This window comes from Tamandua tetradactyla, chromosome 1 (genome assembly GCF_023851605.1).
Source record: "Tamandua tetradactyla isolate mTamTet1 chromosome 1, mTamTet1.pri, whole genome shotgun sequence".
Taxonomy (NCBI): domain Eukaryota; kingdom Metazoa; phylum Chordata; class Mammalia; order Pilosa; family Myrmecophagidae; genus Tamandua; species Tamandua tetradactyla.
The window spans coordinates 17065046-17322298 of NC_135327.1; the positions used below are offsets into that span (position 1 = coordinate 17065046).

The window sequence follows — 257253 nt, forward strand, 5'->3', positions numbered from 1 at the left end:
ACCCCTCTTCCCTTGCTGTCATTGGCCCACAGTATTTCAAACTACCCAATTTTTACCCTTTATCTCCCCCTATTATTTATTTTTATCATTATTATTATTATTATTTTACTTGTCTGTCCATACCCTGGATTAAAAAGAGCATGAGACACAAAGTTTTCACAATTACACAGTTCACATTGTAAAAACTCTATAGTTATACAGTCTTCTTCAAGAATCAAGGCTATGGAATACAGTTCAACAGTTTCAGGTACTTCCCTCCAGCCACTCCAATACACCATAAACTAAAAAGGGATATTTCTGTATAATGCATAAGAATAACCTCCAGGAGGTTCAACCTTCAAACCTGTCAACTCTGTTTGAAATCTCTCAGCCACTGTAACTTTTTTTGTCTTATTTCTCTCTTCCCCCTTTTGGTCAAGAAGGCTTTCTCAATTACATGATGCCAGGTCCTATCTCATACCCTGGAGTCAGGTCCCACGTTGCCAGGGAGATTTACACCCCTGGGAGTCATGTCCCATGTAGAGGGGAGGGCAATGAGTTCACCTGCTGAGTTGGCTTAGAGAGAGAGAAAGGCCACATCTGAGCAACAAAAGAGGTTCTCTGGAGGTAACTCTAAGGCATAATTATTAGCTTCTCTTTTATAGAAATATGATTCACAGGGGCGAGTCCCAAGATTGAGGGCTCAGTCTATTGAATTTATTGTTCCCACTGCTTGTGAGAATATCAGGAATTCCCCAGATGGGGAAGTTGAATATTGCCCCCTTTCTCCCCAGTCCTCCAAGGGACTTTGCAAATATTTTTTTATTCTCTACCCAAATTACTCTGGTATATATTGGGGCATCAAACTAACCTGTACAAACCAACAAGATATCGCACCCTATTCAAGATTCCATGTAACTATGGTGTTCAAGTAAACTGACCATACAAGTTAAATTAGATAATATGCTACCGAAAATATAAATTGTGCACCAAATAAACATCTTTCCTTTTGGTATTGCATAGAAATTGAAGTTTGAAAATATGGGCCATGTCATCCTTTAACCAGTATTCTGATTTACCTTAGTCCTATCCAGATCAGCTTCATTCGTATCTCTAGACGAAGTCTGATCACTTTTTCAGCTTTTAAACTGTTGCTGAATGGAGTAATACTGCCTTTCATAACTTCGGAGCTCTAACTCTGAACCTCAGCTGTCATATAAATAACCGAAGTTCCAGGGAACAACCAGGTAATATACAAATAGCTCAGTATCTCAGAATTTAGAAATATCAATAACAACTCCTAAATATATGTGACTACTGTTAGAATCTAGGAACTTTACAATAGGCCCTAACCTGATAACCCATGCTCTCGATTCAATTTTCTGAGTTTGTATATTATAGTTAAGCCATATGAGTGAGGCATGATAATATTTGTCTTTTTGTTTCTGATATTTTATTCAACATGCTCTTTAAAGTTCATTCTCCTAGTTGCATGCCTCACAACTTCATTCTTTCTTGCAACGGCTCAGTAGTCTGTTTATACAATATATTTTAAGATCATGAGTAGTAACTATAGATTTCAGTAACTATTAATATTTCATATCAATACAGGGTGAATGGAGTAGAAGGAATTAAAACCAAACGGTAATCTTTGTTTTAAAGGAGACTTCATTCATTCATTCACCCAGCAAATGTTTGTTGAACATATTTATTGAACCAGGTATTAGGTTCTAAATCAATGAATTAACAAAAAGTAGAAATTTGTATTATGACCATAAATTAATACAGCTGGGCATTTTGTCTGGTACAGAGCAGAAAAGTGGTTAACTGGTCTATGAAAGTGGGTAACATTGCTCCCTAGAGGTTCTCTAGGTACATAGAGCATATCAGTCTGCAAATGTCCTACAAATAACAGGAACATTTGGGACATGTAAACAGATGCCTATACACATTACTTTAATTGCTTGGAGCCCAAGAACCCTATGGGAAAAGACTTAAATCAGACACAATTACAGTCATGTTCATGGCCTGTTCAGATCTTTTCAGACTTGTCTGATGAATTAGAGTAAGGAGAAAGCCTCAAAGAAGGCTGGAATGAAAGAAGAGATAATGAAGCAGTTGGAAAAAAAAACAACCCTGGTTAACCAAGGTTAACCAAGTTAACTGGGCTTCTTCCTTAGGTCCCACATTCTATCTCTGGGAATATGCCTTATATCCTAACTCTCTCCCATGGCTATAACGTGGACCCAGTGCCCCAGACTTGCCCATTATTTGTAGATATTCCCCTTGTTCCATGCTAAGAGGTTGCCAAGACTGACTGATTTTCTTTTTTAAATTAAATATGTGAAAGTTCAAAGTAAGGTGCTAAATCATCATTTTTTCCCCTAAGGAAATAAAATAAAATCTATTTTAAATTTCTTAAATCCCTTATCCAATTCAAGAACAAAAAAGGGTCAAGAAAGTAAAGGAAAGTGGATTTACGTGGAGGTATTTCTTTGTTGAAAGCTTTGGCCTGCCCACGAGTCTCCATACCTCCTTAAAGGGGATAGATGGGAGTGTTAACTTTAACTGCTCAAGTCAAGTGATGGGTGGGGGGAGTAACTTCTTGCTTTATCCCTTTAGGAGGCCCTACTGCACAGGATCCAGGATGAGCCTGTACAGGTCGTCTTTCTCCCACTTGGCTCACAACTGGCCTATAGAAAACACAGACAAATTCTAGGAGAGCAGGCCAGTTCCAAACAGCAGCATTCTCCTGGGTCTACGACCAGAGCAGTTAGCAGGCTTTGTCTCTCTTGTTTGCTGGATTTCCCAATCAGGAGGCAGACCCATCACTGAGTTCCCCAACTGCAATGGTAACAGAATGAGGCACTCAAGCCTCATGCACATACAGTGTGGTAAATGCTGTACAGAGGGAGTGGTGAGCTTTACAGAGACGGTGATATTATAACTTGATTGTGAAGTATAAATCAGCTGAGCAGACAAAGGAGGAAGGACATTTCAAGCAAAGTGTACAAAGGCACAGGGTTGTGCAAGAGCTTGGGATGTTTGGGAAATGGCAAGTATTTCCTCTGGACTGTCCTCTTGCTGATTCTGCCATTTTGGTTGGGGTATATGAATCTATTTAGTGCCCTCCATCATGTGGATCTTTCCTCCCTGGTTCCAGCCCTGCCTTATTGGGTAGGTGTGGTTTAGGTTCCAGACCCTACCAACTGGCCAAATTGGGCTGTAAGTAACTGGCTGCACCAGGTTGACACTTATAGTTGGTGGCATCTTTCACCACTGTTCAGAGCTTGGGCAATGAAGATATTTAGTCACAGTTCCCACAAAACCAGGTTCTCTCCTTCCTTGAAAATGAGCCCTTAATTATATTCCAACTTGAGAATTTATCTGCTACCTCATGTGATGGAGCAACGAAATTCTAAGATTCTGAACAGGAACCAGGCAGGAACTGGGCAGAAAGAACACTGGGCTTGGAGTTAGACACACTCACCAGGGTTTGAACTCCTGGCTCATTCCTATGTCCTTGAGCCACCTGCTTCTCCTCTCTGGACCTCAAAATTGTCAGCAGCAAAATGGGCAGCATATGAACGCACAGCAATATGATGATATGTGAACCATTGATTGTGCACTTTGGATCATTGCAGGTATGTGAATATATTATATATATATCAATAAAAGTGCATTAAAATTTTAAAAATGGGCCTCATAATGCTTACTTTCTGGGGTTCATGTTTGGGGAGTGGGAGATGGATTTAGATGGAAGGAGGAAGGAGTGGAAGGAGACAGCAAGAATCTGAGGTTTCTGAGCTCAAGAAAGAAAATAAGGTTTCCAAGTCCCTAACCATTAATGGTGCTTACCTCTGGAAAAGCAAAGGGGGCAGGGAAGGGCAGTGAGGAGGGGACTTTCTCTTTTAATTTCATAAACTTCACTATTGTTTGAATTTATTTTTACAGTTAACATGATAATTTTGTAACGAAAACATATGTAGTGTGGATAACATGCATCAATAAAAAGTTTTTTTTAAGTTTATATTTGAATGCACAAATATATGATGATACTGCAAACCATTGATTGTACACTTTGGGTGATTATATAGTATGTGAATATATCTTAATAAAATTGCATTTAAAAGTTTTTACAGTGTGACGGTGTGATTTTGAAAACCTTGTGGCTGACATTCCCTTATCCAGTGTATGGACATATGAGTAAAAAAATAAGGACAAAAAATAAATAATGGGGGGGATAAGGGGCATGGGATGTTTTGGGTTGTCTTTTTCATTTTTATTTTTATTCTTGTATGTATTTTTTTTGAGCAATGAAAACGTTAAAAAATTGATCGCAGTGATGAATGCACAACTATATGATGATACTGTGAACCACTGATTGTACACTTTGGATGATTTACGGTATATGAATATATCTCAATAAAATTGTATAAAAATTCTTATATTTGTGAGGCATATCATTGGAAAGTCATCTAGAAGACTGGTAAGAGGGGTTGCTTCTGGGGAGGAGAACTGGAACGCCTGAAGTCTGGGGTAGGAGGGAGATTTTTCACTGTGTACTTTTATACTGTTTGAGTTTTTTCATCATGAACCTGTATTACTTTTTCTTTCTAATATGTATTACTTTTTAAAAGAATTTAACATTACTTTAAAAATAAAATAAAGAAAAAGTATTTTAAGTAAAGAGTAAGAGTGAAAAATATATGGTTACTTGGTTCAGATCTTCACCCCAACAGACACAGACACATACACTCACAGCGTTTCCAGCTTCAGGTTGTGGTATTTGCAGCCAGTTGGATTGCCGGTTCCCCTCTGTGCCCTACCGGAAAGCCCAGCCCCTCTGACAGGTGTAGTCCTCTAGATGCCCAGCTGGGGGAGCCCTTGATGGTTCATTTGGGGAGAGCCAGGAGTACAGTAGCAGCTCCTGACTAGTTTAAAAGGCACAAATCAGAATGGCTGGGTGAGTGGAGGTGGAGCGTGTGGATCTGGATTTGTCGGGGTCTGTCTGGGCTCCCTTGGCTCGGGACAGCCCAGGCCCCACAGATTAGAAAGAGCACAGATGGTAGGTCAGGGACTCTGGGCCCTGCTCCCGGCCAACCCCTAACCTGCAGTGTGATATGAAAGAAGGTCAGTCCTCCCTGGCTGTGGGAAGAACTGGGGTCAGGTATCTGGATGGAGTCCCAGCTCAGCCAATTCTAGCTATGTGACCTTGTACCAGGCACTAAACTTTCTGAAACTCAATTTCCTCATTTAAGAAGCAGAGACAATAATAACTGATTTTTTTTAACTATAATTTACAAAACACTATGTGCTTTACATATGTAAACACATTTAGTCCCTTTAACCTCTTTGTAGTTAAAAATGCATTCTGTACCGCAGAACTGTTTTTTATCCTGATTTTACAGTTAAGAAACAGGTTTGGGGAAATGAAACAATGTTTCTTTTCAAGTAAATAATGGTTAACATTTATGTAGTGCTTATTATGCATGAAACTCTGTTCTAAGAACCCTACAGCAATCTAACAATTTAACACAACAGTCTAACAACTTGACTCACAACAACCGTATGAGATAGGAATATTCTCGTATCTCATTTTAGAGATGAGAAAGCTGAGATACCAAGAGATTAAATAATTTGTTTGAGATTACAAAACTGGTAGGTGGGGGAGCCAGGATTTGATGACTGGTAGCCCAGCTCTTAATCATTGTTTTACAAATCAGACAACTCTCTTCCTTAAAATCCTCCTTTGAGTTTCCTATTCCAGTAAACATAAAATCCAACTTCCTTTCCATGATTTACAAGGCCATATATGATGTAGCTCTGACATGATCTGACCTCATCTGCTACCGCTCTCCCCCTCGATCATTCACGTCAGCCATATCAATTTCTCTTGATTCCTCAGAGCTGCCAAACTCATTCCTGCCTCAGGGCCTTTGCATTTGCTGTTCCCTCCACTTGGAATATTTATCCCCCAGATCTCTGCATGGTTCAGTCTCTTGCTACATGTAGATTTCTGCTCAAGTGTTGCCCTCCTCAAAAAGGCATTCTCTGCATATTTTATCTCAAGTAGATGCCCTGTTTCACTTTGCTTAATTTTTCTTCACAGCACTTATAATTCTCTGAAATTATGCATTAGTTTGTCTCTTATATCAGAATATGAGCACAGATTTGGTTGTCTTGTCACATATCCAGGGCTCAGGCCTCTAATAAATATTTTCTGAATAATTATGTAAATGAATGACTAGCCAAGGTTGTGCAGCTGTTAAGTGGCACACAGTTTGACTTGGGACACAAACTGTCCCCAGTGCTCGTGCTCTTTACCACTTTGCTGTGCTAGATGGGCTTGTGGAGAGACCTCGGGAGTTCAGATATCATAACGAATGTGATGCCACTTTGAAAACCGCTAAGTGTTTGAAAACAGCAAGGGATTGCTATTATTTGGTTTAGTGCTCACCTGTGAGATGGGCATAATAATCCCTGGGCTAGTGACTTATAAGGATGATTTTTGAAGTGCCAATGAGATAATGGATGCGGAAACATTTTAAGAAGTTAAAGGCTCTAAATCGTGGAAGAGACTGCAAAGATTTTTTCCATGCCAATGGTTTCCCAAGGCTCCCATCCTCTACCTTGAGTTTGTCATAAATATTGCTGACAGGAGAGGGGGAGGTGGGGGAGACACAGGGAACCCAGGGACTCTACGTCCCAGTAATTAAACATGTCGGGACTCAGGCGCTGCCAGCAGCAGCATCTGGTTGCAATTACCAGAGGGGACCAAAGTGATTAGTCACCTTTATAGTGAGAGCCAGGCAGGTCCCCTGGGCTCCTCCCTTGAGAGGGCCTTCAGACCAAATTCAGAGTCCCCTTTCCCTGCTCCTACCCCATTCCTGAGGGTGCCCTAGTCCTCACACAGCCCCTGCCCTGAGACTCCTCCATGTCCCCAAGGTTCCAGACCAATGGATGAGACCTTGAGTAAAAGCCAAGTCTATTATAGCTGCCCCCACCACCTTTTTAGGTCTTCCGTGTTTCTGGAGCCCAGATTAAGATTCTTCGGTACAGAATGCATCAAAGTGGGAATTAAAAAGTAACTTAAGGGCAGGCAATGGTGGCTCAGTGGCAGAATTCTCTCCTGCCATGCCGGAGACCTGGGTTCAATTTCCGGGGCCTGCCCATGCAAAAAAAAAAAAAATGGAGTAACCTAACCTCTCTGAATTTCAACTTCCTCAGCTGTAAAATGGGAGTATCAAGAGTATCTTCAATGTAGTGTTGTTGTAAGGATAAAATAAGATTAAAGTGCAATGCAAAAGGACAATAGGCCAGAGTCTATTGTAATAAAGAGCCCAATAAAGAGGAGCTATTATTATTATTTGCCAGTTGCTAGGCTAATCAGCATTTTATGATTCACTTCATTATATCCCTGTGAGGTGGGTACCGTCACAGGGTTTAGAGGTTTAGAGACTCCCCAAGATCATACAATGGGTAAATAGCAGAACCAGGTTTCAAAACCAGATCTGTCTGTCTCCAGAGCCCTTGCAAGGATGTCTTACTTGTTTGACTAATTCCCCCTTCATTTAGTCAATCACTCAAGCTTACAAAGTGCCTATTAAGTGAGCAAGATAAAATCTGTCCCTTTAAGGAACTCAGAGACAAGCAGGGAAGGCATCATTTGTCTGTGAGTAACTATACCTTAAAGTAGAAAATGATGGCTTTCACATTAAAGAGCTGGTTAGAGATTCATTCATTCCATACATACTGCAAATCTGCTGTGCGTTGGGCCCTTTGCCAAGGACTAGGAATAATTCAAAAATACATAAGTATTTTAGTCTAGTCACAAGCTAATGGGGGGACACAGATATGTAAATAAATCATTATGACTATAAGGAATTAAATCATATTAAATATATTTTAAAAGCATGCACAGAGTGGAAGCAACGAACTCAGCTGGAGACGGGGCAGAGGCAGAGACTGAATAATCTCTGAGATGCCAAAATGGAAAAGGGTACAGAAAATGTATGGTGTAATTCAGAAGGATTTGTATTTGGTGGTCGGGTGGGGGGGGAGCAGCTGAGGGAAGGCTTCCTGGAGGAGGTATCACGTGAGTTGGCTCTTGTTTAAAGGGTAGTTCTTAGAGGGAGGGTTGGAACAGAGACATCCTGGAGGCCTAGAAGCCAGGTATAAGGGAATTGCAGTAGACCAGCACTGACTAGACAGTGGAGGTAAAGGGGATGGAGAGGAGAGAAGGAATACGAGAGATGTTGGATCTTGTGACAGATTCAAGTGGAGACAGGTCAAAAGGGAAGACAACAGTTGTGAATTTTGGTAACTAGAGGGATAGTAATAAATTCAGTCATTTCTTAAAGAGTTCCCCAAAAGAGTGCCTGGTGGTACATTGGTCCTTGGAGATGGGGAGGTATACCTCTATTGAATTTCCTGATCTCAGCACCAGATAAAGCTTGGAATGACCAAATTATGCTGAGAAACAAATCTGGTAACCTCACGGTACAAATAGATCTCCACTAGGCAGGCTTATGATAGACAAAGGTGGAAATAATCCAAATGTTCATCAATGGATGAATAGACAAACAAATTGCAGTATATCCAAACAGTGGAATATAATTCACCCATTAAAGGAACAAGGTACTGATAAATGCTGCAACTTGGATGAACCTTGAAAACATGCTAAGTGAATGAAGCCAGACACAAAAGGTCATACATTGTATGATTCCTTTTATAGGATATATCCAGAATAGGTAAATCCATAGAGACAGAAAGCAGATTAGAGGTTACCAGGGGAGAGGGGAAGGGGGGACTGGGGAGTAATTGCTTAATGGGTGCAGGGTGTTTTTATGGAGTGGTGAAAAAGTTTTGAAACGAGAGAGAGTTGGTGGCTGCACAACATTGTGAGTAAACTAAATGCCACAGAATTGTACCTTTTTAAGGGGTAAATTGAATATTATATGAATTTCACCTTAATAAATAAGGAAACCTACCTGACTACCACTTCTCACAATGTGACAAGCATTGTAGTGAGATGTAGAAGAGGGAGTGACTGGTTCTGTCTGGGGACTAGGGGAAGCTTCCCCTAGGAGATGAGTTTTCAGCTGAACCTCTCAGGATGAGGGGACCTCCTCCAGTGTGGGAGTGAGAGGAGGACATTCCAGGTGAAGGGAATCAACTTTCCCTCTGCTGACCCCGCAGTAAGTTGCCCAGAGACTCTGTGGGGGAGGCTCCCAAAAGAAGGAGGCTTCAGTACTTAAAGGAGGCACTTTAAAAACACCTTTTGAGTTCAGCTGTAATTCAGACTTCCCGAGCTCCCAGAAAAGTATCATGTGGGGAAATCTCTTTTCTGGCTTCCTGCAGGGGCCGCTGCTGCCTCGGGCTGGGCTGCCACCTCTGGCCTCAGCTAGTCCTTTCCAAGAAAACTCGGAGGACACCTTTGCGGGGGTGGTGGTGGGGTACACTCTGGACCTGCCTCTGTCTGAAGGGTAGGCTCAGGAGTGGCAGTGCCCCCCAAGCTTGAAGAAATCATCTGAGCTCAGTCAATGGCATTTGAGGGGAGGGGTGTAGTGGGCACTGATATTTCTCTGGGTCACCACAAGTTTATTAAAATAAAAGAAGCTGTGGGTAAATGCTGCCATCTGTGCTGTTCCACCCCCCAACCCCCACCCCTGGCAACACACAACAAATCAGGCCCCAGACTAGACGCAGGGGTTGTAACTGCTTTAAAAACACTCCAAGGACTTAACTGAAAACCCAAACTCCTCATGCTTCTGGGGCTTAAGATCCTGGAGTTCATTCCTCAGCATCTCTCCTCAGGAAAGTGGGGTGGGCTGCTCCATGAGGTGGAGGTGAAGACCCCTGAGTCTGCGCCACAGTCTGGGAGCCCCTAAGCTCAGAGTCCTGCTGCGGGGCTCTGTGCCAAGAGCCCCCGTGAGCCACGGCCTCGAAAGGGCAGCGGTGATTTTTTTCACATAAATATATTGCACTTAAATGAGTTTAGACAGCATGACATCAGAGAGTAATTAAATTGGTTTGGGTTGGAATTCCGTTTCCAATTCCTGAGTTCAGGTTTGTAAAAGATTTTTCTGAGCACCTGCAGGCCTGTGTGTGTGTGTGTGTGTGTGTGTGTGTGTGCACTCACGCAAGTGAAGTATTTTCACTGGAAAGGATTCAAAACTTAAAAAAAAAAAAAAAAAACTGGAGCATACAGGCAGCATTACGCCATTCTTCCTTCTTGGAAAAATCCCTCAGCCTTATACAAGCCTCCTTCAAGCCCTCAGTCAGTTGTGCAGGAGAAAGGGGGCGGTCGGCTTTCTCCTTTCAAGAACGAGTTATTTTCAGCTGCTGACTGGAGACGGGTGCACGTCTGGATACGAGAGCATTTCCACTATGGGACTGGATACAAACACACACCCGGCAGACTTCAAGAGTCTCAGACTGAGGAGAAAGCCTTTCCTTCTGTTGCTACTGCTGCTGCCGTTGCTTTTGAGGGTCCATTCCTTTCATGGTTTTTCCTCCCAAACCAGAGGCACCTTCACTCCTGCCACCATTCTCTTGGGTGCCATTCAGCGGCTGGTCAGAGGATGAGACTCCTCAAACTCCTCACTTTCTTGCTTTGGCACCTGGCTTGGCTGGACCTGGAATTTATCTGCACTGTGTTGGGAGCCCCTGACTTAGGCCAGAGACCCCAGGGGGCCAGGCCAGGATTGGCCAAGGCAGAGGCCAAGGAGAGGCCCCCTCTGGCCCGGAACATCTTCAGGCCAGGGGGTCACAGCTACAGTGGGGGGGCCACCAATGCCAGGGCAAAGGGGGCCACTGGGCAGACAGGAGGCCTCACACAGCCCAAGAAGGATGAGCCCAAAAAGCTGCCTCCCAGATCGGGTGGCCCTGAATCCAAGCCAGGACACCTTCCCCAGACAAGGCAGGCTGCAGCGCGGACTGTGACCCCAAAAGGACAGCATCCTGGGGGTAAGGCACCCCCAAAGGCAGGAACTGTCCCCAGCCCCTTCCTGCTGAAGAAGGCCAGGGAGCCTGGACCCCCTCGAGAGCCCAAGGAGCCGTTCCGCCCGCCCCCCATCACACCCCACGAGTACATGCTCTCGCTGTACAGGACGCTGTCCGATGCTGACAGAAAGGGAGGCAACAGCAGCGTGAAGTTGGAGGCTGGCCTGGCCAACACCATCACCAGCTTTATTGACAAAGGGCAAGGTGAGGGGGCGGGGTTGCAGGGGCACGGCTCACAGGGAGGGGCATCTGCACGCGCAGAGGGGCTTACAGAGGCCTGACACTGCACTGGAGGGAGACGGTGTGTGCATCTGGTATGGGGTGGGTGTCTGGGACTTACCTCATATGTAGCAGGACCCCCATGGTGGCACATCAGAGTTGAAGGGCACCTAGAGATTACCAAATCTCATTCCTTAAGGGGCATAAGGAGACACTAGACCTACTCAGGTCATACAGTCTATTGGTGTGAGTTGGGGACCAGACTCCAAGATTACTAGGTCAAACTTTTCAGGGCCAAACTTTCCAGGGCCCAGGGTTTTGTGGGTTTTCTCAGAGACAGAGAGAAAAATGAACCTCTAGATTCCTATGGTTCAATGATTTTGTCCTCAGGCAAGGAAACAGAGGCAGAGGAAAAGAAGACAGTAAATGGGGCATATTGGAAGCATGGAACAATGTGGAGATATGTAGACATCTAGGGTCTAGCTCAATAGGGGACCTTGCAAAAGACCTTTCTCCCCTCAGAGTCTCAGTTTCCCCTTCTTTATGTGGGGGTTGGACTGGATGACTTCTGAGAACCCTTCAAATATGAAAACTATGCCCTGTCCTGGCAGAGCTAAGCAGAGATAATTTTCATCATTAGCCCAGGGGTATACCTTCTTCCTTCATAGCTCCTTCTGCCCACCTAATGTTACTGCTTGGCTTTTCCTCTAAGCTTTCCCTCTGACCCCAGCAAGTCCCTTCCTTCTCAGGACCTCAGTTTCTCTGTAAGTGTTAAGAGGGGAACAGACTAGCTGATTGCTCTGGTCGTCATCCTCCGGTTCTGTGAGTCTCAGGACTGGCTGGCCCAGCAAGGGAGGGGCCATTCCTCATTAGAGCAGGCCCGTGGGGGCTGGGTAGGGGGGCAGGGAGGCACAGAAGTAGAAGGTCTGGCTGAGGAGGGGGAGGTGGCCTGGCTGCCTGCCCAGCCAGGGAAAGCTGTGACTGCTTGGGGGCTCATAAAGTAAGTCCTTGTGTCCCCCAGCACTAAGGGAACTTGGGGAGGGAGAGATGGGGAGTTTAAAGGTCTAATTAGTCACCTTCTAGAGCAATATATGAATGCTCCCCAATGGCAAGTTGGTATTTAGAAAGAAGGGCATGCTCATTCAGATATACTGCTGAGCCTCTCACACAGTCTTTTATTTATACACATGCTGAATCACATACACACACGCATGCCTTCTTACATATATATGCACAGGGATCATACACATACATACACTTGTCCATTCCTTAAGTGTTCATACAAGCCCAATCATACATACCCATGACATGTCACTCATACATGAACATAAGAACTCAATCATTACACATACACAATCTGTCACATACACACATTCACACACCCAGCAGATAAGATAGATACACAATGAGATGTTTAGACTGGAAAGCCAGGGAAACTGCACTGTAGACCAGCTTTGTCATTAACTTGCTGTGTGCACTTGGGCAAGTCACCCCCTCTCTGGGCCTCACCTGTAAAACGAGAATACTAGGGTCTCCTTTGAGGTAAAGTGGAAGCAACTCAGGATTGGGTATAAAAAGTTCTAAAGTTCCGGTTCTGCTTTTTCCTAGCTGGGTGAAACTGAGCCAGTCTCCTAACTTCTCTGAGCCTCAGATTCCTCCTCTAAAAATAGGAGAAGTTATAATACCCTCCCTACCTCACAAAGGAGGTATCAAATTAGATAATGGGTGGGAGAGAAATATGTAGAAGGCAGTTATAAAGATGATGACTCTCAGCTACACATAGGTCTTTGACACAAGCATCTGGAATCACAAGATTCCAGCCACTCAAATCATCCACAGTCACATTTACAATTAAACACCCCTACTTGCTCTGCTTTGTGGGAAGCTCCCTCATTTTGAAAAAGTCTCTCAGTCTTCGCCCTGTCAGAGAGGGGAAGAAGGTAAAGAAAGCTCTGCTCGTGGCTCACCCCTGAGGCCTCAAGGTGACTAGCTCCTTCAGTGGGGTGCAGGGAATGATCTCTGGTGTTCTCTCTAGATGACCGAGGCCCTGCGGTCAGGAAGCAGAGGTACGTGTTTGACATTAGTGCCCTGGAGAAGGACGGACTGCTGGGGGCCGAGCTGCGGATCTTGCGGAAGAAGCTTCCAGACACAGCCAAGCCAGCAGCCCCGGGTGGCGGGCGGGCTGCCCAGCTGAAGCTGTCCAGCTGCCCCAGCGGCCGGCAGCCGGCAGCCTTGCTGGATGTGCGCTCCATGCCAGGCCTGGATGGTTCTGGCTGGGAGGTGTTTGACATCTGGAAGCTCTTCCGAAACTTTAAGAACTCAGCCCAGCTGTGCCTGGAACTGGAGGCCTGGGAACGGGGACGGGCCATGGACCTCCGTGGCCTGGGCTTTGACCGGGCTGCCCGGCAGGTCCACGAGAAGGCCCTTTTCCTGGTGTTTGGCCGCACCAAGAAAAGGGACCTATTTTTTAATGAGATTAAGGCCCGCTCTGGCCAAGATGATAAGACGGTGTACGAGTACCTGTTCAGCCAGCGACGAAAACGGCGTGCCCCGCTGGCCTCTCGCCAGGGCAAGCGGCCCAGCAAGAACCCCAAGGCCCGCTGCAGTCGGAAGGCACTGCATGTCAACTTCAAGGACATGGGCTGGGACGACTGGATCATCGCACCCCTTGAGTATGAGGCCTTCCACTGTGAGGGGCTATGTGAGTTCCCCTTGCGCTCCCACCTGGAGCCCACGAACCATGCAGTCATCCAGACCTTGATGAACTCCATGGACCCTGAGTCCACACCACCTACTTGCTGTGTGCCCACGCGGCTGAGTCCCATCAGCATCCTCTTCATTGACTCTGCCAACAATGTGGTCTATAAGCAGTATGAGGATATGGTCGTGGAGTCTTGTGGCTGTAGGTAGCAGCACTTGCCCTCTGTCTTCCTGGGTGGTACATCCCCAGGATGCTGGTCACAAAAGCCCCTCTTTGCACTCCTGGAATCACAGAGGGGTCAGGAAGCTAAAGCCAGGAGTAACTACACAGCCCGAATGAAAGAGGAGCCCAGTAGCCTTGCTTATTCCTTGAGTGTGTCTTGGGCTAAAGGTTCTCTTCCATCCACAATTCTCCTGCTGAGGATTTCTGCCTCTGCTGCTCTGACTGTCAGGAACAGGCTGTGGCCCAGGGAGACAGAGTTTGAGTGGGACTGAGATCCAGGAAGCAGCATTTTTCCAATGTGACTTGGCCTTGATCTCTCCTTTTGCTGGGTCTCCTTGGCCTTTGGACTCTCCAGGGAGGTCTGGAACTATCCTGAGCTCCTCGTAGGAGGCCACATGTCCCACCAACTCCTTGAATCACCTTTGTACCTGGCGACTTCCTGCCCCTGGGGCAGATGAGATCCTGATTGGGTAGGGTGGGAGAAAGGGAAAAGGGGCTTGGGCAGGGGTGAAGAATGTGAGGCTATTAGACTGTTAGATTAAAATGTACATTGATGAGATAAAAAGCAAAATACGTGCCTAAAGCTGTGGCAAATTTCTTGTTTACTCCAAGGGACCCAGTCATCTCTCAAAGAATTACTGATCCAGGGAGGGGAAGTGGGTTGCCTTATATGCAAACTTGTTTCCAGGTCCCAGTCCCCACCCCCACTCTGAGAAACTGAAGCAGAATGGGACTGAGAGTACAGGCTGAGCAGGGCCAACATGACCTCTAACCCCATTCCTGTTCCTGCCAAAGGCCTGCTGGTTTGGAGCTCCATCTGCTCCTCTGGGGTCTGGCAACAGAGTTAGGTTTTCTTTCTCACATTCCTTAGTCAAGCTTGTTGTCTCTGAAATGGATCCCTAAATGGAAGGGAAATTGGGGATTTCATTTCCTCCAAAATTACCTCCACTTCACCAGTATCTGTCCTGGCCCCACCAACCTCCCCCTCTCCCCGCATACAGAATTAACTGGCCACCATTTAAAGGGCCACCTACCTCTACATTGGGGAAGCTGGACTACCAGGAATTTCTTCCTCCCATACTGTGGCATCTCCTTTTTGCCAGTGACCACTGTTCTTTTTGTGACCTTGTCTGTGGCCCTGTTACCCTTCAGGTCAGTACCCTCATTACTCCTCATTGCTCACCCATCACCTCTCATCCCTTGTTTCCAACTCAAGACAGAACTGGGGCCTATATATTAGATTAGTAACTTCCCCACGAGCCTCAGACACACCAATGCCAGACACATCCTGACAATTTTTCCTACTTCAGGCTTGGCCCAGAGTAAATACTCACTTCCTTTTCTCCACTAGAATCTTCTGGGAGGCAGGACACATAAACCCTTGGGAGGGACACAAAAGCCCTCCGGTAGGGAAATTTGGGCACCTGGATCCTTGGGCTGAGGGCTCAGGACCAGGTTCTACCTGGCTGAAGAAAGACACAGAGAGGACCAGGAGAAGGGAGTGGAGGCCTCTGGTCCATGCTCAGGGGGCCTCTGATTTTTCCCTAGCTCTCTCCAACCAGGTCCAACCCAGGGTTCCTAGCCAAAGCTGTTTCAATGATAGGGATTCCTGCCCAACTATGGGCAGAGCTTGTGTCCCTTCCCCTCTAGGCCTAAAACCTTGGCTGTCAGGACCTGAAGCAAGAGGCCAGTGCAGGGGGCAGCCTACCTTAGAGCTGCCTCCTTGGCTTGGAGGCCAATACCTGTCCCTAGGGGACCAGCCTGAGCCTGGAACGTGGCCCTCCTTGGCCAGGCTTCATTGTGTTTGGCTCGTGTGGGCTGGGAGCTCTGGAAATAAACAAAGGAGCTGCCTTAGGCAGACAGAGTTCTGGTGTACAGGAGAGGAGAATGAGCCCGGAAGGGAGGTACTGGGGAAGCCAGAAGAGTAGGCTATGAGACAGGGAGAGCAGTGTAAAAGCCGGCTAGCTGGAAACCTAAGGCTAGAGAGGCAGAAGACAAATGGGTAACAGGTGGGGCTGGCTTTCAGATGCACTTATTTCCTGGGCTGTGTGTCCCCAGTTTCTTGGAAAGTCATGGCAGAACTGCAGCTGCTCTCTGCCTTAGCCCTTTCAGAGAGGGACATGGAAATCTCAGCCACAGTTCTCTTTCTGCTGAAGGCCTGGGCTTTGAATGGACTAAGAGGCTCTGGCTTGGTACTCTAGGAGATTCCTTTCCCACCTCAACCTGCCCTAGAACTCTCTTCCACAAAATAGCCACTCAGACTGTGTCCCTGCCTTTTTCTTGCCCAAATCAGATCAGATCAGTGTGGGTGAGAACAACCGGCCCTTTCATCCTAATCATCAGATCTCTTCCATTGCCTCCTTGGAAAATGCTCTCCACCAGGCACCCACCTTCAGTAATAGCTGCATACATTATTGCCCCAAAAGGTAAAAGGCTTATGTCATACTTTACAGTTCACTAACACTCTTCCATCCATGGTCTCATAGCTCTGTAGGGCTCAAAAGTCTGCCCAGGTTCAAATTTCAGATCTGTCACTTAGAGCTGGAGGCCTTGGACAAGTAACTTAATTCCCTGAGTTTGGGTTCCTCGTTCATAAGAAGGGTGGAGTAAGGGGGGGGTGTTAAACAAAATATCTATCTCATGGGGCTAACTGTGAGGGTTATGGAAGGTACTCACCATAGTACCTGCCACAGAGGAGACACTGTGTTAGCTATTATCATGATTATGCCTCAAGAAGCCCTATGAAGCAGTCAGGACAAAGAATTACCACCTCTGCCATACACATACCCATCCTCCCACCACATTTTTACAGATAAGGAAGCTGAGACCTTGAGAGGGAAAGCAGCAGAGTGATAACTGCTTGCCTGCAAGTCTCCTGTCAGGTCTGTGTTCTTCGTACCATTCTTGCTACTTTTCCATACCTCACCTCCACTGATCCAACTTGTCACCAGTAGTCAAATTATTTCCTGGGTCTTGGCTCCCTGGCATTACAAGCATCTCCTTAAGGACACACAGTGCTGTAAGTTCCTACAGATAAATAGCTAAGCAGGGTTTAGGGCACAGGAAGCAGAGGCCTATGGGGGAAGAAAGAGAAGAGGCTCCCAGTGCTCTGCTCCCTTTCTTGGACCCAGTGTCACTAGCAGGAGGATCACCTTTCCTAGAGCTTACAACACACAACTTTGGGAAGTCTCTCAGACTTCACTCTCACTCCACAACTAGTTCTTATGATCTGAAATCAGATGTGAGGAAGTTAATAGGGAAGGGTTATTCACATGTACTTGAAAGTCAGGCAGACCTGGGTTCTAGTCCTGGTCCCCATACTTTCTAGCTGAGTGATCATGGATATGTTACTTTAACTCTCTGAGTTTGTTCCCCATTCTGTAATGGGAACTAATAATATGAAATTTACTGGGCCTGGGATTCAGAAGCGGGTATAGGCATTCATTCCATCATTTTTGCACACTAGAAATAATCTGAAGCATGACCCACAATCCATTCTCTATAAAGCAGACAAGAGAGCCCTTTAAAAAATGCATACCATATCATGTGATTGCCCTTTTTAAAATAAAATGCTTCTAAGGCCTCTAAAATCTGGACTTTGCCTGCTTCTCAGAACTCATCCTCTATATCACTTCCTTCACTCACCACATTCCAGACCCACTCACCTTGACTTTCCTTTTTGCTTCAAACTCACCAAGCCAATTCTTGCCTCAAGGACTTTCAATTTGCTGTTATTTCTGCCTGAAATGCTGTGTGAGCTGATATATGAGTAGAATCAACAGAACTTGCTGATTAAACTAACTGTGGTAGCCCAGATGAGAAAAGATGGAAATCTCAACCAGGAAGGAGGCAGTAGAGATTAGAGAGGAGGAGACAGAATTCTTGTGTATTAAGAGATGAAAATGGCAGGACGTGAGGAGTGTGGAAGGGAGATAGTAAGGGAGAAGCAAAGTCATGGGTGATTCCTGTGTTTTGTTGCTTGGCCAATAAATGGATGGTTTGTCATTTAATTTAAAAAACAAAAAAAAGGGAACACAGGAGAAGGAAGAGATTTGAGAGGAAAATGAAAATGGTGAGTTCAGTTTTGGACATGTTAATTTTGAAGAATTCTTAAGAGTTTAGCCTTACATAGCAAAATCAACTATTCTTTGAAATTAGAAGAGGAAGAAAGGATAAATACAGATGACAAAAGCATGTTTGTTGATTTGGTGGTTTGAAAATTAGCTTCTTTTTAAAAAAATTTATTTATTAATTAAAAAAATTTAACATCAAACAAAAATATTAACACATGAGCATTCTGTTCTACATATATAATCAGTAATTCAAAATATCATCACATAGTTGCATATTCATCGTGAAATTTAGCTTCTTAATAATGGCTTCTAATTTCTATTTTCTCTATGAAGTAGATGAGGCCATCTGTTCAGAGACAGTAGGCAGGGGGTCAGGGTTAAAGCTTGAGGAATATAGAAAAGGTTTCATATAGTAGTTTTGCAGAATGGGGGGTAGATCTGAGAGCATAACAGAGGTTGTTAATCATGAATTTTTTGTGGCACCAATATGTCTTTTGCATAATTTTTTTCCAACAGTACTCAAAAATCCAGATGCAGGTATGGAGTAAAATGGACAATTGCAGGGTTGGGGTCTTTCTAGGTGGACAGGGTAGGACATTCGAGCAAGGCAGTTAACACTGACAAGAGAGTAAACTGAGAGGTTGTACAGTCTGAGTTAGATATGTCAGGAAGTAAGGAGAGGAGAGAGTTGAAAACTATAAAGAAAAGAGATTAAACCCTGGAGATCTCAATGGGATAGAATGACCGTGGTATTAGGGGAAATGAATGAGAGTTGAAAGGAAAGGTGAGGACAGAGAATGGTATAAATTAAAAATTTCAGTATTATAATAATTCTGGTAATGACATCCACGTGTGGTTATGGGAGTGAGTGGCTGAGGTGGAGTAAAGGAACTGAGAGGCCAGACTCATCATTGTGTGTGATGAAGTCTAGAGTTATAGTAGGACTTCTTTGGATAGAGGGGAAGATTGATAAGGCAAGTACTGAGTCCTCAAAGAATGAGGGTGCATGAGAAGGAGTTTGCTAAATGACAATGAGGAGGGTGGTACAGCAGGGGTTTATTATTTAACATGAAGCTGAGGAGTCATGATCTGGAAGCACAGTTGAGGCATGTGGAGGACTTACGCCCTGACAGACAATTTGAGAATATAGAATGAAGGTGACTGAGTAAGCTCCACGTAAGATAACTGCAGAGGACATAGCTCTCAGTAGAAGCCTGGTCCAAGGAAGATTAATACATGTAGGAAGTATTTGGTCAAAAGAATGAGGGTATAGGGGAATACGTATAAGGGTCTGAAGGTATAGGTATAGGGTCTGAAGAAGAGAGAGTGTGTGTGGGGGTGCCATTCTCAATAGATGTTTGTTGAATGATACAAAAATTAAATGAATGACCATACAGTGAGTTAAGACTCTTAGAGATGGTATAGCATAAAGATATTGAGGCTTTTGAAAAAAATATCAGAGAGGTTGACCATAATTCTTTCCCCCTCCTTTCTCCCCATCAGAGTCAGAACTTTGGGTTGGCAGGATCTTGAGACTATTCTATGTGGCAATTCTGATGTTCTCATTGGCTTCAGGGTGCTTGACTTCAAGCGTTTACCCCCTCTTCTTTCCTCTCTTCATTTCCTTCACTACTTGGATTTCATGGCCTACTACCTGAATCTTTTCTTGACAAAATCATCACCTTCTCTGCCCTTATGACAGAAAATCCTAATGACATGGAGAAAACTAATCTTTAATGAAACCAACTTTCAGCTCTCTCTGTTGGCTAGCAAATGCTTTTGGAGTAAAATCACACAGAAATAGATTGGTGCCATTAAAATGTTTGCTCTTCAATGTACAAGAATGTCCATGAAAACATTGGTTATAAGAACAAAAAAAGAAAGAAAGAGAAAGAAAATAAACTCTTTGCCAACTATATCAAATCATGTGATATATCATGATAGAGGTCCATATGGCTTGAAAAGAAAATGAACTGAGTCAATAAGAAGGAACATATATATATATATATATATAAAACCAATTGTTGAATTAAAAAAAAAAACAGAAAAATACCACGGTATGTTGCTAATTATGTTAAAACACATACCCCCTCCCCCAAAATGATGTTTCTAAGGGAAAGTGTATATGTATGTAAAAGTACTTAAAAAGATCTGGAAGGAAATTCAATTTTAGAGAGTATAGAAGGGACTGAAAATCAAGGTAAAAGGGGCTTTAGCAGTATGTTTAGTGTGCTAATCTTTAGACAAGAGAATGTAATAATATATCACCTGTTAATTTAAAATGAGTTAATATATTAAAATTAAAAAAATGAAAACTGTCCAACCTCAAGTAGTTCCTCAGTGTTCCTTTGGTCCCCTTTTTTTTCATTCTTCATTGTGGCTACTTTAAACTTCCTATACTCCTCTAAACTAAACTAAACCTCCATACCATCTTCATCCCTCTAAACAGAAAACTCTCTTCCTAGTTTACAAAGAAAATGGAAGCCATCAGAAAGGAAATGTTAAAAACTTTTCATTTAAAAATTCTTTGCAACTTCAGGATAGTTATAAAAATAATACCACCCCATACAAGAAACTTCAACATACCCCTACATCCCCCTCCCCAAAATCCAGATTCACCAATTTTGATATTTTGCCATCCTATCTACCTATCTATCTACCTAACCATTTTCTGAACACTTCAGTGTAGGTGATATACATCATGCCCCTTAAACATTTAATACTACCATGTGTATTTCCTAAAAACAAGGATATCTTCACTTATGTAACTACCTTAAGTGCAGTTATGAAGTTCAAGAAATTTAACATTTAGATTACAGTTTATATTCCAATTTTTCATGTCCCAATAATGTCCCTTTTAGGCTTTTTCTCATTCCTTGCTAGCTCCCATCCAATATCATGTATTGCTTTTAACTTTCATTGCCTCTTTAGTTTTTTTTTTTTAATTGTGGAAATTTATATATGACAGAAACTTTCCCATCTTAACTACTCCCAAAGATATTAATTCAATGGGAGTAATCACATTCACAATATTGTGGTACCCTCACTACCTTCAATTATTAAAACTTTCCTACCTCCCCAAACCAGAAACCCTATACTCATTATGCATTACCTTCCAATTACCCTTGTCCCCAACCTCTACCAACCTGTACTCTACTTTCTGACTCTATGAGTTTGCATATCTGATATTCTGTCATTACCATGAGGTTTAAATTTTATTTATTTATTAAACATAACCACATACAAACACAAACATTCTTACCATATGATCATTCCATCCTTGATATATAACCAATAACTCACAATATCATCATATAGCTGTATATTCATCATCATGATCATTTCTTAGAACATTTGCATCAATTCAGAAAAAGAAATAAAAAGAAAACAGAAAAAAATCCACACATACCATACCCCTTACCCCTCCCTTTCATTGATCACTAGCATTTCAGTCTATTAAATTTAACATTTGTTCCCTATTTATTTATTTACTTTTAATCCATATATTTTACTCATCTGTTGATAAGGTAGATAAAAGAACATCAGACACAAGGTTTTCACAATCACACAATCACATTGCAAAAGCTATATCATTATATAATCATCTTCAATAAACATGACTACTGGAACACAGCTCTACATTTTCAGGCAGTTCCCTCCAGCCTCTCCATTACACCTTAACTAAAGAGGTGATATATAGTTAATGTATAAGAATAACCTCCAGGATAACCTCTCGACTCTGTTTGGAATCTCTCAGCCATTGACACTTCATTTTGTCTCATTTTGCTCTTACCCCTTTCGGTCAAGAAGATTTTCTCAATCCCTTGATGCTGAGTCCCAGCTCATTCTAGGATTTCTATCCCATGTTGCCAGGAAGGTCCACACCCCTAGGAGTCATGTCTCACGTAGAGAGGAGGAGGACAGTGAGTTTGCTTGCTGTGTTGGCTGAGAGAAAGAGGCCACATCTGGGCAACGAAAGAGGTTCTCTTGGGGGTGACTCTTAGGCCTAATTTTAAGTAGGCCTAGCTTATCCTTTGCGGGGTTAAGTTTCATATGAACAAACCCCAAGATTGGGGGCTCAGCCTATTGCTTTGGTTGTCCTCTTGCTTGTGAGAATATCAAGAATTTCCACTTAGGGAAGGTGAATTTTTCCCCTTTCTAACCATTCCCCCGAGGGAACTCTGCAAATACTTTTTTATTCACTGTTCAAATCCTTCTGGGATTTATCAGGGCATCACTCTGGACAAACCTACAAAATTTCATGCCCTCCTCAAGGTTCCATGTACTTATGGTGTTCAATTAAGCTGTCCACATAAATTATATTAGGAAATGCACTAGTGAAATTATAAATTTTGTACCAAATAAACATTTTTTTTTGCTTTAGTCTCACACACAAGTTAAAAATTTAAAAATATGAATTACCATCTCCTTTCAACACCCTGCAATATTGACATTCCTTTGTTCTTCCTCATGCAAAAACATTTTTTAATTTGTACATTTAGTCACTATTATTGTAGGCGCTAGGCATTCCTAGATTATACCATCTCAGTCTTTATTGTCTATCTTTCCTTCTGTTTTCCTTTGTGCCCCCAGGCCTCCTCCCTCTATCATTCTCACATTCAGCTTCATTCAGTTTTTTAACATTATTGTATTACAGTTAGGTAGTATTGTGCTATCCATTTCTGAATTTTTACAATCAGTCATGAGGTTTAAATTTAACATCCTAAATCTATAACAATCTCATTTGCTTTGATACCAATGTAACAATGTCAACAACATACATATGTTCCTATATCCCTCTGTCCCCCACCCCCCAAAACTTTATGTAGTTCTTGCCACAAATTACATGTTTATACATTATGTGTCCAAAACCAGTGATTTGTCATTACATTTTGGGTATTTGCCTTTTAGATCCCACAGGGAGTAAAAAGTGGTGTTACAAACAAAAATAAAATAGTACTCACATTTATATTCACCCATGTCATTACCCTTACAAGAGGTTTTTAATTTCTTCATGCAGCTTCAATCTATTGTCTATTTCGCTTTTAGTATTTTAAATGTCTTCCCAATTTCTTCTTGCCTCCACGATTTCCAATAAGAAATCAGCACTTAATCTTACTGAGGTTCCCTCGTGCATGACACATTGTTTCTGCCTTACAACTTTCAGATTTCTCTATCTCTGGCATTTGATAGCTTGAATATAATATGCCATGGCTGGGTCTATTTGGTTTTTGGAGTTTGGTGAGCATCATGAATATGTTTATTCATGTGTTACATTAAAATTGGGAAGTTTTCAACTATCATTTCTTTGAATATTCTCTCAGGCTCTTACTCTCTTTCTTCTCGTTCTGGGGCACCTACAATGCATATGGGTATGCCTGACAGTGTCACAAAAGTTCCTCAGGCTCTGTTCACTTCATTTTCTTTTTGCTACTCAGACTGAATGATTTCAATAGTCTTATCTTCAATTTTTCTGATCCTTTCTTCCACCAGTTCTAATCTGCTGTTGAACCCCTCTAGGCAATTTTAATTTCCGTGACTGTGGCTGTTTTAGTTCACTAAGGCTGCCAGGATGTAATGTACTGGAAATGGAAAGTTTTTTAAAAAGGGAATTTATTAAGTTATAAGTTTACAATTCTAAGGCCATGAAAATGTCCAAATTAAGGCACCAACAAGTGGTTACCTTCACTCAAGAAAGGCTGATATCATCTGGAACACCTCTGTCATCTGGGAAGGCACATGGTGACATCTACTACCTTTCTTTCCTGGCTTCCTGTTTCATAAGGATTTCCCAGGGGTATTTTCCTTCTGCATCTCCAAAGGTCTCTGGCTGTGTGGGCTTTGAAGTTTTCTCCCAAATGGTTTACTCATGAAGGACTCCAGTAAGTGACCCACCTTGAGTGAGTGGAGACACATCTCCATGGGAACCACCTAATCAAAAGATCCCATCCAGCAATACTGAATCAGGGTTAAAGAACATGGCTTTTCTGGGGTACATAACAGTTTCAAACTAGCACTGTGGTCTTCAGCTCTGAGTGGTTCCTTTTCATAATTTCCATCTCTAAACTATTATTTTCTTTGGGTTCCTGATTTCCTTTAGTTCTCTGTCCATGTTTTCCTTTAGCTCTCTGAGCATACTTAGGACCATTTATAAAAGTCTTTTTCTGGAATGTCCCAGATTTGACCATCCTCTTTGGTGGTTTTTAATGCTATAATCTTCTCATTTGCCTGGGCAATCACTTTCTGTTTCTTTGTGGTTTGTGACCTTTTGTTGGAACCTGGAGATTTTGAAATTTTAATGTTTTATTGCTGGTATTTAAAATCTGAGGTATTTATTCCTTTAGCTGTATCCAGTTAGTGCTATGACGGAGCTTTCCTTGATTTCTAGGTGCTAATAACAACAACAAGCATCTTTCTCAACCTTTGCAGCTTTAACTGTGCTACTACTTTCTTTCAGTACTTACCTACACAATGAGTTTAGAAAATAGTTCCAGACGAAAGAATGGGGACCTCACTGATCCTTTCAGAGCATGGATTTGGGCATGTGTATATGGCCCTAGCAATTCCCTGTTTCCATGATTCCCAATGTCCTCTCTTCCCTAGGAAACAGTTTCCTCATAGCCAGAGCACTGTACTGTGCATCCTACAGCCAGCAATTCCTTGACCCAAGTAGCATGACTTGACTGCTCTCCTGCAGTGCCTGTAGGAGTATTCAGTGAGCTGCCTTCTACACACAAGGTAAATTCTGGGGTGAGTTGTTCAAGCCACCACCAGACAGATTAGGCCAGATAACATGCTGCCAGTATGTACACAAGGATTCTTTTGCTTTTTCTGAGACCAGGACCAGAGCCAGATCCTCTAAGAGCCAGTGAGGGGTTGGGGAGGGTACAGCCAGGATGCCTCAAGACCCTACCATTTTTAAGTAGCATTTTTTTTTTTAATTTGTCACTCTTCTTGTTACTGTAGCCCTTTAACTTGTTTTCTGGAGCTTTAAGAAAGGTGTTCCTGCCAGTTCTTTTTGATAGTTCAAAGCTTCTGTGGAGTAACAAAGCACTGAAGTGTCTCACTCTGCCATCTTGAACTGGGTGAGTCCCAGAAAGGAAATTTTATATCAGTCTTTTCTCTTTGTTTCCAACATCTTAATCCATCATCTCTTGGGTGAATTACTGACTGTTCTAGTTTGCCAGCTGCCAGAATGCAACACAGCAGAGACGGATTGGCTTTTAATAAAAGGGGATTTATTTTGTTAGTTCTTCAGAGGAAAGGCAGCTAACATTTCACTGAGGTTCTTTCTTACGTGGAAGGCACAGGATGGTCTCTGCTGGTCTTCTCTCCAGGCCCCTGGGTTTCAACAACTTTCCCCAGGGTGACTTCTTTCTGCATCTCCAAAGGCCTGGGCTGAGCTGCGAGTGCTGAGATGACTAATGCCGAGTTACTTAGGCTGTGCTAAGTTGCCGTCTCTCATTTAAGCACCAGCCAATTAAGTCAAACTTTCTTCATTGCAGCAGGCACGCCTCCTAGCTGACTGCAGATGTAAATCAGCAACAGATGAGGTTCACCTACCATTGGCTCATGTCCATAGCAACAGAACTAGGTGCCTTCATCTGGCCAAGTCGACAACTGAATCTAACTACCACACTGACTTGGTCTTATTTATACAATTTTATGTTACATTTGTTCCTTGAATCTGATTAACTAGATATTTGTCTAATCCCCTTTTTGATATATAATGCCATTTGTCCTAATTTACATGTAGACTGCACCATTGGTTTCCAATGCTACGCGTGTAAATCCACACACTTGTTGCAGAAAGCATCTTCATTCAGGCTTGTAAAATTTCATATGGAAGATTAATGAGGGAAGACTTAATATTCTGTATTAAAAAAAGTTAAATATATTCACAAAAATCAATAGCGTTGAAGAATATAAAAGGAGTTAGGAGGAGATGACAGGCCCATTTCTGAAGCAAGATGAAGGCATTTCAGTAAGTAAAACTACTCTATGATCTGTTTCTTGCTCTGTTTAATTAATTAATTCTCTGTAGTTACATAAATAGGGGCATGTTTATTTTGCTTTAAATGTAAAAAATCAATTGTGTTAGTAGACTATTTCCATACTAATCTAGCTTCCATTTTCATATTTAACCCTTTCTGATCCACTGTATATAAAGTAGCCAAAGTAAACTTCTTAAACATGAATCAAATGGCCCTCTTGTACTTAATATCCTTCAAGGCTCCTCATTAAACTTGGAATAAAATTTAGACTTGATTTAGAGGGACTTGCCTAATTTACCTCCTATTTATCTGTTTAAAATAATTAAGATTAATGTAAAGACCACACTGGTCTTGTCAGCGTTCTTGAAATATCCCCTTTTCTTTATCACTCTAGGATTCTTGTTCTGGAATCTTTTTTTTCCCTCTCACCTCTCAATACTTGCAGATGGAATAGCATATATGAAATCACTTCCTATGGACAGCTCTTTCTGATCCTTTAGGGCCCATCTCACATGTTACCTACGCGGAGAGGCCTTTACCTGGCCACACTGTCGAAAACAGTTCCCCAGGTTTTTCACTAGCTTAGTTGTTTCCTTCTTAGCAGTTACCATAATTTATTTATTGATTTTTTTCTCATATTTTAAATTATTTTATTTTTTTCGTTGGTTTACTAGACTTTCGTGTGTCTCTTTCACACTTTATGAACTCCATGAAGCCAGTTTCTACTCCTGTCTCTTTGTGTCCTGCACATGTAGTCACTCAATGGGTGTTCGTCAACTGAATGAAAAAAAGATAATTCTTCAACATCCTACTTCTTTCCTCCCAGGAAACCCAGGCGCACCCACACCTTCTCTTCTCTACTTCTCTTGTTAAACAATGGAAGAGGAATCCACTACTCAAAGCCATTCCCTCCCACTTCCTCAGGAAATTCCCTACCTCCTTGATTCTTCCTCCTGTATCTTTTTTTTTTGCAACACAAAATGATTATATATGAATACATAACTTCTGTACAACCAAAAATAAAACAGAAAGAATTAAAAGTTAAAAAAAAAAACACATGGTTTTTCATGTTCAATGAATGAAAACCAAAAGACTAACATCATTCATTGTAAATGAGCCCTTAGAAATCAGTAAAAAATAACTATTACTTCAAGAAAATGAAAACATTACAAGAAAAATGAGAACATAGATGATCGTGAAATACAACGGGCTATTAATGATGAGATGATCAAGCTTGACATTCTTTGTAATATTACATTGTCAAAAATTAAAAATACTGATACACACATTTGTACAGTTGTAGGAAATAGGGAACTCTTATTCATAAACACTGGTAAAGAGGACCGATGAAAAATGCTTTATATTAAGAGGGACTTCTATTCCTCCTGTATCTTTAAGTATCTTTTCCTATCAATATTCAAAGTCGTTCCCATGAGAAAACCAACCAAACAAAAATTCCAAACCCTCAAACTACCTCTATCAGTTTTTATCAAGCCTCGGTCAAGGTGTTACCATCCTTTTCCCCGACGTTCAGGGGTCTTATGTGTCTTACATTCCCTTTTATCTCAGGCTACTCCTTCGTAGGCTCCTTTTACGGAACTCTTAAATGTTAGGGTCCCCCAGGGTCCTGCCTGTCCTCCTCACCGCTGAGTGAAGAGTAGAGTGCTTGTAGTGGTGGACTCAGGGAAGGCTCTAAGAAGCCTTGAGAACGGCGCGCTGAGGAGTCAGGGTGACTGAGATGGAGGGTGGTAAGGAGGACAAGGATAGGAAAATCCCGGGCCAGAGGTCAAGGAGTCGGGTAGCCGGGTAGGCGACAATACCACTACGATGTGTCAGAAGCAGAGGGAGCAGACCAGAAGGCGCGCGCCCGGCCGGCAGCCAGAGCACATTAGAGAGAAGGCGCGCACATCGGCTCCTGTGCGCCTGCGCCACCGTTGCCGGGCTCCCTCAGGCAAAAGGAGGACGTATCAGGGCGTAGCGGCCGCCGGGACTCCGGAAACCCACCCTTCACCCGGAAATGGTTGCTGAGGAACATGGCGTTGTTGGTGCGAGTGCTTGTGAGTGAAGGAGTAATTTCTACGATCGCCCTCTGGGCCTCGGTGTTGAACCGGAGAGGGCGGGGCGGGAGGACCTGAAGGAAGGTGCGGGAGGTGAGCTAGTGAGATAGCGAGACTGCGTGACCGCTTTTCTGCGGGGAAACTGAGGCAGCCTCTCCTGAATCCCAGATTTGGCTTCGGCTTCTGCTTCCCTCTCGAGGAGGGAGAGAGTGACACCCAAACTTTTATCTGCTGGAACTTGCTTTTCCTCTGCCAGTACCTGCAACGGCTCCTCTCAAGAAGAGGCAGCACTAATCGGAGTTTCTGAAGACTTGAATTCTGGTCCCTGTTTTGTCGCTGGTTGGTACACAGTGTGACCCTCGGCATGTCATTTTCGGGCCTCAGTTGCCCTGTGTAAAAAGCGAGAACATGAATCTCCTGCGGTCCCTTCAGATTTGGAGGCTCTCCGGGTTTGTGTCAGAGATCAATGAGAGAATTCCTAACTACAGTTAAGGGGAGGACTATCAGAGATTATTAGGTTGTAGTTGCTCAAGAACGGATCCCTATTTGTCGTTTTCACTTAGCCTAGTGTATACATCATAGGTGTTCAATAAATACTTGTTGAATGAATGAATGGATGAAGTAAGTAAGACTACTTAGCATCCATATGGGAAACTACTGCACTTTTGGGATTTTGTTCTAGCATGCTTTGGCCTCTAGGAAGTAAAAGAGAAAGACAGTAGAAGAAAGTTTAGGAAGGTTCCTAAACATAGAGGGTAGGGAGAGTTTATAATTTTAGCAAGTCTTCAAAAACTGGGTCAAGGACATTGTTTTCCATAGCAGACACTGTCTATCCCTGCTCCTGGTTGCCTTTTGAGTTAGTTTACACTTGGTGTTTTTAATCTTTTTTTCATATGGCTTACAAGGACTACAGTTTTATTTATTGTTTATCCTGTCAGTCTAGCAATGATCACGTTCCTTTGATTGGTGCTCAATAAATATTTGTTTGAAGAATAGCTCCTCTAACCTACAGAAAGTTTTGCGTGGTGAAATAATTATTGATACCTGGGCATAAATTGATTCTGATCTGAGGACTGCTGGGGAAATGGCAACTAGGATATCTGAAATTATTTAAATCTTAAGATGGATATTTGGGGGGAATGAGGGAAAATTTATTGGGCTCAAGGCCTGAAATGGACACCTTGATTCTTCTGGAAAACTAGTGGCAGGTCCAGCTATGGTAAATATTCTTGCAGGAGCATGTGGACTATTGCAGATTCTTTTTTTTTTGGGTAGTAGTAATTTATCGAAACTATCTCTCCATCTGCCCTTTGTTAATTAGATCTTCTGTTTTTCTGTTTATCCTTTTCTATTTATCTTTTTAGGTAAAAGCTAGTTTAGATAAGGAAAACCACTTTCCCTTTAAACTGTGATTCCTTTTATACTGTGAAGTCTTCTTATTTGCCGTAATGTAGAGTGTGACAAAGCAGCGGAAACCCCATTAGGATTAGTTGAGAGTGGCGGTGAGCATGAAAGTAGAAGATATTTATTGATTACCTATTCTGAAGAGGCATTTGGGTTAGCAGTGTGAGGAGTTCACAAATATAGGAAAGTGTGCCTGTCTCGGAGCCTGAAGGACCTTGATTGGCTCCGTAACTTACCACTGGTGTGACCTTGAGCGAGTCACTTAATGTCTCTTGAGCCTCAGATTTTCTTAATCAATAAGAAAATGATAAGGTTGATCAGAACATCAATTGACAAAGGTTATGTTTAAACGTTTTTTCCCCTTCCTTTTAATTCAGCAACTATTTTCAGTGTTCACTAGTACATTCTAGAAACAACGCAGGGTACTGTGGATGAAAAACATAGACCTTAATTTTGATTTTATAACCTGTTGGGAGATACAGAAAATAAAACTAAAAATACAATACTGTGTTAAAAAATGCTGTGATAGAAGTATGGACCAGGTGTTATAGGAGCAGAGTAGAGTGGCACCTAATTCAGCTTGAGGACAAGTGTCCATTGGGAAAAGCCCCTGTGAGTGACTAGAGAGCATTAGATAGAGGATAGAGGAAAGGACATAAAAGAATCAAGAAACTGCAAGTAAATCTGTTTGGCTAGAGTCAGGGCACTTAGGGGAAATGTAGGAGAGGGGACAGGGCCTTGTTTATCATGCTTAGGAGCTTGAAGTTTATTCTGAAAGCAGAGGAGAGCCATTGAAATATTTTAAGCAAGGGCAGATTTACTTATTTTATTTTAAACTTTCTAGTTTGAAATAATTTTGCATTTTCAGGAAAGTTGCAAAAGTAATATAGAAATAATATTTGGAACTCCATTGTACCCCCACCCAGAAACCCAGATTTTACCAACTATTAGCATTTTGCTATATTTGTTATATGATTTAATCTATCTATCTATCTATCTATCTATCTATCTATCTATCTATCTATCTGTCTGTCTGTCTATCTATGTATCTGTCTAGGGAGATTCATTTTTAAAGGATTTTTTTTCTTCCAATATTTTATTTTATTTTTTGTTGTTTCGATTATTTTCTTTTTTAAAATTTTTTATTAATTTTTTAAAAAAGTATTACAAGAAAGAAACACAAACATTCTTAACATATGCTCATTCCGTTCTACATATATAATCAGTAATTCACAATATCATCACATAGTTGCATATTCATCATCATGATCATTTCTTAGAACATTTATTTGCATCAATTCAGAAAAAGAAATAAAAAGACAACAAAAAAATTCATACACACCATACCCCTTACCCCTCCTTTTCATTGATCACTAGCATTTCAAACTAAATTTATTTTAACATTTTTAAAGGATTTTTGATCCATTTACTCTTTTTCCTTTAATTTAATTTTTTAATTGAACAATAATTGAAATACAATAAATTGCACTTATTTAAAATATGCAGTTAGATAATTTTTGGCACAAGTATACATCTAGGAAGCCATCACCACAATCAAAGTAATGAACATATCCATCATTTCCAAAAGTTGACTATGTGCTTCTTTGTAATCTTTTCTCCTGTTGTTCCCTCCTCCCTCCAGCTTCCACTGATCAAGCAGGAAGAGAAACTTTTGTTTCTTCTCTCATTTTTTAATTGAAATTTTCAAAATTTATTTTTGGAAAGTATAAAAAAGAAAAGTCAGCATAATAAACATCCATGTACCTGTTACTATATTTTTGTTTTGAAAGATCTTTGTAGTAGTTGTGAGTGAATCAATCAGAGGGAGCTGAGATAGAGTCCCCAAGGCCAATCAGAAACAACTGTAGTAATCTCGGAAGAAGAGAAAAGTGCTTGTACTGAAGGATGGTCATTGTAGTTAAAAAGGAATAGTTTCAGGAGGTATTGAAGAAATAGAGCCTACAGGACTGGGTGAGTAGTTAGATGGAAAGGGTGAGAGAGGGAAGAGACTAACATGAGTTCAGGTCTGGCTTGAATAACAAGTTCATAACTGTCTTTCACTGAGAATATCCAGATGGAGCTAATTTTTTAGCACCTGGACTGTTGATGCTCTGGAGAGAGAGAGAGCTGAGATATAGGTTGTAGGTATTGTTGAGTTGATTGACAGCTAACACTTACAGGACACTTTACTATATGGCAAACACGATAAACACTTTATATAGGAACTCAATTCTCCCAATAACCTCTTGAAAAGATAGGCACTATTATTTTCTTTAGTTTACAAGTAAGAAAATTAAACCACGGAGAGATAGTATTCCTGAAACATACTTGTTAGTTTCCCCTTCTTGTCACTGTGTCTACAGTTTTTTTTCCCTCTTTCTCTAGTAATGGATTTGGGAAGGAGGGAACTGAATTACTGCTATTGGTGAGAAACTGCACAGAAGAACTGGACACTTGAACAGTGGAACTGGATATGCTTACGGTTTTATGAGCTGTCCTGGGCATTAGTGGTCAGTTTCACCTTTCTTTGGGTGTAGTAGAAATTGCAAAAAGCCACCGTCTCCTTTTATTTTTTTATGCTGTGCGGTGGGGGTGGGTGTGTGTCATATTTCATTCTTTTACCGTGTGAATATTCCTTTATTGCTGCACCATTTGTTGAAAAAAATATTTTTCTTTTTTTTTGGAGTACGTGGGCCAGGAATCTCACCCAGATCTCTGGCATAGCAGGTGAAAATTCTACCACTGGACTACCTATGTACCCCCACCCTCTAGTTTTTTTGGGGGGGGAGGGGTGCATGGCCTACCCTCTACTTTGAAGGTAGGGCTAGTTATATCATTATATTCGAATATGTTACTTTGAAAAGATGACATGATAGAGTGATCTTGTTGGCTGTACAAAAAAAAAAAAAGTAACACTATTTGTCATATAGAATTTTAAAGCCTTCAAGAAGGAAATCAGGTGACAGTTGAAAGCTGTGGTGAATTTGGCCTGTTCTTTTCTCAGACCTATTATTTATACCTCTAAACTGAAATAATAAATGCTGGACTGGCTAGGAAGACACCTGAGCTATTTGCCTTTGGGCAAATTACTTAACTCCTAGGCCCACATTTTCTCATGTTTAAAGTGAAGGAACCAGTCTGGGAGATATCCAAGGATCCTTCATTCTTTCTTTGATATTTAGTGACAACCTAGAGTACCTTGTGTTGGGAAGATGTAGGTTATCAGCCTTGGGACTGGAATTCTGGGCAATAGGTGAGAAAAATGAAGTATTCAGTAGGTTAACACATATATTATTTTATCAACTATCAATAGGATATGAAGGAAAGGAAGTAACCTTACCAAGGTGAATCAGACTGTGGCATCGATTCCAACATCTCTGCTATCTATGACATTATTCCCAGGAACCACAATCAGACTGATATTTATTAGTTGCCTATCTTCCAGTTCATAGTTCTTTGCCTTACCTGTTTTGCAGCCTTTTTCTCATCTGGCCTGGTGGTAGTTTTAATTACTGGATTTTATCCCTTTTATTTTTGTACAAGACAGCTTTGTCAGCAGGTCTTTTTTGTTGTTCTTTTTTTTTCTTTGTATTCCTATATGTATTTTCTCCACTTTCTGAATATACTGATTATTTAATATCTGGCCCAATTTGAAATCTAGGAAAATGAAGCCACAATTATCTTAGTGCAGAAACTGTTTTTAGAAATGCATACCATTCACTTATTCCTTAAGTGAGTAATATCTCATGTAAACTAGTACATAAATATTCTTATTTGGAGTATTTATTTTTTGACTGCTTTGCAGACTATATATTGTGTACTGTGTCTATACATCCATTAAAGAATTAGCTCAAATACCATCTATTTTTTGATCCCATCCTGTATTAAAGTTATTTGTCTGTTCCTGTTGGACTGGGAATACATTTGTGTAATACATGGCACGTAGATCATGTTTTTGTGTGTCTGTGTCTGTGTGTGTGTGTGTGTAGGTAACAGGGAAACAAGTGTCACAGATTTCAAACTATAAAATAAAGGTAACACTTAAAAAATTGAGATATAATTCACACACCATAAAATTCATCCTTTTAAAGTGTGCCATTCAGTGGTTTGTATAGGTTTACAAGGTTGTGCAACCATCACCAATATCTAATTCCAGAATATCTTCATCAAGCTGAAAGAAAACCCATTAGCAGTTACTACCTGTTTCAGCTTCCCAACCACTAAAACAAATACCACACAATGAGTTGGCTTACATCAGGAATTTATTGGCTCATGGTTTTAAGACTAGGAGAAGTCTAAAATCAAAATGTCAGTGAGGTGATTTTTCCCAGAGGACTGGAGGGGCTGGCTGGCAGTCATCCTTGGCCCTAGCTTTACTGTTACCATGGCAAAACACATGGTGATGTCTTCTCCTTTCTCTTCTGAATTCCTTTGACTTCCAGCTACTGGTTACTCCCCATGGCTTCTCTTTCCATGTCCAATTTCCTTTGCTTATGAGGGCTTCAGCTATAAGAACCAACCTCATTTAGTTTGGACACACCTTAACTTTAAATACATTTTCACTGTTACTTTGTTAACAGTGTTTTTTCTTTGGTTCTTTGACCATGCTTTTTTGGGGGGAATGTAATTCAGTCCCCAACACTCCCCACTCCTCCCTCTTCCCAGCCCCTGGCAACCATTAATCTATGTTCTATGTCTATGGATTTGCCTGTTGTAGACATTTCATATAAATGGAATCATACAATGTATGGCCTTTTGTGTTTGACTTTTTTTTTTTTTTTAACTTTTCATTGTATAACATAACATATATACAAAGCAAAGAAGCAAAAAAGCAATAGTTTTCAGAGCACTCTTCAACAAGTAATTATAGGACAGATCCCAGAGTTTGTCATAGTCTACCATATGATCCTCTCAGATTTTTCCTTCTAGCTGCTCTAGAATATTGGAGGCTAGAAGGAATAAATATCTTTTTATCATCACAATTAATTTTTTTTCTTTTTTGTGAAAAATAACATACATACCAAAAAATCAATAAATTTCAAAGCACAGCACCATAAATAGTTGTAGAACAGATTTCAGAGTTTGGTATGGGTTACAATTCCACAATTTTTGACTTTTATTTCTAGCTGCTCTAAGATACTGGAGACTAAAAGAGATATCAATTTAATGCTTCAGCAGTCATACTCATTTTTTAAATCCTGTCTTCTCTGTAAAACTCCATCATCACTTTTGATCTTTCTATCCCTCTCTTCAGGGGTATTTGGGCTATGGCCATTCTAACTTTTTCATGTTGGATGGGGCTGGCAATAATATGGGGTAAGGAGATGGAACTACCTGATGTTCTGGAGAGGCTGGGCCCTCTAGGTTTCAGGACTTATCTGGTCCAGGGACCCATCTGGAGATTGTAGGTTTCTGGACAGTTATTCTAGTGCATGGAACCTTTGTAGAATCTTATATATTGCCCTAAGTGTTCTTTAGGATCAACTGGAATGATTTTGGTTGGGGTTTGGCAAGTTATAATAGGTAGCAAGGTGTAACTGAGCTTGTGTAAGAACAACCTCCAGAGTAGCCTCTTGACTCTATTTGAACTCTCTGCCACTGATTCTTTATTAGTTACGCTTCTTTTCCCCCTTTTGGTCAGGATGGAATGTTGATCCCATGGTACCAGGGCCAGACTCATCCTTTGGAGTCATCTCCCACACTGCCAAGGAGACTTTCATCACTGGGTGTCATGTGCCACGTAGGGGGAGGGCAGTGCTTTCAATTGCAGAGTTGGGCTTAGAGAGAGTGAGGCCACATCTGAGCAACTAAAGAGGTCCTCCAGAAGTAACTCTTAGGCATACATATAGGTAGACTAAGCTTCTCTGCTGCCTACATAAGCTGCACAGGAGTAATCCTCAAGATCAAGGGCTTGGCCTATTGATTTGGGTGTCCCTCAAGTTTGGGTGTCTGGCTTCTTGTATTTAGCATATTTACAAGGTTTATATATGTGGTAGCTTGTATCATGAATATGTCATTCCTTTTTGAGGCTCAATAATATTCCGTTATATGGATATACCACATTTTAAAAATCCATCAGTTGATGGACATTTGGGTGGTTTGTACATTTCAGACATTAATAATTCTGCAGTTAACCTTTATGTATATGTTTTTATGTGGACATAATATTCTCATTTCTCTTGGTTACATACCTAGTAGTAATTGCTGGGTCATATGATAATTGTATGTTTAACTGTTTGAGGAACCATTAACTGTTTTCCAAAGAGGCTACATCTTTTTTTTTTTATTTTTAACATGGGGAGGCACCAGGAGAGGCTCCGTCATTTTATGTTCTTCCTAGCAATGTATGGGTGTTCTGGTTTTTCCACATTCTTGTCACTACTTGTTATTGTTTTTTTTTCATTATACCTACCCAAATGGATATGACATGGTTTCTCATTTTGATTTTGATTTGTGTTTCCCTAATGATGAATGACGTTGAGCATCTTTTCATGTACTTATTGGCCATTTGTATATCTTCTTTGGAGAAATGTCTATTCAAGTCCTCTGCCCACTGAGGTAACCTCCATGGTATTCAGAACACAGCCACCAAGGGGAGAATTATAGAGTAGAAGAGTTGGTGACTACCTATAAAAACTTTCTAGTTTATGAGTGAGCCAAAGAAAATACTGCATATCTTAAAAACCACATCCAGAAACAAGCCTGTCTGTGGACTGATTAAAGAGTAGTTAAAAAAATATATAGAGCTATTTTGTCAGAATATTTAAAATTTTTTTAATTAAAAATATATATATAACTACCAACAAAAACATTCTTAACATATCATTCCGTTCTACATATATAATCAGTAGTTCACAATATCATCACATAGTTGCATATTCATCATCATGATCATTTCTTAGAACATTTGCATCAATTCAGAAAAAGAAATAAAAAGGCAATAGAAAAAAATCCATACATACCATACCCCTTACCCCTCCCTTTCATTGATCACTAGCATTCCAATCCACTATGTTTATTTTAACATTTGTTTCCCCTATTATTTATTTTTATTCTGTATGTTTTACTCATCTGTTGATAAGGTAGATAAAAGGAGCATCAGACACAAGGTTTTCATAATCACACAGTCACTTTGTGAAAGCTATATCATTATACAATCATCTTCAAGAAACATGGCTACTGGAACACAGCTCTGTGTTTTCAGGCAGTTCCCTCCAGCCTCTCCATTACATCTTGACTAACAAGGTGATATCTATTCAATGTGTGAGAATAACCACCAGGATAACCTCTCGACTCTGTTTGGAATCTCTCAGCTGCTGACACTTTATTTTGTCTCATTTCACTCTTCACCCTTTTGGTTGAGGTTTTCTTAATCCCTTGATGCTGAGTCTCAGCTCACTCTAGGATCTCTGTCCCACGTTACCAGGAAGGTCCACACCTCTGGGAGTCATGTCCCACGTAGATAGGGGGAGAGTGGTGAGTTTGCTTGTTGTATTGTCTGACGTGAGAGGCCACATTTGTCAGAATATTTTGAAAGACAATAAGCAAAGAAAACAAAGCATGAAACCTATCTTTAAAATTTTGGTTAAGTGTTGGTGAGGCAAAAAATATAATAAAACTGCTTTCCACTTACTAAATAAACTTTGTAATAAGATAAAGGTTATTTATCCTATTATAGCAGTATTTTTAACTATTGGAAATGACTAAATACTTTTCTGAACTTGGAAGAAATTGAGGTAAGCTACAGTTATAGCTAATATATTAGTATCTGTAAGAGAGAGATGAATATTTCCATAGATTTATATTTATAAATGAAGTATTGGAAAGATGGGAAGGAAAAAGGACCAAGTAGAGTCAGTAGAACCAGGGATCTAGAGGGATATCATGAAGCAAATGAGATTATGTGTGTAGGAGTAAAGATGAAAGTTAAGGGTAAAATAAATTGAGTAGATTGAAATACTAGTGGTCAGTGAGTGGACAGGGTAAGGGGAATGGGATCTATGAGTTTTTTCTTATTTCTTTTTTTGGAGTGACGCAAATGTTCTAAAAATGATCATGGTAATGAATACACAATTATGTGATGATATTGTGAGCCATTGATCATACACCATTTATGGACTGTGATATATGTGAAGATTTGTCAATAAAAATATTTAAAAAAATAAAGAGGGACCTACTTGGTAAACACCCATAAAGATTAGATGTTGAAAATTTGACTAAAAAGGGACTTGGAGCTACTACAAGCTTTTGAGAAAGAGAATGCCAGGTTTAAAACAATATTTTAGGATTATGGTTCTTGTTGCTATAATAGTATGCTGGAAAAAGAGGAGCTTAAGTTATTAATTCAGTTACAAATGTTAATAACAGCAATGATACCTTTGTATGTGATTTACCATTATCAGAGTGCTTTTAATAAATGTTTCTAGTAACACTCCTGGAAGGTAGCTTTTACTGTCCCCATTTTACAAGAGGGAAAATGGAGGCCTCAGAGACCTAAGTACTAGTTTAGGGTTACAAGCTGTTTATAGCAGATCTTGATTCAAACACTTTTTCTTCTACACTTCAGCAATTTCAATTAATGATTTGAAGAAGAATCTTTGTTGTAGGATTGGAGAAGAAAAGTACACAGCTAATTACGTCTTTCTTCTAATAAGAACTGATTTAAAGTATTGGCATAAGACCAAGTAGAGCCAAAATTGCAGAGAAACATTTTGTTGATATTGCAAGTAAATGTATTGAAATTCTTAAAAATAATTGTTTGTATTATTCCTACTTGTAGTTTTCTCTTGCTTCCCCCCTCCCCCTGCCTTTGGTCCTGAATTGCAGAATTTTCAACTTATCCCATATTGACATTTTTAGCAAAGGAATATCAGACATTGAAGGATTCTGGTATATATGTCAGCATTAAGTAAGACAAAAAGCCAGTAATGGTCTCATTTGAAAACCATTCCACTTATAAACCTTAGCTGAAAATAAAATATTTTTAGCTTTACTTTTCATTTTGAAATATATGTTGCTGTTAGTGGCTATTAGAAATAATTACACAATTGTAGTAGTATGAGACACTTTAGAAAGAATGTCTAGATTTAAAATCCTAACCTCTTTTCCCATCCCACCCTTGCCCTTTTCTGCCTATTCATGAGGAAACATTAAGATTAAACTTAATATTTATTGAGTTGATCTTATTATAAGATATGTTTGATAATTTCTTTTCTTTTTGTATGCAGTATGGCGGGGTCACGTTTCATTCTTTTTCCTAGTGATTATCCTATTATTGCAGCACATTTGTTGAATTTTTGTTTTGTTGGTTTTGTTTGTTTTTTGGGGAAGTGCATGGGCTAAGAACTGAACCCAGGTTTCCTGCATGGCAGGCGAGAATTCTACCATTGAACTAGCCTCACACATCCCGTTAATTTTTTTTTTAATCTTGAGAAGTAGGGATTTTATCTTCATTTTATAGAACAAGAAACCAAGGCTCACAAAAGTTGTTACTTAATATGTAACTCGTAAACAGTGGAGCCAAGATTTAAGTCAGTGACTGCCTCCAAATACATGGCTTTTTCCACAATACTGTGCTATGTTATAATTGGTTCAAGAATAGGCCATAGAGTATTAGAGCTTCAAGGGACTTGGAATATCCTTTTATGCTTTTATACTATTTAATGAGCACGGATTCTGGAGCTGGACTTCTTGGGTTGAAATCTTAATCCTACTACTTGCTAACTGTGGGACCTGGGGGAGTTACTTATCCTATCCATTCCTCAGTTTACTTGTCTGATTAAATGGAGTAATAACAGTGTGCCTAGATCATTGGGTGGTGATTTTGAGTTCATAAGTGTAAAGCACGTAGAAAAGTGCCTGCACATAGTAAGTGCTCATAAGTATTAGTAATAATTACTATGAGGAAACCAAGTCTTGTAGAGTTTGAAGTACTTGTAAAGATAGGAGAGTAGCTGAGTCTGAACTAAAATTCAGGTCAGAGTGAGGTGTGGGCCAAGATGGCGGCTTAGCAATTTGTGCGTTTTAGTTTGTCCTCCAGAACAACTACTAAATAACCAGAAACAGTACAGAACAGCTCCTGGGGCCACATCAGTGACCGGACACACAGCGTACCTCAGTCTGGACCAGCTGGACCATCTGAGAGCCCCCCCAGAACCGTGAGTTCCCCAAGCCGTGGTAGCCGGTGCCCCACCCACACAGGCTGCTTCCTAGAGGGGAAAGGAAAGGGACTTTACCACCAGCAGGGGCTGAGCCCAACCAAATGCCAATTGTGGAATTAATTCACAAATTCTGACAACTAAAAATAGGCCCTCAGCTCAAGTGAACTTGGCCAAAGCGGAGGTCACTCATTTTTGCCCTAGTGCCAAGAGGGCAGGGCTGATGGAAAAAGAAAAAAAAAAGGAAACAGAGGTTTTAGTGGCTGTGTTTCTCCAAAGGGTTGACTGCCTTTGGATACAGTGACAGGGCTTCTTGGGCTGCAACTGCCCCAGGCATAGGCAGAAACAAGCTTGTGGAGGGCTTGTCTGGAACCTGTACCTTCCACAGGGGAGGGGTGAAGCCCAACTCAGGTGGAATCCCTCCCTCAAGGAATTCAGATCCCAGGGCTTGGTAATTTGAAGCCATTAAAACCAGTCTACAACCTCTCCTCTGCCTCCACCACACCCCCAGCAGGGAGATTCCGCCAAAGTTAAAGTTACGGTATCATCTTATGCTCAGACCTGCAGGCAGGCAAGCGCCATATACTGGGCAGGATAAGAAGAAGAGAGCCCAGAGACTTCACAGGAAAGTCTTTCAACCTGCTGGGTCTCACGCTCAGCGAAAACCGACGCAGGTGACTCTTTCCTCCTGATAGGAGGCCATTTTGGTCTGGGAAAATCCGGCTGGGGTCTATAATACCTAAGTAGACCCTCCTAAAGGTGGGGGTGAGGGGAAAGGCACCATACAAGCAGGGTAAGAAACAAGAAAACAAGAACTGAAAAATTCTCCTCTGTTAAACAAAACCTAAGCTAGAGGTCCAGAAAAAGCTGAACTGAATGTCAAAGAGCAGACAGACAACAAATTCATCCAGCAAGAAAACCCTAGGTGAAAGAAGTGAAAGCAATCTCCAGAATAAACTAATTAAGGTAATTAAATGCCTAGACTGCAGCAAAAAATAACAAATCACACTAGGAAAATTGAAGATATGGCCCAGTCAAAGGAACAAACCAACAATTCAAATGACATACAGGAGCTGAAGCAATTAATTCAGAATATATGAACAGACGTGGAAGACCTCATCAAAAACCAAGTCAATGAATTGAGGAAGGATATAAAGAAGGTAAGGAGTGAACAAAAAGAAGAAATCAAAAGTCTAAAAAAAACAAATCACAGAATTTATGGGAATGAAAAGCATGGTAGAAGAGATGAAAAAAAAACAATGGAATCCTACAATGGTAGATTCTGAACTGGAGAATGGAACATCTGAAATCCGGAAAGAGAAAGAAAATGTAGGGAAAAAAATGGAAAAATATGAGCAGGGACTCGGAATTGAATGACAATATGAAGCGCACGAATATACGTGTTGTGGGTGTCCCAGAAGGAGACGAGAAGGGAAAAGGAGAAGAAAAACTAATGGAGGAAATTATCACTGAAAATTTCCCAACTCTTATGAAAGACTTAAAATTACAGATCCAAGAAGTGCACCATACCTCAAAGAGATTAGATCCAAATAGACATTCTCCAAGACACTTACTAATCAGAATGTCAGAGGTCAAAGAAAAAGAGAGAATCTTGAAAGTAGTAAGAGAAAAGCAATCGATCACATACAGGGGAAGCCCAATAAGACTATGCATAGATTTCTCAGCAGAAACCATGGAGGCGAGAAGACAGTGGGATGATATATTTAAATTACTAAAAGAGAAAAACTGCCAACCAAGAATTCTATATCCAGCAAAATTGTCCTTCAAAAATGAAGGAGAAATTAAAACGTTTACAGACAAAAAAATCCCTGAGAGAATTTGTGACCAAGAGACCAGCTCTGCAAGAAATACTAAAGGGAGCACTAGAGACAGATATGAAAAGACAGAAGAGAGAGGAGTGGACAAGAGTATAGAAAGGAAGACTATGAGTAAAGTCAAAAAGAAGGAAAATTAGATATGACATATAAAATCTAAAAGGCAAAATGGTAAAAGAAAGTACTACCCATACAGTAATAACAATAAATGTTAATGGAGTGAACTCCCCAATCAAAAGACAGACTGACAGAATGGATTAAAAAACAAGACCCATCTATACGCTGTCTACAGGAAACACGTTAGACCTAAAGATAAACATATGTTGGAAGTGAAAGGTTGGGAAAAGGTATTTCATGCAAATAACAATCAGAAAAGACAGGAGTAGCTATACTGATATTCAACAAATTAGACTTCAAATGTAAAACAGTTAAAAGAGACAGGGAAGGATACTATGTATTAATAAAAGGAACAATTCTGCACAAAGACATAACATTCATGAATATTTATGCATCGAACCAGATGGCTCCAAAATACATACGGCAAACACTGAAAAGAGAAATAGACACATCTACCATAATAGTTGGAGACTTCAATTCCCCACTCTCATCAATGGACAGAACATCTAGACAAAGGATCAATAAAGAAACAGAGAATTTGAATATTACAATAAATGAGCTAGACTTAACAGACATTTATAGGACATTACACCCCACAACAGCAGGATACACCTTTTTCTCAAGTGCTCATCTCAAAGATAGACCATATGCTGGGTCACAAAGCAAGCCTCAATAAATTTACAAAGATTGAAATCATGTAGAACATTTTCTCAGATCATAAAGGAATGAAATTGGAAATCAATAATAGGCAGAGTGCCAGAAAATTCACAACTATGTGGCGGCTCAACAACACACTCTTAAACAACCAGTGGGTCAAGGAAGAAATTACAAGAGGAATCAGTAAATATCTCGAGCCAAATGAAAATGAAAACACAACATAATCAAAACTTATGGGACGCAGCAAAGGCAGTGCTAAGAGGAAAATTTATTGCCCTAAATGCCTATATCATAAAAGAAGAAAGAGCCAAAATCGAGGAATTAACTGCCTACTTGGAAGAAGTAGAGAAAGAACAGCAAACTAACCCCAAATCAAGCTGATATTGTCCTCAACGGGGAAAAACTGAAAACTTTCCCCCTAAGATCAGCAACAAGACAAGGATATCCACTATCACCACTGGTATTTTGTTGGAAGTTCTAGCCAGAGCAATTAGACAAGAAAAAGAAATAAAAGGCATCAAAATTGGAAAGGAAGAAGTAAAATTCCCACTGTTTGCAGGTGATATGATACTATATGTCGAAAACCCCGAAAAATCCACAGCAAAACTCCTAGAACTAATAAATGAGTACAGCAAAGTGGCAGGTTACAAGATCAACACTCAAAAATCTGTAGTGTTTCTTTACACTAGTAATGAACAATCTGAGGGGGAAATCAAGAAATGAATTCCATTTACAATTGCAACCAAAAGAATAAAATATTTAGGAATAAATTTGAATAAAGAGACAAAAGACCAATACAAAGAAAACTGCAAGAAATTGTTAAAAGAAATCACAGAATACCTACATAGATGGAAGGGCATGCCATGTTCATGGATTGGAAGACTAAATATAGTTAAGATGTCAATTCTACCTAAATTGATTTATAGATTCAATGCAATACCAATTAAAATCCCCAAAACTTACTTTTCAGAAATAGAAAAACCAATAAGCAAATTTATCTGGAAGGGCAGGGTGCCCCAAATAGCTAAAAGTATCCTGAGAAAAAAAAATGAAGTTGAAGGTCTCACGCTACCTGACTTTAAGGCATATTATGAAGCTACAGTGGTCAAAGCAGCATGGTACTGGCATAAAGATAGATATATTGACCAATGGAATCAAATAGCGTGTTCAAATATAGACCCTCTCATCTATGGACAATTGATCTTTGATAAGGCAGTCAAGCCAACTCACCTGGGACAGAACAGTCTCTTCAATAAATGGTGCCTAGAGAACTGGATATCCATATAGAAAAGAATGAAAGAGCACCCATATCTCACACCCCATACAAAAGTTAACTCAAAATGGATCAAAGAACTAAACATTAGATCTAAGACCATAAAACTGTTATAAGAAAATGTAGGGAAATATCTTATAAATCTTATACTTGGAGGCGGTTTCCTAGCCCTTACACCCAAAGCAAGAGCATTGAAAAAAGAAATAAATAAATGGGAACTCCTCAAAATTAAACACTTTTGCGCTTCAAAGAACTTCATCAAGAAAGTAATAAGACAGCCTACACAATAGGAGACGATATTTGGAAACAAAATATCAGATAAAAGTCTAGTAGCTAGAATTTATAGATTATTCAACTCAACAAGAAAAAGACAGCTAATCCAATTACAAAATGGAAAAAAGTCTTGAACGGACACTTCTCAGAAGAGGAAATATAAATGGTCAAAAGGCACATAAAGAGACGCTCAACTTCCTTGGCCATTAGAGAAATGCAAATGAAAACCACAATCAGATATCATCTCACACCAACCAGAATGGCCATTATCAATAAAACAGAAAATTACAAGTGCTGGAGAGGATGTGGAGAAAGAGGCACAGTTATTCACCATTGGTGGAAATGTGAAATGGTACAACTGCTGTGGAAGCCAGTTTGGCAGTTCTTCAAAAAGCTAAATATAGAATTGCCATATGACCCGGCAATACCATTGCTAGGTATCTACTCAAAAGACATGAGGGTAAGGACACAAACGAACATTTGCACACCAATGTTTATAGCAGCATTATTTACAATTGCAAAGAGATGGAAACAGCCAAAATGTCCATCAACAGGCGAGTGACTAAACAAACTATGGTATATACATACGATGGAATATTATGCAGCTGTAAGACAGAATAAAGTTATGAAGTATGTAAAAACATGGATGGACCTTAAGGACATTATGCTGAGTGAGATTAGCCAAAAACAAAAGGACAAATACTGTATGGTCTTCCTGATATGAACTGACATTCGAGAATAAACTTGGAATATTTCATTGGTAACAGAGAACATCAGGAGATAGAAATAGTGTAAGATATTGGGTAATTGGAGCTGGAAGGATACAGATTGTGCAGCAGGACTGAATAGAAAAACTCAGAAATGGACAGCACAATAGTACCTAACTGAAATAGAATTATGTTAGAACACTGAATGAAGCTGAATGTGAGAATGATAGAGGGAGGAGGGCTGGGTGCATAAATGAAATAGAAAGATAAGACGATAAAGATTTAGATGGTATAATCTAGGAAGGTCCTAGATTTATAATGATAGTGACTAAATATACAAATTAAAAAATGTTTTTGCATAAGGAAGAACAAAGGAATGTCATTACTGCAGGGTGCTGAAAATAGATGGTAATTAACATTTTAAAATTTCACTTTATGTGTGAGACTAAAGCAAAAAATGTTTATTTGGTACAAAATTTGTATTTGACTAGTGCATTTCCTAATATAACTTATGTAGACAGCTTCATTCTATTTGACAGATTCATTCTATTTGGTGTTCGTTGGACTTGTTTGATTTGCATATGTATGTCCTTTTTAAAGGTTGGGAAGTTTTCCTTTTTTTATTATATCCTCCACTAATTTTCCTAGCCCTTTACTCTTCCCTTCTCCTTCTGGGACACCAGTGATTCTTCTATTTATACCCTTTGTTTTGTCCATCATTTCCCTGAGATCCAATTCAAATTTTCCATCTTTTTTGTCATTTGCTCTTTTGTGTGTTTGAAATCAGTTGTCCTATCCTCTAGTTCACGTATTCTTTCTTCTGCCTCTTCAAATCTGCTGTTTTGTATCTCTAGTATTTTTTTTTTTTTTTGCGTGCATAGTCCAGGAAACATCTAGTATATTTTTTATTTGGTCTGAAGCATCGTTAATCTCTGTGATAGCTGCTATTTTTCAGTTTATTCTTTCAGATTCCTTCTTTATGCTCTCCTAGTATCTTCTTGATTTCCTTGAAGTCATTAGCCATTCCACTGCTTTTATTTAGTAGAGTTATATGAACATCTTTTTTTTTTTTATGGAAAAGTTTCACTTTATTTTGTAAAAAAAGTAATGTTTTTCAGGATATTTTACTCTTTCAAAGCAATGTAAGTACAATGATAAACATTTGAGTAAAAAGTGCCCTGCTTTATGAACTTATTTTTAACACACTGAAGGCATACTTGTTCACTGAAGGTAGAAATATGTGATCCAATTATAAAACATAACATGTAAGAGTAAACACACACAACTGAACAGTTGTGAAAAAATAGAGGATTCATCTAAATATTCTGTTAAAAAATATTAAATTCAAGTTACATGGAAATTTATGCGTTAAAAAATCATACTGAATAATCAGAATGCCTTTTGATGGCCATTTCCAGAAAACAAATATTAACTTTAGTTAAAAAGTTAAACATTGAACTTCTTAAAAGTGCTTTCAGAACTTCACTATTCAAACTCAAATAAGATATTTTAACGATTCATTTCAAACATGTCATATAGTTCTTATCCCAAGAAACCTTGCAATGTATAAATTAATCTGCTAAAGGAAAACGGTAAGAAAAGACAATCTTCAAAAGAAAATAATTCAATAAGAGTTAAGGTGTGATCTCGTGTTACTTTCTTTTTTCCCCTCCCCATCATTCCTTTTCACATTGCCTTTAGAAACCGAGAACAACTTGTCTGCATTTTCCCTCTCAAATCTCTCTTGGCTATGATATAGGATAGGAAGACACTGATATCACTCTCTATTTCACCAGATGGGAATATCTAAGCCCAAGTCTCACTCCTCTCCCTGGGCTACAATAAGTAACACTGCAAAAGCGCAGAGTCTATAATTACTTCAGCACAACAAAGCAGACAACTTCTCTAGTGATTACTTTGCTGTACTGTTTCGTTGCCTTAATACCAATTAACCCTTGAAAAAAAAAGCAAAACCTGAAATGCAAACTGTCCCTAGATACATACTTATTTAAAAGTTTGGAAAATGGAAAGTAAATATAGCTTCAACCACTTAAATCCCCTCCTCCATTTTCACTTCACACAATTCGTTTTTCCCCATAATTATCTAAAATACAAACCTAAGTTTTTGCCTCTACTGACTGCACCAAGAAATAGTCAGTTATTTGTATCAACGGGTTAGAAACTCTGGGAGACAAACAGAAAGTTGCAGCTCCACCATTTCTATCAATTATTCTTGTCTTTTCTGTCTTCAGTCCGCATACCCAACGTGCTGGAAGCTGCAGGATGCGGCAGCTCTGGGGAGCCCGCCGGGTTCACGGCTGCGGAGGGGGGCACAGAAGGCCCGGCCACGCACAGTGGAGTCCGTTTCAATTTTATCACTCGATTGGGTGTTGGCTTCTTGTCAGAGACGAGGACTTTGGCAGGAGGTGGGTGTGGTGCTCTGTTTTCAGCACTCCTGGCTTCCCGGGGAGGTTGAGGCTCCCCAGAAGCTGCGGTGCCCACCACAGATGGGGCTTTTCAAGGTGCAGGGCATGGAGCTGCCTTGGGGTTGTTGCCACTTTGAGATGGGTTTGCTGTCCCTTGACACAAGGCTTGGGGAGCACAGGCTGGAGACACCCGAACTGAAGCTGAGTTCTTGACTTTCATTTGGGTGCTTGTGGATGGGCCCAGAAATCTTACTGGCTTAGGACCCGTCTTACAGTTCACACCTTCTTCCTCCTCTTCGTTGAAAGCTATCAGGCGCCTTTTTCGAATTGGGGCCATGTGTCGCAGGCTTCCAAGTAGGGGCCTTTCTTCCAGAGTCCAACATTCTATCAGTTCGTGAGGCACCCGCCAGTAGCTAACACCTTTTCCTTCCCAGGCATCAAAGGCATCTATCATTTTCTTCAATTCTGCTACCGAATAATAGCTCCAGATGTACCGAACATTATTCCCCGCTTCTCTTTTAAAAATGCTCTTATTGTGAACTAATCCTCCCAGCTGTTTATCAATAGCATCTGTTCCATCAGTTTTTGTAGCATATACACCAATAATTCTACTCTCACAGCTTGCACCAGATGTGTTAAGATAGTGCAGAACCCAAACTGTTGGTTTATTGCAAATTAAACCATACGAATCACAGAAGTCTGTTAAAGCCTTAAAGAATATGTCTCCATTTCATTGGCCAAGTGGTCGGACAGGCTGTATGGATACGGGATACCAAAGTAATCAGCCTCTTCCTGCAGGGCAATGCGGGTTTGCTCATCCGTGGGAATCTGAACTTCTCCATGAAGGTAATCTAAAAGGTATTTAAACAGATGTCCATTGTGGTCAATAACACAAGCCCCTGACTCATCTGTTTTTAGAGGAAAACGACCACTGAACATGGACACCAGCATGGAGTCCTTAAATCGGCACAAGGACTCACGCCTGGCTGCGTAAATGCAGCCGCCCACATTCAGTTGAAGGATCTCCAACACCTCTTCTGCCTTGTGGCCTTCCATTGCTCTCACCGACTCTCTGAATTCTTGCCGCACAACACGTTCAGAAACTGCACCACGATGGCAGTCCCGGGAATTCCCTTCTGCGCCCGGCCCAGCCCTCAGCGCGGAGCCGGACGCGGACTATATGAACGTCTTTGATTAGTTCTTCCAACGTCTGTGTCTCCTCCGGTGTTTTAATTTGTTTATTAGGCTGGGCTACATCTGTCTGCATCTTCATGTGTTTAGTGATCTTCTCTTACCTTTGCAGCATGTAAATATCCTGATAGAGTTACTTTGAAAGTTGATTTCAGTATTCTAAAGCTTTGTAGTTGCGGGATGGGTATGGAGCAGGATGCCAGATGTGGGGTAGGGCACAACAGTGCGGTGATGGGTTACGTGCAGGTGTAGGCATGGTTTGGGGATGCTATGCTGGTGCCTGTGAGAGTGAGGTGTGGGTCACAGGTAGTGGAGGTGTGATGTGGAGGCTGTGGGGGTGAGGTGCAGCTCAAGCAGGCCTTGAAGCACAGGAGCAGGGTGCGGTGTGGGGGACACAGAGGTAGGATGCTGGGCGAGGCAGATGGGGGTGCTGGGGCTGATACTTGGGTAGGATGTGGGTGGGTGCATGGAGCATGTGGTTCGTAGGTGTCAGGGTGTGGGATACGGGGCATAGAATTTGGGGTGCAGGGAGCACAGGGCGTGGGTTTGTCCTTGCTCAGGGGGAGGGGTCCAGGGGGGTCAGGATGTGGTTGCGTGATTGTGCAGGAGGCAGGGTACAGGTTGCAGAGCTTGCTGGACATGTGTCAAGAGTGGGTGATGTTGGGTGGGTGGGGTCCTGGTCCAGGTGCAGGGGTGGGGTGGGATGGGGTGCATGTGTGTGCAGAGCAGGGGCTATGTGGCACAGATGCACACATGAGCACCTGCCAGGTGTGGGAGAAGGGCAGTGGTGCCACGGGGATGGGGCAAGAATGTGCACCTGTGCAGGGCAGGGAATGTGGGATGAATAAGTCAGTGCATGGTTATGTGTGTGTTCGGTGGGGAGAATGTGGCTGTGCTTGTGTGTGGGTCTGGGGGGTGAGGCCCTGGTGTGCACGTGCACAGACCTCAGATAGTGGGGCAAGGTTGCATCTGCACAAGCTGGGGGCAGATATGGTGGGGATGTACAGGTCACTCCTTGCCTAGAGCTGAGGGGGTATGGTGAGAGTGGGTGCGTGCAGGTGCATAAGTCTGGTGGGGGGCTGCGGATGCTGATGTGTGTGTGTGTGCAGAGCTCAGTGGGGGCAGGGTGACTTGCATGAGTATATGGACTGGGCGGATGTGACCTGGGTATAAAGGTGAGCTCCTTCTGCCCGTATGTGCAGGTGACTGCCTACAGGGGGCAGGGAGGGAATGGTGCGGGTCTAAGGCCTGGCCGCAAATGTGCGGGTTGAGGGAGGGGCCAGATGAGACAAGGGGCACTTGTGCAGGAGAGGTGGGTTGGGCTAGGACAGATGTGCACTCATGTGTGGGTTGAAGATGTGGGATGGGGATGCATGGGGAGGGGTGTTGGCATGGGGGTGCTTGGAGTGTGGTGGGGGGTGGGTGATGGGGTTCAGGTGCGGAGGAGTTGCTTGGTGGGGGCGACGCGCATGGGTGTCGTATATTGAAGGAATAAGGCTTGGCTTACTTCCTTATCCCTGTCTGCCTGTTGGTGCACTCCTGAGAGCTCCCATCCTTTTGAAAACGGATGCATTAGGCTATTCACAATAGCTGGATGGTCTCTGGTTCTCTACTTCTCAATTCTTCAGCTTTTACAACCAGGGCCTCCCTATATGATGTAGAAGACCCTCTCAGTTCACTTACACTCTGGAATCACTGTCCTGGTCATTTTTCTGTCACTTCTCTTGTTGTTCCTTAGAACAGGGGTGAACTACATGTATCCTATTCTGCTGTCTTCCTGGAACCCCAAGACCCTTTAATGTGAGGTCAGCTAATGCTAGAGAGAAAATAAATCTGTCATAGCTCAAATAGCCTTATATTCTCTTTTGTGTTAGAAATCAGATTGCTTTATGTTTTCCCACCCTTGAAACTTCTGCCCATTTTCATTCACTTGGGGATGATGATAATCCCCACATTACTTACTATAAAGGGATTCAATGAAGATCAGTTTACTGTTTGTGAAAAGGCATTGCAAAAAGACTGTAAACTATAATTTGAATGGTAACATTATTGTAGGGTGACAGCAGTCTGCTTGTTTTGTTAACCTTCCTGGAGAGAGTGCATATCCCTGTGTTTGAGGTAGCTATTGCCAGAATTTTTTTTGGTCCATAGGACCAAGAGTAGGCAGGGTACATCTTACCCTTGCAGAAATGAGCATGGGAGGCTTGGTCTTGGCACCAGTTGGAATTTCCCTTTTTCATGTGTACTCTTCTGGCTGGATTTCTAAATTTAGGTACCTTATTTGTTTTCTAGATGGGGAGTCTGATTTAGATTCATGACATACTGTTTTTTTTCTTTCTCTAGAGGAACCAAACTAGTATCACTCAGTGGGTTCCAGTATGCTGCCTGTTGGTACCTGTGTCTCCTACCCAGGGACTGTGGGGCAGAACTCTGTCTGGCACTTCCCAGGTAAGGTTTGTTGTTCCTTTGCTTCGTATAAAAACCTCAGTGTTTATGTCCAAATGTCATGTATTTATAGATTAACCAACTAAGTTGTGTGATGGAAAAACCTCATGAGACCACTTCTGTGTCTCTGTGGTGCCAGTTCAGGGCTGATTTTTACAGTATAGTGTCTAGGGCGTTGCTTCTAAATACCCCAGCAATGGAACTGAGCCTAGGATATCATGGTACAGTCTGACAATTTTTACTGTTAGGGAGTCTTTCCAGATTTTCATCTCAGAGTCAACTTTTCTTCACTTTTCTTTTTGTAGTTGCTTAGTGCCACTTTTGTTTGGGGCTGAAAAATGTTATTTATTTATTTATTTATTTTACCCTCCCTATTAAGATCATGAAATCTAACACTCATTTGAGGCCCTAGTTTACCCTTGACCACGTAATTCAGTATAATGTAGTTCACGTTGGGCCCTCCTTGAGGGTTTTTCCCTCCTGATTTTTGTTCATTGTATAAATAATTTACTAATAAAGAAAATAAAAATCACCGATGACCTCAAACCTGGAAACCTCAATATTGTCATCTTGTTGGTTCCATTCTAGTCCTTATGTGTATGCTAATTTTTTTCCTTAAGTACCATAGCAGGTATCCACAAAACTTTGTATTCTGCTGCCTTTCATTTATTAAAGCAGTCATTGTTAAATAAATCTCGTAATTAAATTATTTAATGGCCGTATGATGTTCTTTTTACTTAATCTTTGGTATTAAAATTATTCCCAATTTTCTTTTTTTTTTTGCTGTTAAATACTTTAATGCAGTTAACATTTTCTTGGCATATATATTTTTTCTTATTTTATATTATTTTTTAAAGATAGATTTTTGGTTCAGTGGTAGAATGCTTTCCTTCCATGCAGGAGACCTGGGTTCGATTCCCAGACCATGTACACCGCAACCCCCCCTCACCCTCCCCCGCAAATAGATTTCAAGAAGGTATACCCATTGCCAAAGAATATGAACAGTTTGCTTCTCCAAAGAGTTGTTTTAATTTATACTGCCAAGTGCTATACATAGCCAGTTTTTCATGAGACCTCTCCCAGAGTATCTATTTTGGGTTTTTTTTTAGACTAATTGGGTAGAAAATGTTACCTTGTTTTTCTTTGTATTTCTTTGTTTGGTTGTCAGGGTTAAACATTTTTTCCATGTTTACCAGTTGTTTCCCTGTTTTTGAAAAGTGTCTGCTTATGTCATTTCTCCATTTACCTACTGGAAATTTGCTCTTTTTCTTACCAGTTTACAAGTTTATTCTGTAGCTATTATCTTTTTTATATACTTGATGCAATTAAAGCTATTTTTGTTATGTGTAATTATTTTAAAAAATATATTTTGATGTGGAATAATTCCTTCCAACATGTGTATACGCCCTGCCCTTCTGAGATTACGTCTTTTTTGTCCCTGTACTTTATGGATTTCTTACTATGCCTGGCATAAACTGGCACTAAATGTATGTAGAGGGATAAAGAATATGACTGTCCAGAGAAGCATCTATTTTGCCTAGTTATGCAGGTGTGTCTTTTCAGAAATGGGCTATGTTATAGACAGGAAAATTCTAATAGAGTTTGTCATGGCATTCTAAATCATTATTTGTGTGTGCGTATGTTGTGGGAGGCACTCATTTGTAAGAACCCCTGACTTGTACCTCATTCTTCTAATCAATACTGAAAAGGTGTTTCTTGAATCCACCATCTTATCTTTTGGATTTTATTTGTCTGATCTATATAGTCTTTTCCCTCTTTCTCTTCTTATCAAATAGATTCTTTTATTTGTGCACTTTATTTTGTCCATCAGTTCCCTGAGATTCAGTTCATATTTTCCTATCTTTTTTGCCATTTGCTGTTTTGAGGTTTGGAATCAGTTGTCCTGTCCTCTAGTTCTCTTATTCTTTCATCAGTCTCTTCAGATTTGCTGTCGTGTGTCTCTAGTATGTTTTTTAATTTGGTCGGTAGCATCTTTAATCTCTGTGATAGCTGCTATTTTTCTTTTTATTTTTTCAAATTCCTCTTTATGCTCTTCTAGTGTCTTCTTGATCTCCTTTATGTCATTAGCTATCCCATTTATTTTATTTAGTAGAGTTAAATGAACATCTTTGATTAGTTCCAACATCTGTGTCTCCTCTGGTGTTTTTTTTTTTATTGATTAAAGAAAAAAAAGAAATTAATACAACATTTAGAAATCATTCCATTCTACATATGCAATCAGTAATTCTTAACATCATCACATAGATGCATGATCATCATTTCTTAGTACCTTTGCATCGATTTAGGAAAAGAACTAGCAAAACAACAGAAAAAGATATACAATGTTAATATAGAGAAAAAAATAAAAATAATAATAATAGAAAAAAAAACAGAAAAACAAACAAAAAAACCCTATAGCTCAGATGCAGCTTCATTCAGTGTTTTAACATGATTACTTTACAATTAGGTATTATTGGGCTGTCCATTTTTGAGTTTTTGTATCTAGTCCTGTTGCACAGTCTATATCCCTTCAGCTCCAATTACCCATTATCTTACCCTGTTTCTAACTCCTGCTGGACTCTGTTACCAATGACATATTCCAAGTTTATTCTCGAATGTCGGTTCACATCAGTGGGAGTATACAGTATTTGTCCTTTAGTTTTTGGCTAGACTCACTCAGCATAATGTTCTCTAGGTCCATCCATGTTATTACATGCTTCATAAGTTTATTCTGTCTTAAAGCTGCATAATATTCCATCGTATGTATATACCACAGCTTGTTTAGCCACTCTTCTGTTGATGGAGATTTTGGCTGTTTCCATCTCTTTGCAATAGTAAATAATGCTGCTATAAACATTGGTGTGCAAATGTCCGTTTGTGTCTTTGCCCTTAAGTCCTTTGAGTAGATACCTAGCAATGGTATTGCTGGGTCGTATGGCAATTCTATATTCAGCTTTTTGAGGAACCGCCAAACTGCCTTCCACAGTGGTTGCACCATTTGACATTCCCACCAACAGTGGATAAGTGTGCCTCTTTCTCCGCATCCTCTCCAGCACTTGTCATTTTCTGTTTTGTTGATAATGGCCATTCTGGTGGGTGTGAGATGATATCTCATTGTGGTTTTGATTTGCATTTCTCTAATGGCCAGGGACATTGAGCATCTCTTCATGTGCCTTTGGCCATTTGTATTTCCTCTTCTGGTAGGTGTCTGTTCAAGTCTTTTTCCCATTTTGTAATTGGGTTGGCTGTCTTTTTGTTGTTGAGTTGAACAATCTCTTTATAAATTCTGGATACTAGACCTTTATCTGATATGTCGTTTCCAAATATTGTCTCCCATTGTGTAGGCTGTCTTTCTACTTTCTTGATGAAGTTCTTTGATGCACAAAAGTGTTTAATTTTGAGGAGCTCCCATTTATTTCTTTCTTTCTTCAGTGCTCTTGCTTTAGGTTTAAGGTCCATAAAACCATCTCCAATTGTAAGTTTCATAAGATATCTCCCTACATTTTCCTCTAACTGTTTTATGGTCTTAGACCTAATGTTTAGATCTTTGATCCATTTTGAGTTAACTTTTGTATAGGGTGTGAGATACGGGTCTTCTTTCATTCTTTTGCATATGGATATCCAGTTCTCTAGGCACCATTTATTGAAGAGACTGCTCTGTCCCAGGTGAGTTGGCTTGACTGCCTTATCAAAGATCAAATGTCCATAGATGAGAGGGTCTATATCTGAGCACTCTATTCGATTCCATTGGTCGATATATCTGTCTTTATGCCAATACCATGCTGTTTTGACCACTATGGCTTCATAATATGCCTTAAAGTCAGGCAGCGTGAGACCTCCAGCTTCGTTTTTTTTCCTCAAGATGTTTTTAGCAATTCGGGGCACCCTGCCCTTCCGGATAAATTTGCTTATTGGTTTTTCTATTTCTGAAAAATAAGTTGTTGGGATTTTGATTGGTATTGCATTGAATCTGTAAATCAATTTAGGTAGGATTGACATCTTAACTATATTTAGTCTTCCAATCCATGAACACGGTATGCCCTTCCATCTATTTAGGTCTTCTGTGATTTCTTTTAGCAGTTTTTTGTAGTTTTCTTTGTATAGGTTTTTTGTCTCTTTAGTTAAATTTATTCCTAGGTATTTTATTCTTTTAGTTGCAATTGTAAATGGGATTCGTTTCTTGATTTCCCCCTCAGCTTGTTCATTACTAGTGTATAGAAATGCTACAGATTTTTGAATGTTGATTTTGTAACCTGCTACTTTGCTGTACTCATTTATTAGCTCTAGTAGTTTTGTTGTGGATTTTTCCGGGTTTTCGACGTATAGTATCATATCGTCTGCAAACAGTGATAGTTTTACTTCTTCCTTTCCAATTTTGATGCCTTGTATTTCTTTTTCTTGTCTAATTGCTCTGGTTAGAACCTCCAACACGATGTTGAATAATAGTGGTGATAATGGACATCCTTGTCTTGTTCCTGATCTTAGGGGGAAAGTTTTCAATTTTTCCCCATTGAGGATGATATCAGCTGTGGGTTTTTCATATAGTCCCTCTATCATTTTAAGGAAGTTCCCTTGTATTCCTATCTTTTGAAGTGTATTCAACAGGAAAGGATGTTGAATCTTGTCAAATGCCTTCTCTGCATCAATTGAGATGATCATGTGATTTTTCTGCTTTGATTTGTTGATATGGTGTATTACATTAATTGATTTTCTTATGTTGAACCATCCTTGCATACCTGGGATGAATCCTACTTGGTCATGATGTATAATTCTTTTAATGTGTTGTTGGATTCGATTTGCTAGAATTTTGTTGAGGATTTTTGCATCTATATTCAGTAGAGAGATTGGTCTGTAGTTTTCTTTTTTTGTAATATCTTTGCCTGGTTTTGGTATGAGGGTGATGTTGGCTTCATAGAATGAATTAGGTAGCTTTCCCTCCACTTCGATTTTTTTGAAGAGTTTGAGGAGAGTTGGTACTAATTCTTTCTGGAATGTTTGATAGAATTCACATGTGAAGCCATCTGGGCATGAACTTTTCTTTTTAGGAAGCTTTTGAATGACTAATTCAATTTCTTTACTTGTGATTGGTTTGTTGAGGTCATCTGTTTCTTCTTGAGTCAAAGTTGGTTGTTCATGTCTTTCCAGGAACCCGTCCATTTCATCTAAATTGTTGTGTTTATTAGCGTAAAGTTGTTTATAGTATCCTGTTATTAACTCCTTTATTTCTGTGAGGTCAGTGGTTATGTCTCTTCTTCCATTTCTGATCTTATTTATTTGCATCCTCTCTCTTCTTCTTTTTGTCAATCTTGCTAAGGGCCCATCAATCTTATTGATTTTCTCATAGAACCAACTTCTGGTCTTATTGATTTTCTCTATTGTTTTCATGTTTTCAATTTCATTTATTTCTGCTCTAATCTTTGTTATTTCTTTCCTTTTGCTTGCGTTGGGGTTAGTTTGCTGTTCTTTCTCCAGTTCTTCCAAGTGGACAGTTAATTCCTGCATTTTTGCCTTTTCTTCTTTTCTGATATAGGCATTTAGGGCAATAAATTTCCCTCTTAGCACTGCCTTTGCTGCGTCCCATAGGTTTTGATATGTTGTGTTTTCGTTTTCATTCGCCTCGAGGTATTTACTAATTTCTCTTGCAATTTCTTCTTTGACCCACTCGTTGTTTAAGAGTGTGTTGTTGAGCCTCCACGTATTTGTGAATTTTCTGGCACTCCGCCTATTATTGATTTCCAACTTCATTCCTTTGTGATCCAAGAAAGTGTTGTGTATGATTTCAATCTTTTTAAATTTGTTAAGACTTGCTTTGTGACCCAGCATATGGTCTATCTTTGAGAATGATCCATGAGCACTTGAGAAAAAGGTGTATCCTGCTGTTGTGGGATGTAATGTCCTATAAATGTCTGTTAAGTCTAGCTCATTTATGGTAATATTCAGATTCTCTATTTCTTTATTGATCCTCTGTCTAGATGTTCTGTCCATTGATGAGAGTGGTGAATTGGAGTCTCCGACTATTATGATATATGTGTCTGTTTCCCTTTTCAGTGTTTGCAGTGCATTCCTCACGTATTTTGGGGCATTCTGGTTTGGTGCATAAATATTTATGATTGTTATGTCTTCTTGTTTAATTGTTCCTTTTATTAGTATATAGTGTCCTTCTTTGTCTCTTTTAACTGTTTTACATTTGAAGTCTAATTTGTTGGATATTAGTATAGCCACTCCTGCTCTTTTCTGGTTGTGATTTGCATGAAATATCTTTTCCCAACCTTTCACTTTCAACCTATGTTTATCTTTGGGTCTAAGATGTGTTTCCTGTAGACAGCATATAGAAGGATCCAGTTTTTTAATCCATTCTGCCAGTCTATGTCTTTTGATTGGGGAATTCAGTCCATTAACATTTAGTGTTATTACTGTTTGGATAATATTTTCCTCTACCATTTTGCCTTTTGTATTATATATAACATATCTGATTTTCCTTCTTTCTACACTCTTCTCCAGACCTCTCTCTTCTGTCTTTTCGTATCTGACTCTAGTGCTCCCTTTAGTATTTCTTGCAGAGCTGGTCTCTTGGTCACAAATTCTCTCAGTGACTTTTTGTCTGAGAATGTTTTAATTTCTCCCTCATTTTTGAAGGACAATTTTGCTGGATATAGGAGTCTTGGTTGGCAGTTTTTCTCTTTTAGTAATTTAAATATATCATCCCACTGTCTTCTAGCTTTCATGGTTTCTGCTGAGAAATCTACACATAGTCTTATTGGGTTTCCCTTGTATGTGATGGATTGTTTTTCTCTTGCTGCTTTCAAGATCCTCTCTCTGTCTTGTTGACCTCTGACATTCTAACTTGTAAGTGTCTTGGAGAACGCCTATTTGGGTCTATTCTCTTTGGCGTGCGCTGCACTTCTTGGATCTGTAATTTTAGGTCTTTCATAAGAGTTGGGAAATTTTCAGTGATAATTTCTTCCATTAGTTTTTCTCCTCCTTTTCCCTTCTCTTCTCCTTCTGGGTCACCCACAACATGTATATTTGTGCGGTTAATATTGTCCTTGAGTTCCCTGATCCCCTGTTCAAATTTTTCCATTCTTTTCCCTATAGTTTCTGTTTCTTTTTGGAATTCAGATGTTCCATCCTTCGATTCACTAATTCTAGCTTCTGTCTCTTTAAATCTACCATTGTAGGTATCCATTGTTTTTTCCAGCTTTTCTACTTTGTCCTTCACTCCCATAAGTTCTGTGATTTGTTTTTTCTATTTCTTCTTTTTGTTCAGCCCATGTCTTCTTCATGTCCTCCCTCAATTTATCGATTTGGTTTTTGAAGAGGTTTTCCATTTCTGTTCGTATATGCAGCATTAGTTGTCTCAGCTCCTGTATCTCATTTGAACTATTGGTTTGTTCCTGTGACTGGGCCATATCTTCAGTTTTCTGAACGTGATCCGTTATCTTCTGCTGGCACCTGGGCATTTAATCAGATTTCCCTGGGTGTGGGACCCAGCAGGTTGAAAGATTTTTCTGTGAAATCTCTGGGCTCTGTGTTTCTTATCCTATCCAGTAGGTGGCTCTCGTGGCGCTCGTCTGTCTGCGGGTCCCACCAGTAAAAGATGCTGTGGCTCCTTTAACTTTGGAAAACTCTCGCTGTGGGGGGGGTCGCCAGCCGAAGCGGCTTGGGGAAGTGCCAAATCGAATCTCCCAGCCGACCCTGGGACCCGCGCGCAGGGAGGGTTGCCGGCTTCCGTGGCTTGGGGAAGCGCCTGTCCAAATTTCCCAGCCGGCCAGGGGTGCCAAGCGTGGTGGGGGCGTGCCGGCCTCCGCGGATTGGGGGAGCGCCTGTCCAAAATTCCCTGCTGGCCCGGGGCACCAAGCGTGGTGGGGGGGCGCCAGCCACCACAGCTTGGGGGAGTGCCTATCCACTGTTCCCAGCCGGACCGGGAAGCCGCGTGTTTTGAAGGGACCCCTGTCACCGTTCTCCGCGGCTTGGGGATCTCCGATCCAATTCTCCCAGCTGGTCCAGGGGGGCCGCGCGTGTGGGGGGCGCCAGCTGCCGCGGCCCAAGGGGACCACCTGTCCAGTTCTCCCAACCGGCCCGGGAAGGAGGGAGGGAGGGACTCCGGCCGCCTACCGCCCTGGCCCGGGGAAGCCCACACCCCTCGGTGATCTTACCGGAGCGGGTTCTCCCAGCCAGTCAGCCATTCCGGAATGGGGTACACTGTCTTCCTGGTCTCTGTCGTGGCTCCGGGAGCTGTTCTGTATTGTTTCCACTTCCCTAGTAACTGTTCTGGAGGAGGAACTAAGACCCGCGCGTCTTACTAAGCCGCCATCTTCTCCGGAAGTCTCCTCTGGTGTTTTAATTTGGTCATTAGGCTAGGCTATATCTGTCTGCATCATGATATGTTTAGTGATCTTCTGCTGTCTTTATGGCATATAAATATCTTGACTGGCTTACTTTGGAAATTGATATCCTTTAGTAGCCTTGTATTTGTGGGATGGATGTGGAGTAGGATGCAGGATGCGGGGCGGGGCACAACAGTGTGGTGATGCAGTGCAGGTATAGGGGCAGGTTGGGTATGCTACGCTGGTGCCTGTCAATATGGGTGCTCAGCGGCTGGGGAGCATGTGGCTGTGCAGGTGCATGGGTCTGGGGGATGAGGCCCTTTGTGCGCATGCTCAGAGCTAGGGCAGAGGGTCGCAGTTGGGCCTGCATGGCCTGGGGGTGGATGTGGCCTGGCTGCATAGGTCACTGCTTTCCTGGAGCTGGGGGGCACGACTGGAGGTCATGCGCATGCACGCATCTGGGTGTGCCATAAACTGATGTACACGTGCAGAGCTGGGTTGGGGTCTCTGTGACTTTATAGACTGGAGGTGGTTATAGCCTCGGTATGGAGGTAAGCACCCGCAGACTTTATGTGCTGGTGGCTGCCTACAGTGAGTAGCAACTGGGAGGTCGGTCTTGGAAGGGGCAGGGCAAGATTGTGCTTGTGCAAGAGAGGTGGGTTGGGCTGGGGCAGGAGTGTTCGCACTTGGGGTGGGGTTGTGGGGCAGGTATACACACGGGAGTTGGCGAGGTAGCGGTGCTTGGAGCACAAGGAGGGTGGGACAGGTGATGGGGTTCAAGTGTGTGGGGTGTGAGAAGAGTTGTGGGTTGTGGGACTGCACTGGTGAGGGTAGTGCAGTGGGCTTACTTTCTAGTCCTGGCGACCCCGTTGTGCCCTCCTTAGGGCTCTGGGCTTCCACATTAGGCTGATTGTACCAGCCAGACGGTCTCTGATTCTCTGCTTCTCAGTTCCTCAGCTTTTGCAACCAAAGCCTCCCTGTGTGGTACAGAAGACTCTCCCAGGTCACTTACATCCTGGAATCGCCATCTTAGTTGCCCTCTCGTCCCTTTTCTAGCTGTTCCTTGGAGCAGGGTTGAACTCCATCCTATTCTGCCCTCTTCCAGGTACTCCCCCCATTCTTTTAATCAATAAACATTTCTTGAACACAAATAAGTACCAGGTATTTTATTAGACTCTAGGGCAGCATTATACCCAAACATCCATGTAAATAACTCATGGTGGCTTATCTCACAATGATCAGATATAGTGTTTTGTTTTTTTTATCTTTTAACTCTCTTTTTTAATAATTTCAAATTTAAAGGATAGTTGTACAAATAATAAAACCTCATACAGAAAGCTCCAACCTAAACCCCTCCCTAATAACCATCTCCACCAATTTTAACATTTTCGTTGTATCATTCTATCTATTTTGTGAACATGTGAGCAGGTTGCAAATATCCTACTCCTTGAACACATATTTCCATGTGCATTTCGTATGAACAGGCGTGTTTACTTAGGTAATCAGTTTAAGTGCAGTTATCAAGTTTAAAGCTTGTATTCTATATTTCAATTTTTTCTTACCTCACCATCCATTTCTAAAACTTTCCCTTCAACCCAAACAGAAATCTTTACTCATTTTGCATTAACTTTCCATTGTCCCTGACACCTACCCCTGGTAACTGTACTTTATTTTCTGTCTCTGTGGATTTGCATATCCTCTGATATTTTCTTTGTGATTACCATGGATGTAAATTAATATCCTAAACTTTAACAATATCATTTGCTTAGATACCAACTTAACATCAATAGCATACATAAACTATATTCTTATGTCCCTCCACCCCACCACTACTATGTAATTCTTGTCACAAATTATATATTTATACATCCTAAGTAAAAAACCATTGATTCAGCAATACATTTTATGCATTTGCCTTTTAGATTCTGTAGGAAATAAAAAGTGAAGTTACACATCAAAAATAAAATATTACTGGTGTCTGTATTTATCCATGCCATTATCTTTACCGGAGATCTTTATTACTTCTTGTGGCTTCAGTCAATTGTCTAGTGTCGTTTCCTTTCAACCTGCAGAACTCCTCTTAGGATCTCTTGTAGTACCAGTGTATTAGTGACAAACTCCCTCAGCTTTTGTTTATCTGGAAATATGCAATCTCTCTCATTTTTAAAGACAGTTTTGTTGGATATAGAATTTTTAAGTTGGAGGGGGAGAAAGGGTAGTTCAGTAGTAGAATTCTCACCTGCCATGCAGGAGACCCGGGTTTGAGTCCCAGAACATGCACTTCCCAAAACAAACAAACAAACAAAACCCAAACAAACAAACAAACAAAAAATTCAACAAATGGTTCTGCAATAATGGGATACTCACATGGAAAAGGAATGAAATGTGACCCCCACCATACAGCATAACAAAAAAAGAAAAAGCTTAGTTGGCAGTTTTTGCTTTCAGCGCTTTAAATATTTATGTCTTCTAATGAGAGATCCACCCTTAATTTTATTGCTGCTCCTTTGTATGTGACATACTGCTTCTGTCTTGTGGTTTTCAGAATTCTCTTTTTATCTTTGACACTTTAGTTTGATTATAATATGATACAGAGTGGGTCTATTTGGGTTTATCCTGTTTGATGTTTGTTTGGCATCTTGGATGTATACATTCATGTGTTTCATCAAATTTGGGAAGTTTTCAGGCATTATTTCCTTGAATATTCTTTCTGCCCCTTTCTCTTTCTTCTGGAATCACACAGTGCGTATATTGGTATGCTTGATTGAGCCCCATGTGTTTCTCAGGTTCTGTTCACTTCATTCTTCTTTCTGCTCCTCAGACTGGATGATTTCAATTGTCTTATCTTCAAGTTCTCTGATTCTTTCTTCTGCCAGCTCCAATCTGCTATTGTACTCCTCTAGGGAATTTTAAGTTTCTATTACTGTGGTCTTCAACTTGTTTAATTGCTTTTTATAATTTCTTTCTTTCTGTTGATATTCTCTCAGTGTTCATCTGTTTTATTTATTTATTTTTATTTGTTTTTTTTTTTTACGTGGGCAGGCACCAGGAACCAAACCCAGGTCTCCAGCATGGCAGGTGAGAACTCTGCCACTGAGCTACCATTGCTCTGTTCACCTGTTTTTTTCCTGATTTCCTTTAGTTCTTTGCCCATGTTTTCCTTTAGCTCTTTGAGCATATTTATGACCATTTAAAAATTTGCTTTTAAAATAGACTTTATTTTTTTAGAGCAGTACTAGGTTTACAGAAAAATTGTACAATAATTGGTATTCCCCCTCTTTTGTTGCTCAGGTGTACCCTCTCCCTCTAAACCAACTAAGCAGGTGAAATCACTGCCTTCCCTCCTACATGGAACATGACTCCTAGGGGTGTAAATCTCTCTAGAAACATTGGACAGAAATCCCAAGATGAGCCAGAATCTGGCATGAAGGGATTGAGGAAGGCTTCTTGGGCTTCTTGACAAAAAGGGGGAAGAGAGAAATGAGACAAAATGAAGTTTCAGTGGCTGAAAGATTTCTAACAGAGTCAAGAGTTTATCCTGGAGGTTATTTTTATGCATTATATAGATAACCTTTTTTAGTTTACGGTATATTGAAGTGGCTAGAGGGAAGTACGTGAAACTGTTGAGCTGTGTTCCAGTAGCCTAGATTCTTGAAGATGAATGTTTAAAGATGGAACATTTACAATGTGACCGTGATTATGAAAACCTTGTGTCTGATGCTCCTAATATCCAGGGTATGGACACATGAGTAAAAAAATATGGATAAAAATAATAGGGGGACAAAGAGTAAAGTAAATTGGGTAGAAGGAAAAAAAAATTCCTGTTCCCATATACCTCCCTTGGCTTCTGTATTATGGTTTCTATATTATTAACATCTCACATTAGTATGATACATTTGTTATAATTGATGAACCAATATTGATATATTATTAGTAACTAAAGTCCATTTTCACATTACAGTTGACTCCTTATGTTGTATAGTTTTGGATTTTAACAAATGGATAATATCATTTATCTTTATAACAGTGTCATTCAGAATAGTTTTGCTGCCCTAAAAAGGCCATGTTCCATCTATTCATCCCTCTCTCCCTTCTAACCACTGATCTTTTACCTTTTTCAGCATTTGCTTTGTTCTTCTAACAAGTTATTTTGAAACCACATACTTTTTAGGGGGTATGAGGGTAGTTCAGAGGTAGAATTCTTGCCTGTCATGCAGGAGACCCAGGTTCATTTCCTGGTGCATGCACTCCCCAAAAAACAAAACAAACAAAAGAAATCAACAAAACCACATACTTCAGTTACTTTGCCTAGTGATTTTATTCCTAATTTAATATTTTCTCTATCTAATGTAATATTAGTCTTCCAGTTGGTAAATAAAATGCCTACAAAATTCATAATTTTTTCATTACTTAATTTGCCCATATTTAAAGAACAGGTTCTCTTAAAATCAATCATAAACCACTAGAGGAAATAATTTACAGACCAATGTGTGTGTATGTATGTATGTATATGTGTGTGTGTGATTCACCTAGGGAAGTAACACTTGATGAATACACCAATGATCTTTTTTTAAAAACAGTTTTTTTTCACACACCATACAATTCTTCCAAAGTATATAGTCATTTGAGCTCAGTATATAATCACAGAGTTGTGCATTAACCACCACAATTAATTTGATAACATTTTCATTGCTCTGAAAAGAAAATTCCCGTACTCCTTATATCTTTATAGCTTTGACATGGTATCTTTGTTACATTTGATGAAAGAATATTACAATACTACTGTTAACTATAGTCCCTAGTTTGCATTTGTAGTATTTTTCCCCATATGCCATCCTATTATTAATACCTTGAAATAGTGAAATATATTTGTTCAACTTCATGGAAGAACATCCTTTTATTTGTACTATTAACCACAGTCGTCATCCACAGCAGGGTTCACTATGTTGTACAGCCCCATGTTTTATCCTTTAGCTTTCCTTCTAGTGATATACATGACCTTAAATTGCTCCTTTCAAACACAGTCAGTGCTGTCAATTACACTCACAATAATGTGCTATCATTGCATCTGTCCATTTCCAAACATTTATATCAAACTTATTAAAAATTCTGCACAAATTTAACATCAGCTCCCTATTCTGTATCCTCATTCTATCTCCTGGTAAACTATAGGCTAGGTTTTAACTTCATGAGTTTAACATAATGAGTTCATATTAATGAGACGATTTACTATCTGTCCTTTTGTGTCTGGCTTATTTCACTCAATATAATATCCTCAAGATTCATCCACATTGTCACGTGTCAGGACTTCATTCCTTCTTACTGCCGAATAATATTCCATCATGTTTATCTACCGTACTTTGTTTATCCACTCATCTGTTGATGGACACTTGGGTTGTTCCCATCTTTTGTAAATTGTGAATAATGCCGCTGTGAACGTTGATGTGCAAGTGTCTGTTCGTGTCCCTGCTTTCAGTTCTTCTGAGTATATACCTAGAAGCGGGATTGCTGGATCATATAGCTGTTCTATACTTAGCTTCCTGAGGATTTGCAAAGCTGTCTTCTACAGCATCTGTACAATTCTGCATTCCCATCAGCAGTGAATAATTATTCCAGTTCCACATCCTGTTAAGACCATTTTTTTTGAAGTGTTTTTCTGGGCTTTCCCAGGTCTGATCCTCCTCATTGATGATTTCTAATGCTTTAATGTCCTCTTTTGCCAGGATCATCACTTCCTGTTTCTTTGATATTTTGTAATCTTGTGTTGAAACCTGGGCATTGTGGTATTTTAGTGTGTAATTGCTGCAGTGTAGAGTCTGAGACTTGTGTTCTTTTTTTTTTTTTTTTTTTTTTTTTTTTTAAAGGAAAGACAGAGAGAAGGAAGGAAGGATAGAAGGAAGGAAGGAAGGAAGAAAGGGAAACATTTTTAAACATTTTCTTGTTTTATTGTATTCTGTTTCTCCGTTTTTGTTACATGGGCTGGGGCCGGGAATCGAACCGAGGTCCTCCGGCATAGCAGGCAAGCACTTTGCCCGCTGAGCCACCGCGGCCCGCCCGACTTGTGTTCTTTAAGCTCGTATCCAGGTAGTGTTATAACAGCATTTCCTTGAATACTGGAAGCTGAACAAAAGAAGAGTAGGAGGGGGAGGGGGAGGGGAGGGGAGAGGGAAAGGGAAGAAAAAAAGAAGTCACCTTTCTTATTCTTTGCAGATTGACCTGTGCAAGTGCTCTCTTTTGGGGTTTATCCATAAAAAGAGATTGGAGAATACCTCTAGGCCAAAACATAGGAGCCTCCCTGATCCTTTCTGTACATGCATCTTTTGTGGCCCTATGAATGTCCTTCTTCCCTAGGAAACAGTTTCCTCCTTCCTAGGAAAAAGTTTCCTCCCAGTCTGGGCACTGAACTGTATGTCCTATAGCCAGCAATCTCTTGCCCCAGATGGCATGACTTGACTGCCCTCCCACAGCATTCTATAGGAGAGTTCTCTGAGCTACCTTCTACATTCAGGGCAAGTTACAGGACAGTGAATCTGTCAGGCCACCACCAGACAGATTGGACCAGACATACAAGCTCCCAGTATATGCATGAACGTTCCTTTTTTTCCCTGTGGAAACGGGACTCGGGATCTGCACTGGGAATATGGGCCAACTCCATCCTGAGCTGGTGAGGAGTGGTGGAGGAGTCAGGCAGGCTGCCAGGAGGTTCTACCACTTTTAGATAGCTGCTTTTTTATTCGACTGCAGTCCTTTAACTGTTTTCTGGAGCTTTGAGAGATATTCTAGTTCTTGCTCGTTGTTCAAATCTTCTATGGTGGTTATGAAGCCCTGCAGCTTCTCACTTTGTCATCTTTTTTTTTTGTGATCATTCCATTCTACATATATAATTGGTAATTCACAATATCATCACATAGCTGCAGATTCATCATCCTGATAATTTCTTAGAACATTTGTATCAATTCAGAAAAAGAAACAAAAAGACAACAGAAAAATAAAACGAAAACAGAAAAAAAAAACATACACACCATACCCCTTACTCCTCCCTTTCATTGATCACTAGCATTTCAAACTAAATTTATTTTAACATTTGTTCCCTCTATTATTTATTTTTATTCCATATGTTCTACTCATCTGTTGACAAGGTAGATAAAAGGAGCATAAGACACAAGGTTTCCACAATCACACAGTCACACAGTGAAAGCTACACCATTATACAATCATCATCAAGAAACATGGCTACTGGAACACAGCTCTATATTTTCAGGCAGTTCCCTCCAGCCTCTCCATTTCCTCTTAGATAACAAGGTGATATCTACTTAGTGCATAAGAATAACCTCCAGGATAACCTCTCAACTCTGTTTGGAATCTCTCAGCCATTGACGCTTTGTCTCATTTCACTCTTCCCCCTTTTGGTCGAGAGGATTTTCTCAATCCCTTGATGCTGGGTCTGAGTTCATTCTCAGATTTCTGTCCCACGTTGCCAGGAAGGTCCACACCCCTGGGAGTCATGTCCCACGTAGACAGGGGGAGGGTGGTGAGTTTGCTTTTCGTGTGGGCTGGAGAGAGAGGCCACATCTGAGCAACAAAAGAGGTTCTCTTGGGGGTGACTCTTAGGCCTTATTTTAAGTAGGCTTGACCTATCCTTTGTGGGGTTAAGTTTCATATGAACAAACCCCAAGACTGGGGGCTCAGCCTATAGCTTTGGTTGTCCACACTGCTTGTGAGAATATCAAGAATTCAACTTGGGGAGGTTGAATTTTTCCCCATTCTCACCATTCCCCAAAGGAGACTTTGCAAATACTTTTCCGCTCACTGATCAAATCACTCTGGGATTCATCGGGGCGTCACTCTGGACAGACCAACAAAATCTCATGTCCTACCCAAGGTTCCACATACTTATGTTGTTCAACCAAGCTATCTACATAAGGTATATTAGGAACTGCACTAGTCAAAATATAAATTTTGTACCAAATAAACATTTTTTGCTTTAGTCTCACACATAAGTTGAAATTTTAAAGTATTAATTACCATCTGTTTTCAGCACTCTGCAGTAATGACATTCCTTTGTTCTTCCTCATGCAAAAACATTTTTTAATTTGTACATTTAGTCACTGTCATTATACACTCTAGGCAATCCTAGATTATATCATCTCAATCTTTGTTGTCTGTCTTTCTTTCTGATTTCATTTGTGCCCCCTGCCCTCCTTCCTCCATCATTCTCACATTCAGCTTCATTCAGTGTTTTAACATAATTGTTTAACATTTAGGTAGCATTGTGCTGTCCATTTCTGAGTTTTTACATCCAGTCCTGTTGCACAGTCTATATCCCTTCAGCTCCAATTACCCAATATCTTACCCTATTTCTATCTCCTGATGGTCTCTGTTACCAACAAAATTCTCCAAATTTATTCACTAATGTTGGTTCATACCAGTGAGACCATACAGTATTTGTCCTTTTGTTTCTGGCTAATCTCACTCAGCATAATGTCCTTAAGATCCATCCATGTTGTTACATACTTCATAACCGTATTCTGCCTTACAGCTGCATAATATTCCATCGTATGTATATACCACAGTTTGTTTAGCCACCCATCTGTTGATAGACATTTTGGCTGTTTCCATCTCTTGGTAATTGTAAATAATGCTGCTATAAATATTGGTGTGCAAATGTCCGTTTGTGTCCTTGCCCTCATGTCCTTTGAGTAGAGACAGCATATAGATGGGTCTCGTTCCCTAATCCATTCTGCCAGTCCATGTCCCCCGATTGGGAAGTTTAATCCATCCACATCAGTGTTCTTACTGCCCAGGCTTTTGCCTTTTGGCTTTTATATGTCCTTCTAATTTTCCTTCTTTTTACCTTAACTCATGGTCTTCCTTTCTACACTCTTCTCCACACCTCTCTCTTCTGCCTTCGTATCTGTCTCTAGTGCTCCGTTTAGTATTTCTTGCAGAGCTGGTCTCTTGGTCACAAATTCTGTCCGTGAGTTTTTGTCTGAAAATGTTCTAATTTCTCCCTCATTTTTGAAGGACAATTTTGCTGGATATAGAATTCTTGGTTGGCAGTTTTTCTCTTTCAATAATTTAAATATATCATCCCACGGTCTTCTTTCCTCTATGGTTTCTTTTGAGAAATCTACACATAGTCTTATTGGGCTTCCCTTGTATATGATCAATTGCTTTTCTCTTGCTGCTTTCAGGATTCTCTCTTTCTCTTTGACCTCTGACATTCTGATTAGTAAATGTCTTGGAGTACATCTATTTGGATCTGTTCTCTTTGGAGTATGCTGCACTTCTTGGATCTGAAATTTTAAGTCCTCCATAAGAGTTGGGAAATTTTCAGTGATAATTTCCTCCATTAGTTTTTCTCCTCCTTTTCCCTTCTCTTCTCCTTCTGGGACACCCACAACACGTATATTCGTGCCCTTCATGTTGTCATTCAATTCCCTGAGTCGCTGCTCATATTTTCCCATTTTTCCCCCTATATTTTCTTTTTCTTGCTGGATTTCAGATGTTCCATTCTCCAGTTCAGAAATCCTATGTTCTGTCTCTTGATATCTACCATTGTAGGTTTCCATTGTTTTTTTCATCTCTTCTACCATGCTTTTCATTCCCATAAGTTCTGTGATTTGTTTTTTTAGACTTTCAATTTCTTCTTTTTGTTCATTCCTTGCCTTCTTTATATCCTTCCTCAGTTCATTGACTTGGTTTTTGATGAGGTTTTCCATGTCTGTTCATATATTCTGAATTAAATGTTTCAGCTCCTGTATGTCATTTGAATTGTTGGTTTGTTCCTTTGACTGGGCCATATCTTCAATTTTCCTAGTGTGATTTGTTATTTTTTGCTGGAGTATAGGCATTTAACTACCTTAATTAGTTTATTCTGGAGATTGCTTTCAATTCTTTCACCTGGGGTTTTCTTGCTGGATGAATTTGTTGTCTGTCTGCTCTTTGACATTCAGTTCAGCTTTTTCTGGACCTCTAGCTTAAGTTTTGTTTAACAGAGGAGAATTTTTCAGTTCTTGTTTTCTTGTTTCCTACCCTGCTTGTATGGTGCCTCCCCCCCCCCCCCCACCCTTAGGAGGGTCTACTTAGGTATTATAGACCCCAGCCGGATTTTCCCAGACCAAAATGGCCTCCCATCAGGAGGAAAGGGTCACCTGTGTTGGTTTTCCCTGAGAGTGAGACCCAGCAGGTTGAAAGACTTCCCTGTGAAGTCTCTGGGCTCTCTTCTTCTTATCCTGCCCAGTATGTGGTGCTTGTCTGACTGCAGGTCCCACCAGTGTAAGATGATGCAGTACCTTTAACTTTGGCGGACTCTCCCTGCTGGGGCGTGGTGGAGACAGAGGAGAGGTTCTAGGCTGGTTTTAATGGCTTCAAATTACCAAGCCCTGGTGTCTGAATTCCTTGAGAGAGGGATTCCACCTGAGCTGGGCTTCATCCCTCCCCTGGGGAAGGCACAGTCTCCAGACAAGCCCCCAAAAGAGCTCACTTCTGCTTGTGCCTGGGGCAGTTGCAGCCTGAGAAGTCCTGCTGCTGTATCCAAAGGCAGTCAAGCCTTTGTAGAAACACAGCCACAAAAACCTCTGTTTCCTTCTTCTTTTCCCCCCTTTTTCCATCAGCCCTGCCCCCTTGGCACCGGGGCAAAAATGAGCAACCTCTTCTTTGATCAGGTTCACCTAAGCTGGGGGCCTATTTTTAGTACTCAGAATTTTTTAATTAATTCCACAATTGGCGTTTAATTGTGCTCAATCGTGCTGCTGGTAAATTTCCTTTGCTTTCCCCTCTGGGAAGCCGTCTGTGGGGTAGGGGCACCGGTCACCGTGGCTTGGGTAACTCATGGTTCTGGGGTGGCTCGCTCCAGTCCAGCTGTTCCAGACTAGGGTGCACTGTGTGTCTCGTCACTGATGTGGCCCCAGGAGCTGTTCTGTACTGTTTCTGGTTATTTAGTAGTTATTCTGGAGGACGAACTAAAATGCACACATTGTTAAGCTACCATCTTGACCCGGAAGTCTCACTTTGTCATCTTGATCAGGTCCGCTCCTCATGGTGATCAAATGTTATTTTAGCTGATGTAATTAAACTGTAAGCTGGACATTTTGACATATTGAATATACCTCACTGGCACATCTTCCCACCTTGCATTTACCTGGTTGGAAACTTCTGGTTCAGAATGACATTCTCAGGTATTTGTCTGACAGGGAGACAGATTTTGCTCAGAATGAGGAAGAACTTTCTATTATTTAAAACTGTGGTGTAATGGAATGTGTGGGCTGCATTTTAACATACTGAATTTGCTCTTACTAAAAATAATCGGGCAAGGATTGAATGATGGTATGTCAAGGTTATACCATAAAGAATCCTTCATTCTGTAAGTGCTAGTATCAGTTGATCTCTAAGGTAATAGCCAATGCCCTAATCCTATAATACTGTTATTTTCAGAATTCTGGAGACATTGTATTCTCATCGCTGTCTTTTCTAAGTAACTTGTTGACATTCTGTCATTCTTCGATGAGCCTTTTTTTAAAAATTTATTTTGAAATAATTTTAGACACAGAAAAGTTGCAAAAATATAGAGAACCCATGTACTCTTCAACTGCTTTCTCCTAATGTTAACATACTACATAACCATAGTGGAGTTATTGAAACCAGGATACAATGCTATTAACTATGTTAATACAATGCACTTAATCTATGTTTCTTATTTCAATTTTACCAGTTTTCTTTTCATTAATATCCTTTTTTCCCCTGTGGGATCCAGTCTAGGATCCCATATTGCATTTAGTTGTCATATCTCCTTAGTCTTTTCCAGTCTGACATTTTAAAAATCTTTGTCTTTTCAAGACTTTGACATTTTGAAGAATACTGGTCAGTTATTTATAGAAAGTTCCTCAATTTGGGTTTGTTTGATATTTCCATGTAATTAGATTGAGGTTATGCATTTTTGGCACGAATGATATTATTCCCTTCTCAGTGCATGAAATCACGGGGTTTGGTGATGCCAGTATGTCTCATTACTGGTAATTTGACTTTGATCACTTGGTTAAGTTGATGTCTTTCAGCTTTTTGCACTATAAAGTTAACTATATGAGTATCATGTGAAGAGATACTTTGAGACTATGCAGATATGTTTCTTACACTTTTGCACACTAATTTTAGCATCCAGCCATAGTTCTTTCCTACAGCAGTCAATATTGTGGTATTTGCCTAATGGTGATTTTCTGTTTCCATCATTCATGATACATTTATTTACTGGAATTCTACTATAAGGAAGAGCTGTCACTTTTCCCCCATATTGTTTATTCAGTTATTTATATCAGTATGAACTCATGGATATTTATTTTCTTCTGAGTCATAATTCATTATTCCCATTATTTACTTTATTGATCAAATTGTTCCAACTATGGCTATTGGGAACTTCTTCAAATTGTCTCTTGTATGACCTTTCAGCATGCCTCCACCATTTTTTGGGCACTTTATTTCCTGGTACTGCAAAATGTTTTAAACTCATATTATATTTTCTTGCCCTAGCCCTAGATTCACCACTTCTCCAAGGATCTCTGGTTCCTTTTATTGAAGAATGGTATTTAGAAATCTTCTGGCTTCTAGGCATAAGCCTATCTTTTTACATTCTTTTCAGATTTGGGAAGGTACTTGATAGAGGAAAAAGACTATAGCTTTGTCTGTTCTACCCTTAGTGAATTTTATTCCGTGATTGTGAAATAAATGGTATCTACTTTTTAAGATCATTGTGAGGTAATGTACATAAAACACCAGACATCTAGTTCTGGATAAATAGGAGACCTTCAATAAGTTTTAACTGCTATGTTTGTTGCTGTTTCTGTTCATGTTACTTGGAAATCTCGTAAGTTTTATTCTCACTGTATAAAGTAAAACTTTTTAAAACATTTAAAAATTTTTCCTAAGACTACCTTAAGCAAGTTACAACCTCTTAGCTTCCTCATCTGTGTAATGAAATGGTTGGAATAGAAGATCTCTGAGATTCCTTCCAGCCCAAGTGTTATTCTAAGTTACTCCTTAGTTCTTCAGTTGCGATTTCTCCAAGCTAAACAACCTCAATCCATTTTAACCTTTCTAACTAGGCCCCTTTATTCATTTCTTTGATCATCCCTGTGGTTCTTTTTCTGGACCTTCTCCAGTTTGTCTTTTCTTAAAACACACACACACACGCACACGCACACACACACACACACACACACACACACACACACACACACCTAGTTTTTATTGCATGCCGACTCCATGCCCAGAATGTTGTTTGGCCGTGGACAGAAAATTTTAAAAAATGCATAAGATGGGTTGTATCCTGGTGGAGCTTATAGTTTTGCTAAGAGGATCACATATTTATAACCATAGTATTCAAGAATTATTTGAATCAGTTGCCTTCTTCCCTCCTTCATTCTTCCCTGTTTCTCTTCCTCTCTTCCTTATTTCAGATGAGGAGGGTCTCTTCACTTTCAGAACCTTTCTGGAAACAAAAAAAGAAGGTGAAATCTTAGCTAAATCTAATACTGCTTCTGGGGAAACTAGATGTCTTTGGTCCTAGATGATGGTCTATCAGTAGTTCAATATAGTGTTAAATGTCAGGTCATGAATAATGGTAGGACAGAAATACAGCAAGTGGTGAGAAAACCGCAGAAGGAATCCACTGGTTACTCCTGGAGCTATGGGGGAAGAGAAAGATCATTTTACCCAAATAGAAGAGAACTTAGCCCTAAACATGGCTAATTGAAACTACTGCTGGTTGTGTTCTTTGAAACAGTTTTCGTGTTTTATGTTCTAGGTGAACCATTACATTGATATACATGGTGTAATGGGAGTTGTTCTATGTTTACTCTGTAGTTTACAAAGCATTAAGTGTTCCTGGGCCTGACCAGAAGAATCCTGACTAATCTTTTAATGTCCTTGTTTGGAAAGAAAAGTAATAGTAACTCTCCACAATTAGAAAAATTCTATTTTTTCTTCACTCAGAGTAAAGAAAATAATTTATATTCCATCTGTCCTGTCTCTTCTTGGAATAAACCAGAATTAATGGAATAACCCTCTTCCTACCCCCTCCCTACCCCTTTTTATTTTAGAGGTAATACAACAGTACTGAGAATTTGGAAACCAGATTTGTAATTCTACTAACTTAGCAAAGTTACTCTTTTTATTTCTATGTGTTCCTTTCTAGCCTTGCCCATAAGGATTCATATTTTTACCTATAATTTTATGTCCATTAGGATAATTTTTCATGTTAAAAATAATCTCAGTGGCTTCCTGATTTTCCATTGAGTGGGAATTTCTTAATTCAATTAATCATCTCCTAAGACTTTATCCCAGTTTTCACTTTTGTGACTAATGCTACAATGAAGTTCTCTTCCCTATAGTTTTTCCCTTGGGAACTTATTTTTAAAGCTACATTTGTTCTTTATTATATTAATACCAACTTCATGGGGTTGTGGTAAGGATTAAATAAGGAAATATATGAAAGGTATTTAGCATAGTAGCTGGTCTGTAATAATTCTAAATAATGTATACTTTATTGCCAAATTGCTTTCAAATGCAATGTGAATTGTTATAGGAGACAATTCTGATGTGAACAACAATGATGTTGATAATGATTGTGGAAGTGTCTGTTGTATTATCTGCTTTGTGAAAGCACTTTACATGTATTATTTCCTTCAGTCCTCACTGAAACCAAGGTTTAGTAACTTGGTCTGTTCAGTATGCTGAGATTTGTAAGTAGAAGAAGCAGGTGTTAAACTCCACATTAGCTGATGTTTAAGTCTGTATACTGTATATGCACTGCTATATACTATATACTGCCTTGCTGCCAGTATTTAAATGGATATTGATCACAGTTCTAGTTCCTAGATTTGACTCAAATTTGGTTCCAGGTTTCCAGGGCTGAATCCTTATATTTATTCAAATATTCGACAGATATTTATTGTATACTTACTATATACTAGACACCATTCTGGTTGCTGATCTTGGATCCTCTTAATAATCAGATCACCAGGAACAGGGCTAAACAAGTTTGGAAAGATCCTATAGTCTTTACTTTGAAGTATCTCTGCTCAGATTAACCCTCTAAGCGAATGCTTATATATGGTTTTGACTCCCCAGTGGCCCCACATGAGCCAGGCCATAGCGTGTGGTGGATCAGAAAAGATTCCTGGAATAACCATACAGCTGAGTAGGAAGTATCACACCACAAATAAGGTGAGAATTATAGTAATTTTTGTGTTTATGGAGTGCTTGCACGCAAATGTTCTTATTTGAATCTCAGCAAAATTGTTAGCTGGGTGAGGCAAGGAATTGTTTTATATCTGTTTTGCAAATCTAGAAGGTGATGCTGAGGGAAGTGAAGGTTACAGGTTACAAGGTTACAAGGATGGTAAATGACAGACAAACTTTTGATATTTTAACCTAATACTTGTGACTTAATGTCCTGTGTTTCTTCCATTGTATTGCCTTTTTTTTTTTTTTTTAAACTCTTTAGATGAAAAGGCCTTTTTGAATTGCATGTTAAAAATAAAGTAATAGTTAACTTTTGGGGATTTGCTCATCTTTTAGATAATCTATGGAGAGGCTTGGCATTAGAACAGGTTTTCCTTGGAGTTGATTTACAATCTGTGAAACTCATATCCACTGTAGTCATTAATAAAGATTTTATACTAAAGAATGCATGAATTCAGGTGGGCCACAGTGGCTCAGCAGGCAAGAACGCTTGCCTGCCATGCCAGAGGACCCGGGTTCGATTCCCGGTGCCTGCCCATGTTAAAAAAAAAAGAATGCATGAATTTAAAAACATTTATTCAATGTTTATTTTGGTTGATTATAGATTTAAATTATTTTTAACTGCTTTTAAGACAGTATTTTTCTTTCCTTTTCTTATGTCAATAAACATAGAATATTCCTCTTCTCAGGATTGTTGTTTGGTAGATAGGGTCAAGATTTCCTTTTAAGAGTAACTCTTTTCCATAGAGTTTTTATTCTGTACCCTAAATCTTTATTATTATTTCCTGGGTATACAAATGGTCAGTGAAGTGGATATGTCTTGCGCCAAAATCTGGAGGACATCTGTTAGATTGAGTTCCAGATGTATGTTGCACTGAGTGGTAAGATATCTAAAAAAATGAAAATTTAAAATTCTAGGTGGAAAAAAGTATTAACATGCCCTCAGGTCTAATGAGGGATAGAAGCATTCTATTTTTTTTTTTAACTTTTTTTGTTGTGAAATATAACATAGTTGTAGGAAAGTGATAAATTTCGGAGTATAGTTTAACAAATAAGTATAGAACAAATTTCAAAGTATGGTATGGGTTACAGTTCCATAATTTCAGGGATTTCCTGTTAGCTGTTCTAATCTGCTAGAGACTAAAAAGAAATATCAGTATAATAATTCAGTAGTCATACTCATTTGTTAAATCCTGTCTGCTTTGTTACAACTCCTACCTCTCATTTGTTCCTTCTCACAATCTTCAGGGATATTTGGACAATAACTATTCTAACTTCTTCATTTTGAAAGAGTGTGTCGGTATTATGAGGTAGGGGGGAGAGCATTCTATTTAAAAAAAATTTTACGACTGATTTTGGTCCACTTTTCTTTGATTCAATAGCTTCCTACTTCTAAGAAATCCTCACACCCTGTTGAAGAGAAGGTTGGTACTCTCACGAAGATAATAGAAGCCATGGGATTCACAGGACCTTTGAAATACAGTAAATGGGTAAAGTTCTATAAGTTATTTTCAATTTTCCTGTTGGGCTTTGTGCTCTCTGCTTCTCATGGAAGATTTTAAAAGCTTACACTTTGCTTTTTACAGTTTGTGAGATTCATGCATCATTTCGAGAGCCTCAAAATATGTCAACCCCTCCCTCACCTGCCCCCATATCCAAGTCAGATCTCTATAACCTGTGGGGCTGAAGAACTCCCTCGTCCATAACCTTAATCTAGAATTATTTCAGTAACAGGCATGGTAGTAAGACTGGGCTTTCCAGCCCCCTGTCATGGGGCTAGTCATTAGATGGGTTTTAAGGAGTCAGAAGGACCAAATGTTTTGATGGCAGCATTTTTTTTTTAATTAAAAAAACTTTTATTAATGAAACCAATCAACATACAATATGAACATTCTTTGTTTTCATCACACAGTTGTATATTCATCATCATGATCATTTCTAAGAACATTTGCATCAATTCAGAAAAAGAAATAAAAAGAAAACAGAAAAAAAATTCATACATACCATACCCCTCACTCCTCCCCTTCATTGATCACTGGCATTTCAATCTACTAAATTTATTTTAACATTTGTTCCCCCTATTATTTATTTATTTTAATCCATGTGTTTTACTCATCTGTCCATAAGGTAGGTAAAAGAAGCATCAGACACGAGGTTTTCACAATCACACAGTCACACTGTGAAAGCTTTATCATTATACAATCATCTTCAAGAAACATGGCTATTGGAACGCAGCCCTACATTTTCAAGCAGTTCCCTCCAGCCTCTCTGTTACGCCTTAACTAAAAAGGTGATATCTATTTAATGCGTAAGAATAACTTCCAGGATAACCTCTCAACTCTGTTTAGAATCTCTCAGCCATTGACACTATTTTGTCTCATTTTTCTCTTTCCCCTTTTAGTTGAGAAGGTTTTCTCAATGCCTTGGTACGGAGTCCCAGCTCATTCTAGGATTTCTGTCCCACGTTGCCAGGAAGGTCCACACCCCTGGGAGTCATGTCCCATGTAGATGGGGGCGGGAAGGGTGGTGGGTTTGCTTGTTGTGTTGGCTGGAGAGAGAGGCCACATCTGAGCAACAAAAGAGGTTCTCTTGGGGGTGACTCTTAGGCCTAATTTTAAGTAGGCTTGACCTATCCTTTGTGGGGTTAAGTTTCATATGAACAAACCCCATTCTATAGCTTTGGTTGTCCACACTGCTTGTGAGAATATCAAGAAAGGAATTCCCCATTTATAGAAATATGAATCTCACCTCTTCATAGGAAACAGTTTCCTCATGGTCCTGTGCACTGTGCTGTGTGTCCTACCGCTAGCAATAACAGCATAACTGACTGCTCTTTCTCGGGGTTATAGATGAGTGTTCTCTGAGTCACCTACTATAGGCAGGGCAGGTTGTGGTTTGGTGAGTCCCTCAGGCTACCATGAGACATGTTGGGCCAGACGTTCATATGCCTCTCCTGTTCTCAAGGGTTACTCTCATCTCTGTAGTATCGGGACCAGGAATCTGCACTGGAAGTGTGGACCAGCTCTTTGCAGAACTTATGAGGGTTAGGGGAGGGGCCAGCCGGAGTGCTATGAGATCCTACCACTTTTTCTTTCTTTATTTTTTTTTACATGGGCAGGTACCGGGAAAGGAACCCGGGTCTCCAGCATAGCAGGCAAGAACTCTGCCACTGAGCCACTATTGCCCAGATCCTACCAGATTTTTTTTTTTTAATTGATAAAACATAACAGCATACAAACGTGAACATTCTTAACATATGAATATTCTATTCTTGGTGTATAATCGATGACTCACAGTATTATCACATAGTTGTTTATTCATCACCGTGATCATTTCTTAGAACATTTGCATCACTCCAGAAAAAGAAATAAAAAGAAAAAATTCATACATACCGTACCCCTTGCCCCTCCCTCTCATTGACCACTACTATTTCCATCTACCCAATATATTTTAACCTTTGTTCCCCCTATTTTTTTCTATATGCCTTACCACTCCCTTTCATTGATCACTAGTATTTCAATCTACTCAATTTATTTTAACATTTGTCTCCTATTTTTAATTTTTTCTGATTTAAAAATTACATTTTATTGATTTATATTACAAATATATAGAAAAGTGGACAAGTCACAAATATAGGTCTGAATGAATTCTAATAATTATATCACGTACTCCCTCATTCCTCCCTGAAGTTATGGTTATCCTTATGGTTTCTAACAACGTAGAATAGTTTACCTGTTTTTAAACTTTATATAAATGGTATCAGACTGTATATATTCCTTTTGTCTGGCTTCTTTTGCTTAATGTTGTGTTTGTGAGATTTGCGCATGTCGTTAATATGGTAGTTTGCTCATTTTTGTTATTGGTAATTTTTACTGTTGCATAGGATTCTGCTGGAAGAACATACCACAATTATATGTCTAAGTGTTGGATATAAAACCAGGAGTGAAATTGCATTGTTGGTCTTTAAATTTTTAACAGTTTTAGCAATCACAGCAAGTTATGTTTTTTTTTGTATTTTTTTTAACTTTTTTTTATTGTATAGTATAACATATATACAAAGCAAAGAAATAAAAAGGCAACAGTTGGGCGGGCCGCGGTGGCTCAGCGGGCAAAGTGCTTGCCTGCTATGCCGGAGGACCTCGGTTCGATTCCCGGCCCCAGCCCATGTAACAAAAACGGAGAAACAGAATACAATAAAACAAGAAAATGTTTAAAGATGTTTCCCTTTCTTCCTTCCTTCCTTCCTTCTATCCTTCCTTCCTTCTCTCTGTCTTTCAAAAAAAAAAAAAAAAGGCAACAGTTTTCAAAGCACTCTTCAGCTAGTATTTATAGGACAGATCCCAGAGTTTGTCATGGGCTACCTACCATATGGTCATATTTTTCCTTTTAGCTGCTCTAGAATATAGGAGGATAGAGGGCTTAAATATTTTTTTATTATCACAATTGACTTTTTTTTCCTTCTTTTTTTTTTTGTGGACCATAACTTATACATAAAAAGCTATGAATTTCAAAGCATAGCACCACAATTAGTTGTAGAACATATTTCAGAGTTTGACATGGGTTACGATTTCAGAATTTTAGGCTTTTACTTCTACCTTCTCTAAAATACTGGAGACTAAAAGAGATACCAATTTATTAGATTCAGCATTCATATTCATTTGTTAAATTGTGTCTTCTCTGTAACTCCACCATTACCTTTGATCTTTCAGTCCCTCTCTTTAGGGGTGTTTGGGCTATGGCGATTCTAAATTTTTGATATTGGGACGGTCTGTCACTAATACGGGGTAGGGAGATGGAACTATCTGATGTTCTGGAAAGGCTGGGCTAGGTTTCAGGACTTATCTGCACCAGGGACCCATCTGAAGATTGTAAGTGTCTGGAAAGTTCCTCTAGTGAGGGAACCCTTGTGGAATCTTATATATTGCCCTAAGTGTTCTTTAGGATTGGCTGGAATGGTCCTGGTTAGGAGTTGTCAGATTAAGATAGGTAGCAATGTCTAACTGAAGCTCGTGTAAGAGCAACCTCCAGAGCAGCCTTTTGACTCTATTTGAACTCTCTCTGCCACTGATACTTTATTAATTATACTTCTTTTCCCCCTTTAGGTCAGGATGAAATTGTAGATCCCACAGTGCCAGGTCTGGATTCATCCCTGGGAGTCATCTCCCACGTCGCCAGGGAAACTTTCACCCCTGGATGCCATGTCCCATGTAGTGGGGAGGGCAATGATTTCACTTGCTGAGTTGGGCTTAGAGAGACTGAGGCCATATCTGAGCAACAACAGATGTCCTCCAGAAGTAACTCTTAGGTATGCCTATAGGTAGTCTTAAGCTTCTCGGCTACCTTCATAAGTTTCATAAGAGTAAGGCTCCTGATCGAGGGCATGGTCTATTGATTTCAGTGTCCCAAAGTTTGACACAGTATCAGGGGATTCCCTGATGGTAAGGTTTAATAATTCCGTATTTTTCTCCCATCCCTCAGGGGACTTTCCCAATACTTTTTGATTATCTGCTTATAAACTCTGGGATGTATCCAGGCATTACAATAATCTATACAGAATTAAAGGATCTCTTCCTTATTCTGTGCCCCCTGTGTTTCAGTTGTTCAAATGATCTATACAGATAGGTTGAATTAGATTATGTACTACAGAAAATTTCAGTTCCAGACAAATAAACCTTTCTTCCATTGGTCTCAAAGAGTATGTATGGTTCCAAAATATAGACTTTGTCTTCCTTGCCCCTATGTTCTGAATTACTTTAACCCCAACCTGTTCAGCTTCGTTCTTATCTCTAAATATCAGGTTATATATATATATAAAACAGCCTTTCAAAATCCAGAAATAATAGTCACCGCTCAGGACTTAATGTGTCTGCTCTAAAAGCTTGCTTTCTAGGCCACTGTTTCTTATAAGCATTTTCTAAAGGTGACCATACCATTGTGTTCTTTTGTTTCTGGCTAATTTTGTCTCACCAGATGTCCCACATATTCCTTCACGTTATTGCGTGCCTCACGACTTTGTTCCTTTTTGTAGCCGCACAACCTTCGTTCTTAAGTATACACCATCGTCCACCAATCTACTTCTCCCTCGGTGCGTCCTTCAGACGCCTGCATTCATTGGACATCATGTAGAGGGCCCAAAGTCCACAGTCCATCAGCTTTCTCAATTTTTGATAATTTAATTGTTCCCAAGAGAAAAAAAAACAATAAACACACCTTCGCCAAAAAGGAAATCTGAATCTCCTCCAAACTCTTCTCCCTCCCCAAATTATTTACCTCTGCTGTTGCTGTGGTAGTGCTGATGGTTTTCTTTTGAACATATCTCATGGCATGCAATAGCAGTTTTCCTTCTGTACCCTGGACTTAAGCACTCTTTATATAAAGATCATATCTTTGAAGTAATTCTTGCAAGAACTAATTCATATTTGTAGAGTTAATTGGTGGGACACATAGGTCTATACAACCCCTTTCAATCTTGTTTGTCTTCAATATGGTGATATTATTTACAGACCCACTAGAGAACCACCTTCGCTTCTATTTCCTTACATTGGAATTCAACCACATTAGCTAACGGTTCACCCATCTCTAGCTTCTATGTATCTCTAAGTCCCCTATATTCTATATTATAAGCCTCTGATTATACCTTTATGCTGGTCATAAAAGTAGAATCATACAATATCTATCCTTTTGTGTCTGGCTGACTTCACCCAGCATTATGTCCTCAAGGCTCATCCACCTCGTCATGTGCTTCAGGACGTCATTTTGTCTTACTGCTGCATAATATTCCATTGTATGTATATACCACATGTTGTTGATTCATTTTCTGTTGATGGGCACTTGGATTGTTTCCATCTTTTGGCAATTGTGAATAATGCTGCTGTGAGTATCTGTGTGCAAATGTCTGTGTCATTGCTTTCAGCTCTTCTGGGTATATACCAAATAGTGCTGGGTCATAGGGCAACTCGATATTTAGTTTCTTGAGAAACTGCCAAACAGTCTTCCATAGTGGCTGCACCATTCCCCCCTGTATTAGTTAGGATTCTCTAGAGAAACAGAATCAACAGGGAACACTTGCAAATATAAAATTTATGAAAGTGTCTCACGTGACCGTAGGAATGCAGAGTCCAAAATCCACAGGGCAGGCTGCGAAGCCGATGACTCCAATGGATGGCCTGGATGTACTCCACAGGAGAGGCTCACCAGCCAAAGCAGGAATGGAACCTGTCTCCTCTGAGTCCTCCTTAAAAGGCTTCCCATGATTGGATTTAGCATCACTAATTGCAGAAGACACTCCCCTTTGGCTGATTACAAATGGAATCAGCTGTGGATGTAGCTGACGTGATCATGACCTAATCCTATGAAATGTCCTCATTGCAACAGACAGGCCAGCGCTTGCCCAATCAGATGAACAGGTACCACAACTTGGCCAAGTTGACACCTGTCCCTAACCATGACAGTCCACCCCTTGTCAACTTGGCACATATATGTATATATATATATCACCTTAGATCATACTTAATTTCCAAATGAAAACAAATAAGCACACATTTTTTCTTTTACCTGACAATACTCAACTGTCCTGCATATAACTGGAAACACATTAAATCTCTCCAGAATAGCGTGCAAATCCTTGGGCAACATTCATTCTTAAACTTGATATCTTACAACTTAAATAGTATAACACAAACAAAACAGCATTACAGTCCTCGTTTCTGTAACTGATCACGTGGTCGAAGTTCATATTTATCACTACCTTCTTCCACTACCCATTCCATGTTCCCTTTCCCCTCAGCAAGCACTTCAGCTGGCCGTGGTTCTTTGCCTGATGGGGTGACCCAAACCTTCATTCCTGAAGTCTCAGAGCCATTAGTGGTCCTGCCTGGATTGTGTTGTTGCAGTTTTCCATTGATTTTAATCACAGGGCATGGTAGTACTAATAGACGCCCCAGGGGATCTCCTATATTCCAAGAAAACTCTTCTTTACCTCCATTATGTAGTTGCAGTCCTACTTCCTTCTGATAGTCAGGGTCAATTACCCCAGACAATAATGTAATCCCCTTCTTGGTGTGTTGATCCAGAGGCATAAGTAGCCCAAAGTGGCCAGGTGGCAATCTTAACTTCCAGTTCAGTGGTATCACTGTTGTTTCTCCTGGAGAAAGCACACCCCGTTTTGGAACTAAAACCTGTAGACCAGCAGAACTCAGGGTAGCAGGGACAGGAAGCAAAAATTTTCCTAGTGGATCACTAGGAGTAATAGTGAGTGGCACCACACCCATTTCCACCCCTTGGTTCCTAGACCCATGGATCCTGGCTATGGGAGAAACAGCACCATACAGCGGACGCTGATTCAGAGCATACACAGCTTCCTGGAGAACAATACCCCAGCCTTTCAAGTTTTTGCCACCTAGTTGGCACCGTAATTGAGTTTTCAAAAGGCCATTCCACCGTTCTATCAATCCAGCTGCTTCTGGATGATGGGGAACATGGTAAGAACAGAGAATTTCATGAGCATGTGCCCATTCCCGCACTTCATTTGCTGTGAAGTGTGTTCCTTGATCCGAAGCAATGCTATGTGGAATACCATGACGATGGATAAGGCATTCTGTAAGCCCACGGATAGTAGTTTTGGCAGAAGCATTGCGTGCAGGGAAAGCAAACCCATATCCAGAGTATGTGTCTATTCCAGTTAGAACAAATCGCTGCCCCTTCCATGAAGGGAGTGGTCCAATGTAATCAACCTGCCACCATGTAGCTGGCTGGTCACCTCGGGGAATGGTGCCATATCGGGGGCTAAGTGTGGGTCTCTGCTGCTGGCAGATTGGGCACTCAGCAGTGGCTGTAGCCAGGTCAGCCTTGGTGAGTGGAAGTCCATGTTGCTGAGCCCATGCATAACCTCCATCCCTACCACCATGACCACTTTGTTCATGAGCCCATTGGGCAATAACAGGAGTTGCTGGGGAAAGAGGCTGACTGGTATCCATAGAACGGGTCATCTTATCCACTTGATTATTAAAATCTTCCTCTGCTGAAGTCACCCTCTGGTGTGCATTCACATGGGACACAAATATCTTCATGTTTTTAGCCCACTCAGAAAGGTCTATCCACATACTTCTTCCCCAGACCTCTTTGTCACCAATTTTCCAATTATGGTCTTTCCAAGTCCCTGACCATCCAGCCAAACCATTAGCAACAGCCCATGAGTCAGTATACAAACGCACCTCTGGCCAGTTTTCCTTCCAAGCAAAATGAACAACCAGGTGCACTGCTCGAAGTTCTGCCCACTGGGAGGATTTCCCCTCACCACTGTCCTTCAAGGACACCCCAGAAAGGGGGTGTAAGGCTGCAGCTGTCCACTTTCGGGTGGTACCTGCATATCGTGCTGAACCATCTGTAAACCAGGCCCGAGTTTTCTCTTCCTCAGTCAATTCACTGTAAGGAACTCCCCAAGAGGCCATAGCTCTGGTCTGGGAAAGAGAAGGTAATGTGGCAGCAGGAGTGGAAACCATGGGCATTTGTGCCACTTCTTCATGTAACTTACTTGTGCCTTCAGGACCTGCTCTGGCTCTATCTCGTATATACCATTTCCACTTTACAATAGAGTGCTGCTGTGCACACCCAACTTTATGGCTTGGTGGGTCAGACAACACCCAACTCATGATAGGCAACTCAGGTCTCATGGTAACTTGGTGGCCCATGGTTAAGCGTTCAGTCTCTACGAAGGCCCAGTAGCAGGCCAAAAGCTGTTTCTCAAAAGGAGAGTAGTTATCTGCAGCAGATGGTAAGGCTTTGCTCCAAAATCCTAAGGGTCTGCATTGTGATTCTCCTATTGGGGCCTGCCAAAGGCTCCAGACAGCATCTCTATTTGCCACTGACACTTCCAGCACCATTGGATCTGCTGGATCATATGGCCCAAGTGGCAGAGCAGCTTGCACAGCAGCCTGGACCTGTTGCAGAGCCTCCTCTTGTTCAGGTCCCCACTCAAAATTAGCAGCTTTTCTGGTCACTCGATAAATGGGCCGGAGTAGCACACCCAAATGAGGAATATGTTGTCGCCAAAATCCAAAAAGACCCACTAGGCGTTGTGCCTCTTTTTTGGTTGTGGGAGGGGCCAGATGCAGCAATTTATCCTTCACCTTAGAAGGGATATCTCGACATGCCCCACACCACTGGACACCTAAAAATTTTACTGAGGTGGAAGGCCCCTGTATTTTTGTTGGATTTATCTCCCATCCTCTGACACGCAAATGCCTTACCAGTAAATCTAGAGTAGTTGCTACTTCTTGCTCACTAGGTCCAATCAACATGATATCATCAATATAATGGACCAGTGTGATGTCTTGTGGAGGGAGAAACGGTCAAGGTCTCTGTGAACAAGATTATGACATAGGGCTGGAGAGTTGATATACCCCTGAGGTAGGACAGTGAAAGTATATTGCTGACCTTGCCAGCTGAAAGCAAACTGTTTCTGGTGGTCCTTACTAATAGCTATTGAGAAAAAAGCATTTGCCAGATCAATAGCTGCATACCAGGTACCAGGGGATGTATTGATTTGCTCAAGCAATGATACTACATCTGGAACAGCAGCTGCAATTGGAGTTACCACCTGGTTGAGTTTACGATAATCCACTGTCATTCTCCAAGACCCATCTGTTTTCTGCACAGGCCAGATAGGAGAGTTGAATGGGGATGTGGTGGGAATCACCACCCCTGCATCTTTCAAGTCCTTAAGAGTGGCAGTAATCTCTGCAATCCCTCCAGGAATACGGTATTGCTTTTGATTTACTAATTTGCTTGGTAGGGGCAGTTCTAGTGGCTTCCACTTGGCCTTTCCCACCATAATAGCCCTCACTGCACGAGTTAGAGAACCAACGTGGGGATTCTGCCAGTTGCTCAGTATGTCTATGCCAATTATACATTCCGGAACTGGGGAAATAACTACAGGATGGGTCCGGGGGCCCACTGGACCCACTGTGAGACGGACCTGAGCTAAAACTCCATTGATCACCTGGCCTCCATAAGCCCCCACTCTGACTGGTGGTCCAGAGTGACGTTTTGGGTCCCCTGGAATTAATGTCACTTCTGAACCAGTGTCTAATAATCCCCGAAATATCTGATCATTTCCTTTTCCCCAATGCACAGTTATCCTGGTAAAAGGCCGTCGGTCTCCTTGGGGAAGACTTAGAGGAAGATTAACAGTATAAATTTGTGGCAGTGTAACAGGTTTCTCCCCCATAGGGACCTGGCCTCCCCTTCATTCAAGGGGCTCAGGGTCTGTAAACTGTTTCAAGTCTGGAAATTGGTTAAGGGGCCGTGACTCTGTGTTTTTGTAATTCAGGTTAGACTTCTGTTCCCTTGACCTAGAACTCTTTTGTTTATACAGCTCCAACAAGAATTTAGTAGGCTGCCCTTCTATTGTATTTCTAGGCACCCCATGATTTACTAGCCAATGCCACAAATCTCTGCATGTCATATAATTTTGATGCCTCTTTTGAGTTTGTTGTCTATTATAATACCCACGTCTACCCTGTCTTTGGTGATTAAGTGCTGCCACCTGGCTTCTGCCAACTCGGGATCCTGTCATCTCCATTGTGTTTAAGGATTCCAGTTCAGTCAGTGACAGCAGTTCCTACAGTAATATCTGACCTACAGAGAAGTGCAACCACAGAGCTCTTGAGGGATGATGGAGCTAGTCTCACAAATTTATTTCTCACGGTTCTGGTAAAAGGTGCATCCTCTGGACATTCCTGGGGTGTAAGAGCAGGCTTTGCATGATAAATCCACTCTAACATCCCAATCTCTCTAAGCCTCTGGATCCCCTCATCTACATTATACCAGGGCAGTTCTGGCATTTCAACCTCAGGTAATGTTGGCCACCTTTTGATCCATGTTTCAACCAACCACCCAAACAAGCTGTTAACACCTTTTCTAACTGCTCGAGTTATAACATCGAATGCAGAATCTCTGCTTAGTGGGCCCATATCAATAAATTCAGCCTGATCCAGCCTTATATTCCTCCCACCATTATCCCACACTCTTAAAATCCATTGCCACACATATTCCCCTGATTTCTGTCTATATAAATTGGAAAACTCACACAGTTCTTTTGGAGTATAACGTACCTCCTCATGTGTGATACTTTGTACCTCACCTTTAGGGGCCTGTTGGGACTTTAGTCTAGTTATAGGTCTAGAAGAAATGAGGGGTGGTGGGGGTGGGTCATGAAAAGAATTAGAAATATCTTCCAAGCCATTTGCTTCAGGGCTTTCATTTGCAGTTTCATCTGGTGAAACAGGATTAATAACTCTAGGGTTAATCCCTTCAGGAGGAGGTTGGGTGGCCAATTCCTCAAGGCAGGCTGGAGGTGGGGCGGCTATGTCCTCAGGGCAGACTATTACAGGGTTATCTAAAGAAGGCTCAGCATGGTCTAGGGTTTCAACCTCACCCCCAACATCATTATCAATCCATATGTCACCATCCCATTTTTCAGGGTCCCACTCCTTTCCAATCAATGCCCTCACTTTAACGGCAGACACCGTGCAAGACTGAGATTTCAGTTTACGTTGTAAAGTTGCTACTCTAACAATAAGATTCTGAGTCTGATTTTCAGAGATCTCAAGTCTACGGCTACAGGAAATAAAATTTTCCTTCAGGATACTCATAGAAACCTCTACATCTTTCAGACGGCACTTAAGCTTCTTGTTTGAAGCCTTAAGCCCATCCATTTCACCCTTTAATGTAGACAGTGTATCTAACAACAACCAACCAACATCTCTATAACTCTTATTTCTACAAAACTCTGTAAAGATGTCAAAAACATTATCCCCCAGAGTCTGGCTTCGTACAAGTGAAGCATTAGGAGAATCGAATGATGATATTTTGACTATCTCCTTTGCCAACTCAGTCCATGGATTGGGAGTGTCATTCTGATTATGGGAATCAGAGTCCTTAGTGTCTCTGAGCCCAGTCAGAGTAGAAAACCATTCATAAAAACCCATTTTTAAGATTCTGTTCCTTAAGAACCACTCCTGGTACCAAGATGTATTAGTTAGGGTTCTCTAGAGAAACAGAATCAACAGGGAACACTTGCAAATATAAAATTTATGAAAGTGTCTCACGTGACCGTAGGAATGCACAGTCCAAAATCCACAGGGCAGGCTGCGAAGCCGATGACTCCAATGGATGGCCTGGATGAACTCCACAGGAGAGGCTCACCAGCCAAAGCAGGAATGGAACCTGTCTCCTCTGAGTCCTCCTTAAAAGGCTTCCCATGATTGGATTTAGCATCACTAATTGCAGAGGACACTCACTCCCCTTTGGCTGATTACAAATGGAATCAGCTGTGGATGTAGCTACGTGATCATGACCTAATCCTATAAAATGTCCTCATTGCAACAGACAGGCCAGCGCTTGACCAATCAGATGAACAGGTACCACAACTTGGCCAAGTTGACACCTGTCCCTAACCATGACACTAATATCCAACAAATTAGACTTCAAATGTAAAACAGTTAAAAGAGACAAAGAAGGACACTATATACTAATAAAAGGAACAATTAAACAAGAAGACATAACAATCATAAATATTTACGCACCGAACCAGAATGCCCCAAAATACGTGAGGAATACACTGCAAACACTGAAAAGGGAAATAGACTCATATACCATAATAGTTGGAGACTTCAATTCACCACTCTCATCAATGGACAGAACATCTAGACAGAGGATGAATAAAGAAATAGAGAATCTGAATATTACTATAAATGAGCTAGACTTAACAGACATTTATAGGACATTACATCCCACAACAGCAGGATACACCTTTTTCTCAAGTGCTCATGGATCATTCTCAAAGATAGACCATATGCTGGGCACAAAGCAAGTCTTAACAAATTTAAAAAGATTGAAATCATACACAACACTTTCTCAGATCATAAAGGAATGAAGTTGGAAATCAATAATAGGCGGAGTGCCAGAAAATTCACAAGTATGTGGAGGCTCAACAACACACTCTTAAACAACGAGTGGGTCAAAGAAGAAATTGCAAGAGAAATTAGTAAATACCTCGAGGCGAATGAAAATGAAAACACAACATATCAAAACTTATGGGACGCAGCAAAGGCAGTGCTAAGAGGGAAATTTATTGCCCTAAATGCCTATATCAGAAAAGAAGAAAAGGCAAAAATGCAGGAATTAACTGTCCACTTGGAAGAACTGGAGAAAGAACAGCAAACTAATCCCAAACCAAGCAAAAGGAAAAAAATAACAAAGATTAGAGCAGAAATAGATGAAATTGAAAACATGAAAACAATAGAGAAAATCAATAAGACCAGAAGTTGGTTCTATGAGAAAATCAATAAGATTGATGGGCCCTTAGCAAGATTGACAAAAAGAAGAAGAGAGAGGATGCAAATTATTTATTTTTCGGATCTTATTTGATCCGAAATGGAAGAGGAGACATAACTACTGACCTCACAGAAATAAAGGAGGTAATAACAGGATACTATGAACAACTTTACGCTAATAAATACAACAATTTAGAGGAAATGGACGGGTTCCTGGAAAGACATGAACAACCAACTTTGACTCAAGAAGACATAGATGACCTCAACAAACCAATCACAAGTAAAGAAATTGAATTAGTCATTCAGAAGCTTCCTAAAAAGAAAAGTCCAGGACCAGACGGCTTCACATGTGAATTCTATCAAACATTCCAGAAAGAATTAGTACCAACTCTCCTCAAACTCTTCAAAAAAATCGAAGTGGAGGGAAAACTACCTAATTCATTCTATGAAGCCAACATCACCCTCATACCAAAACCAGGCAAAGATATTACAAAAAAAGAAAACTACAGACCAATCTCTCTAATGAATATAGATGCAAAAATCCTCAACAAAATTCTAGCAAATCGAATCCAACAACACATTAAAAGAATTATACATCATGACCAAGTAGGATTCATCCCAGGTATGCAAGGATGGTTCAGCATAAGAAAATCAATTAATGTAATACACCATATCAACAAATCAAAGCAGAAAAATCACATGATCATCTCAACTGATGCAGAGAAGGCATTTGACAAGATTCAACATCCTTTCCTGTTGAAAACACTTCAAAAGATAGGAATACAAGGGAACTTCCTTAAAATGATAGAGGGACTATATGAAAAACCCACAGCTGATATCATCCTCAATGGGGAAAAATTGAAAACTTTCCCCCTAAGATCAGGAACAAGACAAGGATGTCCACTATCACCACTATTATTCAACATTGTGTTGGAGGTTCTAGCCAGAGCAATTAGACAAGAAAAAGAAATACAAGGCATCAAAATTGGAAAGGAAGAAGTAAAACTATCACTGTTTGCAGACGATATGATACTATACGTCGAAAACCCGGAAAAATCCACAACAAAACTACTAGAGCTAATAAATGAGTACAGCAAAGTAGCAGGTTACAAGATCAACATTCAAAAATCTGTAGCATTTCTATACACTAGTAATGAACAAGCTGAGGAGGAAATCAAGAAACGAATCCCATTTACAATCGCAACTAAAAGAATAAAATATCTAGGAATAAATTTAACTAAAGAGACAAAAAACCTATATAAAGAAAACTACAAAAAACTGTTAAAAGAAATCACAGAAGACCTAAATAGATGGAAGGGCATACGGTGTTCATGGATTGGAAGACTAAATATAGTTAAGATGTCAATCCTACCTAAATTGATTTACAGATTCAATGCAATACCAATCAAAATCCCAACAACTTATTTTTCAGAAATAGAAAAACCAATAAGCAAATTTATCTGGAAGGGCAGGGTGCCCCGAATTGCGAAAAAACATCTTGAGGAAAAAAAAAACGAAGCTGGAGGTCTTGCGCTGCCTGACTTTAAGGCATATTATGAAGCCACAGTGGTCAAAACAGCATGGTATTGGCATAAAGATAGATATATCGACCAATGGAATCGAATAGAGTGCTCAGATATAGACCCTCTCATCTATGGACATTTGATCTTTGATAAGGCAGTCAAGCCAACTCACCTGGGACAGAACAGTCTCTTCAATAAATGGTGCCTAGAGAACTGGATATCCATATGCAAAAGAATGAAAGAAGACCCATATCTCACGCCCTATACAAAAGTTAACTCAAAATGGATCAAAGATCTAAACATTAGGTCTAAGACCATAAAACAGTTAGAGGAAAATGTAGGGAGATATCTTATGAATCTTATAATTGGAGGCGGTTTTATGGACCTTAAACCTAAAGCAAGAGCACTGAAGAAGGAAATAAATAAATGGAAACTCCTCACAATTAAACACCTTTGTGCATCAAAGAACTTCATCAAGAAAGTAGAAAGACAGCCTACACAATGGGAGACAATATTTGGAAATGACATATCAGATAAAGGTCTAGTATCCACAATTTATAAAGAGATTGTTCAACTCAACAAGAAAAAGACAGTCAACCCAGTTACAAAATGGGAAAAAGACTTGAACAGACACCTCTCAGAAGAGGAAATACAAATGGCCAAAAGGCACATGAAGAGATGCTCAATGTCCTTGGCCATTAGAGAAATGGAAATCAAAACCACAATGAGATATCATCTCACACCCACCAGAATGGCCATTATCAACAAAACAGAAGATGACAAGTGCTGGAGAGGATGGGGAGAAAGAGGCACACTTATCCACTGTTGGTGGGAATGTCAAATGGTGCAACCACTGTGGAAGGCAGTTTGGCGGTTCCTCAAAAAGCTGAATATAGAATTGCCATACGACCCAGCAATACCATTGCTGGGAATCTACTCAAAGGACTTAAGGGCAAAAACTCAAACGGACATTTGCACATCAATGTTTATAGTAGCGTTATTTACAATTGCAAAGAGATGGAAACAGCCAAAATGTCCATCAACAGACAAGTGGCTAAACAAACTGTGGTATATACATACGATGGAATATTATGCAGCTTTAAGACAAGATAAACTTATGAACCATGTAATAACATGGATAGACCTAGAGAACATTATGCTGAGTGAGTCTAGCCAAAAACTAAAGGACAAATACTGTATTGTCCCACTGATGTGAATGGACATTTGAGAATAAACTTGAAATATGTCATTGGTAACAGAGTCCAGCAGGAGTTAGAAGCAGGGTAAGATAATGAGTAATTGAAGTTGAAGGGATACAGACTGTGCAACAGGACTAGATACAAAAACTCAAAAATGGACAGCAGAATAATACCTAATTGTAAAGTAATCATGTTAAAACACTGAATGAAGCTGTATCTGAGCTATAGGGTTTTTTTTTTTACTATTATTACTACTTTTATTTCTTTTCTCTATATTAACATTTTATATCTTTTTCTGTTGTGTTGCTAGTTCCTCTAAACCGATGCAAATGTACTAAGAAACGATGATCATGCATCTATGTGATGATGTTAAGAATTACTGATTGCATATGTAGAATGGTATGATTTCTAAATGTTGGGTTAATTTCTTTTTTTCCGTTAATTAATAAGAAATAAAAAAAAATTGTACCTTGTACATTTCACTATTATTATACACTCTAGGCATTCCTAGATTATACCATCTCAATCTTTAACATTTATCTTTCTTTCTGATTTCAATATGTTCCCAGCCCTCCTCCCTCTATCATTCTCACATGCAGCTTCATTCAGTGTTTTAACATAATTATATTACAGTTAGGTAGTATTGTGCTGTCCATTTCAGAGTTTTTATATCCAGTCCAGTTGGACAGTCTGTATCCCTTCAACTCCAATTACCCAATATCTTCCCCTATTTCTATGTCCTGATGGTCTCTGTTATGAACAAAATATTCCAAGTTTATTCACTAATGTCAGTTCATAGCAATGAGACCATACAGTATTTGTCCTTTTGTTTTTGGCTAGTCTCACTCAGCATAATGTTCTCAAGGTCCATCCATGTTGTTACATACTTCATAACTTTATTCTGTCTTAAAGCTGCATAATATTCCATCGTATGTATATACCACAGTTTGTTTAGCCACTCGCCTATTGATGGACATTTGGTCTGTTTCCATTTCTTTGCAATTGTAAATAATGCTGGTATAAACATTGGTGTGTAAATGTCTGTTTGTGTCTTTGGACTTATGTCCTCTGAGTAGATACCTAGCAATGGTACTGCTGGGTCATATGGCAATTCTAAATTCAGCTTTTTGAGGAACCGCCAAACTGCCTTCCACAGTGGTTGCACCATTTGACATTCCCACCAACAGTGAATAAGTGTGCCTCTTTCTCCACATCCTCTCCAGCACTTGTCACTTTTTGTTTTGTTGATAATGGCCATTCTGGTTGGTGTGAGATGATATGTCATTGTGGTTTTGATTTGCTTTTCTCTAATGGCCGGGGACGTTGAGCATCTCTTCATGTGCCTTTTGGCCATTTGTATTTCCTCTTCTGAGAGGTGTCTGTTCAAGTCTTTTTCCCATTTTGTAATTGGATTGGCTGCCTTTTTGTTGTTGAGTTGAACAATCTCTTTATAAATTGTGGATACTAGACCTTTATCTGATATGTCATTTCCAAATATTGTCTCCCATTGTGTAGGCTGTGTTTTTACTTTCTTTTTTTTTTTTTTTTTTGGGAGGAAAGGAAGGAAAGAAAGACAGAGAAGGAAGGAAGGATGGAAGGAAGAAAGGGAAACATTTTCTTATTTTATTATATTTTGTTTGTTTGTTTGTTTTTTACATGGGCTGGGGCCGGGAATCGAACCGGGGTCCTCCGGCATGGCAGGCAAGCACTCTTGCCCGCTGAGCCACCGCGGCCCGCCCTGTTTTTACTTTCTTGATGAAGTTCTTTGATGCACAAAGGTGTTTAATTGTGAGGAGTTCCCATTTCTTTCTTTCTTTCTTCAGTGCTCTTGCTTTAGGTGTAAGGTCTATAAAACCGCCTCCAATTATAAGATTTATAAGATATTTCCCTACATTTTCCTCTAATTATTTTATGATCTTAGACCTGATGTTTAGAGCTTTGATCCATTTTGAGTTAACTTTTGTATAGGGTGTGAGGTACGGGTCCTCTTTCATTCTTTTGCATATGGATATCCAGTTCTCTAGGCACCATTTATTGAAGAGACTGTTCTGTCCCAGGTGAGTTGGCTTGACTGCCTTATCAAAGATCAATTGTCCATAGATGAGAGGGTCTATATTTGAACACTCTGTTCGATTCAATTGGTCAATATATCTATCTTTATGCCAGTACCATGCTGTTTTGACCACTGTGGCTTCATAATACGCCTTAACGTCAGGCAGTGTGAGACCTCCAGCTTCATTTTTTTTCCTCAAGATACTTTTAGCAATTCGGGGCATCCTGCCCTTCCAAATAAATTTGCTTATTGGTTTTTCTATTTCTGAAAAGTAAGTTTTTGGGATTTTGATCGGTATTGCATTGAATCTGTAAATCAATTTAGGTAGGCTTGACATCTTAAGTATATTTAGTCTTCCAGTCCATGAACACGGTATGCCCTTCCATCTACTTAGGTCTTCTGTGATTTAACAGTTTTTTGTAGTTTTCTTTGTATAGGTCTTTTGTCTCTTTAGTTAAATTTATTCTTCAGTATTTTATTCTTTTAGTTATAATTGTAAATGGAATTCATTTCTTGATTTCCCCCTCAGCTTGTTCATTACTAGTGTATAGAAACACTACAGATTTTTGAATGTTGATCTTGTAACCTGCCACTTTGCTGTACTCGTTTACTAGTACAGCAAAAATACCCTGTGGATTTTTCAGGGGTTTCGACGTATAGTGTCATATCATCTGCAAACAGTGATAGTTTTACTTCTTCCTTTCCATTTTTGATGCCTTGTATTTCTTTTTCTTGTCTAATTGCTCTGGCTAGAACTTCCAACACAATGTTGAATAACAATGGTAATAGTGGACATCCTTGTCTTGTTTCTGATCTTAGGGGGAAAGTTTTCAGTTTTTCCCTATTGAGGGCGATATTAGCTTTGGTTTTTTTCATATATTCCCTCTATCATTTTAAGGAAATCCCCTTGTATTCCTATCCTTTGAAGTGTTTTCAATGGAAAGGATGTTGAATTTTGTCAAATGCCTTCTCTGCATCAATTGAGATGATCATGTGATTTTTCTGCTTTGGTTTGTTGAATATGGTGTATTACATTAATTGATTTTCTTATGTTGAACCATCCTTGCATACCTGGGATGAATCCTACTTCGTCATGATGTATAAATCTTTTAATGTGTTGTTGGATTCGATTTGCTAGAATTTTGTTGAGGATTGTTGCATCTATATTCATTAGAGAGATTGGTCTGTAGTTTTCTTTTTTGTAATATCTTTGCCTGGTCTTGGTATGAGGGTGATGTTGGCTTCATAGAATGAATTAGGTAGCTTTCTCTCTACTTCAATTTTTTTGAAGAGTTTGAGCAGGACTGGTACTAATTCTTTCTGGAATGTTTGGTAGAATTCAAATGTGAAGCCGTCTGGTCCTGGACTTTTCTTTTTGGTAAGCTTTTTTTTTTTTTATTGTAAACCTTAACAAACATACATTCTTGATATACAAACATTCTAACATGGGGTACAATCAGTGGCTCACAATGTCATCACATAGTTGTGTATTAATCACCATGATCAATTTTTTCAAACATTTTCATATCTCCAGCAAAATAAATAAAAAAGAAAAAACTCATATATACTATACCTCTTACCCCTTCCTTTCATTGACCACTAGTATTTCAATCTCCTCAATTTATTTTAACCTTTATTCCCACTATTTTTTTTATTTTTTATTTTTATTAATTAACAGAAAAAAAGAAATTAACCCAACATTTAGAAATCATACCATTCTACATATGCACTCAGTAATTCTTTTTTTTTTTTTTTTTTTCACCTTAGTATATATTTTTTTTTATTAATTAAAAAAAGAATTAACAAAACAATTAGAAATCATTCCAATCTACATGTACAATCAGTAATTCTTAATAACATCACATAGTTGCATATTCATCATTTCTTAGTACATTTGCATCGATTTAGAAAAAGAAATAAAAAGACAACAGAATAAGAATTAAAACAATAATAGAAAGAAAAAAAAACAAAAAAACAAAAACAAAAAACCTATACCTCACATGCAGCTTCATTCAGTGTTTTAACATAATTGCATTACAATTGGGTAGTATTGTGCTGTCCATTTCTGAGTTTTTATATCCAGTCCCGTTGTACAGTCTGTATCCCTTCATCTCCAATTATCCCTTCTCTTTTTTTTTTTTTTTTTAATTAACGGAAAAAAAGAAATTAACCCAACATTTAGAGATCATACCATTCTACACATGCAATCATTAATTCTTAACATCATCACATAGATGCATGATCATCATTTCTTAGTACATTTGCATTGGTTTAGAAGAACTAGCAACATAACCGAAAAAGATATAGGCTGTTAATATAGAGAAAAAAATAAAAGTAATAATAGAAAATCAAAACAAAACAACACAAAACAAAACAAAAACCTATAGCTCAGATGCAGCTTCATTCAGTGTTTTAACATGATTACCTTACAATTAGGTATTATTGTGCTGTCCATTTTTGAGTTTTTGTATCTAGTCCTGTTGCACAGTCTGTATCCCTTCAGCTTCAATTACCCATTGTCTTACCCTGTTTCTAACTCCTGCTGAACTCTGTTACCAATGACATATTTCAAGTTTATTCTCGAATGTCCGTTCACATCAGTGGGACCATACAGTATTTGTCCTTTAGTTTTTGGCTGGATTCACTCAGCATAATATTCTCTAGGCCCATCCATGTTATTACATGGTTCATAAGTTTATCTTGTCTTAAAGCTGCATAATATTCCATCGTATGTATATACCACAGTTTGTTTAGCCACTCTTCTGTTGATGGAGATTTTGGCTGTTTCCATCTCTTTGCAATTGTAGATAATGCTGCTATAAACATTGGTGTGCAAATGTCCGTTTGTGTCTTTGCCCTTAAGTCCTTTGAGTAGATACCTAGCAATGGTATTGCTGGGTCGTATGGCAATTCTATATTCAGCTTTTTGAGGAACCGCCAAACTGCCTTCCACAGTGGTTGCACCCTTTGACATTCCCACCAACAGTGGATAAGTGTGCCTCTTTCTCCGCATCCTCTCCAGCACTTGTCATTTTCTGTTTTGTTGATAATGGCCATTCTGGTGGGTGTGAGATGATATCTCATTGTGGTTTTGATTTGCATTTCTCTAATGGCCAGGGACATTGAGCATCTCTTCATGTGCCTGTTGGCCATCCGTATTTCCTCTTCTGAGAGGTGTCTGTTCAAGTCTTTTTCCCATTTTGTAATTGGGTTGGCTGTCTTTTTGTTGTTGAGATGAACAATCTCTTTATAAATTCTGGATACTAGACCTTTATCTGATATATCATTTCCAAATATTGTCTCCCATTGTGAAGGCTGTCTTTCTACTTTCTTGATGAAGTTCTTTGATGCACAAAAGTGTTTAATTTTGAGGAGTTCCCATTTATTTATTTCCTTCTTCAGTGCTCTTGCTTTAGGTTTAAGGTCCATAAAACCGCCTCCAGTTGTAAGATCCATAAGATATCTCCCAACATTTTCCTCTAACTGTTTTATGGTCTTAGACCTAATGTTTAGATCTTTGATCCATTTTGAGTTAACTTTTGTATAGGGTGTGAGAGATGGGTCTTCTTTCATTCTTTTGCATATGGATATCCAGTTCTCTAGGCACCATTTATTGAAGAGACTGCTCTGTCCCAGGTGAGTTGGCTTGACTGCCTTATCAAAGATCAAATGTCCATAGATGAGAGGGTCTATATCTGAGCACTCTATTCGATTCCATTGGTCGATATATCTATCTTTATGCCAATACCATGCTGTTTTGACCACTGTGGCTTCATAATATGCCTTAAAGTCAGGCAGCGCGAGACCTCCAGCTTCGTTTTTTTTCCTCAAGATGTTTTTAGCAATTCGGGGCACCCTGCCCTTCCAGATAAATTTGCTTATTGGTTTTTCTATTTCTGAAAAATAAGTTGTTGGGATTTTGATTGGTATTGCATTGAATCTGTAAATCAATTTAGGTAGGATTGACATCTTAACTATATTTAGTCTTCCAATCCATGAACACGGTATGCCCTTCCATCTATTTAGGTCTTCTGTGATTTCTTTTAGCAGTTTTTTGTAGTTTTCTTTATATAGGTTTTTTGTCTCTTTAGTTAAATTTATTCCTAGGTATTTTATTCTTTTAGTTGCAATTGTAAATGGGATTCGTTTCTTGATTTCCCCCTCCGCTTGTTCATTACTAGTGTATAGAAATGCTACAGATTTTTGAATGTTGATCTTGTAACCTGCTACTTTGCTGTACTCATTTATTAGCTCTAGTAGTTTTGTTGTGGATTTTTCCGGGTTTTCGACGTATAGTATCATATCGTCTGCAAACAGTGATAGTTTTACTTCTTCCTTTCCAATTTTGATGCCTTGTATTTCTTTTTCTTGTCTAATTGCTCTGGCTAGAACCTCCAACACAATGTTGAATAATAGTGGTGATAGTGGACATCCTTGTCTTGTTCCTGATCTTAGGGGGAAAGTTTTCAATTTTTCCCCATTGAGGATGATATTAGCTGTGGGTTTTTCATATATTCCCTCTATCATTTTAAGGAAGTTCCCTTGTATTCCTATCTTTTGAAGTGTTTTCAACAGGAAAGGATGTTGAATCTTGTCGAATGCCTTCTCTGCATCAATTGAGATGATCATGTGATTTTTCTGCTTTGATTTGTTGATATGGTGTATTACATTAATTGATTTTCTTATGTTGAACCATCCTTGCATACCTGGGATGAATCCTACTTGGTCATGATGTATAATTCTTTTAATGTGTTGTTGGATACGATTTGCTAGAATTTTATTGAGAATTTTTGCATCTGTATTCATTAGAGAGATTGGTCTGTAGTTTTCTTTTTTTGTAATATCTTTGCCTGGTTTTGGTATGAGGGTGATGTTGGCTTCATAGAATGAATTAGGTAGTTTTCCCTCCACTTCGATTTTTTTGAAGAGTTTGAAGAGAATTGGTACTAATTCTTTCTGGAACGTTTGGTAGAATTCACATGTGAAGCCATCTGGTCCTGGACTTTTCTTTTTAGGAAGCTTTTGAATGACTAATTCAATTTCTTTACTTGTGATTGGTTTGTTGAGGTCATCTATGTCTTCTTGAGTCAAAGTTGGTTGTTCATGTCTTTCCAGGAACCCATCCATTTCCTCTAAATTGTTGTATTTATTTGCGTAAAGTTGTTCATAGTATCCTGTTATTACCTCCTTTATTTCTGTGAGGTCAGTAGTTATGTCTCCTCTTCCATTTCTGATCTTATTTATTTGCATCCTCTCTCTTCTTCTTTTTGTCAATCTTGCTAAGGGCCCATCAATCTTATTGATTTTCTCATAGACCCAACTTCTGGCCTTATTGATTTTCTCTATTGTTTTCATGTTTTCAATTTCATTTATTTGTGCTCTAATCTTTGTTATTTCTGTCCTTTTGCTTGCTTTGGGGTTAGCTTGCTGTTCTTTCTCCAGTTCTTCCAAATGGATAGTTAATTCCTGAATTTTTGCCTTTTCTTCTTTTCTGATATAGGCATTTAGAGCAATAAATTTCCCTCTTAGCACTGCCTTTGCTGCGTCCCATAAGTTTTGATATGTTGTGTTTTCATTTTCATTCGCCTCGAGGTATTTGCTAATTTCTCTTGCAATTTCTTCTTTGACCCAGTCGTTGTTTAGGAGTGTGTTGTTGAGCCTCCACGTATTTGTGAATTTTCTGGCACTCTGCCTATTATTGATTTCCAACATCATTCCTTTATGGTCCGAGAAAGTGTTGTGTAAGATTTCAATCTTTTTAAATTTGTTAAGACTTGCTTTGTGACCCAGCATATGGTCTATCTTTGAGAATGATCCATGAGCACTTGAGAAAAAGGTGTATCCTGCTGTTGTGGGATGTAATGTCCTATAAATGTCTATTAAGTCTAGTTCATTTATAGTAATATTCAGATTCTCTATTTCTTTGTTGATCTTCTGTCTAGATGTTCTGTCCCTTGATGAGAGTGGTGAGTTGAAGTCTCCAACTATTATGGTATATGAGTCTATTTCCCTTTTCAGTGTTTGCAGTATATTCCTCACGTATTTTGGGGCATTCTGATTCGGTGCGTAAATATTTATGATTGTTATGTCTTCTTGTTTAATTGTTCCTTTTATTAGTATATAGTGTCCTTCTTTGTCTCTTTTAACTGTTTTACATTTGAAGTCTAATTTGTTGGATATTAGTATAGCCACTCCTGCTCTTTTCTGGTTGTTATTTGCATGAAATATCTTTTCCCAACCTTTCACTTTCAACCTATGTTTATCTTTGGGTCTAAGATGTGTTTCCTGTAGACAGCATATAGAAGGATCCTGTTTTTTAATCCATTCTGCCAATCTATGTCTTTTGATTGGGGAATTCAGTCCATTGACATTTAGTGTTATTACTGTTTGGATAATATTTTCCTCTAACATTTTGCCTTTTGTATTATATATATCATATCTTATTTTCCTTCTTTCTACACTCTTTTCCATATCTCTCTCTTCTGTCTTGTTGTATCTGACTCCAGTGCTCCCTTTAGTATTTCTTGCAGAGCTGGTCTCTTGGTCACAAATTCTTTCAGTGACTTTTTGTCTGAGAATGTTTTAATTTCTCCCTCATTTTTGAAGGATAATTTTGCTGGATATAGGAGTCTTGGTTGGCAGTTTTTCTCTTTTAGTATTTTAAATATATCATCCCACTGTCTTCTAGCTTCCATGGTTTCTGCTGAGAAATCTACACAAAGTCTTATTGGGTTTCCCTTGTATGTAATGGATTGTTTTTCTCTTGCTGCTTTCAAGATCTTCTCTTTCTCTTTGACCTCTGACATTCTAACTAGTAAGTGTCTTGGAGAACGCCTATTTGGGTCTAATCTCTTTGGGGTGCGCTGCACTTCTTGGATCTGTAATTTTAGGTCTTTCATAAGAGTTGGGAAATTTTCAGTGATAATTTCTTCCATTAGTTTTTCTCCTCCTTTTCCCTTCTCTTCTCCTTCTGGGACACCCACAACACGTATATTTGTGCGGTTCATATTGTCCTTGAGTTCCCTGATACCCTGTTCAAATTTTTCCATTCTTTTCCCTATAGTTTCTGTTTCTTTTTGGAATTCAGATGTTCCATCCTCCAAATCACTAATTCTATCTTCTGTCTCTTTAAATCTATCCTTGTAGCTATCCATTATTTTTTCTATGTTTGCTACTTTATCCTTCACTTCCATAAGTTCTGCGATTTGTTTTTTCAGTTTTTCTATTTCTTCTTTATGTTCAGCCCATGTCCTCTTCATGTCCTCCCTCAATTTATTGATTTCGTTTTTGAAGAGGTTTTCCATTTCTGTTCGTATATTCAGCATTAGTTGTCTCAGCTCTTGTGTCTCATTTGAGCTATTGGTTTGTTCCTTTGACTGAGCCATATTCTCAATCTTTTGAGCGTGGACAGTTATCTTCTGCTGCTGGCGTCTGGGCATTTATTCAGATTTCTCTTGGTGTTGGACCCAGCAAGGTTGTAATATTTTTCTGTGAAATCTCTGGGTTCTGTTTTTCTTATCCTGCCCAGTAGGTGGCGCTCGTGGCACCCGTTTGTCTGCGGGTCCCACCAGTAAAAGGTGCTGTGGGGGGCGGGCCGCGGTGGCTCAGCGGGCAAAGTGCTTGCCTGCTATGCCGGAGGACCTCGGTTCGATTCCCGGCCCCAGCCCATGTAACAAAAACGGAGAAACAGAATACAATAAAACAAGAAAATGTTTAAAAATGTTTCCCTTTCTTCCTTCTTCCCTTCCTTCTATCCTTCCTTCCTTCTCTCTGTCTTTCCTTTAAAAAAAAAAAAAAAAAAAAAAAAAAAAAGGTGCTGTGGGACCTTAAACTTTGGAAAACTCTCGCCGTCCTGGGGGTTCGCTAGCCGAAGCAGCTTGAGCCGGCCCGGGGACCGAATGCAGGGAGGGTTGCTGGTCGCCGCAGCCAGGGAAAGAGCCCGTCCGAATTTCCTAGTCGGCCCTGGGCAACAAGCGTGGCGGGAGGGCGCCAGCGGCAGCGGCCCGCCCGAGAGAGTGCACGTTCCCCGGGAGTCACGGGTTTGGAAGGGGCCTCCCCCACCCGTCACCGTTCTCCGCGGCCTGGGGGTTTCTGATCCAATTCTCTCAGTTGGTCCGGGGGCTGCGCGTGGTGTGGGCGCCAGTCGCCTTGGTTTCAGGGGACCACCTCTCCAATTCTCCCAGCCGGCCCGGGAAGGGGGAAGGGAGTAACTCCGGCCGCTTGCCACCCCGCCCAGTAAGGCCCGCGCGCCTCGGCGATCTCACCCGAGCTGCTTCTCTCAGCCAGCCAGCTGTTCCAGGATGGGGTACGCTGTCTTTTTTATCTCTGTTGTGGCTTTGGGCGCTTTCTGTATCGTTTCTACTCCCCTAGTAGGTGTCCTGGAGAAGAAACTAAGATCCGCGCGTCTTACTAAGCCACCATCTTCCAGGAAGTCTCCTGCAATCAGTAATTCTTAACATCATCACATAGATGCATGATCACCGTTTCTTAGTACATTTGCATCGGGTTAGAAGAACTAGCAACTCAACAGAAAAAGATATAAAATGTTAATATAGAGAAAAAAATAAAACTAATAATAATAGTAAAAAAAAAACAAAAAACAAAAAACCTATAGCTCAGATGCAGCTTCATTTAGTGTTTTAACATGATTACTTTATAATTAGGTATTATTGTGCTGTCCATTTTTGAATTTTTGTATCTACTCCTGTTGCACATTCTGTATCCCTTCAGCTCCAAACACCCATTATCTTACCCTGTTTCTAACTCCTACTGGACTCTGTTACCAATGACATGTTCCAAGTATATTCTCGAATGTCGGTTCACATCAGTGGGACCATACAGTATTTGTCCTTTAGTTTTTGGCTAGACTCACTCAGCATAATGTTCTCTAGGTCCATCCATGTTATTACATGCTTCATAAGTTTATCCTGTCTTAAAGCTGCATAATATTCCATCGTGTGTATATACCACAGTTTGTTAAGCCACTCGTCTGTTGATGGACATTTTGGCTGTTTCCATCTCTTTGCAATTGTAAATAATGCTGCTATAAATATTTGTGTGCAAATGTCCGTTTGTGTCTTTGCCCTTAAGTCCTTTGAGTAGATACCCAGCAATGGTATTGCTGGGTCGTATGGCAATTCTATATTCAGCTTTTTGAGGAACCGCCAAACTGCCTTCCACAGTCGTTGCACCATTTGACATTCCCACCAACAGTGGATAAGTGTGTCTCTTTCTCCGCATCCTCTCCAGCACTTGTCATTTTCTGCTTTGTTGATAATGGCCATTCTGGTGGGTGTGAGATGATATCTCATTGTGGTTTTGATTTGCATTTCTCTAATGGCCAGGGACATTGAGCCTCTCTTCATGTGCCTTTGGCCATTTTTATTTCCTCTTCTGAGAGGTGTCTGTTCAAGTCTTTTTCCCATTTTGTAATTGGGTTGGCTGTCTTTTTGTTGTTATTGAGTTGAACAATCTCTTTATATATTCTGGATACTAGACCTTTATCTGATATGTCATTTCCAAATATTGTCTCCCATTGTGTAGGCTGTCTTTCTACTTTCTTGATGAAGTTCTTTGATGCACAAAAGTGTTTAATTTTGAGGAGTTCCCATTCATTTATTTCCTTCTTCAGTGCTCTTGCTTTAGGTTTAAGGTCCATAAAACCGCCTCCAATTGTAAGTTTCATAAGATATCTCCCTACATTTTCCTCTAACTGTTTTATGGTCTTAGACCTAATGTTTAGATCTTTGATCCATTTTGAGTTAACTTTTGTATAGGGTGTGAGATATGGGTCTTCTTTCATTCTTTTGCATATGGATATCCAGTTCTCTAGGCACCATTTATTGAAGAGACTGTTCTGTCCCAGGTGAGTTGACTTGACTGCCTTATCAAAAATGAAATGTCCATAGATGAGAGGATCTATATCTGAGCACTCTATTCGATTCCGTTGGTCGATATATCTATCTTTATGCCAATACCATGCTGTTTTGACCACTGTGGCTTCATAATATGCCTTAAAGTCAGGCAGCGTGAGACCTCCGCCTTCGTTTTTTTTCCTCAAGATGTTTTTTCGCAATTCGGGGCACCCTGCCCTTCCAGATAAATTTGCTTATTGGTTTTTCTATTTCTGAAAAATAAGTTGTTGGGATTTTGATTGGTATTGCATTGAATCTGTAAATCAATTTAGGTAGGATTGACATCTTAACTATATTTAGTCTTCCAATCCATGAACACCGTATGCCCTTCCATCTATTTAGGTCTTCTGTGATTTCTTTTAACAGTTTTTTGTAGTTTTCTTTATATAGGTTTTTTGTCTCTTTAGTTAAATTTATTCCTAGATATTTTATTCTTTTAGTTGCGATTGTAAATGGGATTCGTTTCTTGATTTCCCCCTCAGCTTGTTCATTACTAGTGTATAGAAATGCTACAGATTTTTGAATGTTGATCTTGTAACCTGCTACTTTGCTGTACTCATTTATTAGCTCTAGTAGTTTTGTTGTGGATTTTTCCGGGTTTTCGACGTATAGTATCATATCGTCTGCAAACAGTGATAGTTTTACTTCTTCCTTTCCAATTTTGATGCCTTGTATTTCTTTTTCTTGTCTAATTGCTCTGGCTAGAACCTCCAACACAATGTTGAATAATAGTGGTGATAGTGGACATCCTTGTCTTGTTCCTGATCTTAGGGGGAAAGTTTTCAATTTTTCCCCATTGAGGATGATATCAGCTGTGGGTTTTTCATATAGTCCCTCTATCATTTTAAGGAAGTTCCCTTGTATTCCTATCTTTTGAAGTGTTTTCAACAGGAAAGGATGTTGAATCTTGTCAAATGCCTTCTCTGCATCAGTTGAGATGATCATGTGATTTTTCTGCTTTGATTTGTTGATATGGTGTATTACATTAATTGATTTTCTTATGCTGAACCATCCTTGCATACCTGGGATGAATCCTACTTGGTCATGATGTATAATTCTTTTAATGTGTTGTTGGATTCGATTTGCTAGAATTTTGTTGAGGATTTTTGCATCTATATTCATTAGAGAGATTGGCTGTAGTTTTCTTTTTTTGTAATATCTTTGCCTGGTTTTGGTATGAGGGTGATGTTGGCTTCATAGAATGAATTAGGTAGTTTTCCCTCCACTTCGATTTTTTTGAAGAGTTTGAGGAGAGTTGGTACTAATTCTTTCTGGAATGTTTGATAGAATTCACATGTGAAGCCGTCTGGTCCTGGACTTTTCTTTTTAGGAATCTTCTGAATGGCTAATTCAATTTCTTTACTTGTGATTGGTTTGTTGAGGTCATCTATGTCTTCTTGAGTCAAAGTTGGTTGTTCATGTCTTTCCAGGAACCCGTCCATTTCCTCTAAATTGTTGTATTTATTAGCGTAAAGTTGTTCATAGTATCCTGTTATTACCTCCTTTATTTCTGTGAGGTCAGTAGTTATGTCTCCTCTTCCATTTCGGATCTTATTTATTTGCATCCTCTCTCTTCTTCTTTTTGTCAATCTTGCTAAGGGCCCATCAACCTTATTGATTTTCTCATAGAACCAACTTCTGGTCTTATTGATTTTCTCTATTGTTTTCATGTTTTCAATTTCATCTATTTCTGCTCTAATCTTTGTTATTTTTTTCCTTTTGCTTGGTTTGGGATTAGTTTGCTGTTCTTTCTCCAGTTCTTCCAAGTGGACAGTTAATTCCTGCATTTTTGCCTTTTCTTCTTTTCTGATATAGGCATTTAGGGCAATAAATTTCCCTCTTAGCACTGCCTTTGCTGCGTCCCATAAGTTTTGATATGTTGTGTTTTCATTTTCATTCGCCTCGAGGTATTTACTAATTTCTCTTGCAATTTCTTCTTTGACCCACTCGTTGTTTTAAGAGTGTGTTGTTGAGCCTCCACGTATTTGTGACTATCTGGCTCTCCACCTATTATTGATTTCCAACTTCATTCCTTTATGATCCGAGAAAGTGTTGTGTATGATTTCAATCTTTTTAAATTTGTTAAGACTTGCTTTGTGACCCAGCATATGGTCTATCTTTGAGAATGATCCATGAGTACTTGAGAAAAAGGTGTATCCTGCTGTTGTGGGATGTAATGTCCTTTAAATGTCTGTTAAGTCTAGCTCATTTATAGTAATATTCAGATTCTCTATTTCTTTATTGATCCTTTGTCTAGATGTTCTGTCCATTGATGAGAGTGGTGAATTGAAGTCTCCAACTATTATGGTATATTAGTCCATTTCCCTTTTCAGTGTTGGCAGTGTATTCCTCACGTATTTTGGGGCATTCTGGTTCAGTGCGTAAATATTTATGATTGTTATGTCTTCTTGTTGAATTGTTCCTTTTATTAGTATATAGTGTCCTTCTTTGTCTCTTTTAACTGTTTTACATTTGAATTCTAATTTGTTGGATATTAGTATAGCCACTCCTGCTCTTTTCTGGTTGTTATTTGCATGAAATATCTTTTCCCAACCTTTCACTTTCAGCCTATGTTTATCTTTGGGTCTAAGATGTGTTTCTTGTAGACAGCAAATAGAAGGATCCTGTTTTTTAATCCATTCTGCCAGTCTATGTCTTTTGATTGGGGAATTCAGTCCATTAACTTTTAGTGTTATTACTGTTTGGATAATATTTTCCTCTAACATTTTGCCTTTTGTATTATATATATCATATCTGACTTTCCTTCTTTCTACACTCTTCTCCATACCTCTCTCTTCTGTCTTTTCGTATCTGACTCTAGTGCTCCCTTTAGTATTTCTTGCAGAGCTGGTCTCTTGGTCACAAATTCTCTCAGTGACTTTTTGTCTGAGAATGTTTTAATTTCTCCCTCATTTTTGAAGGACAATTTTGCTGAATATAGGAGTTTTGGTTGACAGGTTTTCTCTTTTAGTAATTTAAGTATATCATCCCACTGTCTTCTAGCTTCCATGGTTTCTGCTGAGAAATCTACACATCGTCTTATTGGGTTTCCCTTGTATGTGATGGATTGTTTTTCTCTTGCTGCTTTCAAGATCCTCTCTTTCTCTTTGACTTCTGACAGTGTAACTAGTAAGTGTCTTGGAGAATGCCTATTAGGGTCTAATCTCTTTGGGTTGCGCTGCACTTCTTGGATCTGTAATTTCAGGTCTTTCATAAGAGTTGGGAAATTTTCAGTGACAATTTCTTCCATTAGTTTTTCTCCTCCTTTTCCCTTCTCTTCTCCTTCTGGGACACCCACAACACGTATATTTGTGCGGTTAATATTGTCCTTGAGTTCCCTGATACCCTGTTCAAATTTTTCCATTCTTTTCCCGATAGTTTCTGTTTCTTTTTGGAATTCAGATGTTCCATTGTCCCAATCACTAATTCTATCTTCTGTCTCTTCAAATCTATCATTGTAGGTATCCATTGTTTTTTCCATTTTTTCTACTTTATCCTTCACTTCCATAAGCTCTGTGATTTGTTTTTTCAGTTTTTCTATTTCTTCTTTTTGTTCAGCCCATGTCTTCTTCATGTCCTCCCTGAATTTATCGATTTGGTTTTTGAAGAGGTTTTCCATTTCTGTTCGTATATTCCGCATTAGTTTTCTCAGCTCCTGAATCTTATTTGAACTATTGGTTTGTTCCTTTCACTGAGCCATATTCTCAATCTTCTGAGCGTGGACCGTTATCTTCTGCTGGCGTCTGGGCATTTAGTCAGATTTCCCTGGGTGTTGGACCCAACAGGTTGAAAGTTTTTTCTGTGAATTCTCTGAGTTCTGCTTTTCTTATCCCGCCCAGTATGTGGCGTGTCTGCCTGCGGGTCGCACCAGCAAAAGATGTTGCGGCACTTTTAACTTTGGAAGACTCTCCCTGCTGGGGGCGTGGTGGAGATGGAGGAGAGGTTGTAGGCTGGTTTTAATGGCTTCAAATTGCCAAGCCCTGGGGTCTGAATTCCTTGAGGGAGGGATTCCACCTGAGTTGGGCTTCACCCCTCTCCTGGGGAAGACACAGGTGGGAGACAGCCCTGAAAGCAGCCTGTTTCTGCCTATGCCTGGGGCTGTTGCATCCCGAGAAGTCCCGCTTCTGAATCCAGCGGCTCCCAAGTCTCCGTAGAGACACAGCCACTAAAGCCTCCGTTTCCTCCCCTTTCCTCTTTTTCCGTGAGCCCAATGAGCAACCTCTGCCTTGACTAGGTTTAGAGTCTTCTTCCTTTTCCTCTGGGAAGCTGCCTGTGGGGGAGGGGTTCTGGGCACTGGCCCCTGCGACGTGTGGAACTCACGGTTTGGGGGAGGCTTGCAGCCAGTCCAGCTGGTCCAGACTGGGGTACGCTGTGTGTCTGGTCACTGACGTGGCTCCGGGAGCTGTTCTGTACTGTTTCTGGTTATTTAGTAGTTGTTGTGGAGGACGAACTAAAACGCGCACATTGCTAAGCCTCCATCTTGGCCCCTCCCTCTCCTTCATTCCTTTTTAAGTCTGAATAACATTCTATTGTATGCGTATAATATCACATTTTATCCACTCATCTCTTTATATACACTTGGGTTATTTCTACCTTTTTATTATCCTTTTATTGATATACTAGTTCATTTAGTTGTATATTTAATAAAATGTCTTGAAAGTACTTAGAAATACATTTAATATCTGTTTCCTCAGCTTGAACTGGTCTTCATACCTGCAGTTCAAGTTTTAAAAGATGTTATTTTTAAAGTTTATTTTTATTAAGGCATAATTTACATGCAGTAAATATATAAACCTTACTCATACTGCTCCAGTAAATAAAATAATACCTCAGATCAAGATTCTAAGAGAAATCTTAGTGCTTTGGGGTATAATTGAAGGATGATCCTTCTATATATTTTATATTCATTAAAAAACATTATTTATATACGCAGTCTTCTGTTAATCAACAAACTATAAAGCTAGCAGGAATATAGGAAACATTTCTATGTTTCCTTCAAAAAAGACTTACAGAGTAGATAGTAGTATTTTTGAGGAAAGTTTAAAACATTGCGAGATTTTTGTTTCTGTTTGTTTTTGGTCAGAAGACTATGTAATCTTTTAATATACAGCATTTCAGAATATAAACAGGCTTTATGTAGACGATGCTTAATAGAGGGTTAGAGTCTCAAATGTGATAAACAGAGGTTTGAATTAAAGGAGAGATTTAAATATTGGAAGAACCTTTTTGACATTTGCATGCTAAAATTTGAATATTGCACGAATACTATATGAATGAGTGGCTAGTTTAAGAAAACATACCTATGTTGATTTAGTATTAAATTGCCTAGAGAATGGTTCAAACACTTGCTTCTAGTTGAAGAAATAAAAGTTTTTGTGCCTGATATCTAATGACACCTGAATATCCATTTGGTTCTGTCTTGAGTTTGGTTTTATTCTCTCTTTCTAGAAGATTAAGATTGCTGCCCTGCGCATGTATACTAGCTGTGTGGAGAAAACTGACTTCGAGGAATTCTTTCTAAGTAAGTTATTGCTTGATGGTTGTTAGAAAGGAAAGTTATTCTACTTTTCATTTTTGTAATTGGATCTTAATAGGATAGAATTTTTTAAGTCACCAGTGAAGTATTTTTTCCTGTACAAAGTATATAATTCAAGGTCTCTACTTTTCCTTTTTAATAGAATAAACAAATACCAAAATAACTCTATAAATAAAACATTTTAGCAAGTTTGAAAATTATTAAAAATTTGTTTAGTACTTTAACTCTATCATCACACTCGTCTGCATGAATGCATCTTGGCATCTTTTCACATGGGAGTACTCCTAGTAAATATATCCTGTTTTACATTCTGTATGTTTTCCTTTGCATTTTTTGACTTAGCACTTTGACATGAACTTTTTGCCAATAACTCCTCTTATTTCTATTTTTTAAATTGTTTTAGTTAATGCTTGAATAAGTCTCATGATTTTTCTTTAAATTTGCAAGATTAATGGGTCAAAGGGCATATAAAATTTAGTTGTTTATACTCTGTTGATAAATTGTTTTCCAAAAGGGTTTTCCCAGTGTAGACTACCACTAGCAGTTGATTATATTAATATAGAATTCATTTTAATGCTGAAACCTCTTTTAATTTTTAACAAATTCATTAAAGCAGGTACTTGTAAAGATCAAGCAAGTTTAAGCCATTTCTAATTCCACAGATTTGGGAATGTATGCAGTACAGTTCTGTTGTAATAGCTATTAATCTTCAAAGCAGCAAACACCTGCCTGTATATACACTGGATACTTTTCTATAGCAATAATTATTTGTATGTAATTACATCATCAACATTGAACAATGCTAGATGCAGTTTGACTGATAACAATTTTGGTTGGTTTAACCAAATACAAGTTGTTTTATTTCTTTTACTACTTCAGCAGGTTGAAATTAGAAACTTAAAATACCATACTTGTAATCCTAATTGAGTGTCCACTTTCCATTTTTAAATTTCATAGCCAAGAAAGAAAATTTTCCTGCTCCTTTGTTAACCTCCAACAATTTCCCAATTTAGGAGAAATTAGTTCAAAAAGAAAAAATATTCCTTCTTTACCTGATGAAGAAATGATTAATATTAAATGCTGTGTTTTTCTTCAGTGATTTCTTGAATTCATGAGCTTAAGTATTTTTAATCATGTCTTTTAAAGTGTCATCAGACATCTTTTTTAACAGTTGATTCAAAAAATAACTCAAATATTTAATAGTTATTATTTCAAAAAGCTGTTTACTGACTATCTTTATCTTAGCCAATTCCTTGTTTTTGTGAAGGTTCTTTAGTTAATATTAACATTATAGTATTGAATAGTAAGACTAATATTAAGTATTTAAGTTAATATATCATGCTTCATTTATAGCCTATTATAATATGTTATGATTGTTTACTAATAGCTCATATTTACATAGTATACTTTTACATTTTTCTCATTTAGGAGTTACAAAGCCTTATGGAATAGAAAGGGCTTATATTATTTTGTTTTGTGTTCAAAAACAGTTGAGACTTAAAGAGGCTAAATGACTTGCCCAAGGTTGCATAACCAAGTCTCAAACCTGTGACATCTGGCTTAAAATCTGGGGATTTTGACATATTACTTGTGAATAAATGTGAAAACCTACTCAGTAACTGCAAACTAGAAATTGTCATCACCTTAATATTTTTGTATTTTGTTATATTTTATATAAGATCTACCTCTATGAGATATTCTATTAGTATTTTAAACTTATGTTTATATATACTTGAGCATGTCCATTTTAATGAGCTTTATTCTGGTTTTGCCTTTCGAAATAGTTATCTAGGAAGACAGTAAATTTTGCAGTGGTACCACTCTTACCTCAGATTTTCTGAGACTTACTTTGAGAATTGCCGTTTAAGACCTGTAGCACATTTATTTGCATTATGCTGCATTGTGGCTTTAAAATCAAACCAAGTGGTTCCGAACTGTGGCTAGTGACTGTGAAAGGAGTCAGTCTGAAAAGTACCTTTAGAGGTATAAAATGAAGAATATCTATAAAATAATGAGACTGACTTCCATGCAGCTTAGCTTGGCTTCTAAAGAGGAGGCCAGACAGGTTTGGGGTTTGGGTTTTGACACATATATGTATCTGTCAGAAAGCCTGTAACTCTTTGTCAGAGCCAAAGTATTCAATGGTCTGGAACCCAGAAACCTAGGTATTGGGGATTCTGACTGGTAAGATATCTCAGCAACCCACTTTTTAGTGTCCACAATGTTTTTTTGGCACAAATGAGCATGCTCTCTGTGAGCATGCAGTGGTTTGCTAACTGGTCTTTTGGAAATAAATTTTGCTGTGAAGAGCAGTTTGGAGCAGAGGTACCAAACAGTAAAACTTGTGTTTAATTATCCACTGTTTTCTATAGACTTCTTTGCTTTTAGCCCTTAATAGACAGTTATCTTGGAGAGGAGCCTCCTTAATTAATAAGTTCTGAGTCTGTGGTAGTAAATGGTGTTTGTCACTTAATTGATACAGTCTTAAATACATAGTGAGTTTTTAAAAAAATAATTTAAACCCTAGCGTCTAAATATTTCACTAAAAACTACAATGGCTAATATTTTTAAGTTAACAATTAAATACTAACTATTGTACTAAACATTCTACAGCCCTTATCTCATTTAATCCTCTGAAAACCCCTCTAAGGTAGATTCTTGTTATCCTAGTTTAAAGAGGAGAAAACTGAGGAACTGGAACGTTAATAACTTGACCCAGAGTCATATAGGGTATAAGAAGGAGAGTCCAAGTTTTGAATCAGGCAGTCTATCCGTACAGCCTGCATTATGAACAGCTAAGTTAGTACTGCCTCCCAAATAACAATAATGGATTATTTAATTTAATCCAACTTGGTGTCAAGAAAGTGGCTAGCCTTAGAAAACGGGCACTGAGTGTTCATTGGAACAAGAATGTGATCATGGTAAAAAATCTGTATAGCAGGTTTTAACTTTGAAGTGTTTAAACGTATTTCATTGATCTAAATAATTGGCTGTATTTTTGTGTTGATCATGGTCAACGTTCAGTGGTCTTGTTTTTAGGGGTTTACTCTTTGGGTTTCTGTTCTGAACCCAATGAGTATAGGTACTTAATCATATGCTAGTTATTTTCCCATCCTCAGCCCTGAGCTGACCCTTAAAAGGGAAAACTGTGACCCAAGTCCAGCTGCTGGCCTCCCCGTCTGTGCTTTCCAGCCCAAGAACTGATTCCCTTTCTGAGAAAATTGGAAAGGCTCCTGGAGGCTGCAGAGAAGCTTTGATGTAGAGGTAGCAATTGAACAGATTGTCCTTTAGAAGTGGCCAAATTTCATTTTCCAGATTGAAAGACAGACTTCCAAGAAAACTTTTCTTTTTAATGTTTTGTTCAAGCATCCAAAACAGACTGAACTTCATTATCCAAGCTTAAGAGTTTCTTATGGCTATTCTCGTTCTAGGTGGAGGGTAGCTGGCCCACTCTCAGATGGCATGTGTCTTAATAGCTGTATGGCTGGCCAGGCCAGTCTTCACCTCCCTCCTGCTGGGTTCTGAGAGGAAGTCCACTTGACAGCTGCTGGGCACCACCCAGTGAGCTCGCCAAAGTATTTTGGTGTCACTTTGTGACAGATCTGGATTCAAACCCCAGCTTTGCCACTAGGTTTATTAATATTGTGGCCACAGGCAAGTTACTTAACCTTTTTCAGCCTGTTTCCTCATCTCTAAAAGGAGAATTATAGTGCCTTCTTCCAGGGTTAAAGTGAGGGTGAAGTGAGGTAATTAGTGTGAGAAGCAGTGGAGTATGGGCCCATAGTATTAGTTTTTGATTTTCATATTAGAGTGGCAAGTAAGAATATAGTTTCCAGAATCAGGCAGATCTGTGTTTGATACCACCTATCTCATTTCATAGCTCTGTGACCTTAGGCAATTGTCTTGATCTAAAAGTCAGTTTTTTTACCTGTAAAATGAAGGCTAATATCATACTCGCCCCATAGGGTTATTGGGAAAATTCATTGAACTAATATATGTAAAGCACCTATGACAATGACCGGTACATGATAAACTCACAATTAATTACAGCTCTTTATGATTCTAGGTTCTGTTAATATACCTTGCAAGGGTTCTGTCCTGTATTTTAGTTCCTAGTGTCCCCTATTCATCATCATTTAGTATATTGCATGCTTCGTCGATTGCCAAAAGGCAGAAGATATCACTTCTTTCCTGAGTAATTGTTCCTAAGAACAGATTCACATTAAGGGCCCACATTTCCCACTGATTATCTTTTTTCTTTATCCTCTTGTTTCTGCTTTTCTCTCTGTCATGTAACAAGGACACATTCATTGGGGGTGGGGTTATCCAACCAGTGGCCTTTCCTAAAGGTCTCTTTAGGAGGCTTAGATGTCTGAACAGTGACTCAATTTGTGGGATCTGAAACCAAGAAGCTCTCTCCAGTTTTGTTATTCCTGGGGTGATGAAAGGCCTTCTTTCATTCCATATGGCCTGCTTTCCTATTCAGCCCTTGCTCTTTAGAGCCCCACTTCTTTTTCCTGGTCATTTCCTTTGGGTAAATCATTCAGCACACCCATCTCCATAGTATATTGGGTCACCTAGAAGAAAAGAGGAAAAGTAGACTAAAGAACTTAAACTTCTCAGATGTGTCTGAGTGGGAAAAGCTTATATTTAAACGGGGCAGGCAAGGTGGTATCTGCGTAGCTTTTCAGAAGATTTCAGGACCAGTAAGGGAAAATATCATAGAATCACATAGGAGCTAGAAGGAACAATAGAGGTCATCTAGATCACATTATACAAGTAAGGCTCAGAGACAACTGGTTTGTCCAAGGTCACACAGCGAGGCAGTAACAGGGCTATAACTAGAAGGCTGGTTGACTGCATTCAATATTCTTTTCAACCCATGATCTTGCTCTGTGGGTCCATTGTCCCTCTTTGTAATAGCATAATTAGAGAGCACTGTAACCAACATATATTTTAGTTGAACAAATTCCTACCAATATTTAAAATAAAGTCAATATGCTTCCTCTAAATGCTCATGTATTTATAGTTTACTTTTATTTTCTAGGGTGTCAGATGCCTGATACATTCAATTCATGGTTTCTTATAACTCTACTTCATGTTTGGTAAGTGAACAATTTAAGTGAAGTCACCAAATGTATTTTTTTCTCTTAATACTGTAGACTTGTAAGGTATAGCCTTTAACAGGGCTGATAATATGGAATGGCAGTTGTTCAGGCATTAAAATGTTCCTTTTCATTTTGATAAATGGTGTCTTGAAGCACATTTTTATTAAAAGTCAAAGCATAGGCCCAGGGGGAAACTAATATTTGTAGCATTTTTTTCAGAGACCATCTAACCCAATGAACAATGCTATCAGTATCTCTAAAAGACTCCATGAGTTTAGATGGAAAGTTCTGTCCCTTGACTGTTTTAGGAAAGTTCACTTTTACGTAAAAGTGGTTTAAATTGTGAGAATCCATGGTCATTTTCATTGCTGGTTTTCTGAAATCTATAACAAATTATAGCACTGACATTTACACTTGTACCTCTAAAATGTGCATACAGGTTAGATTCATGCCAGGGTTGTTGCATGTAAAAATATTTAACACCTTACACAGTATATTTTTTCTTCAGCTGAGAAATAAGTAGCCAAAAAAAATCAATTTTTCATCTAATGTTACTCATTATTAAAGGTCAGAAGGATATAGGAGGGACATTGAAGTGGGGGGCTGGGGAATGTATTTATTGAATTGCCAGATCTTGGGAAAGTAAATTCTGGAGAACTAAGTTTACTATTTTGACCATATGAGTATCTGAGGAACGTGGGGAATGGCTGCCCTGTCAAAAGGACCCTTGTTTGAGCCTGCCTTCAGCTGAGCCTTTGCATCACAAGAGTGACTACTATATAAAGACTTTTTGGTTTTTATCACCTCTGAAATGTTTCTTCTTCTGAACTCACATTCTCACTGAGTTTGGCTAAAGGGCCTAAGATGGCAGTTTATTTTATGTTATTTTTTTCTAAGCTAGCATATTGAGTACATAGTATGTCATGGGTACTTTGCTGGTAGCTGAGATTAGTTTTCAAGAAATCATCGTCTAGTGAGTGAAATAAGTTAAATAAAATATTTATAAATTGAAATGGCTAAGTTCTATAATACATGTAAATAATACTTAAGGGATCACAAAGGAGCTGCAACTGTCAAAACCCTTACTACTTCTATGTATTAGTTCTTTGAAATGAGCTGTGTGTTTTAGTCAGGTAGTTGATAATGCAAACTACCATCCTTCTGTCCTGAGAAGATTAGGGAGAGGGCTCAGGGAGGGAAGCTAGATATACTGAGAGGAAAACTACTTTTTCAAGAGAGGAGGATTGCAGAGGTGGCGCTGTCGAATGTCTCACTGGAAAGGTGGGAGGGTTGAGGGGAGGTTAGGCTGTCCCAGAGGAGTTCAAAGATAATATTCAGAGCCTGTATGAAAGACTCTTTTTTGCCCATATAGTTAGAGGTATCAGACTGTGAGAGGGAGTGGGTAGCAAAATAAAATATATAATCCCTGTGACCACATCCCAAGGTCAATACCTGACTAATAGCAAGCCGAATAAGTCTTGAAAATACTTATAGTTCTTAAAGTTGGCCACCATTTCCAAACTGTGCTTCCTGAGTCATCCTTGCTGAGGTTGGTTTAATTTCTTAGAGGCATGGGTATTACCATCACCAGTGTAAATAAGGGGAGCAAGCCTGTATGCTTAAATCTACTCTTTCCCCTTCCCTTATTTCTGATGATCTCCAGGCTTAGGTGAAATAAATCAGTAACTTTTCAGTTTGAGTCAGCAAACTCTTATTGAGGCCCTATTGTGTGTTAAGGATTGTGGGGAATTTGAGAGAATAATATGACCCTGTCTGTACCTTCAAGAAACATAAACTTGGTGGGAAAGCAGACATAAAGTGCAATTAGCTATAATGGATGACAGAAGGAAAGGAGTGCTTTGCCCAAAGCACAAGCAGATACTGTGCAAGCACAAAGAGGTGTGACTAAATCTAAACTGTGGTGGGGAGGGGGATGTTGGATAAAGGGTGGCTCTGGGGTAGAGGTGACATTCAAGGTGCACTGTGAAGATGAATAGAATTTCTGTTAGAGGAAGGACAGTTTAGGCTGAGGAAACAGCAGGAACAAAAGACAAAATATGTGCAGAAACATGGGGTGTTTAAGGGCAGCCAGTTGTATCTGAGTCAAGTTTGCAGAAGAACGTAGGGAGAAGGGTCACCAGAAAATTAGTTTGGAATCCATTCGTGCTGTGATCCTCCAAGAAGAGCTGAGGAACACTCTCCTCCAAGAGTTAGAGGACCTTAGGAGGAGTAATGGCTTCACCCCAAGTCAGTGGATAAGGATGTTCTTCTAACCCTGTTCTTTTAACCTGATGGTCCAGGAGGGTAACTGAGGGATAGTCAAATCAATATTTTAGAACTCAATGACCTTGCTGTAAAGCCAGAGAGATTGAAATACTTCTTGTAGGTAGTGGTGTGAGTGAGATACTGGGAGACATAGAACACAGTCGTAAAAGCAAAAACTACCCCTTCCCCTCAAAAAAGAAGTAGGTTTTTTACCTAATAAACAAAAACACCCCAGTGGTGGGCTTTCCAGAAAGCTTGCTTGGGTTCCCAAGGGTGTTGGGTCCTTCTTGGCTCTTAGAATAGAGACAGGATTTCTCACATCCTGTTAGTTCTCTGGAGGAAGTGTTGACGTTTCCCTTATCCTGTCTTCTTTCTCTATTTTCAAAGTTTTTCTGTTGATTGGGGTTTAGGACTGTTTAAATATATTACCTGGGACCCCTGCAGTTCTTAGAGGGCCTTATCAGTTGTGTATTCATGTGAACTTGCTGCTGCAATGACTGTGTGTCCTTTGTCTTTGCTGACAAGATTAACATTGACTGTGGCTGCTGAAAAATGCTGAGAAAGGTAGCTGTCTGGGCTATCCAGCATCCCTACGTGGACTTGATAAAATCAGGCCTCCTCCTTTCTTCTCTGTCTTCATCAGTGGCCTGGTCATCCCTTCAGGTGCCCATACCAGAAACCTGGGGGTCATCCTTGACTTTTCCCTTACCTCCTACATCTGGTCAGTCACCAGTCTGGACTGACTCATTGTTTCTTCAACTTTTTTGACATGAGCCTTAGTAACAAATGCTTTTACTTTTTGACCCAGTACACACACATATATCTGGTACAGAACTTTTATAAGACTTGTCCTTACAATGTCAGATAATCTCTATTTTCTATTCCATTTAAAAGAATTTTAAACAAACACTCCTGATGCCATCCACTAAATTGATTTCACTGGTCTTTCACCTCCATCCTCTCCCTCCACATTCCATTTGTCTTCTCAACGCAAATTGGATCATACACACACAAAAAACTACTCCTATCTTCATAATATTCTCCATTGCTTTCAGGATATAATTCAAGTTTCCTAAGCATGTCGTTCATATCCCACAAAGTATGACCCCATCCTACTTTTACTAGTCTCATCTTTTGCCTTTCCGAATTCCGATATCACCACTATCCCCTCCTCTATAAGAAAAAGAAAATCTGAATATGGCAGGCAATGGTGGCTCAGTGGCAGAGTTCTCACCTGCTATGCTGGAGACCCAGGCTTGGTTCCCTGTGCCTGCCCATAAAAAAAAAAAAAAAAAAAAAAAGCCTCAATATACATTTTTGAAAAAAAAATAAAGAAAATCTGTATAGAAGAAATACCAAGTTTTTCTTCTGCACAAAGTTTCTTCTGCCTAGAAGGCCCTCCCCTTGCCTCCTCACCTAATAAACTATTTTTCCTTCATTATCCAACTCAGATATGATCTGTTTGAAGCCTTCCCTTCCCTCTGAAAGCAGAGTTAGTTCCTCTTCTGTGTTCTCTTTGAATTTTGCACACCTCTTTTATAGTACTCATCACATAATGTTTTTATGTTTTGTTGTATATGTATCAGTCTTCCTTATAGATGTTGAAATTATTGAAAGGAAGAATTGTTTTCACAATGTCTTTCCCCTGAGTCCCATGTCTTATTCTTAGTTTAGATAAATAAATATTTTAAAAATAAATAATGACTTCAGATCTGACTTGGTTTCCATGGCACTTGGGCCCCGTGGGCTTCTGCCGGTTGATCAGAAAAGAGAGGCAAAGCTCTATTTATACTTAAGCTTCCTTGGGGTGGCAAGATTTATATAGTTGAACTTTTTGTTGGCATTTTAAATGTTAATGGATTTGTAGAAATTCCATTTTAAAATTGATCATGGAGCACTGATCAGATGCTTCTAGATGCAGAAATTAGTTTTAGAAAGTGGAATGGAACAAAGAAAATTAAAATATCCTTGAAATGTAGCTGGGGTAGGAAGGAGTAAAATGTGGTTTGTATTTAAAAAATTGATTTTTAAATCAGGTTTATCATAAATATAATAACTACTAAATGCTTTACATATATTATCTTTTGCTTATTTACACATATTATCTCACAAATTCTCACAACTACTTTATCCCCATTTTAGATATGAGGTATCAGAGGTTAGAGAAGTCAGAGAACTTGCTTAAAGAACTAGTTAGTAAATGGAGGAGAGTAAATTCAAGTACATGTCTGGCTAACTCAAAGTATTAAGTTGCTTTCCTCATTAGTAATATAAAACAACTAAAGTAATTAATAAAATGTCATATTAATTAATACTGTTTATCAAGTAAGTACCTGCTTGCTCTTAAATATAAATCCATACATTTATGGCATATATCCGCTAAATGAACCTTCTGTGTGCACTGTACAGATTTGATCCCTGCCTTCATAGGGCTTAGAGTTGTAAAGAGAGCTGTTAAATAAATTATTAATAAAATACTATTGTGTCCTGGGCGGGCCACTGTGGCTCAGCAGGCAGAGTCCTCACCTGCCATGCCAGAGACCCAGGTTCAATTCCTGGTACCTGACCATCCAAAAAAAAAAAAAGAGAATAACAATTATGTCGTAAAGAACACCTTGGGCAATATATAAGATTCTGCAAAAGTTCCATGCACTAGGTTAACTTTCAAGAAACCTACAACCTGCAGATCTGTCCCTGAACCAGACAAGTCCTGAAACCTAGAGGGCCCAGTCTCCCCAGAACATCAACTAGTTCCTTCTCCCTACCCCATGTTATTGACAGCCCCTTCCAACATGAAAAAATTAGAATGGCCATAGCCCAAGTACCCCTAAAGAGTGGGATAGAAAGATCAAAGTTGATGGTGGAGTTACACAGATAAGGTAGGGTTTAACAAATGACTATAATTGCTGAATCATTAAATTGATATTTCTTTTTGTTTCCAGTATCTTGGAGCAATTAGAATTAAAAATCTGAAATTGTGGAATTGTAACCCATACCAAACTCTGAAATCTGTTCCGCAATTAGTTGTTGTGTTGTGCTTTGAAATTAATTGCTTTTTTGTATATATGTTATTTTTCACAAAAAAGAAAAAAAAGTCGATTGTGATGATTTCCTTCTGGTCTCCTGTATTCTGGAGCAGCTAGTAGGAGAAATCTGAGAGGATCGTATGGTAGCCCATGACAAACTGGATCTGTCCTGTAACTACTTGTTGAAGAGTTCTTTGAAAACTATTGCTTTTTCTTTCTTTGCTTTGTATATATGTTATATTATACAATTTAAAAAGTTAAAAAAAATACAGTTATGGTAGGTGCCATGAGAAGAAATGATAGGGCCTTATTAGAGAGTTTATCAGGGAGGGCTTCACTGAAGCAGTGACATTTAAACTGATACCTGAAAGATGAGTAGAAGTTAGCAAATCAGAGTGGATGAAAAAAAATCATTCTAGGCAGAGAGTGCTGATGGTTTTCAAGATTTTTACCAGCAGAACCCTTTGTAAAAGCAAAATCTCAGCACAATATAGAAATCAAATGAAAGGATTTCCATTTTGGTTGAAGGAGGTGGGAATGACCTGCTCACTTCATGTCCTCATATTGGTGTCTACTGAAAAGGTACTCAAGTATAAGCTCAGAACAGTTTAAAAACTAAAGATCTAATGCAATCCCCTCATTTTACAAATGGGGAGACAGTTTAGCAGTTTTAAGGGGTTTGTCACAGGCCATGAAAACAGTGATGGAGAATTATTCACATCCAAGAGCTAACTATGTGAATTACTCGTTCTGTAGCACCATACTTCCTGACCATTGTGCCGTTTTGGTGGCAGGAGGGCATGGAGATCTCTTTCCCTGAATATCTATAACATAGCATTACTCACCACCAACTCCGTGGTGGGCACTGTGTTTCTTGGAGCTCACCATCTGTGTTCCGAAAGAGACAAGTAAATCTGAAAATATTAGGGTGACAAATGCTGTGTTAAGCAGACATTGGATTTTATGGAGGCATAGGGGAAGGGTGCCTGCCTGTGGTGAGTCAAGGAGAGCAGTGTCATTGGCCTTCTCGGGTCTAGAACCAGAGGACATGGAGTTGGGGAGCTATTAGGAGGGGGAAAATTGATTGTAAACTACTTTTTTAAAAGTTTTGAGTGAGAGAGGAATATGAAAAGATGATCACTAAAGGGAGAAACAGGACGGAGGGGAAGCATTCTTTTGTTATTTGTTTTGTTTTTATTTTAAGATGGGGAAACACTGGAACTTGTTTATAAGCTGAGGGGAAGAAGCCCTGGGAAAGAAGAGAGAGAGAGGTGTGGGGGTGGGAAGGGTTGGCAAATAGACTGGTTCCAGTCTCAGTCTAGCCAGAGGACTGCCCTGGCAGGCTTTTGCAAGAGGGTTCTTTAAAACCACCACAGCAGTTTTGATGTAGCCGTAGGGCATTCAGGCTCACACAGGATTCCAGCAGCTCCAGACCTGCTATATATGGTGAACCCTGGGTGTGTGCACATCTTTTCTCTCCCTCCCCCAGCTATAGTCAGCTCTGTTCAGGCACCTACCCATGCAGCTTATTTTTACCCAAACCGAAGTATGTAGCATCATTTTGATCAAATTGCATAACCTCAGAGCACTAGTATCTGTTACCCAGGAGCTTGTCCATTATTGTGAATCTGACAGCAGGCTCCAGGCCAGGACCTGCTTTTAAAGAGGCTTACTGTCTGCTGAGATGGCTTCAGAAAGTATCTCCCCTCACTTGTCTGTTTGCCCATAGGCTGTCTTTCCTGTGACCCTTGTGCTTGCCTCAGAAGGATTAGTCTCCATGGGACGGGAGTTTGGGAAACCAGGTGGAGATAGCCGTGTACATACCCGCAGGAAAGGGTCAGTGTGCCAGCTCACAAATAAATAATCTCATTCATTAGCACACTGCTGGAGCTTGAATGTGACCATGCAGGCTTGGCTTTCTTGGCCTCAGCTGATGGCAAAATAAAGGAAATAAGCTGTGTGAAAGTCCCCTTTGGGATTCCTTCATAGCAGCCAGGGTGACAAACCTGCCTAAGTGCCCACTAGTCTTCCATTGAATTCAAAGTCGGATTTGCTCTGATCAGTTTATAAACTACCATGTGGGAGAAGCAAGGCCAGAACACAACTGGCATTGTCAGAGGGCCCAAATAGCAAGCAAGACAGAATGCTCAGAGGTGCCAATAAGTGCAGGAGGTCAGTGTCAGGAATAACAAGAATTTTTCCCTCCCAGATTTAGGCAGAGAAGAGGAAATCTGCTAGGCAACTATCTTGTTCTTTTAACTATGCAGACAGCATTGTTGTTTTCCAACTTGTCATATTTAGCGGGAAGAGGCTGTTGGTGTTGTGCTGCCACAGAGTGAGAGAAGCAGTTGGGGCCAGCACTGGCATGGGGGAGATTGTGGTTTGGAGGAAAGAGTGGGGACCTCTGGAGCCTGGCAGGCTTCATTCCAGTGCCTCTTTTCTCCAGCTGTGCACGCTTAAGTTACTTAACCTCAAGAGTGTCAGTTTTCTTTTCTATAAAATGGGGAGAGTTATGATTGTGTATAGATAATTATGTGCATACAGATGATTATGTAGCTTGAAAGAGAAATGAATGCAAATGCAGATATATCTCATATTAGAGGAATTAATAAGTGGTAATTATCACTGTTTGCCATAAGGCAGAATTACATCTTAGCCCTTTATTATTTGAGCCTCCTAGTTAGTAAGTTTTTCTTCCTTTGTCCCGTTTCTCTCCTTGCCTTTTAGAGATATTAGGGAGCTGACCAGGGCTTGAACACTCCTTTTTTTCTTTACTTTGCTAGCTGGGTTATTTGCTTTCCTTATATGTAAAAGAGATCAGTATTATTTATGAGCCACTGGAACCACTGAGAGACAAGGATAGTACTGTGAAGCTTAAAACCTCAATAATAAATTGTGGATTTAAGAACATCATCAAACTTGGGAGGAGCAACTGTTGCTCCTCAACAGAGAATAGCTGTGCAGAGATAAGTCTATACCCAGTGTGGGTGCTTAGTAAGTACACATCAAATGAATGATTGAATTAATTATCTAACCCAAGAATCTTACTACTAGATTTTCTTTTTTAAAGGTTTCTCTCTTTTTCTTTTCTTTTCTTTTCTTTCTTTTTTGGCATTCTTAAGGGCAGTTGTTATTCTGTATTAGTATGGAAGTCCCAACCTCCCCCCATCAGGGACAGAGCTCTGAAATTATGAAGATAAATTAATGGCAAAATGTAACTTGAGCACTCAGCATTTAATCTAAGCATTTATTAGGAGAAATGTATCCGTGAGTCTCAGTTGTTGTAGAATAGCTTACTTAGTGACTCAAACATTATTGTATGGTCGGAGCATGTGGTAAGTGTTGCATTGGTTTCCAGTGGGTACCGTGATCTTTTTTTTTTTTTTTTCTTTTTCTTTTTCACATGGGCAGGCACCGGGAATCGAACCCGCGTCTCTGGCATGGCAGGCAAGAATTCTGCCACTGAGCTACCATCGCACTACCCTCTTTTTTGTTTTTGTTAGCTGTTTTCAATTTAAGTTTTACTCATTTTCCTTTCACTTCAAACATAATTTAACTTTTTCTGCATGAGTCAGAATTGTCATGATAACTCTTTTTTTATCATTTATTTTTAATTTTTATTAATAAAACCAGTCAGCATACAATATGAACATTCTTTTTTTATCACATAGTTGTACTTTCATTATGATGATCATTTCTTAGAACATTTGCATCAATTCAGAAAAAGAAAGAAAAAGAAAACAGAAAAAGAATTCATACATACCAGACCCCCACCCCTCCCTTTCATTGATCACTAGCATTTCAATCTACTAAATATATTTTAACATTTGTTCCCCCTATTGTTTATTTATTTTTTAAAACATATGTTTTACTCATCTGTCCATAAGGTAGATAAAAGAAGCATCAGACACAAGGTTTTCACAATCACACAGTTGCGTTGCGAAAGCTGTATCATTATACAGTCGTCTTCAAGAAACATGGCTAATGGAACACAGCTCTACATTTTCAGGCAGTTCCCTCCAACCTCTCTGTTATGCCTTAACTAAAAAGGTGATATCTATTTAACGTGTAAGAATAACCTCCAGGATAACCTCTCGACTCTGGAATCTCCCACCCATTGATACTTTATTTTGTCTCATTTCTCTCTTCCCCCTTTCCGTAGAGAAGGTTTTCTCAATCCCTTGGTGTTGAGTCCCACCTCATTCTAGGATTTCTGTCCCTCGTTGCCAGGAAGGTCCACACCCTGGGAGTCATGTTCCATGTAGAGAAGGTGAGGGCAGTGAGTTTGCTTGTCATGTTGGCTGAGAGAGAGAGGCCACCTCTGAGCAACGAAAGAGGTTCTCTTGGGGGTGACTCTTTGGCGTAATTTTAAGTAGGCTTAGCCTGTCTTTTGCAGGGTTAAGTTTCATATGAACAAACCCCAAGAATGGGGGCTCAGCCTATTGCTTTGGTTGTCCCCACTGCTTGTGAGAATATCAGGAGTTCTCTACAAAGGGTAGCTGAATTTTCCCCCTTTCTTGCCATTCCCCCAGGGGGGTTTGCAAATAATTTTTTATTCACTGTTTAGATCATGCTGGGATTTATCAGGACATCACTGTGGACAAATGTACAAAATCTCATGCCCTACTCAAGGTTCCGTGTACTTATGGTATTCAATTAAACTGTCCACATAAGTTATATTAGGAAATACACTAGTGAAATCATAAATTTTGTACCAAATAAACATTTTTTGCTTTAGTCTTACACATAAGTTAAAATATGAAAATATGGATTACCGTCTCTTTTCATTACCCTGCAATATTGATATTCCTTTGTTCTTCCTCATGCAAAAATATTTTTTAATTTGTACATTTAGTCACTATCATTGTACACTCTAGGCATTCCTAGATTATACCATCTCAGTCTTTATCGTCTATCTTTCCTTCTGATTTCATTTGTGCCCCCAGGCCTCCTCCCTCTATCATTCTCACATTCAATGCTCTAACATTATTGTATTACAATTAGGTAGTATCATGCTGTCCATTTCTGAATTTTACAATCAGTTCTGTTGCACAATCTGTATCCCTTCAGCTCCAAATACCCAATATTTACCCTATTTCTATCTCCTGATGGTCATTTGGTTTAGTTTTAATAACTTTAGTTAAGTATGATGAAATTTGTTGTAGAGCTTTATATTGGAAAGTGTTTGTATCAAGTACCTTTTGCACTAATTAGGTACAGTATTTTCGGGGGGATTACAATTTGCCCTCCTTTTATTTAACAGGCTTCAATCCATGTTTGTGAAACTGCATCAGCAACATTAGGTGAAAATTATAACAAACTTTGCTTGGTTGCGTATTGCTCACCAGGCAGGCACCATATTTAGTTTTTATTTCTGGATCATATTATTCTGAATACCCTAAGAGTCTACTAAAGTAAATGTTCACCACATTTATCATTTTCCAGCCCTGGTGACATTAATATTTAATTAGAGGGTTGTGGCTGGGAATAGAGGATTAATTTCTCTGAGATTCATCTGCTCCCATTGCCAAGCACACATTATACTCCTTCCTGAAAAATATTCAGTGGTTCTCCGTTGTCTACTGAGTGAAATCCAAACTTTTTAGCATGGTCATTTCAAAGCCCTTCATGACCTTTCCATCTTCATTTTTCTGCTTCTTATACCCTGCCTTCCCACAACATCTTGGGCATTCATTATTCCCTTAATCTGTGCTAAACTCTTCCATGGTCCCACCTTTTCTCATAATGTGTCATTTGCTAGAAAGTCCTTTTATCCTTCATCTCTACTTGTTCATCTCATCCCCCTAACTTGTCTTTTCCTTGTCCATGAGGCTTTCTCTGATCCCATTCAGCCAAAAGTAATTCTCTTAAATGTCATTGCCCTTTGTGCTTCTCTTGGGATACTTATTGCGTTCTTTTTTAGGGCTATTTGTATATGGTGTGTTTTAATTTTCCTAGAAGACCGTTTCTTGAAAACTAAACCCTGGTTTTAGCCATCACTCTAATCCCCACTGTACCCAACGGTATTCCTTTACATAGTAGGAGCTCAATTTATGCTCATTGACTGAATTAAATTTGTCATTGTCTTGAAAGTATCCTCATTTTCTTTTAGCTTTTCAACCAAGATAACCCTTTGAGCCAGCTGTTATCTGTGTGGGCTATAGAACAAGCTGTGCAGTGAAAGAAAAAACATTTCACCCCATGTTCATATAGTTAGAAAGTTTATGGTCTGAGAAAATCTGTGCCTTTTAAACCTCAGAGGGCAGGTGTATTAACAGACTACAAAATTTTCATATAAATGAAGAATTCCATTACCTCACTATTTCTGTTGCTGAATTGGTCTCTGACGACACTTATGCATCAAAACACACAGCGTCTTTTCAGGTAAGAGGCTGACAAGTGGTTTGATTAACTTCTAGAAAACTCTTATGAAAAAGGACCCATTTTGTTTCAGGCCAGGAATATGCCTTATATCATGTAAAGTAGCCAAATCTTTTCCATGACCTGTTTAATTATTGTCCAAAGTGTTCTTTCTTAGGCATTAACTAGGTTCAGAGGTTACAAATTTTAAAATTATGGCATCAACATATCCCAGGATTGTAATGGATGTTAGAGATCATGTAGCTAACCTTCTCTCAGATAGTTAATTCCTACCAAGCATTTATTCACCTTTCAGTAATAGACAAATTCTCTAGTTTTAGGTCATTCATGCCATCATTTGAATCTTCAGCCACTCCCCTGTTAGAAGTGTATTTTTTTCTTTTTTTAATTCAGTTTTATTGAGATATATTCACATACTATACAATCCGTCCAAAATATACAGTCAGTGGCTTACAGTATCATCAGATAGTGGTGTTACTTGTGGTAATTGAATGTGGTGCATTCATGACCACAGTCAATTTTGAACATTTTCATTACTCAAAAATAAAAAATGAAACCAAAAAACACCAAAACATCCCATGCCCCTTATTCTTCCTTATTATTGACCCCTAGCATTGGTGTGATACATTTGTTACTGTTGATGAAAGAATATTAAAATATTACTGTTAACTATAGTCCATAGTTTGCAATAAGAGCAATTTTTCCCCATTTATCCAACTGTATTATTAACTCCTTGTAATGGAGTTAATACATTTTAACAAATAGTTATAGAACAGATTGTAAGGTTTGGTATGGGTTACAATTCCATGATTTTTCGTTTTCTCTTCTAGCTGCTTCAAGACACTGGAGACCAAGCGAAGTATCAGTATAATGATTCTGCACTTATACTCATTTGTTAAACCCTACCTTCTCTGTATACTCCACCATCGCCTTTGGTCTTTCTCCCACTCTTTAGGGTATTTGGGCTATGCCCATTCTAACTTTTTCATGTTAGAAAGGGGTGTTGATAATATGGGTTGGGGGATGAAACTCATTGATGTTCTGGAGAGTCTCGCCCCTCCACATTTAAGGACTTATCTGGTCTAGGCAGTCCCATGTTTTAACCTCTGACTTTCCTTCTAGTGACATTCATGATGCTAAACTTCCCTTTCAGACACAGTAACACACATAATTTAGTGCTATTAATTGCATTCATCATAATATGCTACCATCACTTAGAAAGTTTATGCTTATTGTTCAATATTGAATGAGTCTCTTCTCCCTCTATGGCCCGCTCATAGGTTCTGATTCTAACTTTTGGACACACAGCCTAATCATCTTTCTATAATGTTTAAGGCAACTCTTGATTTTTCTCCAGATTAAATATCTGTAGTCTCTTGTCTCTTAAAATATAATGTTCAAAACCACAAACAGTGTTCCACGTAGAGTCAGATCTGTGCTGAGTAAAACAAGTCTCACTTTGTACATCGAAGATACTGTGTTTCTGTTAATGTTTCTAAAATCATATTAACTATTTGGGGTAATCATATCATCCTCTTGTTTCCATTTGAGCAGATACTGTCAATTTAGGCCTATAAAGCTTTTTTCACAAGTAAGTAGGCATGACTCATCTATTCTACACCTTTACATTTGTTCTCTAATTGCCAAGTGCAGGACCTTAAATGCATTCCTGTTCAAATTCATCTTGTTCGATTCAGCCCATTGAAATAGCCTGTTGAAGTATTTATTTTTAGTTCATGGTTGGATTATTCAGCATATTTGTTCTTTGGCCCAACTTCTAGGCACCTGAAAATTTTTCTATTTTTTAAACTTTATTTTAAAATACTTTCAAACTTTTAGGATAATTACAAAAATAATAGAAAACCATACAAAGAACTCAAGCATACCCTTGTCTCCCCAGGCAACTAGATTTGCCAGTTTTAACATTTTGCCAGATTTGTCCTACCAGTCTTTTTATTCATGTATCTATTAGTCCATTTTCTAAATACTTGCCTTTAGGTTGTATCCGTCATACTCCTTGAACATGTGACACTACTATGTACATTTCCTAAAAACAAGGATATTTATTTATCTAACCACCTTAGTCATAGTTATCAAGTTGAAGAAATTTAGCATTGATACACAACTTACAAACTATTTTCCAACTTTTTTCATATGTCCCGGTCATGCCCTTTGGCACCTTCTCCTCCTTATTAGATTCCACCCAGAATCACATATTGCATTTAATTGTCGTTGTCTTTTTAATTGCTTTTTTTTTAATTTTGGAAAAATATCAACCACATAAACCTCTCCATCTTAACCACTCCCAAGCATACCGTTCAGTAGGATTAATCACATTCAGAATGTTGTAAGAATGTCACCACCTTCCATTACTAAATCTTTCCCATCTCCCCACACAAAACCATACATCCATTATGCATTAACTCCCCATTCTCCCTGCCTCTGGGCAACTGTATTTTAGATTCTGTCTCTGTGAGCTTGCATATTCTCTGATATTGTTAGCATGGGGTTTAAATTTAATATCCTGAATCTATAAAAATCTCATTTGTTTTGATACCAACTTAACTCTTGTTTGTTTGTATTTTAACAAAGGAATTTATTTCTTTGTTGCATTTTTTGTGCTATCATTATCCAGTTACTAAGTCTGTTTAAGCCTTGACTATTGCCTTATGTGTTTAGAACATATTATAATACCATCTTAACTTTAATAGGTGAATAACTTCAATATTCCCCTCTGTCCCCCCACTTTGCTGTAGTTCTTGTTGTAAATTGCATATTTATGTGTGCATAACCACTGTTTTCTCTTTACATCTTATGCATTTGCTATTTAGATCCTCTAGAGTAAAAAGTGGAATTGCAAACAAAATATAATAATACTGACATCTATGTCTACTCAAGTCATCACATTTATGAGAGGTCCTTATTTCTACATCTGGCTTTGATATGTTGTCTGTTGTCCTTTCCTTTCAACCTGCAGGACTCTCTTTAGCATCTCTTGTCAGGCTTGTCTAGTGGTCTTGCACTTTCTCAGCTTTTGTTTATCTGAGAATGTCTTAATTTCGCCCTCATTTCTGAAAGACAGTTTTGCTGGATATAGAATTTTGGGTGGCTATATTTTTGCTTTCAGCATGTTAAATTTGTCTTCCCACTACTTTCTTGCCTCCATGGATTCCAATAAGAAATTGGTACTTATTCTTACTAAGGCTCCCTTGTACCTGACAAGTTGCTTATCTCTTGAAGCTTTTAGAATTCTCTCTTAATCTTTGGCATTTGACAATTTAATTATACCATTTTGTGGTATAGATCTGTTTGAATTTATCCCATTTGGAGTTTGATGAGTGCCTTGATATGTATATGCCTATCTTTTGTTAAAGTTGGGAAGTTTTCAGCCATTATTACTTTGAATATTCTTTCTGCCCCTTTCTCTCATCTGCTTCTGGGATTCCCCAGAACGTGCACATTAGTATGCCTAATGGTACCCCACAGGTTCCGTAGTCTCTGTTATCATCTGAAAATTTGATAAGCATGTTTTCTTTTCTCCATCTTAGTCATTGACAGAGATATTGAGGCAGGACAGGCTGGAATCATCCTATTATACTATCCTATTATTGCTAGTAAATTTTAATGGATAAAGTATGGAGATGGACTTATCATTTTTGATGAATATTCCACATTTATAGCAGGAAATGTCTTTATCAGTGAGTAGTCGTATTGTAGTTGCTTAATGACCACTTAATGAAAGATAATAGAAATAAGCCTGGTCATAAGAATAAGATAAGGAAGTAGCTTGAAAAGTTAGTGGCTCTGTGTTCTTACCCTATATTAGTTCTTAAGCAGAGTTCTCTGGACTGATTAAAAACAATGTGCTATATAGGGAAAAGCCCTAAATCTGGCCCTAGTGATTTTTACTTACTTGTTTATACAGCAAATATATATTCAGGGCTTACTATGCTTAAGCCGTGGAAATACAATAGTAAAAAAATAAACAAAAACAAAACTAGCTCCTTGCTTTCAATGGAGTTTATATTCTAGGGGGAAAGCAATTTTATAAATATACGCATAATGTAACTGTGATACTTTCTATGATCTTTGTTCTCTACTAGTGTTGTCCTACAGAAATATAATGCAAGTCACATATGTAATTTAAAATTTTCTAGTAGTTACATTTAAAAAGTAAAAGGAAACAGATTAATCTTAATATAATGTTTCATTTGACCTAGTATATCCCAAATATTATTTCAGCATGTAAGCAATATAAAAATATTAATTTTTTTATTGAACTAAATCTTTGAAATCCTGTGCATATTTTACACTTATACCACATGTAGCTTATTTGTACATATTGGACAGCACAATTCTATACCCAGCTTTACTGCTATCCAATTGTTTGGGCAAATTATTTTCTTTCTTTTTTTTTTTTTTTATGCTGTAAATGTGACCCCGCCATGTGAGTATCCCATTATTGCGGCACCATTTGTTGAATTTTTGTTTGGTTGGTTTTGTTTGTTTTTTGGAAAGTGCATGGACTGGGAATCAAACCTGGGTCTCCCTCATGGCCGGCGAGATCTACCACTGAACTACCCGCGTACCCACTACTTTCTTTTTTAAAACTCCTATTTTCATCTGTAAAATGAAGGATTTAGACATGCTTATCAACTAAAAACAAAATGTGGTTCCTTCCATGTGTGAGGAGGGAGCTTTCTGAGGTGCTCTAAATATTCTCTATCTTGATATGAGTGATGGTTGCATGAATATATATAATATGTAAGAATTTATCAAGCTGTACACTTAGGATTTATGTACTTTACAGCATGTATGTTATACCTCAGTAAAATACATATTTACATAACAATAAGTATATTGGTCTGATAAGACACAGAATCTTTGTTATCTAGGCAGATTACTCATATGGTTAAAAACCTTTTATAGCTTCTCACTAAGAGCAAACAAATAATCCAAGAAAAGATTCTTATTTTAGCAGAGTAAAAACCAAATTCTTGTTTTGCAGGAAGATACATCTGATAAGAAAACTATTAAAAATCTTATTAAACTATAAAACCTAAGCCAACCTTTACTACAACCAATAAAATTCACTTCCAACAAGACTTCTACAAATCTTTTTCTATATCCATCCATTTTATACTACACATTCCTATTTCTCACTGTGCAACAATCAGTTATTTTACTATAGGGAAAAAGTACTCTCTTTTTCCTTAAGAAAAACACTTCTTGAATGCTTTACATATATAAATTACAAAAAAAATCTTGATATCAATCTTCAAACCAATATTCTATAAAACACAGTTCTTTTTTTTTTTCTTTTACAGAAAAGGACTAAATTTCAAAGCACAGCACAACAGTTAGTTGTAGAACAAATTTCAGAGTTTGGTATTGATTACAATTCCACAATTTTAAGTTTTTACTTCTAGCTGCTCTAAGATACTGGAGACTAAAAGAAATATCAGTATAATGATTCTGCAGTCATGCTGGTTGGTTAAACCCTACCTTCTCTGTATAACTCCACCATCACCTTTAATCTTTCTCCCATCCTTTAGGGGTATTTGGGCTATGCACATTCTAACTTAATAAAATATTTTTAAAAAACAAAATCCAAGTTTTTAAAATTCTGTGACCTGTGCTACAGTAAAGATGAACAGACTTTCAGTTGAAGTGTGTGATATGAAAAAATGCAACAGCTAGTGACCCTTTGTCTTCTTTCCACCCAGGATGTGTCTAGTCCGAATGAAGCAGGAAGGTCGGAGTGGTAAATACATGTGCCGTATCATTGTTCATTTTATGTGGGAGGATGTTGAGCAGCGTGGCAGAGTCATGGGGGTAAGTGAGTGCTGTCAGATTCTGGTCCTGGAAAACTCTGATCAAGTATTGCCCAACTTGAATTAAGGGTTTATCTGTTCTAGCATGGCCTTGCTCTTGCATTTCTGTGAAATTCTTGCCTAAAGACAAGCGGTAGTTCAGCTAGAGTCACTTTTTCTGCCTCTATTGGAAACTGCCATGACACAGATACTGTATATTTGCACACTTTAGCGTGGTTTGTCAATGTGAGGTCACCTGTGTCTGGGGGTGGGCTTATAAAGTCCAGATTACAGTGACGGGAGCATTTGATTTGGTGAATGGAGGAAATCAAATAATAATTCAGTTTATGGACACTATGCCTTTGACACTGATTCAGTATTCAAACCAGTCCTCTTCTGAATTAGTTCTGATGGAATGGTGTCTGCACTAAACCTCAGGAACTGGAAAGTAAGCTTTAGGTCATTAGCAATCTAGAAGACTTTGACAAGGTATCTCCTCAGAATGTATAATAGTATGTTTAGTAATTAGTCTGAAAAGGGGGACTATCACATGGAAAGTGATGACAACAGAAAAATGAAACCAAAACATTAGAATGCAGGTGGTTGTATAAATAGTAATCTCTTCTTTTGTGTATTTTGTATGTCTAAAACATGTTTTGGTAGGTTGTAGTTCGTTGTTACTTCCTATTTTGTTGCCTCCCAGCTAAGAGCATACAAAGTAGAACCATTAGACTGGGTCATAAAAAGGGTTAATTTAGTTTCTTTCATTACAGAGTAAAGTTCTCCATGTAGACTGAGAAGTAAAAAAAAGTTTATATTTTAAAAAGTTTATGTATGATAAAAGTCATATATACTCATCATAGTATAAAATTAAGGGCAGGACACAGAGACTCAGCAGGCAGAGTTCTCGCCTGTGTGCCAGAGATCCGGGTTTGATTCCTGGTGCCTGCCCATGCAAAATATATATATATATAATATAAAAATATATTTATTTATATATAAATTTATATATATTTATTTATAAATTTAATATAAATAATATAAATAAATAAATAATAAACTAAAACGGTACCCCTTGAAGTAACCATTGTTAAAAATCATGTATTCTTCTACTTGTTTTCTGTACAAATACAAATATAACAAAGTTTATTCTTATAATACAGACAGGTTTGTATTGTATATAATACCAGTCTCTCTGGTCGGGTATCCATCAGTAATTACTCTTTGCTTTTTTTTTCCTTCCCACATTTTATCCAACCATTATTTCTACCTGAATTGTTTTAGATACGATGCTGCCCTATTGGGAAATATATGAGATGAGTGTTTCTCAAACTTTAACGTGCCTTAAGTTCACTTGGAATTCTTATTAAAATACAGATTCTGATTAAGTAGGTCTGGGATTGGGGCCAGAGAATCTACAGTTCTAAAAATCTTGCAGGTGATGCCAATACTGCTTGTAGGTTGGTGGGGAAGGTTGGAACCACATTTGAATTAGTAAAAGTTTAGGCAATCCATAATTCTCTTCAATTACAGGCTCTTAAACTTGCCTTCATGAAGAGAAATGCCACGCTTCTGTTTAGGTACAGAGACATAGAAGAAAGAGGATGATTAAAAAAAAAAAAAAGAAATTTGGAAGAGTTAGAAATTAATATTTTTGCTTTTCTATTATTATTGACTTGATTCCTCTCTTTTTAACCCCATGGTATAAATAGATACCCTTTATATAAGGCAAGAAAATTGTATATTAATCACTTTTAAATTGTGTGTGTGTGTATGTGTATATGTAGGGAGTTTGTCTTCTCTGTGGTAAAACCTAAAGAAATGGTAAAGTGGAGAGACATTTAGCTAGAGAAGAGTAGTAGGCAGTATGGAGCCTACTTCTCACCCTAGCCAGCTCTGTGCTTTGGTTCCCACACTAAAAAAGGGGAAGGGGGTGTTAAAACTGCATGATTTCCAACTTTCTTTTTAACTTTGAAAACCTTTATTTGAAGGTGATAATTTGCAAATCTGTCTCTGTGTTATTTGGCATCCCATGTGTACCTGTTTAAGAAAACTCATATAAAAATTAGAATTTATAAAATTGAACAATGTAGTGGTGATTTTTCTCATGCCAAAGAATTCTTATAGGCTATTATTTAAGTCGATTGGTGTGGGAAAGATCAAGACCTGAGAGAGCCACTTGTGAATTAATGATGACTCAGAAACTTGAATCAGGAACTTTTTTGACATTTAATTCCAGTCTCATTTGGTGGGAACATTTTCATTTTACAAAAATTTACTTTTTACCAGCTTTTTATGGGAGCTCAACTATTGTGAAAAATGGGAGAGACTCATAGATCATCAGCAAAGTTGGTACAAAAAGCAAGTATTAAATTTGTGGTTACAAAAATCACATCAATAATTTACAATGTTCTGACTTAAAAAAACATATTATTTGAGATTTAAACATATAAATTAGCTGTGTAAATAAAGTTCATTATATCACCTCATCTGGTCTTGTTTTACTTCATTAACTGGATCTTTAAAACCTTTGTGAGCTGAGTTGCAGCTGAAGAGATTGGAGACCATTTTTCCTTGGGCCTTTGCCGCACTCCTGAGTGTTGGTAAGAGTAGAGAACTAAGACTTGTCACAGCTGTAAAAACAGACAGGCCTTTGGCCTCAGCACTTTCTCCCGCTGTAGGCATATTTCGGATGTAAATTTCACTCTCTGCCTCTCCTACTAATGAAGTAAGTTTCTTTTGCTGGGTTTGCAGCCAGGTGTGTCCAGTCTTATGGCTAACTGGGACTCTTTGCTTAATTTTTCCATCTGTGACATTTCAACCAAACTTAGAAAACAAACATAAAAATTAGCTCAAGGCAGTGGCTCAGTGTTAATGGTAACTTTAGGCTAGCTAAATGACTTCCTCTCAGTTCTGCCCTGCCAGACATCTCCACCTTGTGGCTTACAATGAGCAGATTTAAGCTTTCCAAGCCATGGAGACTAGGTAAGAAGGGATGGGCTGTAGTTAAGAAATTATAACAATTAATTCCTTATCAGTGGTCCCTGGCAATGCCAGTTGCTTCAACAGCATTTCACATGATTACTCGCTATCAGCATTCCAAAATAAAAATGAGCCTCCTGTTTCCTGATGGCCTCTTACTCTCTCTCTGTAGTCGAGCTGCTTGATGGGAAGGTACAGAGGAGCTGTAGGCTGGACTGGGCGCATTTGTGAAATTCTGCTTTGTTCACACTCCACGTTACCTTTCCAAACCCATTTCCCCTTGCTCTTCTTGAACCTTAAGTAGGTGAAACCTAGCACATGTCCCTGGCACATAGTAAACACTCAGAAAGCATCACATTCAGCCCTTGCTTCCCACACCCTTCACTCCAGCCAAGCTGAATGTCTTCCTGTTGCTCAGGCTGTACATCGATTGCCCTAACACCCAGCCCCAGTTCCATCATGTTCTTCAAGACTGTCTTCATTACCACCCGAACTGGAAGCCTACCCCATTTCCCCTAGCTGGAAGTATAATAATAATTTGTATGTTTCCTTCTTCTGGCCCTTCCAATTTGTTTTTGTATCATTGTCATTCATGTATGTGGATTCTCTTCATGGTGAATTTGGAGGAGGGCAGGATCACCTGCATCAATCTTTGTATTTTCTAAAGTATCTATCATGGTCTCTTAGCTCAAGAGGTATCCAGTATGTTCTTAAGATCTGAAGAGTGGAAGAGGAGAGTTCTGTAAGCATGAGAAAAAGTGAGATGGGGAGTAACCCTTTGATTTTATTATGATGATATTTCTTTGGTGTGTTAGTCTTAAATATTGCAAGAAAAGAAATGAGAAAATTTCCTCACCCTGAATTTTTGTTTCTTTTTCTATGCTTTCCCATTTTCTACTGGAATGGTTTAATCAAAAAACTATTTTTACCTGAGTTCCATGTAAAACCCTGGAACTCCATTTTTCAAAACCCTGCCTCAGGGGCGGGCCACGGTGGCTCAGCAGGTAAGAGTGCTTGCCTGCCATGCCCGAGGACCTGGATTCAATTCCCGGTGCCTGCCCATGTAAAAAAAAAAAAAAAATTAAAAAATTAAAAAAAAAAACAAACCCTGCCTCGGTGTACTGATACGTTCTTATCTTTCCTTCTTAAGGGGATTAAGGGGTATTCTATAATACCGCCCCTTAAGTACACCTCTTGTTAAGAACTCTCAGCTCAGCTCTTTATTTCCTTTCAGAACTGTTTCTGAACTTCATTTCCTTTCAGAACTTAGCCCTTCATGTTTCTTTTACCTCCAGTCCTTCTGGGTGCCCTTTTCCATTTGATATATTTTGTACCGTAGTTAAAACAGTATGCATTGTGTGCCCCTAAAACTGCTTTCTGTATCTCCCTTTCAGGGGTCACTAATGCTTCTCCTAAATATATCTTACTCAGGAGACATGGATAAATGGCTTCTTGAACCTGCAGTTCTTGTGTTTCCTGTCTCACTTCCAATACTTTGACCATCAGTCCATTCCCCTAAACTGGAATTCTTAGATCTCAACTCCTGCCTCATCCTCTGCATCCATTTGGCTTATTATTCTCTGCCCATTATATTGCTAGATCCTCTTAATTAGTTCCCAGACTTTCCCCACCCTAGGGAACCCTCACTCCATATAACTGCCAGTGGTTTTCTTTCTAAATCTCACATCTGATAATGTCCCTCTTCTGCTTAGAGACCTCTGAGGAATCTCATGACATATAGAGCAAAATTCAGAATTCTTAACAATAGCATATAGAACATTTCCTGGTTATGTAAGTAGAAAGTGCTTGTTCTTAGTTCGCACTGTGGTTTTTGGAAGTGAGATGTTTTGATTTCTGCAGCTATCTTCAGATAGTTCAGCAGAAGAAAAGAGGATGTGTATATATGTATAATAGAGATAAAACGTTTTGCAAAATATTAATAGTGGTGATGCTAAAGATCAAATTTTGCTGTTTTACTCAAATTTTTCTATAAGTTTTATACTTTTCAAAGTAAACGATCTAGGGGAAGGGAAATCTTCAAATTCTGGTCCCATCATGATTTTCTAGTCTGATCTCCACTAAACTTCCTCCCCACACAAATGTTTGTGTGTATGTACACACTCATACACACTCAAACATATGTTCCACTCGTGTCAAATTTTCATTGGTGCCATAATATGCCATATTTTTTTGTTTTTATTGTCGTGACATATATCTTGCTATGTTCTTTTATGCTTCTGGGCTTTTGGTTTTGCTGTTCCCTCTGTCTAAAGTTGTCTTTTTCTTTGTCTCTTCTGCTCAAGACGCTCCAAGACACAACTAGATAGCTGGGTAGCACCTCCTTCAAGAAGCTTTTCATAGCACTGCCCAATAACGTTAGTATAGCTGGCCACTCTCTTATCTGTATTCCTGCAGCACTTTGCCAAACTTCTGATAGGATTTACCATGCTGTATTATAATTATCAGTTTATGTGGGTCATTCCCATTACATGGGATAAGGATCCTAGCCATCCCTGGTGTCTTACACACAGTTCCTAACTTAGTCACAACTCAGATACTTGGGTGAACAAAGGTAATTAATTTGATTATTAGCATCTGGCCAGCACTATCTCCCCAAATATTGACTTAATGAATGATCTTTTCTCATTGTACTTAGGTTCGATTTCTTTGCTGCCACCCTTCCCCCCTCCAAAAAAAAGGTCATATTTTTCTCCTCTGCCCAGCCTCATGGGTTCCCTGCTCTATCCTCAGTTATCGTTTTGATCTACTCTTTAGGGTAGATGAGCCTTAGAATGTTAGACTGGGTATTTGAGAGATTCTTTACTTCTGTAGTTTTCACTGTGTGGAAGGGCTCAGGTATGTGTAGTTTGAAAAAATCTCCAGAAGATTTCTGGCACACATCTCTAGTTACACAGACCATAGATCTGATTCTACCCTCTGATTTCTGTGATGAGAAAAGGAATCCCAGAGAAGCTAATTGGCTTGCCCAAAGTCATGCAGCCTAGTAAAAAGCAGAATGAGGACTAAAACTATGGTATGCTGAATTCCCAGTGCACAGAGTTCTCTACCATACCACCACCACGTCAGCACATCACCACATCACCACATCAACAGGTCTTCCAAAAATCAGCCTCAGGCCAGGTTCCTTCTCCCCTGTCATTACCAAGAGGTAATAAGATCAAGAGGGCAGCTTTTCTTGAATCCAGGGGCATTTCATTTTTCCAATGCATTCCCAAGCCTGAGGCCCCTTTTATTCAAAATATATAATTCAATACGGCAGAGGTTTCCTAAGTCTCCAGGACTAATAGAAATTTAAGGGGTGGGGGGGAAGACAGATGAGAATGCTAACAATGTTCTGAATTTGTTTCTTTTTCCAGCATTTAGAGTCTGAATGTCTCCACATCGTCTGAATTTGACTTAGTTGATTTTACAGTTATTTTTCAGAGACTCCTTAGTTGTGTTTTTTTAAGAGTAGAAGAACACCGAGACTGAACACCATGCTTGGAGGGGCAGGGCCAGGAAACTAACAAAGGCCGTATTATACTATACACGGCAAAGCCAATAAATGAATTCAGGAGACACCTTAGATGTATTTCTAGAGGAGGGGTATGGGGGAATGGTGAAAAAGCAGAAAGGTGGGATTAAGATAAATTAAAATGGAGCCAGCACTTTGGGATATGAGGGCAGCCTCTTCCTGCAGCCACCGTTGCTTAAGATTTTCATTCTGCTTAGTGCAGAAGTTAAAACTCGTAGTCACTTTGCCTCCCCCCACTCTCCTACTACGGAAAAGAACTTACCTTTAAGGTGATTTAAACTTGATATAGAAGTATTTATTCCTTGAGTGCTACATCTATTGGGCGTTTCTGCAGGAGTCATAGACTGTTAAAACTGGAAAAAAACTTTGAAATAATCTTGTCCAGAGGTTGACAAAGTGTGATCCTTGCACCAGCAGCTTCAATATCATGGAAACTAGTTGAAAATGCAAGTTCTTGGGCCTTTCCCCAGCCCTACGGAAGCAGAAATGATGGGAGTGGAGCCCAGCAAAGTGTTTCTCTAGTCTGATCTTGTCATTTAATTGATGGAGAAACTGGCTCCGTGGTAGCAGTATAAGTTTAAGTTAGAAACCAACTAAAGAGTAGAACTCAGCACTCCTAATTTTTAGCTCTTTTTGCACCCTGCTAAGAGGGGTGGGGTCTGGGCATGGTGGAATGACATGTGAAAGTTGAGGATTTCTGCATAACATGGTATTGTATACACCAATAGTAAAGCTAAGGTTTATTGAGCACTTTCTCTTTATAGGCAACGTTTGAATCTTACAACAACCCTGTGAGTTAGGTTATTTTATTTTAATCCTCATTTTACAGATGAAGAAACTAAGGCTCAGAGTTTAGTGCCGTGACTGCTGTAATAAATTTGGTGACTTACAACAACAGAAATGAATTTTCTCGCAGTTCTGGAGGCCAGGAATCTGAAATCTGTTTCACTGGGTTAAAAGCAAGGTGTCATCAGGAATATCCAGAGGCTCTAGGGAAAAATCTGTTCCTTGACTTTTCCATCCTCTGGTTACTGCCGACATTTCTTGGTTTATGGGCACATCACTCCAATTTCTGCCTCCTCTTCTGTCTGGATCTGATTTCTCTCTGCCTCACTCTTATAAGGCTATATATGATAGAATTTATGGCCCACCCAGATAATTCAAGATAATAACCCCATCTCAAAATCCTGAATTTAATCACACCTGCAAAGTCCTTTTTTGCTATTTAAGGTTAAGACTCATGGGTCCCAAGCATTAGGATGTAACTGTCTTTTGGGGAACCGTTTTTCAACCTACCTTTATTTAACTAGGTAACTTAACCAGGCTTATCCAGTAAATATGGGAACCTGCGTTGGAACTCAAACCTGTTAGACTCCAGAGTCCATGCTCTTAATCACTACTCTATACTTCCTAAAAAAGTCATTACTAAAAATGGGCTCTAGCATTAGCATTGAGAGTTTTAACCAAAGTGTCATTTCTTTCTTCCTCCAACTCCCATAATACTCGCTTGCCATGTAGTGGTGAATGTGTTAGTCCTTAAGCATCTCTGTATGTTAGTCCTGGCTCCTCCAGTTAGATTAGTAGCTCCTGGAGGGCAGAGTTTGTATCTTTCCTTTCTATTTATATATTTTTACATTAAAAACATGTTCCATTAATGTTTTTAATGTAAAAACATCTTAAAAAGATTTTTACATCAAAAACCATTTTAATATGTTCAGTGTTATACAGCCATCACCATGTCTATTTCCAGAACATTTTCATCACCTCAGAAAGAAACCGCATACTCATTAGCAGTTACTCCCTATTTCCCCTTACCCCCAGCCCATAGCATCCTACTTTCTATCAGTATGGATTTACCAATTCTGGATACTTCAGATAAACGGAATCGTGAAATAGTTAATATTTGGTTTCTTTCACTTTGCATTAATGTTTTCAAGGTTCACCCATGTTATAACATGTATCAGTACTTCATTTTTATGATTGAATTTTTCTCCATTGTCTGGGTATTCCTTATTTACCCATTCATCGGTTGACAGGCATTTGAGTTTCCACTTTTTTTGGCTATTATGAATAATGCTGCTATGAACATTCATGTACACATTTTTGTTTGAACATATGTTTTCATTTCTCTTGTGGATATACATAGGAGTGGAATTGCTAGGTCATGTGTAAACACAGAGTTAAGCTCTATGTTTAATTTTTTGAGGAACTCAAAGATTGTCTTATATCAAGTTATTTGAATTCCTAGTATGTAATTGATATCCAGTGTCCATTTGTTTATAATAAAATGACATTCTCACAGCATGTAGTCTTAATTACATTTCTCATCCTATTGCTGAATATACATTTACACTCACAATTTTAGGCAGTAATAAGAAGGGACAGTGAGGTATGATGGAAGGAGTTCTGGCAGCCTGGCCACTCCCTGGGTGAGCTTGAGTAAGTCAAATCACCTCACCTCTCTGGGGAGGAGAGCTAGATGATTTCTAAATTCTCTTCCAGACTTAACATTCTGCAACTCTGTGAAAGTCTGAAAAGCTAGCCTTGTGTTAAATCCCAGAGCTTGTAGTTCTGTTTTTTTAGCAGTTCATCATTCTCTGTCTGATTTCTGTTCCCAGACACAAACAAGGTTTTATCCATCCATCCATCCATTTTATTGTGGTCTGTTAGCTTCCAGGTACTGTGCTAGGCACTGGAGATACAAAGATGACTAAGACATTGTCCCTGATTCCCCTGTCCAATAGGAGAAGTGAAACATATAAACAGATAATTACAATATTAAGAAATTATGATGTTTGAAGATTGCTGAGATGACCCAGAGGAGAAAAGCTTTGGGAAGATGACATTTGGGTTGATTTTGTTTTGGATAAGTACGTATTTGCTAGATAAGAGCATTCCAGACAGAGGAACAGTACTGGTACAGGCACAGAAGGGTATGACAGGGCAGAGGCATGTTTGGCTCCAGTTTGGTGATTCCCGCCCCCTCCTCCCCCTTCCTTTAATGGTGAAAGCAGACTCTTCATTCAAACTAACTCCATTTTGAGACCCTTCTGTGTGTCTGATATTCGGACTTACTGACTGAAGGGTCTGCAAAGTAATGTATTTTGTGTAAGTCCTAGACTCTCTTAGGTCTTCTTCCCTGTTTTGTAAGAGCACCTCAGACTGAATTTCTGAGTAAAGGGTTTCACTGAACGGTTAAGGAGCCTTCGTCAAGATTTAGGTTTTCTCTATAATACTGCTTCAGTGTGGACTCTCGCAAATGCCCTCTTGTCCCCCTAAAAATTTTAGTTACATAAAAATGTTAGGAATATAAAATGTTACAATATGATCAGCACAGCACAAACTAAGTTTCTAACCTTTGGCTAGAAACATATTTGGTAGGCTTTTTGTTTTGCACTGCCCCTTCCCAGTTCCCCAGCCTTCATGAGAGGTCATTATATAGCTCTTTCCATGGTCACTGTTCTCTTCCCTTTTACTGGAGGGCAAAACTAGGGCAGAGAAATAATTTTTATTCACTTCTGAAAGGTTACAGTAATAAAGAAACTCTTGTTAACATCAGAGAACGTTGCAGCCAAGAGTTTTCACAGTCTGGCATTGTTTATTTTACATGTAATTTGGAACCTTCTGCACTCTTAAAATATTGGCACAAAAATGTTTTAACTGTTTAAGTACTTCATTGCATGCAGTAGTGGTGTGATGTCGGGGGCAGCAGGGCTCTGGAGAGTCATTTTCCCTTGTTCCTTTTGGAGAGAGAAATGGTATGAGTATGTGTATGTGTGAGAGAGAGTACACATACACAGTCACTTGTGTTTTTACGCTTCTCTGAATTTAGATTAAAAAGAAGTTTCTCTCTTCTGGCGAACTTATATGCTTACTTTTATTAAACAGAATGGTGTAGCCAATCCTGCTTTTCTTTTGTCATGATTGCCAGAAAATATAGAGCTTCCTTTATTTAGATATTTTGTTAGAACCGTTCATTATCCCCTTCTCTCACATAGTTTATTACTTAACTCCTTTCTTTTATTTTTGATTGGGTTTTTGCTTTTGTTGAGATGCCTGCTATGGACCAAAGTCTGGGCCAGACATTTTCCCGATATCATCTCATTTAATCCATACAAATTACCCTGTGATGGTGTTTGCAGTATCCCCATATTGGAGCTGAGGAGAACTGAGGGGCAGAAAAGTTGAAGGACTTGACTGTGGTTTCATAGTGAATTATAAACCCAGATCTGACTGATTTCAAAACTTTTGCTATTGGCTATATCACATGCCTTTTGCTTAAGGCAACTTGAACTTTCTTGTGGAAGTAGGTAGAACATAAATAATAACAAATGAACAAACTGATGAACTCACCTATCCTCTAATAGGAGCACAAGCCATTTAAGTTAAAAGAGGTGATAATACATGCCAGTACCTGGCTCCATCAAAGAGGTTGTTGTTATTTTGTTAGGTTAACATGAGGATGTAGAAACAATTGCAAGAGGTTGCCATAGGGGACAGTGGGAAGAATGTTAGAATGGGAATTAGATTTCCTTAGTTCCAAGCCCAACTTTACATTCAGGATTTGGAGACCCTTCTCCTTCATCCATTTGCTTAGTGTCCTGAGAGCTTAAAATAGGGCTATTTATTAGGCTGGACTCTTCTCATTCCTAAGGATTGCCCATACCTGCCCATGTTTTCTGGAACCTACTTGGTCTGGGGGCTGTGGTATGCTGCTCCGTAAGTGCTTTTTTCCTTCATGTTTGGCCTCCAAAATATATTTTTGGCAAGAGAGGCAAAACTTACCTCCACCAGGTGAGCCTTGCAGAGGTTTCACTCTTGCAGGAGTTTCACTCACACGTGAGAAAAAGATGCTCTGCTGGCATGTATACCATGCCCACCACACCCTGCTCCTGCAAGTTTTAGACCTTCTGCTCAAGCCAACCAGGAGGTCTTGCCAATTCTGACCTTGAGCTATGTTCATTGCTGCCAAATATACAGAAAGTATTCAGGACCTTTAAGCTTTTCTTTGCCCAAAGAGATGTTTGTTCCATTTTGGAACTGACTTTTTGGCCCATAAGACCAGTCCCCATGACGATGAATCTAGATCAGTACCTGCATATGTAATTCTAGGGGGATATAGGCCATTCCCCCCAAATCTAGTGAGGGCCCCTCTTTGTGTTCTGCTGTCTATCTCCAAGGAGTTTGAGTACTTGGTGCTAAAAAAACCCAAAGATAAGCCCTCAGTTTTCCAAGCAGTTGCCTTCTCCAAGTTACCTTGGAGCCAAACAGATCTGAGTTCCATTTCCTGCCACCAGGGTGGCCTTTAGTTGCTGGGCAAGTCTCTTTACCTCTCAGTGGTCTCTGTTCCCTATTCTATAAAATAAGACTTTGACAGATGCTAGTATAAAGGCTTAGCGTAGTGCTTTTCACGTTTGGCATTTGATAAATGGGAGATATCCAGGCTCTGCTTCTGAATTTTTTTACATGTGTGTGCATGGGCCAGGAATTGAACCTGGGTCTCCCACATGGCAGATGAGTAATCTACCACTGAACCACCCACACACTCTGGATGTTTTTTGTTTTTTTGGGCAGGCACCGGGAATCGAACCTGTGTCTCCAGCATAGCAGGCAAGAACTCTGTCTGCTGAGCCACCATGGCCTGCCCTTGTTTTGTTTTTAATAGCATCAAGCATAGGCTGCTATGTCTTTCTGGATCTGACTTTCTAGAAGATGGCAATCATGTCCTTCATCTTTATATCTTCTGCTTTGCTTGACAGGGGTCGTATGCTTAGCAGGCATTCAGTAGAATCTGAGTCTGTTAGGGTGGACTTGAGCAGATCAGGGTGAACATGATTGCTTTAGTTTCTCCATCTGTACCTGAGGAAATAATAACCCCTTCTTATTTTGGAACCTTTGAGGACAGTTTAAAGCAGTATGTGTGAAGTCTTTGGAGTTCTTTGAAAGGAGGGTACTGGGGAAATTAATGATGTTTTTGCTGTTCTTGGGAAAGCCCTTTGTGGTTCCCAGTGAATAAATTACTTGGAGTGAGTTTTCTAACACCTCCTACTCTGCTCTGTTCACTGTGACTTTTTTTTTTTTTAATTAAGTGTCTGCTTCAGTGCTTCTTTGCTCATGATTTACAAAGATGTATATTTTTGGTTTTGTACTTTTGACCCCTTCCTGAACCCAGGAGAGAAATTTCTATAATAATAAAAGGTGTAAACTGTATGTGTTGTCCCTTTTCTGGGCCTTGGGCGGTTCAGCTGCTGGGGTTAAGAGTCAGCAGACTTTTACAGACAGAAGATACAGACCCTGGGAGGAAACAAGCCATTTAGCCTCTGAAACCAAGAGCCAATAAATTCCTTTTGTTAAAGCAACCCATTTTACAATATTTGTTTTAGGAGCTAGAAAGACTGCAGTCATTCTAGTGGGTAGGAAATGTTGATTTTGATTTGCATTTCCATAGTGCCTAATGATATTGAACATCTTTTAATATCTAATTGGTCACTTGTATATCTTATTTGGAGAAATGTCTATTAAAGTGTTTTGACTATTTAGGAAAAAAGAATCAGCAGGCTTGTGGTTATGGTTATAAGGGAAGTAGGAGATGATTCCCATTAAGCACTCCTATTCTTTCCTGTCCCTTTTGCTAAGAGTTTTTGGATTTCAAATGAATTCTGTTCTTTTTGGTATTTTGAGTACAGATATTTATGGCTATACCTCTTCTCTTTCTAAGACAAAAGAAGTTTATAGTCTGCTGTACTTTAGGTCCTAGGTGAGTTGCTTGCCAAAGACCCTCCCTCCAGAGGATGAAGTAGATGGGAGAGTTGAAAAACCATTCGCTAGTCTTGGGGCCAAAACACTAGGGAACTTGGTTCAGCTGTTAACCAGCAGAGTCGGATGAAGAACCTGGATCAGTTTATTTCTAAGTGTCTTTCTGGCTTGGTAAAAATCTGTGAGGTGAGAATTTTCCAATCCAAAGTAGAATTTACAAGGGTGAACAGCAGTTTACCAGATTTCCTACTTGTTCCCCAAGGTTTTCTTGCCCTGTAACCATGGAAGCTCTAGTCTCTTTCCTAGTACCTTTAGCCCAAAGGACCCAAGAGAGACAAGAGTGGTTTGAGGGACCAGTATTTAGTTCAGAAAATGCTAGGTTTGTCTGGTCTGAAGTTGTGACTGGGTATGAATGTGAGAAGGCTTCTACTTGGGACGACCCCCACAAGGATTGTGTAAAGGAAGTCCAAACTGCTCTGACTGATGGCAAGAAGCCTTAGCCAGGGCTGTCCCTAAACTGGCCAGAATTGCAAAGCAGTCAGTGTTGATAGTACCATCTCTTTTCTAATCACTTTAGTGCCTGGCAATCTCCTAGAAGCTTGGGAGCCCCAAAGGTGATCCAAATTCAACCCTTTCCAAGTGAGGATACTTTGTCCTGGCAAGAAAAATGGCTCATCCAGTGTCACGTATTAGTGGCGCAGCAAAGATTAAAACTCACTTCTCATTTATCTATTGTTCTTTTCTCTAAATCATGCTATCATCTTTACCATTCTCCAGAGCTACCAAACATACCCACACAGGAAGGGTCTTTGGCAGATAACTCACCTTGGTCCCTAAATTTGTATTCCTGGAAAAAGATTCCTATCTTATAAACCTTTTTTTAACAGGCTTCTTTTGATCCTCTTAAAGTCACTGTTCCAGTTATCACAATGTTTAGCACAAAATAGGCCTTCAAATGTCAAATGAGGGATGAGTGAGTGAACTCACAAAGGAGCGTATTCTTGACTCATTTTCTTAGAATCAGTTCTCTTCTGCCTTACCTAATAAACTAATTCATGCTAAATTGTTAGTGGATACTAATAGGAAAACGTTTTAATGGTCCCAGATAACATTTGCATTTTATTGTGGTGGCTTTCTGTAAATAGTGCCTTCAGAAAAAGGAGTGATAGTAAGACGTTCAGGTACTGTGAAGAATTCTTGGGGTGAAACAAAATTGACCATGCCCCTTCCTCCAGTCCTACCACAAAGGAGGCAAGTGTGCTTTTTTCACCTGTGGGCTTAGCCCTGCACTGGGGTACTACCAGAGGCAAGTTGCTTTGCCAACTTCTGGGTGGCTGCATGAAAAAGTTCTGAAAACTATGAGGCAAACCCAGGACACAGTAGAGCCAGATGTTTATTGCAGTTACCCTGGATGTTCAGCAGTTTGTTTCTGGATCCATTTCTGGGGCAGCTGTAACCGTCCTTTCTCCACTTGTCTCCCTAAAATGCTAAGTAAAGGACCCTGTGGGGTTAATTAGAGCTGAATAGGGCCTACCTGGGAAGAAGGGACTTCTTTCTCCACATCGACTGTTGTCTCTTTAGCTGGTCTTTTTTTTTTTTTAATTAATTAATTATTTTAATTTTTAAACATAACATACAAACATGAATATTTTTACCATATGATCATTCTATTCTTGATATATAATTAATAACTCACACTATCATCACATAGTTGTATATTCATCATCATGACCATTTCTTAGATCATTTGCATCAGTTCAGAAAAAGGAATAAAAAGAAAAAAAGAAAAAAGTTCGTACATACCGTACCCCTTGCCCCTCCCCTTCACCGATAACCAGCATTTCAATCTACTAAATTTATTTTAACATTTGTTCCCCCTATTATTTCTTTTTATTCCGTATGTTCTACTCATCTGTTGATAAGGTAGATAAAAGAAGCATCAGACACAAGGTTTTCACAATCACAGTCACATTGTGAAAGCTATATCATTATACAATCATCTTCAAGAAACATGGCTACTGGAATATGACTCTACATTTTCAGGCACTTCCCTCCAGCCTCTCCATTACATCTTGACTAACAAGGTGATATCTATTTAATGCGTAAGAATAACTTCCAGGATAACCTCTCACCTCTGTTTGGAATCTCTCAACCATTGGCACTTTACTTTGTCTCATTTCTCTCTTCCCCCTTTTGGTCAAGAAGGTTTTCTCATTCCCTTGATGCTGAGTCCCGGCTCATTCTAGGATTTCTGTCCCACGTTGCCAGAAAGGTTTACACCCCTGGGATTCATGTCCCATGTTAGCTGGTCTTTTGAGGATGGCAATGATACTTGCAGTAAATGTAACTTCCTGGTTCTCAAGGAGCTACAAGGAGCCGTTCTTTACAACAACTACTATCAGGAGCTGTTCTGCTGATTTTCAGATGCAGTCCTGATCTCTCACCTAAACTCAGTTAGTTGCTTAACTTGTCTTCATACTTTTTAACTCTCTTCATCTCAACTCTATTCTGCAGACCTTTCAACAACTTGGCTAATCTTTCTAAACACTACTTATATCAAATTATTCACCACACAAAAACCCACAGTGGCTCTCTAATACCTGTTGTCTCCAAGGCTCTCTGTAATTCACCATCATCTTATTATCTTTTCTGCCTGCAGAAGATTTCCTTCAGTGTCACCCTTTTAGTATTCCATTTCACATTCCTTAAGTACAAGGATCATGACCAAGACCCTGAGCATCCTCAAGGCACCTCCTCAGGCCCAGGACAGAGCAGGCGAATTGTAAGTGCGTAGATAGTGCTTCTTGATTTGATATAACAAATATGTATAACAAGGTTTCCCTTTAAACCTCTTGTAATTTTAACATTACAAGAGGTTTCAAGGGAAGAGTAGTAGAAATAAAGTTAATCCTTTCTAAAATTAACGTAGGTATTGATATTGAGACATCTGTGCCAAGCATATAGGTAAAGTATATTCTGAATAATAGTTTCTTGATTAATTTTCCTTAACTAATCCCTTGATCCTTTCTCATCTGGCAGTTGTACCATGTGAAGTGATACATGTGGAGGTGTGATGATTAAGTTCATGTGTCAGTTTGGCTAAGTTACGGTGTCCTGTTCGGTCAAGCAAGCACTAGCCTCTTTATTACTATGAGTGGTATTTTGTGGATTTAAATCATTAGTCCATTGGTTGCATCTTTGGCTAATTACATCTACAATGACAAAGGATATTGCCTTCAGCAAAGAGAAAAGTCTTATCCAAGCAATTGAAGGCCTTAAAGGGAGAAATGATGATTTTAAGCAGCTGGAGAAAAGAATTGTCTCCGCTTCAGCCAGCCAGCTTCTCCTGAAGAATTCCTTGAAACCTTCGCTGGAGTTCCCAACTTGTGGCCTGTCCTATGGAATTTGGACTTGCCAATCCTCATGGCCATGTGAACTAATTTCTATAATAAATCTCATAATAGTTACATACACATACACACATACAAACATACATACATACCTACATACATACATACATACATATCCTGTTGGTTCTGTTTTTCCAGAGAACCCTGACTAATACAGGAGATGTGAGGCTTATCCGATTCTCTCTCCCTCTTAGTCCAGATTGAAGTATTCACTCAGTGCCTGATGTATGCCAGGCACTATGCTGGGACACAGATGAGACAAAAATGTGGCCTTTGTCCTCCAGGAATTTGTAATAAAGCCTCCAGCAAACTCCCCTACTGAGCTTTCTGAGCAGCTTTTCCTCCTCTCACACCAGAGCTTACTGGTATCCTGCAGCAGGCTCCTACCCTGTCCCCACATCTGTGCACTGTGCACAGTGCCAGGCAGTTTTCATCTTAGGGACTTTTAGGGGAGGATTAGGTGATAGCAACCAATTACCATCTAACATTCTACATATTTTATTTAGTTTACTTACCGTGTTTCATTTTTCTGCTTCCTAGAATGTGAACTCCACAAGTTCCAGGATTGTTTCTTATGTTTGCTGCTGTAGCCTCAGCTCCTAGAACAGCCTGGTGTGTGGTTAGCTCTGAATATTCATTTATTGAATGATGAAGGCATTGTTACTTTTTTTTCTCTTTCTAGGTGCAGCAGCATGATTAATTTGTATGGCTCCATAAGGGATTGTCTCGTTCATTTATTTATTCAAGGAACATTTTTGTCCCTGACCACTTGCTAATCCCTAAACACTATTGGTAGCGAGTACACCAGAGAAAGTGATCTTGGAAGGCTTACAGTCTATGCCAAGAAGATAAATTAAGTTGAAGCTTTCCTAGGTTAAGTTCCAAACTAAGTACATGAACAAGTAAGAAAGGGATCACCTGATTCTGGTTGTTTTCTTGCCCCCTGGCTTCCTAGAGAAGCTGGCCCAGAGCAGGGCTGAGAATGACAGGAGGATAAGGCAGGAGAATGGTCAAACCTCTGGACGCCAAGGAAGTGGACTGCCAGGCCCTTGTCTTCAGGTCAGCGAGTAGATTGGGTTTGTAACCTCTTTTTTGAGGTAGTGTCACAGAATGTTTAGAGCACTTGGGCATGGAACCAGACTTTGGGCCAGGTTCCAGCTCTGGATATTTGACCTTGGGCAAGGTACTTAATCTCTATGTCTCAGTTTCTTCTCTCTAAAATAGGGGTAACAGTGATAGCACCTCATACCTTTAAACCGTGTAAGAGTTATGTGAGTTATTAAACAGTGCCTGACACCTAATAAGGACTAGATGGGGTAGTTAACTGCTATTTATTTTATTACTTATGTTAAACATTTTTCTCTCACATGATGTAAAAGGAGAAAGGAAAGCAATATTGCATAATTTTGATGAAAAAACTGAGGCTTATCTCTCGTCAACACAATAAGCAAACTCACTGCCCTCCCCCTTTCTACATGGGACATGACTCCCAGGGGTGTAAACCTTCCTGGCAACGTGGGACAGAAATCCTAGAAGGAGCTGGGACTTAGCATCAAGGTATTGAGAAAACCTTCTCAACCAAAAGGGAGAAGAGTGAAATGAGACAAAATAAAGTGTCAATGTCTGAGAAATTCCGAACAGAGTTGAGAGGTTATCCTGTAGGTTATTCTTACACATTAAATAGATATCACCTTGTTAGTCAAGATGTAATGGAGAAGCTGGAGGGAAGTGCCTGAAAATGTAGAGCCATGTTCCAGTAGCCATGTTTCTTGAAGATGATTGTATAGTGATATAGCTTTCACAGTGTGACTATGTGATTGTGAAAACCTTGTGTCTGATGCTCCTTTTATCTGTCAACAGATGAGTAGAACATACGGAATAAAAATAAATAATAGGGGGACAAATGTTAAAATAAATTTAGATTGAAATGCTAGTGATAATGAAAGGGAAGGGTAAGGGGTATGGTATGTATGAATTTTTTTCTGTTGTCTTTTTGTTTCTTTTTCTGAATTGATGCAAATAAATGTTCTAAGAAATGATCATGATGAATATGCAACTATGTGATGATATTGTGAATTACTGATTATATATGTAGAACAGAATGATCATAAAAACAAACAAACAAACAAAAAAACTGAGGCTTAGAGAGATTTTTCTTCCAGAGGCACAGGGTGGGGAAATGGGAATGCTGGGCCCCAAATTCATTTAGATTTCAGAGCATTTCTTGGGCCTGAATAGTACTTGAATACAGATTACCGGATAGAGCATCTCTTGAACAGACACAGTGTTCTAACAGAAGTTTTCTCTTTCCTTTAGATAAATTACTTGCCTCTTTTAAAAATATCTTACTGAAAAAAAAAAAAGAGAGAATTATCCTATAGAGATGGCGCCTACTCTCAGAGTTCACAGTACCATTTTCAGGGAGTATTTGAACCTCACTCCTTGCCTTGCCCTTCTAACCCCTAGAGTGGAATTGACCATGACCATGAGCATATTGCTTCTATCAAGAATCTAGATTTAGCCATTCCCAGGATACTTCTGCAGGATTCTATATACTGTCAGCTGAATTACATTCTGTTTAAACCTTAAAACAAAAGAATGTTGGAGTAGGAGCCAAAAGACCTTGTTTCTATGAACATAGCCATTTATTATCTGAGCAATATTGGGCAAGTCAGTTGATCTTTCTGAGCCTTTGTTTCCTTATCTGTACAGCAGGAAACAGCCTCTTTCTCACATTACCATAGGGTTAGTATTTAGAAAGTGTATGATTCTGAGCAGGAAGCAGTGGTGAAAGACAAGCATTCTTTGACCCATGGAGACCAATGGGAGTGTCTGCTTTCTTGTTTTGGACTATAGACTTTGGTCTGTCCTATTCTGCCCAGCTGAAGTCACCAGTTGACTTGTGTGATTCATTAGAGTGGTCACACTCCCTATATTCCCCATTACTGCAGAGAAGAAGGCAGGGCTGCTTGATGATGAAAGGGCCAGGGATCTCAAGAGCTGTGATAGACTAGATTTTGGATCCTCTGAGAGAATGTTGCTCTCTGGGCAACATGCTGTCTATCTTAGAATCACTGAGTAGGAAAGGACTATGGGTCAGTGAGCTCATTTAGGTCCTCTGCATGTATTACCAATGACGTTGCCTAGGCTGTTCTTGAACAACTCCATTAACCAAGAATTCACTAATTGTTGATTATCGATTTTCGTTTGACTATATGCATTTAAGATGGCCAGTATTGACGGGGAGCAAGCATCCTGCAATTTTCCACACTATTTAAATATAGGCAGACCTATATTTAATAGCAAGTCATTAAAACAGTAAAGTTGTGCCTGCAGCTTTTCTGCACTCATAAATGCACTCATGAGGTCCAGGGTGCAATTAGGACCCTTCAAGTATCTCTGGAAATCTGAGGTGTGTCAGCGGCTTCTTACCAACCATAATCAGACCTCATGGCTGCAGGTAGAATGTAGAGAATACAAAGGAATGATATCTGCTATGTATAAAGAACATATTACTGGGAAACGGGTTCAGGCTTCTAGGCCCTGGTGTATCATACCCCTGCTCCAATGGAGGTGCTGCCAGTTCAAGCAAAATACACGTCTTGCTCATATTACATCTTATCCAAGTAAGATTTTCCATTACCACAACATAGGAGACATTGAGGACCCAGTGATTGCTAAAACCTACAGGACTGGTTGTCTAACTCTTAGTGCTGCCAAGTTCAGAAAGTCATCAGTATATAATTGCAAATAACCATTGCATTCTGTCTTTAGCTAGCATTCAGTGAGGTCTAATTATGTGCCAAGTCATGGCCTCATCTTTTCTCCTTCACGTCCACTTGACAGTCAAATCTTGTTGATTCTACTGTAGAAGTTTCTATTGAGAGAATTCCCTCCTCTTTATTCCTATTTCCATTTATATTCAATTCCTTACCAACTTTCATTTGGACTATTAGAGCAACGTATTCTTCTCTCTGGTCCTTCTCCAACTTTATATTATCCATATTTCTTCTAGGATTACTTCTTGAAAATAAATCTATAGCTTCCCTGCTTAGAAACTTTCTTTGTCTTTTCCTTCACGTGACATTCAGAACCATTTACAATCTAACATAAACTGCCTTTCCACCTTTACCTTTTGCTTCTCCCTCCCACGAGCTTTGTTCCAAACCTTCCTCTGAAAATGCTGTACTTGTTCACATCTCTCTGAATATGCCATTCTTTCTGTCTAAAAAGTACTAATCCCTGTTCATCCTTCAAAACTCAGTATAATAAGTGTCTCTTCTCTGAAACCTAATGGTCTCTAGAGTCACAATTGTCTTTTTTTTAATATATATTTATTGTGCCAAGTGTTATGATCATTTGTGTGTGGTATGTCTTCCACATGAGATTAGAATCCTTGAGTGACTATGTTTTATTTATCTTTTTAATCTCCAGCATGTACCACAATGCCTAGAGTATAGTAGGCCTTCAGTATATGCTTATCAAACTACAGGGCAATGTAGAGTTCTACACTCAGAGAGCTTACAGTCTGGCAAGGAATATAAATTACTTCATGATAATACTGGGCAGAATGGGATAAGTGTCCTAAGAGAGACTTTAATAGTACATATGTGGTTAAGTGACAACTTGAAATTCCTGTCTGGGAAAAATGATTTGTAATTGTAATTATTTTTGCTTACACTTCAGGTAATTTTCTTGTTAATTGGTTCTACTTTGACTATTGGTGTTAGTGAACAATGAAAAGCTATGTTTTCACTTTGCAAATTTTGCATTTGGAGAACCAAATTGCATTACAGATTCTTGCATTACAAAAAGCCAAAGCCTGACCAAAACTTTCATGTTCTTGTACTCATTAGCAGGGCATCAGCCCTTTCTTAAACTTGAAAATATAAGCAGAAAGGCACTTATTAGAAAGCTTCCTAATTATTCTTCTATTATAGAGCAGACAGGGATCTAAAGGCTGTTAATATTTCACCTATTTATTTCAGAGTTAGTTGGCTATTAGAGGGACCATGAAAAAGGGGAACTCAGTTGTCCACTTCAGTAATTTCTTGCCCTGGCAGTCACAGAGTTCTTTCTCTGTTCAATCAGAAGCTTTCTATCTCTTTTTTTTAATGCAGTTTTGTTGCGATATATTCACATACCATGCAATCCATCCAAAGTATACAGTTAATGGATCACAGTATCATCACTTAGTTGTGCATTCATCACCACAATAAATTTTACAACGTTTTCATTATTCCAACAAAAAATAAAAATACAAAAGAAAACCTAAAACATCCTATAACCCCTATCCCCCCAACTATTATTGACCCCTAGTATTGATGTGGTACGTTTGTGATTGTTGATGAAAGAATAATAAAATATTACTGCTAAGTATAGTCCATCGTTTGTAATAAGTACATTTTTCCCCATATTTCACTCTTTTATTGACTCCTTGTAATAGTACCATACATTTATTCTAGTTCATGAAAGAACATTTTTATGTTTGTACTGTTAATCACAGTCATCATCCACAATATTCATTGTATTATACGTTCCCATGTTTTAACCTCCAGCTTTCCTTCTGGTGACATATATGACTCTAAACTTCCCCTTTCTACCACATTTCACCCACATTCAGCCCTATTAATTATATTCACAATAACTTGCTGCCATCACCTCTATTTCCAAATGATTAAGTTCAACCTGGTTAAAAATTCTGTTCATATTGACCAACTGCTTTCCATTCTCTAGCCTCATTCTGTGTCCTGGTAACCCAAGTCTAGATTTTATGTCTGTGAATTTACATGTAATTAGTTTATATTAGAGATCATACAATATTTATCCTTTTATCCTGACTTATTTCACTCAACATAATGTCCTCAAGGTTCATCTAAGGTTCAGAACTTCAGTCCTTCTTACTGCTGAATAGTATTCCATCGTATATATATGCCACCTTTTGTTTATCCATTCATCTGTTAATGGACGCGAGTTGTTTCTATCTTTTGACATTGTAATGCCACCATGAACATTGGTGTACAAGTTTCTGTTTGCATCCCTGCTTTCTGATCATCTGGGTATATACCAAGTAGCAGGATTGCTAGGTTGAAAGGCAACTCAGAAGCTCTTCTTTCTATTCCAAACTTCCATATAAGTATTTTCACTCCACAGGTTTTTTTTTTTTTTACTTTAGAAAATGGCAGTAATGGACCCAGAGGTGGTCTTGAAACTATTTTCGTGAGAGGATTGATTTGAGAAGTTATGGGGTTTTTCTGTGAGGACAGATTAAAAAGACAGGAGTTAGGCCTTGTTAGGCTGGTGTAGAGAATTGTGTTTGAAACCCATGAAAATAGCAGTTGCATGTACACAGACTTATTCAGCCCCTCTCCAAATCCCTGTACTTGGGGAGCTTTCTTGAAATTTGTACAAATACATGGACATCAATTCTACGAAAGGTAATTATGACAAGAAATATACTGACTCATTCTACAGATGTGTTCTGAGCAGTGTGCCATCTTTGCTCTCGAAGAGCTCACAATCTAGTGTGGGAGCAGCCTATAAACAGGTCATTAAGATAGTATTATAAGTGTTCCTGGTGGAAATATTAAAAACCATGTGAACGAAAAAGCAGCAAACCTTGGGGAAACTTGAAAGGCTTCACAGAAAATTAGCTGATGCCTTTTCTACGAAATTAGGACAGTGATGTCCCCTTTAGGATTGTAGTGATGATTGAATAGCATGTAAAAAGCTTTTTAATACAGCTTCTAGCACATGATTTCAACAATTGTTAGCTGCTGCTGCTTTTACTATTATTATTTAAAGAGGTTTTATGTTATATCCATTGATTGCAAGCAATAGAGACTCCAGCTAATTTAAGCAAACAGGAATTTATGGAGGTTTGCTAAGGTGGACAGAATGAAAGAGAGAGTTTAGCTGATCTTGAGAAAGAAAGGTAAGGGCAGCTCAAGGATCTTAATACCTGTATCAGGAGACAGTTTCTTTGTGGGGAGGCACCTTTAGCTGCCTTTTACCTTTGGATGTCTCTGCTGTCAAAAGCAAAATGTGATTGACTTAACTAGCTAGGTCTATGTGCCTATATCTGATGAAGGGACAGGGTTCCAGGATCATGTGAAGTTGGGGAGAGAAGCAGGGTCCTTAAGGAAGGGGTACAGGAAGAGAAGGCAGTGTACACCTCAGACGAAATCAGAGGACTTCCAAGATTTACTGATCCCTTGAGGCTTCTGATGGAAACAACCTGACTGACCTGTGGAACAGCCTCTGGACATTTCTGTTGACCTAGAATCTTGAATGTTTTGGCTCATGACCCAAGCCAACCCATTGCGACCAACCTATTTGACATTCTTTATCGAAAGTTTTCTGGTTTCTCCACATTCATTCTTAAGTGTAGTAGTTAAAACAAAGACTCTTGACTAATAGAATAGTAGAGGAATGAAAGCTTTTTTACCTTTGTATATTACATTTCTTCTGTTTATATGTCCAATTATGATTACCTTTTCACATTTCTGATTTATCAGCTTATGATCAGGGATTTGCCCTTGGACTTTATGATGTCTACCTGGTCAAACTCTTCCTCCATCCTGTTAATTTCTTTTTTCTCTAGGCATCTACTATGCATTTGACCTTGTTGAATTTCGACTTGTTTTTAGATTGTTTTCCAACAATGCTGAGTCATTTCCATTTTACTCTTGCTTTCCAAAGCACAGAGACTAGCAATTTATCTTTGTGTGTATGTGATTCTCCATTTTTGGTATGACTTATCAGAAGCAAAAAGATTTGGTACAGTAGAAAGAATACTAGATTGAAGGGTTGACCACCTGAGTGAAAAGTCCCAGCACTGCCATGGACAAGCGGGTGTGTGTGTGTGATTTGGGGGCAAGTCACTGAACATTTTTGAGCTTTTATTTCCTCATTTATAGAATTGGGAAAGTAATAGTAGTTATGTTGTGAACTCCTAGAGGACAAGATTGTGGTTGGGAGGAATAAATAAGATCATATATGTGGAAACATTATTAAATCAAATGTAAAATATAATTATCATTAACACTACCACTGTCATCGTTATTATCAGTACAGATTTTAAATGGAAGAAATCAGGATTAATTCCTGTAGGACTCTATACCATCAGTGCAGTTGCTAAAATATCTCTTTCATGCCAGGTATTGACTACTCTAACTGAATTATGTATGAGACCATGTATTTGTCATGGGAGATAAAATTGAAATCCTCCTGAAATCAAAGTAGATTGTAGCTGTTATATTCCTCTAATCTGCATGTCCTGACAGAAGAATATTAAATTGGTGTGACAGTTTGATCTTCACAGGACCTTAATGTGCCTCATCATTGCTTTTCAAAGTGATTATGGATCTATGATGTATTCCAGTACATTGTCAAGTGGATAAATGATTGTAATTTCCAGGGACAATCATTCTTTTTCTCTAGATTGCTATTTTCCAAGCCCCAGCAAAGAGGTTCTGTACTTTGTAACCATTCAGAAATTAAGGCTGCTGCTTCTCCAGTTTTGCCATCTAACTGTGTACCTTGGTTTTTCAGGACATTATTGGCTATCCAGCGTCTTCCATTTTCCCTCCCCCACCACAATTATACTGGGGAGCCACATTTTTTCCAGTTTGCCCAGGAGTGAGGCTTAGCTGTAGGGTTGTCTGATGTATTAGTTACTGGCCCCTGACAACCCATCTGGGGACCCAACTCTGGCCACACTGGAGTTTGAAATCTTGTGTTGTGTTTGCATTTTAATGACCATGTTAGCATTTTTTAGCTCTGTCTCTACAGATAACCTGAGGTATATGGTACATGAGGTGTTTATTCTAATATAAATAAGGACTGAAGTCAGACTGCTCTGTATTCTAATTTAGACCCCATTATTTCCTAGCTGTGTAATCTTGAACTCCCCAATTGTCAGTTTCCTCTTCTCTGAAGTGGGGGCATTAACAAAATCTATCTCATAGAGTCATTTGGGAAGGATTAAATGAGTTAATATGTATAAAGTCTTAGCAGAGTTCTTGGTACATGGTAAATACCAAATCATGAGGCTGGGTTCACTTTTGTGGCATCTGAAGTCTGGGGAGAGGGGAGGCTTTGTAGAAGTAATTTTTATTTATTTATTTATTTATTAATTTAAAAAAAATGAACAAAAACATTAACTAAAACTAAAACATTAACATGTGATCATTCCGTTCTACATATATAATCAGTAATTCACAATATCATCACTTAGTTGCATATTCATGTAGAAGTAATTTGAAAACTAAGTCTTAGAGGATAAGGAGCTGGCATCCCAGTAGACAAAAAGGGAGGATTCCTGGCAGCAGTATGGTTAAAGGGTTATAAGAGAGCATGACATGTTTGTGAAAGTTGTACATAGTTTACTCTGACTGGAGAGAGATAAAAATGGGGAGGTAAGGCAGGAAATATGACCAACAGATCACAGGAACCTTGTAGAGCTCATGGAGGAGTCCCTATTTTCACATTATTTGGTTCTTCTGTTAAGCAGTCACATAAAGGTTTTTAAGACCAGCAAGAACAAAAAGTGGAAAGAGGGCAATGATCTGGCTTCAAATGAACTAGCGTCTCTTTAAAGCTAATATTCTTCCTTGAGAATACTACATTAATTAAGAATGTGCCTTGCAAGAGTCATCATTGCTTCACTTGTGTTCCCTGTTAGTTGTCTCATTCATTAATCTGCTGATTAGTAACTCTGCAATCTTGCATTCTCTCCCTGCTTTTTGCATTCCCTTTGTAATATATTATGCTAGTCCCCCTGGGACGTAAACTCCAGGACCCGTCCCTGGCCTGCTCATGTTTGTTTTCTTTGCCCCTTGTGCCTGCCTCTGCTATAACATTTGTAGTATGTGTTAAGTAATCCTTAAGGTAACATTTTTATTATGTCATAAAAAGTACATGGCAAATATATTATAACTCATGGACTTTGTTTAAAAATGAACGGGTAATTTATTGAGTGTGTTACATGAGCCTTATTCCCCTCCCCATTTCAGCTGAGACCTGCTGCTCATTTAGCCTAGCCTCCTATTGAGTACTCTCACCCTCTGACATGCTGGGAAAGTAGCCTTATGGTTGGCTAGAAATAACGTCATAGTTTATGTACTCAATAAAAATTTAATTAAGTCATTACAGGAATTGCAGTCATCATTTAACCCTCTGATTTCTTCTGTTTGGTTTATTATTAAACATTCAGTAATACCAGTCACCAAATCCTGATGGCTTATAAAATAGCTGCATGAATTTTAATAGCTTAAATAAATGGGAAAATATGAGTAACTGATATAAAAGGAATCTTTTCCTTATGGTATGGGTTTTTATAAAAACCAAAGCATGGAAAGGATAAGAGTGTTATGAACAGCCCAACCACTGTCTGGGAGGAGTGTCCCATCAAGATGTGCATCTATGTTGTTCATGGGCAGTGATGATCTGGCACTGGGGACACAGGGAACCTGCATTTGAGCAAAAAAAAAGTTTTAAGTGAGAGAACAATATCCCAGCAGGGATTCACCAAAGAAAATACCCACTTCTTCTTGCCTTCTGGATTGGCTAGAAGGGCCCAACAGGGTGAGTACAGAGTTCAGGAAGCTGCTCTCATTTCCCCTCACCTGTTGTCTGTGGATCATGTATCTGCACTTACTGAGCCTCTGCCATCTTCCAGAAAGGGCCCATTTCATGATCTAATCTAGCTTGGGTGATGATATCTGAAAACCATTCCTAGTTGTAGCAGCTCACAGGTCATTGGACTTAGAGTACCAGAGGGCAGAGGAACCTTGCTAACAAGGAACTCCACTCCTGCTCTCCATTCTTCCTAGACAATAGCCAGTAAGAGTGCAGGTGCATCCCAAGAGGAAAAAGTGTCTTTATATATGTATATATATGTGGGCTTTCCTGGAAGGCAAGATCTGAGATTTGCAGATTAATGTTGGTGATCTCTGGAAATCCCCTGCAGATGGCTATGTAGAAAAAGCATTAACTGAGAAATCAAGTTTTAACCTGGCTCTGAGACTAGTGGGACGATAGTAGTAGCTTGTACTACCAGCTCCATGTCCCTTCCCTTTTCTAGGTGTCCAGCCACCATTTCTTCAAGGAAATTGAACTAGGTGATCTCTAACGTTAGGTAGATTGATGCAGTACATAAACTTACTCTGCTGAGCAGATCAGTAAATATTCACTCTGAGAGATGTTCCTGTCTTAGTGTTTGATACCTCTGACATTGTCCTTTTACTGCTCTGGTTCTTTTTGCACAATTACAGAGCAACATTTAATATGGGGGTAGGGAGAGCTCCATAATTAGTACCGAGATCTGGGTTGTAGTCCCATCCTCACCATACAGAAGGAATTAGCTCTAATTCTGGCCTGTTTCTTGACTCCTCCTTTTACCCTCTTCCTTTCTTGAAGATGATACAGTAGATGTTCAATAGAATCTGTTTCTGAACTATCAGAAAGCAGGAAGGTACTCAGCAACAACAGCAACAAAAATCTCCCAAACTCTGTCATTAGATTGTATTGCTGTGTGTCGCACATGGGTCCTTGTAGCATGTCTGTTAGAGCCCCAGCTCTGGCCAGGCCCGAGACTGAATGTTGAGAGTGCCAAGATTAATCAGACATGGTTTGTTATGACTCCTGAGTAGCTTGCAGAGTAGTGGGAGAGATAGGTATGCAAGCAGTTATAGACCATGTTGTGTGCACAGGAGAAGTGCAGACGGAATGCTCTGGGAACACAAAGGATGGGATGGCTAATTTGTCCTGAGTTGAAGGTGGATTAGGAAAGTTCATGGTTCATACTACCAGCTCCTTCCCATTTATGTTTTCCAGTCTTGAGCTTCACAATTCTCCCTTCCTTTTTGAAAATTATTCATGACTATGTATTGGAACTGGTTTTTGTTTCAGATAAACTAGGAAGTATTACTAATAATTCCTTGAATTTGCAGAGCACTTTGCAGCTCACCAGGGCTTTCAGCATGCATTGTGACTTGATGAATGAAAACAAGCTAATTCATTTGCTCTCCAAAACAGCCACAAGTCCTCACTCTCTCTAAGCCCAGCTCTGCAAGTGAAACCATTTCCTTCCCCCCTATATGAAACATGACACCCAGAGGCAGCATGGGAGATGACTCCTAGCTATGAGTCTGGCCCTGGCACTGTGGGATCAACAATGCCATCCTGACCAAAAGGGGGAAAAGAAGTGTAACAAATAAGGTGTCAGTGGCTGAGAGAGTTCAAATACAGTCGAGAAGCTACTCTGGAGGTCACTCTTAGGCAATTCAGTTAGACATTGCTACCTGTCATAACTGGCCAAACCTCAACCAAAACCATTCCAGCCAATCCTAAAGAACACTGTGGTAGTTAGATTCAGTTGTCAACTTGGCCAGGTGAATGTGCCTAGTTCTGTTGCTATGGACATGAGCCAGTGTTACATGAACCTCACCTGTTGCTCATTACATCTGCAGTCGGCTAGGAGGCATGCCTGCTGCAATGAAGGATGTTTGACTTAATTGGCTGGTGCTTAAATGAGAGAGCTCAACGTAGCACAGCCCAAGCAGGTTGGCATACCTCATCTCGGCACTCGCAGCTTAGCCCAGGCCTTTGGAGATGCAGAAAGAAATCACCCCAGGGAAAGTTGTTGGAACCTAGAGGCCTGGAGAGAAGGCCAACAGCGACCATCCTGTGCCTTCCTATGTAAGAAAGAACCTCAGTTGAAAGTCAGCTGCCTTTCCTCTGAAGAACTCACAAAATAAATCCCCTTTTATTAAAGCCAATCTGTCTCTGGTGTGTTGCATTCCGGCAGCTAGCAAAACTAGAATAAACACCTGGGGCAATATATAAGATTCTACAAAGGTTCCATGCCCTAGGGTAATTTTCCAGAAACCTACAACCTCCAGATGGGTTCCTTAATCAGATAAGTCCTGAAACGTAGAGGGGCCAGCCTTTCCAGAACATCAGCTAGTTCCATCTCCCTATGACTTATTATTGATAGCCCCTTCTAACATGGAAAAGTTAGAATGGGCATAAGCCAAATTCCCCTAAAGAGTGGGAGAAAGATCAAAGGTAATGGTGGAGTTATACAGAAAAGGTAGGGTTTAACAAATGAGTATGATTGTTGAATCATTTTGCTGATATTTCTGTTAGTCTCCAGTGTCTTAGAGCAGCTAGAAGTAAAAACCTAAAATTGTGGAATTGTAACCCATTGTAGAAATATGTTCTACAACTAATTGTTGTGCTGTGTGTTGAAATGTATTGCTTTTTTGTATATTATGTCATTTTTTTCAAAAAAAGAGAAAAAAGTGATGATTATATATATATATTCCTTTTATCCTCCAATGTTCTGGAGCAACTAGAAGGAAACCAATCTGAGATGCTGCTGTGGTAGCCCATGACAAACTTTGGGATCTGTCCTATAACTCCTTATTGAAGAGTGCTTTGAAAACTTGCTTTTTTCTTTCTTTGCTTTGTATATATCTTATATAGTTAAAAAGTTAAGAAAACAAACAACCAGAACAGCTGCAAGTATAGGGCATTTAAAAAGCAGGAAGTAGACTCAGAGAGGTTATTTGACCTGCCCGAGATCCCGTCCTATGTCTGTAGCAGAACTGTGACTTGAACCCAGGTTTTCTGACCCTCAGTCTAGATCTTTTCACTGCCTTTCTGCTCTTCTTCAAAGACCAATTATGAACCACAGGATAAATCACTCAGTCTTTTCTTTATGAACAAAAGTGAAATTATCTTCCAAAGACAGGAACCTGGTGTAGGCTACATGAACTGTATTACTAACTTGTTGTGGGGCCTAGGGCAAGTCATTTCACCTGTCCTTCACATCACCTGGCCGTAACAGGTGCTTAGTAAATGGAAGAGATGATAGTGGGCATGGTTGTGGTCAGGGTTGGTAAACACAGATTTTATATCTAAATAACTTTTTATTGTAGCATATACACTGAGCATTTCCCATTTTAATAATTTTAAGTGTACAATTCAGTGGTATTAATTACACTCCCAATATTCTGCTTCCCCAACTTTTTATCACTGCAAACAGAAACTCTGTACCCATTAAGAATAACCCCTCTTCCTGTGCTGCCCCCCTGCCTTTTCTGGCCCCTGGTGTCCTGTAGTCTCCTAACTGTCTCAATGAGATTTGCCTCCTCTAGGTATTTCATGTAAGTGAGATCATATAATAATTGTCTTTTTGCACCTGGTGTATTTTCGTTCAGCATGATGTCTTCTAGGTTCATCCATGCTATATTGTTGCATGTACAAGAACTTCATTCCTTTTTATGGCTGAATAATATAACATTGTGCGTATATACCACATTTTGTTTATCCATTTACCTTTTGATGGACACCTGGTTTGCTTCCACCTTTTGGTTATTGTGAATAATGCCGGTCTAAACACTGGTGTGAAAATACCTGTCCGAATCCTTACTAGGGAAGATTGCAGGGTCATATGTAATTCTGTTTTCAACTAATTAAGGAATCGCCAAACTGATTTCCATAGTGGCTGTACCACTATACAATGGCACCAAAGTATATAAGGGCCCCGGTCTTCTGTATCCTCACTAACACTTATTTTCTGTTTGTTTGTTTGTTTGTTTGTTTTAATAGTAGCTATTCTAGTGGGTATTCAGTGATACCTCATTGTGGTTTTTGATTTGCATTTCCCTGATGACCAATGATGTTGAGCATAAGCACAAATATTATTCTATATATAAGTTTCCAAATGACTTTGGACTGTTCCTAAAACTTGTCAGTTTAAATATTCAGTGATTCCTTCTGTGTGCTACACATTGCATGGGACTTTACGTTGGGCTCCCAGAGGTGAATGAAATATACTCTGCCCTTAACATTTTACTATCAGGAGGTCAAAATTTTACCATATTGAAGACATTCAGTGAACTGCCCTCTAGGCTCTGACAGTCCCCCTGGCCTGGCCATTCCCTGAGAGGAGTTCTACCAGATCTGAAATGTCTCTTTGGAATTGCATTTCTAAAACAATCTCTTAAAATTAAGTCTTACTGCTTCAGATTTGCCTTTCTTATTCTCCCCTCCTCTCCACAGCCTTTGAGGCCCTACTTTTTCCTCAGCATCTCACTCACATACTTGGCTTTCTCCCTCCTTTTCCCACCTCTCCCAAGTACCTTCTTGTCCTTTTACAAACTCAAGCTCCTTTGAGTTTCCCTTTTTCTAACCTGGTCCCAACATACTTTTGCAGTGTTCCTGCCCACTCACCCTTTCCTGGCACTCCCCAAACATTTTCTTTTTAGCCTCTGCACATTCGCACACCTTGTTCCCTCTGTTTAAAATGCCCCCCGTTCTGTCAAACTCCTCCCTCCAAGATCCGTGTAAAGATTACCTCCTAGTGGACTGTTCCCTAGCTCCCTCAAGCAGAGATCATTTTTTACAGTGTCTCTAATTGAAATTCATTTGTCACTCACCACTTTTGGAATAGAATTTGTAGTAACACATTGCACGGTTATTTTTTATGTGTCTCTTTTCCCATATTTAGAGTGTATGTGCTCCTCCAGTCAGGAAACTGCTTTTTATACTTTGTGTTCAGAGGATCTATCACAAAACTTGATATGTAGCTCACTCTCATTAATGCATTAATCTGAGTGAATGCTTTGTATAATTTGGGATCAAAACCTAGAAGAAGCTGGCAGATTGGGGAGAATCCTGGCACATGAGGGAGTTGGAGATGAACTGGCAGTTTGAATTCTTAGGGGCCATCTCTCTTTGTTCTGCTGATGAAGCCGGACAGTCCCAGGAGTTCTGGGAGGAATCAAGACCTCAACCAAGGGCTGGTGCCGTAAGGGTTCTTGACTCAGTCTAAGGAAAGAATTCAAGGACTAGTCGTGTGAATAGCCAAATAGTTTAATAAGGCCAATGCAGGAGAGCCCTGGGAATTCTTGCCTGGATGCCAGAGAGCCCTGGGAGTTCTAGGCTGGATGTTATAGAGCTCCAGGAATTCTCTTCTTGATGCCAAAGAACCCCAGCAATTCTCCTCTGGATGCCAGAGAGCTGTGGGAGTTCTTGGAGAAGTCTAGACCGTGACCAGAAGGCTGATGCTGTGAAGGTTCTTGACTCAGCTGCAGGAAACAACTCAAGGACTAGTCTGTGTGTACAGCTAAAGAATCCAAATACTAGCTACTGTCTACAGCTCAAAACTTTAATGCATAGTGAGGTTACATGCTGGAGATGAGCTCAGGCATTCTCCAAAGAAGCCATCTGAGATTGGGGTCCTTAAAGGGGATTTGGAGAGGCCCTTTCCCCTCTGGCTGTCCTACACAAGGAATTGATGAGCTGCATTTTATCAGTGGTTCTTTTTAGGTGCCAACCTGAGTGAGGGCTGGGTGTGGGGGGTTAGTTGTGTGGAAGCTGTGTGTGCCGCTAAAAGGAACTTTTTGTTATGGGTTTTAGAGTCACTTCCCTCTTCCTCCTTCCCTCACTAACCTGCCTCACTACGAGTCTATGACAAAAGAGAGCGAAAGAGCATACTTTTTGTTTTTTTCCTTTTTTCATGCTTTTATTTTTGCCATTTTTTTACTGTAGGTTAATCCCTATATCCTGAAGAAGAACATGATCATCATGACAAATAGCTTCTATGCAGCAATCTTGGGATATGATGAGGTAAGATCATATGCCAAACCTTTGGCAGAAAAATTATCTCCCCCAACGAAGACTTTTTAAAAAAATTTGTACTGATAAATCTTCATGCAGATAATGTTCCATACATGGTGTACAATCAGTGGCTCACAATATCATCACATGGTTGTGTATTCACCACCGTGATCCTTTTTTAAAGCATTTGCATTACTCCAAAAAAAGAAATAAAAAGAAAAAGGAAAAAACTCATACATCTCATATCCCATACCCCTCCGTCTCAATGACCACTGGTATTTCCATCTACCCAATGTATTTTACCTTTTGTCCCCCCTATTATTTATTTATTTTTATCCATATTTTTTTGCTCATCTGTCCCTACCCTGGATAAGAGGAGCAACAGATACAAAGTTTTCAGAATCCCACAGTCACATTGTAAAAGTTTTATCTTTATACAGTTGTCTTCAAGAATCAAGGCTGTGTAACACAGCTCAACAGTTTCAGGTACTTCCCTGCAGCCACTCCAATGCACCATGAACTAAAAAGGGATAAGTATATAGTGCTTAAGAATAACCTCCAGGATGACCTCTTGACTCTGTTTGAAATCTCTCAGCACTGAAACTTTATTTTGTTTTCTTTCTTTCTTCCCTCTTTTGGTCAAGAAGGTTTGCTTCTGGCAACGTGGGACAGAGATCTTGGAATGAACGGAGACTCAGCATCAAGGGATTGAGAAAAAACCTAGAATGAGCTGAGACTCAGCATCAAGGGATTGAGAAAACCTTCTCGACCAAAAGGGGGAAGAGTGAAATGAGACAAAGTGTCAATGGCTGAGAGATTCCAAACAGAGTCAAGAGGTTATCCTGGAGGTTATTCTTATGCATCAAGTAGATATCATCTTGTTATTCAAGATGTAATGGAGAGGCTTTAGGGAACTGCCTGAAAATGTAGAGCTGTGTTCCAGTAGCCATGTTTCTTGAGGATGATTGAATAATGATACAGCTGTCACAATGTGACTGTGTGATTGTGAAAACCTTGTGTCTGATGCTCTTTTTATCTACCTTCTCAACAAAGGAGTAGAACATAGGGAATAAAAATAAATAATAGGGGAAACAAATGCTAAAATAAATTTAGTTTAAATGCTAGTGATCAATGAATGCAAGGGGTAAGGGGTATGGTAGGTATGATTTTTTTTTTCTTTCCTGTGTTCATTTTATTTCTTTTTCTATTGTCTTTTTATTTGTTTTTCTGAATTAAGAAATGATGAATATGCAACTAAGTGATGATATTGTGAATTACTGATTATGTTGTTTTATTTTGTTTATTTTTTTAATTAATAAATAAATTTTTAAAAAATTAAAAAAAGAAGAAGAAGAAGAAGGTTTTCTTAACCGTTGATGCTGGGTCTCACCCAGTTCATCCCGGGATTTCTGTCTCACATTTCCAGGGAGATTTACACCCCCGCAAGTCATGTCTCATATAGACAGGAGGACAGTGAGTTCACCTGCTGAGTTGGTTTTGAGAGAGAGGCCACATCTGAGTAGCAAAAGAGGTTCTCTGGGGGGTGACTCTTAGGCCTAATTTTAAGAAGGCTTAGCCTGTCCTTTGCAGGAATGAGATTCATAGGGGTGAACCCCAAGATCAAAGGCTCAACCTATTGATTCCAACAAAAATTTTTTATGAGAACCTTTGAGTGGCGCTTCAGTGGCCATTGTCACTGCCTGCCTTTATGGCTTAGTATTTATTTCTATTCTCTTCACTCTCTGGGCAATTAGAATAAATATCACAACTTGTTTGCCTAATGCTTGGGAAAGAAATCGCTATATAACATGGTCAAATCATTCCACTTGCCTTATAGTTGCTGCAGGGAGGAACAAAGACAAATCAGTCTCTATCCTGGCCCCGGGTGTTCCCAGAAGAGAAAGATGACACACACATAAACAGCATGGTCTTCCAGACAAACCACACACACTTTTTTCTTTTGCTTTAAATATAAAAAGAATACATATTCATTTAAAAAATTCCTAAAACTGTACATAAGTGGTTGAAGTGGATGATAGAAGCTTTCTTCCCCTGCCCAAGAGGAAAATTCCATTAATAATTTATTGGATGCCTTTCTAGGCATTATCTTTGCATAGACAAGCACCTGAATATATGGGTGCATGTTTTATTTTCTTTATGCAAATGGAAGTTGCATTATACGTACGTTTCTGCACTTTGATGTTTCACTTAACAGTGTATCTTGGACAGCCTTCCACATCAGAACATTAAGATCTATACCTTTTCTTCTCACCCCAACTTTATTATGAAAAATTTCAAACATTTAGAAAAGTTGAAAGAATGGCATAATGAACACTTACATACACACCACCAAGTTTCATCATACCTCATCTTTTTAACAAATATGTGCTTTCATATGCATTTTATCTTTCTTCAAGATTTAATTTTAATCACCTCTCCTGGGAAGCTGTCCCAGAACTTCCCGGGCACAGCTCATTCTCACCCTAACTGGACTCTTACATCATTTACCATATTAGCATTATGTGTCACCCTGGCTGGGCTGAGGATTTCTTCTGAATGGTGGCAGTGTCTATTGTATTTGTATTTCTATTACCTATAATAGTGTTTGACATATGGTAAATGAAGAATGAGAAAGGGAGGAAATGCATGAGGAGATGAAAGTATGAAACTGGAGTTCTAGCTGGAGGAAATGTTATCAGCCTGCAGATAATAATTAAAGCCCCTGCTCTCCCCTCAATTTGTAAAGGTGAATTACTTGCTCAGGATCATGAGACTAGTTAAAATTGGGGTGTCCTGATTCCCAGTCTACCAGCTGTCTTCAATTTTAAGAGACCAATCTAGATTGTATGTTATATACACCATTTACTTGAGCTTTTGGGGGATTAGGCTGGGATTTGAAAATCACCACCTAAATGTACACATCAATTGTTAAATTAGATGCATTCTGATTTTAGAATATATAAAAGAATATATATTTAGTATATGAAAGTATATATATAAAGTATATATGTATTTAATATATATATATATTTAGTGTATAAAAGAATGAGACTTAGAATTAAATAAATATGATTCACTTTTTTTTTTTTTTTTTTAGCATTTGAGGTCCTTACTGTAGGTGCCTCTGTTGACTTAGTTGATTCCTTTCATCAGTGTTAAGATGTTTTGAATCTTGTCTATTCTTTTTGTCCCCCATAGCAGTCTATCCTAATTCTTGAGCACCTCTCTGAAGATTCCCGTTCAGTAGGCGTGGAGTCTAGTAGTTCAGCAAGCACCCCCAGTGACAAAGAGCAGGAAATTTTGGAAAATGTACTTATTACCTGGGACAGTTTGAAAAATACCACTGTCTGAGTCCTACCTCCCCGAAATATTCTGATTTGATAAGTATAGAGTTCTGCAGGTGATTTTAATAAACTATTATTTTAATAAACTATTCAAGAACAATTTTCTTTCATTTGAATGTGCATATATATCACTTGAAGACCTAGTTAAAATGCAGATTGACTCAGTGAGTCTGGGATGGAGCCTGCATTGCTAACAAGATTCTATTATATGCATGTGGCCATTCTGCAAGATTCACGCTGTTTTAGAGCGATGCTGTCCTCTACTAGCCACATATGGCAACTTCTGTTTAAATCTGTTTAGTTTCCCAGCTGCTCTAGCCATATTTTCAGGTACTCGATAACCATATGTGGCTAGCGGCTTCTGAATTGGACTGTGCAGATATAAAACATTTTCATTATCACAGAAAGTTCTGTTGGACAGCACTGTTTAATAGCAACCTTTTTCTAGAAACTTCCTTGAATTGTGCTCCTGCCCTGGACACTTTAGGAATCTTCCTGTTTTCTACATTAGTTTCATCCATGGAACTTTCAGTCCTCTGTGAACTGTTCCCAGTGTGACAGTTCCCCTTGCCCTCTGATGTGTAGCCTTCTCTCCAGATGAGGCCATTTGCCTCACTGCCCTACTGACATGCGGTGCCTTGTTGAGGTTCTATTGGACAATGAGATGTTGAGGGTAGTAACTGAGTCTTTGTCAACTTTATACCTTACAGCCTGGTTCAGGGCTTGACACCATAGGCACTCCCTCTATAAGTGGTCAATGAAATAATGTTATTCTCTCTTTCTTAGAATGTCCTTCAATTCTCCAAATCCCCCTCATCCTGAAGGCCCATTTCTCCACACAGCTTTCCCATGACCTCTTTAGATCCCTGTTTTTTACTCTGAATTTCAACACCTTTCAATCCCTCCTCCATCCATCCATCTGGTATTTATTGAGTGCCTGCCAAGTGCAGTGCACTGGAAACATTGGTGATTAGAGCAAACATGGTCTGTTTCTTCCCCACTGGAGCTTACCTTGTAATTGATAGACAGACAGTAAACAAACAAGCAAATAAATATCTAATTACAAATAGAGTGCTGTGGTAGAGAGTAAAAGGGAAATGACCTTCATATGGGCTGGAAAGGCTTCTCTTAGGACCTATCATAGAAGCTAAAGGCTAAAGAATGAGGAGCCACTAGGTAAAGCGTGTATCTTATAGTCTCACTCTGCAGTTTTGTATTTGTTCATTCTCCAGGATTTTGTTCTGTGTTACTGTTGGACGTGCGTTTACCTTTGTCTCCTCAACCAGTTCACAAGTTCCCTGAGAGCTGAAACAGTATCACTATCATTTTGTATTCCTAGCACCATGCTTAGCAAATAGTGGTGTTGAATCAGTACCACTGAAATATAACCAGAGCCTCTAAGGCCAGGACAATCCTTGAAGCTTCTCTCAGTTATTCTAGACCTAAATGTCCTTATTTCCTTTAGATTGTTTTCTTTTTATAGTGAGAGAAAGCAAGTAGCCTCTCTATTAGATTGTGGCAAAATTGCTATGTAACCTCAGTGTTTTTGCTCCCAGATGCCCTTTTTATTTTTCTTTGAAATTTGTTCAAACTTCAGTTTGAAATTTACACTCTCTCAGATCAGTCTCTCATTTGTTTTTATTGACTTATTAACATTTGGTAGATAAAAAGGTTGAAGTTGGTTCATTTATTTATTCAACCATTTAAAAAATATATTTTTATTGGCAAATCTTCACACACATACAGTCCATACATGGTGTACAATCAGTGGCTCACAATATCATCACATAGTTGTGTATTCATCATCATGATCATTTTTAGAACATTTTAGAACATCCAGAAAAAGAAATAAAAAAGAAAAGAAAAAACTCATACATCCCATATCCCTCACCCCTCCTTCTCAATGACCACTAGTATTTCCATCTACCCAATATATTTTACTCTTTATCCCCACTATTATTTATTTATTTTTAATCTGTGTATTTTTTACTTATCTGTCCATACCCTGGATAAAAGGAGCATCAGACACAAGGTTTTCACAATCACGTAGTCACATTGTAAAGGTATATCATCATATATTTGTCTTCAGGGAATCAAGGCTACTGGAACACAGCTCAACAGTTGCACGTACTTCCCTCCAGCCACTCCAAACAGTTGCACGTACTTCCCTCCAGCCACTCCAATACACCATAAACTAAAAAGGGATATCTATGTAATGCAGAAGAATAACCTCCAGGATAACTTCTTGACTCTATTTGAAATCTCCCAGTCACTGAAACTTAATTTTGTCTCATTTCTCTGTTCCCCTTTTGGTCAAGAAGGCTTTCTCAATCCCATGTTGCCAGGGAGATTTATACCCCTGGGAATCATGCCCCATGTAGGGAGGGCACTGAGTTCACCTGCCAAGTTGGCTTAGAGAAAGAGGCCACATCTGAGCAACAAAAGAGGTTCTCTGGGGATGAATCTTAGGCCTGATTTTAAGTAGGCTTAGCCTGTCCTTTGCGAGAATAAGTTTCATTGGGGCAAACCCCAAGATTGAGGGCTCAGCCTATAGATTTGGTTAATCCCCACTGCTTGAAAGAATATCAGGAATTCTCTTAATGGGGAAGTTGAATGTTTCCTCCTTTCTCCTCACACCCCCATGGGGACTTTGCAAATACTTCTTTATCCACTGCCCAAATTACCCTGGGATATATCGGGGCATCACACTAACCTGGACAAACCAACAAGATCTCATGCCCTATTCAAAATTCCATGTACTTATTGTGGTCAACTAAACTGACCATGCAAGTTAAATTAGGTAATGCACTATGCAAAGTATAAATTTTGCACTAAATGAACATTTCTCCCTTTGGTCTCACACAGAAGTTGAAGTTTTAAAATATGAATGATATCATCCTTTACCCTGTATTCTCATCTACCTTAGTCCTACCCATATCAGCTTCATTCATATCTCTAGTCAAAGTCTAATCTGTTTTTCAGCTTTTTGAACAGTTCCTCTAAGAGGTGGTGCTGACTTTCATTGCATCAGAGCTCTAACACTGAGTCTCAGTATTCAGCCATTTTTATCACACTCCCACTGTGTGCCAAGTACTGCATTCTACGTAGAGATAGTCAGACACCATTCCTGACCCCTATTCTAGTCCTAGTTGTGCCGCAATTAGCAGGATACTCTCTAAACTTCAGTGTACTTCTCTTTCAAATGGGGCTAGCAATATCTGTATTACTGGGCATACATAGTCATTATGAGCTCAATATGTGAGGGAATCTGATAGTCTGGAATGTTAAGTGGTTATCACTGTTACTGTGAGTCCCAAATCTTCCTTTTCCTTCTGTCTGCTTAGGAATTCCCGATTATGGGTTTGCCCCTGCCCAGCCATTTTCCCCACTGTGGAGGCTGCCTGCAGTGGGCCATTGATCCCAGGCTTGTGTTTCCTGGACTCCAATTTTACTCTCTCAAGTTCCACCCACTCCCACTCCTGTCCTTTCTCAGGTAGCACATGTGAGTCCCTGCCAGCAGCATCGGCAGGACACTTCAGACACAGGCAGACTGTTATGTTAGCAAACAGCTTGCAGAATGGTGGTATGCTCGAGCTTGTCCTTGGTCCTTGTCCGCATCTGCCAAAAGAAGCTGGTTTTTCTGACTCTAGCTGTTGTGCTAGGGCAGTCTTTTAGGCTGATAGACTGTAGAGGTGTTTTATCGGGGGGGCATTTGGAAAAGGTGAAGTGTTTTTCTACCAAGTTCTCAGTATCCCATACTGGACATAGCCTTCCTGGCAGCAGCCTGGAACCAGACGTTATATACCACAATATTCCAGCCCAAAATAAAAGATCAAATAAATGATCTTGCATTTTTGTGCAATGATTTACACTTACAGAGCCCTTTCATGGCCATTTATTCTCAATTCTCACAGTAACTCTAGGATAGGTATTATTATACCTTTTTAACCTCGTCGAGGTTCTATTGGACAAGGAAGTGAGAAACTGAGACTAAGAAAGGGTTAATAGCTTTTTGAAGGCCAGACAGCTGTTAACTGACAGAGCTGGTATTAGATACCCAGATCCTACTGTTCTTTCAAATACATCCACGGCTGCCTGCTGCCACACGATCCTAATCTTTGTATCTGTCACATTAAGCTTAACAAATCTTCACATTATCTAATTTTATAATTCAAGAATGATGTAAGTAGAACATTTTCATCTCTTTTTAATAGGTGAGAAGATTGAGACTGAGGTTTAGTGAGTTGCCCACCATCACTGAGCTTGGAAGTGGCAGAACTAGGACTTAATTTGGCCTTGTAACTCATGTCAGCACTTTTTCTGGTTCCACACACCACTTTGGCCATCTGGACAGAGTAACTTCTCCATACACCCTTATTCCAGGAAGCAACACTCTGCCTCCTCCCTCCATTAGAGGACCAAGCTAGAAAATTTGCCCGAGCATGCTGCCTCTGACTCAGCCTCTGCTTGATGTTTAGGCTTCCCGGCAGAGGTGGCTTGTATACTGGAAGAGCCACGTAAGGCATACATACACAGGCTTTGAGCATTACTCTCTGTGCCTTGTGACCATCCTCCTCAATAGCTTGGGCCTCTACTTAGGAGGGGGAAAAGGGGGCCATGGCTAGTCCAGAGCTGGTGTGAGTGAGGCTAAGGTACCTGGTTTCTTTTCTCAGTGAGCCAGCTGACTTCAGATGCGTCTTTGCACCAGGGGAGAACATACACACACAAGTACTTCCCACCCATGCCTTGTACAGAGTACTGCAGCCACTGCTGCTCCTATTTCTCTTCTTGGCCTTGCAAGCATTATTTGTGATGGGTGCAATATGGTAGAGTAGAGGGAGCTGTGGTCTGGGGGGTCAACCAGATGTGAGTTCCAGCTATGCATCAACTTTAGCAAGTCAGTCAACCTCTCTGGGACCCATGTTCTTCCTCTGTATAAGATGAAGGCGTTGAATTGATTAGACCCCTTCCAGCTTGCCATGTAGCTGCCCCATTTCTCTCTAAAATATCTTTATGGTCCTTCTGAGCCGATGCTGTAGGTGCTAGCATGTTTACAGTGTCCCCAGCTTTTTATCATGGCTTTGCAATGCTTCTGGGAGACCAATTGTTATACTCTGTGTTCTAGGGGATCCTTTCAGATGATCATGGACTAGCTGCCGCCCTCTGGAGAACCTTCTTTGATCAGAAATGTGAAGACCCTCGACAACTTGAATTGTTGGTGGAATATGTGAGGAAACAGGTAAGTAGCCTTTCCCTTCTTCAGAGTCTGAAGGAAAATGGTTCCTCGCTGAGGTCTGTGATGCTGGGCTTTTAGAGGATCACGGGAGGTTGAAATACCAGAGATCAGTCTGAGGAAATTCTGACCAAATTCCAGCGGCAGCAGGTCCTGAAGAAGAAGAGTGCCTTTTGTGTGTCCAGCCATGAGCCAAGAGGAAAATAAGAGAAAGAGACACTGAGTTGTCTCCTGCTTTCAAATATTTCATTCACTATACAGTTGCCTACTATGTGCCAGGTGCAGTGCCAGATACTGGGCACATGTAGACCTAAACGATGCAGGCATGGTTTTTGGTACAGCCCCACTCCTCTGTCTGTTTTGAGTCCAGGATTTGCACTTCCTACTCCCAGTTTCTAGCAGGACTGGGCTCTGGGCAGCATTCCATAGACATTTCAAGCCTCTTCCATAGTCAAGCAAGGTACCCCCACTTCAGTACCTCACTGGTTCCCCAACACTAAAGCATTTAGGAGAAAGCTCTAGTAATAATTGTTTAACTACATAGTTTTTTTTCCAGAATTACTCTATTAATTCTTGAAAATTAACTCCTTGATCTCTCTGGACCAGGATCCTATATTGATGAGAAACCCATACTTTATAGTAGAGTGGCAGGGAAAACACACACAGAGGCTTTCCTAGGGTCTCCTAGTGAGTCAGCTTACACAACTGGCCTAGAACCCCAAGTTGGGTGATTGATGAAGTCAGTGGAGGCCTCAGCTTCTCCAGATAGTCATCAGTTCAGACTATCCTATGAGTTGCAGTTGGCCTCACAGTTAGTCTCTTACTCACTTGTGACCATGGTCTCTCCAAGCCTCCAATACCCAGGAAGGAGAAAGAAGAAGGGGCCAAGAGGATCAGCTTGTTGATTGTTGGAAAAGCCACATACTGGGGCTCTTCAGACACAGAGAGTGGAGAACTCCAGAAGCCAGGACTTTTGTTGGGTCATTCTCAGAGCCAAGGAGAAGGCACTGTGGCCTGAGGGCCCTACCCCACAGAGGATTCTGTGACTCATACTGTTGACTGGACTCCCCCTCAGACAAGTAGCAACTGGCAAAGCAAATGCTGTTTTCTGAGAACCAGCCTGACGTTTCCACCTGCCATGATGGGCTTGTGCCAGGGGCCATGACAAGGGCATAGATGGGACCTCTATGAAGGCTCTAAAGGAATGGGCTAGTATAAGAAAGCCCTTATGGCCCTGTTGTGAGGCAGGCAAGGAGAAAACAGTGATGGGGCTTTAGGAAATCAGGGAGTTTTGATGGTATTTTAGTTTCCTAGTTTCTAAAACTAATACCATACAATGGTTGGCTTAACGGGAAGTTGTTGGCTCATGGTTTCAGAGGCTTGAAGGCTTGCTTCCTCCTGGAGACAGTATCTTTTGGCTGGCCGGCAATCTTTGAGGTTCCTTGGCTTTTCCATCACATGACAAAGCATGTGGTGGCATCTCTGGGACAATGACAGTTTTAACAGTAGAGCTATTCAAAGGGATAAATTCCCCTCTCCATTCTAGAGGGGAAGTTAGGGCCCACCAGCCAGGGGCGAGAGCCCACTAGAGTATAATAGAGTGGGACATACTAAAAAAAATTTTTTTTTCAAGTTTGAGTGACTATCGCTGTACATATATCATTTTACTTTTCACAAGTCCTGTGAGGTACACAATACTATCCTCTCTCTCTGAGAATTTAAGTCTCAAAGAGAAGTGGCTCACCCAGGAAACACTAGGCAGGGGTAGGATCGGGTTTCACCCTCACCCAGCAGCATTGGGTGAGGATGGATGGGATGAACTTCTGTAAGTCCCAGGTCCTGACTTCCTGACCATAAGAACTTTCTAGGGAGGGTGTATCATGGGAGAGATGTTTTGGGTAGTGTGTACATCTCTCTTTTTGCCTATCTATCTGTTTATCCATGCAGAGTCTTAAGAGATTTCCATAAAGCCTTCTCAGTGAGCTGTCTCAGTGATTTGTTTTTAAGAACCTGCTTGCTGAAATGAATCTGGGAAATCAGAGATCCCCTGGCTTGGGTGCCAGGATGGTCAGAAGCCCCGTCGTGCCCTTTCCTCTTCCTTTCCTTTGGGAGGCTTGTTCCTTATGCCACCTCATGTCTGTCTTGCCCTTGTCCCTTTCTTTTGCCCCTGCTTTCCTGGTTATAGATGCAGTACCTGGATTCCATGAACGGTGAGGATCTGCTTCTGACTGGGGAGGTGAGCTGGCGCCCTCTAGTGGAGAAGAATCCTCAGAGCGTCTTGAAGCCCTATTCCCCAATTTATAACGACGAGGGTCTTTGATGGACTGGCCCGTCCAAACAGCTGGTCACCTGGATTTAGGAGCTGCCGGGAGAGAGATGCCTGTTTGCCCAGGTGGAAAGTGGCCTGAACTTTGAACATCATCTTTCAAATAACTGGCCCCATTTGTGTCTGTTTTCTTCTTAGTGTGCCCAGGAGTCTGATCTGGTAGGATACAGTGCTGGGAGAATCCCTACCTCTTGTGGATTATCCTTAAAGTCCCTTAAGAGAAGGCCTAATCAAGAGCTCCCCAGCACATACTCTGCAAGTCCCTTTTCAGCAACCAAGGGCGATTGACAACTTTTCCCAAAGGCCTCTGAAGGGATGGGGAAAGCTTAGACAGGGGACACCCCTACCAAAGGCCCACTGTGGCCTCAGAGCAGTGTGTGATGCTGCTGAGTCAGGTCACTATGTTCTCTCCCTTGCTTTGAGTCATGGGGTCAAGTTGGACATCAAAAGGAAATTTATCTCTGCCATGACTCTTCATCTTCTCAGGTCTTCAGGAATATTATCTGAGATGGTGGGTGCCATGAGCTAAGGAGCACTGCCTAGCTCAGTTAGTAATAGGGAAAGGGTAGGTCGGGAGGGTTCTGCTTTTGCCTGTCTCCAATTTATGCATAAATGTCACCACTTTGGCCAAGGCACAACCTGCAAAGGCTCCAGGGACCCAGGAGCCTCTGATATCCAGTTTGAAAAAGAGGGCCCATGAACAAAGTTCCCTTTCAGAATATTCTGTCTTTATTCTTTTACACACACACACACACACAAACACACACACACCCCCATAGAGGTACTGAGAAAAAGAGGAGAACTTTCTTTCTGGTTGAATTGTACCATCCCAGAACCCAATCCCATGCCCCTTCCTGGTTTCTGGGGCATGTGCTACACAGCCATGTGATCTGAGGGCCATCTCTTGGGGGTTTTCTTTAAATTGAAAAAGTTGGGGGTAGGGGCCGGGCATATTGTTACCTCCCCCCCATCAAACTTTCTTCATTTAACTTGTTATTAAATGAGTCATATAAAGAAACTCTATATGGGTGAGGTATATCCCACTTCTGTGAAAACATTACAAATCAAACCGCCTTCTCTCCATTTATTTAAGATGCTTTTGTTGGGAGTGGAACTCTAGAGTGAAGCCTCCTCTGTGTGTGTGAGATAATAACACCTTGTAACTCATTACAGCTGGGCAATATTTACGTAAACCAGGGCTGAGCCAGGCAGGAATTTGCTGATTAATTTATTTTTAATGGAGTGAAGTGTACCATGCACCAAAATAAACTTTACTGTGTGTACCTAACTCTGCTCCTGGAATGGATGGAAAAATTAATGGAACAGAGTTTGGCTCCCAACTCTACACATTAATTCATATATAAAAGTTATTTGAGCCTTAACCCATTTGCTGCCCAGGGTACCTCCCCAGCCACAGGTCCTAGACCACAGCACCAGTTCAGCTACTGGGCTTCCTTTAGAATCCTGGAATCTCAGATTTGGAAGAAACCTTAAAAGTAATTTTATGCAGCCCAATCCAGCACTTGACTCCTCTTCTCAACATCCTAGTGGCCTATAGGAACACCTCCAGCATCAGATAGTGTCTTGCCTCCAGAGCCAAGTCCTTTGTCCTCAGAATGGCGGTAATCATCAAGCACTGCAATGTGTAATAAGGAGCTGCATTTGGAAGGGTCATATTCCATCTCATGTCTGTCATGTCCCAGTCCCCTCACTTCCTGGCCATCAGCATCTTTCCTTTACTACCCCCTATCCCCTCTCCTTCAAAATAAAACCCAGATTCCTTAGAAGCTACAAGGCTCTTCCTGGACTGACCCCTGCCTCCATTTCCAGTCTGTTTCTGTGAGCCCCTAACGCATTTCTTCTCTGAGCAAACTGAACCACTCATCCTGGAGAGACAACACTTTGTGTTTCTGCTACCTGGAACCTGTTACTCTCTCTCTTGAGAATGAAGAAATCCCACGCTTTCTCAAATGTCTGTCCTGTCTGCCCCAGGCTCAGGCATGGTGTTGGTGGTGCTTCTATGGTATAGCACTCTCTGTTCTCTTAGCACTTGCCTTACCACACTGAAATCTTTTTTTTTTTTAACCTACCCATCTTCCATACTTTACTGTGAGCTTTAAGTGGAAACTGTGTTCAGCTTGGTCACCTTTGTTTTTCCAGCCCTCGACCTCTAGGCGTCAGTATAAGCCTTGATGAATGAAAGAAGGAATGAGTAACTGAATCACTGATAATTTTCAGAATTTCTGGACCATTCTCTCTGATCTGCATTTGCTTATTTTACACTATTTAATACCTCCACTGGCCTCAGCATAGGAACCAAAACAAAAGTTCTTTCTGTAGCACAATTTTATTCTGATGTAAATTGTTATTATACAAAACAAGTGAAGGGCATGCCTTCTTTCCCACAGGGGGATTGCTTTTTAGGAATAATTTTGTCATTTATTTGTACTCTGTATTCTTCCAGAAACGATCAAAGCAAAGTACAAGACAGCTATAATAAAACTGTAAAACAAAGTTTAAAAGATAAAGATTTACGTATTGGGATGTAAGAGAAAGAAAATAATTATATTAGAAAATGTAGGCTGCTAATAATCAACTTTCACATGAAATCTTTTTGTAATTTATAAAGCAGTTTAAATGCATTATATCTCATAATAGTCCTGTTAAGTCAGTATTATCCTCATTGTTTTTTGTTTTTTATTATCCCTTTTACCCAGTGAGGGGATTAAGGCTCAGAGAAGCCTACTGAGTTATCCAGGGTAAGAAGAGCAGAGGGTGACAATTCCAGGGTCCCTGCTGTTCCCTATCTGTGGATCCCCATACCGCACTGCCACACTCAGGTCAGCAAGGAAATCTCCAACAATTGAAGTTAAAACCTTGCTCTGAGCTTCCTGGGAGCCAAAGGTAGAAAAGGGAAAACCTTAGGGTTATGTAGTTCTCATTGTCACATAAAAGGACGTATATGCTTCTTCAGAAGCAACAAACTTTTCCTTACTCTCCAGAAAAGAACTTACAGAGAGTTTAAGATGAGAACACTGAACAACACAGTGAATAGTATTCCTAAGATTTTGAGTACCTAAAAATTTTTAAAATAATAATTGCTGTTCTGTTTGTGCCAGGCACTGTTTGGTGTTTTCACTTACCTTGTTTAATCCTGAGTGGCAATCCTGTGAGAACGTATCATTAAGCTCAAGTTGCAGCTGAGAGAAACCAAAGCAGTGGAAGCTCAGATTTACCAGGTTGTTCTGCCCTGAAGTCCAGTGCTTGTAGTTCTATAAATGCAGTTCCAGATGGGGAAAAGGACAGTTGTACTATAGTTAAAAAAGGAAAGAAAGCCTCAAGCCATATTCCAGTTAAACAGGCTTTTTATGTGGACACATATGCGCACTAACTGGAAAAATGAGAACAAGGGTTAATCAGAAAAGCTTAGAAAAGAGTTGGGACATCAAGAATGGGTGAGGTTTAGGTAGGTTCACAGAAAACTGGAAGTGAGGAGTTGCCCAGGTGAAGACAGAGAACAGGAAGCTCTTCAGACTCAAGTGGATGAGCTGAATCCATTGCTAAGGGAAGGAAAGGTTGCAGAGATCAGGCAGGGCCCTGAACAGTGTAGCCTGGATAAGATTTCATCTGACAGGCAACAGAGAGGCCCAGGATTGTGACTTGATTAGAGTGAAGATACAATGGTAGGCAGGATGCGTCATCTCAGTGGGGAAGGGTTTCTAGCGATCTAGGTTTAAGGTCCTGGGTCGTGGTAGCAATTCAAAGGAAAGTTCAAACTCCAGAGGTATTTCAGAGACAGTATCATCAGGACTTGGTGCCTAACTGCATGTGAGGGAAGGGAGCAGTCTCAGAGCTCTCCTGGGAGCCAGGAAATGGCAGTGTCCCTGGCAGAAGAGGGTAGTTTGAAAAGAAGAATCTTCTTTGTGTTGTGCATGTCTCACATAATTACAGTAAGTACCCTGTGAGACAGGTAGGGTTGGGATTACTACCCCCATCATGCAATAGGAAAACAGGTCCACTGAGGCCACTTACTGGAGCAACATGGCCCCAAAGCAAAGCTGCAGTGTTGTCTGAGCCCCACAGCATTGTTTTTGGTGCACCTTGGTTGTATTTACAGGGAGCCAGTCTGGTGGCTTTAGACAATAGAGATGCCCCAAAGAGGGCAGAGGCATGGGGTAGGACTGCACTTCAGGGGATGATTAGGACTGAGGGACTACAGACTTTGACCTTGTCTTGGGTAGGATGAGCTCCCAGAGGGGACAGTCTAAAGGGTAGACCAGAGGACTGGGGTGGAGTGGGGTGGGGGAAAACATTCACTGGGGGGAGGGGGGGTGTAGAACTAGCAGGAACCAGCATAGGAGATAGTTATATCTGGATATAAGCTGAGGTGGAAGAGCTCTTCCAGAAAGAGGCAGCTAATGCTACATCTGCAGAGGAGGCCAGAGAGTACTAAGCATGGGAGGCTAAGTGCTCTGGGCCAGGCCAGGAACAAATGTTTTGAGAGAATACAAACTGCAAAAGGTTATAAAGGCAGGATATGGCATCAGTTGTTGATATTTTGAGAGGTGCCTCGCTGAAAAGAGGTGGACAAAAATGGGACAGAAGTTAGGAGAAAAGGTAAAATGTAAGATGTTTTCAGTCCAGGAAAAAGTGAAGATACTTATGGGAATAGCATGACATAATGCAAAACTTGGCTGGTCTTTGTCCCAGATCCCGGGAGGCAACCTCTACATCTTTGTAATTTCTGGTGTTAGGAGCCCAGGATCATATCTGGTAGTTCATATGATGAGGAGATGACAGAGGGGGCCCTGCCTGGGTAGGGTAGGGGGGCCAGCCAAGCTAAAAAAAACCCAAGCATGTCATTAGTCCCATATCAGCTTGATCTCCCCAACCTCTGGGAGGGGAGGGGAGGAGGACTGCAGATAAAGATCAACCATGAAGGCTTTGATTCCATCAGTCATGCCTGTGCAATGAAACCCCTTATAAATTCACTTACTTGATGCTCCAGTGAGTTTCCAGGATTGATTAAATATCTCAATATTGATTAAATACATCTCTGCTGGGAGGGTGATGAGTTCTGATTCTGTGTAGAGTCATTTTGAGGCCCACCCAGACCCGGACCATGTTCTGTGTTTCTCCTTTGGCTCATTTCTATCTTTCTACTGTAATAAAACTATAGTTGTAAGTATAGCACATTCCGTGAGTTGTGGAGTTGTTCTAGCGAATGCCGAACCCAAGAGGGTAGTGCAAACTCCCAGATCTGTAGCCAGTTGGTTAGAAGTGTGGGTGCCTGGGCCCCTTAACTTACAATTGGTGCCTGCAGGGCAATCTTCTCAAAGATGGAGCTTAACCTGTGGGGTCTGGCCTAACTATGGGTAAGAATTGAATTGAGTTACTCTAGTATTTGAAGTTAGTATCAGAAGTTGTAGGAAGTTGTAGAAGTTTTTCCAATGTATATGGTGGTGGAGGGCTCGTCAAACAGCTTAAATGTAAAGCATTTAATATAGTAGCAAATTTTCTAGGAATGTTAAATATATGATGAGAATAAGGACCTGGTTTTAGAGGGGATGGGTGACCCTCTCCTGACACCAGAGATTGTGGGGGAAAGATGGAGGACAAATGATTCCTGAGGTGAGGACTGAGAAGGAAGGGAGAGCTCATGCCACTTATCTTGATGCCTAGGAAATCTAGTTTATCAGCTACGGGCGAAGTGGGAGGGAAGGGGAGCTGGCAAGTTTGTGTGCGGAGAACAGAACAGTGCTAATGTGTTGAGGCTCTTCCCTTGGGAGCACCCCTTCTGTCACCCTCTTTCTACCCACTTCCAGCCTCCTTGCTGTGTCCCACCATGTTTTGCCACCCTATTCAGGGTGGTGGTGGGGTGGCCTTCAGAGGGAGGAGAGGGGTGGGTCAGACTTCAGAACACTAGCCATGATCCTCTACTCTCTTACCCCTGCCCCAGTGTTAACTGCTTATCACAAGTTTTCTGTGGCTTCCAGAGAAGTTCTCTTGATTGTCTTAATCGCCAGAGACCCAGACTCTGCCCAGGTCAGGAACCCCTCTCTTCTGGATAGGTGCACAAGGAAACAAGATCCTGGAGAGCCTGGCTGGGAAATTTCCAGGAAGAGAGTCTTCAGTACTGATTTATAATATCAAAAAGTGAGAGAGTACAAATATTATTTGTACTTGGAGAAGGAACTTGGAGACCTCCAGCTCAGCCTTTAGCCCAAGACTGAGGCCTTAAAGGCACTAACTCAAGGTTTCACAAACAGGAACCAGACCGCATGGATCTCTGCTGGCTTGTTCCTCTCCGTCTTCTTTTTTATCTTTCTCTAGGTCCAGGGTCTGCTTTCACTTCCCAGGTCACTGAGCAAGAGAGCCTTCCACAGGGCTGTAACAGAGCTGGGGGTGGGGTGGGAGGGGGGAAGGTGACACAGTTCCTCTGAGGTTCCAGGATGGGTCGTGCACTTGGTTTATACCCCAAGTACTTGGTTTATACCTTGACTTAATCTAATACCCATAATTATTTATGAGTCTTCTTTCCCCACTAAACCATGAGTTCCTCCAGGGCAGGGACCAAGTCTTACTCATCATTGGAACTGCATAGGCATGAAATATATGTTGGATGGATTGGATGGATGGACAGAGGGAGGGATGGCATACGATTGCATAGGGAGAGGTGGGAAGATGAATAATATCATGGGTTTAAGTAGTCTATAAATACTTATTGCATCCTTCCTGATACCTCTGAAGTCCAGAACAAATTGAGAAATAAGAGTATAAGAGACAGGGAGACATTAAAATGGTGGCCTTACCAGTATTTCTGATAAAACTGTGTGGAGAACATAGCTTTATCTCTGTGGCCAAATGGACTTGCTAATATTCTCCCACACTAAACACACCATACAAACACACACACATACACACACACACACACACCAGCAGCACCAAGAAAGGGCATGCCTCTTCCTGGCAAGCACAGAATTTGCTCTGAAATCTTACAATTTACATGAATGGAGAATGTGCCACCTATGCTAATGGCAGAACCAGAAAAAAGAAACCCAGAAAGACCTAAACTAAACTGAACTCCTTCACTAAGCCACCAATCAAATGTCATCCTCTTCCCATGGGGAGAAAGGAGCCAGACAGGAGGCAGAAAGGGGAGCGTTCCTCTCATGCTTCCCTCCTGAAGAATGGAGTGGCAACTGTTTGAGGTTGATTTGGGGAGTGTGGTACTTTGAGCTGTTCACTCTCTGCTGCTACCTATTTATCCCAAAATATTGGCCTAAGAATCTTCCCAACCTCTGCGCTGTCATATTTACAATAAGAGCCCATCTCCTTTACCAGCCACTTGAGGCTTTTCTGTAATGTGGTTCCAGATTGCCTTCCTGACAGCCCCTTTCCCTGCACCACGGCCCTCACTTTCCTTCAGTGGGCATATCCTTGCCCCTCTATTCCAGCCAGAAATGCCCTGCCTAACATTATGCACTTCTGGAAAGCCCCAGCTCAAGCCAGCCTCTGAAATCTTCACCATTTGTCTTCTATCTCTGGCTCTTGGGTCACTTTGCCTCGGTTCATGTATTGAGGCACACTCTAGCTCCCCTACTACTCTTGGCTACTTCTCTGCAGAAATCCTGTCTCCCCTGACCTAGAGGTGCTGAGTTAAAGGTGGGTGGCAATGTTGGAATCAGAGCAGCCTAAACTGGAGGGCTGCAGCCCAGCCTCTGTGTCTGCCACCCTCAACGCAACAGTCACCTGCCCAGGCGCCACCCAGCCTATCAGAGAACAGATGATGCTAAATGGCCCCCAGGTTGGCAGAACCATGCCAGGCAGGTACCTGACACACCTCCTGGACAGGAAAATAGTTTCTTTACTTCTAATAACAGTCATTAAGGGGACTGTGCCCAGCACACTGCAGCTAAGAACTGTCTATGTGGCTCTCCATCACCTGGGTTATCACCCCTAGGCCTAGACCCAAGGCCAAGACGCCTGCCTACCCTCTCCCTGCCCTCCTAGTCCAGTCAGCCTGTAGGGAGGGGCAGCCAGTCTGCAGCCCTGGGGATCTGCTTGCATGTTATTATTACCTGGATATATGGGATCCCTTGGAGCCCTTTTCCCTTCAACTCAGTCTCCCCTATCCCTGCCACTCTCGGTTGAGCTCCCTTCACATAACATACACACAGTATTGCAATCCAGAGTTAGGGTCAAGAACCGCCCCCCCCCAACCTTTATCCATTTATGTATACAGATAGATCACATAGGCATGCACACATGGGTACATACACACAGACATGCAGCTAAATTCTTAAAGATAGCTACATAGATAAACATCCCAACAGAGACAGTGTGTATGTGTACAGGTATAGTTATACAGATGTATATGTTTAGTTGAACCACATGAAATTGAGAATATTCAATGGTTTTTTTATTTGCAACAATGGAATCTAATGCACATATGGGCATGGAAGAACGTATACAAAAATACAGAGCCTAAAATATGGACCATTAAGTAGAGATATACACACTGAGGGATAAACACAGGAACTCGGCAACACTGAAACATGCCTGCGTCCTTTTGTGAAGAGCAATCCTCCAACCCATATAAGGCCCTAATGAGGTTCTTGCCACCACACAGCCCCCACAGCTCATTACCCTCGCATGGGTCTAGCTTTGCTTACTCAACCCATGCCCCTCACACAGCTTCCCTGCTCCCAGGGAAGGGCCTCTTTGGAGCTCCAGGTGTTCCCATTTTGCCTGGGGTGGGATGGGATGGGATGGCCCAGCATTACAGTTCTCAACCTGTGATTGCCCCATACCTCCCTAGGCTCCTCAAAGACAAACCCCAGCTCAAGGAGCATCTGAGCCCACTCATAGGCATTTGCTGTCCCCCTCCCTGTGTGTTGGGCCTGTGCCAGGGCACAGGGCACACAATAACCAGACAGTTTCTGCCTACAGACATGGACACAGGCCAGACAAGGCCAAGTGCAATCAGCACTGAATTGGTGGTTGCTGAGATTGTGAGACATGGCTTTAGGGCTTCTGCTGTCCTGGCCACATCGGGCCTCTTCCCTCATATAAAGGTGACGCCTCAAGCTGGCACGGTGCACCATTATGACCATTTACTGCCTGTCATGCCTCTCCAACCATGGCTGCCATCTTTGGACCCCCTTCTCCAGAGTAAAGCCTCTTACCCATCCTCCTGAGGATAGACCAGACATGCCTTGGGAATTTGGCACTTGTTGGCACAGAGATCAGAAATCTCTCTGCCCTATTTGCCTCCTGACCTTGCAGTATATCCTTCTTGCCCCTGTAACAACTTTCTTCACTCCAATAATTTATTCAGCCCCTGAAAATGGAGGAAAGCAACCCCAGAGTTGAGGATATGGGAAACCCAGCCATCTGGAGCAGCATTTCTGAAGGGGTGGGCACTCCCTCCAGGGCACTGGGGCACTTGTGGAAAAGGCCAACTCCAGAGGCCCACCCCAGACCTTCTGAAACAACATCCTGTGGGGTGGGGGGAGGGGTAGCTGTGGCACCTGGGGATCTGCATCTTAACACTTCTTAGGTCATTCTCATGGACTAAGGTGTAAGTTTGCTACTCTGGGCCCTGGGATGGAGGGCTTAGAGATGGGGGTGGGTGGGGTGGGCCAGGGGTCTGAAAATCACAAAGGTGTTAAGGAGTACAGGGTGGTCATGGGAGCAAAGAAGAGAGGACCAATGCTCCATTCAGCCTTTATTCAGTGCTGGTGTGCAGGGTGTGTGGAGGCTTGTGGCATCTGTGTGGCATCCTTTGGGGTTATGGCCAGTCTCACTTGGTCATAAGAGTATTTGGGTCAGTGTATGTGAGTCTGTGTATGGCAGCATGCATTCTATCTCTGTGTCTGCAGCTGTCAGTGTCAGGATGTATGTCAGCATGCCTGCTTGTGTGTTCATGTCTTTATCTTGGTGCCTTGAGTCCTTCAGACACCCTGGGTGTGTCTGTGTGTGTTCCTGAGCAGGCCTGGGCCCCTCTGGACCCTAATCCAGCCTCCACGGGGACCTTAGAAGGTGGGGGTAGGAGGGGCCTTGCTAGGAGCCTGGTGTGATGGGGCTGGAGATGCTGGGTGCCGGGGGTGTGTGCTAAGGCCCGACACCGCCCTTCCCTGGGTGGGCAAGTCCCAACAGTGGGCAGACAGGCGGGGCTGACCCAACAGGTTCCAGAGGCCAGAGGCAATGGGGTGGAGCCTGGCTTTGACTTAGGGTGGCAGCGGGTTGGGGGACCGGACACACACACGGGGCGGGCCAGCAGGCAGGAGGCAGTTCTGCTGTCTTCTTCCTGCCACAGCCAGCCTGAGGTGCACCCCATGGGGGCTTTGGGCGGCTGAGGGCAGCCAGGTGGGCAGGCATGTACGGAGGCTTAGGGCCCGGGGGCCTGGGAGCCCAGGCCGTGGCAGGACCCCTGCGGGGCCGGGTAGAGGAGCTGAAGCGGCCATGGTGGCGGGAGTCCTCCCCTCTGGTGCTGCGGCACAGCGAGGCCGCCCGGCTGGCAGCAGACGCCCTGCTGGAGCGGGGTGAAGCGGCCTATTTGCGTGTCATCTCTGAGGAGCGGGAGCTGCCCTTCCTGAGTGCCCTGGACATGGACTATATGACAAGCCATGTGCGCGGGGGCCCCGAGCTCAGTGAGGCTCAAGGGACGGAGGCCTCAGGGCCTGACCACCTCAGCCTGCTCTCCGAGGTCACCTCAGGCACTTACTTCCCCATGGCCTCTGACTTTGACCCCCCGGACCTGGACCTGGGCTGGCCCGAGGTGCCACAGGCCACGGGCTTCAGCCCCACCCAGGCCGTGGTCCACTTCCAACGGGACAAGGCCAAGAACATAAAGGACCTGCTACGTTTCCTCTTCAGCCAGGCCCGCACGGTAAGGGCCTCATGTCTTCAGACACTTGTGCCATGGATGTGGAAACTGAGGTCCAGGGAGGGAAAGGGAACAGCCTAAGGCCACACAGCAATTTGGGGGCAGAATGGGGACTAGAACCTCTGGCCCCTACTAGATAATAAGCTTCTAGAGGGTGGGTGTGTATTTGGCCCTCAAGAAAATTTATGGATAGAACAGGGGATGGGCCTCAGGGACTCCGTGAAACCCCTGAAAATGCATGCAAAGCTAAGTCCTCTTGGCATCTCTCTTAGGAAGGAGTCCATGGCCTTCATGAACTTCTTAAAGAGCTTATGACCCCAAAACTAAGAACCCCAACATTAAAGAACATCTGAGCTGTCCCCAACTTACAGAGGAGGATGAGGCCCGAGAGAGGCTGGGCCTTGCCTAGGGAGGTCCAGTCAGTTGGTGAGATAGCGCTCTGGGCTCAGAAAGAGACGAGAGCCCTTGATATGGCCCTGTTTCCTGGCCCACACCCCCGTGGGCCCCTCATGCACAATATCTCCAGCTGGGGCTGGAGTGGGGAAGGGGGCTTTGGTGCAAGGGCCTTGGCCTGGGCTTGAGGGCTGAGCTTTTAGCTGTGCACTGGCAGGTAAACAGGAATGGAGGCTGCTGGGCTCAAAGAAGGGGATTAGGGGGCTCAGGAGAAAGAAAACAAGGAGGGCTAGAGGCTTGATGTCTTCAGGTAGGGATGGATGGTCAGTACCTGGGAAGGCTCCAGCCACAGACTCACATAGCTTTGCCGCTGGAGCCCAGACCTCTGTGACTCAGGAGAAGGGGAATGAATAAGATGACCCCTGGCAGGAGTTAAGGTAGGGTCTGGGATGCAGCCCAGGAGACTTCTGCTGTAGAAATTTGGAGCCAGGTTACCCGAGTCCCAGTGGTGTCTTTGCCAGAGCCTCCCGGTGCCCCAAGCAAGGGAGAGCCAGGCCTGATTGGCATCAGGAATGGGGTTATTAGTGAGGTGGTTGCTATTGCTGTCATCATCACCCCTACCCCTTTGATCTCTCCTGCCTGTCCTCGTTCCCCCAACCCCTGCCCAGGCCTGGGCTATGGATCTTGGGCATCTCCCATCGCCTTGCCTCCTCACCCCCATCTGGACCTCTCCATCCCTTGGTCAGGAGCCAGGCTTCTGAGCTCTGTCACTGACTCTTCAAGTGCCTTTGCAAAGCACTTCCCCTGCCTTGCAGTCCAATGTCCTCATTTGTTAAGAAGGCAACAGGAAAGGAACATTTACTGAGCTTCTGTTGTGTGTGGAGCATTTCCACGTTTAAATCTCATAACTCTGAGACATAGCTATTATTAGCTCCATTTCACAGATGAGGAAGTTGAGGCCCCCAGAGGTGAGCATCTTGCCCAAGGCCGTATCACCAGGAAGAGCAGAGTCCACATTCGAATCCAATTTTGTCTGCCTCCAGAGCCAGAGTGCTTTGCTCTGCATCTCCCAATTCTCAGCCCAACTGGGAGAAGAAATTCTGACAAGCAGATACATGCAATGGGAAGAAGTGGCAGTTGGGGTCTTGGGGATGCTGGAGGGTTTTCTTGACTTATCTGAAGCAGCCTGTTTATAGAAAGGACATACTAGTCCAAGCCCCTGACTGAACAGAAAACTTGGTTTCTCTTGTTGTGGGTGGAAGTGAGGGAATCCATGAGTGTAAGGTGTCATGCCAGACATCTGCAGCTTCACAGGGAAACCTGGGGGAGGGCTGCAAAGGGCTTTGAGGACCCCAGAAACAGTTCTGACCATTGAGGGGGAGGTCTCAGGCAGACAGACAATCCCTGGGCCAGAGCTAGGGCTAGAGCTAGCAGGGAGAATGCAAAGAGCTGGACTGGGAACCAGGGGGTCTGGCCTCTGCTTCTGACTCCTTCCCTACTCTGGACCTCAGTGTTTCCCATCTGTAGAGTGGGGCTTTAGACTAGTGCAGTTTATTCAGACATCCTTGAGAACTGATGACAGAGAAATACTCTGTCCCCAGAAAAGTGCACACAAAAACTTTCAAAGAACTTCTGGAGCTTTAAGACAGTCAAAACTCCCTGAGCCCAAGTTAACAACCCCTAGACTAGGTCATTGCTAAAGGCCCTTCCAGTTCACAGACTCTGACCTCCTGATTTTAGTTCAAGGTTATTTTCCTGGGCTCTCAGTCCCTGTCCTGCACTGGATGTGGGCAGTGCCCTGGGCAGGGCTGAGCTCCCTCCCCTCTCCCAGGTTGTGGCTGTGGCAATGGACATATTCACCGACATGGAGCTTCTGTGTGACCTCATGGAGGCCTCGAGCCGGCGCGGTGTCCCTGTCTACCTACTTCTGGCCCAGGAACACCTGAGGCACTTCCTGGAGATGTGCTACAAGATGGACCTCAATGGGGGGCACCTGCCGGTCAGTGAGGAGCAGGAGCAGGAACCAGGGATGGGGAGGTCAGAGACAGCAGAAGTCAGCTGGGTGGTCGGAGGGCACTGGGGTCATTGAGGGTAGGGTCTGGGTTCTCTTAGCTGTTTTGGGTCAGAGACCCCATGGGGCAGAGAAGGCTTGAGCCCAAATCTCTCAAGGTCCCAACCTCCCTCCCTCCTTGGTCCAGAACATGCGTGTGCGGAGCACATGTGGGGTCACCTACTGCAGCAAGGCTGGCCGCCGCTTCACTGGGAAGGCCCTGGAGAAATTTGTCATCATTGACTGTGAGCAGGTGGTGGCAGGCAGCTACAGGTGAGAAAACGGAATGAACAGAGGGGGTCTGGAGCAGTGTCATGGGTGGTGGGGGCATCTCAGATCTGGTCACCTTGAACTTTCCTTTATTTATCCATCCCTTCTAAAGTGTACTGTGCCCCTACAGTGTGCCAGGCATTGAACAGGGCTCAAAGAGATGGGGTGGGGAGTAAGACAGCCCAGGCTGTGCTCTCAAGGAGCACATTCTAATGAAAGGATTACTTTAATGCTCTTCGCATAGAAAATAACTATTTCACATCAGAACTACGAGGACTTCAGGGAACCTCACCTCTGGTCCCTATTACAGATGGGGAAATTGAAGCCCCAGGATGGGTAACCACTTGCCCAAGTGCATTCAGCAGAGCTAGGACTAGCTCAGAGTTAGAGCTCTGTCCCCTTCACCATAGAGCTTTCCTGGTCATTTTGATCCAATATTCTGGTATGCCTCTGGGGCCTGCCCTTGCCACCTGTTTCAGTTTGCTAATGCTGCCAGAATGCAATATACCAGAAATGGGTTGGCTTTTACAAAGGGGATTTATTAAGTTATAGGTTTACAGTTCTAAGGCCATAAAAACGTCCACACTAAGATGTCCAGAAAAAGATACCTTGACTCAAGAAAGACCGATGTCTGTCATATGGGAATGCACCTGGCTGGCATCTGCTGGTCCTTGTTCCTGGTTCTGTTGCTTCCAGCTTCTGATTCCAGTGGGTTCCTCTCTAAGTGTCTGTGCACCTTCACTTAGCTTCTCCAGGGCAAAACTCTGGGTTCTGGTTTGCTTAGCATCTCATGGGAAGGCACGTGGTGATGTCTGCTGGGCTCTGCATCTCCAAACATCCATGTCTAAGTATCTGATCTCTGTCAGTGCTCAGAGCATCTCCAGATGTTTGCATCCATGTCAGCTCTGGGCTTTCTCCAAAATGTTTCCCCTTATAAAGGATTCCAGTAAACTAATCAAGACTCACCTTGAATGGGTGGAGTCACACCTCCATCTAATTGAAAGGCTACACCCACATCTGGGTGTGTCACATCTCCATGGAAACAATCCAATCAAAAGGTCACACCCACAATTGGGTGTGTCTAATCAAAGGGTGGCACCTGCCAGTCAGGTTCCACCCTACAATATTGAGTCAGGAGTAGAGGAACATGGCTTTTCTGGGGTACATATCAGTTTCAAACCAGCACACCACCTGGCCCTGATCCTGACCTTCTGCCCCCAGCTTCACGTGGCTTTGCAGCCAGGCCCACACTAGCATGGTGCTACAGCTGAGGGGCCGCATCGTAGAAGACTTTGATCGGGAGTTCCGCTGTCTGTATGCTGAGTCACGGCCCGTGGAAGGCTTCTGCAGTGGGGAGGATCCACTCTCTCCCTGGGCACCACGCCCTCCCCCTGTCACCCTGGCCTTCGGGCCTGGCATCCCCAGTCCCACGTCCTCTTTGCCCTCTAGCACCAGCCTCAGCAGCATCAAACGCTCACCTCTCACGGGCCACTCCTCCTACCTTGCGCTACCAGGAGTTACTGGCTGCAATGACATGGGTCTGGCGTCCTCGTCCCTAAACCCTGCCCACCACGAGGACAGTGGCCAGCCCTCCCAGCAACGTCAGTTGTCAGACCCTAATCACAGCTCCCCACGTGGGCCCTATAAGGCCAACCTGGGCAAGCTCGGGGCGTCTCCCTGGTCCCAGTCCTCTCCTGCCCTCAACCATAATAGTGCCAGTCCCCTCATCCTGGCAGTGGGGTCACCTCTACTTCCCCACTCACACCCTCACCTCCCCATCTCACGAGGGGGCACAGTCCTGCCCCGGCTCCCAGAGAATGGGCTCCTGGCTTCCCAGGAGCCTAGCCCCCCAAGAGGTCGGTGGATACCTGGTACAGGCCTGGAGATGATGGAGGAGAGAAGGACATCTCTGAGTCAGAGCCATGGCCAGCAGGATCTCTTGGCCGCCCTCCCCACAGCTCAAGAAGCAGGAGGCCCTGACTCTGAGGTTTCCGCCAACTCAGGCTCCCATTGGCCTGGTGAGCAGGCTCCAGAAGACAGGAAGATGTCCCCAAGCCAGAACTACAGCCAGCTGGACCTCCTGTCCCGGGCCCAGGGTGCCAGGGGCACCCCTGAGATAGCCTCCTCCAGAACTCGTGATCAGGCCTCAGAGGACAAGAAGCTGTCCCTAAGCCATAGCCACAGCCATTTGGACCTCCTGGTGCCATACCCAAAGGCTCTGGGCTCTAGAGTGCCCCCTGAGGCCAGCTCCCCAGCCAGGCCTGGCAAGCAGGGCCTGGATGAGCAGCAGCAGATCCTGGGCCACAGCCAGCTGGACCTTATTGCAAAGTCTGGCCCATTCTGGCGTGAGGGGCTTGGGCCCAACGGTCTCCCTGGACCAAGACCCACTCACAAGGCTGGGGTGGGGTCTGGGGATGAGAAGCAGATGACTCTGGGCCACAGCAAGCTGGACCTCATCACCAAGTATCACCAATTTCAGGGAACCAGGCAGAGGACAGAGCCTGGCCTTCCTGGGAGTCCCACAGGTGGCCACCACAACAGTGGTAGCAAAGACGTGTATGGGGGTGAGAAACGCCTGACCCTGGGCCACAGCAAACTGGACCTTATCACCAAGTACAACAAGTCCAAGTTTAAGCTGCTCCGAAGCCGCTTTGAGTCCTAGCCCCACTCTCAGTGAGACAGGTCCCTCCTTCATCCGCTGAGATTCTGAACTCTGGGGTGGGAGCTCTGGGTAGCGGCTACATGAGGAGGGCAGGGATTCTAGGAGTGCAGATCAGACCTCCCTGGGCTCAGAATGTGTGCTCATTTACACACACACACACACACACACATGGGGAAATGGAACCCACAGTTATTGAGCATCTATCATTTGCTGCTGTGTTGGGCTCTTGACAACAGTTACCTTTTCTCATCAGTCATCCTCATAACATCCTACAAGGTGGGCCCCTGTACATATAATAATGATAGGCCAATAGGATTATCCTCCCTATTTTATACCTGTGGAAGGTGAAGACCAGAGTTTGTATGGCTTGCTTGGAATGAGCTCCAAGTAAATGGCAGAGGAGGGTCCAAACTTGTGCCTCAGCGACTGTAAAGATTATGTGTTTTATACAAACATGGCACACAATACTCACAATTCATATGTCCATGCACACAAAATACATCACAGAGAGGTCCCAAGTACCTATATAACACACACAACACACCGATAGGATACGTACGCACAAACAGCACACCCAGAGACACATGCAGTCAATAAACACACGCAGATCAGTGTGATAAACCAAAACACTCAGAAGTCTAGTTGTAGGTACAGTAAATTTCACTTGGTTAAATGAATGGCTACTTGAAACACGTGTGTTGAGTGCACACTATAGAGCCCCTTAGGATTGACAGACCATAGCATGCACATGACCCACCCCCCACCCCCCCACCCCCCCCCGTAACTTCTTGAATCTAAGCTATAGTCCCAGTCCTGTGCTGGGCATGCCATAGGGCCAATAAATGAATCAGACTTAGACCCTGGGAGATAAGGATTGAATGCACAAACCACTGGAGAACAGAGCAGAGCTGTATCTAATTAAAGGCTAATTGGTGTCAAAGGATAGTAGAGATTTAAGGGTGTAGAGAGGATGTTAAGGAAGGTTTCTTAGAGGAGGTGGCATTTGAGCCAGGCCTTGAAAAATGGGGAGGATTTGGCAGACGGAGAGAGTAGGAAGGATTTCTGGTAGAGGAAACCAGGTAAGGAGAGGCTCAAGGCTAGGTCTGATGAGGGGGTCTGAGATAAACTGAAGAAGATAGAGTGAAGGAATACACACACACATCCCTGTGCACACATATACACATGCAACATACACACATCATCATCATCTTGCTGTGTGTCTCCTAAAGCATAGGCTGTGATGGGCTATGGCCCTCTTCCTGAGCTTACCCACTGCCTGAGACAGGCCACATAATACAAATCAATAAATACAGACATGGCTATGACCCAGCACCAGCCTGGCTTATCCTGAGGAATGTGGAGTTATTGTACTGCATACTGGGGGCAGGGGGAGGGAACAATTCAGGCCAGTTTGGGAGAACTCCCTGGAGGCAAGTGGATGGCTGCAGGAGGGCTAGGTGGAGGTAAGGGGCTCCAAGCCCCCTCTCCCTCTCTGTGACTGAGAGACCTTGGGACTTTTGCAGATTCTGTCAAGTTCTGCAAAATTCTTCTGTTCAGGACGGCAGTCCAGGACACCAGATCACCACATCCTCAAGCCCCATAAGAGTGGTCCTTAGCTACCACCATCTATTTTGAGGATCAAAGGTGGCTGCGAATGAATGATAAGTACTTATGCCTCAAGTAGGAGGGGCATATGGTTAAGCCCTTGAGCTCCCAAACCCTTGCCCACCCTGGATCCCTCTCCCTCCAATTTCCTCCTAATCTCCTTCATCCATCTTTCCCTTCTCTTCAGCCCGGATTCCTCCTTCTCCAGCCTTTTTTTGTGCCGGTCTCGCCCTTCCCTACAGAACTCCTCTCTCTAGGGTCCCCATTCACCCCAGACTTCAGTAATAAATCTCATTCCTCAGCCCCTCACGGTTTCCTGGGCTCCAGACCCGGCCATCCTCCTACTATCTGCACATTTATCCGCCGCCTCCCACTCAGTATGGCAGAGTTGGCCTCCTCGCCTTCCCCCAGACCTGCTCTTCCTCCTCCTGCCTTATTTCAGTAAAACAGCACCATCAGCAACCTATTTTCTTCTACGAGCCATCCCCGACTCCTCCTCGGCCTCTTGCCTGAGATCCGACCAGCAGCAGGTCTGAGGTAGGCAGTCCCTCCTAAAAAGCACCTGAACGAAGGAGGACATGCAAACAAGCTGGGGGCGGGGCCAGGAGGAGTCACTACTGACAATTTGCAACCATAGAGGCCTCCCGGAGGCCGAAGCTAGAGTGGCCGCATGCGTGGCAGGGCGCGTCCGGCTTTCCCGAGAGTCTTCCAGCTCCGGGACGGAAGCGGAAACCTATTTCGGTAGAAGAAGGGATTATCGCCGCGTGTGGAGGGTACGGTTAGTCGGTGAGTTTCCGCGAGGGGAGGCCGAGAGGGTCAACTCTGGGCATTCCGGTTTGCGATGGGTGGGGACTGGAAGACTCAGAGCCGGAGAGTCTGGACGGGTTCAGGGGACGGGGCCGGAGGTTTGAGAGGCCGAGCTTGGGGTGTTCTGAGGCCGAGAGGGGCGGGGTCGCAGCGGGTCTGAGGGGCCGGGGTCGGGGTGTCAGGGCCAGGGGAAGATCGGCCGCCTCTCAATTCCCGATCTCTCAGGTTTCAGGCTTCATGGCGGTCCGAGCGTCGTTCGAGAACAACTGTGAGATCGGCTGCTTTGCCAAACTTACCAACACTTACTGCCTGGTGGCCATCGGAGGTTCAGAGAACTTCTACAGGTGCCGCGAGAACCCTGCGCCCCGAGAGTAGTGGGTGGGTGGGTGGTGGGGAGGGATGCTGGGAGCCAGGGACTCCTTCGGAGGAGGGAGGACATCAGCCCGTCAGCCCCGTGACCACCGAGTCCATGTCCCCACAGTGTGTTCGAGGGCGAGCTCGCCGATACGATCCCCGTGGTGCACGCATCAATCGCCGGCTGTCGTATCATCGGGCGCATGTGTGTGGGTAAGGCCGGTGGAGGACGCCAAGGAAGTGGAGCTTCCCAGCATCTCTAATTATAGCCCTGGAGTGGACCCAGAGTGACCTAGGGATTTCCAGTCTTTCTTCGGTTATCTCTGGGAACTTCAGAATCTCTAGATACTCAAGGCTGGGAAGGACCCAGTCTGAGCGCCCACAGTTATCAGGGCAACCTCTTTCAAAGGCTTCTGGATGGTAGTTTTCTGATAAGAGTTTTCACTTACATGCCTGATCTCATTCTTTCTTCCCAAAGACCCTGGGAGGTAGGAGAAATTATTGGCCTAATTGGATTGATAAAGAACTGAGACTCCCACAGACTCCCACAGTCTTAAGTGACTCACCAAATTCCACACCTAGTGGAATCTTTTTTCTCTTCCTTCTGACTCTGGCTAAGTTGCTACTTCTTTACAAGCATCCATTTCCTCCTCGAATAAAATGAAAAACTGAGATTCAGGGTCATGCTGACCAGTTATCCTTTGAGATCTTAAATTCCTGTAGGACATTTCTGAGTGGCCTCTTTCCCTGCTGCCTACCTCTTAGCAATGTTGACTCTGACCATTGGTTCTTTCTCTGAGTTGAATCTGTCTCCCTTTACTGCTACCCCTTGTTTCTAGCTCTGCCCACTGAGATCAACAGCAGTGTATTCCCCCCCCCCCCTTTTTTTTTTAAACCTTAAGCCTGGTCACTCTGGCCTCTGAGTATTTTCTTATTCAGGCAAAATACCCTGATCCCTAACCATGACTTTAGGTCTTGAAGCAAATTCTGATGTACAGGGGAATTTATCCTGGCCCTGAGTGTTTTTTAGGCTTCAGAAGTTCAGAATTGTGGCCTTCTAGATATAGGCAGAGATTTAGCCATTGTCGTTACCACATAATTATTTGCTGCATAGTACATTTTATTTAAGTTTACCACAATGTATTTATTATCTGTTCTGTTGACAATAGGCATTTTGGTAGTTTTAAATTTTGGTTATTATGAATGGTACTACTATGTTTTTTAATGAACATATGTATATATTTTATTTGGTATATCTATCCCTAGGGGTCAAATTTATGGGTGGCAGGGTATGTGAATCTTCAACCATAGTGGATGATATCAGATAATTATTTTAAGTGACCAGTTTACACTCCATCACATTGTATTATAATTTAAAGTAGCAAAATATACAAAAGACTCCTTTCTGCTAGTTCTTCTCCCTCTTGGTTAATGATAGGGAATGGACAAGGTGGGTTGGGACATGCTCCTCAGCCATTGCTTGCCTGCCCACTGGGACTTCTGGTCTCCCTGAGGGTTATATGGATCAGTGAATTGGAGGACAAGGGTCTGGGCCTTAAAGCTTTCCTAGAGAAGTTGATTTGGCTCAGTGGACATCTTGTGTATTTATTGTCCATCCTTGTCCCATCCCCCAATTTGGGTCCCTCCAGGGAACAGACATGGTCTCCTGGTGCCCAACAATACCACTGACCAGGAGCTACAGCACATTCGCAACTGCCTCCCAGACTCAGTGCAGATCCGGCGGGTAGAGGAGCGACTCTCGGCCCTGGGCAATGTCACCACCTGCAACGACTATGTGGCCTTGGTCCACCCAGATCTGGACAGGGTGAGGCAGCTAACTTGGCCAGAGAATCACGGGTCATCCTACTTAGTAGTTAGCCACTGTTCTTGCTTATCAGGTGGGAATTAGGGGCATCTCTTATGGCTTCTCTTTGTATCTGGGCTCATGTTAGCTTACTACTAGGCACTCGTAGTATTATTAACAATGTACAGAGGCCTTCACTGGTGCCATCACTGTCAGAAAGAAGGTGGGGAGGATAGTAACTCTTTAGAACTGGGGACCTAGAAGAGTGACCTCATCCTGTTCTACAGGTCAGGATAGGTGATTGACAGTTGTTGAATCCTTGGGTGTGGGGTAGAGGTAACAGGGTGGCTGTGGAGACGTGTCACTGGCTGTTCGGAGTATACATGGCTATTAGAGGTGCCATAGCTGACCTAGACTCTTCTTTAAGCTGTACCCTTTCCTTTCTCTGGGTGATGCTTCAAACACAGCTAAATAGCAGAGGAATGAGAGATTCAGGGTGCTAAACCCTGGATCATTCTGGGCTTGGAGCACCCCTGGGTCTTTGGCCTATAAGTTCTGGGCCCTGACTATAGTACCTTTACTGACAGGAGACAGAAGAAATCCTGGCTGATGTGCTCAAGGTGGAAGTCTTCAGGCAGACAGTGGCTGACCAGGTGCTAGTAGGAAGCTACTCTGTCTTCAGCAATCAGGGAGGCCTGGTGCATCCTAAAACTTCAATTGAAGATCAGGATGAGCTGTCCTCTCTCCTTCAGGTTCCCCTTGTGGTAAGCATTCCAGTTCTCTGACCCTGTCTCCTGCTGAGGCAGATTCCTTTGCCCATTGGCCATTACCTGCCACATTTTGGGATTGGGCTTTGGGTCGGAGAGGAGAGACTTGGCTGTTGGTGCCATGACCCATTTGAGCCCATCTCTTGCAGGCAGGCACTGTGAACCGAGGCAGCGAGGTGATTGCTGCTGGGATGGTGGTGAATGACTGGTGTGCCTTCTGTGGCCTGGACACAACCAGCACAGAGCTGTCAGTGGTGGAGAGCGTCTTCAAACTGAATGAAGCCCAGCCTAGCACCATTGCCACCAGCATGCGCGATTCCCTCATTGACAGGTACCCGGGGCCTCTCTACTCTTCTGCCAGAGTGGGGGTTTTCACTTTGCTTTCTGAGGTAGGGGAAGGGCTTGTCCTCGGAGGCCCTAGCTTATAACAGATAATAGTTTGAATAAATTATTGAGTGAATTGACCCATTTGGGTGGGGAGGGTGTTACTTTCAGTCTTTGAGCATTGATAGTTCTAGACTGGAAGAGTGACTCAGGATGCATTCAAGCCTGGAATCTGGATGGGCCAGTTGTGCTCCCAGTGTAGCTCTTGATCTAGGGGTAAGGGTGGAGTCAAGTACCTTGAGAATAGAGGGTGGGGTGTGCCCCCTGAAGCAGCTACTGACAGTGTTCCTTCTCTCTTCAGCCTCACCTGAGTCACCTGTGCTGCTCTATGGGCTCCTGCCTCTGGACTTTCGCTCCCTCTCCAGGCCCCACCCAGTTTGTTACCAGATGCTGGCATGGAGATGGCAGAGAGCTCACTGGGAGGAACTGCGTGGCTGGGTGCCCAGTGTTTCTTGACCTGTGCCTGTCTCCTGAGTTTATACTTACTGTAAAAACCTGCCATATTGTGCTGGCTGTCAGGTCCTGTGGCTCTTGGCTGAGGGCTCTGCTGTCTTGTGCCACCCATTAAAGGGCAGCTGCCTCTGGCTATTCTGAAATGTGTTGTTTGGGAGCCTCAGTCTGAGTCTGTTGTTCCAGGGTCCTGAGAGGGTGAAGTAGGATGTACACATATACCCCTCTGTTCCACTTCTCCACCCCCACGACCTGGAGCCTCACCCCAGGGCAAGAGGAAGCAGCACTTTGCCACTGTAGTTATCGCATTTTCCACCCAACTGCAACCTTGGCTTTCTCGGCTTCAGTGGAAGAGAATCTGCGGCACTTTTCCCCTGGGCCGTTTTGAGGATCCTCTGCAGGCTCTGAGAACCAGGCTACGGGGCAGCCTTGTCCTCTCCACCTAAGTTGGAAGGGAGTTGCCGGCCTCGCAGTCAGGTCTCAGCGACCAGGGGGGCGGGCCTCGGGGAGCTGGGGCGGGATTGGCCGGTTGCTGGCAGTCGGGGCTGTGACGCGTAGCTGTGGGTGAGGACCGTGCGCGCGACGTCATGACGCCCACTCCTCGGCCAACCCGCGAGAGAGCGGAGCCCGGCGCTTCCCGGAGAGGTCCCCGTGAACCGCAGTCCCGACTGCTTGAGGTGAGGGCGGGTCCCCCGAGACGCTGCGGCCGAGCCCAGACCTGCAGGCTCTCTCCTCCCGCAGACCATGGGGGCGCTGCTGAGCGGCGGCCAGGGCCGCCCGGAGCCAGTGCAGCCCCAGCCCACGGCTCCGGAGGACCCTAGGCGGCCCGAGCCCGAGCCCAGCCCGTGGGGCCCTCTGGATGACGTTCGCTTCCTCATCACCTGCACGTCCTGGTACTGACTCGGTACCTCCGGAGTATGCAGCCCGCACACCCGCCCGCTCGCCCAGCCGCGGCCTCCTCATCTGGCTTTCGTCTCTTCCCACGTCCTTGCGTCTGTCTTACCCCCAACCCCATCCCCGGCATCTTGGAAAGGACAGAATTCGGAGGGCCGACTTCCCAGCCTCGCCAGGGTCATCGTCTCATCTCTGGCCATTCTCCCAACCCCGAAAGTGTTATTTTTTCCAGCCTGAACCCAAACCTAGGTGAGACCTCCGTCCTCACCCCATCCCTCTCTCCGGTTTTCTGGATCCTGGGGCAGACCAATTTCAAGTCTGCAGTTCCTGCTGCCAATGGCTGAAGATGGAACCTCTACTCCCTGAATCAGGCCAAGACTTCTGCTAAGAACCCATGGCTGCTGACCTCACCTTCATCCCGTAATTGCTGAGAACTGGGTCAGTGCCTGTGTTTCATGGTACCATGTGCTGTGACCTAAGAGAAGACCTTTCCAGGATTCCGGTGATGCTGTACTCCCAGGACCCCGGTAACAGTGGGCCCCCAAGGCTAGCCTTTTGGAGACAGAGAACATTTCTGATGCTTGTCTGGCAGGGATGTGTGAGGCAGCTCCAGTCCACCCCAAAGCACATCATACCCCACTGCTCCTAGAAGCATCCTGAAGCCAACATCAGAACTTCACCCTTGTCTCCACACTCCAGGAAAATGAAATGTTCTGTATTTTTGTTTTATTTAGAAATGATTTAAAAAACATTATACAAAGGCTGATCAGTTTAAAATGTGACTGACACTGAAATGCTGTGATGTCCCCCAGGCTGAGGGGAAGCTGGGCTCTGAGGCCTCATGTGCTTTGCCCCTCTGTCTGCCCTGTCCTGGGGTGATGGACAAACAGATGACCACAAGGCAGGAGAGCCAGAGATTGGAAGCCTCCAGGCTGAGCCCTTCCTGGACCTGGCCTTGCATCCCTCACATCTGCAGCCTGGGCTGCCTGCCTCCATCTCCTGCTCTTTCTCAGCTAGCCTATATGGTGCCAGGAGCCAACAGGGAGGAGCCTGGGAGGCCAAGAGCCTTTAAGAAGTGAGAGCACCAACCTGAGGAGTGGAGAGGGAATGGGGGAGGTGGGCAGAAGTAGAAGGAGACAGATAGAGGAGACACCTCTGATCTCATCTTGGACCCTAGAGGGGTCCACAGGTGAGGACCCGAGGCCCAGGCAGCTCACTGGATGGCCTGGGCAAGTAACAGAACCTCTCTGCACTGTATCCAAGGGAAGGGCATGATGAAAGCCACCCTCAGCCTCCCAGGGCCTATGCACATTTCATGGGGATGGATGGATGTGAGCTAATAAAGTGCTTTGCAAAATATAAAACACTGTACAAACCTATGAATTGCTAATATCTCTGCAGTCGTTCCCCGCTGCCCCAGGGAGCCCGCCCTTGGCCAAAATGAGAACAAACAGAAGAATGATGACAAGGGACACAGTGGACCCACATAGCTCCTCTGGGACAAGAAAGATTTTGCTTGAGACAGCTCCCAAGACAGCAGGAGTCTCTGTGCTACAGGGTAAGCGGGCCCACAGCCAGAGGCCATGGGGCGGGGCAAGGCCCATGTAGGTTCAGAGGGCAAGGGAAGCATCTGAGACCCTGCCAGCACCCTGAGGGCTGCCTGTCACCACCTCTGGCTTTGACAGAGAGCAGCAGGCATTGCTGAACCCACTGGTTTTATCTAGGGTGCCTCAGTGACAAGCAGGGCTGCCTCTACTGTGTTGGAGTGAGGCAAGATGAGCCCTGGAAATTCCTGCCAGAGACAGTGAAGGGTGAGCCCAAGAAGGGTCAAAAAGAGGCTCTTAGGCTTGGGTCTGCTACCATCTGGGGGTGCCCTTTTCCTAAGAGCTGTGCAAGAGAAGGGGTGCAGTGAGCTGGTCAGCAAGGACCAACCTCATGGTATAAACACTGCTTCTAGGCTAAGAGACTGAGTTGGCTTCAAGGTAGCTGAGAATTTCAGAAGGCTGCCTTGGGCCCTGGAGCCATCCTTGCCTCACCTAACTAGTCCAGCTAAGCTCCCCCCAGCCTATAAATGACAAGCTGGAGCAGGGCTGGGGCCAGAGAGTGAGAAAGGGTTGATGGGGAAAGGGACAGGGGTGATGGCAGGAGTGGAGGGCAGTCACAAGCTCAAATCAGCCTCCAGATATGGGGTTGGCCCCTGCCCAGCACTTCAACCTGATGAGCAGGGCCCAGCTCATGGGGTGTCTGGGCTCTAGAGTAGCCTTAGCAGCACCTTGGTCCTTATCGCCTAGGGGAGAGCCAGACACATTGGCCTCATCACCAAGATATTCACCTCTAATTCACCTAAAGCCTCAAGCAGCCTTTGCAGAATGGGACTTTAAACAGTAGTGACAGGACGTTTAAATATTCTTGATGTGACAGCTGGGTCCTCATCAGATTCATCTGGGCCACTGCCCTGCGTGCAGCATGACCCTAAATCCTGGGTCTCAGGGGAGATCCCGGGCCTGTGGAGCAGGTTTCCTGAGGGATCTGCTATCTGCCAGCAGGGGAAACCCAGGTTTGAGGCCCACCATATTGGCAGCAGGGGTCCTGTAGCCTTGGAGGACGTGGGAGGGAGTGGGAGGACATCTGACCAGCAGGTGTTGGCAAAAGGGGGCCAGGACTGGTGGCATCTCCCAGGTGGGGTTGGGAGAGCTGGTGCTGGCTTTCCACAGAAGGTGTAGGCCCCAGCCAGGAATGGAGCTGTGGTGCCTCACGGGCAGGCCCAAGGACTCAGTGACCTCAGAAGTGCCTCCTGGTATGGTCCCTGTCTCCTGATGGGGCCTGGGCTATTCCCTTAGGTAGGGAATAATTTGTCCAGGACAGAGGGCTGGCAATTGGATGCCAGACGCCCACCCTGGGGCAGAGCCCTGTCACTCCCTGCCCCACGCTCAGCCTAGGCTAGTACACCCACCACTTCAGCTGCACGACCCCTGACCTTGGGCCCTGTTGACCCAGGTGGGCAGTGGCCGGAGCTGCCCCTCAGACCCTGGTAAGGATCTGGCCAGACCGAGTGGACAGAGAGTGCCCTGGGCTGCTCACACCCACTCCTGGACTGGCCGCTTATAGTAGGTGACAGGCTGAGGGCCTGCCTTGTTCTTGAACTGGAAGATGGTGTAGACCAGCACCAGGATGCAGAGGGACAGGATGCAGGGGATGACCACGGCCACGGCGTTCACAGAGCCAGGCACGTCGTTGATGGTCACCATGATGTCCACATCGTCCTGGGGCAGCCGCCGCTCCTTACGCCGCTCCACCTCCTTCTGGTTGCATCCCATCCAGTCACGTAAGATGTTGCGTGGATAACCTGGCTCCACGCTCAGTTTCTGGTTGTCAAACTTCCAGTAGTCCCGGCCCTTGTAGAAGTAGGTGTAATCTGCAGAAACATGGCCCAGCATCACCACTCCCAGATACTTCCCTGTACCTGCTCTGGGCCAGCCCCAGAGGCCAGATGACTAGAAGCCGGTGTGAGAGGGCCGCAAGTGCTCTGGTTGTGTAGGAGAGGGGTACCCAGGACCTGGAGTCACCCGTCCCATCTGGAAGGTGCTGGAAGCCACAGCACCTTCCAGCACAGTAGAATTGGGACACCATTCAATTTGTGTTAGAAAACGATCATCAGGGACTGGCCTCCCAGGACAGGCCTGTCTCAACCGGGAGTCACACTTGTCACCCTGTGCCCACAGGCTGGTACCTGGGGCAGACCATGCCCCAATTTATGGCTGGGCCAGCACCATCCACAGCTCTGGGGCTCCAGTCCAGCTCCTGTCTGAGCCAAGGGAGGCAGGGGGCAAGATTTCTCCTGCTGACTCTGGACGTAACCTCTGTGCATGAGTCACGGGTTTCTTTGACTTTGCATCACAGATGCAGGGTCTCTGGGAGCTCTGCCAGCCACTCCCTGGGCAGCAACCCCAAGGCTCCCAGCAACAGCCTTAGCCACCTCAGAGCCGCTCCCCTAGGCTCTCCTCATTGGCCGGCTCCCCACCCTGGCGGAGACTTTGATTGGTCATGGTCCTTGATGTCACTTATCTCTAAGGCTCCCTCCAAACGAGACCTCATGGGTAAAGCCTCAGCTACTCACGAGAGTTAACAAATAGTGGCCATGCCCCTGAGGCCACTGGCTTTCTGGTCAGTGATGTCTTCCTGACTGCCCTCTCTAACCAGCCCCCTGCCTCTCTCACAGCATTGCTTTCCCTTAGAGCCTTATTTGTTTCCTACCACTAGACTGGGAGCTAGGAACTGCAGCACATGTTCCCTCCCTGCGTCATTCCCAGCACCTACCACACAACATGGCTCTCAGTATTACTTGGGGAGTGAATGAATAAACCCTTTGGTTCACATAAACCAAACACACCGACAAGGTAGTGAGAATAATAATAGCAACTAAGACTTAGATAGCATGGCTGGTGTGCCAGGCGCTGTTCTAGGTTCTCTATCTAATTTATCTTATTTAATCTTCACAAAAGCTCTATAAGGTATATACCATTGTAATCCCCATTTTTATAACTGAGGAAACTTGTGTAATTTGCCCAAACTCATAGTTTATAGTGGGGTGGGATGTGAACCTAAACAGGCTGGCTCCAGGGTCTGTGCTCTAAACCACATCAGTGGAGATGGACATAAACATTCACAGATACCCTGTCTGCACTCGGTAAGACCTGGCCCCTCCTCCTGAGAAACTCCTAGTCTGGTGGGGAGACAAGCTGTGAGCAGGTGATGACAGGCTTAGGAGAAGCTTAGGAAATGTCTCAAAGGTTAATAAGGTTTCTCTCATCATCTTGCCTTCAAGCCCTTTGAACCACCCATGTCCATCACTGATTTCATATTTAGTAACTCAAGGAGCCCCAAGAGTCCACCTGAGGACCGGTGCTTGAGAAACACTGACGGCGTGAAGTTAGCCTATGAAAGCATCTCTCTATTGAGAATCATCCCAACAAATGAGAAATTGTGACTTGGTAGCCGGTACGAGGGAATTCACCACGTGAACACGGGTAGATACGAGGCGGTTGTCTTTGCATTGAGGGGGTGTTTCTCAAGCCTAGATACCCTGAGAGTGTGCCTGTGGACCCTAGTTTGAGGCATCCTGATGAGGCCCATGTAAAATCAGTGGGTGTCCAGAGAGCCCCAAGGTACCCCATGCACCCAGGCACGTACGTACATCCTTCCTTGCTGATGAAGGCTCCCTGGGGCGCCTGCGGGATGCCCTTCCACACGGTGATGGGCTTGGGGTAGCCAGGGTCTGTGGCTCGCCGCTCCTCGCTGTAGCGCCAGTACCGCTCGCCCTTGAAGAAGTAGGTCTTGCCCACGGGTTCCCAGCGCAGAGCCGTGTCGATGCCTTCACGGGGCAGACAGCTGCCCAGCTCCCCCAGGCTGTGCGGGTACCCAGGCTCCACCGTCACCTCCTTAAACACCCAGTATTTGTCACCTGTGGCCAAGAGGAACGAGGATCAGCCTTCTCCACCTACCCCATGCCAGAGGTTGTGGTGAGGGCCAGTTGCCCAACTTCTACTGGCCTGGGGGCATTCCTAGATCCAGGTGTCAGGAGGAGACAGGGCCCTGGGCTGCTGAATGCCCTCGGTGAGATGAAGCAAGAAGCCAGACACACCCTGGGCAATCTGCTCACACTGCCCAGGATACCAGGCCCCACCATTTTCTTTTCAGTGACCTGCTCCTTCTCCTCTCCAGGCAACTTCAGTCACTCTCATGGCTTTACACACATCCTTCCTCCCCCCTGCCACCATGATACCCCCCACAGCCACTGTCCCCACTAGACCCGAGCAGCAGACCCAGTTACCCTGATTTCCCATTGACTGTCAGGTATCTCCAAGGCAGCTTCCTGGAGTGCCTCATCTTCACCAGGGGCCTTCCTCCCTCATTGCCTATGCCTCCCGGAGCTCCCAACAAGCAGCTGGTCTTATCTTTGACCCTCTCTTTCCTTCTTTCAGTGTTCAGCCTCTTATGAGGCCTTGGGAATCTCCTGGTGGCCGCCACCTCCTCTCTAGCTCCACTGCTCTTGCCCAGGTTTGGACCTCCGGGGCACCATCTCCTCAGCTCCGGCAGCCACCTCAGCATAGCCTCCTGCCTCTGCCCTGTCACACTACCACCTGCCCTACAGCGCTCTGCTGCTCAGAGACACTCAGTGAACCCCAACATTGGCCTAATGGATCAAGCCTACATTCTTACCAGGTGACCATTGTCCCCAAGGAATTGCCCCATCTGCCTTCCCAGGCCACTTCCCGCTGCTCTCCACTGGGGGCCTGTTGGGTGCTTACATATTCCTCCTACCTCGTCCTTCACCCATGCAGCCCCTCCCCTGGAATGTGTGCCTCCCTGCTCACTATATGGGTGTATCTCACCCACCTTGGGCCAGGTACAAGTTGTGATATCGGACGTGGAACAACCTAGCCCAGTTCAGGGCACAGAGTGGGAAGGCCGCATGTTAGCTCCCTCTCCCTGGCCGTGCCCTATGTGGCCTCCTCCCTCTCCCCTCGCAGAGCTGACCAAGAGCCCTGCGTGGGGCACTGGATGGTCTTCAGTGGCTGTAGCGCCTTCTACTTCACGTAGGTCAGGCTTGTCTGTCACCAACCTTGGCACATATAATCACCTCCTGACTTGATTTCCCCAGATTGTACACCACTTGTTTACCTGTCAGTGGTCAGTGTTTCTGTTGGGACTAGAAAGGCCCTGGAGGGTGTCTGCCTCCCACCCGCCTCTTCCAGTATGCAGATGGGGCAAAAGGGTTCCGAAAGGGACAGGGTCCCTGCACAGGCTACATTACCTTTGAAGAAGACAAATCTTCCATCAGCCCTTTCATAGGCTGCATCTATGCGGGCAGGCAGGCCCTTCCAGAACTGCTCGATCTGCATGGGGTAGCCTTCCTGCACCCGGTTATTGCGCAGGCGCCAGAACCAGCGGTCCTAAGGGGCAGGAAGAGGTAGGATAGGCTCTGCCTCCAAACCCAGTGATCTCAGCCGGGGGTAGGAGGGGCTCAGGCCCAGCAACCCACAAGCTGTCCCTGGAATCTGGTTCCAAAGCCCTGACACGAGGAAGACAGGATGTCATGTAACTCTCTTCCTTCAAACCTCCTGGTGGCTCTGGCTGCCCACAGGACCATCCCTAGTCCCCTGGCTGGGCACACGAGGCCCCTCTCCTTCTAGCTTCTAGCCCCAAACTGCTTCACCAGCTTTCCCTCTTGCTTTCCTCCTTCCCTCTCACCTGACACTCCAGCCACACGGGGATTCCTAACATTCCCCAAACAAGCCAGGTGATTATCTGCCTCTCTGCCTTCGTACAAGCAATTCTGGATGCCTAGAATTTCCCCCTCAGGTTCGTTTTGGTGCGTCTGCTCGGAGAAACCTTCCCTGGCCCACCAAAGAATCAGTCATTTCTTCCCCTGTGGTCCCGACACGGCACACTCCATGACCAACTCCCCTGCTGGACCTGAGCTCCCCAAAGGCAGGTGACGGGAGTTTTGGTCATTTTTGGACCCCAGGAGACCTAGCCCCAGCTGGGGCTCCAGAAATGTTTGTCAAATGAAGGAACAGATGGACAAGAGTTTCTTCTGGGTGAATAACCTGAGGCCCAGAGAGGACAAATGACTTCCCCAAGGTCAGGAAAACCAGGGACAGAGGCAGAACTTTCCTCCCTAGCCAGGATTCTTCCATCTCTCCCTTCCCCTGGGGTGGGACTTGAAGAGGGTGTCACAGAACCGAGGCAGCAGAGACCTGGAGATCTTGAGACAGAAAGCAGACAGGCCTGTCGGGCAGGGCGGTGTGGAGGAGCCGGGGCCTGCGGTGACCACGTGGGGGCAGCAGAGAGTCACATCAGCCCGGCCCAGGCCTCAGGCTGGGGGGAGGCTCAGGGCAGTCACTGGGCCTGCGCAGAGCGCCCTCCACTGGCGCAGGCTCCGCCCAGCAGGGCAAGGAGTAAGGGCAGCAAGCCTGGAATTCCCCAAGACCCACATGTGAGTGCAAGTGCCTCCACTTACAGCTGCATGGCCTGGGGTAAAGTACTTCAAGAGCCTCACCTGCAAACGGGGCTAATTGCATGACAATGCAGGTGAAGGACCTAGAATAGTGCAGGGGTATGTGCTAGATAAATGACAGCTGAATACCTCAATATAAAAGCCCTCCTGGGAAGCAGCGTGGGCAAGCCATGGAACCTGCCAGTGCTTCAGCTTCCCCGTGTGCCAATGGGGATGGGAACCCGGGCTTGCCTATGAACAGCTTAGCTGGGAGGGTCTAAGAGAAAACAAGTGCAGAAGCTCCAGTGTGATCTATAAAAGATGATACAAAGGCTAGAACAGAGTTTAAGGGTCTTTTACAAAGCATTTTCACATCCAGTTTTTTAATCCGTCTCAACTCTGCTAAGTAGATCTGAGATACAGTTATCGGAAAGTCCAAGTCACTTGCCCAGAGCCACTTATGAGAGGCAGGACAGGGGCTCTTGGCTTGCAGGGCGCCCACAAGAGGCACAGGTTAGCCCTGCTCACGTCTCCCAGTGTGATGGGGATGGGAGGTGCCGCCCAGACCCCTTCAGGGATGGCCTCAGCGTCAGAGGCCTCCCCACAGTCACACCCGTCCTCTCGCAGTGGCTGAATGAGGCAGAGGCTACAAAGTTCCAGCCATTTGGGGCCCTTCAGGGGTGAGTTTGATGGGTCCTTTCTAGTGTCCTGACAGGATGGCCAAGTCTGCAGTGAGACTGTGGAGCTACTTGACTTCTCCCTCTGCTCAGTCCTGCTCCCCTTCCCGACTCCCTCCCTTCTCTTCCACAGACAGTTCCAAAGGAACTGCCTACTCAAAGCCCTGCATTCCAGACAGCACCTCAGTCTCTGCTTCCTGGAGAGCCCAACCTGCAAAACACCAAGTGGCTCACCACCCAGTCAGCCCACAGCCAACGCGACAGGCCCAGGCAGGTGACAAGAAGGCCAGCTTTCTCTGTGCAACCCAGGCCCTGGCAGGATCTGGAGTCGCCACTGACCACGCCCTCCCTCGGAGACTGTCATCTTCACAGCCATTAGTTCATTTAATCTTCACACAACCCCCCCCCCCCCATGAGAGGAACGACTTCCTGTTTTCAGATGGAAAACCTGAGGTCTAAAGGGAGAGGGGATTTGGTCGAGGTCACGGAGCAGAAGCTGACCTCCCCCTCGCTTCCCCAGAGTTAACCCTGGGAATGGCAGGGCTCCTCCACCTTTCCCCTTCCCTCTTGGGGACAGCAAGTTCTTCCCACAGGCCTGGAAATAGGCCCCGTGCCCTGGCCCCTGGGCCAGCGCCCATGCAGGCCGTAGCGGCCCTAACCCCAGAGCCTTACCAGGCTCCACGGTGGGCGAAGGAGTGGAAGGGGGCACCAGAGGACCGGCCCTACCTTAAACACAAACATCTCGCCCCGGAAGAGGGCCACCGTGTTGAAGTTGCCATCACAGATGTTAGGTTTGGCGCCTGGTGTGGATGGCCGGTCCCCGAGGGGTGGCCGCGGGGGCCTGGGCTGCCGCTCGTGCTTCCTCTCCGACGGGGAGTGGATCCTGCGGACCGGAAGCGTGGGGAGGGGCCTTGTGGGCTCCAGGGGCTCGGCCGGGGGTCCTGCAGAGAGGGGCCGCATCTCAGAGAAGGGGCCAGCCATTTGCTGCGTCCTAGCGCCATCGCTTTCTCCGCATCCCACCCAGCCCTGAGACGAGTGTGTCACCCTCCAGCTCCTGCACCCTCTCCCCATTTCTCAGCCCCCGTGCTTTTCTGAGAACGCAGAAGCCACTTGTTGGGGACTCTTTCATCTTTCCACTCCCAAAGCTGCTGTCTTCTCTTTTTGCCTCTCCTGTAACAAGGCTCAGAACCCAAACCCTCTCCTGCCTTCTCCCCACTTGTCAGTTCTTTCCCCTCCTGGCATAATCAGCATTTCCCTTTCTCCTGCATCATGCAAAGTGGCTCATCTAAGAAAAAACACAAGCAGTTCCTCCATCTCCATCCTCCTCCAGACTACCCACTGGTCTGTTACATCTCCGCTCCTCTTCGTGCACGCTGGCCCCACTTTCACTCTTCACCCCACTCAGTTCCGCTTCTGCCCCATCGCCCACTGAAACTGCTCTTGTTCAGGTTACCAGTGACTTCCATTTTGCCAAATCTAAGGGCCACTTGACGCAACATCTTAGGGTTGCTTCTCAAACTCTGATGTGCACGTGAACCAGCTGGGAATCTTGTTACAATGCAGGTTATACCTCAGAAGTTCAGGAGCCGGGCCTCAAATTTCGAGAGTCTTCTAGCTCCTAGGTGATGCCGCTATTGCTAGTGTGAGGCCCACCTTTGAGTCGCAGGATGACAGGACACACTTTCCTTGAAACATTTTTCTATTTCCAGGATACTGCATGTTCTGGTTTCTTTCCAACACATAGACTGTCCCAGATCAGCCTCCTTTCCTCCCCCACCCTACACCTGAAAGGTTGGAGTGGCCTCAGCTTAGCTCTGGATCCTCCTCTGTCTACATTTGGATCCCTAGGTCAGTGGTTCCCATCTCTGGCTGCATTTTAGGATCACCTTGGGAGTTCCTAAAACTCCTGATGCTCAGCAGCAGCCCACACCAATTAAAAGGGAATCTCTGGGAGTGAGGCCTGAGGCCTGGGCACCAGTATTTGTTATTGGCATTCCCAGGTAGTTCCAGCAGGCAGCCAGGGCCAAGAATCATTACTCTAGGAGAGCTCATCCAAGTTCACGGCTTTAATGACCCACTGTAGCAGAGCTGAACCAGAGAACACAGAACATGCTCTGAGGATGGAAATATTCTCCTGTACGTGCACTGTCCATAACAATGGCCTCTAGCTACCTGTCATTATCGACACTTGAAATGTCCACCTAGATCTCAGTGTGACTCAGGAACTGAGATTCAATTTTTTTAAAATTTCAGTTAATATGAATTTGAATCTCAATAGCTACATGTGGCTACTGGCTACTGTACTGGACACCGAAGAACCCAGGGACTTTGCTGCCATTCTTGGCCCTGTCCCCCTGATCTGTCAGCAAATCCTGTCCACTCTCCCTTCAAAATGTTTCCCAGTCCCCACCTGGTCTTCTGCTGCTCTTCGGTGGAGACCCTGCCCCTTCCCCGGAGCTCTGGGTGGGGCCACCTCCTCCGGGTGTGGCCCGGAGGACATGCCTGCCTCAGAAGGGCACATTCTTTTGTGCTGCTCTGTTGACATACCTTTGCTCAAGTAAACTGGTTCCATCTCACGTGACTCATTTGACAGGAACAAGAACTTCCCATACTGGTGTGAACAGAAAACTGGGAGAGAGCTGTGGGCTTTGCATAGCTTGTCAAGCTAACAGCTTAGCCTCCCATTTTTCCTATTTTTAAGAACAAAGCTCTGGGTCCTTCTCTGCATACTGTACCATCACTCTTAGGGTACGGGTGTGACACTCTTGAGAGCACCCTGTCTCCATCAGGTGAATGACTGAAGGATGGAACCACAGGAGAGAGGGAGGCATGTGCAAGGGGAAGTGGGTAGAGAAGAGGGTAGGTTTCTACTTAATTTTGTGCATCCCAGTCTCAGGTCAGGCCGTCCTCGAGGTTTCCCAAGTATGCCAGGAGGGGAGCCTTGTCCTCTCTGGCCAAGCAAAGACATCAGAAGTTTCTAGAGGTCAGAGACTAGTCAGAGACGAGGGTGGGACCTGAATCCAGGCCCCCTGACTGCCGGCCCAAGAAGACAAGATAACAGTAGATGCAGAAAGCAGAATCCAAGCCCAGGGAACCAAGAAGGCAGCAGCTGCCCACAGACGGATAGCAGCAGTCCCGGCCCACCCCTGCCCCCCACATGCTCTCCCCTGCCACGCACCGTAGATCTTCTGGATGCCCTGGAGATCATCCTGGGGCAGCTTGAAGTTGTGCGTCTCCATGTACTGGTAGAAGGGCGCCATGATGGCGCTGGGGTCGTTGGAGTGCTCCAGACCCAGCGCGTGGCCCAGCTCATGCACTGCCACCAGGAAGAGGTCATTCCCTGTGGAAAGAGCAGTAAGGGTACACAGCGCACCCACTAATGCTTCAATCAACCCATCCATCCGTCCGTTAATTCAGCAAAGGTTGAGCAAGTGCTTTGTGCCCTACAGAGGGACATACAGAGAAATCAGACACAATCCCTGCCTTCCAAAATTTTCAGAATAGTAGAGAATATGGTTGAGGAAACAAAGTCAGTGCAACGGGAGGTCCTGGGTGCTTGAACAGATGTCTGTGAGGGGCCAGTGGGGACTCTGAGGACAGAGGAGGCATTTGAACTTGGAAAAAGGTGTTCAGGGAGGTGAAGCTTGTGTCTCGATAGATAAGAAGTTAGTCAGGAGGCGGATTCAGGGGGTAGGAGAGGAAGAGTGGGGGTGGTATTCCTGGCAGAGGGAATGCTATAAACAATGTCCAGGGACAAGCAGTTTTATTCCACTTGGCTCTGGAACAAAGCACGGGGCGGAGGGCCAGAGAGAGATGAGGTCAGACAGCCTGGCTCACAGGGCTCTGTAATGCCCTACAAAGAATTTGGATTTGCTTCCTGGCCAGTGGGGGGTTTAAGCAGGAATGGGGGTGGATGGTAAGATGAAATCACTCTGGCTGCTGTTGGAGGAAGGATTAGAGGGGAGAGAGGCAGAGAGATTCAGAAGCGGGTAGGGTCCAGGTGAGAGGTGAAAAGGCCTGAGCCAAGAGGGAGGACCAGGAGGGGAGTTGCGGGGCAGCAGGCTGGCAGGCAGCTACAGCAGGCCCAGGAACAAGGAGGGCCCCGTTCATGGGGCAGCTTTCAGTCGGACAAGACCTCAGTCTGGCAATATCTCAGAGGTCAAGATCAAGGCAGGGATTCAAGTGCAGGTGGAAACAACAACATCCAGGTGCTGACAGTGGATTTTGAACTGAGGAGGTCACATGGGCTCCTGTGAGGGACAGCTCTGTCTGCTACCTCTCTCTGAACTTAGCCAGTAGGCTCACCCCTCTGAGTCTCAACTTCCTCATGGTAAAATGGGGAAACCACATCTACTGCACAGGGTTGTGTGAAGATTGAGTTAAGATAATATATTTCAAGTAGATAGCACTAAATGGTAGCTGTTGTTATATAAGAAAGAAGCTTAGTTACTGGAACAGACCCATTAACAGGAAAGGAAGCACAGGCCAGTGGGGTTTTAGCAGCCAGGTCCTCTTTAAATTCCCCTGAGCTTCTGGAATTAGACCTGGGAGAGAACAAGACCTGAATTTGGTGGTATGGAGATATCAAGCTTTAGGAAAGCAACGTAAAGTGCAGGAGTTAGGCAGGTTATTGTCAACTCCTGGCTGCCCAGTCACAGACCCCTGCTGACTTTGACCCCTGACCTCTGTGTGTCCCTTGAACCCTGCCTGTTATCTCCCAGCCCTAAAGCATCTCTCATCCCATCCCTGCCACTGCCAAGGCCAGGGAATGCTGTCAGGCGCCTGTCAGGTGGTCAGGAATCCTACTGCCCCTTGGGGGGGCATCGGTGTCAACGTTGCCTACCCAGCCCAGCCCTGAGGGCCATGTGAGGGTCTGATGGGGTAGGTACTGCCTCTGGTTTCCTGGCTGTGGTCTTGGGAGGAGAGAAGAACCAGACCGGGGAAGCACGTGCGGGCTGCTCTGCTGACGTGGCCAGTGTCCTCAGTGAAGCTGCGTCTGAGCAGTGGAAAGGAGGGGGGTGTGCAAGATTGGCCAAAAGCCTGGGGCTGGCCTTCTGCTGGGGCAGGGCAAGCTGGCAAGAGAATGCTGGGCCACCCCTAGCTCCTTCCTTAGGTCCAGGTTCCTTTGGCAGCAGGGAAGGCTGAGATCATCTTGGAGCTCCATCCCAACGCAGGCGGCTGCTCCAGCCAGCGGAAGGCAGCTCTGCTTCCTAGGGTCCTGGCCCGGCTCTGCTCCTGGGCCTGGACAAGCTGTTCAAGGCCTTGGTCTCCTGGCCAGACCCTTGCTCAGGAGCCAGCCACAGGGGTCTCAGCTGGGAGCCAGGAGCAGGGCTCTGTCACTCTATTAACCTCTGTGCCCGAGTCCCTGCACAGAACAGGAGGGACGCCTTGAAGGAAAGAGGCCTGTGGGTTTATTTCAGGGACCAAAAGGAAAAGAAAAGCTGGCATCCTACTGCTCAGGAACCCCCGAGGGCAGATAATGGGAGCTGCTCTAGGAGGGTATGAAGGAGAGGGGAGAGGAGCATGACTCCTGGAGCTTGCAAGGGGGAAAGGAGAGTTATGAGATGGAGAGGCCTGCCACGGAGAAGCCCCCAGTGGGTAACTGGAGGGAGGCTGCTAGGGTCTCCCCTCCCCAGGGCGTGAGCGGCAGGGAAGTGGAGCCTGACTGCCCAATTTTGAACCTCCAGTTCTGTCATGTCCTCACAGTGTGACATTTTAAATCTCTTCCTGTGTAAGCTAATAATGTACCTTCATGCTAAGAATGGGGGTGAGGATTCATGAGACGAGGTGTAAAAAGCGCTCATGCTGGTTCCTGGCCCAGGGCTATTACTAGCCATCAGCAGGGTGGGGTGAGCTGCTTGGGAAGACCAGCACCCCTGCTAGGGACTATTCCCATGGCTCTAGGGGCGCAAGTCCTTTTCTCTGCTTCCTTTCCTCCTCGTGGGTCCCTCCAGGTGTGGCGATTCCCAACTCATTGACTCCCACCCCCCAAAAAGGATATTCATTTCCTAACATTTCCTTTCGCCTCTATTCTTTGGTCAGTGCTGCCACTCCACCTGGCATACCCCACTCCTTCAAAGTTCAGCTCAAGGCCACATCTCCCCAGAAGCCTGCCTTGATTTCCCCAGTTGGCAGTGAGTACTCCCTCCCCTGCCCTCTCCCAGCAGTTTGGACGGTCGTTATGGCACTGACCACTCTCCACCTGCCATTACAGCCACAGGACACCCTCTCATCTGCCCCAGGCCCATGAGCTCCTTGAGGGCAAGCTTTGGGCTTGGCATGGCTAAGTGACAGCACCCTAGGTGGAGTAATGCCAAAAATTCAATATTTTTCCAGGTGTGGTTCTTGGACACGTGTGGCAGAACCACCTGTTAAAAATGCAGAGTCCTGGGTTCAGATCTGGCTTGGTCACTTCACAACTGTGAGAAGTCCTTAACGCCTTGGAAAATGGAGATCAGAACCCCTGCCTGGCCTTCCTCCCGGGATGGAGGAAGAGTCACCAGGTGATGGTGGTGGAAGGGCTGTCTGCCCTCTGCTCTTCCTGTCGTGTCACCTTCCCCCATGCAAGAGCAGCCTGGGCTAGGCTCCCTCCCAGGCAGAGCTTAGTCAGTATCTGCAGACATCACAGGTTGATTCATTTGAAAGAGACAAGGAAGTAGCCCCAGGGACTGGCTTAAAGGTGGGGTAGGTGAGTCTCCATAGACGCTATAGCCAGGTGGAGAATCAGAATCACCTTTATAATCCTGTGATTCTCCAGGAGAGCCTTTTACACACACAGATGCAGGAGATTCTGGTTCTGGAGGTCTGGGTTAGGGTTAGGATTTTCTTTTTTTTTTTTTAAGTTCCCCAGGTGAATTTTATACTGGGCGGGACAGGTTGACACACCTGAACCAAATGATCAATCTTAATATCACTAAAAGTGGGACACCCTGTACGGTGGTGCCTCCTGCTGTGATGCAGTGGAAGCACTAGCACCACCTGGGAAGTATTCTTGCCAAAAAAGTGAATCTGAATCTAGTTCTGCCTATAGATCTCATGACCAATATTCAAGAAATATAGGAAAGAGAGACATGTTAAAAGTGACCCTGAGATTGTATATGTAGAATGGAATGATATCTTAATGTTTTGCTTGTTAATTTTTTTAATTAATAAAAAAAGTTAAAAAAAAAAAAAGTGACCCTGAATCAAGACTAGCCAAATGACTATATTTAGGACAAATGACCCAGTTTTTTCAACAAATAAATGTTATAGGGGTGGGGGCAGGTAGAGAATGGATTTAAATTAAAAGGGCTTGGTGAGATGCATGGGTCTTATTTGGGTTCTGAGTCTAGTAAACAACTGTAAGAGACATTTTTGAGATAATTTGGGAAAATGAACACAGACTGGGTATTCGATTTTATTAAGAAACTATCGTTAATGTTGTTGGGTTTGATGATGATTTTGTGGTTATGCTAAAAATAAGTCTTTACCTATTAAAGGTAAATGCTAAAGTATTTACAGGCAAAATGACATTATGCCTGGGATTTTCTTCAAACTATATCAGCCAGAAAATGAAAGTGGGGTGGGGAGGGTGGACTGCTAGGAGAAGAAATAGGAGTGACGGAATGATGATTTTTGCTGACGCAGGGCAATGGATACCTGGGGGTTCATATTCTCCTTCCCCCTACTTTTGTGAGTTTGAAATTTTCCATAATAAAAGTTTTTAAAAAGCAGGAAGTCAACAAACCAAAAGTCCCCACTAGACTCTGCTCACTCCCATGCGGAATTTATGTGGGAATTAAACTAGAAAATAGACAGGTGCTCAGTAAATCCTGGTTCCTTTCTCTCCAAAACCCATCTGTGGTGGTTTGGAGCTACGTATCCCAGAAAAACAAGTTCTTACACTTAATCCATTCCTGTGGGTGTGAACCTGTTGCCTATAAGAACTTTTGAGGAGGTCACTTCGGCTAAGGAAGATGGGGCTCAACTGAGTTAGGGTGGGTCTTACTCCTATTACAGGCATGCTCTGTAAGCAGAATGAAATCCAGACACTGAGGAAGCCAGGGGGTGAAGGTGGAAGTTAATGCAACTCAGAGAGGCCAGGAGAGGCTGCCATGTGTACTGCGATGGGACGGAAAGTCAAGGACCAAGGATCCGCAGCGGCCAGCCCCCGAATGCCAGTCTTCTGGGAGAAAGCACCGCCTTGACTGTGCCTTGATTTTGGACTTCTCCTAGCCTCAAATCCGTGAGCCGGCACATTTCTGTTTTTAAGCCAACCCACTTCATGGTATTAGTTTTAGCAGCCAGGAAACGAAAACCTCACCCTAGGGCCATCCACTGAAGTCCAGTTCTCTACTGCTGTGGCTGTGAGCTGCATCTGGATAGTTCATGCTCAGCTTTCCAAAGCAGAGAAGAGTCCTGTCTCTTGTCAAGAAGACGTGAGCCACCTTGGAATTTCTATCAGAGTTGGCAGTCTTTCATCACAGGTGGGGTGGGGCAGATGGGAGGAGTCCTGGGGCGGGGCCCATCCATAGGTACCAAATCCTTCCTACACACACTGCCTGAAGCTCTTGGGGTTTTCAGGCTGGGCCCAATTTTTAACTCTCCAGCAGCGGCCCAGCTGGTGTAGGAAGTGCAAACTACCCGAGCTGGGAAGAAGGGAGGGCAGAAGTGTAGGAGTGTCTGCCCAGTGTTTCCTCTGGACAACAACCCTGCCAACTTTCACTTATCTTTTTCAGGAGTATAACTTCAATCTTATCAGCTAGCAGTGCCTGGCACACCACAAGGGCTCCAAAATGTTTGCTCTCTTCTCCTCACACCTTATCAGTTAGCACAGGCAACCATTTGTTGACAACCATCCAAGAATAAGAATTAGATAACGAACAGGTACTCATAAAGCCAGGAAACACATCCAGGACATAAAGGGAGAGGTACCAGGGCTAAGAAAATGGAGGGTGATAGGAAAGAGAGCAAAAAGAAGGAGGAGGGGGCGAGGGAAATTTCACTGTTTCCTAACTTTGCCTGGGCTGTGCGTTGGCCAAACATCTCCTGAACCAATCATTGCCAGATGAGCCAAGAGTTGCCAATCCCTGCTCTGTGCACGGATAGGCAGTGTTCTCAAGGAGGCAATCCACCTCTTCAGACACCAAACACGGCTTCTGAGGAAATGGACCTTCAAGGATCTGCCCTCTATGTGAAGCCTTGCCAAGGTCTGGGAAAAAGAATGCCCACTGTTTCCCAAACTCGCCTGAGCACAGGAGTCAGATGCTTCAGGGAAAGGGCCTGGGAATCCATATTTATAACAACTCCAGTTTGACTCTTAGCATCAGGCAAGTTAGGGAAACTCAGAGAGTAAAACAGCATTCATTTTTCAAGGTGATGAAATATGTGCATCAGAAACACCTGGGAAATTCAGTAGGCCTAGTGCAGATTCCCAGGATATATACCAGACCGGGAAAATCAGAATGGCAAGAGGTTAGGGGTCTGCAGCCTGGAATCTGCATTCTTTAAAAAGGTTTCCAGGTGATTCTGGTGTACCCTGTGATCTGAAAACCATGAAGTTCAGCATGATGGGTGAGAATATGGGCTTTAGTGTCAAAATATCCGTGTCCAAAGCCTTCTCCAACCATTCGCCAGCGATGGGACCTACAGTGGGTTATGTGATGTTTGTCTGTACCTCGGTTGACCTATCTATAAAAATGGGGATCATGTGTGGAAAGCACTCTGAAGTACTTACAGTTATCTTTTATAATCTAACATCCAGAATCCTCTGTCCCTCCCTCCTCCACATTCCCACTGCATTGTCCTGGTACCCCTGCTATAGCTTTCTGTACACAAGGCTATAGCCTTGTGACAGGGCTAATTATGTACACATCTTCCTCCCCCACTCAACTCTGGACTTCATATCTTTAATGCCTGGATTCCCCTGGGCTTTGCATCACGTGTTCCGTTAGAGTTGGAAGGGACCTCGGAGCTCCCTAATCCAGCCCTCCAGTTTACAGATGAGGAAAGAGAGGGTGAGTGAGTCACCTTTAGTCGTATAGGCAGGTAGCTGAAGTAGGGTTTGAGCCCCAACTCTGCCACCTATAATCTGTGTCATTTGGGATAAGTCCAAGCCTTTCTGAGCCCAAACTCCTCATCATGTAAATGGGCAGAATAATGTGCACTTGCCTCAAGTGCCATGCGAATAAATATTGATGAGGAAGCTCTTTTGCAACCTGAAGGGTATTGTTTCTGGGATTGCACACCGTTTGCTCTTGCTCCATAAATAGTAACTGAATAGTAACGGTGAAGGGCATGTCATTCAAAGATGCTAGAAATTAGGGGGCCGTAGAAAGCAGAAATCTCGTCTATGGTATCCTCCAAGCCCTTCCCAGAGCTTCTTGCTCTGAGAACTGAGCAACCCAGGACCCGTCCCCTGTCACCTCATGGTCTTACCATCATGGTTGGCGTTTCCTAATGTCCACGGCTCGTCCGAGTCAAAGTGCGTATCTCCCCCAATCCCTGGGCCAGGGAAGTAGGCATGGGCCAGGAATCCCCCTTCCCCATCAAATGGGGAGCTGTCGCCATGGAAACCAGAAGCAAAGAAGATCATGATATCTGCCTCCTTCCGGTCACTTTTGATCTCATGATATGGCACCTCTTCAAAGGTCAGCGGGGTCACCTTCTGCCACACGTCGAAAGCCTGGCGAATAGCTTTCCTTGTGTCCAGCTCACCCACCTTTGGGGTGTAGTTGTGAATGCTGGTGGGAGACGGGAGGGTTATTAGGGAGGGGCAGATGAGGCAGAGACTAGCAGAGCAAAAGGCCATCAAAGACTATAGGCCCCAGGGAGCTTCAAATTTTGAGCCCTAGAATTCTTTTGAGGGGCCCCAGGGGCTGAAGAAAAGGCTGAATAGGCAAAGCTCTGGGTTCCCACCCCTGCCTCATCCAGAGAAGCTTTGCTATCATCAGTGTTTTATATCTGATTGCTGACGGAGTTTAGGTTGTATTAAGGATTCCACTAGATTTCACAGAAAACAAATAAGTTCGTAGATAGCATTTTTTAAATAATTTTTCTCCCAGTGTATAAACGCATACATGTATAAAAATTATAAAACTATTCAAACAGCGGAGAAGAGTTTAAGTGAAAAATTCCTTTAAAAATCTTTGACATCTACTGCTTGTCTACCTAACAGCTGGTACAAGGCGGGGTCTAAATGAATCAATTATAGATTAGACAATGCATGGTTCTCAACAAAGGAACATCACTATTTCTTGGTGCTCTGCCAATGACCAAGTAGGGCAAGGGCTATCCTACCCATTCCATAGGTAGGGAAACTGAGGCCAGCAGGGGTTGGATACTATAAGTTATGTTCAGAGTTGGGTTAGAATCCACTCCGTCTTTCTCTTGATCCCTTCCACTTCTTCAGGAGGCCCTCGGGGTCTGTCCAACTTCTAACCATATTCTTCTTAAGTTCCTTCTCTTGTCAGATTTCTGAAAAGACCCTTCCTATCTTGCCAGCAGGAGAGGCCTTAGTTCAACTCTAAGAATCTCTGTCTTAGATCCTGCCCTCTGAACTCAGGAATCCACATGCGATGTAACTAGAGCCTTGGGAGGTGCCGACCACAGCCGCCCTCGGCCTGCCCTGCGCCTGGCCCCTGCCCCAGCGCAGCCTGAATTCTGACATCTGACTGCTCCAGAATGATGGCTCTATCATCCTGCTCTTGGTCCCTGGTCTGACTTGGAGACGTATCCTGGTTTCCTCAGGCAAGGAGTGACACTGAGGCGGTTCAGCTCTCTGTTCTTGAGAAACAACCGGAGCAGTGGGTTGGGAACCTCAGGTGAAGCCCATCAGGCTGATTGTAGGTGGGAGGGGGATCCAGGTCAGAGGAAGTGGGGTTTGGCAAGCAGTGATAAGGAGACGATGAGTTCAGCCACGTTCTTTATCACAGCTGAAAGTTACTGGACCATCGCTCCTCCACTTACTGTAACTAAAAACTATAAGCATCTAAACAGAACACAACTAATCAGCCCCCAAAGGACCAAATAAACCTGAAGTTGGAGTCCCAACATCCTCTGGAAGCTACAAGGAGGACAAAGTCCCAGGTTCTCAGCACGTGCTCCTGAAGCCCACGTGCCTGGCCGTGGCCCTGACCCCCAGACCCACCCTCCGAAACTCAGGCTGGGGGAAACAAAGAGGGAAGGAGGAGGGAGGAAGTCAAAGCACCTGTAAGTGATGTGTTTTTGCCTCCACTTCTGGCCAGTCAGGGCGTAGCGCTTGTGTCTCCGCCTGCGGCTCAAGTGGGGGTGATCAGGGACACCGCAGCGGGGTTTCTTCATCCACCTGGGCAGAGAGAGGACACACACACACACACACACACACACACACTGCCGTCACTGAACACTATAGTTAGGCACTGCCCAGTCCTACTCCCAGCCTGCCTGATGACATGCATCCTCACCCTGGACTTTGGGACCCCAGCTCTGATGGAGTCTCCTACAGGAACATGATTGACTGATTGATGGACTCATTCATTCATTTACAATCAAATAGGAAGAAATATGTAGAAGGGGCTCAGAAGAGCAGGGTTTGACAGTTCCAGCTCCACTGCCAATCTCACACCACCGAGTCACGGTGAGCCTCAGCTTCCTGTCTGTGATGTGGGACTTACCTAGTTCCCGCCTGTCCCCCTGTGTAAGACTGTAGTGGGTCTCCAAAGAGAATATATTTGAAAACACTCTGGATATGTCATTACATCACATCACTCTCCAGTAACTTCCCGAAACTCCTAGAATAACATCCTCATCTCTCCCACGACAGGCTTCTGGCCACAGCCACCGTCTTGCATGCTCCCTGAACATGCAAAGCTTATTCCCACCTCAGGGTCTTTGCATTTGTTTGCAAATCGACAGTGGCTATTCCTTAAGGTCTCTGCTCAACCGTCACCCCTTCAGGGAGGACCTCCCTGTCAACCTGGCCTAAAAAAAGCTTCCCCACGATATCCCATGGCTATCTCCTCATCCTGCTTAAGTTTTCTTCACAGGATTTATCGTTACCTGACATGATAATATCTATTTGCTTTTTTATTTATTCCTTGCCTCTCCCATTAGATTCTCAGTTCTACGAGGAGAGGAGCTTGCCTGTGTCTGCAGTGTTGACTGGCGCCTGCCAGGGGAAGTGTTTGATGACTATTTGGTCATCAAATGAATGAATCAGAACCACACAACAGTAGAACAGGAGAGCTTGGGAGACAGCAAATTCCCTTTCACTACAGGTGTTTAGGAAGCGGCCAAACCGCTGGAGGACTTGGAATGAAACTCCCCACCGCGCCCTTTACATGTCATTGTGATTTTAAATCTATTAGTCTGGGGCCTCTAATAAATGGTAAATTCTTTGAGGACAAGAACTATGCCTTATTCATCTTTGGTCCCCAGAAGACAGCCCAGTACCTGGAACTGAGCAAATCCTGATGGGTGTTAGTTATCAGGTGAAGTTACGACAGGGAATGGTGGGTCCAGGACTAGGTGGAGGATTAACAGAAGGAGCCGGTGTGGGAGGTTTGGGAGATCACGGGGGGGGGGGGCAGGGGGGCGCCCAGGCCATCCCTGCGTCTGTGCCTAATAATCCACTCGCTAACCTCTAGTTGGGACGGCTGGCCTGAAAACAGTCTGGCCTCATTAAATTGTTAAAATGCAGCTGCCACTGGCTATATAGAGAAAAGAAGACAGAGATCAGTTTGACCAAATATTAAAAGCCCGCGAGGGCAGCGACCAGACCTGACTTACTTATTTATTTATTTATTTTTTTTTTTTTTTAAAGGAAAGACAGAGAGAAGGAAGGAAGGATAGAAGGAAGGAAGGAAGGAAGAAAGGGAAACATCTTTTCTTGCTTTATTGTATTTTGTTTTTCCGTTTTTGTTACATGGGCTGGGGCCGGGAATCGAACCGAGGTCCTCCGGCATAGCAGGCAAGCACTTTGCCCGCTGAGCCACCGCGGCCCGCCCTATTTATTTTTTATACTCCACATTGCCTAGAGGGTATCCTATCCTCGTAGCCAATAACAGAAGACATTTTGCTTTTGCCATTCATTGGCATAAAGATTTATAATTTTCTGAGTGCTTACATTCTTTTTTTTATTTTTTTAAATTTAGTTCTCAAAAAAACCCTGTGAGGTAATCAGAAAGTATTATCCCCGTTTTCCAGATGGGAAAAGATAAATAAGTGAGTAATTTGCAAAATATAGGAAACGTTGAGGCGGGTCTGGAACTTAGTTGTATGAATAAAAGAACTAGTAATACAATGTAACAAACAGTGGCTGGGGCTTCTTTTTTTTTTTATCACATATTCATCATCATGATCATTTCTTAGAACATTTGCATCAATTCAGAAAAAGAAATAAAAAGAAAACAGAAAAAATTTCATACCTACCATACCCCTCCCTTTCATTGATCACTAGCATTTCAATCTACTAAATTTATTTTAACATTTGTTCCCCCTATTATTTATTTATTTTTAATCCATATGTTTTACTCATCTGTTGACAAGGTAGATAAAAGGAGCATCACACACAAAGTTTTCACAATCACACAGTCACATTGTGAAAACTATATCATTACACAATCATCTTCAAGAAACATGGCTACTGGAATCCAGCTCTACATTTTCAGGCAGTTTCCTCCATTCTCTCCATTACACCTTAACTAAAAAGGTGATATCTATTTAATGTGTAAGAATAACCTCCGGGATAACCTCTTGACTCTGTTTGGAATCTCTCAGCCATTGACACTTTATTTTGTCTCATTTCACTCTTCCCCCTTTTGGTCAAGAAGGTTTTCTAAATCCCTTGGTGCTGAGTCCCGGCTCATTCTAGGATTTCTGTCCCACGCTGCCAGGAAGGTCCGCACCCCTGGGAGTCATGTCCCAAGTAGAGAGGAGGAGGGTGGTGAATTTGCTTGTTGTGTTGGCTGAGAGAGAGGCCAGATCTGAGCAACAAAAGAGGTTCTCTTGGGTGTGACCCTTAGGCCTAATTTTAAGTAGGCTTAGCCTATCCTTTGTGGGGTTAAGTTTCATATGAACAAATCCCAAGATTGGGGGCTCAGCCTATTGTTTTGGTTGTCCCCACTGCTTGTGAGAATATCAAGAATTTTCCACTGGGGGAAGTTGAATTTTTCCCCTTTCTCACCATTTCCCCAAAGGGACTTTGCAAATACTTTTTTATTCACTGTTCAAATCACTCTGGGGTTTATTGGGGCATCCCTCTGGACAAACCTACAAAATCTCATGCCCTACCCAAGGTTCCATGTACTTATGGTGTTCAGTTAAGCTGTCCACATAAGTTATATTAAGAACTGCACTAGTCAAAATAGAAATTTAGTACCAAATAAACATTTTTTGCTTTAGTCTCACTCATAAGTTAAAATTTTAAAATATTAATTACCATCTATTTTCAACACCCTGCAGTATTGACATTCTTTGTTCTTCCTCATGCAAAAACATTTTTAAATTTATGCATTTAGTCACTATTGTAACTCTAGCCATTCCTAGATTATACCATCTCAGTCTTTATCATCTATCTTTCTTTCTGATTTCCTTTGTGTGGGTCTTCTATTTTAACTTTCAGTGCTTAGCACAAAGGGACCTATGCTTGTTGAATGAATGAATGAATGAATAATGCACTACATTTCCCAAAGCAGACACTCAAATAGGGTACTTTAGAATTGCTAGTACAGCTTCCTTTGACTAGCAGTCCCTGGGGAAAGAACTGAGGGCCCCCTCTGTTATACCAAGGTTAAATTAGGCCTGGCGGGGCCTCTGGAGAAGCAGACCCAGGGAAAGGCAGCAATTGCCAAGGTTACAGGGCTGGGGCTGAAACTAAGATTTCTAAATTCCACACCGAACGCCCTCCCCACTCAGGTCTTGGATTGAGTCTGAGCGTCTTCTTCCTCTCTGAGCCTCCAGAATGTGCTCCCCGGCCTTGTCACAAAGAGGTGGGGGCAGAACTGCGAGCAGGGAAGCCAGCCTCTCCCCTTGGATCATTCCCTCTGCCTCCACCTTTGGCCATCCACCTGTCACTCTCTGGACCCCGTCCAACAGGCCTGGGGAGTCCTGGAACAGAACCCCAGGGCCAGGTGGTGCCTCAGCAGAGACAGCAGTGCCCTGCCCCAGGACACACGGCCACGGGGCCCACACACCGCCCTCAAAATAGCCTCCACTTTCTAAGGCGGCCGGGCTCTCCTTCATCAGCTCACCTGGGCTCAATGGACTCGCAACAGCACTGGGTCAGCCAAATGCGTGACCTCAGAACTTCAGAATCGTGGAATCAGACAAACTCAGGCATATAAAATGTTTGGATGCAATATCAGGATCATGAAACCCCAGACTCACCAAATACTTAAATCCCAGAAGCTTAGACTAAAAGATCCTAGAAGCTGAGAGCCACGTAATTCAGCCCTCCCTCTTGAGGAACAAGCTGAGGTCAGGAGAGATGACTTTCTCAAGGCGTGACTCAGCCACGAGCACGTCCACCACCACAAACTCAACTTCCTGCTCCTCCACCCACAAACTTTTCTGCCACCCCACCCACCCTGCTGTCTCCTTCTACCTGAGCTCGGGCTCCCATCCCTTACCACCTCCTTCAGAGATTCAGTCCGGCTCTTTTCCATGTCTTCACAGCCTTCTTTTAAATGGCTAGTTCTTAAACACATTTAAACTTGCTCAACTCTCTCCCATCTCTTTAAAAAACCTCCATCCCTCTTTAGCTACTGCTTTTTTTTTTCCTATTTCCCTTTACTGTCACCCTTCTTGGAGGTCTGCTCTACCCTTGTGCGGGGGTCAGGTTCACATGCCAACTTGCCCAGGTGGCGGTGCCTGGTTGTCTGGTCAGGCAAGCGCTGGCCTGTCTGTTGCTGTGAGGACATTTCATGGACTTAAATCATGACCACACTGGCTGCATCCACAGCTGATGGCATTTGTAATCAGCTAAGGGGCGTGTCTTCTGCAATGAGTGACGCTTAATCTAGTCACCAGAAGGCTTTTAAGGAGGATTCAGAAGAGACTATCACTCTTTCCGCTTCAGCCAGCCAGCCTCTCCTGAGAGTTCGTTGAGGACCTTCATTGTAGCACCCAGCTCGTGGCCTGCCCTACGGATCTTGGAATGTCACATCCCCATAGTTGCATGAGACACTTTTATAAATCTTATATTTATAGATATCTCCTGCTGATTCTGTTTCTCTAGAGAACACTAGCTAATACACCTTGCCCTCCCTACTCCTTACTTCCGCTTCTCCCTGCTGCAATGTGACTTGGTCTTCACCATCTGGGGAAGTAATGAAGACCTCCTTGTACTAAGGTCATTGACCCTTTTCAGCCATTATCCTTTTTGACCCTTGGCAGCAGCTGACCCTGTGGACTCTTCACTGCCATGAGACCACAGGGCCTGGTCTCCTCTACCCTATGCGGTGCCACCCCCAGCTCTCTTCTCTCCCTCCTCTTTACACTCAGTCATTCTCGTGGTTTCACTTGTTTGTTATTATCACCCAAGTATCTCCCTGAAACTCAGTGTCTTCTTCTGAGTTACACACTGGTGGAGGCAAATGACTGTGGTTTTTATGAAACACTAAGGATCCAGAGGGCAGGAATTATATGACCAAGTGCAGTGCCTGGCCCATGCAGGAGCTCAGTAAGTGACTGATAAATGGCAAAAGGGGAACAAGCGTTGCTAACAACTCATTGTCATTCCAGAGTTCTCTGTATCCAGTGAAGTACGTACATCTTGGGGAACTCCAGAGGGGAACTCTTAGAACCATAAATTGTTAGAGCCAGAGATGACTTACGAGATCATCCATAACCCAATCTCTCATTTTACTGATGAGGAAGCTGAGGCCCAGAAGGGTTGAGAGACTTGCCCAAGGTCACACAGCAAGTTTATGGCAGGGCTAGGATTCCCCTCCCAATATACCCCCCAGCTCAGATCAAAAAGGACACCTTGGGGTCTCCCTCCCAGGGGATGCAGGGGGAAAACGCAGAAAAGAAGGATGAAGATGGTGTGCATACAAGGCCATGTCAAATGTGAATCAAAATGAAAGTCCAGAAGGTTCAAAGAGACAGTGTCCTGTGCATATCTTACTCAATGGTTGTCTGATCCAACACACCGGTGACCGGAATCCCGTAAAACTGCTGCATAGTAGAGACTGCTGACTGCAAGGCCTTCCCTGAGTGCAGCGCCGATGTCCGGGCATCATAGGGAAGCAGGTACCCATAGGACTTTAACCAGCTCTGAAAGACATGTGAAAGAAAAGGCTGCATTGTGTTGGAGAAGTCTCTGTCCTCCTGGGACAGAGATTTGCCCTTGAAACTGGGGACTTTACTCCAGTGGCTCATGGATTCGATTTTTCCCTCCTTCACTCCACCCTGCACGCTCTGTCAGGTTCACCTCCAGAAAACACAGCTCTCCTCGCTTACTCCTCCACTAGAAACCTTTCGTTGGATAGCTACTTGCTACGGAATAAAGATTAAATTTGCATTCCGGGCTTTCCACTACCCTGCGTCTTTACCCATTTTGTTAGCGGTTTCCACTGACTTCTGAGTAGACATACAAGAGCACAAGTGCAGTTCATTCTCTGAAGAAGACTGGCCTGCCGGAAATGCTGCACCACCCAGACACCCATCATGTGTCAGGTCAGCGACAGATGAAGTATCATGTTGGGTGATATTTTTCTTTTTCAAAAAATAAATTGTATTTTTTTTAAATTTATTTTTTGGTAAGTTATTTCTTGGCCTGAGATTAAATACATGCTTTATGGCTAAGCAAAAAAAAAAAAAAAAGCAAGCTTGTATAAATAAATATAGATAACATAAGCAAAAATATTATTTAATTGAAATATCATCAGTAATATGTGCACAGAAAAAAAGTCTAGAAGAAAACACATGAAAAATTGATAGAAAATTCCTTGTTCTTAGGAAGTATGCACAAAGTAGTTAGAATTACGGAAAGGTGCAAGATGTCTGCAAATTATTATTTTTTAAATTTATTTTATTTATTAAATGTACCAACATACAAACACAAACATTCTTACCATATGATCATTCTGTTCTACATATATAATCAGTAATTCACAATATCATCACATAGTTGTATATTCATCATCATGATCATTTCTTAGAACATTTGCATCAATTCAGAAAAAGAAATAAAAAGAAAACAGAAAAAAATTCATACATACCCCCTACCCCTCTCTTTCATTAATCACCAGCATTTCAATCTACCAAATTTATGCAAATTATTTTTAAATGAGGTCAGAAATAATATATTCAGATAGACGGAAAAAGAGAGAGAGAGAAGGAGTGAGAAAGCGAGAGAAAGAGAGAAAGCGAATACGGTAAAATGTGAACAGTTGAGGAATCTGGGTGAAAGGTATTCAGGAATTCTTTGTGCTTTTATTGAAAATCGTGTGGAATATGCCAAAACATTTTTGAAAAAATTTAAAATAATTAACCATGAATATCATTTGATTAAAGTAACATGAAGGACTTTTCTTTTTTTGTGGGCTTGTCTGTTTTCCAAGTTTTATGCCCGGAGTTAAAAAATAAAAAAAAAGAAAGAAAAACTTTAAAAGAGCAAGAGAATCTGAAAGAAGCCTGGATGGAGCAGTTCAGGTAAGCAAAGACTCTGAAAGATAGTAGAGTAGAGATGGTTATTCCCACCACAAAGTGTGAGGCGATGGAAACCCTGAGAAACTAGAGCACCAGAAATGATGGTTGGCATCAGTCGGAAAATGAGGAAACACTCATGTACTTGCTGAACCCACAAGTGTTTACAAGGCTGGCTACCAGCCTAGAAGGGGATGCCCCTGCCCCCACCCCACCCCCTGCACCCCACAAATAACGAGTGTGAAGTGCAACTGAGCTGATGAAGGAGAAAGAGCCTAGAGAAACTGTTCCCCTTCTTCTCCATAGCTTTTGTTTCCAGTTTCTATATTAACACTCTTATTGTGGATATGTCATTTATTATTAGTCAAATCAAACTTTCAGGAAGGAGTCAGACTGAAATTATAAGCTACCATTTACTTCACCAAAGGTGACTATAACATTTTTACTTACTGCATAAGGATAAAAAGTCATCTGACTGATTAAAAACAGAATTGTCAGAGTAATAAAAAGTCTGCAAATATCCACAACAGGGTAACAACCTAACCTTCCTCATCTCTGGTATCCAATACCGTTTTTCACTCCAAATTATGGTGTGGAATATGATACTTTTTGCAATTTACCCCAGCACTGATTTTCCTTCATGCTTCTGTACATGTTTTCCTCTCTGCTTGGTACTTCTTTTTTTCCTTTCTAAGCAGTTTTATTGAGATATATCCAAACACCATACGACCCACTAAAAGCGTACAATCAGTAGTTCACAGTGTTATCACATAGTTGTGCATTCATCACCACGGTCAATTTTCATTACTCAAAAAAAAAATCCCATATCCCTCATCTCCTCCCCCTATTATTGACCCTTAGCATTGGTGTGGTTTATTTGTTACTGTTGAGGATTACTGTTTACCTATAGTTCATAGTTTACATTAGGTGCACTCCCCCATATACCACTCTATTATTAATTCTTTGTGATAGTGACATATATTTATTCCAGTTCATGAAAGAACATTTTTTTTATTAATTAAAGAAAAAAAAGAAATTAACACAACATTTAGAAATCATTCCATTCTACATATGCAATCAGTAATTCTTAACATCATCACATAGATGCATGATCATCATTTCTTAGTACCTTTGCATCGATTTAGGAAAAGAACTAGCAAAACAACAGAAAAAGATATAGAATGTTAATATAGAGAAAAAAATAAAAAAATAATAATAGTAAAAAAAAAGACACAAACAAACAAACAAACAGACAAAAAAAAAAAACCTATAGCTCAGATGCAGCTTCATTCAGTGTTTTAACATGATTACTTTACAATTAGGTATTATTGTGCTGTCCATTTTTGAGTTTTTGTATCTAGTCCTGTTGCACAGTCTGTATCCCTTCAGCTTCAATTACCCATTGTCTTACCCTGTTTCTAACTCCTGCTGAACTCTGTTACCAATGACATATTCCAAATTTATTCTCGAATGTCCGTTCACATCAGTGGGACCATACAGTATTTGTCCTTTAGTTTTTGGCTAGACTCACTCAGCATAATGTTCTCTAGGTCCATCCATGTTATTACATGCTTCATAAGTTTATCCTGTCTTAAAGCTGCATAATATTCCATCGTATGTATATACCACAGTTTGTTTAGCCACTCGTCTGTTGATGGACATTTTGACTGTTTCCATCTCTTTGCAATTGTAAATAACGCTGCTATAAACATTGGTGTGCAAATGTCCGTTTGTGTCTTTGCCCTTAAGTACTTTGAGTAGATACCTAGCAATGGTATTGCTGGGTCGTATGGCAATTCTATATTCAGTTTTTTGAGGAACCGCCAAACTGCCTTCCACAGTGGTTGCACCCTTTGACATTCCCACCAACAGTGGATAAGTGTGCCTCTTTCTCCACATCCTCTCCAGCACTTGTCATTTTCTGTTTTGTTGATAATGGCCATTCTGGTGGGTGTGAGATGATATCTCATTGTGGTTTTGATTTGCATTTCTCTAATGGCCAGGGACATTGAGCATCTCTTCATGTGCCTCTTGGCCATCCGTATTTCCTCTTCTGGTAGGTGTCTGTTCAAGTCTTTTTCCCATTTTGTAATTGGGTTGGCTGTCTTTTTGTTGTTGAGTTGGACAATCTCTTTATAAATTCTGAATACTAGACCTTTATCTGATATGTCATTTCCAAATATTGTCTCCCATTGTGTAGGCTGTCTTTCTACTTTCTTGATGAAGTTCTTTGATGCACAAAAGTGTTTAATTTTGAGGAGCTCCCATTTATTTATTTCTGAAAGAACATTTTTATATTTGCACACTATTAATCACAATCATCATCCACCACTGGATTCACTGTGTTGTACATCCCATGTTTTACCCTCTAGCTTTCCTACTAGTGACATATACTACTTTAAACTTCCCCTTTTACCCACAATCACACACATAATTCGGTGCTGTCACTTCCCATAATGTGCTACCATCACCTCTATCCATTTCCAAACATTTAGATCCAACCTAGTTAAATATTCTGCACATATTAAGTGTCTGCTTCCCATTCTCTAGCCTCATTCTATCTCCTGGGAACCTATATTCTAGATTTTAACTCTATGAGTTTACTTATCATTGGCTCATATTAGTGAGATCATATAATATTTGTCCTTTAGTGTCTGACTTATCTCACTCAACATAATATCCTCAAGGTTCATCCATGTTGTCACGTGCTTCAGGACTTCAGTCCTTCTTACTGCTGCATAACATTCCAACAAATTATATATCGTATTTTGTTTATCCATTCATCAGTTGATGGACACTTGGGTTGTTTCCATTTTGGGGTAATTGTGAATAATGCCACTATGAACATTGATGTGCAAATGTCTGCCTGTGCCCCTGCTTTCAGTTCTTCTGAGTATATACTAGTTGTTGGATCGCTGGGTCATACGACAGGTCTATACTTAACTTCCTGAGGACTACCAAACTGGCTTCCATAGTGACCGCACCACTCTACATTCCCACCAGCAGTGAATAAGTGTTCCTATTTCTCCATATCCTCTCCAACACTAGTACTTTTCTGTTTAGTTAATAGTGATCTTTCTGGTAGATGTGAAATGGTGTCTTGCATTTTGATTTGTATTTCCCAGATAGCTAGTGATGTTGAACATTTTTTCAAGTGCTTTTTAGCCATTTGTATTTCCTCTTTGGAAAAATGTCTATTCAAATCTTTCACCCATTTTTAATTGGGTTGTTTATCTTTTTATTGTTTAGGTGTAAGGTTTCTTTATATATTCTGGATGTTAAATCCTTATTGGATATGTGGTTTCCAAATATTTTCTCCCATTGAGTAGGCTATCTTTCACCTTTTTGACAAAGTCCTTTGATGTACAAAAGTATTCAGTTTTAAGGTGGTTCCATTTGTTTATTTTTTCTTTCATTGCTTGTTGTGCTTTGGGCAACAAGTCTAAGAACCTCCACCTACCACAAGACCTTGAAGATGCTCCCCTACATTTTCTTCTAGGAGTCTTATGGCCCTATCTCTTATAGTTAGGTCTGTGATCCATTTTGAGTTAATTTTTGTATAAGGTGTGAGATAGGGGTCCTTTTTTATTCTTTTGGATGTGGATATACAAATTCTCCCAGCACAATTTAACAGACTGTTTTGTCCAGTTGAGTGGACTTAGCAGCCCTGTTGACAATCAATTGACCGTAAATGTGTGAGTCTATTTCTGAACTCTCAATTTGTTTCTATTGATCAATGTATGTCTTTATGCCAGTATTATGCTGTTTTGGCCACTATAGTTTTGTAATATGCTTTAAAGTCAGGCAGTGTGAGTCCTCCAACTTCGTATTTCTTTTACAAAATGTTTTTGGCCATTTGGGGCCCCTTACCCTTCCAAATGATTTTGATGATTGCCTTTTCCATTTCTTCAAAGTATGCCATTGGAATTTTGATTGATATTGCATTGAATCTGTAAATCAGTTTGGTTAGAAATTAACAGCTTACCTGTATTTAACCTACCAATCAATGAACACAGAATGTCTTTTCATTTATATATGTCTTCTTTGTTTTTTTTCTTTTTGTAGATTTATCTTTTTTTTTTATGTCTTCTTTGATTTCTTTTCACAATGTTTTGTAGTTTTCTGAAATATAGGTCCTTTATATCCTAAGTTAAATTTATTCCAAGATATTTGATTTCCTTAGTTGCTGTTATAAATGGATTTTTTCTTGATTTCCTCCTCAGATTGCTCATTATTAGTGTAATTTGGCAAAAATCTTTCACATTGCAAGGTTCAGCTCATAAATTACTAGTCCTGGAAGATTTCCCTGGCTTCCCAGGCTGAGTTATTTCCCCCCCTCCTCTGTGGCTTCAAATTCCCTACTTTAGAGCTTATAATATTGGGCTCTAATCATTACTTGACATATCAGTCTCATCCAGACCCTGAGCAATTCAAGGGGAATGGTCCATATCTTACTCATCTATATACCCCCAGCACCCAGGACAGTGCCTGACACACAGAAGTTATTCATTTTGCCCACTTGACAAACATTTATTGAGCACTTACTAAATGCCAGGCACTGTGCAAGGCCCCTGCGGACACAAAGATGGATGAGGAACTCAAAACCTAACAAGTAAACCCACAATGAAAATATAGTGCTAAAAAGGAGGTGTGGACAGAGTTCTATGGGAGAATAGAGGAGGGGCGTCTACTTTCTAGTGACTTATGGTCAAGACCACCCCCCACTCAAGACCGGGAGCTCTGCATGTTATCTGGTACTTGGTGATGCTGAGAAACCACAGCTGAACTGAATTGTTCACTCTTCACCCTGTCACTCAACTTTCTTCCTACAAGGACCAACACAGTCAGGTTCTAGAAGGCTCTAGTTTGAAGAAAAATGATTCTCTTCCAGGAGATTCTGTATGCTTTCTGGTATCAGATAATGGACACTGTATAACTCAGTGGTGCTCCCTTTTGGCCTTTCTGCCAGGAATCTTTCAGCAAAATTTATAGCTTACGTATTGAGCATGATGGTGCCTGGAAGTAACTTTTATTTTCTCATCTTTCTGACAGTCAGGTTGTTTCATCCTTAAAAATCTTACTTAAAAACCTGATGTTTTAATCTGTAAGATGCCTCAAGTCCTTCCAAAGTGAGGTATGGTATAAATCTAAAACAGATCCACTTCCTTCCTATCTGCCAATGGACTGTATCAGTCCTCCACAAATCCAACTAAGATGAATTACAGCAGTTGGGGAATGGCCAGGATCTTTGGACAGATACCACTGACAAATCTCTCAGCCAACTGAATATATCCTGAGCACCCACGTCCATGTTAATGTGGAATTTATTAGTCTGCTCCCCTCCTGCCCTCATTACTGCTTATGGTGGGAAACAGGGAACAAGGAACCTTCAGCCTAAACCACTCCAGTCCTTCCTAGGCTCTCCTCCTCAGTGGAAGGCTGGCAACTTTGGTTTATTCAGCTACTTTTCTGGAGTACTAAAGTAAGGAGCATCTCAGAGCTGCTCACGATTTATTATAAAGGTCACAGAGTTTATTTCAACAGCCCTGGAGTTAGGATCTAAGGCATCAGGACCTAGGCTAAGGTCTTGGCCATGACGGACACATGGTGGGGCTCAGGGGGGACCAGAACCTGCTTTGTGCTCTGCTTCCCTGTCAGGCTCACTGGGGACAATCTTCAGAGCTCAGAGGCAGACCCCCAAGAGGGGAAGTGGGAGGGGAAGGGGCTGGTCAAATGCCAGCATCCCCACTCAATGCCTCAGGAACAGGGCATTGAGATTGGACGATTCGTGGATATTAGAAGATAGGAGGCTAAGGAACATGGGCCAGACCCTTCCAGCTTCCCTGCTTCTCCTTGCTCTGTGACTCAGGCAATCTCTAACTCCTCTGGGCAAGAAGCCCTCGAGGTTGGAGCATCTTCTATGCTCTATTTGTACCAATCTTTAAGCATGCCCTGTCCTTTCACACGTCTAGGCTGTTCTTGCTGCCTACAAAGCCCATTCTCTTTATGCACGTTAGCAAACTCCTACTCATCCCTCACATCCTAGCTCAAATGTCCCCTCCATTGTGAACCTTCCCTAACTCCTCCAGGCAGAGCCAAGCGGTGCTCTCCCCTCTTTACGGGCCACAGCTCTTTGTAAACACTGCTCCAAGCACATCTACCACTGTGCACCGTACATGTTGGTTGATACATCTGTTTTCCCCACTAGATTGAGGCCCTGGGAACAGAGACTGTGTTATATTTATTTTTGGACCCAGCACAGTCCTTCACACAGTGCCTGACACATGATAAATAATCACTGAATTCATGAATGAATGAACGAATGAATAAACATTTGGTCTAGGAGGCAGTGTCTGAGTACCAAGGAAGGGATTTTCATCTTGAGAAAGTTTAGTGAGTAATATATGTGAAAGCACCAAGGACAATTTCTGGCATCTATTAGAGGTTGAAAAAAAAAGTTTGCAGAAATTCAATCTATTGTGGCCTGACATCCTTGCTTGATGAGGCAGTAGGCTCCATTGTCCCATCCAAAAAAAAAAGATAAAACCCACTAAAAGAAAAACGCCACTCAGTTTTAAACAGAATATCCTATCTTTCTCTTTTTCTTTTCTTTTCTTTTCTTTGCACCTGGATCCATTAATCAATCACCAGCTATGCTGGAAGTTCTAACCTTTATATCTCAGTTAACCAATTCTAAGATGTCTGTCACCCTGTAAGTGCTGAAAGAGGTGTAAACCCAGAGAAAAGTGAGAAAGATCTCAGAGTGTAAGCAGGGACCAAAATAGCTGAGCAGAACCGAAGATATAAAGATCACAGACAGTTCAGCGTGATTGGTCCTCGGGCCAGGAGGCGGCGTTTGGGCTCCTGAGAAGCCAAAGCTAGGACACTGAGGAATGGTGGCAGGGAAAGGAAAGAGCAGAGAATAACAAGGAGAAAAAAAAAAAAAAACGGGAACTGACGAGAGAAGAGAGCGGCAGACAGCAGAGGCGGTGGTGAGATTAGCAGTGGCGAAGGAGGCGACAAGAAGCAGATCCGATGGCGGTGCTGACAAGTGCTCTTGGAAAACAGAGATGGTCATGGGAAGGAGGGAGAGATGGGTCAGTTAAAACAGCATGGTCACTCGGGGTGGGGGGTTGGATTTTGGAGCATCCCACCAGGGCGGGGCCCCAACTAGACAGTTCAGGGATGGGGGATGGGGGAGGAGAGTGAGGGTCAGGCTCAGGTGTCTGCTCAGAAAGGAGGTGGGTGGGAAGGCATCAGCAGGGAGGCTGGGGTGGCATCTGCAAAGGACCAGGCAGTAAGGTGTCAAATTTGAGGGCATGGGCTAGAGTGAGGAAGAAAGAAGAGAAGACCCCTGGTCAGAGTGTCTGGGCAGCCGAGTCACAATCATGGGCAATGACCTGAGTGACAGGAACAAGGCATTGGCCTCAGCACACAGGGAGTTTCAAGTCCATTCTTGAGGTTGTATATGCAGAGGGACAGAGACAAACTGGAATGTGGCAAAAGGAGAGTGGCCAGGAGAGCAGGGAACCAGGAACCCCATCTTCTGAGGAAAGATGAGGGGTGTTTAGGCTGGAGAAGTGAGGACGGCAGGAGACCACGACTGTCTTCCCAATGCTAAATGGCTCTGGATGAAGGAGTAGATTTGTTCTGCTTGGAATAGAGGGCAAAACCATGGCTGACGTGAGAAATTGTCGGAGATGTTCTAATTATAATAACAAAGATAATGCTACTATTGTTTGAATGTGCCTGCCACTGTGCTGGGCCCTCCAGGATGCATCATCTCATTTAACAACCCCACGATGTAGCAATTATGATCCCCCACTTTGCAGATGAGGAAACTGAGGCTCGGAGAGGTTAAGCAATTACCCAGTGCCATAAAGCTAATAAGCGGCAGGATTCAAACATGGATATATCTGAAAGCAGGCATTCCACATTATCAGACTGCTGGACAGGCATTCCTTTCCCCTCCCAGGACTTCCTACACCTTACATTCCTAAAGTGCACGGTCTTATCTCAGATCACAGTGAGCTCGATTCCCCCCTACTGGGACTGCTAACAGGCTATGGCACCATCACCTTCCCAGGGATCAAATCAGAAGCCTCACATGTTCCATACTCCTCTGTCTCTTCCTTGCCCACATCTAGTCTTCTACCAAAGAACTATTGGTTCTACCTCCTAAACATCAAATCTGTTAGTTTCTATCTATTCATTCATTCAAACAATATTTATTGAGGACCTACTTTGTACAAAGCCCTATGTGCTAGGGGCTGTGAAATGAACAAAAACAACTAGTTACGTTCTAGTTCCAGCCTACTGGAGGAAGACAGGGGACAATCCACAACCACGTGCTGACAAATGCAATGAATAAAGCAAGGTAAAGAGACAGAGAATGACGGGGCAGCTATTTATAGAGGGTGGTGAGGAAAGGTCTCCCTGGGTGTGTGTGTGTGTGTGTGTGTGTGTGAGAGAGAGAGAGAGAGAGAGAGAGAGAGAGAGACATCTGAGCATGAGATCTGAGGGAGGTGAAGGAGTGAGACCACGTGTATACTAGGAAGATGCTCCAGGAGGAGGAAACACGCTATGCAAATACCATGAGGCAAACGGCTTCCAGGGCTTCCCAGCTCTTTGGTGAAGGTTCCAGGTCTTGTGCTCTGTGTTCTAGCATGCCCCAGTTCTTCCAGGCCTTTCTATCCGGATCACCCTCCCTTTTCCTTTTTCTGGAGGAGCCTCCTATCCCCCTAAATCCACCTCAGGAGTTCCTCTGACTTCCCTTGTCAACACCCCAACCTTCTCCTCATCACAATTCTTATCACATCGTATTCCACATGTTGAATTACCAGTCTCCTCCTCTTGACTATAAAAGACACGAGAGCAGGGACCATGGTCTGCCTTCTTCACCCCTGTATCCCTAAAACCTAGCACAGAGCCTGACACAGAGGATATGCTTGGTGCATATTTATTGTATGGAAATGACCTGAAGTGAGAGAGGGCAAGCAATCCACAGTCAGAACTTGCTATAGAATAGGATTTCTCAACTTCATCCCTATGGACATTTTGGGCCAGAAGATACTTTTCTGGGGATGGGAGGACCATCCTGTGCATTGTAGGGTGTGAGAACTGGTTTCCTTATCCAAGCAGGCACAGTCTGCAGGTGGAGGTGGGTGGGCTCAAAGATGGGTGAGGTGAGGGAGTGAGGAGCGAGGCAGTTTGAGAAGCAGTTTTGGGTTATGGCAAAGAGTGTACAGTCTGGAGATGACCTGCTGGGTTCCCTGCTTCTTGCACTTACTTGCTACAAGACCTTAGGCAAATTATTCAACCTCTCTATTTCTCTGTTTCCTCATCTACAGCACACAAATAATTTAATAGCATAAGCCTCCTATGTGGTAGTGAGAACACAGTAAATATATCAATGTTGGTTATTGCTATTTTCCTGGGTGGCAAACAATACTAAACCCACCACTGGGGCCTGGAGCATCACTGCATTGTAGTTTCAAACACCAAAGCTGTGTTTCTCAGTGATTTGTCCTTCTGGATCTGGACTGTTAGCATCAGCACCATCTGGGGCGCTTGTCAAAACTGCATCTTGGGCGGGCCACGGTGGCTCAGCAGGCAGAATTCTTGCCTGCCCCGCCGGAGACCCGGGTTCATTTCCTGGTGCCTGCCCATGTTAAAAAAAAAAAAAAAAAAAAAGGAAAAAGTGTATCTTTTAAGATCCAAACCTTCCTATAGCCTACTAGACCAAACCTAGACCTATTATATCAGATTCTCTGGGGTTGGGAACAGGGAATCTGCATTTAAAAAATGCATTTAAAATTTTTTACAAATGAGCAACTAAGGTGGTTCTGCGGCCCACTAAAGTTTGAGAACCACTAAGGACTGTTTGGGGTAATGGCCAATGCCATGAAAAAATCGGTATGTTATGTTGAGTATCATCTATTACATACTAGGGTAGGAAGCATGTTACCCATTTAGAAAAGACTTCTGTTAAAATTGACCCAAAACCCAGCCCCCTGAGTGCTTTGGCTTTTCTGTCATGGTGGATCCTTCACCCGCCCATCTCCTTAGCCAATCCTGACTTGGCAAATGGATCAGCAGCAGCTTCAACCTTACATGGGTAGTCCCTTGTGTTGCCATGCAGTGGCATCAGGGGTGGCCTAAGATTAGCCTTCTCCCTCCATCGCCATATTAGCTTAATCCTTACAACTAAGCTTTTGCCTCAGTTTCCCTGTCTGGCATTCATGTCCTAAACTGAGAAAACTGTGATTGCAATCTGTTCCTCAGGGCTTCAGATTCCCTTCTTTGTTTTCAGCCAGCCTCCTCCAGAGATTTGGAGTCTATTCCTCATGCACCTGGGAGCTAGATGGGGTCCAATCTGAAAAGATTGGTCACTTGGGACAAAGATGCCACTACATGTCAAATATGACCTAACTTCATGCTTTCCAGCTATGCGTCCTCTCTAAGCATCATTTACCACATCTGTTAAAGAAAAGGAGGATTGCTAGGAGGATTCAGTGAGATGATACACTGTGGGAGGTAAAATAATGGCCCTTCAAAGATGTCCACAGCCTAAGCCCCCAAATCTGTGAATATGTTACTTTCCAGAGCAAAAGAGACTTTGCAGATGTGATTAAGTTAGGGATCTTGAGATGGGAAAATTATCCTGGATTATCTGGATGAGCCAAATGTAATCCCCAGGGTCCTTATAAGAGAGAGGTAGGAGGGTAAAAATCAGAGAAGGAGATGCGATGACAAAAAGCAAAGGACAGTGATACCATTGCTGGAAGGGGGCCCAAGCCAAGGAATGCAGGCTGCCTCTAGAAGTGGAAAAGACAAGGGGTGGATTCTCTCCTAGAACCTCCAGAAGGAGCATAATCCAGTTGACACTTTGATTTTAGCCCCATGAGACCATTTTTGGACTTCTGACTTCCCCAAACCATAAGGGAATATATCTGTGTTGTTTTAAGCCACTAAATTGTGGAATTGCTGCAGTAGTAATAGGAAACTAATACATGGATAGAAAGCATTTAGCAGAATCTGGCACGTAGTAAGTGCTCTCACAGTGTTATTATCTAAATTCCTGTTTCCACACTCCCCAGCAGTACATGGACTACTGCTGCCAGACAAAGTCATCTTGTCTTTTTGGTGACTCCTCAGGGATTAAGCCCTATCTCTGTGTGAGTCCTGCCAGCCTCTGGCCCAACCCAAACTTTGCTTCCCCCCTCTACCCATTCAACTGAGGTCCCAGACTTACCGCTGAGCCCACCTGAGTTAAGACTAATTAAACAAATATTCAAGCTAAAAGCATTAACCATTCAGTTATCGAAAAGATGCCCTGAGCCACAATACTTAGAGACTATTTCATTTAACATGCTCATTTTGCAGAGGAGAAAAAAAGAAGACTCAGGAAGGGGAAGTGGCTTATCCAAAATCATAGAGTAAATTGGTAGAAAAGCCAGAAATGGAAGCTAGCATCCCTGCCTCCCAGTGAGGGTTTTTTTTTCTTTCCCTGCCATGCTACACCTTCCACATTAGCTCTGGTTTGCCTCCAAAAGCTGTGTCTTTTTTTTCCCCCTTCACTTACAGCCAATCTAAAAAGGGCCCTCAGGATCGCCCACAATGCCCAGCCTAGCTTCTTGACAAACACCTTAATGGCGCAGCATTGCCTCTTGGCTGCCATCAGCTTGGGAGTGGGTGGTAAGTGCACTGGCGGGAATTCCCTCATGCTCTGCACAGTGTCCTTGGCCCACTCCCAGGAGGCCACCCCACAGCCAGACAATCACCAGGCCCAGGGAGGTTTGGGGGCAGCTCTGGGATGCCCGAGTTCTTTCCAATTCTGGAGAGGCCCATGCCCAAGGCCAGTGGTGTGGCCATGCTCCCATTCATTCTCTCAGAGGGAAGAGCCCCAGTCTTCCCTGCTCTTTCCAACGCCCTCCTGCAAATCTGCCACAGCTTTTCTGTCCCCTGGGGCTTGACTTATTGATGAGTTACGATCAGAGAGTAGGGAAGACAAAGAGCAGTGGTCAGGCTGCATTTTCTAACTGTAACAGGGCTGAACTAGATAATTTTTACATAATTACATAAATTTCTATTCTTTTAGCATAAGTGGCTTGAGAGTGGACATGATCTTCTGCTTCCTCACAGCCAGTCTTAAGGTCCAATCTCCTTTGAAAGGAGTGTCACAATCTGGCACCAATGTACCTTTTCAGCCTTGTCTTCTTTCCTGTTCCACTTGGGCTTTTATTCCCCACTCTCCAAACTTTAGCTTGACTGATTCACTTGGGCTGCCTGAACACATCCTGCAGGCGTTCCTATCTCTGTACCTTTGTTTATTTCACTCCCTCTGCCTACGATCCTTTTTTTTTTCCCATATATCCTCTGACCTCAACCTGATTAGCTTTTAGAAATCCTTCCAAATGCAACTTGAATATTTGCGTCCCCCCAGAGTGGACTTTCTCTGCATTCCCAATTACATTATAGATATCTCTCATTTACAGCATATTTCACAATACAGAAGAAATAATGGTTTACAAGCTCCCCACTAAACTCTTCCATAGCAGGAACCGAGTACCTTCTATGTTGCAGGGACATAGTCCCTGTCCTCATGGAGCTTACAGCCTGGTGGGGGAGGCAGAAACTGAAAGCCTTAACATCTCATTGCAAATTGTGAAAAGTAGAATGAAGAAAAAGTACAAGATGCTGTGAAAGTGTGTGACAGGAGATCTAGGCTGGGAGGCCAGGAAAGGAGTCTCTGAGGGTATGACATTTCAGCTGAGCTCTGGTGAGTGAGTGGAAGAGGGCTAGGTGAAGGCTGGAAGAAGAGTACCCCAGGAAAAAGACTATCCTTATCAAATTCCTGAGATGGGAAGGAACCCGCACATTAGAAAAAGAGAAAGAAGGCCAGGGTGGCTGGCGTCTAGTGAGCAATGGGGAATGTGGGTGGTATAAGAGGTGGGAATGACTCACTCATGCAGGGCCTTGGGCCATATAAGCCGCTTACACCTACGTGGTTACACGGGGATTCATAACACCACTCTCTCCATTTCTGTGCACACTTGAAATGTTTCCAGAATGGAAGTTAAAAGGAAGAAGTGATAGTAATATAGTAACAGTAGTTTGGCCTTTATTCTAAAAGCTATTTTAAACAAAGGGTGTGGGTAACATAATCAGAGGTTTTGTTTGTTATAAAATATTTTATTATTAAATATTTCAAGTCTTTGGAAATGTATTTAAAAAACAATGGGAACATCGGATAATCACCAATTGGTTCTGTCAAAATTTAACTTTCGACCTATCTACTTTAGCTAGGACTGACCCGTGTGTAGATTCATTTTTGAAAGACCAGACTGGCAGCCACGTGAGAAGGATTAGAGGAAGACAAGAGAGGCTGGTCAGCTGGGAGGTTTCTGAAGTCCAGATGAGAGAGTGGAGGAGAAGCAACACAGTGCAGCTCTCAGGAGGGGGAATGATGGGGCTCAGCGGTGGATTCCATGGGGCAGGGGAGGAGAGGGAGAGATGAAAGATGACTCCTGTCTCTCTCACTCAGCGCTTTTGGGGGACAGAAGACAGTAAAACACAGGAGTGCTTGTGGCATAGAACTGAAAATTTAAAATATTATTGCTAACTAAATTTGTTAATAGCAACATCTGCTATTTTTCTACTTCCTTTGTCATACAACATATATGATCTTTGGGGCCATGTTATCTTTACAGATATGACTTTGCTGTTATCCTATATATATTAACGCCTGGTTCGAGGCTGCCTTTTACATTGACTGCATGGAGTATGTTGAAGGAAAATACTGAAGGACTCGAAAGGAATCAATCCTGAGATCCAGAGAAACAAAATGCTTTGTTCCAAAAATCTCTCAGCTAGGGAGAGCCAGAGCCGAATTCACATGTCTTATCGACATACTATTCCCTAAGACATGTACTCATGTACTCAGGCCTAAGTCTGGCTAAGAAAACTGAAGGTTCCCAGGGCAGGAGCTGGCACTAGGACAACTCAGGAACAGGGCCCTGTTCCTTGTCTCCTCAACACAGCACACAGCTATGAGCAGGTCACTTCTGTGTTCGGAAACCTATGCCCGCTCCTCTCAGCCTTTGGACAGAAGCCAAGTTTATAATCTGTCCTCAGCCTCCCTCTCTCTTTCCAGCCTCTCCTCCTATACTCTTACTGGAAGCAGCAAGTAACACGATACTCCGGGTTCATCAAATTATCCACTGTTTCCTAAACATGCCAGCCAGATACTTTTATGGAGACTTGGTTTCATGTTTTTCCTTCTGTCTGCCTAGCACCACTCATCATTCTCTAGCCTTCTCGTCCCTCAAAGTTTCATCCCAGATACCACTTTCTTTCTGAAATATTCTCTGACTTCCCCAGTCTTAGTTGACTTCTCCTCCTCCTTTGGTGCTCCCCCAGACCCTGCTTATTCCACTAGCATTCATTCATGTATTCTTCAAAACAGTTACTGACTTCAGGGTGCCAAGCATTATTTAAAGAAGATGCTTACGAACACAGACAATAAGATTAATTTTAAAATATTTATCAAGTCTCTAGAATGCGTCAGCCACTTGTGCTAGACACAGAGACGTTAGTTGCAGTCTATTAAGAACTGGTTCAGAAACTCCTATTTTGAGTTCAAATTCTACCATATCATAAAACTAGGAATTCCCCACAATTAATCCTTATGGCACACTTCTAGTTTTCTTTTATTTGCTCTAAAACTACTTCTGTCAAGAGCATGGACTAAAATAAGGCTATATCTGCAAGTAGAAGAGATTGGCTAAAAGGTTATTACAACAATCTAGAATGGGATGGCTAGCGTAGAGGGAGAACACTGAGCCCAAGGACAGAAAATCCAGTTTCTGGGCCTCACTTTATCATTTATTATCACTCTCTCTCTGAGTCTCTATTTCTTTAGCTATAAAATGAGGACAATATTTTCTCTAGCTCACGGCACTGCTGCCAGGATCAAGTGAGATCATGCACACGAAAGCATCCGGAAAGTATAAAGCACCTTACAGGTATAAGGTGTGATTAAAGTAATAGGAAAAACCAAGTCATAACAAGAAAAAAATGAAATAAAAATACAGCAGACTAGATTTAGTCTAGATAGAAGGAAGAACCTCCTAACAGAAAGAATTTTTTTTTTTCAGATAAGAATGACAATATACTGGAAGCCATGATCACACTGATCAATTTCGGGGCTTGGGAAATTGTTAATGCTTCTCAACAGGCCACCTCCACCCCCAGCCTCATTCAGGGCTCTAACTTCCCTTACCTACAGGTACAAACCAAAGCACTTTCTCCATCTTCCCAGATCAGATTGCTCAAAACTGGACTAGAGGGCAGGAGAACCTTATGTCCAGGGCTCAAGAGTCATGCCCTGTCATCAGTGTGGCCTGTGAGCTTGTGACTTATGCCTGTACAACCTTCCTCAGAATCAAGGTGGAAACCAGGAAGACAAGAAAATAGTGTGAGGGGCAATATACTCAGCTAATAATAAGAGCAAGAGAGGTTTTAAATAAACAAAACACAGGAAGCCAATTATAGAATCAGTGGGACCACCTGATGAGGAAAATAGAAAAGAAAGACTCAAGAAAGCAAAGGAGAAAACAAACTGAGTGAATTTTGGGGGTGGGGAGGTGGGGTTTGGTCCTTTGGTAATGAAAGATCAGTGACACAAAATCAAAAGCCAAAGACAGTGAAAGATGCTTTCAACTGTCATTAGGAGACCAGGTAAAAGTTCTAGTTCTAAGTCAACTATTATCAGGTTTTGTGCCCTTGGGCAACTCACTTAATGCAAATTCAAGAGGCATCTTTAAGTGCCATCATGTACTTCCTTGGTGATCTCTAAGGTCCATACCCATCTCCCAATTCCTCTCTCTTATATGTCACTATCACTAAATGGCAACCTACCTAAAGAACTCACAACGAGAAATCATGGAACCACTGTCAAAAGGAATAACCTCTATGTACACTGAAGAAAGGACAAGTGGGCACTGAGTACCATCCATAAGAAGGGTTTTACAAGGGCCTTGAGACTCACATGCCCATGAGTGTCTATTTCAGATTCATGTAACTTTTTGGCATAAAAGAATAAGGGATAGAATCACTGGATAATTATTAAGTGAGTACTTACTGGGGAGCATTGAGAGTTGGAGATTGTATTAGATCTAAAAACAGAAAGCGATATTTTGATTCAGGAAGCCTCTGCCAAAGCACCACTATTGTTATTTTTTTCTAAATAATATTTAAGTCTTTTATAAAATTAAATGACAAACTGACTGAGCCTGTCTCGAAGTGTGCCCCCTGAGAAAGGAGAAATAAATGATGACTAGAGAAGTCAGGGAAAGTTTTCTGGAAAAACTAGGCTTGAGCTAAAACTTTAAGAAGGAAGGTTTCAGATGAATGAGTGGGGGTACGGGAATAAACAACATGTGTAGATGTCCAGACAAACACAAGCAGCTTGCCTTAGGATAAGGGAGAGACATGCTTGGCTGGAGAAAGGGTGCATATTGATGAGGACTGGAAAAGAAGTTAGTGGGGAGAGAGTGGAGTCAGAGGCCTTAAAAGACAGAAGGAGGAAAAAGCAACATTATTTACTTGCTGAAAGCAACAATATTTCTATAAGGTTTCAGCCATATGATCTACTAGTGTTCAGTGAAGGGGTAATTAGGCACACATTGTTGAGAGAAGCAGTGGATATAATCCATCTATCATTCAGAAAGTTTTGGAATATATATTAGGCATTTAAAATAGAGTCATCGTGGAATTATGGGTGTTTTTATCAGGGCTTAAGAATTCACTGAGTAAGAAAAAATAGATGGAAATAAATGGTCACTTCTCTGAATGAAAAGGGATTAGTAACACAGGGGCCTCCCAAAAGACCGTGATGGGATTTGGCTGATTTAAATTTTTTATAAGTGATCCAGAAGAAGTTGCACAAACTGAAATTCCCAGAACTACAGATGATATTAGGTCCTTTTAGTTTGGCCAAAAGAGAGAACTGAAGGAAGGTACTGAGTGGAATGTAAAATGGCAGGTAAGCGTCAACGTGGAGAAATGTAAGGGAATGCATTCTGATAAAATAACACATGTATAGTGTGTTGTGTTCCAGGCTATCAGTTTTGACCCAGGAAAAGGAAGGATTGAGGGGCTATTGCAGATTGTTTCCTAAAGGCAGTGGCCTAATGTGTTGGGACCAGAAAGGTGGTCAAAGGAATGGGTGAAATCAGGAAGGGGCTGGGACACCAAAGAAGAAATCATAGGGCTCCACATCTGGGGACAATAGTCAGGTTTGTAGCAATTGAAAATTAGGGCCCAAGAAAATACAGAAAAGGACAACTAATATGACCCAAAGGATGACTACCTAGGGGTTGCCTGTCATAAAGGGGAGATTAAATTTGAGAAAACAAAGGCTAAGAGAGTTGGAATAATCAAAGCCTATAAAATTGATAAGCATAAGGACTGGGTAAACATAAACTTCTCTCCAATCCTGACATATTCAAGGGAATACCCTCTTCTTAATGCTTGAAATATCCTAGGAATAAAAAGGTTCACAGTGAGATCATTTAGCCCTATCTCTTTATGTTAGGGATGGTGAAATTTAAGCCTAGAGAGGGCAAGGAAATGGCCCAAGGTCACAGAAACCACCAGTGGTCAAGGTCAGACCTGAGCCCAGGGCTCCTAAATCCCAGCCTGGTGACCTTCTGCCTTACCCTGTACAGTCAGGAAGACCAAAGAAATCCTACTTTACATCGAGGATAAACTCATGAGATGCATCACTTTGAGATGTGTTAAAGCCGGAAACACCAACAGGTCTGAGAAAGTTTTCACAAAAAGCCAACTAGCAATGATAAGATCCTTAGAGGACAGCTATCAACCAGGACCAAAGAGACTTGTTACACACACTCTCTCTTTCTTTTTTTTTTTTTTATCATGTACCCCTTTGAGAGGATGTGGAAATCTAGGGATCCTTTCCTATAAAAACACACATTTGCAAATACAAACACAGATTTGCCCAAAATGTCAGAGAATTTATGACCCCCTAAGTCCCATTCCCAATTAAAAACCTCTGTCTGGCAGATTCTTCTGAACAGCCCACAGGCTTCAACAAACACACTCCATCTCTCAGGATCAATTAGGGAATCACTCTCATTCCCCTCAGCAAAGCACCACTGTGCCAATCCAACATATAAGAATCATTTATTAGAATTGCAGACCTCTAGGTGGGAAAAGACCAGAGGAACTACCTAGTTCAGCTCGTCCCCACCCCCACCTCATGTGACATCAAACAATGCCATGGTTAAAAAATGTGGAGATTAGAATCAGCCTTGCCAAAAAAAAAAAAAAAAAAAAAAAAATAGACAAAATAAAAAAATTTAAAAAGAATCAGTCTTGCCTAGGTTAGATTCTCAACTCCCTCCCTAGCAAGCTGTGTGACCTTGGGCAAATTACTTAAGCTCTCCGAGTATGGACTCTCATCTGTAAAATGGGGATAATAATTGCAACTATCTCATTGAGCAGTTGTGAGGGTTGAGGGAGATAATTCATATAACACACCGCACCAGTCCTGGTACACAGTCAGTGCTCAGTACATGCCACCTGGCACTACCGTTATTATTATGCACGGGTTTATACACTCCCCTCCCGGAGCTTCTGCCTGTACATGCCAGCGAGGAGCAGCTCACGGCCTCCTAAGCAGGTCGGGCAGCTCTGAGCGTGACAAACTTCTTCCTATACTGAGCCAAAATCTGCCTTCTAGCAACCCCCACCCCCACCCCTGCCAGCCCTAGTTCTGCCCTGTGGGGCCACGCCGAGTTAGTCTATCCTTCCTCCACGTGACAGCCTGTCAGCTACGAAGACAGTGAGCGCACCCCCCAGCCGCCCGTCCTCGCTTCTCCAGCTCCAACATCCTCGCTTTCCTCTCCCAACCCACAACAGACCGGCTGCGCTTACTATTTACTCCGCGGCGTCGTACGGTTTCTCTCACACATAGTCACACAGGCCACACACCCCACCGCCGCCGCCACCCTCCCGACCCTCCCGCGCGGCGCCCGCCCGCTGTCCCTGTCCGCGGTGCTGAAGCGACTCCGGCGCGGGCGGCCCTCGGCGCGGCCCTCCCCGGCGCGCACCCTCGGCCCCCGGCCCGCCGCCAGCCTCAGACCCCCGCGCGCCGCCTCCGCGCCCCCAGCCGCAGGCGCGGCCCGGCCCGGCCCAGGCCCTGCCCCGGCGCCGCCCCCCGCCCTGCCCCGAGCCCCCGAGCCCCCGAGCCCGGCCCAGCGCGCCAGCCCCACCTGCCCGGCGAAAGGCGCCGCCGCCTCGGCCGCCCGCGCCGCCGCCCCCGCCGCTCGGCCCCCGGCCCCCGCCGCCGCCGCCGCCGCCCGCGCGGCGCCCGGGAGGCAGCAGAGCGCGGGCAGCAGCAACAGCAGCCGCCCGGGGGCCCGCCAGCGGCTCCAGCGCCCGGCCCGACCCGGCAGCGGCGGCCCCGGAGCAGCGCGGCGGCCCCGGCTCCTCGGCATCCCGGCGGCGGGGCCCGGCCGCCCGGCTGCGATGGCGGCGGCGGCGGCGGCGGCGGCTCCGGCCGGGTCCTCCCGCTGCAGCCGCTGCGGAGCCGCCGAGTCACGGCGCCGCGGACACGCGCCCGGCCCGCCCGCCTTCGCCGCCGCCGCCTCGGCCGCCAGCGCGCCCCCGCCTCCGCGCGCCCCGCCCCGGCGGGGGGCGGCCGGGGGCGCGGGGGCAGCACCCGGGCTGGCCCGGCGGGGGCGACGGGGGCGACGGCTCCCCGCCCGCCCTGGGGCAGGGGCCGAGCAGCCGCACTGGGGAGGAGGTAGAGAGGCTAAAAAGAACGGCTCTGGAGGCAGGGTCCACGGGGTTGGAACTGGAGGAGGGGGCCCTGAGGGAGGGGGAAGGGGCTGAATAAATAATCCCGGAGATGGAACCGTGGGATGGCTCTGGGGGAGGGCATCCAGGATTGGGGAGTCCTGAGTCAAAGGAAAAGCCCTGGGGGAGAGGGTGCCCAGAGGTGGCACTGGAGGAGGAGGAGGGGGCTCTGAGAGACAGCCCTGAGGGAGGGGACAGAGGAGTGTCCCTAAGGTAGTGGTGGGGTTGGAGGAGCAGGAGTTGAGAAGTAGCCCTGGAGGAGAGGGTCTGAGGATCTGGCACTGGAGGAGGATGATAGGGAGGCTAGAGGAATAGGACTTAAGGGATACTTAGGGGGGGTGGCATGGGGAGCAGTCCTGGAAGACATTGGGTGACCTTAAGGTGACACTCATTCCCTCATCCTCCAGAGGGAGGAGAGATTGCCCAGCTGGGAAGATCAACTTTTATCCCAAATAACCCATATTTATTGCATTTTCCATAGGTAGAGTTCTGGGCTACTTGGGTTACAAAAAAGAGGACCATTCCCTGAAGTGTAGAGGTTTACAGCTTGGTGAGGAGACAAAGGTGCAAAGAAACACAGGGCAGCAAACACTGAATGTCCCAAAAGGATACAGGCAGTGTTGATGTGTGTGTGTGTGTGTGTGTGTGTGTGTGTGTGTGTGTGTGTGTGTGCAGGGGAGACCTGATGAAAGAGGGTGTAGTCAGGAAAGGTTTTGGAGGAGGTGGAGGCTCTAGCTAGGTCTTGAAGGAAAGGCTGAGTTTAAACAAGCCAGCGGGTGCGGAGAGCACATTTCAGGTAGGGAGCTGAGGCTGTCCAGGACGAGGTGGGAGCATCCATACGCATCCCTCCTGATGTGTAGAATAATGACCAAAAGAGGCAGATTAGTTGGGAGAACACTGGAATCGTCTAGATATAAAGAAATAATGATAACAATAATAATTCTCATTTACTGAATGTCTACTACATACCAAAATTGAGCTAAGTAATTTACTGCATCATATCTCACTTATTTCTCATAGCAACCCTATGAAATAGATTCTATTAATACCCCAACTTTAGAATACAGGAACGGAGGCTCTGATTAAATTTGCCAAACACACATAATTCATAGTGGCAGAGATGAAGCAATCTGACCTCAGAACTTATTTTTTTTTCTAGGATGAGGACAGTGGAAATGGAGGCTGGGGGGTGGGGAGGACAGAGTTAAGAAACATTAGGCATAGAAGAGGGAAAGCTGTTCAAAGGAAAAACAGTGGTGTTGTCACTAGGAGATAGATGACAGAGTTTGATTTTAGACTTGCTGAGATTGAGATGACCACAATACCTCTAAGATGTGTAAGAGGTTTGCTGCTGGAGAATGGATATTTTGACTCCAGGTAAATAGTAGTTGAGAGAAGGGGAGTGGCAGTGTCAGGCAGATGAAAGAGATTGAAGATTGCATAAAAACCATGGAACTGAAAAGCTCACAGTCTAGTAGGGAGGTAGAGATGTACACACAAAACTGTAGTATTATGGTAAATTATGACAGAGATGTGAGCACAGTGCTGTGGAGACATTGGGGAAATTTTGGGAACTGCCCCCAATGGGAAGGTTTGGGAAGGGGGATATTCTAATAGGAGGACAATGTATATTCAAGGAAAGAAAACGGACTGGACAGAGTTTCTTAAGGACAACATCTGTTTTATTCAATTCCCTACCGCTAATCCCAAATGCCCATTGACCTGCTAATGATTGATGTAGGGTTAGAGTGGTCCACCATGGGCCAGCTACCAAGGATAGTGAATGTGGATAACAGAAGGTAATAAATAATAAAGAAGGAAGAGATTGCTATAAGCAAATAAGGGAACAAAATGGAACCCTAAGATAAGACTCTAGAAAGGGGGAAGGCCCAGAAATCATTGTAAAGCCAGTGCCATAGGGGGTTTAGAAGCCTTCAAAGTAGCATCCAAAGATGGAAACACCAGGACCCTGACTTTTCTACTCATCATGATGAGGATGGGATAAAATGGAAAAAGCACTAGACTTAGAGCATCCACATATTGGCTTTTCCACTAACTTCCAGTGGAACTTTGTGCAAATCACTTGTCCCTTTGAGCCTTGGTTTCCTAATTCGTAAAATGGAACTAATGACCCCTACCTGCCCTCTTCACTTCATGTAGAGGACCTGGTGAATGGTTGGGATTCATTTTGTAAACTCTCCACATAACCCTCTGACTGCATCTATAGTAAACTCACCAGATGTTAGAGAAAACTTTGATGTTGGCAAATCTTATGAAAAAGCATCATATTAATGCCAGACCCACCTGAAGGGAAACGGAGTCACCTTATCCCCTTGCCTCTTCTCTCATTTCTTCACTCAACAAATAGTTATTAAATGTTTGTTAGGTGCTAGATACTGGTAGTGGGGCCGGGGATATAAAGATTAAGTTAAAAAAAAAAAGAAAAGAAATAAAAGATATACATTGAGTGAGATATAGCTGAAAAAAATTGACTATGATTTGATTAATTGGTTAAGTGATGGGTTCATGGGAATTTATACTATTTACTCTAGTTTTGTAAATGTTTGAAATAATAAATTGAATGAGGGGAAAAAAAGTTTGTTATAGTTGCTGCCTTTAGGGAAAATAGACACTTAGATAACAAGAAGATAACATAATGTTGGCTATGATAGGGAAAAGAAGAATACATTATGGGTATAAAGATGAGGGAATGGACTGTCTGGAGATGGCAGGAGATAAGATTGAGTGACCAAAAGAGTTTGCTGTGCAGACTGGGGAGGGAACAGTATGTTCAAAGGCACAGCTCTAAGTAAATGCCATGCTAAGGAGTGTGGACTTTGTGTTCTAGGCTGGTGGTTCTCAAAGTGTGATCTAGACTCTTTCAGGGCATCTACGAGGTCAAAACTATTTTCATAATAGTACTTATTACTACTACTAATAAACATTGTTTTCCTTTTTCACTCTTGTTCTTTCATGAGTATGTTGTGTAGTTTTCCAGAAGCTTCATGACATGTGATATTGCAAGAGATTGAATGCAGAAGCAAATAAGAGAAAACAACTGTCTTCTATTAAGCCAGACATTAACAGATTTTCAAAAATATGAAACAGTACCATGCTTATTTTAACTTCGGTAATTTTTTTGGCTTGGGAAATATGGTTAATCTTCATTAAAATGTTATCAGGTTTATTATTGTTATTTTAAATAAATAGATATTTTTTAACTTATATGGACACTTTAATTGTCCATAAGTACATGGGACCTTGAATAGGGCATGAGATTTTGTAGGTTTGTCCAGAGTGATGCCCTGATAAATCCCAGAGTGATCTGAACAGTGAATAAAAATGTATCTACAGCGTGGGGGTGGCTCAGCAGGCAGAGTTCTCTCGCCTGCCATGCCAGAGACCCAGGTTTGTTTCAAGTAAGGGGGAATTCAACTTCCACATTTGGAGAAGACTTGATATACTCACAAGCAGTGAGGACAACCAAATCTATAGGTTGAGCCCTCAATCTTGGGGTTTGTTCATATGAAACTTATCCCAAAAAAAGGATCAGCTAAGCCTACTTAATAATAGGCCTTAAGAGTTACCCCCAGAGAACCTCTTCTGTTGCTCAGGTGTGGCCTCACTCTCTCTCAGCCAACATTGCAAGCAAACCCACTGCCCTCCCCGTCTCTATGTGGGACATGACTCCCAGGGGTGTAAACCTCCCTGGCAATGTGGGACAGAAATCCTAGAATGAGCTGGGACTCAGCATCAAGGGATTGAGGAAACTTTCTCAACAGAAAGAAAGAAGAGAGAAATGAGACAATATAAAGTTTCAGGACTTCCAGGAAGATGGCCGAATAGAGTAGCTTGAGATTAGCCTTGCTCCACTGAAAAGTTAAAGAAGGGACAGGAGGGCAACTGAGGCAGCGATTCAGGGGTGCAGCTGACCTGGGAGAGCCTTCTGCACTACATGCGGCAGCCTGAGTTGCAGAAGCTGAGGAACTGAGAGGCAAAAAGTTGGAGCCTGGTGTGGAGGACTGGAGGCCGGGGGAGTGTACGGACGGGAGACGGGGACTAGGAAGTAAGCCAGACTGTGTTCTTTGGGCACACTACCCTCACCAGTGCAGTGCCGTGACCAGTGACTCACCCCACACCCATGCACCTGAACCCCATCACCCACTCCCACTCCTTGTGCTTCAGGTGCCCCCACCCCACCAGCCCCCAGTGCACGTACCTGCCCCCCCCCCACTCACCCTAAGTGCAGCCCAGCTCACCTCTCCAGCATACCTCCCGAGCACTACCTCCCCTTCCCTGTTCCCTGCAGGCTGTGGCCAGTGCGTAAAGGTTCTGGGCACTAACCTCCATACCTAGGCTACCCCCGACCCCTGTCCATAGTGTCACACAGCCTCACCCCGCACCCCCCCAAGCTCTGTGCATCAGCTTACAGCACTCCTAGGCCCACGCATGCACAGTCACATCATTCAGCTCTGGGAATTGCACTTTACAGCAGTCCTAGAACTGCGCATGTGCATGACCCTCAGCCCCCACTTCCCAGCTTGGAGAAAATGCCGACCTACGCAATCACATCTGCCCCCAATCCATGAAAGCGTAATCCCAACCTACCGCCACAGCTCCACGCATGTGCACAAAGGGCCCCATGCCTTAGACCAGGTTTATGCCCCACAGACCGGTGCACCCACACAGCTACATCCTCCCTGGCTGCTGGACACCCACATTCACAAGCATCAGCATAACATCCCCCAACTTGCTCCTACACCTGCCCTGAAACGCCTTTTAGTATTTCTTGTAGGGCCAGTTTCTTATTGACAAATTCTTTTAGGACTCCTTTGTCTGTGAAAACTTTAAATTCTCCCTCAGTTTTGAAGGACAATTTGGCTGGGTACAGCATTCTTGGCTAGAAGTCTTTCTCTTTCAGGATCTTGAATATATCATACCACTGCCTTCTCGCCTCCAGGATGCTAGTCGAGTAGTCTTAACTCAGCCTCATTTGGTTTCCCTTATATGTAGTAGATTGTTTTTCTCTTGCTGCTTTCAGGATTTTCTCCTTCTCTTCAACATTTGGCAGACTGATTAATATGTGTCTTGGGGAAGGCCTATTTGGATTTATTCTGTTTGGAGTTCATTGGGCTTTTTTGACTTGTTTATTTATGTCCCTTATGAGGGTTGGGAAGTTTTTCCCCATTATATCCTCAACTACTCTTCCTAGCCCTCTACTCCTCTCTTCTCCTTCTGGGACACCAATGATTCTTATATTTGCACGCTTTGTTTTGTCTATCATTCCCCTGAGATCCAATTCAATTTTTCCCATCTTTTTTGCCATTTGCTGTTTTGAGTCTTTGAAGTCAATTATCCTGTCCTCTATATCACTTATTCTTTCCTCTGTCTCTTCAAATCTGGTGTTGTGTGTCTCTAGTATGCTTTTTATTTGGTCAACAGAGTCTTTAATCTTTGTGATATCTTCTCTTTTTTCTATTTATTCTTTCAAATTCCTCTTTATGCTCTTCTACTGTCTTCTTGATCTCCTTTGTGTCATTTGCTGTCCCACTTATTTTATTAAGTAGAGTTGTATGAACATCTCTGATTAGTTGTTCCAATGTCTGTGTCTCCTCAGGTGTTTTAATTTGGTCATTAGGCAGGGGTATATCTGTCTGCATTGTGATATGCTTAGTGATCTTCTGCTGATTTCGTCGCATGTAAATATCTTGATTGATTTACTTTGGGAGTTGATTTCTTTCAGCAGTCTAAGGCTTTGTGTTGTAGGATGGTTGTACAGCAGGGAGCAGGGTATAGGGTGGGGCATTCAGTGCAGTGATTTGTTTCAGGGCAGGTATAGGTGCAGGTTGGGAATGTTACGCTGATGCTTATGAATATGGGTGCGCAGCGGCCTGGGATGATGTAGCTGTGCAGGTGCGTCTGGGGGATGTAACCCTTGTGTGTGCTGGTCTAAGGCACGGGCCCCTTTGTGCGCATGCATAGAGCTCTGGCAGCAAGTCAGCATTACGCCTTCATGGATTGGGGGCAGATGTGACCCGGCTGCTCAGGTTGACCCTTTCCCTGAACTGGGAAGTGAGGCTGAGGGCTGTGTGCATACGTGATTCTAGGGCTGCTATAAAGTGTGGTTCCCTGAGCTGAATGACCTGATTGGGGGCCCGTGTGCATGCGTGGGCCTAGGAGTGCTGTAAAAGGATGCTCAGCGCTCGGGCAGGATGGAGTGAGGCTGTGTGACATTATGGGCAGGGGTGGGAAGGGGTAGCCTAGGTATGGAGGTCAGCGCCCCGCAGCCTTTTTGTGCTGGCAACAGCCTGCAGGGAACAGGGAGGGGGAGGCAGTGCTTGGGAGGGGTGCAGGAGAGGTGGGTTGGGCTGCACTTGGGGTGGGAATGGGGAGCAAGTACATGCACTGGGGGCTGGTAGGGTGGGGGCATCTGGAGTGTGGGGAATGGGAGTGGATGATGGGGTTCGGGTGTGTGGGGTGTGGGGTGAGTCACCGGGCACGGGGCTGTGCTGGTGAGGGTAGCGCACCCAGGGAACACGGCCTGGCTTCTTCCTGGTCCTGCACTCTCATCCGTGCATTCCCGCTGGCTCCACAACTCCGGTCCTCCGTGCCAGTCTCCAGCTTTGTACCTCTCAGTTCCTCGGTCTCTGCAACCCCGGCTGCCCCATGTGGCACAGAAGGCTCTCCCAGGTCAGCTACACTCCCGAATCGCTGCCTCAGTTGCCTTCCTGTCCCTTCTCTAACTTTTCCGTGGAGCAGGGCTAATCTCTAGCCATTGCATTTGGCCATCTTCCCGGAAGTCAACATTCGTTATTTTTTGCCTTTTTAAAAAATAATAGCTATCTTTGTGGGTGTGATGTAGTATTTCATTATGGTTTTGCCTTTCTTTAATGAAGTGGAGCATCTTTCATGTGCTTATTGGGCATTTGTATATCATCTTTGGAGAGATGTCTATTCATGTCCTTTGCTCATTTTTTAATTGGGCTGTGTGTCTTTTTGTTTTTGACTGATGGATGTTTTAACAGGATCACTTCGCTGTGCTGAGAACAAGGTAAAAAGGCATAAGCAGGCAGGTCATTTAGGAGGTCATTGCAATAATCCAAGGGCAAGATGATGATGGTTTAGTTCCCAGACAAGAGGAGATAGTAAGACTGCAGGAGGGATGGGTTTGAGGGGAAATCACTTGGCTTTGGATGCATTAAGTGTTAGCTGTCTGTTTGATAAATAGGTCTGAGTTCAGGAAAGAGATCTAGACTGGAATATGAATTTGGAAGTTCTTAGGGTAAAGATAACATTACAAATCCGAGGGACCAGAAGAAATTATTTGGGGAATAAATAAAAAAGAGAAGCATTCCAATGACTGGTTTCTGGAGCAATTCTGATACTTAGAGGTTGGGAAAATGAAGAAGCCTGCAAAGGAGATGGAGAAGAAACCTCCAGAAACAAGAAAACCGAGAGTGAAAAATTCTGGAAGTCCAGTGAAGTGTGTTTTAAGGAGGAGAGCCTAATCAACCCTGTCAAATGCTGTTTACAGATCAGATAGTATGGAGAGTGAGAACTGCCAACTGGATTTGCCAATGGGGATGTTTTTGCTGATCTTGAGAAATGTGGTTTTGGTGGAGCGGGGAGGGAAGAAAATCTGACTAGAGTAAATTCAAGAGGGAATAGGAGAGGAATTGAAAATGGTTTTCCAAGGAGTTTTGCTACAAAGGGAAGGAGAAAAAGGGGCACCTGGAGGGGGAGTGGAGTCAAAAGAGGATTGTTTGTTTTCAAGATGGGAGAAATGACATTTGCATGTTTGTTGAGAATGATCCAGTGGAGAGGGAAAAACTGATGAAGCAGGAGCGAGAGAGAGAGAATTGCTGAAGCAATGTACTTGAGTAAGCAAGCATACAAGTAGAGAGGTTGGCTATGAGCGAGGATAATTCATCCATAGTAACAGGAAAGAGGAAGACTTTCAGGAAGATATATTTAGTGTGGAGTATATATTCAGTGTGGAGAAGAAATTAGAGAGGGAAGTTGCATTTATTGGTTACTTACTTTTGGCTGGCCCTGGGCCAGATGCTTTCCTCACAACAGCCCTTGATATGAGAGGGAAGAAGGTTATGAGGTTGTTGCGATGAGGCAAGAAAAGTTGAAAACAGAGCAAAAGCTCCCGAAATTCCAAAGACACTGTGACTTTTATGCTCCCGTGGAAACTTTTACTTTTCTAGATTACACTGGTTTTTCATTGCAGATGTCAGGATTCCTTCCTCTCGGGTAGGAAGAAACTGACTTGCTAGCCCAATGACAGTAACGATTTTTCCTTCGTATAAAGGACAGAGAATGTTGAGTGGGCACAAAAACCTGCAGCACTGGGCAGCTCTTGGTGCTAGAGGGCCTTAGGCCTAAAGCCAGACAAATTTACTCAAAAGATAAAGACATTAAAAAATATGAAAGTAGGGGGTGCAAGGGTAGTTCAGTGGTACAATTCTCAGTTGCCATGCCAGAGACCAGGGTTCAATTCCCGGCCCATGCACTTCCCAAACAAAGAAACCAACAAAAACAAACGAACAAAAAATTCAACAAATGGTGCTGCAATAATGGGATACTCACATGGAAAAAGAATGAAATGTGACCCCACCATAAGCATACAAAAATATATATATACATGGAAGTAGAGAAGTGTGAACTCCTTATTTGGGATCTGAAAGGAAATATAGATGGGAGTGTGGCTGGAGGATATGATCCAACTCAGACTCCGCAAAAGAATGTACCTACACTGTATCACTGAATCCTCATTATTACCCTATGAAGTAGACTCTAAGGAAAGGGTGAGAAAAACGTGATTTACCCAATGACACAATTAGAAAACGGCAAAATCTAGGAGTAGAACCCAAGTGCCTGACAACAGACTGATTCCTTACCCTTTGTTCTTTCATTAATCATCTCAATCATTCTATGAACATTAGTAAACAGCCACTCTGTTGAAGGTTCTGTGGCAAGTGACACAATAGAAGAGCTAAGGCTCGAGCACGCAAGAGTCATAACAGAAAACCACAGCACATGTTATTACAACGTCCTATAGGATACACGTTTCTCAGCTTCACTTGTTATCGTCAAACTGTTTATGGCAAATTACATGACTATTTCTACTGTATGAGAGTTCTTTTGGTGATAGATGCTCAAAAAATTGGTATTGCCAACCATCTAAACATTTAAATGACATTTTTTATTTATATATTGTTTTTCCTTGAATATGAATGAGGTTAAGAAATTGGTTTCATATATATATTGGTCATTTAGATTTCTTCTTTTTAGATTTGCCCATTAATATTTTTTGTCCATTTTCCAGATGAGTTATCTTTTCATTCCGTCTTAGATGCCCACAAAGAAATGCACACACACATATACATGTATCACTATCATATGGACAGTCGTATAAATTCCAATCTGTGGCTGGCCTTTTAAATTTAGTATATGGCATTTTTCTTATAAAAGTTAAATTTTAATATGATCATGTGTATCAATGTTTTCTTTTATGGTTTGTGCTTTTTTGAGATTACATTAAGAAATTCTTTCTACCCTGAGATTAAAGAGATATTTTCCTATAATTACTTCCAAAATAAAAAATAGATTTTAGGATCCATGTTATTATCAGCTGGCCTTATTCCATGAAGCCTAGAGAAATTTGTTTTGATTTTATAGGTTAATTTGATAAAATAGATATAATTAAGATAAAAAAATTCTTATTTGTGGACATTTATTTATGTCCCTCAATTACATTTTTGAATTTTCTCTATGGGTTTTTTTTTTCAAAATGTTTTATATCTTTTGTGGGATTTATTGTTAATTAACTTAGGGTTTTTGCTCTATTGTGACCTGTATATATTTTCTAGATAGAAAACTTGCAGAAACACATATGGATATCAACCAAATTCAGTTTACTGGTTGCTTCAGCAGAGAATGTGGGGAACATAGGATCAAGAATTTGCCCAAAATGGCTGTATCTGTAATATTTTATTCTTTTAAAAATGTTAAGATTAAATTTGGCAAAGTATTAACATGTGCTGAATCAGTATTCTTGTTATGATATATT

The 257253-nt window shown here is 42.2% G+C and overlaps 5 protein-coding genes and 1 pseudogene across 8 annotated transcripts; 4 read left to right on the top strand and 2 right to left on the bottom strand.

Annotated features, from left to right (window-relative positions):
- Positions 1 to 10276: 10276 nt before the first annotated feature.
- GDF5 (growth differentiation factor 5) lies at positions 10277 to 14585 on the top strand. The gene is made up of 2 exons (XM_077159766.1): positions 10277 to 11190; positions 13241 to 14585. The coding sequence occupies exons 1-2, from the start codon at positions 10566 to 10568 to the stop codon at positions 14113 to 14115; spliced, it is 1500 nt and encodes a 499-aa protein (XP_077015881.1). The 5' UTR covers positions 10277 to 10565; the 3' UTR covers positions 14116 to 14585.
- A 13509-nt stretch (positions 14586 to 28094) lies between these two features.
- On the top strand, positions 28095 to 176961 carry UQCC1 (ubiquinol-cytochrome c reductase complex assembly factor 1). Its single transcript, XM_077170409.1, has 10 exons — positions 28095 to 28252; positions 50636 to 50740; positions 74188 to 74283; positions 75684 to 75791; positions 108775 to 108847; positions 113910 to 113967; positions 131369 to 131477; positions 164702 to 164779; positions 173240 to 173353; positions 175533 to 176961. The coding sequence occupies exons 1-10, from the start codon at positions 28229 to 28231 to the stop codon at positions 175665 to 175667; spliced, it is 900 nt and encodes a 299-aa protein (XP_077026524.1). The 5' UTR covers positions 28095 to 28228; the 3' UTR covers positions 175668 to 176961.
- Positions 46867 to 48933, bottom strand: LOC143678157 (BTB/POZ domain-containing protein KCTD18 pseudogene; annotated as a pseudogene).
- Positions 176962 to 185339: 8378 nt separating the features above from the next.
- Positions 185340 to 194188, top strand: FAM83C (family with sequence similarity 83 member C). Of its 3 annotated transcripts, XM_077170439.1 has the most exons (6): positions 185340 to 186567; positions 188789 to 188956; positions 189156 to 189280; positions 190499 to 191841; positions 193463 to 193583; positions 193847 to 193973. In XM_077170439.1, the coding sequence occupies exons 1-5, from the start codon at positions 186055 to 186057 to the stop codon at positions 193540 to 193542; spliced, it is 2229 nt and encodes a 742-aa protein (XP_077026554.1). In that variant the 5' UTR covers positions 185340 to 186054; the 3' UTR covers positions 193543 to 193583; positions 193847 to 193973. The 3 variants fall into 3 exon arrangements, with proteins under 3 accessions (XP_077026554.1, XP_077026546.1, XP_077026540.1); XM_077170431.1 differs by having other exon boundaries at positions 193463 to 194188; XM_077170425.1 differs by lacking the exons at positions 193463 to 193583; positions 193847 to 193973 and having other exon boundaries at positions 190499 to 192707.
- Positions 194189 to 194202: 14 nt separating this feature from the next.
- EIF6 (eukaryotic translation initiation factor 6) lies at positions 194203 to 198256 on the top strand. 2 transcript variants are annotated; one of them, XM_077170451.1, is made up of 7 exons: positions 194203 to 194330; positions 194577 to 194695; positions 194833 to 194918; positions 196355 to 196530; positions 197097 to 197273; positions 197426 to 197607; positions 197962 to 198256. In XM_077170451.1, exons 2-7 carry the CDS (start codon positions 194589 to 194591, stop codon positions 197969 to 197971), a joined length of 738 nt encoding a protein of 245 aa, XP_077026566.1. In that variant the 5' UTR covers positions 194203 to 194330; positions 194577 to 194588; the 3' UTR covers positions 197972 to 198256. The 2 variants fall into 2 exon arrangements, with proteins under 2 accessions (XP_077026566.1, XP_077026570.1); XM_077170455.1 differs by lacking the exon at positions 194203 to 194330 and adding an exon at positions 194341 to 194449.
- Positions 198257 to 199769: 1513 nt separating this feature from the next.
- Positions 199770 to 226019, bottom strand: MMP24 (matrix metallopeptidase 24). Its single transcript, XM_077156758.1, has 8 exons — positions 225766 to 226019; positions 219868 to 219984; positions 218097 to 218401; positions 210859 to 211020; positions 208407 to 208621; positions 205819 to 205957; positions 204199 to 204465; positions 199770 to 202419 (listed from the first exon to the last, which is right to left on the bottom strand). The coding sequence occupies exons 1-8, from the start codon at positions 226017 to 226019 to the stop codon at positions 202082 to 202084; spliced, it is 1797 nt and encodes a 598-aa protein (XP_077012873.1). The 3' UTR covers positions 199770 to 202081.
- Positions 226020 to 257253: the final 31234 nt, after the last annotated feature.

Bases quoted from the DNA above. Each gene is read 5' to 3' on its own strand.
- FAM83C (XM_077170425.1), top strand. From the start codon at position 186,055: ATGTACGGAGGCTTAGGGCCCGGGGGCCTGGGAGCCCAGGCCGTGGCA. The intron at 186,568-188,788 runs GTAAGGGCCTCA...CCCCTCTCCCAG, and splicing joins TCTTCAGCCAGGCCCGCACG to GTTGTGGCTGTGGCAATGGA. The intron at 188,957-189,155 runs GTCAGTGAGGAG...TCCTTGGTCCAG, and splicing joins TCAATGGGGGGCACCTGCCG to AACATGCGTGTGCGGAGCAC.
- EIF6 (XM_077170451.1), top strand. From the start codon at position 194,589: ATGGCGGTCCGAGCGTCGTTCGAGAACAACTGTGAGATCGGCTGCTTT. The intron at 194,696-194,832 runs GTGCCGCGAGAA...ATGTCCCCACAG, and splicing joins GGTTCAGAGAACTTCTACAG to TGTGTTCGAGGGCGAGCTCG. The intron at 196,531-197,096 runs GTGAGGCAGCTA...CTTTACTGACAG, and splicing joins TCCACCCAGATCTGGACAGG to GAGACAGAAGAAATCCTGGC.
- MMP24 (XM_077156758.1), bottom strand. From the start codon at position 226,019: ATGAGCCACTGGAGTAAAGTCCCCAGTTTCAAGGGCAAATCTCTGTCC. The intron at 219,985-225,765 runs GTAAGATATGCA...CTCTCTGCCCAG, and splicing joins TTGGATCAGACAACCATTGA to GTGGATGAAGAAACCCCGCT. The intron at 211,021-218,096 runs GTAAGACCATGA...CTCTTTCCACAG, and splicing joins AGGAAACGCCAACCATGATG to GGAATGACCTCTTCCTGGTG.
- GDF5 (XM_077159766.1), top strand. From the start codon at position 10,566: ATGAGACTCCTCAAACTCCTCACTTTCTTGCTTTGGCACCTGGCTTGG. The intron at 11,191-13,240 runs GTGAGGGGGCGG...TGTTCTCTCTAG, and splicing joins CTTTATTGACAAAGGGCAAG to ATGACCGAGGCCCTGCGGTC.
- UQCC1 (XM_077170409.1), top strand. From the start codon at position 28,229: ATGGCGTTGTTGGTGCGAGTGCTT. The intron at 108,848-113,909 runs GTAAGTTATTGC...TTTATTTTCTAG, and splicing joins CTTCGAGGAATTCTTTCTAA to GGTGTCAGATGCCTGATACA. The intron at 113,968-131,368 runs GTAAGTGAACAA...CTTTCCACCCAG, and splicing joins ATAACTCTACTTCATGTTTG to GATGTGTCTAGTCCGAATGA.